The 249,574-nt window shown below is 51.3% G+C and overlaps 1 protein-coding gene and 2 long non-coding RNA genes across 4 annotated transcripts; 2 read left to right on the top strand and 1 right to left on the bottom strand.

Moving 5' to 3' along the window:
- The first annotated feature begins 26,524 nt into the window (after positions 1–26,524).
- Positions 26,525–41,071, top strand: LOC309871628. The gene is made up of 5 exons (XR_014315385.1): positions 26,525–26,686; positions 27,349–27,386; positions 32,679–32,758; positions 32,896–33,006; positions 40,806–41,071. It is a non-coding gene; the product is annotated as an uncharacterized lncRNA (long non-coding RNA).
- Positions 41,072–63,469: 22,398 nt separating this feature from the next.
- On the bottom strand, positions 63,470–70,275 carry LOC309871630. The gene is made up of 3 exons (XR_014315387.1): positions 68,237–70,275; positions 64,990–66,141; positions 63,470–63,681 (listed from the first exon to the last, which is right to left on the bottom strand). It is a non-coding gene; the product is annotated as an uncharacterized lncRNA (long non-coding RNA).
- A 95-nt stretch (positions 70,276–70,370) lies between these two features.
- PREX1 (phosphatidylinositol-3,4,5-trisphosphate dependent Rac exchange factor 1) lies at positions 70,371–247,089 on the top strand. 2 transcript variants are annotated; one of them, XM_082744785.1, is made up of 41 exons: positions 70,400–70,525; positions 70,674–70,766; positions 144,902–144,973; positions 148,714–148,836; positions 155,455–155,559; positions 160,754–160,855; positions 169,744–169,905; positions 176,796–176,929; positions 183,902–184,020; positions 185,895–186,044; positions 188,129–188,276; positions 195,678–195,778; positions 197,121–197,224; positions 197,418–197,467; positions 199,627–199,702; positions 205,928–206,000; positions 210,463–210,605; positions 212,259–212,351; positions 212,705–212,853; positions 214,558–214,643; positions 217,039–217,175; positions 217,885–217,978; positions 221,140–221,327; positions 221,622–221,783; positions 222,260–222,470; positions 222,882–223,158; positions 225,779–225,985; positions 227,079–227,167; positions 228,443–228,525; positions 228,679–228,769; positions 231,219–231,347; positions 233,181–233,222; positions 234,312–234,532; positions 237,198–237,297; positions 239,097–239,240; positions 239,338–239,452; positions 241,349–241,415; positions 242,414–242,586; positions 244,131–244,233; positions 244,491–244,558; positions 245,424–247,089. In XM_082744785.1, exons 6-41 carry the CDS (start codon positions 160,760–160,762, stop codon positions 245,464–245,466), a joined length of 4,428 nt encoding a protein of 1,475 aa, XP_082600911.1. In that variant the 5' UTR covers positions 70,400–70,525; positions 70,674–70,766; positions 144,902–144,973; positions 148,714–148,836; positions 155,455–155,559; positions 160,754–160,759; the 3' UTR covers positions 245,467–247,089. The 2 variants fall into 2 exon arrangements, with proteins under 2 accessions (XP_082600910.1, XP_082600911.1); XM_082744784.1 differs by having other exon boundaries at positions 70,371–70,766.
- Positions 247,090–249,574: the final 2,485 nt, after the last annotated feature.

Raw genomic sequence — 249,574 nt, 5'->3', positions numbered from 1 at the left:
TCCTCGGTGGTGTGCATGGGGCAGGGGTGTTAGGGGCGTCTGACAGGAAGAAACGGGGATCAGCAGTGTCCCACAGTCTTCAAGTGAGTGTAAGGAGACAAAAGTCTGGCCGCAGGGCCCCTTGCCTTCGATCCCACCGCCAGTGATGTCACACCCCCTGCATCCCTCCCAGGGAGCCTTGGTGCTGAGCAGGGTTCCTGCAAGGACAGTGTCTTTCTTGAAAACCCCAGCAACTTCCCAGGCAGTCATGCTCAAATGCTCTGGTCTCAGCTCAAACATCTCAGGAGGCTCTCCCTGACCGCTGGGTGTACAGGAGCCCCCCCCCCCCCTTGAATGTGTTTTTACAACACTTTCTGGACTTATGCACTTACCGACTTACATGTTGTCAGACTAGGGTATAGGCTGCAGAGGGTCAGCATTCTCCCCAGGGCCTGGTCCAGAGCCAGGTAGAATGCTTCATGGCCATAAATTCCATAGGTGTAGTGCAGCTTTGCAGCTCTTCTCATCAGGAAGTGAAGTTTGTTTCTCTACCCCCTTGGAGCAGTTTTGTGGCTTGTCTTGACTAATGGAATGTGGTGAAAGTGAGCCTGGGCAGCAAGAGGCCTCAGATGCTCAGGAACGTACTGAAGAAAGAGCACAGAGAGAGAGAGGTCCTGTCCTTCCAGTCGTCCCAGAGCCCCCAGCCCCACCAACTCACCAGCTGATTGCAGCACCTTGAATAACCCTTGTGAGGCCAGCAGAACTTCACAGCCAAGCCACAGAATAGCAGAAAGCAACACATTTTTGCTAGGCTGACCCACTATATTTGGGGGTTGTTTGTTACACAGCAGTGCATCACTGAGACACCTCTCAATCCATACGTGTCAAATGAATGAGTAAATGAATGGATGTGTGAGACGCTCCAACAAAGCAGTACATGCCACAAACTAATATGTTTTGTGCCATCCCCCACAGTGAGGTCAGGCCATGTCACTTCCTGCTGAAAACCCACAGTTACTCTCAATTGCCCTTGGAATGGACTCTAAGAATCTCACCATGCCTGACTTCTCTGCCCTCATATCTCTTTTCCCTTCTTCCTCCTCAGGACTCTGGCACCGTTCTGGATTCGTTTTTCTTCCTCTTAATGGCTTGGCTTACGTGCCTCCTAGTCCATGCTTCTCAATGAAGCCATTACCAACCCGAGGGACCTTTTGAAATTTTATTTTCATGAGTGGGAAGCAGATTGCTTGACAACATCCTCTAGAGAGCTGGACAATCCTATGTAGTCTCGTGTGGCTTCAATAGATATTCTTGGAGGTGAAAAGCCTATTAATTGTCACCTGAACCTAGAATGTATATCTGCTTGACATATAAACATAAAGCATTTTTCGTAGCCTGAATATATATCGAATTTTCCAGGAATGCGACTATTACTGTAGTTCAAAAGAAAACTGCATTTTGTCTGGAACTTTACCAAATGTTGCTCTCCATTTCAAAACCACATTACTACCATTTGTGCCGGCTCTGGTATTTGAGTTGCCACAACAGCACCTCCGACCACTCTGCAATGGTCATGATCCAGGGAATTCTACTTTTAGGTTCCGGCATCTGACGGCTTTATTTTATCTCTTACTGTAATTGTGCCTTGGCATTTATATACTGGAATGAATTTGCAGATTGTACATCTCTTTCCTTTTGTTTTGTCTTTGTTTCTTGTTACTTCTTTTAAAAAAAAAAAGATTTTATTTATTTATTTGAGAGAGAGAGTGAGCAAGAGAGAGAGAACACAAGCAGAGGAGGGGCAGAGGGAAAGGGAGAAGCAGGCTGCATACTGAGCAGAGAGCCCAACGCAGGGGTCCAATCCCAGGACCCGGGATCAAGACCTGAATCAAAGGCAGATACAACCAACTGAGCCACCCAGGTGTCCCTTTTGTTAACTTTTAAAAATTACATGTGTGGAAAGAATCTGTTATCTACGAATTTTGTTTCAGAATAGTCAACAGAGGGCTTGTGATTATAAAAAAAGGAGTGCAGTGTCTGTTGGGGTTGGAAAGCATATCTGGCTGACATCTTCCCGTCATTCTGTTCCCAGCTCCAGGGTCACCTGGAGGCGTTCACCAACCTCCCGCACCACTGGATTCCATGTCATCTTGATTTATTTTTTTTATCACACGAAACTCAATTTGAAATGGGGGTATTTATTTATTAGTATATTATTTATTGCTGCATCATTACCTGAGCCTGTAAAACTACCTGAACACTTAATGGCTGAAACTCAAACATTTATTGGAGCACCTGGGTGACTCAGTCTGTTGAGTATTGAACTCTTGATTTTGGCTCAGGTCATGATCTCAGGGTCATGAGCTCGAGCCCCACATCAGGCTCTGCGCTCAGTGGGGAGTCTGCTTAAGATTCTTCCTCTCCTGCCCGTCTCCCCCAGCGCATTTGCTCTCGTTCTCTCTCTTAACAACATCAACAAACATTTATTGCCTCATAGTTCTGTGGAGTTTGAGAGCAGCTTGGGTAGTTCTGGCTCAGGAGCTCCCACTAGTGGTAGTCAAGCAGTCAGCTGGGGCTGTGGCCATCTGAAGGCTTGACTGGGGCTGCAGAAGCTGCTTCCAGGGTGGTTACTCACATGGCTATTGGCTGCAGATTTCAGTTAGTTATCTTTGCAAAGAGCTGCTTGAATGTGCTTGTGACATGGCACCTCACTGTCCCCCTGCAAGGGATCCAAGAGGGAAAAAAAAAAAAAAAAGATAGAGAGAGAAGCCCCAGGAAGCTCCAGCAATGGTTCTATGACTAGGTGTCATAGACTAGGTGTCTCTGAGGTGGCTTACCATGCAGACTGGTCAAGGTCTATTGGAGACTGGACTGTGGTTGATGTAAATGTCAGTGGTGCAGTTTTGCGATGGGGAATGACATTTGGCAAAGTTCTAGACAAAATATAGTTTTCCCTTGATTTGCATAGAGTTGCTTTAGAAGTGAGTGACTAAGTCCAGCCCACACTGAAGAGGAGAAAAATTAGGCTTCCCCTTTTAAAAGAAAGGTCTGTTTTCACATGAGTTTGTTTGCTTATTTTCTCCTCTTCCCCAGGTCGAACATACATCCATATAGAGACATTGATTGTCTTGCTCACAGCTCTATGCCACAGCACGTAGGAGGTGCTCAGTAGCTATTTATGGATAAATGGAGGTGGGTGGTTTGGGGTCCACAGGATTTAATAATTTTATTAGCGACTTCTGTTTCTATGGTAGACATAGTAATGGTCCCCAAAGATAGCCACATCTCAATCTCCTGAACTTGTGAAGCTTACAGAGCAAAAGGGACATTTTTCTGTTTTGTTTTTTTAAGATTTTATTAATTTTTTTTTTTTGTGAGAGAGAGAGAGCATGAGCAGGGGGTAGGGGTAGAGAGAGAAGCAGACTCTCTGCTGAGCAAGGAGCCTGACACGGGGCTCAATTCCAGGACCCTGTGATCACAACCTGAGCCAAAGCAGACACCCAATTGACTGAGCCACCCAGGCACCCTGTTTCTGGTTTGTTTTTTTTTTGTTTGTTTGTTTGTTGTTTTTTGTTTTTTTTACTAATCTCTATGCCCAGCATGGGGCTTGAACTCACAACCCTGAGATCAAGAGTCACATGCTCTGCTGACTGAGTCACCGCATGAAGGGAACTTTGAAGGCGTGATTAAGTCAAGGGTTTTGAAATGGGGAAATCATCCTAAATTACCTGGCTGACTTAAAAAATCATAAGAGTCCTTATTAGAGGGACACATGAGGGCCAGTGTCAGAAGAAGCTAAGATGTTGGAAGTGGAGGTGGCAGTGATGTGGGACGACAGGATGACAAGCTGAGGAACACAGGCAGCCTCTAGAAGCTGGAAAAGGTGGAGAAATACGATCTCTCTTGGTGCCCCCAAAAGGAACACCACCCTGCTGGGGTGTCTGGGTGGCTCAGTCAATTAAGTGGTTAAGCACCTGTCTTTAGCTCCTATCATGATCCTGGGGTCCTGGGATGGAGCCCCGCATCAAGCTCCCTGCTCAGTGGGCAGCATTCTTCTCCTGCTCACCCTTCTGTGTGTGCGCTCTCTCTCTCTCTCTCAGTCAAATAAATGAATAAAATCTTAAAAAAAAAAAAAGGAAGACAACCCTGCTGATCCATTGTACACCTCTGGCCTCCCAAACAATGAGAGAATAAATTGGTGTTAAGCCACTAAATTTGTGGTATTTTGTCACAGAAGTTAAATTTGAATTTCAGGTAAACCAGGAATACTTTTTTTGAGTGTTAGTATGTCTCATGCAATAACTGGGACATTGTTATATTTTTTAAAAAATCACCTGAAATTAAAATGCCTGAAATTAAAATATAGTACAATATTTTGTACAATATTACATATTGTTAATATTAACAATATTAAATTATTAATTTTATAATGAAATAAAATTAATAATTATAAAATAATTATAAGAATATAAAAATATAAATAAATAAAAATTATTATTATTAAATCATTAAACAATATTAAAATATTATATATAAATATATGAAATATATAAAAATAAATACATAATATATAAAATATATATAAAATATTAAACTATATTAAAATATTGTTATATTTTTTAAAAATCGCCTGAAAAAAATGCCTGAAATTAAAATATAGCTGGAAAGAATATATACATATATATATATATAAACTAGGGGGGTGCCTGGCTGGATCATTTGGAAGAACACGCAACTCTTGATCTTGCGGTCATGAGTTCAGGCCCTGCGGTGGGTGTAGAGATTACATAAAAAATAAAATAAATCAGGGCATCTGGGGGGCTCAGTAGGTTAAACGTCTGTCTTCGGCTCAGGGCATGATCTCAGGGTCCTGGGATAGAGTCTCACATCAGGCTCCCTGCTCAGCAAGGGAGCCTGCTTCTCCTTCTCTCTCTGTGCTCTCTCTTTCTCTCTCACTCTCTATCTCAAATAAATAAATAAAATCTTAAAAAAAATAAAATAAAATGAAACAATACAATGAAACTGGATATATTGGGTTTTATCTAACAGCCAGAAGCCATATTGGACCCATGAGGCAACGTGAAATAGAAGTTTTCCTCAGCAGAGCAACAAGAGTGAAGGTGCCTGGGTCCCTGACATTCTGGAGAGCTTTGCCGGTTCTGGGGTGCTTACCTATTGGCTTTTACACGAGGTAGACATAAGCACCTTTTAATTTTTAGTTCCCTGTCTCTTGCCTCTGAACGTAGTCCTACCTACTAAAACTGGCAGCCATCAGAGTGTGTTTTGAATCCTGCTTTCCTCTGAGTAATGTCTCAACTTCGTAGCGTGAGCCAGTCACCTGAGGCCCTGGTGGCTGTGCCTCCAGCTGGCCTTTCCAGCTGCTGGTCTAGTTTCTTCCTGGTACACACAGACTCTTTGTACACCTCACTGTCCCAGAGGGCTTGCCCCTGTAGCCCACAGAGCTCTTGTGTGTCTCTGTTCCCTTTGAAACATTTATTTTCCATGTTTGCTTTACGGCAAAACCCAAGTGCAGCCTCCCCTGATTCCTGTCCCAGGGCTGGGGAGGGTGCTTGAGGCAGAAGCCCTTTTGGTGGCAGCCTTCTATTTAGAGGAAGCTTCAGAGGTAGACTTGGAAGACTCTCTCCAAAAGAAGTTATGTATGATGTATGTGGCAATTGTAGTCTGTTTGTGTACCTGTGTCCAGTCGCACTAAATAAATAAATAAATAAATAAAGTCAACTTGTTTGGTGTAAATATTTAAGATGCCACCGTTATGGGGTTTTGCTCTTTGTTTGCCTCTGGATCACAGTTTGGACTCCCTGAGAAGAGGACCCAGAGACAAGGATTTGAGTGTGTTTAGGAGGTGATCCCAGGACACATCCTGGGGGGGGGGGTGCGGAGATGGAGCCAATACAGGTGTGGTATCAAGCCAGTCACCCCCGAGGGTAATCTGGGGTCCTACCCGCCCCTGGAGAACTCCAGGAGCCAGTACAGAGGGACCCAGAGAAGAGATGAGAAAGCCGGGCCACCCATTCCTCTAGTTCCCATCTATTATCACCTAAGGGGTGCTTTGGGGCTTGAATTCTGCACCCCAGACTGACCAAGCCTGCAGCGTCCTCCAGCCAGGAGAGGTGAGTAGCCAGGGCAGATCGCTGGGCCCCCAACACTGCCTGCTATATGCTCTTTGGGTACTTTTTGTTTTTAAATATACCAGACCCTGGCCTGAGTGCTCTCCTGGGGCACGGAGGTGTGCTCAGCCAAGCACAGGGCAGACCGGAAGTGCCAGTGGGTTGATACTCTTGGGAGAGGCACCTAATGATGACCAGTGAGGTCTGAGGTGTGTTCTGCTATTTCCCATAGGTCCTCAGGCTCCCTGGCCAGATTGCGCACCCCATCGAGGCTTCCTTCTCTTCCGTGTCTCACTTCCCCATTCACCTGCTGGTGCCTCCCAAATATAATATGGACACCCCAATCCTTACTTCAGAATGTGCTGGGGAGCCCAACTGTGGTCTACACAATGATAGCTGTCCTAGGACACCCAAGTCCTAATCCCCAGGACCTGTGAAAATGTGACCTAATGGGCAACGGGATGAAATTAAGGATTTTCAGATGGGAAGATTATTCTGGATTATCTACATGGGCTAACTATAAATCACGAGAGTCCTGATAGGGCGTTTGGCTGCCTCAGTTGGTTAAGCAACTGACTCTTGGTCTCGGCTCAGGTCATGATCTTGAGGTCCTGAGTTGGAGACCAGCATCTGGCTCTGGGCTCAGTGGGGAGTCTGCCTGGGATTCTTTCTCTCACTTGCCCTCTGCCCCTCACCCCCTTTCTCTAAAATAAAACAAGACAAAGCTTTAAAATAAAAAAGAGGGCACCTGGGTGGCTCAGCGGGTTAAGCTGCTGCCTTCGGCTCAAGTCATGATCTCAGGGTCCTGGGATCGAGTCCCACATCGGGATCTTTGCTCAGTAGGGAGCCTGCTTCCCCCTCTCTCTCTGCCTGCCTCTCTGCCTGCTTGTGATATCTGTCTGTCAAATAAATAAATAAAATCATAAAAAAATTTAAAAGAGTCCTTATAAGTGAAAGAGGCAGAGGCAGAGAAGGGAGCAGTGATAGAAACAGAAGCCAGAGGGACGCTGTTGCTGGCTTTCTGCGAGCCAAAGGACGAAGGGGCCTCTAGAATTTGGAATAGGCAGGAAAACAGATTCTCCCCTAGAACTTCTAGAAGGGAACACAGCCCTAGCAGCACCTTGAATATGGCCCAGTGAGACCCATTTCAGACTTCTGACTTCTAGAACTGCCAGGTAATAAATTTATAGTATTTTATTTGTTACAATTTACCCCCAAATCTTAGCGGCTTAAGACAACAATTTATTACTTCTCATCATTCTGGGCTTGCCCAGGATCAGCTGGGTGGTTGTTCTGTTGTGGGTGGTGTTGGCTAGATCAGCAGCTGGCAGGGATCACACAGGGCCTGGGATATCCAGAATGGTTTGCTAGCACATCTGGCACCTTGTGGGGGACAGCTGAGGTCCTGGGACAGCTGGGGCCGCTGGCCTCTCTCCCCTAGACTCAGGGTCTGTCCCAGTGTGACCTCACTGTGTGGCCTCCTGGCAGGGTATCCAGCCTTCTCATGCGGAGGCTCAGGGTTCCTCAAAGTGCAAAAAACGAAGCTACTAGGCCTTTCTAAAGCTGAGTCTTCGGAAGGCCCAGCATCCTTTCCGTTGCATCCTATGGGGTAAGTCAAGGCAGGAGATCAGGCCAGAATGGATGTTTGAAGAGCCACGCGGGGCAAATGAATACAAAGACATGGCTGATGACTGTCATTTATAACAACAGCTGCCACACGGCTCTTTCCCAAATACCCGAGTTGTCTCCTGGGACTGAAAACAGTGAAAAAATTCCACCCATTTGGCAAATCCCACCCATCTGATGCACTGGTAAAGAGGGCAGATGCCAGATGCACGTTGTCTGCGTTTGAATCTTGACTTCTACTTGCGGGCTGGGTCACCCCAGGGCCAGTTACTCATACTTTCCTGTCTCGGTTCCCTTATCAATGCCTTCATCGTGCAGTGCCTGGCTTGTGGCGTGTCTTGTGAGAATACAAGTCAATGTGTAGCAAGTCCTTCACACAGCACGTGGCCTGTAGCAGGTAGTCTATGCTGGCCCCGGAGGGCCAGTTTTTACTTTATCTGCAGATACCCGCTGGGCAGAGCCTGGTCTGCAGTTCGAGAGGGGATACAAAGAGGAAAAGGCAGGGTTTCCAGAACTGTATGCTCTATTATTGTTGGGGGGAGCTGCACTTAGAAAATAAGACACAATCAAGGTTGAAATGACACAAGAAATAAAGTATGGCATAGGCAAATCCCTAGATACAGAAAGAGGGTCAGTGGTTTTCAGGCACTAAGGTGGCAGGGGGGCGGGGTGGGAGTGACTGCCCATGGCAGTTTCTTTTGCAGGCAATGAAGATGTTCTAAAATTAGATGGCGGTCATGGTTTCACAACTCGGAGTATACCAGAAAGCCCTGAATTGTACACCTTTAAAGGGATAAGTTGTATGACACATGAATTCAATCTCAACAAAGCTGTTTAAGATCAAGACAACACAGGGGACAAAAAAACTCCACGATGCGGAAATCTGGGAGCTCAGAGAGGCTCGTTTACCCAGTGCTTCCCACTTGCTCAGGACTCTTCTACATGCTTTGCTTCAGTGAACTCATCTAGTCCTCACAACTACCCCAGGAGATGTGTATGAATATCAGCCCCTTTTACAGAAGAGAAAACCGAGGCTGTCTGAGCCCTCTTGTCCAAGGCCACACCATTTAGGGGAGCCACAGGGCAGGAGCAGGATATGGGCGGCGCTTTGGCCTAACTTGGGTGGAGAGGAGAGGGGCAGACCTTTGCTTCTGTTCCAACAGCTTATGGTTCTTGTATTCTGTTCTAGGTCCTGGGGACCCTGCAGGGAGCAAAATGCCCGAGTCCCTACCTTCACTGAACTTAATTTCTACTGTGGAGAAACAGATGATAAACATGTAAACTAATGTGGGGTCTGGTTAAAGCTTTATGGGTGTATTTTGAATTTTTACCGGGAATTAGTTGGGTGGTAGGTTTTTTTTTTTTTCTTGTAAAGATTTTATTTATTTATTTGACATAGAGAGAGACAGCAAGAGAGGAAACACAAGCCAGGGGAGAGGGAGAGAGAGAAGAAGGCTTCCCGCCAATCAGGGAACCCGATATAGGACCTAGGACCCCGAGATCATGACTGGAGCTGAAGGCAGATGCTTAACAACTGAGCCACTCAGGCATCCCTGTGGTGGTAGTTTTAAAGTATGTCCACAACATCCACACTCTGCTTTGAAACTCAGTGGGCTTTTAGGATCCTACCCACTTATAAACTATGGCAGAAGGGGCACTATGTGGTTTCTGCAGCTGGGTCAGAAAAAAGCTATCTAGGGGTGCCTGGAGGGGCTCAGTTGGTTGTGTCTACCTTCAGCTCAGGTCATGATCTCAGGGTCCTGGGACTGAGTCCCATGGCCAGCTCCCTGCTCAGCAGGGAGTCCGCTTGCTCTGCTGCTGCTCCCCCTGCTTGTGCTCTTTTGCTCGTATGTGCACACTTTCTCAAATAAATAAATAAATGAAATATTTTAAAAATATAGAAATAGTTGCTGGAGGGGGTGGGAGGGATGTGGCGTCCGGGGTGATGGGCACTGGGGAGGGTATGTGTTGTGGTAAGCGCTGTGTATTGGGTAAGACTGATGAATCCCACACTTGTACACCTGCAACAAAATACATTATATGTTAATAATAAAAAATAAATTGAAACAAAAAACCCCCAAACACACCCAAAACAACTAACTAACTAACTAACTAAATAAATAAATAAAGTAAATGCCTGAGTAGCTCAGTCAGTGAAGTGTCTGCCTTGGGCTCAGGTCATGATCTCGGGGTCCTGCGTTCAACCCCTGCGTCAGGCTCCCTGCTTAGTGGGAGCCTGCTTCTCCCTCTCCCTCTGCCTCTCCCCCCAGCCTGTGTTCACTCTCTCTCTCAAATAAATGAAGAAAATCTTAAATAAATAAATACACAAACAAACAAATAAAAAGGTGACTTAGTTTCCACCTTGTTCATGGGAACATTCATGCCTGAACCCTGGAGTTGCCCTGTAACCAGGCACACCTTGCTGGGGCCCCACACCATGAGGGAGCCCAGAATAGCCCAGGCAGAGAGCCCCCATGGCGAGAGGGAGGTGCCGGGCCGCCCCCCGCAAAGAAAGAGAAGGATGTTATGAACTCCAGCTCCAAGACTGCGCCTTCCAACCCATACCCCTCACAAGCAAGGTCAGCTTCTCTGAAACCTCCTGGTATATCCACTTGTCTTTCCCCAGAAGGGAAAGGACGACCCTGCACCCCACATCCATCCGCTGCCTCGATGCAATTTGCATCTCGGCCACAAGAGTGCGACAATGTTCAAGAAGTTCAGAGGAACTCACCACGGGGTCCCGTCTACTACTCCGCGAAAAAGAGGTGTGGAGAAGGTTTCGGCCTCATCATTTTGCCTGAGACTCATTCTCATGAGCTGCCTGGCACCAGGAGAAAGTCTGACAGCGATGGTACGGGTTCTGGTTTACGGGAGCCCTCACCACATTTACCATGAGCCCACCTCTCAAAGGACAGGGACTTTCCTGAATGTATTTTCATTGCCAACCTTGGGGAAAATCAGCCCTGTTTGATTCTGATACACCGGTACTTCTGCCCTGTGACCTCCCCATCACATCTATGACCTTCTCTACTGTCCCCTTTCCTCATTTCTGTGCCTTTCTGCAGTGGGAGCTTATGCCTTCCTCTGTGAGAAAATTTCTTAGCTTGAGTTCATCCACAGCCGCCCTTCATATCTCTCTCCCCAAAATTCTCCACAGGGATTTAGGAATTTGCAGGGGGTTGGGGGTCGAGTTCTCAGAGCCTCACAGACCTGCTGCCCCAGGTACATTGTCCTTTCGTTCCTTCATGATGGCGCTCAGACCCCATAAACCTCCTGACCTCCTGAGGGCTGCTCCTTCCTTCCCAAATATGCTTGGGTGACCCGTGCTTATGGGCTAATTTCCAAGCTGGCCTCTGTCAGAGGTGATGGTTCTCAGGGCCTCTGGGCGCAGGAGGAGAGGGGACCCAACCTACCCTCTGTTTTAGTTGATGCCCCAACCTGAAGAGATTTGGCAATAGAACATCTGTTCCTAAAGGTACGGAGACTCTAGGAATTTCAGACTCTCTCTGGTCTGGTAAAAAGGATCTCCCAGGCTTGTGGGCATGTAGAATTCACCTTGGCTTGCTCAGGTCTCTGCCTCCATCTGGTCTTCCCATGGTCAAATTGGTCAAAACCGATTTCTGTCTCTGAGTTCTCTTGTTGTTTGTGGCTCAGTTAAAGCCATTATCTTGCCTCCTTCCGCGAAAAGATTTTATTCATTTATTTGAGAGAAAGAGAGAGAGAGAGAGAAAGAGAACTGAGCAGGAAGGGAGGGGCAGAGGGAGAGGGAGAAGCAGGCTCCCCACCAAGCAGGGAACCCGACATGGGCTCGATCGTAAGACCCCAGGATCATGACCTAAGCCAAAGGCCGATGCTTCACTGACTGAGCCACCCGGGCGCCCCCATTATCCTGGTTTTTGTTCTTCTCAGAGCCTGAAGCTTCTTAGGGTCAGAACCTCTTTTTATACATCTCAGAATTGTCTAGAGTTAGGGTACCAACATCCCCCTACTTCACACACACACACACGCACACATAGCCTCCCTAGATTGTGAGGAGGTGTGTTGTATTATTATCATTTTCTGAACCTGTTCATGGTACTTTGCGGAAAACAACACTGTAGTGAAATCTGTCTAAATTTAAACAACTGCTGTTTATTCTGATATTTTCATCCCTTTCCCTTGTTAGGGGTTGTGATGGTGGTGACAGTTAACATACTCTTTCTCCTTGAAGTAATGATGAAAACATCTCTTTGATCTTAAAGTCTTTCCTTGGTGATACAAAAAGTACATTGTCTTATGTAGGTTGCCCAACCATTTGTTTCATTTTGGGGAATTTTTACTGGCCTTGAGAAGTCCAAAAGGCTGGGAACTACTGTCCGACCACAGCTGGCATAGTCCCCAGAACAGAGAATACCCAGTTGCCAGATGTCACGTCAATGTCACTCTGCAGTGTGTACCCGAGAGGATTGAAAACAAGTCCGCAAGCTCTTGTACAACAGAATGCTCACGGCAGCACTATTCACAACATTCCACCAGTGAAACAACCCAAGTGTCCATCGACTGACGGATGGATAAGAAAGGTGTTGTGCCTCCAGACAATGGAGTATTATTTGGCCATAAAAATCAATGAAGTATTTGTGCGCACTGCCATGGGGATGAGCCCTGAAAATGTCACACTCAGTGAAAGACGCCAGATGTGAAAGGATGGAGGTTGTATGATTCAACTTCTATGGAATGCCTAGAATGCGCAAATTCATAGCAGTGGAGAACAGGTTCGTTTCCCAGGGGTTTGGGAGAGATGGCAACTGGCCGTGATTATTTAATGGGTACAGAGTTTCTTTTTGGAATGATGAAAAATTTGGACATAGTTGTACAACTCTATGAATGTAATTGATGCCACTCAACGTGCACTTAAAAATGACAAATATTAGGGGCACCTGGGTGGCTCAGTCGGTGAAGAGTCTGACTTCAGGTCAGGTCGTGACCTCGGGGTACTGGGATAGAGTCCAGCGTCGGGCTCCTTGCTCAGCGGGGAGTCTGCTTCTCCCTCTCCCTCTGCCCCATCCTCCCCCACTTGTGCTCACTCTTTCTCAAATAAATAAATAAAATATTTTTTAAAAAATGACAAATTTTAGGGACGCCTGGTTAAGTCGTTTAGTTGGTTAAGCCACTGCCTTAGGCTCAGGTCATGATCCCAGAGTCCTGGGATCAAATCCCGCATCAGGCTCCTTGCTCAGCCAGGAGCCTGCTTCTCTCTCTGCCTCTGCCTGCCACTCTGCCTGCATTCGCGCGCGCTCTCTCTCTCTGACAAATAAATAAATAAATAAAATCTTTAAAAAATGACAAATTTTATGTTACACATATTTTACCACAGTTTAAAAAAAAGAAAAAATATGGAAACAATCAAAATATCCACCAGCTAGTGAGAGGTTAAAAAAAAAATGTGCTTTATCCATACACTAGAATGGTATTGGCAGCTAAAAGGAGCAAAATACTTGTCCATTTACAGCTTGAAGCCTACAATTCCATTGATATGAATATCCAGAAAAGGCAGATGTGTAAACAGAGAAAGGAGATTAGTGTCCCTTGGGGCTGGGGTGAGAGGGGTGGGGAGGGACAGCAAATGGGTCTGGGGGCGGGGCGCCTGGGTGGCTCAGTGGGTTAAGCCTCTGCCTTCAGCTCAGGTCATGATCTCAGGGTCCTGGGATCGAGTCCCGCGTCCGGCTCTCTGCTCAGCAGGGAGCCTGCTTCCTCCTCTCTCTCTCTGCCTGCCTCTCTGCCTACTTGTGATCTCTGTCAAATAAATAAATAAAATCTTTTAAAAAAAATGGGTCTGAGGGCTCTTCTCAGGGTGATGGCGATGTTCTACCTCTGTGGTAGCGGCTGCACAACTCTCTCCCTTTCACAAACATCAGTGAATTGTAGAGTTAAAATGAGGCGATTTCATGGTATGGACGCTACATTTCAATAAAGCTGTTTTTAAAAAAAGAAGAAAATGCGAAGTATTGGTGAGGATGTGGAGATATTGGAATCCTCGTGCCTTGCTGGTGGGAATGTAAAACGTGCAGCTGCTAAGAAGACAGCGTGGTGGTTCCTCAAAAAATTTAAACATAAAAACTGCCCGATGACCCAGCAGTTCCACTTCTGGGCATCTGCCCCGAAGAACTGAGAGCAGGGACTTGAACAGACACTTGCACACCCGTGTTCATAGCAACATTATTGTTAATTTTATTTTATTAAAAAAAATTTTTTTTTGTTTACTTGAGAGAGAAAGTGAGAGAGAGCATGAGAGAGGAGAAGGTCAGAGGGAGAAGCCGACTCCCCGTGGAGCTGGGAGCCTGATGGGGGACTTGATTCCAGGATTCCAGGATCATCACCTGAGCTGAAAGCAGTCGCTTCACCAACTGAGCCACCCAGGCGCCCCAATGTTATTATTAATTTTAAGTTATTTATTTATTTGAGAGAGAGTACACAAGTAGGAGGGAGAGGGAAATGCAGACTCCCCCGCTGAGCAGGGAACCCCACGTGGGGCTTGATCTCAGGATCCAGAGATCATGACCCCAGCCAAAGGCAGATGCTTTACTGACTGAGCCACCCAGGCGCCCCCCATAGCAACATTATTCACAGTGGCCCAAAGGTGAAAGCAACCAAGTGTCTAGTAATAGATAAATGCAAAAATAGGAAGTGTGGTAGATACCTACAATAGAATATTACTCAGCCTTAAGAAGGAAGGGAATTCTGACACAGGCTACAACATGGATGAAACTTGAAGACATTCTGTTGAGTGCAACAACTCAGATGAGGGTAAGTACTATATGATTCCACTTCTAGGAGCTCCGTGGGGGTAGTCAGACCCACCGAGAGAAAGTGGATTCCTGGGTGTGAAGGGCTGGGAGGGGGTGAGTGTGTCATGGCGACCGTGTTCAGTCTGCAAAGAGGAAAATGTTCTGCAGCCGGATGGTGGTGATGGGTTTGCAACAGAGCGAATGCACTTAGTGGCCACTGAGCTGTACTCTTAAAAAGGGCTAAAATGGTAAATTTTATGTTCTGTGCATTTTACCACAATTAAAAATAGAAAGGTAGGGAGTAAGCAACTGTGTCACATGCTGCTGAGTGGTCCAAGTTATGGACAAAGACGTCACCAGGATAGGAAACTACAGAGTAATAGCCTTATGAATACAGACGCAAGTATCCTCCACAAAAGACCAGCAAACTGAATCTAGGAACATATGAAAAGGATTACACGCCGGAAATGTACCCTAGGAATGCAAAGTTGACTTAACGTTCAAGAATCAATTAATATAATGAACCATATCAACAGACTAATGGATAAAAACCACGTGATCATCCCATAGGTACAGAAAAAGCATTTGACAGTATCGAACAGCCTTTTATGATAAAACAAACAAACCAACCCAAAACACTAAATGAACTATAAACAGAAGGGACTTCCTCGACCCAATAAAGAACATCTGCAAAAACCCCGCAGCTAACCTCCTCCTCAATGATGAAAGAATGGGCGGTGTCTGGGTGGCTCAGTCGATGAAGCATCTGCCTTCAGTTCAGGACGTGATCCCAGGATCCTGGGATAGATAGACTCCTACATCAGGCTCCCTGCTTGGCAGGGGAGCTTGCTTCTCCTTCTCCCACTCCCTTTCCTTGTGCTCTCTCTCTCTGTCTGTCAAATAAATAATTTTAAAAATGATGAGTGAGCGCTTTCTACCTGAGATCAGGAATAAGACAAGACTATCTGCTCTCACCACACCTAGTAAATACTGTACTGGACATTCTAGCTGGGTCATTCAGTTAAGAAAAAAAAAGGTATCTGGATTAGAAAGCAAGAAGTAAGACCATTCTACCTGCAAATGACATCGTCTTGTATATTATGAATGGTAAGGCATTCATTTAAAAACAGTTAGAACTAATAAAGCAATTCAGCAAGTTTGCAGGATATGACTGATGTAAACATCAATTAAATCTCTATAAAATACCAATAAAAACTTTGCAAATGAAATTAAGTAAAAATTCTACTTACATTAGTATCAAAAAGAATAAAGCATTTAGGAATAAATATATAGAAGAATTACAAAGCTTGTATTTCTTTTTTTTTTTTAGGATTTTATTTATTTATTTGATAGAGATCGCAAGTAGGCATAGAGGCAGGCAGAGAGAGAGAGGGAAGCAGGCTCTCCGCCGAGCAGAGAGCCTGATGTGGGGCTCGATCCCAGAACCCTGGGATCACGACCTGATCTGAAGGCAGAGGCTTTAACCCACTGAGCCACCCAGGCATCCCAAAGCTTGTATTTCTGAAAGCTATAAAACTTTGTTGAAAGAAATCAGGGAACACTTAAGCAAGTGGAAAGACAGGTGGACTGGAAGATTTACCATTGTTATGTGGTCAATGCTCTCTAAATTGATCTACAGATTCAAAGCAATTCCTATAAAAATCCTAGATGGCTGCTTTTCAATTATCCTAAAATTCAGGTGGAAATGCAAGGGATTCATGATAACCAAAACAAACTTGAAAAAGAACAAAGTTAGAAGGCTCACAATTCCTGAGTTCGAAACTTAGTACAAGTCTATGGTAATCAAGGCAGTGTGATATTGGTATGAGGGTAAGCATGCCAATCAATGGAATAGATTGAAAGCGTAGAAATAAATCCTTACATTTATTAGTTAGTTGCTTTTTGACGAGGATGCCGAAACAATTTAGTGGGGAAATACAATTTTTTCTTTTCTTTCTCTCTTTCTTTCTTTTTTTTTTTTTGAATTTTTATTTATGTATTTATCTTAGAGAATACAATCTTTTCAATAAGAGGTATTGGGACCACTGGATATCCTCATGCAAAAGAATGAATTTGGACCACTTCCTCATGCCATATGCAAAGAATAACTCAAAATGGACCAAAAACCCAAAAGTCAGGACTAAAATTATAAAATTCTTAGAAGAAAACATTGAAGAAAATCTTTGTGACCTCAGGTGGTGCAAAGTCTTTATAGTGATGACACCAAGAAAGCACAAATGACTGAAGAAACAAACAGATAAATTGTACTTCATCCAAATTAAAAACTTTTGTGTTTCAGAGAACACCCTCAAGAGAGTGAAAAGACAAGCTGCAGAATGATAGAAAATGTTTGCAAATCAGATAGCAATAAGGGACTTATATCCAGAACGTGTTAAAAACACCTACAATCCGGGGCACCTGGGTGGCTCAGTGGGTTAAAGCCTCTGCCTTCAGCTCAGGTCATGATCTCAGGGTTCTGGGATCGAGCCCCACGTTGGGCTCTCTGCTCAGCAGAGAGCCTTCCTCCTCCTCTCTCTCTCTGCCTACTTGTGATCTCTGTCTGTCAAATAAATAAGTAAATAAAATATTTTTTAAAAAACACAAAAAAAAAACAAACAAAAAACACCTACAATCCAACAATAAAAAGGCAATAAACCAATGGACGAGTAGGCAAAGGATTTGCATAGACATTTCTCCGAAGAAGATTTTCAAACAGCAAGTAAGCATGTTAAAGGATGACCAACATCATTAGCCATCAGGGAAATGCAAATCAAAGGTACAAGGTATTACTTCACATTTGCTCGTATGACTACAATAAAGACAGGGGCACCTGGCTGGCTCAGTTGGAGAGCATGTGACTCTTGATCTCGAGGTTGTAAGTTAGAGCCCCACACTGGGGGTAGAGATTACTTGAAAATAAAATCTTGAAAAAAAGAAAAGAAAAATGGCAGACCGTCCTAAGTTTGGTGAAGCTACTGCGAGGTTGGAACTGTTGTACAATCCTGGTGGGAACATAAAATGGTGCAGCCACTCTGGGAAATGTTCAGCAGTTCCTCAAAATATTAAACATGGGGCGCCTGCGTGCCTCAGGTGGTTAAGCATCTGACTCTTCATGTCAGCTCAGGTCTTGATCTCGGGGTGGTGAGACGGAGCCCCATGTCAGCCTCCACACTCAGCGTGGCGTCTACTTAAGATTCTTTCTCCCTCGCCCTCTGCCCGCGCTCCCTAACTTGTGCTCACTCTCTCTAAAATGAAATAAATAAATCTTAAAAAAAAAAAAAAAAAAAGGTGGGGCACCTAGGTGGCTCAGTCATGAAGTGTCTGCCTTCCGCTGGGGTTATGGTCCCGGGGTCTTGGGATCCAGCCCCATGTCGGGCTCCCTGCTGTCTGGAGGCCTGCTTCTCCCTCTCTCATTCTCCCTGTTTGTATTCCCTTTCTCGCTGTCTCTCTCCCTGTCAAATACATGAAAAAATCTTTAAAAAAATAAAAAGTTTTTTTAAAAAGTAAAAACAAAACAAAACGGAACACGGGGCTAACGTTTAACCCAGCGTTTCCACCTGCAGGTGCATACCCAAGACAAGTAAAAATATGCATCATACAAAAAACTTGTTCATATCAGCCTTATCACAGTAGCCAAAAATTGGAAACAACCAAAATGTCCATCATTTGTTGATTGGAGAAACAAAATGTGGTCTATCCATAAAATGAAGGGTTCTTTGGCTGTAAAAAGATACGTGGTACTGATGTATGCTACAACACAAATGCACCTTAAATGCAGTACGCCAGGCAAAGAAGCTGGTCACACACACAAAACGTACTGTGTGATTCCACTTATGAAATTTACAGAAGGTAAATGCGTAGAATCAGAAAGTAGGTGAGTGGTTGCTTAGGGCTGGGGGTGGGGAAAGGGGAATGAGATGTTACTACTAGTAGGCATGACATTTTTTTTTCTAATTTTAATTATATTCCATTAATTGACATATAGTGCATTATTCGTTTCAAAGGTAGAGTTCAGGGATGCATCAGTTGCATACAATACCCAGTGTTCATTCCATCACGTGCTTCCTTAAGGCCCATCCCCCAGTTACACCCTCCCCTTACCTGCCCCTCCCCCCAGCCACCCCTTACCTGCCCCTCCCCCCAGCCACCCTCAGTTTGTTTCCGATGATTTCTCTTATGGTTTGTCTCCCTCTCTGATTTCAAGATATGACGTTTCTTTTGGGGTGTGATGAAAGAACTCTAAAAAGAAATTGTGGTGATGGTTGCTTAGGGTTGGTTGACTCTGAGAAACCAGTGAATTGTGCACTTTTAAGAGGGTCAGCTTCATGGCGTGTGAATTACCTCTCAGTAGAGCCATTAAAAAATCAGTTAACAAGTATAGAAAGTAGATAAAAAGGCCAAAAACGATGAGGAAGTAGTTGTGATAGAAATTGCCTGTCACTTAAGCTTTAAAGCAAGTTTATTAAAGGAAGATTTTGAAAAGCAATAGTAGGAAAGGATTTATTGCAAAGTTTAAATTTTTTTTTTAGTGTGGAAAAATTTTAAACATACAGAAAAGTAAGGGGAAACATATGAGAACATCCTTGTCTCTATCACCTAGTCCAGCAGTTATCAACTCATGGGCCGTCTGGTTTTAGTACACTCCACCCAACCCCCTTACCCCTAAGTTTTGAAACAAATCCCAGAATCCAATTGTTCCATTAATGCAGGAATATTGTCAAGGATATTGTCCCGGGGCACCTGGGTGGGTTAAAGCCTCTGCCTTTGGCTGAGGTCATGATCTAGGGTTCTGGGATCGAGCCCCACGTCGGGCTCTCTGCTCAGTGGGGAGCCTGCTTCTTCCTCTCTCTCTCTGCCTGCCTCTCTGCCTACTTGTGATTTCTGTCAAGTAAATAAATAAAATCTTAAAAAAAAAAAAAAGATATTGTCTACCACGTCTCTTATCTTCCTCATGAAGACCTGTGGGTAGATTTTCTTTCTTTCTAACCCTTGTACAGGAGAAGATGAGTCATTAGGCGTGGATTCCTTTCTGCTAGTGTCTTTAGGATGCCAGGCCCCTGAAAAGTCTGTGGTAAGCAGTTTTGTGAACCAGATGAACTTCCAGCTTTATTTTCTCACCTGTGGGGATAACTACTAGTGGCCTATTTGTTATCTATTCTCCCTTCTTTCCGACTAGGAAAAATACCCAATTTCATTTGGGGTGACACTGTGCAGAGCCAAAAGACAGCATTTCTTGGTCCCTTGTATAGCTAGGGCTAAATCCTGGCTAATGATTTATAAATAGAAGTTTGGGGCTAGGAGTTCTAAGAGGCTCTTTAAAGAAAACTGGGATTACAGGGTTTTCTCCCTTCCTTCCTCCTGCTACCTGGAATGTGGCTGCAATTGCTGGAGTTCCTGTAGCCATCTTGCACCATGAAGTGGTCTTAAGGGTGGAAGCCACATTCTCAGGGTAATTAAATTAAATGGGATGCTAGAAAAAGCCTCTGTTCTCAATTCTGTGGAGCTGCCACACCAGTTCCAGACTTCCTTCCCCCAGATTTTATTTATGTAAGAAAAAAAGAAACATCTAAGTTGTTGAGGCCACTGTTATTTCTGGTCTCTCTGACCGGGAGCTATGGACGATGCTTTATCAGATAGACTGCTCCTTATTTTTTCTTCTCCCTAACTCCCTCATCTATTGATTTCATCTTGCACGTATTTTTATAAACCCACTTTAAATCCTTTATGGACTTAGGGTCAAAATAAATAATTTATTAAAGGGCAGCATTACACAATCGAGCATATGGATTCTTATTTCAAAGAGCAACAACAAAAACCATTTGCAAACAAAAAGTTAAACTGTGTCGTGTGATTTGCAAAACTGAAGTTTGAATCAGGAAGGAAATCCGTTACTTATTACCACAAAGATGGGCACCACATGGAAAACCAATTTCCAACAGAGAGCGTTTTTAAAATTTGAAAAGCTGAACAAAAACGGACCACATGTCCCACCGTGGAGGAAGGGCTAGGCCATCCGCAGTGTGTTAAGACAAAGGAATATCAGATTGCCACAGAGAATTACAAATATGACCGTGATGTGGAAATGAAGGAAGGTGCTCCACGAGGTAACAGGAAGAGAGAAAGACAGGACCTGGCCCTTGCCCGTGCCTGCTTAGTCATCGCTGTGCAAAATAATGTCTCTGGCTCAGAGGAGGTTACACAGTTAACAATAATCAACAATAATCGGGGATTCACGGAATGGAGGGTGCAGCTCTTATTTTGTGGAGCTGTTGATAATTCAGTGTTACCATTTAGTGCGTGCCTATTGAAGAGTTAATAGACGTACCCAGAGGTGATCTAAAAATTGTGTGGCATGGAGGAAGCCTCAGGCAGAGAAGGTGCAGGACACCCCTGCCAGGCCTGGCAGTCACCCTTTCGGTGCCAGATTGTAGGATGGGCTGGAGGGTCCCAAGAGAGGAGTTGAGTCAATCTTGGAGAGCCACGGAGTACTTGGGAGATGGGGAGCCCATTGGGGTGCCCATTGCAGAAACATTTCGGTATTTTAACAATCTGTGTAGGTGCACTGGTACCAAGTAAGTATCAGCTCCGATTATACAGAAGTTTAAATATTTGTTCCTTAAGTGAAAGTTTTAGAAGATTTAAATATGCATGTAGAAGACAGAATCATATGCTACTAGTAATAATGTCTGCTTTTTGTACTAATCACTTTATAATTTACAATTTCATTTAACCCTTGAAACAGCAGCTCTGACATAGGATCTTTTGGTGACAAGTGACTGAAATCCAATTCCAGCTGGCTTGAGCAAAGAAGGGAAGTTACATACTAAAGTATGTAACTAAAAAGTCTAGTGGAATTCAGGCATGGCTGAATCCAGGGGCTCAAAGATATCACCAGAATTCAGTTTTCCTCTCCCTCCATCACTGCTCTGCTTTTCCTGCTATTTCTCAAGTAGACTCTCTTTCCATGTGGTAGCTCTGGTGGTTCAATGCCTATATTATCCTTCTAACAACATCAGCATAAAGAGAGATTTTTATTTCTAATAATCCTAATGAAAGTTTCAGGATTGAATCTCAATAGATTGACCTGGGTCTCACGCCCATCCCTGAACCAATGACTGTGATTGGTTCTGGAACGCCACTAGAACACTCTGGCCAGTCACAGGCCCATTTCCGGATCTGGGGCATGAAACACATGCAAGTGACCAAGTTGCATGGAAAAGGGGAAAGCTGGCCAGGCACAGTGTCAGATGTCTACTACAAGTGTCCCCATTTTAGTAACAAGGAAACTGAAGCCTGTGTGTGGATCAGAAGGGAGGACAGCTTGGCTAGAACACAGTGAGCGAAGGGAGATCATTGGGGGAGGAGTCAGCAAAGGCAGGGGTCCAGATCATGTAGGGTCTTAAAGCCCATTGGAAGGACTTGGGCTTTTGTTCTGAGGGAGATGGAAGTCTCAGAGCAGAGGTGTGAAGTGATCCCATAGCAGTGTTAGAGAGAATCATTCTAGCTGCTCTGGTATTCAAATGTAAAATACTGTATTACTTTCTCTAGCGTTTCTTGTTTACTCATGTAACAAATGTGAAATGGACATGGGACCAGGCACCGCCAATCAGCACATTCCACTTCCCTGGCTAGTGATTGTGTCCAGGAAGGGCATATGACCCACACCCGTCCAGCAAGATCCAGTCCAGGCACCTTCTGCTCTAACTGTTCAAAACACCCATTGTTGCTGGAGATAGGAGTTTCGCCATTAAGCGCCACCACATAGTAAGATCCCACAGATCCCACCTGAGAAAGAGGTCAACACCAAGGACACAGGATAAGTGATGGGGAGGAAGAAAGTCTAACCTCCATGACATTGGCTGACCCCTAGATCCAGCCCAACCTGACGTCATCCCAGAACTGGATTTCTCAGTTCTGTGAATCAATATATTCTACTTTCACTAAAGCCATCTTTTTTTTTTTTTTAAGATTTTAATTATTTATTTATCTGTCAGAGAGAGAGGGAGAGAAAGGGAGAGCGAGCACAAGCAGGCAGAGAGGCAGGCAGAGGCAGAGAGAGTAGCAGGCTCCCTGCTGATCAAGGAGCCTGATACGGGACTTGATCCCAGGACCCTGAAACCATGACCCAAGCCGAAGGCAGTGGCTTGATCAACTGAGCCACCCAGGTGTCCCATCACTGAAGCCATCTTGAGCTGGGTTTCTAATACTTACAACTGAAAGGATCCCGAGTGAGAGGACGTGTAGACGGATTGGGCCCCACTGTCTGCTTGTTCCAGAGACAACAGTCAGGATGCTTTTGACTAGTGCCTTGCTCCTTAACAAGTTCACAGTTGACCGAAATAGGCTTTACCTGTCTCCGTCTAGATCACAGACTCCTGCGTAAGGACAGTCTTAAACATCACTCCCAGGAGCATTTAGCTCTTTGTAGAGCCTTTGCAGGGCTGCTCCCTAAGTGTGCCCAACAATTTGCTTGAGGATGTGACTCCCAACAATAAAAAATGTCAAAAAGTGAAGGTTGGCTGGGAAATTTGCCTGCCTCCCAGGCTAGATTACCCGTCCCAGAGCCCCCCACAGACCCCTAGGGGCCCAGCACTGAACCAGGACGCAAAACGAGAGTAAATAAGAAAAGCTTTATTCCCTTTCTTTGATTCCAAGGAGTTTACCTGATATGATCAGCACTTGGCCACCTCCTACCATCTTTCATGTCACATCGGGTTTCATTTGTGTCCTCTAAGGGCTGATCCCACAGTCAGAGCTGTCTCCAGAGGACTCTGGTTGGCTCCTATCCCGTCCACCTGAGGCCAGGTGAAGGAGAAAAACAGTTTTCTGTCTTCTGTCTCAGCAGCAGACCAGGGCTGGAGCCCGCTGGGGAAAGCGCTTCTTGACCCAGGGACTGGGGATAGGATTTCAGGATCAGTCTCCCCCATCTGTCACCTTGCCCTCCCCAAAAGGTATGTCTTTGTGTGAGGAAGAGGGGGAAGGGCCCCAAATGCCTTGCTCTAGTCCCCTTGGGGTGAGAGAGCAGGGAGGCGATCCCAGTATATTATTAGGAGACATGTGATCCTGCTGGTCTCCGTGTCTGGGCAGCTCTGTCCAGCTGAGCTGCCCAGCACGGTCTCCTGCCCCTTTCCTCTAGGAACCTAAGCTCGCATCCTTTCCATCCTATTCTTTTTTTTTTTTTTTTAAAGATTTTATTTATTTGAGGGAGAATGAATGAGAGAGAGCATGAGCGAGGAGAAGGTCAGAGGGAGAAGCCAACTCCCCAAGGAGCTGGGAGCCAGATGCGGGACTCGATCCTGGAAGTCCGGGATCATGACCTGAGCCGAAGGCAGTTGCTCAACCAACTGAGCCACCCAGGCACCCCCATCCTGTTCTTGATACCCACTGGGCACTTTGAGAGCACCCTGCCTTCCTTGCCTCTGCTGTGCTCTCCGTCCGTCCTGTCTTCCTTCCCGTCCTGGCTTAGTGAACTCCCATTCATTCCTCAGCACCTAGCTCAGGGGGTACCTGTAATACCTTCCAAATCCTAATCTCTCTTCCACCTCTTGTCTGAGCCCAAACCACAAACACATCAGAATTTGTCTCTTTTGTGAATTGTTTAAACTCCATGGAAAGGGCTTCTCAAGTTTTGCCATCCCAGGTACCCTTTGGAAAACTTGAATTTTTTAGCTACAGACCTGAACGGATTAAATCATATCCAGAGTCATCACACGGTTTACCCAGTAGCTACCCTGGCCCTGTCTTTTTTCTTTAAAGATTTTATTTATTTATTTGACAGACAGAGATCACAAGTAGGCAGAGGGCCAGGCAGAGAGAGAGAGGGGGAAGAAGGCTCCCTGCTGAGCAGAGAGCCCGATGCGGGACTCCATTCCAGGATCCTGGGATCATGACCTGAGCCAAAGGCAGAGGCTTTAACCCACTGAGCCACCCAGGCATCCCCTACCCTGGCCCTGTCTTTGAGCCACTGGCTGCTCAGGAAGCCATTCTTGTGCTCACATAAATGCACAGCTCTCCTTCGGCACCAGTTCGGCACCTGTACCCTGGGGCTAATAATATGGCTCTGTCCTCCTGTCCACCTTCCCGGTGCAGTTCAGCACAAGTCCCTGCGTGCCCCGGCCCCTAGTGGCCACCCAGCCTACCTTCTCCCCTCCCTCACTGCCATAATTGACTCTTTGCCTTACCTCCCAGGAGTCCCTCCTCCTTCTCTGATGCCAAGCCCTCTCCTAAGTGCTTCAATCAAGCCATCTCCTCTGGCTGTTCCCTTAGCCTTTGCCTGATTCCCACTCAGCCTCCAAGTTTCCACTGGAGTGATACCTGCTCAAGAAGCCTTCTCTGGGGAATGCAAGCTGGTACAACCACTCTGGAAAATAGCATGGAGGTTCCTCAAAAAGTTGAAAATAGAGTTACCCTATGACCCAGCAATTGCACTACTGGGTATTTACCCTAAAGATAAAAACATAGTGATCCGAAGGGGCACGTGCACCTGATGTTTATAGCAGCAATGTCCACAATAGCTAAACTATGAAAAGAACCTAGATGTCCATCAACAGATGAATGGATAAAGAAGATGTGGTGTGTGTATATATATATATATATATATATATACACATATATATGTATATATGTATACAGACATATATATGTATGATGTATACAGATGAATGGATAAAGAAGATGTGGTGTATATATACATATACACACACACACACAATGGAATACTATGCAGCCATCAAAAGAAATGAAATCTTGCCATTTGCGACTACGTGGATGGAACTAAAGGGTATTATGCTTCGCGAAATAAGTCAATCAGAGAAAGACAATTATATGATCTCCCTGATATGAGGAAGTTGAGAAGTAACATGGGGGGTTTGGGGGGTAGGAAAAGAATAAATGAAACAAGATGGGATTGGGAGGGAGAAAAATCATAAGAGACTCTTAATCTCAGGAAACAAACAGGGTTGCGGGGGGAGGCGGGTAGGGAAAAGGTGGTTGGGTTATGGACACTGGGGAGGGTATGTGCTATGGTGAGTGCTGTGAAGTGTGTAAACCCGGCCATTCACAGACTTGTACCCCTGGGGCTAATAATACATTATATGTTAATTAAAAAAAAAAAAAGAAATCACCAGAAAAAAAAAGAAGAAGAAGCTTTCTCACCCCCAGTCTTAATTAAGCACCCCTCCCCATGACACATTCAGATAGTACAGGCTCCTGGTCCGCGGGAAGTGGAGCAATATTACCATCTCCAGTTTATACAAGAGTTCTTTCAACTTTCTCTAAATGCTACCCATTTTTGTTTGCGAGGAGAAGGTCAGAGGGAGAAGCCGACTCCCCATGGAGCTGGGAGCCCGATGCGGGACTCGATCCCAGGACTATGGGATCATGACCTGAGCCAAAGGCAGTCGTCCAACCAACTGAACCACCCAGGCGTCCCTCAAACCCCCTTTTAGAGAAACAGGCTTAACTATAATTGGAAGAACTTCTGGAAAGTCCTGGGTTCAAATGTTCATCCACATATTTAAGAGGTGGGTGATGTTGGGTAAGCACCTTAACCTCAGTTTCCTCTTTATAAAATAGAAACCCAAAAATGCCTAATCACAGGGTCCATACAATAGTTAGATGATGAGAGCCGTGTAACTGTCATGTGAAAATACACGTAGTATGATCTCACTGTGTAAAATGAAAACCTTCTGTGTGTGTGTGTGAACACGTGGGAAAGAGTCTGACGGAACTTACCCACACTGATGGAGTGGTCACGTCTGGAGATGGTGGGCTGGAAGGACGGTCAAGTATTTTCCTTCTCTGTCATGGTCTTATACTTTCTTGTTTGAATTTTTCATGAGACCACGTTCACGTGTACTACCGGCTGCTGTAGATTAGGTTACTGTTGGGCAGATATTTACCTTCTCCTCCTCCACTTCCATGGAAGGGATGTACTTCTTGGGATCTCATCTTTGACCTTGGCCATGTGACTGGCTTTGATCAGTGGGACATTAGTGGACAGAATATAAGCCAAGGCTGGACACGCACTGGGAAAATGAGGCTTGTCCCCTGTCTCATGGGTCACCTGCTAGTTCCCCAAAATGAGCAGCTTGTAAATTACCCTGAACCAGCCCCACTGCCTGGAGGTCCAGCAGAGATCAGGAAATTGGTACTGTCTCCCTAGGAAATACACAGAGGCACGAACCATGTGTGAGTATATATTCTGTAGCAAAAACTGCCTGATACACTTGTATTATTTTTACTTTTTATTTATTTTATTTTTAAAAAGATTTTATTTAGGGGCGCTTGGGTGGGCTCAGTGGGTTATGCCTCTGCCTTCGGCTTAGGCTCAGGTCATGATCTCAGGGTCCTGGGATCGAGCCCCACATCCGGCTCTCTGCTCAGCAGGGAGCCTGCTTCCTCCTCTCTCTCTCTGCCTGCCTCTCTGTCTACTTGTGACCTCTGTCTGTCAAATACATAAATACAATTTTTTTTAAAAAAGATTGTATTAAAAAAAAGTTTGTATTTATATATTTGACAGAGAGAAAGAGAGAAAACACAAGCAGGCAGAGCGGCAGGCAGAGGCAGAGGGCGAAGCAGGCTTCCCGCTCAGCCGGGAAGGTCCGCCTTCATCCCCTAAGCCTCGTTCAAGGGCTGCTTCAGAAGACACCAGGAGTCCTTCAAGCCCCTTGTTTGAATGGGTTGCCCTTCTTCATGGTACTTTGCACCCACCACTTCTTCTGTCTTGCAAAATATTGAGTTATTCCCATGCCTATCTTGCCCCCTTGCAGAATGTCTTTGCCTTTAAGGAGCTTACAATCTAGTTGCACGAACATGACATAAATACAAAGGAATCCTCTCTTCTCATTTAGGCCCACTTCCTCTGAGCCTCTCACAGCCGCGTGTTTTGGTAAGTGGGGCCAAAGATTCTAATGTTTAAGGTACTTATTTTGTGTCCACTGTGATTACCAAGTACGATTCAAAGTGGGGTCTATTATTATCCCTGTAGTGTGGTTGAAGAAACAAGAGCTGAAAAGGGACAATGATGCAAAGTCAGAGAGAGCTTGTGAGGGGGATTGGGCCAGCGTTGGGGTTCGGACTGGGGTCTGGATCCAAAGCTTCATCCTGGGTTCTGGTTGCAGACTCCCTTCTGCAATCAGAGACTTCCTCAAGCATTTAGTGAAGGGTTTTAGGTGAAATGAACAGACATAAGAAAGATTTTGTGATTGGTTATTACACATCAAGGGCTGGGTAGTACATCTGAGAGCTGGACACATGCTGGGTTTGAGGGCAGCTCCCTCCACATTCACTGTCTGCATGGAAACAGGACTTTTTCCACTCATGGTGCTGACAAAGGCTCCAGGTGACTCTGCAGGAGCCCTGGTTTGTTGGCTTGTTTTCTTTCTTTCTTTCAAGACTTATTTATTTCAGAGAGAGAGAGAGACAGCAGGGGGAGGAGCAGAGGTAGAGAGAGAATCTCAAGCAGGCTCCGCACTCAGCACAGAGCCTGATGCAGGGGTTGATTTCACGACCCTGAGATCACCACCCAGAAATCCCGGTTTCTTCACCGAAGCTGAGCGCTCCCCCAAGGCTGGTTGTCAGCCAGGAAGTAGGTCAGGGACAGGCTTAGGCATCAGGCAGTTGAGATTTGAGTTCTGACCCTGCTGTTCATTCCCTGTGCACCTTGAGGCAAGGCAATCCACATTTCTGGGCCTTAGACGGTGGGAACTGGTAAAATTGGGGCCAGCGTGGCTCACAGGCACTTTTCTTTGGATGGCACATGGTTTTATTTTGATTCATTTTAGGGTATTTGGCAACATTAAAACAATAATGTGTTTGTGTGGAAAGACATGTAATTGGCCAGACTGGATCTTGGTGCCATGAAGTGGGGACAATTTGGCAAATTTATTGCATATGAAATATGCACACACAGAAATTCTGCTTTTTGGAATTTGGTCCACAGATGCACTTGCACATGCAAAAAATTATATACTTTGGGGTTCACTCAGGTAGCCTTGTTTGTAATGCAACAGTTTTGAGAAACAGCCCAGTGCCTCCCAACAGGGGATGGTTTAGGTCAGATATGGATCATTTACACTGTGGAATATTATGCAGCTGGGAAAAAAGCCAAGGGCACCACCTAAGTACAGATATGGAAAGTTCTCTAGGATATACCGTTAAGTAAAAAAGCCAGGTATAAACCTGTTCTCTTTTGTCTAAGGAAAGAAATACATACGTATATGTTACTGTTTGCTTGTATAATCCTTTTTTAAAGATTCTATTTATTTATTTGAGAGAGAATTAGAGAGAGAGAGAGAGAGCACATGAGAGGGAGGAGGGCCAGAGGGAGAAGCAGACTCCCTGCTGAGGAGGGCACCTGATGTGGGACTCTATCCTGGGACTCCAAGATCATGACCTGAGCTGAAGTTAATCACTTACTACACTGAGCCACCCAGGGACCCCCTGCTTGTATAATTATAAAGAATCCTTAAATATTCAAGAAAAGTTGTTGGCTCAGTCGGCTAAGGGTCTGCCTTCAGGTCATGATCATGGGGATCTGGGATCGAGTATCGTGTCGGGCTCCCTGCTCAGCGGAAAGCCTGCTTCTCCCTTTCCCCACTGCTTTTGGTCTTCCTGCTCTCTCTCTCTCTCTCTCAAATAAATAAAATCTTTTAAAAAATTAAAAAAAAATGTTTTAAAAAGTATACAAGAAAATCAATTAACTGTTACCTTTGGGAGTAGGAGACTGGAGTGGGAGGGAGACTTTTTCTGTTTACCTTTTCAAAATGTTTTGAATTTTGAAAACACACACACACACACTCCACACTTAAAACGTCAGATGTTTTCAGATATAGATGATCCAGTAGCCCTGCCTGCAAGAGCCGGCTTCAAGCTGGGTGGTGAGGAGTTCCCAGATGGGCAGCAAGTTCTCTGGTTTGCCATAGTCCTCACCACTCCTTGCTGTCCTCCTGAACCCAGCCCTGGAGTCTGTTGCCATCTATCTTTTTGCTCGCTGTAGCTTTTCTCAGGCAAGAGCTAAGAAAAAAGGGAAACATTTCTTATACCTGGATCTCCATCTAAGGCGGCAGGCTCATGGCACAACACTGTGAATGTATTAAATCATGACACTACATTTATGCCCAAAAATGGTGAAGATGGTAGGGGCGCCTGGGTAGCTCAGTGGGTTACGTGTCCAGCTCTCGATTTTGGCTCAGGTCATGATCTCGGGGTCCTGTGATCGAGTCCCGTGTTGGTCTCTGTGCTCCACGGGGAGTTTGCTGGAGAGAATCTGTCTTTCTCTCCTTCTGCCCCTCCCCTGAGTACTCATGTGTGCATGTGTGCACACGCTTTCTCTCTTTCAAATAAATAAATAAACCTCTAAAAAAAATGGTTAAGATGTTAAGTTTTATGTTATGTATACCTTACCACAGTTTTGTCTTGTTTTGTTTTTTAAGACTTATTTGACAGAGAGAGAGAGAGAGAGAGATCACAAGTAGGCAGAGAGGCGGGCAGAGAGAGAGGGGGAAGCAGGCTCCCCGCCAAGCAGAGAACCCGACACGGGGCTCGATCCCAGGACCCTGAGACTATGACCTGAGCTGAAAGCAGAGGCCCAACCCACTGAGCCACCCAGGTGCCCCTGTTTTGTTTTTTAAAATGTGGTAGGCTCTGTACCTGCAGATAGAGGCATAGATGGTTCCTAGCGTGAATAGAAGTTCCAGAACCAATTACCATCAATCCCACTTGGCCCATGTGCTGGTTCTGTGGCCTGTGGGATGGAAAGCCCACTCTGCTTCTCTCACAGACCTTGCCTGTGCGGCCCCTCGAGTCTGTAACTCTGGACTAAGTGGTTTCACGTTCTCTCTTGCCTCCATGATTCCTGACATGCTTTGGCCCCTAACTTGCTGTGTGACCTCAGACAAACCACTCCCCCTCTCTGGGCCTCTACTTCTCCAACTGTTAAATGAGAAGCTTGAAGTGGGTTATCTCAGGGGCTCTGCAGCCCTTAGAATCTCCCAGCTGGTTTCTCCTTGAACAATTCTCCTGTCACTGTCTCCAGAGAGATGACGTGGGCTCGGGCAGGGGAGTGGGGAGCAAAGGGCCTTCCTTTCATGTTGGGGATGTGTGGGCTGCAGTGGGAGGTTCTCTTTTCTTGCCTTTTTTTTTTTTTTTTTGCCAGAAAGTTATTTTAAACCGTAAGTGGGGAGCTGCTAAAAGCCACACGCCTCAGATCTCACGTGCTACAACCTGTTCTAAGGGGAGAGAGAGCAAGCAGAATTCTTAATGCTTACTGTTCTCCCCTCCCCCCCCAATCCCAAGGGAGGGGCGACTCCCTCCATTCATCTTTTGCTCTGCTGAGTCACAAAACTGAAAAACACTTGTCTTCTGGCCTTCCACGGAAAACCAGTGCCCCTCACTCTTGCACCTGCCAGGGGCTCCTGCGAACTCTCATTCAAATGCAGATTCTGGTTCCGCAGGTCTGGGGTGGGGCTGAGGGCGATGGTTCTAGCAGTCTCCCCCGGGGTGCCCGTGAGCCAAGAGGTCCTGGAGGACGGTTCCCCGGGCCGCTGTGAGCTCAGAAAAATCCAGCTGGAAAGTCACCTGGAAACCACTCAGCCATTTCTTTCTTCTCCTTTTGAATGTGCCCCGCTCCCTTATTTTAAATAATATTCTTCAAGCCTGTGATACAGGCATAAGGCAAAAAGAAAAAAAAAATAAATAAATCTCATGCTTCAAGAAGACATACACTGAAAAGTTAGTCACCTTCTATCCTGCCCCCCCCCCCACTATTCCAGTTCCCAGAGGCACCCTTGTTGCACGGTGTCATGTATCTACCCTCCTGAGAGATTCTGTGTATCATGATAATTGGTAGCCTAGCTCTTCTTTATTGACCAATGCTCGTGTCCTTGACACTGAGCAGAGCCCCTTCTGGAGATTACCTAATTTAAGATTTCCAAGAAGCCCAGCAATGAGGACCTGATTTTACAGCTGAGTTCCTGGCCCTCTTTCAGGTTTTGATGCCTCTGTAGACCTGCCCCCTACTTTTGTGGCAGTTAAGACACCGTATCATGTTCTGAAACTTGCTTCTTCCCACCCCCTTACCAATTTATCTTGGAGGGAGCTCAATCACAGTCCATGGAGACCTGCCTTTTGACCAACAGCATAGAATTTCTTTGCAAGTATGGACTTTATTCATTGAAACAAAGACCTCTTTGGGGGATGGGAGAAGGATGGGTCCTTCCATTCCTTTCGCTACAAACTGGTGGAACATGTAGGTCTGTACATATATCAGGCCACACATGTATGAGGAGATTTGTAGGATAAACTCCTGGGCCTGGAACGGGCGTGTTAAAGGCCATGTTCCTTTAAATTTGGGTCATAGACGTCAATGTCAGTTGTGTTCGGAAACACCCAGAGCAACTGGCTCTCACGCCAGAGCCACACCTACACCGTTTTATAAGCTTTTGGCTTTTTCTGCTGCTGATTTTGAGCTGACTTACAAGAAACAGAATTGGATGAGGTCGCCCTTCCCTGCCTGCTGGTCAGAATCCCCAGCCGAGGTGTGTGGCTTTGAGATCGTCTTCCATACCCAGTGACCGTGTTCTTGCGGTCAGGTCAACCTGCTCCGCTCTACAGCAGGTTTGTCATCAGGGATTTAGTGACTTAAAAATAAATGGCATTGGGTTGCACCCGGGAGCCCTGGGCAGCCTCAAGCCTCTATAACCTTTTCCCCAACCCCCCGGGGCCCACAGCTAAGAGACTAGGGGAAGCTGCACAGAATAATAAAGTTTGGCTTCTCAGTCCCCCAAAAGGCAGAGGGGCCCTGGCACAAAGGTGAGGTTTAGAAGCTAAAGGTGGGGTTCAGCCCATGCTCTGCCACTGCCCCTCTATCTAGATGACCTCTCCTCACTGTAGAGTGGTGGTAAGCCCCAGACTCAGGTGCCCGGAGACCTGGGTCCACATCCTGCTTCCTCCTCGTCTGCCTTAAGTTCGTGATGTAACCTTCGGTACCCCAGTTTTCCCATCTGAGAAACTGCGATAATGATAGATAGCATGGCTGTGAGAATCAGCCACCTTCATGTACGTCAAGATTTTGGAACAACATCTGGCACAAAGTAAGTACCCAATAAATATCAGCTGTTCTTTCTTTATTCGTATGATTTCTTTACTTATTTGATTTTTTTTTTTTTTTTTTTTTGTCTAGAATGTCAACTCCAGGAGGGCGGAGACCTCAACTCCTTATTCCCGGAGATGTCCCATGTCCCAGCACAGTGCCTGCACGTGGTAGGTCCTCTGTCACAGTCACTGGAGGAATGAGTGAATGGACACTTTACTTCCCCTCCTTGAGCCTCAGTTTCCTTCTTTGCAAATGAGAGATTCTTACTTTGCTCTCTAGGCTCATCTCTGTTTTCCTAATCTAGGACGATCATGTAACATTGCTTTTTGCAATTGGAAGAAAAAGTCATAAAAAATGGATAAGCCCTTATTTGTAACCGCTGAAACTTGGAAGCAACCAACACATCCGTGGGTAGGTGAGTGGATCGACAAAACTGTGGTACATCCAGATAATGGAATATTATTCTGTGCTAAGAAGAAATAAGCGACCAAGCTAGGACAGGACATGGTAGAATCCTTTTTTTTGTTCTAAATTAAAAAAATTTAGAAGATGCATTTGTGAGAGGGTGAGAGAGAGCAGGTGCAAGAGGGGTGTCAGAGGGACAGGGAGAAGCAGACTCCCCATTGAGCACTGTCTGGGACCCTGGGATCATGACCCGAGCTGAAGGTAGACGCTTAACCGACTGAGCCATGCAGGTGTCCCGGGACATGGTAGAATTTTAAATGTCATGCGCCTGGGTGGCTCAGTGGGTTAAGCCTCTGCTTTCGGCTCAGGTCATGATCTCAGGGTCCTGGGATCGAGTCCCACATCGGGCTCTCTGCTCAGCAGGGGCCTGCTTCCCTTCCTCTCTCTCTGCCTGCCTCTCTGCCTACTTGTGATCTCTCTCTGTCAAATAAATAAATAAAATCTTAAAAAAAAAAAAAGAATCTTAAAATGCCTATTACTGAGTGAAACAAGCCAGTCTGAAAAAGCTACATAGGCTATGATCCCAACTATATGACATTCTGGAAAAGACAAAACTATGGTGACCACGAAAAAAGATCAGTGGTTGGGGGCACCTGGGTGGCTCAGTCAGTTAAGCGTCTGCCTTCAGCTCCGGTCATGATCCCGGGGTCCTGGGATGGAGCCCCACATCGGGCTCTCTGCTCAGCAGGGAGCCTGCTTCCTTCCTCTCTGCCTGCCTCTCTGCTACTTGTGCTCTTTCTCTCTGTCAAATAAATAAATAAAATCTTTAAAAAAAAAAAAAAGATCAGTGGTTGCTAAGGGTCTGGGGGAGGGAAGAAGGGATGAATAGGCGGAAAACGGGATTTTTAGGGCAATAAAACTGTTCTGCATGATTCTGCAATGATAAAATATGTGCTATTACACATCTGTCCAAACCCCTAGAATATACAACACAGAATGAACCCTGATGTAAACTATGGGCTTAGTTAATAATGATATAACGATAGGACTCTAATGTTGGCTCTTAGTATGAACAAACAAGCCATGTTAATGCAAGATGTTGGTAATAGGGGGGAAATTGGGGGGCAGTGAGCTGGTATAGGGAAATGCTCTGCACTTTCTCTTGATTTTTCTGGAGCCCTAAATTGGCTTTTTAAAAAGTCTATTAATTTTAAGAAGTATAGGCTCAGTTCGAAAACTTTGATTAATTGGCTTTCCTTTGGTTGTTTTGTTTTGTTTTAAAGATTTTATTTATTTATTTGACAGACAGAGATCACAAGCAGGCAGAGAGGCAGGCAGAGAGAGAGGAAGGGAAGCAGGCTCCCTGCTGAGCAGAAAGCCCGATGTGGGACTCTATCCCAGGACCCTGGGATCATGTCCTGAGCTGAAAGCAGAAGATTTAATCCACTGAGCCACCCAGCCGCCCCGGTTGGTTTGGTTTTATAGCTATTTTACCATCAGAGGTTCTCATCCACACTGGATGAAATTTTTGGACGTGGTGCAGGGACACAGGCAACCAAAGTACTGAGCTCATTTGATGACTCTTCACCGTGTCGTTATATTTTTTGGACAACTGCACATGGATACAGTAGGGGACATTCCTTTTTTCTTTTGGCCTGGGCCAGGGCACACATCTGGAGTTCCCATCTCTTTTACAACAGATTTCTGGAGATCTTTGAGATCGCAAAGAGCATACTTTTTGAAGCCCACTCCTTGGATGTGCTCGTGAGCGCTGATGACATGTTCTCTGGTCATCGTCTCCTCGAGGGTAGAGTGGCCCTCCTGTTCCCATCCTTCTTTGCGGGAGCCTTTCTGCCTGGCCCATATTGGAAAGGAAAAGCACATGGATTGTTGATGAACTGGCTACCAAAATCTACCCAGTTCTGCTCACCCCCAATGTGTAGGCTCTGCCTCCCTTACATCCTCTATAAAATGGGGTTACAGAGCGTCTACCGCCTCCAATTGCTGTGAGCTATAAACGAAATAATATGCAAAGTGCTTAGGAGAAAGTCTGGTACATAGTACATGCTCAATTAAAGTAAGCCATTATTAGTATTCATTTGTAGTAAAGGGAAGGAAGAAGAAGAGGAGAGGAGGAGGAGGAGGATATCAGTTCGTATTCCTCCTGCTTAAATTTATCAGGGCAGAATCAGAAGGCTTTCATAAGGGCATATTTTGTTTTTATTTTTTTACTTTCTATAAGCTTTGAGATGGAGGGTGGGAGGGAGGTTATTGTCTAAAGACCCCTCGAGCAAGACACACAGTCCACCGTAGGCTTTCTTCCTTTTCTGCTGGGAACCCCAGAAAACTGAGGTTTGAAGTCAAGTGGTGAGACAACACTGGGGGTGTTCAGACCTTGTTGTGATGTCCCCCCCCCCCAATTAAGGGAACATGTCTGCAGAATGCTGGGTTTAGGAGCTGAGAAACTGGAGGTCAAAGAGACAGCATGTCCCATGATCAGAAACCCCAGAGCTGTGTTTTCAAGGAAATCTCCCCCCCAGGAAACGCTAGTGAAGCTGTTCTTGAAGTCAGAGGCCCCTTGCCTGTCATCTTGTCCAGGTTTTGCAAAGTCCACCAGCTACAGGGCCCTGGAAGGGAAGGTTCAGGACTGGAGCAAACTGGGGAGCCCTGGCTTCTCCACCACCAGGGGTGGTGCCACCTTCAGATGGCAGTGACCACCAAGGACCAGAGCCCCAGGTGGCTGGACACTCTCGATTTTAAATCTTGTGTGGCACAGACAAGACATGTCCGGGGTCAGATATGGTTCTGGGCACTGCTGAAGTCCAACTCTTCACTGGGAAAGATGGGAAACTGAGGCCCAAGCAGGTAGCGTGAATTGTTCAAGGTCCCCCAAAGCCAGTAATAGAACTCCATTTCTGTCAACCTCCTTTCACTGCTGTGCTGTTCTGGGATCAAAGTGGGGGGTCACTGAGAGTCTGTGATGGCTTCTCTTGGGTCACAGAGGCCTGCCCCAGACCCTTAATGTACAGAGGGGGCTGGATGGGGCTGTTGGGCTGCTGGAGGTGCAGTCAAGCCCCATCCTTCTTGTTGGAAAATGAGACCTCCTCTCTGGGTCCCAGCGAAGGGGCAGAGGCACCTTTATCATTGAAAAAAAATTTTTTTTTAATTGTGGAAAAATACACCTAACCTACAGTTTATCATCATAACCATTTTTAAGCATTCGGTCTAGTGGTGTTAAGTAACTTCACACTGTTGTGCAAACATCCCCACTGCCCATCTCCAGAACTCTTTTCATCTGGCAGGACCGGAACCCGGTCCCCACTAAACAACAACCCCCCAGTGCCCCCTCTGCCCAACTCCTGGTGCCCCCACTCTACTTTTTGTCTTCATGAATTCGACTACTCTAGGGACCTCACAGAAGTGGAGTCATATGATATTTGCCCTCATGTGATAGGTTTGTTCCCCTTGGCACGGAGTCTTCAAGATTCATCCATGTCATAGCCTGGGTCAGAATTCCCTTCCCTTTTAAGGCTGAATAATGTGGGGTTGTATGAATAGACCATATTTTGCTGATTGATTTACCCATTGATGAACACTTGGGTTGCTTCAGCCTTTTGAGTGATGTGAATAATGCTGCTGTAAACATGAGTGTGTAAATATCTGCTTGAGTCCCTGTATTTATTCTTTTATTTTTTTTAATTTTATTTATTAATTTGACAGAGAGAAATTACAAGTAGATGGAGAGGCAGGCAGAGAGAGAGAGAGGGAAGCAGGCTCCCTGCTGAGCAGAGAGCCCGACGTGGGACTCGATCCCAGGACCCTGAGATCATGACCTGAGCCAAAGGCAGAGGCTTAACCCACTGAGCCACCCAGGCGCCCCCTGTATTTATTCTTTTAGTGAATATTTTGTTTACTAATTTGAGAGAGAGAGAGAGAGAGAGAGAGTGTTTGTTCACAGTGAGGGGGAGGGGCAGAGAGCGGGGGAGAAAGAGTTTTAAGCCAACTCCGCACTGAGCCAGGAGCTCCACATGGGGCTCGATCCCAGGACCCTGAGATCATGACCTGACCTGAAACCAAGAGTTGGATGCTTAATCAAACGCACCACCCTAAGTGCCCCTGAGTCTCTGCTTTTAATTCTTTGGGGGTATATACTCAGAAGAGGAACTGCTGGATCATATGGTAATTCTATTTTTAACTTTTTTGAGGAACCACCATACTTTTTTTCAGAGACTGCCTCATTTTGCATTCCACCAGCAAAGCACAAGGGTTCCGATTTCTCCACATCCTCACTGACACTTGCTATATTCTGTTATCTTGATAGTAGTCGTCCTAATGGGTGTTTGGTGAGGAAGGGCATTTCACTTTCTGTCTGGGAGGTCTTCCTGAAGGGCAGTTCCAGAACAATCATGCGGGTCTTCCAGGAGGCATCTCATGGAGTGCCCGGAGGTGGTTCGGTGACCAAATTCGTGCTAAACCAAGGTTGTGCTAAACCAAGGTTGGCAGAACACCCGCGCTGGTTTTATTGTTGTAGTTGTTTTGATTTGGCAGGCCTTTTAAATTTTACAACAATCACCAGCTTTTCTAAGAACCTCTTTATTTCCGTAAAACCTAAGTGCTTTTGTGTGGTAAAACTATAAATAAAATACTTAGTACAGTGCATAGCATACAGTAGGTGCTGGATAAATGCTACCCCGAGGCAGGGGTAGGGGATGAAATGGATGAAGGGGGTCCAAAAGTATAGCATTCCGTAGAGAAAATAAATCCTGGAGATGTGAAGGACAACATGGTCTCTATGGCTGCATATTTGGAAGGCGCTAAGAGAGTAGGTCTTCAAAGTGTCAGGAGAAAAAGATTTGTAGCTATGTGTGGTGATGGATGTTAACTAGGCTTCTGGTGGTGGTCATTTTGCAACATTTACAAATATTGAATCACTATATTGCATGCCAGAAACTAGTATCACGTTAAATGTTAAGTATATCTCAGTTAAAAAAAAAAAAAAGACAAGACTTGGGCTCTCTATAGCAAGAAAGATCACCCCAAGGAGGGGTTTTGGAGGTTTGCTGACAATTTGGTGGGGGAGTTGGGACCTCCCAGGGTGCCCCAGAGGCTGTCCCTGCTGCTTGGCTGGTTTGGGCTGTCCTCATTCTGGACCCTGTCTGTCACCTCCCAGCACCAGGAGTTAGGCAAGGCGAGACAGCTCTGGCTTCTGGGAGCCTGTCCCCCAGGACAGGGCTGATAAGCACCCCACGCCAGATCAGGCCTGTGTTCTCTGCCCTTCTATCTAGTAGGCAGGCAGTTTCACTCCTGGAGGATTACTCTGCTCTGTTTTCTCTCCCCCTCTGTCTCTGTCTCTGTTTCTATCTGTGTTTCTCTTCTCAACCTTAATTCCCACTTCTGTTGCTGGGGGCAGGGGAGATGCAAATTCTACTGCTGCTGGGAGGCTCCCAGAGAGTGTGAACTTGAGAAGAGGAGGTGGCGGTCCGCCCTGTGTGTGAGAAAGACGGTGGGCACTGAATGACTTTGTGGGAAATCAGGGCTGAGGAGGGCAAGCTAGAGGCGCACCCTGGGAGTCCAACCGGGCGCTTCCAGAGTCGGGCTGAGGAGGTAATGGGGTATGAGCAAAGCCGAAAGGGGTCATAGAAGAGGGAGCCTTGGTTCTGAAGGAGACCTGAGTTTTAAGGCCCAGCTCTGCCACCAACCACAGGATTGAATCTGTGTGCCTCAAGGTTGGCCCTCAAGCCTCTCTGATCTCAGAGCTCCCGCCCCTCCCCCTGATCTGCCCACCTTACTGGCCTTTCCTTTCTGTTCTGCCAGCAACAAACTTGTTCCTACCACAGGGCCTTTGCATTTGCCATCCTTTGGTCTGGAACCCTCTTCTGTCTGGCTCTGAACATGGCTGGTTGCACCTCGAGCTACAGGCCCCCTTCTAAGTCACCTCCCTTGGGGCCCTTCTTTGACCACCCTAAATTAGTCTTGCCAGATCCTTTGTTTATTTCATCCATAGCACTTGGTATTCTCTGAAATTATCTTGTTCATGGTATTCTTTTTTTTTTTTTTTTAAGATTTTAAAAAACATTTTAAAAAGGTTTTATTTATTTATTTGACAGACAGAGATCACAAGTGGGAAAAGAGGCAGGCAGAGAGAGGGGGGGAGGCAGGCTCCCTGCCAAGCCAGGAGCACGATGTGGGGTTTGATCCCAGGACCCTAAGATCATGACCTGAGCTGAAGGCACAGGCTTAACCCACTGAGCCAGGCAGATGCCCCTCCTTTTTTTTTTTTTTTTTTTTTTAAGATTTTTAAAAAATTTATTTGAGAGAGAGAGAGAGACCATGAGCGGAGGGAAGGGGAGAAGCAGGCTCTCCACTGAGCAGGTGACCCTTAGACCATGACCTGAGCCGAAGGCAGATGCTTAACCGACTGAGCTCCCCAGGTGCCCCCATGGCATTATTTTCTATGTGGCCTGCTCCCCACCACTTTCCTGGTCCACTATAACATGAATCTGCTGACTGGAGGATAAATCCGCTCGCTAGCCTCTGACGACCTATTTCACTATTCTGGGCTTCGATTTTGAGGAAAAGTAACAAAGAGCCCAGACTTCTCTAACCCTTGCTCAGCACCAGTTGTGAAAACTTAAGAAAATTAGGGGAATGTTTTGAAAAGCACAAACAAGAAGTCACATGTTGAGAGCAGAGAGACCCCTCTGGGGGAGAGCTTGTCGTTTAACACGCTGAATTTGCTTTGCAAAGTGTTACTCCTCACAACCAACCCCCAAGCAGTCTCACCTTCTTCCCCTTGGGGAAGTAACAACTTCTTAAGGAGACAAGAATATTGATTTTATTTACTCTCATCTGCACCTGTGAGTGGGATGTTTCATGATTTGTTGTGCTCTTCAGCCAAGTCTTGAAAACTGGATCTCTAGCAGGAACCTGCTGTGTGACCTTGGGCAGGGCTCCTCCCTTCTCTGGGCCCTACATTTTTTATCCCTTGAATGAGAGAATGGAAATGTTTGAACCTTGGGCTTTCCCAGTGCTGACACTTAGGATAACACAGACTCGCCAGGAGGGAGAAGAGACCGCATTGACCCAAAGTGTCCTTGGCATGGGCCTTGTCCAATGTGTCCATTAGTAAACCTGATTGTCCCTGCTCTCCTCAAAGCACTTTCCCATCCATTAGCTGGGAGGAAGGTGGGGCTGCAGGCTGCTGTCTTTATTCCATTTTGGCAGAGAAAAAAAGGGGGAGAGAAACAAATCCTTGCCTGTCCATCCAAACTCAATTCCTACCATTCTTGGCCCCCAGTTGTGCCCTCAGGGCCTTTGCACAGGCCACTCATCTTCAACCTGGACTATTCTTTCCCCAGCTACCCTCATTTTATTAGTTCTGAGCTCAGCTATCTCCAGGAGGCTTTCTCTGTTCACCTTGTTTAAAATAAGAGCCCTCCGAAAGAATAAATAAAATAGGGCACCTGGGTGGCTCGGTGGGTTAGGTGGCTGCCTTCGGCTCAGGTCATGATCTCGGGGTCCTGGGATTGAGTCCTGCATCGGGCTCTCTGCTCAGCAGGGAGCCTGCTTCCCTCTCTCTCACTCTCTGCCTGCCCCTCTGCCTACTTGTAATCTCTGTCAAATAAATAAATAAATAAAATCTTTAAAAAAAAAAGAATAAATAAAATAAATCAAATAAAATAACATAACAGCCCTCCCACACCTATTACTCTCCATGCCTTTACTCTATTTTATTTTTCTTCATGCTATTTCTCAAGACTTGACTTTAGAAGATGTCTCTGTTTTTTAATTGTCTGTCTCCTCCCCTAGAATGTCAGCTCTGCAAGCTGGGGCTTTCTGTCTGTCTTGTTCGGAGCTGTCTTTCCCTGTCCTCACCGGAACAGTGTGAAAAGGTGGAATTGAATTAATCTGCTGGAGACACAGAAGTGGAAGTGACCTTGAAAGAGAAATTTCATCTGTCCCCCTGCTGCCATGCTGGACTTGGTGGCCTGTGTGGATGTCTATTCCTGGAGAACCTCTCAGCAGAAACCGAGATTCTTTCTGTCTTTAAGAAAATAAAGTGGTTTAAATCATGACCAAGATCTGCATCCTTTCTTTGCTGGGCCCTACCTACCCTGCTTTCTTACAGAGCTACAGAGAAACAGGAAAAAAGACAAGATAATTAGGTTACGTGCTGCTGATGAATGATATGGGCAAACTGTTAAAAAGAGAGATTTGATTCCTTCTTGCATGGGGCTCAGGGTTTCCGTGCTCCTTTCTAGAGTGCTGGGTGACAATAAGCGTGACGATCCTATTCACTTGATGATCTTTACAAAGCTTAGTATTATGTGCAAGGCTTATGTGCAGGCCTTTCAGTCCTTCATCACCAAGCCTCAAAACTGCCCTGAAAGGTGGGGGTTGCTGTGACGATGCTCCTTTTACAGGTGAGGGAAGAGGCACAAAACCAAGGGGCCAGGATGCCCATGTAAGTGACACATGAAACCCCCCCCTTCAAGGGATGAAAGTTTCTGAGCTGGAGTTCTAGAGTCAGACTGCCTGCCTCGGCCAGGGGCTCGAGGATGTGGGGTGAATTAATTAGCTGCCCTGTACCTCAGTCTCCTCGTCTGGAAAATGGGGCTAAGGCTACTGACACTGGGGTCAATAAGGATTCACTGAGTTTAGTCTGTGATGTGCTTAGAATAGAGATGGGCACAAGGTCAGTGCTCGGTGTTTGCTAGTTATTTGTATTGTCATTTCCTTGTGCCCTTTTTTTCTCACAACCAAATACCTGGTGGGCTTCCTGGAGGAGAAGGTCTGCTGGTCAGCCAGGCAAGCAGCTGAGGTCCAAAACCGAGAGTCAGGCTCGGTTCTCCTCTTCTGGCAGGAAACCACCCTCCCCAACCCACCCCCTACCCCTCCTCCCGCAGGGGAGTGATAACCTCCTGCAGCCTTTCCCACCCTCCCCCAACCACCACACTTCTGCCAGCCCCACACACAGGTCATGTGCCTGTCCCTCTGCCCGCGTGTGACTCAGCCTGGCAGCTGGACCAGATGGTGGGAGAGTTGGAGATTAGCACTGCCCGGGGTTGCTCAGAGCAGCTGCCTAACTGCAAAGGTCAAGGTCTTGGGTTTCCCTCTTGCACAGTGCCCTGGGAGGTACAGTCGAGACCCGCAGAGGCCAGGCTGGGGGATGGCTCACCTCTGCTCACTACCAGGCCTCATGTTGTAATTAGTCTTTACACGTGTACACTTGACAGTTTGTGAAGTGTGTCCCCACCATTTGAGTCCCCGCAGCAGCCAGTGTTGTTTTGATCATCCCTATGAAATGGGGCTCATGGAAGCTGAATATCTCACCCTAGGTCCCGGGGCGAGAGAACAGGGATCCGACTGAGGTTTACAGGGTTTCAGCCCAGGGTGCTGGCTGTTGGTGTCCTCAGCACTGTCTGCGAGTGTGTCTGTGTGTGTGTAAGGGCACACGCGTGGGTGCGCACACCTATTCGGTGTGCCGAGAGGGAGTCGCCCCACCCTGGGACGTGCCGCTCAGCTTTTCTGATGGTCTGATCTTGTGTGTGAGCATTCCAAGAATGCGGTAGGTCTCTCTGCTTGTGCATCATTATACTTCGAATTCTAAATTTAATTTTTGGACAGGTATTCTATTCACAGAGTTCAAAATCCATACGCCTACAGTAAGATGTCACCCTTTCTCCCTGGATCCCTCCGCTCCGTCCCCTCTTCGGAGGCAGTCAGTTACCAGTCTCTCCTGCCAGGCTAGTCTGTGCTTCTGCAAGTCCGTATGAATGTTAATACCCACCCCTCCCCCGAGCCCACTCTATACACATGGCTGCACTCTCCACTCACTGTTCCGCTCCTTGCTCTTTTGGGTTTTTCTTTTGTTTGTTTAATAATACGTCCAGGGGATCCTGCCATACCAGCACCTACACAGCTGCTTTGATACTTTTCATGACTGTGTAACGATCCCCAGGAGGGGTATTTCCCGCGGGACAGGCCCCCTACTGATGAGCATTTAGGTGATCCCCAAGGACAGACTATGGTACAAAGCATCATTCTGTATGTGCATCACTGGGTGCGTATAGTGGGGGCAGTGGAGTACCTCGCTACTGAGAATGTTCCAGACTAGCAGCCGGGCATTAAGTGGCAGCCTCGCCAGAGCGGCAATGTCATGTGTCCCACCCAGACTTGCTGGGTCAGGACATGCATTTTAAGAAAGTGCCCGGGGGATTTGTATTTTGCACGTGCTGGTCTGGAAGACAGATTTCCCGAAGTGTAATTGCTGGGTCAAGAGATAGGTACATTAATAATTTTGACAGGTACAACCACATTCACATCTGCAGAGCTTGATTCAATACATATTCTCACCTGTAATGCATAAGCCTTTTTGGTAAAATCTTGAAAAGGAATACCTATCCAGTGCCAAAAACTATGGAGAGTAGGATTCAATGGGACTGGGGTGGGCCTGAATTTGCATTTCATACGCTCCCTGCTTTATTCTGGTTCAATCACTTTTGAGAACAGTTGGTTTAAATACGTTCCTATTTCTGTCTTTTTTTTTTTTTTTAAGATTTTATTTATTTATTTGACAGAGAGAGATCACAAGTAGGCAGAGAGTCAGGCAGAGAGTGGGGCGGGGGAAGCAGGCTCCCCACTGAGCAGAGAGCCCGATGTGGGGCTTGATCCCAGGACCCTGAGATCATAACCTGAGCTGAAGGCAGTGGCTTAATTCACTGAGCCACCCAGGCGCCCCTATTTCTATCGTTTTTTTTAAAGTTTTATTTATTCATTTGAGAGAGAAAGAGAGAGAGTATGTGCACAAGTCGGGGAGAGGCAGAGGGCTAGGGAGTAGCTAACTCCTTACAGATCAGGGAGTTTGATGCGGGGCTCGATCTTGGAACCCTGGGATCATAACCTGAGCTGAAGGCAGTGGCTTAATTCACTGAGCCACCCAGGCGCCCCTATTTCTATCTTTTTTTTTAAAGTTTTATTTATTCATTTGAGAGAGAAAGAGAGAGAGTATGTGCACAAGTCGGGGAGAGGCAGAGGGCTAGGGAGTAGCTAACTCCTTACAGATCAGGGAGTTTGATGCGGGGCTCGATCTTGGAACCCTGGGATCATAACCTGAGCTGAAGGCAGACACTTAACCATCTGAGCCACCCAGGTTCCCCTCCAGCTCACCATGGCTTTATTGATCTTTAAGTCTCCATTGCAGGACAGCAAACTCAGGGGCCCCCAGGAGCCAGATTGTACTTGTGACTACAGTGGCCTGAGTTAGGTTTACATGACATCAAAGTAAAAAGAAAATGAGAAAAAGTGCAAACCAGGCAAAACACATGTGACTTGAAATCAGGTGTCTGGTCCATGAGTCTGTGACCTTGGGTCCCCTCGTGATGATTTTTTTTTTTTTTTAATCTGTTTGGGTTAAATAATTTCATATTGCCTGGTGAGAATTCAAGGACCCCTCCTTCACGCAGTGTTGGGGATGTCAGGGATCATGGCTCCCACTGGGCCCAGGGCATGGAAGGGGTGGTCCAGGTTCCCGAAGAAAAGTTGAATCTGTGTTTAGAGACTGTTGGATGGCGTGCTCACTGTGTGGGGATGGGAGCCTGCACAAGATGACCCAGGTCCTCATGGAGAAGGAGAGGATAGCCCCCTCATCAGCGAGGGGACTGTGAGCGAGCAAAGGAGTCGCTCCTGCTTCCAGCGTGGGTCCCAAAACCAGGGATGGTTTCAGAGAGGAGCTAAGGCTGAGAAAGTCGTTGGTGGTTTCTGGTGTTTGAACCTCTCAAAAAGGCATTCAGACTGGGGTCGGCGAACGTTTCCTGTCAAGGCCAGATAGCAAATATTTCAGACTTTACAGGACTCCCGGCCTCTGTTGCAACCACACTGCTGGGCCGGTCCCATAGCAGCCACGGACAACAGGTCAACCGGTGGGTGTGGCTGTGTGCCAGTACGACCTGACTGATGGACGCTCAAATGGGAATTTTATGGAATTTTCACGTGTCACGAAGTTCTTTCGACTCCCCTGCCACCTCCGCCTCCCCGGCCAGTAAAAATGGAAAAACCATTAGTAGCTATAGCAGGCTATGTGGAAACCAGGTGGTGGGCTGGATCTGGCTGGGGGGATGGGGGGAGTTTGCCGACCCCTGATTTAGAAGATTAGAAGGAGTTTGCCGGGCAGATGGGAGAAGGGCATTCCAGGCACTGAGGGTGGCAGGTGCAGGGACAGGGAGGTGGCAGGGGTGGGGGGGAACGATTTAACAGAGAAATTGTGTGTGTGGGGGGGCGCCTGCAGACTTCGGCTCCGGTCATGATCCTGGAGTCCCGGGATGGAGTCCTGCATCAGACTGCCTGCTCAGCAGGGAGTCTGCTTCTCTCTCTGACCCTCTTTCCTTGCACCCGCTCTCTCTCTCTCTCTCTCTCTCAAACAAATAAATAAATAAATAATCCTTAAGAAACAAAATTGAAACAAAACAAAACAAAAAAAAACCCAGAGAAATTGGGATCAGAATGCCAGGCTCCTGGTTCACAGGTGGTACTGTCACCTGTCCAGCTGGACAACTATGGTCAACAGCACTGGGGTGAGGGTAGGGGTGGCGCCTCCTTTTCTAGCTCCTGCCCAGTGTTGCCATGTTCTTCTGACGGCCCAAGAGAAGCTGGACGCATGCTCATTGCACAAATGCGCTCAGGGGCCCGCTGTGTGCCAGGCCTGTGGCAGGCACTGGAGAGTTTAGGTGGGGGGCCGGTGGTGGTGGGGGTCAAAGCAGCCTAAAGACACTGCTTGAAACGGATGTGGGACAGATGTGAACAAAGCCGATATACATGCAGCATGTGTGGCGGTGATAAAGGCTCTGGGCGAAACGGAAGGCAGGACAGGAGGTAGAAGTGTCAGAAGCTACGCAAACTCTTAGGTTGGGGGGGGTACCGGGGAACCTCAGTGAGATGGAAACATTTGGGTAAAGGTTGGAAAGATTCCCGGGATGAGCTGCGGGGTATACTTTCGCCAGGAGAAGAGCAGTCCAGGCAGAAGGAGAAGCGAGTGCAGGGGTCCTGAAGAATGAGTCAGCCTGGCATGTTCTAGGAACAGCAAGGGGCCTGTGTGGCTCAAGGAGAGGGCATGGGGTGGGGGTTAGAAAAACTGAGGGCAGAGAGATAATGTGGACAGACTGAGTAGGACTTTGTAGACCATTGTGAGGAGTTTTGCTCTGAGTAGGTGGGAGCCATGGAGGGTTCTGAGCAGAGGAGGGAGATAATCTGACTTAGGTCCTCACCAGACTGCTCTGGCTGCATGTGTTGAATGGAAGGTAGGCGAAGGACAGGGGAGGTGGGCTCCCCTGGGACTCTGGATATTTGCATTATGAAGGTGGAGCCACAGAATTTGCTGATGTGTAGGTTGTGGGGTGTGAGAAAGTGAGATCTTACTGTGTGAAAGCTCCCTATATGTCACTGGCGGCAACCAAGTCAAATTTGAAGTCTTCTCCCTGTGGGCCATGAAAACCTTTCGTAGGCTGCCTGTTTGCAGCCTCTCTCGAGCCAGTCCTGCCTCCTGTGTTTTAACTTTTTCGTTATGACTTTATCTTTTTCTTGTTCCTCTGTCCTTTTCCCCAGTAGCCTGGAATCCACCGTGAATGAAGGGCGGGGACTGTGCCTTGCATTTCTTGGTATCTCGTAAAGACATGAGTGAGTGTGGGGTGGGCGGGCGAGGGGCCTTTTCCCTTCCCACGGTTAACCGTTCCGTAGACTTTTGTAAAACATCTAACTGTGGCGAGACCGTTCAGAGAGTCAGGCCCTGCGTATCCCAGCTCTGGCTCCCTTCCTCTCGGACTCTGTGGTTATGGCTCTTGGAAAAAAATTTCTCCCTAAACCTGCTTGGATCTGTGATCCTTAAAAAAAAAGAAAAGAAAAGAACACCCCCCCCACCCCCCCCCACCCCCCACCCCCCGCCAATTTCAGGTCCAGTCCAGTCTGGCCAGATTCTCTAGAGAGCGCTGGCCATCCTGACCAACTCCTCCGCCCCGGGGCTTAGGCCCCGCCCCTGTCCTTCCGCAGCTGGCTTCTGCCTCTACATCCCTCCCAAAGGTTCCCTGCCATAAGTCTCCTCCTAGTCTTCCCTGTCCTCACTTCTGGGGCTCTCCTTCTGCTCAGCGAACGGCTCTTGCTTCTGGAAACTCTGTTCTCCGTTGGTCCTCTGAAGCAGCTCCTTTCTGGGTCTCCTCCCCCTCAGACCTCCTGCTCTTGCCCCATCTCTCCTTTTTCAAAAATACACGCCTTGGGTCAGCTGATGGAAAAGCCAAAGCTTGGGGCCCCGGGAGGTCAAGAAAATGATGGAAGTGAGCTGAGTGTGTTCTTCAGATACAAACACACTTGGGTTGTTAACTAAGAATAGTGGATGATACTAACTAAATATTTAGCAACAGACCATCCCTGCTCTAAACATTTTGCATATGTGTTAATTCTCCTAACAACTGGTTGAGGTGGTTACTATAGTTGTTCCGGCTTTCCAGTTGGGGAAACTGAGGCACAGAGAGGTTGGGTAATTAGCTTGAGGTCATACAGCTTTTCAGTGGCAGAGCCAAAATTTGAACCCAAGTTGTCTGACTCCCCGGTGTCTGGACATAACCACGCTGCTATAACTTTGATGGTACCTTTCCCACCCCCCCCAACCCTCCTTTTGCCAAACCATTGAAATTCTGTCTGTTTACATCAATCCCCCCAACCCCACCCTGTGCCATGTCTCAAGTGGACAATGTATCCATCTCCTTGCTGTATCTGGTGGTAGAAATCCTGTCCCTTTGGCTGATTTTATTAAAATTTACAATGTGCAGACCCTCTGACCAAATCATTCCCTTCTCCTATTGTGGAGAAATACAAGGGGGACAAAGGGGTGTCCAAGGGGGGGCAAGCACAGGATGTTCACGGCAGCCATGCTCCTAATAATAAAAAATCGGAAGGAACCTAACTGTCCATCCGTAGGGGAATGAAAAAGAATTTGTGCATATTCTGTTTACAGAATACTATGCAGCAGGCAAAGAAGGCAGCAGAGCTCTACGTGTTGACATGGAAAGATCTATGACAGGTTTCATAGGGGGAAAAAAACAAGTTGCAGAACAATACAAACACTATTCTTGCATTCCACAGAAATTTATGGACCATTGCTCTATGCCCGACACTGTCCTAGGCATTGGGAATACAGCAGTGAACAAAATACTAGCTAGCTGAGCTAATGTCTTACCTAGGGGGACGGTGAAGGCAGGGAATAAATGCTGCGTTGGGCATAAGTACAATTGAGAAATATATAATGGGGAATGTTTTCCCATTCTTGTAAAAAGCATCACTACAAAATAATACTCTGTGTGTACTATGGGTATATATTTATGTAGATGAAAGCACAGGAAAAGGTCTGTAAGGAAGCACCCTGAGCAGCTGACCATGTTATTTTGGGGTGGGGGGATGGTGGATACAGATGGGGACCCATATGTTACCAGTGTAATGGAAAGTCCCTGATAATAAGCAGGTGGGGTTATAAAATGGTACGACCACCTTGGAAAACTGCTGGCAATTTCCGATCACAGTTAAACATGTGACTTGGTGGGGCGCCTGGGTGGTTTAGACGGTTAAGTGTCTGCCTTCAGCTCAGGTCATGATCTCAGGGTCCTGAGATCGAGCCCCACATTTGTCTATCAGGACCTGCTTCTCCCTTCCCCCTCTACCTGCTGCTCCCCCTACTTGTTCTCTCTCTCTCTGTCTGATAAATAAAATCTTAAAAAAAAAAAAAAATCTTAAACATGTGACTCAGCAATACCCCTTCTAAGGTGTTTGCTGAAGAATAAAGAATGCCTGTGCCCACACACAGATTTGTCTGATGATGTTTATAATGGCTTCATGCATAACAGCCCCAAAGTGGAGTCCCGGGGTGACTGGGTGAAGGCCTATCCTTCCATGCACTAGAGCACTACTCAGAAATGAAAAAGCAAGGAACTACTGGCACAGCACATAGATGACTCGAAAAGCATCTTGCTGAGTGAAAGAGACCAGGCACAAGAGAATACATACCGTCTGATTCCAAGTCTATGACAGGCAAATGAAATCTCTGAATCTCCAGGGCTAGGAACAGAAGGATGATTGCCTGGCGGCAGCGGTTAAGGGGATGTTGTGGGTTGACGGGAAGGCGACCTGAGGGACTTTTGGGGGATGATAGAAAGGTTCCAGAGCTTGATTAGAGGGGTAAACACATGATGTGGGCATTTGTCAAAATTCATTGAGTCATACGTTCCAGATCTGTGCATTTCACTCTACATATTTCCTGCCTTAATAAAATAACCACCAGCGCTTGGGGAGGATGCCTCTGACGTGTTAGGAATGCTTATTTCTAAATGGTAGAAATATAGGTGATTTTCATTTTCTCCTATAAGCTCATCTGGGTTTTTCCAAGGTTTTAGCAACGCATATATTCTTTTAGTGATCAGGAAAAAAAATTTTTTTTTTAAATGACACAGCTTGTGCATTGATTCAGAAAAACAAAAAACAAAAAACAGCAGGGGCGCTTGGATGGCTCAGTAGGTTAAGTGTCTGCCCTCATCTCAGGTCATGATCCCAGGGTCCTGCTCAGCAGGGAGCCTGCTTCTTCCTCTCCCTCCGCCTGCTGCTCCCCGTGCTCCTGCTCTCTCTCTCTCTGTCAAATAAATAATAAATAAAATTAAAAAAAAAAAAAAAAAGAACATAGGCTTCTTTTGAGCAACTTTTGTTTAGTCATTTTGAGGGTTTTTTGTTTATTTTTTTCAGAGAAGGAAAGGAAGAGGGAAGAAGGCGTGGAAAGGAATCCTGTCATTCTGTTTTGTTTTATTTTATTTTACTTTCAACAAATATTAACTGGGAAGCAGCAGTCTTCAGGGTTGAGTCCTATGGAAAATGACAATCATTCCAGGCAACAGAATCTGCAACCAATAAGCCTACGATTGTGCTGAGCTTCTGAGCAATCCTCTCAGCCCTTTCAGAGCGCTAGAAAAAGGCCCCCTCCTTTCTGAAGCCTTCCCGGATTTCTCCCTCAAACTTCGGCCTTGGTATGCGGAACTCCTCTTACCTCCACCCTGCCCCGGAGGACAGGGTGCTTTCCTTTTCACTGAATCCGCAGAGCCTAACACTGTGCTTTTCAGGAGGTGAGTTCTCTGCCCAGGCTCTGGGCACTTAGTTTTTTAAGAAAACCCCCAAGCAGGGGCGTGGGTAGGTCCCTAGTTTTTACACTTTCACCCTACACTGAACACATCCCGGCTAGATGAGGAACCGAGAGGGTGACCTCCCAGCCTCTGGGGGGTGAGAACAGAGACTTAGGGGAGTCCCAGAGGCTTTGTAGAAACTCCTGCCTCCTCTTGAAAGGTCAAGCTGGCCATCTCTGGCCGGACTTCTCCCCTTTTCGGGTTTTCCTGGTCTGGAAAGAGACACGTGCTTTGGTGGGGGCTGTGACCTGCCGCAGGCAGAAATGTCACGCGCACATCTGGCTCTCCTCCGGCCCCTCTGGCGGGCCCGGGAGCTCAGGCGCCCCAGCCTCGGGGCTGGGCGAGAGTGTGTTTGGCGGCGCAAGGGCTGGCCGGGAAGCAACTGGGCCACTCGCATTGTTTTCTGTCTCGGGCAACACAATAGAAGTTTTGCAGAGCCTCAGGGAGCGTCTACAAAGTGCCCTCCTCCAAGAGCGAGGCGCTGGGCCCCGGCGTGTGGGCTTTTGGTCTTTTTGGTTCCAGGCGAAGGTGTGGAGCGGCCGGGCACGAGCAGAGTCAGAGACAGTTGTGACAGGGTCGGGCTTTGCTTTTCACGAGGGGTGGTGGTCGGGCGAGACGCACAAGATGCCAGGCTGCAGGATAAGGGGGCGGGGTGGGGGTGGGGAGCACCTCCATTCATAAAGTGGTTAGGGAGGCCAGGAGGAGCTTCGAACCAGAGCCCGCGTGGAAGTCCCGCGGAAGAAGGGAATCAGACGCCTTAGATGGGATACTGTTCACACCACCAGCAAGACCTTTGTTTTCTATCTGGAAATCGTGTTCCAGATTCAGGCCATTCTCCATCCGCAGCGCCGCCAGTCAGGACCAAGCCAGGCCCCTCCCCCCCACGTTCCCCGCCCCCCTCACTCCTCGCCTCCCCCGCCCCCATAGAGCCTGGCCTCTGTTTCCTAGAATTCTGGCTCTCTTTCACTTGCCCTGTGACCCTGGGCAAGTCAGCTCTGTGCCTCACGTCTATAAAATTGTAATGATTATGGTGGCACCATACTCGTTGTCATTGTTATGAGGATTTAATGAGAAATAGATCCTTGTATTTTTTTAAAGATTATTTTATTCTTATTTGACAGAGAGAGGTCACAAGTAGGCAGAGAGGCAGGCAGAGAGAGAGAGGGAAACAGACTCCCTGCCAAGCAGAGAGCCCCATCAGGGGCTCGATCCCAGAACCCTGAGATCATGACCGGAGTGGAAGGCAGAGACTTAACCCACTGAGCCACCCAGGTGCCCAGATCCTTGTATTTCAAATGAAAATATAGAAAGTATTTTTTTATTTTTAAAGATTTATTCATTTTTAGAGAGGGAGGAGGGGCAGAGCAAAAGGGAGAGAGACCCAAGCAGACTCCCTGCCTAGTGTGAGACCCACGCCTGCCGATCCCACAACCGTGAGATGATGACCTGAGCTGAAACCAAGTGTTGGTCTCTTAACCGACTGAGCCACCCCATGTGCCCCGTTTTATTTATTTTTTTAAAAGTAAGCTCTAAGCTCAATGTAGGGTTTGAACTTACCACCCCCAGATCAAGAGTCATATGCTTGGGGTGCCTGGGTGGCTCCATCATTTAAGTGGCTGTTTTCCGGGCACCTGGGTAGCTCAGTGGGTTAAGCCTCTGTCTTTGGCTCAGGTCATGATCTCAGCGTGCTGGGATTGAGTCCGGAATCCGGCTCTCTGCTAGGTAGGTTCCTCCACTCTTTCTCTGTGCTTTCCTCCCTGCCTACTTTTGATCTCTATCTGTCAAATAAATAAATAAAATCTTAAAAAAAAAAAAAGTGGCTACTTTTGGCTCAGGTCATGATATCAGGATCATTGGGCTCCCTTTTCAGCAGGGAGTCTGGTTCTCTCTCTTCCCCTTCCCCCTCTCCTGCTCTGCCTCCCACTCTCTCAGTCTGATAAATAAATAAAATCTTAAAAAAAAAAAAAAGGTTGCATGCTCTATGTCGGAGCCAGCCAGGTGACCCTAAAAATATAAGTTTTGGAGCGCCTGGGTGGCTCACGCGTTAAATCCTCTGCCTTCAGCTCAGGTCATGGTCCCGGGGTCCTGGGATCAAGCCCCACATTGGGCTTTCTGCTCAGTAGGAAGCCTGCTTCCCTTCTCTCTCTCTCTGCCTGCCTCTCTTCCTAATTGTGATCTCTGTCTGTCAAATAAATAAATAAAATCTTAAAAAAATATATATGTATAGAAAGTTTTTAGAACAGTGTCTGGCAAACAGTATCTATTACAAAAGGGTTAGTTATGATCATTTTTCTTATTGAGGGCTGTTCTCCATGCAACAGGACAATGGTTTAAAAAACAGAATCAGGGGCGCCTGGGTGGCTCAGTGGTTAAGCCGCTGCCTTCGGCTCAGGTCATGATCTCAGGGTCCTGGGATCGAGTCCCGCATCGGGCTCTCTGCTCAGCAGGGAGCCTGCTTCCTCCTCTCTCTCTCTCTCTTCCTGCCTCTCTGCCTACTTGTGATTTCTCTCTGTCAAATAAATAAATAAAATCTTTAAAAAAAATAAAAAAAAATAAAAAACAGAATCAGGTCATACCTTTGTTTTACTACCTCTCCTGGCTGCCCACTGCACTTAGCCTGAAATCCTTGCATTTACCTGTCTGCACATTACCTTTCTGACTTTTTTTTGTTATAGATTTTACTCGTTTATTTGAGAGAGAGAGAGGGAACGAGCAAGGGGAGGGGCAGAGGGAGAAGCAAACTCTCCCCACCCATCAGGGAGACTGACATGGGGCTCGATTCTAGGATCCTGAGAGCATGACACCAGCTGAACCGAAGGCAGATATCTAACCTACTGAGCCACACAGGTGCCCCACATTTCTGACCTCTCTTCTTACTCCTGATTACATTATTCATTTCTCCCACCTCACCATCCTCCTTGCTGCTCCTGGAATGTTCCAAGTTCAGTGTTTGCCTTTTTTTTTTTTTTCTCTTCAGAAAGCTCTTCTCGTGTTTTGTAGCTGATTCTGGCTCAGCCCTGAGATCTTGACTTAATTATTCCCTTCCTAGGAGAGCCATCTTTGATCACCTTATCTAGGGATGTGCCTTCCTGTATTCTCTCTGAAAACACTTTGTATATTTCTTAGCTGTCATGGGCTATGTGTTTATTTGTCTGTTTACTACCTCTCTCCCCTGAAAAGAATATAAGCTTCACAAAAGATGGAACTTTGTCTTATTCACTGTTTTTTCTCTGACATCTAGCATAATGCCTAGTACACCCTAGGTACTCAGTAAATACGAGTTGGTTAAATGAATGAAGGAATGAGAAAATCGCTCCAGGATTATGCATGAAAGAGACCATGGATGGTGATGCCATCCATCTGGTAGAACGGTGGATAAGGTCTTTTGGGGAATGTGGATATAATTGGTTCAAGTGTGGACTTTTTTCTTTCTTTTTTTTCTTTATTGAAGATATACTGTGTTATATTAGTTTCAGGTGTACAATATGATTCAATAATTCTATACATTTCTCAGTGCTCAGCAGGATAAGTGTACTCAATTCCCCTAATCTATTTCAACCATCCCCTGACCCTGGGACATGTTTTTAAGGTGCCTGTGGGACTGCTTGGAAAGCTACCCACTCTGTACCCCACATGGGTCTGAAGTCAACTGAGGAGGGAGGTCATAGCAGCACTGTTTCTGGAAATTTCTTTCTTTCTTTTTTATTTTTTAATTCATTTTTAAAAAAGATTTTATTTATTTATCTGACAGAGAGAGCGAGAGAGCACTAGCAGGGGGGACAATGGGGAGAGAGAGGAAGAAGCAGACTTCCTGCCCGAGCAGGGAGCCCGATGCAGGGCTCGATCCCAGGACCATGGGATCATGACCTGAGCGGAAGGCTGATGCCTAACCTACTGAGCCACCCAGGCACCCCTTTTCTTTCTTTTTAAAAATATTTTATCTATTTGACAGAGAGAGATGGAGCTAGAGAGGTTTCACAAGCAGGGGGAGTGGGAGAGGAAGAAGCAGGCTTCCCACAAAGCTGGGAGCCCAATGTGGGACTTGATCCCAGGACTGTGGGATCATGACCTGAGCTGAAGGCCGGCTGCTTAATGACTGAGCCACCCAAGCACCCAAGCACCCCTGTTTTTGGAAGTTTCACCATTCATGCGATAGATTCATCAGGATAATTATTTCTTTTTCTTTTTTAAAGATTTTATTTATCCATTTGAGAGAGAGAGAGAGAGAGAGAGAGAAAGCATGAAAAGGGAGAAGATCAGAGGGAGAAGCAGACTGCCTGGGGAGCTGGGGGCCCAATGCGGGTCTTGATCCCAGGACCCCGAGATCATGACCTGAGCCAAAGGCAGCTGCTTAGCCAACTGAGCCACCCAGGCACCCAGAATAATATTTTTCTACAGGTAAATCAAGACCTAACTCCGTATGCTTTAAACAATGGCAGTCACAAGCTTGGTTAATTCAGTAACTCAACAGCAGCATCAGAGATCCAGATTCTTTCCATCTTTCTGTCCATCTTGATAGCATGGTCTTTCCTCATGGTTCCTAAATGGCTGCCATGGCTCCAGACATTGAGTCTTCATGACATTCATAGGTCAGAAAAACAAGAGATCACTTTCCTTTCTGGTGTCCTGTTTTAAGAGGGACAAACACTTGAAGCCTCTAGTGGACTTTCATGAATGAAACTTCACATATGGGCCCCTGGGTGGGCCAAGTGGTTGGGCATTTGCCTTTGGCTCAGGTCATGATCTCTGGGTCCTGGGATCAAGCTCCATGTTGGGCTTCTTGCTCAGCAAGGAGTCTGCTTCTCTCTCTCTCTCTCCTCTCTCTGCCCCTCCCTTCTGTTTGTTTTCTCTTTCTCGAATAAGTAAAATCTAAAAGAAAAGAAAAGAAACTTCACATTTATTGGCTAAAAATGTGTCATATGCCTGTCCTCTATGATTGGCTAGGACTCTTTAGGATTTTCCCATTGGGGATAAAAGGGGCTCATTCTTTTGAGATGCATATGGTAGCCAAATTTGGAAGTTTGGATAGAGAGAGGGGAAAATGGTTGTTGAGTTTGTAACCAATGGTATCATCAGTGGGTTTAGAAGACAAAGTCTGAGAAAGCCCCAGGAAGTGGCAGTGGGAGAGAATGAAGAGAATGGCTGGGTGGTGGTGGTGGGGGGGGGGTGGGGAAGTCAGCAGGACACCCCCAGTACTTTCCAGCAAAACAGAAGGAGGGGGAAATTCATTGTGCCGAATTGTGCTACTGAATAACGGAGTAAAATAAGGATGGAGAAATAGCTGTTTCTGTTGGACTTGGAGGTCTGAACTGGTGACCTTGAGGGAGCAGTTTCTGTGACGTGATGGATGTCTCTGGAACCCATGGCTGCAACCTGACTTTTGCTTCCGAGCTCTGTGCCTTTGCTTTCCTGGATTCTTAGAACAGCTTCCTCACTGATCCCTGGGATTGAGGAAGACTGGTGTCATGTTGCAGGAGTCTTTCCATGCCATCAGAGCAAATTATAATTTTATCAGTCAGCAGCGGGGAACACTGGAGGTACTTGACCAAGGGAATAACTTGACCATAGCTGCTGTTTATGGAGGCTAACATGAGAGAGTGGTAAGGCTGGCGGGGAGGCCGGTGAGACTGGCGGCCACAAGAGCCTCCCCCATCCTTTGCTTTTGCTGCCAGCATCTAGCGCTAGAGCATAAGTGACAAAAGCCCCCTCTCCACTTTCAGTCCACAGGGATTGGGAGGAACCCACCTTCCTCTCCTCTCTAGTGGATGACACCTAACCCAGGCCTGCTTGTTCAGAGTCAGTGAATGGACATATGACCCAATCCTGGCTAATCGCACAGCTTTGCAAAAGAGGCTTTTGGGAAAACAAAAGAAAACAAAACACCAAGACAATCTCTTTCTTGGGGTACCTAGTGAACCTAGTGGAGACTGTCACATGAGCCAATACCGTCCCTGGCTCACTTGAACTGGTCTGAGTTGGATTTCTGCCACTTGGATCTTAAGAATCCTTGAATAATAAAGTAACCTAGGGATTTGAGAGATGAGAGTTCTGGATATGCACAAAGGGAGATTCAGGGTTGACTTTGGAGAATGGTGGGGCTTCTTGAGATTGGACAAGTATGAGAAACCATTCATTCATTTATTCAACACTGGGGTTGAGTAACCTACCCAGTGCCAGGCTCTTTACTAGATGGTGGACAATCAGCAATGAGCAAAATCGATAAAAGCCCTTACCTATTTGGGCAGTGGCTCAGGAAACATGAGCTATGTTCATTCTGTTAGTATGATCAGCAGCGGCATCCCCACTTATAGATGCAGAAACTGAGGTCCCAGGAGGTGAACTCACACAGCCAGTGAAGGGCCAAGTGGAGCTGTGACTTCATCTCTTTATAATTTCCAAATGGGCTCCGTACACCCCACTAGGCAGGAGAGAGAGAACACACCCACGTGGAAATGACTTCACGCTCCAGAAAGAATGCCACAAATTGGCTGATGGGAGTAGAATAGGAATTTTCTACAGAGAGGCTGCAGGAATCCACTGCAGGGTAGAAATGTGATCAGAAAAGGGTGAGATTTGATTTGCAAATCATAGTGGTTTTAGAGCTGGAAGATGGTCTCTGAGAACAGATGAATCAAGCAGGCTTTCTGAAAGGAGAGGAGCTTGTGGCAGGGTCTGAAGAGAAAGGTATTGGTAGGAGAATGCGTGCGTGGTCTCTGGTCCCCTAACCACGCCATATGCCACAGCCTCAATTGGATGCTGAATCTATTATTTTTTTCTCTCCTTTTTTTGCTGGAGACTGATGAGACTGGGGAATGGAGTCCTGGTTAGTGACGACAGCTTTTGTTGCCGCTGCTGAAATTATTAGCCCCCTGCCAACAGCACCCAGACCCTGCAGGTCTGCAGGCTGAAGATACACACACAATGATGCATTAAAAAAATTCTCCAACAGGAGCTGTGACTCATACACATTTCTGTTAGAAGAATAAAAATACTAGGAGTGAAAGATAGATTAGTCACTGGAACACAGTTTGCTTTTGAGAACTGAGTCCCCCACAGTTGCCCTGTTCCTCATTAGCTTCTGAAATTTGGAAACCAAACCCGAAACTGATGCCTACCAGGGATGTGGGATGAAGCCTGGTTAGGTGGGTGTGGGCTTGGGAGGCAGAGGGTAGGCTCGATAGAGCTGGTCTGGATTCCCCTGGTATAAGAGTTCAGTTGTACAGGCTGTGCACAGCTGGTTTCTGTTCTGACTGGTCTTTGCCTGAGTTGTTCAGTGGGACCACCTCTAAATTAAAGCCGTATGTTCATTCATTCACCAACTCATTTACTCATTCAGTCAGTCTACTGCAGGCGAGGTAATGTGTGAGGCTCTGTGTGGGACGCCAAAATAGATTGAGAAAAGGAGCTTACCAAAGATCTAACACCAGAAAATGTGGTAACAACATCTACATGGAGATTTAGAGAAAGGAGAGATCTCTTTCTGTCTAGCTCAGAGATGGGCAAACTGTGGCCCTCAGGCTATTTGTTTTTATGAATAAAGTTTTATTGGCAACTGGCCACACCTATTCACTTATTTATCTGTGTCAGGGCTACAAGACTGTATTTGAATAGTTGCAACAGAGACTGTATAAGCCTTAAAGACTGAAATATATACTATCTGGCCATTTACAGAAGTTTGCCGACTCCTGGTCTAGCATAAATCAGGGATTTGCAGTAGTAAACAACAGAACCCCTTTTAGTAATTTTATTACTGCCTATAGAGGGCTCACAGAATCTCAAGGGTGCCCTAGAAGCCAGTCTTAGAGGTCAATTTTTCATGAATAATGCCCAAACCATTCTGTGGGATGTCTTCTGCGATGACTCCACTGAGCACAGACATTCCAACTGCCAATGCCAGCTCTAGGTAGCTGAATACCAAAGCTTCTGCTGTCATCTCCCTCCAAAGCTGGATGCCTCTGCCGTTGCTTCGGTCAGGTAAGCAAAATACATACAAACCCTATAGCCCACCAATTCCGTTTCTGATAGATAACCTAAAAAACCTTGCTCACAGATGCAAATGGAAATATGTATGAGGTTGTACATCGTAGCATTGTTTCATGGAGTTAGGGTAATAGTGCCTAGCACTAGGAAATGGATAAGTAGACTACGGTTTTCTTGGTTAGGGTTAATGTTAGCCATTATAATAAACAGACCCTAAAATATGTAAAGTCTCAGACCCTATAGAAATTTTGTTTTTTGTTCATAGGACAGTCCAAAGTGAACGTTACCGGTCAGGGGTCTGCCTCCCCTCCATGCTGGCACTTAGACCCAGGCTGAGGTTGGCTCTGCCACCTTCAACCCATGGCTTCCAAGGTCACCTTGGAGTTGTCATCCCAATCAGCTTACAAGGGAAATAAACAAGGAGGAGCGGACACAGAGAGATTCGTGGCCAGGATGGGGTAAATGTACACTCACCCGCTGGCATCTATGGCCTGAAGTTCTGCTCTGTGGCTCCTGCAGGGGGCCCTGGGAAATGCAGTCCTTCAGTGTGTCCTGTTAAGAAGAGGAAACTGCGTTTGGGGAACAGCCAAGCAGTCTCTAGCACGGTGGTGCGCACACAGTGGAATACTAAGCAGCAGTGGGAAGTAGTGAGTTACATTTACAAACAGCAATAAGGAGCCACCTCGAAAACACGTGCAGTGAAAAAGGTAAGATAGCATCAGAAGCATAGCTCTATACCATTTATGTAGAAATTTAAAAATAATCATAAATGACACTTTTTCTTGATCTCTTTATATCTTTTTCACTATGTCTATTTAGATACACATATATCCAAACAAACATATGTATGGCAGATGGATAGAAGGAACATACTTCAAATATACCCGAGTGGGTGTCCGTGGGGGAGAGGGAAATAGGAGGTGCCGAGAGGGGTGGTGAAGGAGAAACGAAGGGAAAATAAAACAAAACAGAGGCTGCACTCACACGCTGCTCATGGTGCGCCATGGCCTGAGGACCATGATCAAATAATTTTCGCATCTGAGGTCCAAATGAAAAGAAGAGGTGGAGGGGGGGCGCCTGGGTGGCTCAGTAGGTTAAAGCCTCTGCCTTTGGCTCAGGTCATGATCCCAGGGTCCTGGGATCGAGCCCCACGTCGGGCTCTCTGCTCAGTGGGGAGCCCTGCTTCCTCCTCTCTCTGCCTGCCTCTCTGCCTCCTTATGATTATTGTCTGTCAAATAAAAAAATAAAATCTTAAAAAAAAAAAGAGGTGGGGGAAAGCAATATATTAAATAGAATAAAAGTAGGGACGCCTGGGTGGCTCAGTGGGTTAAAGCCTCTGCCTTCGGCTCAGGTCATGATCTCAGGGTCCTGGGATCGAGCCCCACATCGGGCTCTCTGCTCAGCAGGGAGCCTGCTTCCCCCCTCTCTCTGCCTGCCTCTTTGCCTACTTGTGATCTCTCGCTCTGTCAAATAAATAAATAAAATCTTAAAAAAAAAAAAAAGAGTAAAAGTAGGGATGCCTGGGTGGCTCTGTCATTACGCGTCTGCCTTTGGCTCAGGTCATGATCCTGATCCTGGGGTCCTGGGATCGAGCCCCGCATCAGGATCCCTGCTTAGGTGGGAGCCTGCTTCTCCCTCTCCATCTGCCTCTTCCCAGCTCATGCCGTCTCTCACTCTCTCTCTCTCTCATATCAATCAATCAATCAATCAATCAGTCTTTTAAAAAAAAAAAGAATAAAAGTATATGCAACCACTGTAGAAAATTTGGGAAATATAAGTGTAGAGAAAAAAATACCCACAATCCCACTGCCCTGGTGTATCTACTCTTGTCATTTTATATATTTCCTTCCTGTCTTTTTTGTATGAGTCTGTAATAAACATTGACAATACTGACATCACAGTCTGCATGTAATTTATATTCTGCTTTTTTCCTCCCTGTTTATCCATGTGCAGTGAACATTTTCCAAGTCCATTGAAGATTCTTTGATAGCAGATTTTTTTTTAAGTAGGATCCACACCCAGGTTGAACCTAATAAGGCTCAAATTCATGACCCTGAGATCAAGACCTGAACTGAGATCAAGAGTTGGACGCTCAACTGACTGAGCCGCTGGGCACCTCTGATAGCAGATTTTTAAATAGTTAATTAATTTTTGAATTGCGAAGACATCATAATATCATTAGTGAGAATTTTGGTCCATTCCAATATGGCACTGAGTGTCACGGCAGTGAACATCTCTGTGCAACAGAATTTGTCTGCGTGTGTGATTGTTTCATCCTTTAGATTTTCCTGAAGGAGAATAACTAGGTCAAAGTGTATGGATATAGGTGTGTCTATTTATTTTTAAGGATTTCAATATGTTTTTAAGTTGGGACTTAGAGAAAAAGACATAAGACTTAAATATGAATCAGAATACATTATTGTAAGTGAACCTATTATAAAAATCACCACCAGGGGTGGGAAATCGCATGCTGCCAGCTCCCCGAAGCCCCTGTGGGGCTCATCCAAATCCCAGGACCCCTCCTGCCCAAGAGGAAACCACTGCCCTGACTTGCATGGTCAATGTTGTGCTGTTTTCCTTATAGCTTTCCTATCCAAGTGTGCGCCCCGGAACGCTGGTTTAACGTTGTGTGCTTTGGAGCCCTGTATCAATAGACTCCTACCTCACGTGCTCTTTTCTATTCGGCTTCTTTGGTTCAATGTTATGTTTCAGCAATTCATTCATTTTGCTGCGTGGAGCTATCTGTGGTTCTTTCTCTATTACAACCTCTCTTTTATTTTCTCTGAATTGATGTTTATATATTTTTTCTTTTTCTTTTTTTTTTTTTTTTGCTTCAGTTTCACATTTCTGAGCATCTCGTGTTGGATGGTAGGGGAAGAAATTCCTTTCATTTGTGCAGGACTCTTCATGTTTGCAAGCATCTGGGGTCTGTAGGGTCTCCCTGTGTGCTCGCATTCCCTTGGAGAGCTGGCGGAGGCAGGCTTCTTAGTGTCCCCACTTAACAGATGGGGAAATGGAGGCTGGGGGCCATGAAGGAAATGACTGAACCGAGACTGAGAGCCAGGTCATGGGAGACTCCATCACTGTGTTCAGTCTTCTTAAGGAAGGCAGGGCAACTCTGGAAATTGGAATTGGACTCTCTCCAGTTCTGCTCTGATGTCCACTCAGTGGCTGCCCCAGCTCTGATGTCTCTGTGGCCCGGGTCTTGGTCCTTGTCTCCTCTCCTGCCATGTGCCCTCCTTGGGTGATCTCGCCCAATCTCATGGCTTTAATTATTATTATATCCTGACAATGCCTACATTTTTATCTCCAGGCTGGCGTCCCCCTGGCCCCTGGGCTTCTGAATTTGACTGTCCACTCTACACTTGGCTATTGACTTTGACATCTAACACAGCCAAAGCCAGCTCCTCCACCTTCTCCCCAAAACCTGCCTCTCCCACAGTCTTCCCTATCTTGGTCAATTCCAACCCCATCCAAGGCCCAAAAACCTTGGCATTGTGTTTAACGTTCTCTGTCACCCCTAGCACTTGAACAAATCCTGCAGGCTCTAGCTTTAGGATCTGTCCGGAATAGACCATTTCTCTTCCTCTCACTTGGTATCAGCCTGGGGCAAGCCATCAACACCTCTTGCCTGGACTGCTGCAGTATCCTCTTTACAGGTCTCACTGCTTCTGATCTCACCCCTTGGCCATCTCCTTTCACAGAACAATCAGAGCAGTCCTGTTAGAACCCTTCAGATCCTGTGTCTCCTCTGCTCAGAACCTGCCATGGCTCCCACTCACCCAGAGAAAAAGCCGACATCTGCACCGCTTTACCTACACAGCTCGTCCGATCACTTCCCAGTCCAGCCTCAGCGTGTCTCCTACAGGTAATTCACCTTCCCCCTGCTTTCTCCACTCCTGGCTGTTCTGGTCTTCAAGCCCTGGCACCTGCTGCTTCCTCAGCCTGGAGCACGTGCGGGGACTGCTCCCTCAACCTCCTTCACTCCCTTGCTAAAATGTCACCTCCTTTCTCTCATCCTCTGCAGCTGTGCTGGCCCTGCACTCCCTGCCGTGTCCCCGCTCTGTGTTTACCCTGTAGCCCTTACTGCCCCCCTGGCAGACTTCGCGGTTGACTTCTTGGGGTCCTTATTCCCCACCTCTTCTGCCACTCTCCTGACAGCTCCCAGAGGGCAAGCACCCTGCCTTGCTTGTTTCATTCATGGTTCTTAGTGCCTAGAACAGTGCCAGGAGCCACAGTGAGCGTTCCCTCAATCTGGAGTCCAAAGAGAGTCCTGGAGGCGTTCATTCATGCACTCGGTTCATATCTAGTATCATTCTGTGGTGGCAGAAACGGGATTCTCACTGTCCGCTGGCAACGCCTGAGAAGTGATTTAGCGGGGATGGATTTCAGGTCAGACACGCCTGGGTGACCACACTCTGGTCCATCAGGTGGGAGTGGAAGTGATGGTGAAACTGCCCGTTCAGGGTCTTACAAGGACCAGGCATTCCCTTCACTGTCTCTCTTTCTCCTTCCACTGGTCAGGATGTGGCACCATCTTGGAACCCTCAGTGAACAACACATCAGGGATGGTGCTGCCATGAGTCAGAAAGAGCCTGGGCCCCCACACCATGAGGCCTTCATTCCGGCTTTGGGTTCTTCATGCCTGGACTATCACACGAGAGAGAAATAAGCTCTACTTAGTCAAATGAATTACTGTTAGGGTCTTGTCACAGAGGCTATCTCTATCTGAACTAATATAGTCATCTTGATTGGGTTCCTTACTAAGCCTCGAGTTTCTCATCTGTAAAAAAGGGACGATAATATAATAAAAATTACCGTGAAGGGCAGTTGTGAGAATTTGCTGCCAAACCTTGCCAATGCCTGGTGCGCGGTGAGAAATGATAATGATTTGCATTAGAACGCCCCTCCTTTCAGCAAGGCTCCAGGAATGGAATTTGCCTAGGAAATTTGGAAGGTAGGCTACAGCATAAATGGCACTTGGAGAGGGTGCGGCTGTTTGTGTCTCTGCTGGCTAAAGCGGAAACCGTCAGCTTTCCATAAAAGTTGCCACTGGGATTGCCAGGTGTCTGGATTTGGATGGGGCAGCCCTATTTTTGAGCTTTCAGGCCAGGAAACAAACTGAAAAAGGAAAAAAAAAAAAAAAAAAACCAACCCAGACATATAAATGTGTGTCCAGTATGTCTGTTGAAACCATCTGGCATCCTGGCTGCAGGATTTCAAGATACACCATCCAGGTCAATCTCTGGTCTTGACTAAGTTATAGAATTTACCTTTTAGGCACTGATCTTTTTTTTTTTTTTTAAGATTTTATTTATCCATTTGACAGACAGAGATCACAATAGGCAGAGAGGCAGGTGGAGGGGGAGGTAGAAAAGCAGCCTCCCTGCTGAGCAGAGGGCCCAATGCGGGTCTCGATCCCAAGACCCTGGGATCATGACGAGAGCCGAAGGCAGAGGCTTAACCCACTGAGCCACACAGGCACCCCCACCGATCTTTTTCTGAAAAAAATTCAAAAGATTTTATTATCTATTTTATTATTATTATTATGTTTAAAGATTTTACTTATTTGACAGAGAGAGAGAGATCACAAGCAGGCAGAGAGGCAGGCAGAGAGAGAGGAGGAAGCAGGCTCCCTGCTGAGCAGAGAGCCCAATGCCCAGGACCCTGGGATCATGACCTGAGCCGAAGGCTGAGGCTTTAACCCACTGAGCCACCCAGGCGCCCCTGTTTTATTATTTTTTAAGTAGGCTCCATGCCTAGCAATGTGGATCTTGAACCCATGACCCTGAGATTAAGACCTGAAGTCAAGAGTCAGAAGCTTAATTCACTGAGCCACCCAGGGACCCTAGAGATTTTATTTTTAAGTAATTTCTATCCCCAACGAGGGGCTCGAACTCACAACCCAGAGATCAAGAGTCACATGCTCTGCCGACTGAGCCAGCCAGGCGTCCCCTGAACCTTTTTTCCTTTAACTTTTGCCCCCTTTCCAGCCTGCATGTTACAATCCTTAGGTCTTTGCTTCATTCAGAAAACGAGGTGGTGGAAAGCAGCACTTTGTGGGGGATTCTGCATTTTAAGAGAGAACTGGAAAGAGCACAGCGCTTATTTCAAAGGACAGGGTGATCATAATCATCCAAAACAGGATGTTATTAATAATTATTTTGGGACAACAGGCACAAACTGGGATTGTCCCATGCAAAGAGGGTGTTCAGTCTACCTTCCTTCCTTTCTTTTTATTTATTTATTTTTTAAGATTTATTTATTTTAGGGGCGCCTGGGTGGCTCAGTGGGTTAAGCCGCTGCCTTCGGCTCAGGTCATGATCCCAGGGTCCTGGGATTGAGCCCCGCATCGGACTCTCTGCTCAGCAGGGAGCCTGCTTCCTCCTCTCTCTGCCTGCCTCTCTGCCTGCTTGTGATCTCTCTCTGTCAAATAAATAAATAAAATCTTTAGTATATGTGCTGCCGAAGTGAGCACAATAAATAAAATCTTTTTTAAAAAAAGATTTATTTATTTTAGAGGGAGAGAGCAAGCATGTAGAGGTGGAAGCAGGGGCAGAGGGAGAGAAACCTGAGTAAGAAACCTCTGTGCAGAGCACAGAGCTGGACAGGGGGCTTGATCCCATGATCATGAGATCATGGACCTGAGCTGAAATTAAGAGTCAGACCCTCAACCAGCTGAGCCACCCAGGTGTCCCTGGCCTTCCTTTCAGTAGAGGAATCTGTTCATCTAAGTGGGGAGAAATCTAGGGAAAGGGAGGCATATCAGCTAGGATGCCTTTGGCTGCAAATAAGAAAGCATGACTCACCTGGCTTAAACAATAAGGACATTTTATTGTCTTTTAATACAGGAAGTCCAGAGGCAGAGCAGTTCCATAGTTGGTTAATTCTGGGGCTTGATGACATCAAAGATCAAGATTCTTTACCTCTGTCATTTTGTCATCTTCAGCTGGTTAACGATGACCGTCCTCATGGTATCAAGGTGGCTGCAACACCTCCAAACATCATGGCTTCCCTCAGTTCTAGTAACTAACACCGAATTGAGTGTCAGGCAGCATTCTAAGCACTTTGGATCTATTAAGTATTTTAATCCACACAACTCTGTGAAGTAGGACCTCTTATCGACCCCATTTTACAGATAGACACATCAAAGCCCAGAGAGACAAAATCACTTGCACAAACCCACACAGTTACGAAGCTGATGGGGCTGGGATTTGAACCCAGGCAGCTGGTCCCTAGGGCTACCACTTTCCCGAAGCCTGGGAAAAATGAATGCATGTATATCAGTGGCCGAGCTGGGATTCAGACCAAGGGTCCTAAGCATTTCCTTCTTTGTTTCCTCCAGGCTATGCTTCTAGTGCTTCCTGGAAGGAATCTGATTTGGCAAAGGTCTGGAGCCCTGACTTAATCTGATATCCATTATGTTTGAATCAGATCTTGAGCCAGGATCCTCTGGAGATATCTGCTTCGAACAGCAAAGCTTCCTTCGGGGGAAGTTTTAACTTGGACAGTCAGGGGTGGCTCACATAGGACTATTAGGAAGGGAATATTTTGGTTTGAAGAAATGAATCCTGGCCTGTGTGTCCTACATTGAGTTCAGTTGTCCAGCTCTTCCGGCCAATGCCAAGGGTGGAGATGCCTCTCTTCTTCTCAGAAAGCTGCTCTTGGTGCTCAGAATGAGGAAAAGACTTTCTGGGCAGCTGGCCTGACTTACTGAAAACTCATCTGCATTTGGGAAATGATTGCAATCCTGGGCAGTCCTTAACTCATTTCTCATTGGTTAGTTCAACGTGGGATGAACAAAAACCACCCCTTGTTTCTCTTCGGTTTATCTTCTTTATTTTTTCTTTTGAGCAGAGCTTGGGAAAGCAGCTTCAAATCCTGAGCCTGCAGAATCTGAGAGGCTCGTCAGGGAATAAGGAACTGTCTGATGTTTCCAAACAGCACTAACTTCCCTGCACCTGTGAAATGCACGCAGCTGAAATGAAATGGTATTTCCCACTATTTGCAAAGTACATGGCAATAGAGACTCTATAATTGTCCCTGTAGACGAGAATTTCTCTATCATTGTCATTGCTCCCCCGCTCAACTGAAAGATTTTTTTTTTTCTCTCCTTCTCGCTGTGTTCTTTTGGTGAATGTTTCCCAGCTATAGCCTATTTAAGGCCCTACCCAGGAGACATACTGGTTCTAAGGGCTCCCCACTGGAGATCCTGGAGTGCGTGGGTGGAGGTGATGGGGAAGAAGGTACGAGAGGTCGGGGCCCAAACAGGGCTAGGGAAAGACATCTCCCCCGGGTTGTGGTTGCTTAGTCATGTTTGGTTCAGTGAGTCGCTCTGTGCCAGGATTAGCTGGGAGGCAGCCAGCTCCTGGACCAAGGGAGTCCCCATTGATCACACTAGTGTGGAGCTCCCTAACTGACTCAGAAGACCTGGGGTAAGCAGCGACCAGAGCAGAGGCCCGCGGGTGCCACCAAGCAACTCTGGAGAAGCTGAAAAGATCTCATTAGTTTATTGGTTATTATTATTTTTAAGATTTTATTTATTTATTTGACAGAGAGAGAGAGAAACGGAACACAAGCAGGGAGAATAGCAGGGGGAGAGGGAGACGCAGGCTTCCCGCTGAGCAGGAAGGCCGATGTGGGGTTTGATCCCAGGATCCTGGGACCACGACCTGAGCAGAGGCAGATGCTTAATGCCTGAGTCACCCAGGCGCCCCTATTGATTGATTATTAATTTGATTATTTTCTGTCTCCCCCTGCTCTGCACTGGAAACACCAAGAGGACAGGCACCCTAAATGCTATTACTGCTCCATCCTAGCCTGGGGCATGTAGGCCTTCCACAAATACTTGGTGGATGAATGACAAAACTTGTTGTCTTTCTGTGTTTCGTTTATCACTGTCTGTCCCTCCCTGCTGGAGCGATGCCAACTCTGCCAGGCCTGAAAGTCATCGGTCATGTTCACTTCTTTACTCCTAGCACCTCACTCGAGGCCCAGCACAGGGTAGGTGCTTGTGGCAGACATTTCTTTCTTGACCAAAGAACCCCAAGTTGACCAGGCAGCCGTGTCCCAGGAGATGGAGCAGAGCTACTGTAAATGGACAGTGACAACCCTTCTCTTGGTCAGGGACTAAGTGAGGGTGGTCACATGACCTGTGAAAGGGCAAGAGAAAGCCTGCCTTGGGCTTGGGTTGGCTGGGGATGTTGCCATTGTAATAGCCATCTGGAGACTCTGAGCCCCCAAAGCTGGGGAGGGGAGTCAACATAATGAGAGCAGCAGGGTCGAAGGTCCTGGGTCCTTGATGACTTTGCAAGTCTCTGATCAGCCACATGAACCCATCTCCTCTGGGCCTCTTGTTAAATAAACAAGGTTCTTACATTTGGACCCACCAGTAGCCCATTTTTCTTCTCCTTGTAGCCAAATGCATCTGAATGGACTCAGCAAACAATCCAAATGAAAGCCTTCACTTGCTGAACGCTTACTCTCTGCTCCAAGCCCTTTCCACATCTTACTTAACTCAGGAATCTTTGCGACAATCTTATTATTATTATTTTTAAAGATTTTATTTATTTATGTGACAGAGACACAGCAAGAGAGAAACACAAGCAGGGGGAGTGGGAGAGGGAGAAGCAGGCTTCCTGTAGAGCAGGGAGCCCGATGCTGGGCTTGATCCCAGGACCCCGGGATCATGACCTGAGTGGAAGGCAGATGCTTAACAACTGAGCCACCCAGGTGCCCCACAACAAACTTATGACGTAGGTACAGCTATTGTCCACAGTTCACAGAGGAGGAAAAGGAGGTTCAGAGAGCTTAAGTAATTTATTAAAAGTTGTATTGTCTTTCAGTGGGGTGGAAACATCCCAGAGGAATCGGACATAATGTAGAAGAGATGGAGATGGGCCAGGGGTGGGCTCCATCCACGAGTGAGGAAATATTTGGAATCCTTTTGGCACTGTGGACCGACTCTTGGATGAGGCATGGGATCTGTGTGTGCACGCATGAGATGGATGTCTGAAGCTGACGCTAAGCTTCTGTAGTCACAGCTGGGAAGGGGACTAACATTTGTTGAGCACCTACTATGTGCCAGCTTTCTGTGTCAGCAACTTTCTACCAGTGGTTCTGAACTGGGGGCAGTTCTGTCTCTCAGGGGACATGTGGCACTGTCTGGTGACATTTTTGGTCGTCACAGCTGGAGCGGGGAGAGTGCTGCTGGCATCTGGTGGGTGCAGTTTACCGACGAAATGGCTACCGGGCACAGGATGGCACTCCAGAGTGAAGACTTATGTGGCTCTAAATGTCAGTGGCCCTTAGGTTGAGAGACCCTGCGTTACATACACATTCCTCCCAAGACTCCCATTTTAAAGATTAGGCAACTGAGGTTCAGAAATGTGAAGTGTCTTAGCCAAGGTCACTGAGCCAATTAGAGTTGGAGCTGGGGTGGAAATGCAAACCAGCTTCATTCCATAGTCATCATGTTCCCACTATGTTTTCTCCTTGTGGTAGACAGGATTTATTTAAAGATGAGACATCTGAGGCTCAGAAAGGGCCTGTGACTAGTCTAAAGTTACACAGCAGAGCTACTCAGAGACTGCCACGGCGTTCAGACATAATCAACTGCTTACCCACACCTGGCAGATTCACCTACCTCACACCCTTTACCACCTGCCCAGAAGAACTTCCCTCCCTTGAGGCCCAGATCAAACACCAACTTGTTCATAATCCCAAAGACACATTTCCTAGAGGGCAGAAGCCATCCCACTCTCTCTCAGCATCCTGAGGAACCTGCAGTATACATGCAAGCCAAAAGGAGAACAGTCTTGGGTGTTTGGAACAGAAGATAAATAAGTAGTCATGTTCTTGCCTAAAGGATGATTGCAGTCTACAGGGGGGATATTATATGAATCGTTTAATCCAGTGCAGAGACAGTACCATCCCTGGGAGGTGAACAGGGGAAGATTAAGGATTTTGTGGACAGTTTGGAGAATGGGGCCAGGCCAAGAGGGCATTCACACATGAATAACAATAATAATAAAGGACAAACATAGAGAACTTTCTAGGTACTGGGCACTGTCCTGGGGACTAACACAACCCTGTGGAGGATCCTATGATCTAGGTAGCAATATCATTCCCATTGTACTGTTGAGAACACTAAGGCTCTTGAGGCAAAGGAAACCAGCCCAAGGTCACCCACTAGCACGTGAAGGAGATGGGATTCAAACCTGAGACTCTAGGCCCCAGAGCTCGGTCACCTCTCCCTACCTTCCTGTGAGGCAGGTAAGGACATTTGTCAAGCGGTTCCGCTGATGATCAAGGTCAAGCAGAGCAGCCTGGAGTAGCAGCCGGGTTTCCCAAGGCCTTCTCCCGGGTGGTGGGTGGATGGAGGTGGGGGGAGGCGCGGGCAGAGCAGCTGCTACCTGATTAGTAACTCGAGAGCAGATACTGATTTCTTCTGGGAAAGGTGGAAGGCGCAGGGTCGACTCCTGGGGGCAAGCAAGTTCAGAAAAGAAAGGGACAGAAACGGAAGGAAGGAAAGGGCAAGAGAAAGGGAGGGACAGAGAGAGCCGCGCGTCTTCCTTCTCAAGGTCGTGGCAGCGCCCGAGGGCACCCAAAGGGCTCAGTGTCCCCAGAGGCTGGCTGGCCCGGGGTGGAGCCGCCCCCTTTTCTTCGCGGGCCCGCGGGGCTGCGCGGGCCGGGGCGGGCTGGCTCCCGAGCTGCTCCGCCGCGAGCCTCTCCAGCCCGGTGTTCGCTCGTCCCGAGAAGCGGCCGCGGCGGCCGAACCTGCGTGCGTGTGCCTGCGCGCGGTGGGTGTCGCGTGTGGTGGGTGGGAGTGGCGTAGCCCGCGGCGGGGGAGGGGGCCACGCGTCCGGGCACGGAGTTGGCGCGCGGGCGGCGGCGCGTGCGCCTCCTCGGGGTCCTCTGCCTCCGCCGGCTCCCCTTCTGGAGGGTTCCCGCCCGAGCGCCCCGGGCGCCTCGGCCCTGGCCGCTCAGAGCTTCCGACGTAGCCTCTGAGCTCCGCCGCGCGTCTCCAAGGGGCTCGGTGCGCGCGCGGAGCGCCTCTGCGGCCAGAGAGCGGTGTGGCACTTGGCAGACGCTCCCTTAGCGGCGGGGGCGGCGGCGGCGGCGGAGCCCGCCGTCTGGGAGCCCCGAGGGCCGGCCCCCTCCCGCCCCTGGTCCAGCCTCCGCGCGCTGCCTCCGCCCCCGGCCCGGGCCGCCCGCCCCCAGTCCCGCCCGCCCGCCGCGCCAGGCGCCGGGCCGCCGCTGAGCCCGGCCCGCCGGCGCGCCCCGTCCGGGATGGGGCGCCTGGACGCCTGAGTCGCCGTTCGGCGCGACCTTCGCGCGGGGGAAGCAGCCGGCGCCGCGCGGCCGCGTTAGAATGGAGGGACCCGGCGGTAGCGATCCCAGTGGCGACGGGGCTGGGGACGGTGCCCACCCGGACCCCCGGGTCCCCGGCGCCGCTGCGCCCAGCTCCGGCCCGTGCGCGGCCGCGCGGGAGTCGGAGCGCCAGCTGCGCCTCCGCCTCTGCGTCCTCAACGAGATCTTGGGCACCGAGAGGGACTACGTGGGCACCTTGCGCTTCTTGCAATCGGTGAGTGTCGCCCGGGGCGCGCGGGGACAGCCTCTGCCCCGGCTGCCCGCCCCGCTGTGGAGCGCAGGGGCCTCCAGCGCGGGGCGGTCCCCACAACCTGTGGCCGCGGTCCCTGGAGGGCGCGAGAGTCGCCTCAGGGGCGCCCTGGCGGGCACACAGAGAGATGGGGATATCCGGGCTCCTCCAGAGCTGGCTGTCGCCTCCTTTGCCATCGGTCCAAGCCCGGACTCGGGGTCTCCCATACTCCTGTTTCCACCCTGCACGCTGCCCTTTTGTCTTTTTCTTTTCCCCTCCCGCCTTTCAAATAGTTTTAAAATTAGTTACATCCGCGAGGCAGGGGCTCTGGGACCCAGGCGCCGGGAGCTTTCGCTCCTGTGTTTTTTTCCCCCGGGGGATTTCTTCGCCACCTAGTGCACCACCGACTATTCAACGGGACGGAGCCTAGACATCCTAGAGTCCAGCGCCCCTCAACCCAGAGCCCGGAAGAGGGACGGAGATCCCACAAAACCACAAAGAGTAGGACCCCTTTCTCCAGTGCACACGCTTTTGCTGGAGCTTGGGTACAATGGGTTTCGAACTCACGACTTGCCAGTCCAGGTCCCACCCCCATCTCTGAGTGGCAAAACCACAGCGTCAGACTCTAAAATAACAGTCGAGCGCTTACTATGTGGCAGGCGCTTACATAGGTCATTAGAAGGTTTAGCCTTCCAAGTGGCCTATGAAGTAGGGACGAGTATTGACTCCATTTTTTAGATGGGAAAGTTTAGCACCAGCGGGGTTGAGTAACTTGCCTGGAATCACACAGCTGGTTCATTGGAGGTACCGGGTTTGGACCAGGGCCGTCCCATCCGGTGCTCCAAACTCCAATGCAGAGCTTATTTTTTTCTTTTTCTTTTCCTTTTCTTTCTTTTTTTTTTTTTAAAGTCCCCCTGTGAGAGGGAGGAAGGGGCCACTTCCCTACTCTCCTAGGAAGTGAGAAAAGTGGCCAGGGGGTGGAGGGGGTGGGCCTGGGGCCAAGCCTCGCTGGAAGTTAGGAGACTCTGAGGGCTTTAATCTCCGTGCCTCCTGCTGGGACCTCATTTACTCCCTTCTCGGCTCTAGGAAGTCTTTTAATCCTGGTTCAGGAAGAGCTGGGGGTGGTGGTTGCTCCTTAGAGATCTCAGAGCCAGGCTCTGCAGCTCCCCAGTCTCTGGGGGCACAGAGGGAGCTTCTGGCATCCTCTGGGGTCCCCACTGGCTTGGAGGTCCAGCAGAGGCTGTGTGAGGTCCTAGTTCTAACTCAGGGAGGAGAGAGCCCTTCTCTCTGTGAAAAGAGGTGTGTGTATGTGTGTGGGGGGGCGTTTGGGGGGTTGGGGAGTTGTGTGGTGGCATTGAAAACCATTTGGCTAAAGGACCCTACTAGAAATGCCTGTGAGAATAAGGCAGAGTTGGCATTTCTTTCCCATCTCTCCCTCTCTCATCGTTTAAAAAAAAAAAAAAAAAAGGAATCTGTTCAGTTTGAAGCTGGCAGTTTCTGATATAAAGAGGTAGACAGCTCTGATATCTCTGAGCAATGTCACATTCTCCGGAACTCGTTACTTCTCCTTCTGAGCCACTCCCTGCTCCTCAGTCTAGAAGCGAGAGAGGAAAGACAGACCAATTTTTATATTAATGGGTAAGAAAATATACCTCTTCCTCCCGCGCCCTCGCCTGGATGGTGTGGTACGTTTCAGAACAGATGCAGATGGTGTCGGAGTTAACTGTGGTTTTAGATTGTCCACTTGTAGAGTCTGAGGTTGCTGGAATAATGGAAATTGATTGGAAGCGACCATTCTTACTATTAAAGAAACAGGAAGGGAAAAAAAAAAAGATTTCCGTACTTCCACGTGATTGAGTTCATGTTTTTGTTAGGATTGACCTGTCAGTTCTGAGATGAGCTGGTTCTTGGACCAGTCCTGCTACCTGCCCTGGCCTCAGTTTCCCCACCTGTAAACCCAGGGGAGGAGAATCCAGGCTGCTTTTCTGCCTTGCCCTTTTGGGTGTCCCCAGGCTGGTGCCAGCAACGGACTGATTGTGTAACTTGACCAGCCCATACCTTGTCTGTGAGCCGCAGGCGGCCTTTCTTGTTTTGCTCCATCAGAAATGGCCCCTAAACAACCCAAGACCTTTCAGTTTTGAAAATCCAGGGCTTAGCTTCAGGAACTGCTAATTACCAAGGCTTTCCACACAGCGAGGCTGGCAGCCTGCAGGTTGTTCTCTTCTGTCTTCCCACTCTCTCCTCCGAGCCTTTATACTTACTTAGTAAGGGAAGAAGGCTTGGTAATCCCTCCACGCTTCTAATTCCATGGGGCAGAGGTGGGTCTTGAAGGGCTGCCCTGCTCTTCCTGTGTCCCTAGTTTTAAGGTCCTGGTGTCAGTAGAAATGACCCAGAAATGTGGGAGATGCAGAAAGGCCAGCTCTGGGTTCCTGTCCTCAAGGAGGGGACAGTCTAGTTGGTGGCAAAGTGGGTGTTTATAGAAATTGCACATAAAAGGCTGGGCTCTGGAGCTATACTGCTTGGTTTTGAGTCCTTGGGCTGTATGACCTTAGGCAAGTGGCTTAACCTTTCTCAGCCTCACTTTCATCATCTGTAAAATAGGAGATGATAATAGATATTATCTTACAGGGTTTTTTAAGAGGATAAATCAGTTGTATAAATATATATAAAGCATTTAGAACAGTGTCTGGCTGGTAATATGGTATAAAAATATGAGTTATCATCATTAATTATTCTTTTATATGATGATGAAATAATACCAATCATTAGGGTTATAGGATTCCAGCTTCCAGTGAGCAGGAGTAGTCAGGGAGGGCTGCCTGGAGGAAGTGAGGTGTGAGTCAGCGCTGGAAGGAGGACAGGGACTTTGAGTGGATTTCCTTTTGACTTATCTAAACTCCGGAACCAGTTTTTTTTTTTTTTTTTTTTCCATTTTGTTTTGTTTTGATTTTTTTTTTTTTAATTCCGGTTCTGGGGCTCTGTGGTTCCTCCAGAATCTCCCCATCTTTCCCCACTGCCTTCAGGAACTGTTTTACACCCCTCCCCACCTCCAAGGGGGACTGATGACTTTGGTGCCATGTTTTGTGTATGTTTATGTAAGAGGCATGGAAAGGCAAGGACAGCCCTCTTGTAGAGATGCTAGATCTTTCTTGGGGGATACCACAGAGATTGTGGGAGAAAATGCCCTGGGTTTTGACTCCGAATCTTGGATTTCAACGTTGAGAAGCTCTGGCTTTGTTGGGTGCTCCCTCTGTGTTCTTGGACAGCGTTATCAATGATAATAATGATTATAGACATCACCGTGTAGGAACTGACAGGGACGCATTATTTACGGTTCTGGGCACTTCACACGTATCAATTTATTTGATCTTTCCACTACCCATGTGAAGGGAGTGTTGTCATTACCCCACTGACACATGAGGAAGTTGTGGCTCGATAGTTGAAGTGGGCTGCCCTGGGCCCTGTAGACAGCAGTGGCGGGATCTGGTCACAGCTCATGTCCCTAGCCACCTCACAGACTGTCTCTGGCTTATAAAGATCTTGGCCCATGATTTCTTAAGGTGGCAGAACTGGAATTTGAACTGAAGTCTATGGGACCCTGAGCCTCTGCCTATGCTTCCTGTGGTTATGTTGCCTCTGTGGCTCCTGTTCTGTCTTCAGCAGAATGGATAGAATGCTAGAAGAATGGAAGTGGCAGGCTGCCAGCTTCGTCCTCTGTGCTCAATGTCTATCCATGAGGTGAGGGTTGAGTGTGGGCCTCTGGACCCAGGCTGCTGGTGTTCACATCCTAGCTTTCCCCTACATTGACCACATGTGGCAATGGGCAGGTCACTAGCCTGCTCGATGCCTCAGTTTCCCCATCTGTACAATGGGAACAGTATAGCACCTGTGTCCTAAGGGTGTTTTCAGGCTTGAATGAGCCTGACCTTGAAGCCATTAGTGCTGTGCCGGGCTCATAGTTGGTGCTCAGTATGCTATGGTGTTTTTTTCGGGGATGTAGTACAGTGGGAGTTAGAGGAGGTTGTCTGTTTGGGGTTCACAATCTTCCCCCATCCCCGCACTTAAAGAGGAGGCTATTGAACCTTGGGTCCACTTGTCTTTTGGTTGGATTGATTTGGAGTCCCTTCTTACAAGTGGGGACCTCCTGGGCAGGTGCCGGTGCATCTTATGATGGGTGTGCCAGCCGGGCAGTGGTGGGAAGGCAGGGAACCTGGGTGGATGGTAGAGAAACCCTTGGGTAAGTGTTGGTCAGTAGGCTCCTGAAGGGTCAGTAGACCCCCAGAGGGTAGGCTCGATCAGCTGCACCAGGGTCCCTAAGGATCTGGGGTGTCAGCAGAAAGCTCCCAGAATGCTTTCTGGTTCTGCTTTTTTTGGGGGTTAGGAGACCAGAGCTTCTCTTACTGGAGCTCTGCTTGCCAAAACAAGAAACTGTGGTTTTGTGTTGTCACTGTTCTTTTTTTTTTTTTTTTTTAAGATTTTTTTTTTTTTTGCTCCTAGTCTCACACTAGAGAGAAATGTCAGGAGGTGTGGGGGGGGCACATTTTAAATTCTGTAGTCGCTGAAACAGAGTAACCTACTCAGTGACTTTGGGGATTTTCACGACAGTGTGTTGCAAAAGGTAGGATGCTGAGAAGTGTATATAACACAATTTTGCTTTTGGAAAGTAAATGAGAATCATAACACATCCATGTCGGTCGTATGTATGACATCACAGGAGTTAGGGAAAAGGATACAGGGATGTGTATCTTGGGGAGAAAGGCAAGCAGGAAGATGTTAAGGGGAGAAATCTCATTTGTAGTACTGTTTTCCTATGAAATTAGGTATATGCATGTGAATATATATGTTACAAACCTCTGACAGAAAGAATTGTATTTCAGCATAATTATTAGGGTAATGTAACAGCAACAATAACAATTGGCTGACACTTACGAAGTCCTAAATGTTTGCCAGCCCTGTGTAAAGCATTCTCTGTTATCAGCTCAAAAGTGCTAGGTACTGTGCTTCCCACTTTGCAAATGAGACGAAGGACCAGAGAAGCCAAGTCAGTTCTGCAAGGTCACACAGCCTGATGGAGCTGGGATTCAAACTTAGGGTGTCTGGCTGCATAACCCACACTCTTTACTGCTTTCCTGAACTGCCCAAGGTGATGCTGTGTTCATGACCAAAATTCATAGCCTTTGTGTGACCTCTGGCTGCCCTTGCAGATAAGAATTAAGCCCAAAGGTCCAAATTATTGGAGCTTTAGGATGCCGGAGAGCCGAACAGCATTAGGAAGTCAGGGAAAACCTTTTGATGGGAAGAACCCCAATGTCAGCAGGAGTTCGGGGGGCATCTTGGTGCAGAGCAAACAGAGCCCCCCCCCCCCCCCCCCCCCCGCCAAGGGAAATCCAAGAAGAAATTAGGCTGCTTTTCTCAATGTGCAGGTAGTTTGAGAGCACCTGCTATATAGTCTAGGCAGCGTTCTGGGTTAGGGAAGTGCAGCTGCCTGCAGGGCAAACTCTGCTCTTGTGCTGTGGAGAAGGGTGACCCAACAGAGATGCTCCAGTCTGTGCATTTGAATGAGCGCTTTCTGCAAATAAGCATTCTGGACGCCCGTTCACTATTGGTGGGTCGTTTCCTTCCTAACCATTTATCTGTCACTTAGAGAAGGATGGAGTTGGTGTCCCTGGCTTTTGGAGGCTTCAGGGCACCCCTCTCTTACAGGGTGTCCCCCTTTATCAGGCCACTGAGCAGAAGACCTGTTGAGCTTGGGCCACTCCCTCGGATCGAATCGAGAAACCCACATCCTCTTTGCTCTAAAGTGTGCCCCCCCAACCCCCGCCGACTTCGGAAAGAGGTATCTCTGCAGCGGGTCAGGTCCACTGGCAGCAAAGGTTAACCTCTCAGATTTTTGTGATTTCTCTCCTCTAGCTCTCTGCCTGGAATCCTGGCAGGAGGCGAGTAATCGGCTGGACCTCAAACCAGTGTGCCTTGCTCCCCAGGCACAGGGCATGGCCCCAGCTGGTTCTTGCCCCAAAGTTTAAAAGCCCCTAGAGAGCGAGTGGTGGGGTTGGGTGGGGGGAGGGGAGGAGGGTCTGAAACTCCTTGTTTTGCAGGCGACACCCTAGAGGGACCCCCTGCAGAAGTTGTGGCCCCCAGAGGGGGGTGAGCCGTGGTTGAGGGTGGTGGCCCCTGGGGCTGGTCAGGGTTCCCTCCTGAGAGTTCTGGAAGAAGTTCCCAGGACGTTGTTTTAGCCTGGCCCAAAGGTCCATCTTAAAGAGGTTCCACAGGGGGCATTTCAGCCTTAGCTGCTGGGCTGGGGCTAATCCCTCCATACTTTGACCCTTGGCTCTGCTGAAATATTGGGGCGGGATCACTGTCCGTTGTGGGGAGCTGTCCTGTGCGTTGTAGGCCTGACCTCTACCCGCCAGATGCGTGGAGCGCCCCCCTCCCCCAATTTGGCACAATCAAAAAAGGTCTCCAGATATTGCCACATGTCCCGAATAACCGAATAACCTCTGGCTGTGAACCAGGGGACTACAACCTCCTTTGCCCACCGGCTCTGCTCTCAGACCATTTTAGGGCATTCACACGTGTACACAGGAACATAAGGAATCGCCGTGTCTGAGCGTATATGTGCTTACCTGAGTGGCGTGTTAGGGCTGCTCTTTTCATCCAGCCTTGTGTCTTGGGTTCATGGTTAGGAGCATGGATTCTAGAAGCCAAAGGGCTTGGGTTCGAATCCTGGCTCTGCCCCCGTGTGACCTTGGGCGAGTCCTTTTGCCTGCCTGAGTCCTGGTCTTCCCACCTGCAAATGGAGATGATCGGAGCCCTTAGGGGATTGCAGCAAGGAGCATAGTCATCCATGGGAAGGACCTTCAGGGCCCAGCGCTGAGCCAAGGTCAGGGCTACCCTGGTACCTGCTGCAGGCTCTCCTATTATCTGAGACGAAGCCCCGAGAAGAAGGGAAGTCGTCCAGCCTCCCAGCCCTGTGTCGATTTTTTAGTTTATTTTTATTTTCTCGGCTCCTTGAGGACCAGGAGGGGAATCTGCCTGCTCCTCTTTTGTCCTGTGGTTGGACACTCAATCTGTGTTTACCCGCCTGCTTCCTTCCCCTGGGTGGGACTGACAGACGATCCCTTGTGTCTGGGCCAGGGGAGGCAAGGCTATTTCAGGCTGGTGGGACTAGGGCCACCAAAGTCTGGTGGAAGCAGGTGGCCATGAGCCACCAGAATCTGGGGGCCTGTATCTTCCCCTTCGCAGGGGGGTGGCAGGCGGCTTTTGGAAGGAGCTGTTCCCAGCCACAGCAGCAGCAGCGAGACCAGGGCCAGAGGGGGCTGGGGGCAGTCGGTGCTTTCTTTCACTCATTCACTTCTTCATTCAATACATTGACACTGGGCCGGGGCCCTGGCACATGGCCAGAACAAGATGGATAAGGCCTCTGCCCTGGTGGACTCTTCAGATAATACAAAGAGAGGTCCCTTGAGAAGGTGGTGACAGATGGAATGATAACATTCACTGAGGACCTACTATGTTCTGTCTGGATTATCTTTTTGAGCCCTTGCAACAACTCTTGTGCTATTTTGCTGCTTGGGCAACTAAGACCCAGAGAGACAGAGTAACTTTCTGAAGTCTACTCAGCTTGGGGGTGGATGCACCGAGAAGGAAATAAAATGAGGATATGTTTGTAATGGGGATGGTGGCATCTACTTGAGATGGGGTGGTCGAGGAAGGCCTCTCTGAAGAGGTGGCATATGAGCTAAGTCCTGGAGTTGAGAAGGAGCCAGATGTAGAGAGACAGTCGAGAAATGTGTGTTCTAGGTAGAGCGGGCAGCATGTGCAAAGGCCCTGAGGCAGGATCAGGCTTGGCTTCTTTGAGGAACAGCAGGAGGTCAGGATGGTGGTGTTGGGGAGATACATTGGTATGGTATGGGACTCTTGCACCGTGAGCACTTTGGGTTTTATTCTTAGTGGGGGCAAGGAGCCCCTGGAGGGTTTTTAGCAGGGGTGTGGCATGGTCTAATTGATGACCTGAAAATCATACTGCACGGGGGTCTTCCCAAGATCTCAGCAGCTGCCTCCTGCCACTGGCCTTGACACTTGTCCAGGGAGGAGAACCATACCTTCCCCTTGCCAGGCAGATCCCCAGACCCTGTGGGAAGGCGGCTTTGTGACCCAGGTCTATTTCCACCCTGTCTGGGTCTCAGCCTCCCTGTGAGTACTATGTCGGAGCTGACCACACCCGATGAAGACTTTGGGTTCCTGTCGATGGCCAGGGTGCTGCTGATGAGAGGGCTGTTTATTTATGATGGGTCTCTGCTTCCTGTGATAGAGGAAGGCACCCCCGGTTTCTGTTCAGGAAACTAATTTGCATGATTAAAAGCTGTTTGGCAGCACCTTTGCCTCCACTGGACTCAGAGGCTCCTTAACAACACCTCCCCGAGTGGTGTCAGCTCTCACCTCTGCCCGATGGTGGCGGGGAACGTATTTTTCAAACCCACTTCACAGGTGAGGAAGACTGAGGCACAGAAGGAAAAGCGACTTGCCCAAGGACTCACGGTCGAGAAACATCCCGGACTGTTTAGAGTTGTCTGCTCTGCTCTCCCCTGGGCCTGCTCCAGTCTGTCCTCCACACATAGCCAGAGGGGTCCAGTCTGAGCTTGAGTCCGTCCATGCCGCAGCCTTGCTCAGAGCCCTCCTGTGGCTCCCGCCTCCCTCAGAGTAGAAGCGAAGTCCTTGGGATGGCCTGGAGGGTCCTGTCTCCTCTCCTGTTAGTCTCTCTCTTTCTTTCTCATATAGTTTTTTTTTTTAATCGAGATATGATTCACCCGTCATAAACCTCACCCTTTCAAAGCGAGTGATTACTGAGTTTTGAGTATTTTTGCAAAGTTGTGCAATTTTCACCACTACCTAATTCCAGAATCTCCTTTCGCTCCTACTCCCCCCCGCCCCAAAGCCACACGCGCCTTTTCTTCTGCTTCATGGTCTTCTCACTGGTTCTGCTGGGATGCTCCCCCCCCCCCCGCCCCCCGTCCCTGTGGCTCACTCCGGCCTGTTCCCGGGGAGGTCTTTCGCTGACCACCTGCTTTTCAGAATTAAACTCCAGCCCCATCTCGCCACTTCCTGTCTCCTTCCCCTTCCCCGCGGGGTTGTTCTCCACCCCCTGACACACTGGATGACTTACCAACCTCGTGTGGATTGTTAAGTTTCAATTCTGGGACGACAGGGCATTTCTGTCTGTTCCCCTCATGTCAGGCACCAAGAACAGTGCCTGGCACATAGTAGGTGCTCATTAAATATTCGTCGATGGAAAACATTTGCTTTTCCTCTGAATACATGTGTATGTTTTCTTATATAAAAGGATGTAATTGTCTTGATTGCTATAACAGCTAAATACTTTTGTGCAGACTTTTGGGGACCTGGGACTAAGACAGTCTCATGCTCTCAAACATGAGCAAAGGTGGGGTGTGGGCTGAGGGTCCCGGTCTGCTGTGTTTGCTCATCAGTCCCTACCACCCAGCCCTTGTCAGCTTTGGCCAACGGAGTGGATGAGTGAAAAGGAGCTGAATGAGGCACAGTCTGGTTCCTGCTACTTTCTTAATGAGTGGCCTTGACTTTGGGGAGCGTAGAGCCCAGTGTGGGGAGTGGCTACAGACTGTCCAGGTGTCCTTGGCCTCCTGCCTTTACCACACTGGGAGGGCAGAGGGAGCTCTGTGTGGTCTCTGCCGCCAGCCCATGGCTGGCCAGACTTGCTGGGTGGTTTTGAAGGTTGATTTCCCCTTGGTCACAAATATAATAAATAAAGTGGCGGGGTAAGTGTCAAAAGCACATTCCCTTCTGTCCATTCAGCCATCATGGAGCCAAGGATGGTAAAATGTTTTACGTATATACCTGGCTATAGGTATTATATATTTCTGCATGGGTGCAGAGGTCTAGACACAGAACCCTTGTATGCCGTGTTTATGGGCAACATCATACATTTTTTTTAAAGTTAATTTTTTGGTAACTTTTTATTTTGACGTGTCCAATCCAGAGCCCCCCGTCTTCCCTTCACCCAGACTCACCAATCCTTAGCTGTTGGCTACATTTGTTTTTAATCCTCCCCTTCTCTTTCCCCCTCCCACCTGCCTGCCTCCCTCTACCCCATTTGGTGCATACGCATGGCGCATGGCGTGTGCACACACGTACATTGTTACATTTATTATGATTTTTTTAAAAAAGATTTATTTATTTATAAGAAAGAGAGAGAGAGAACATAAGCAGGGGGAGTGACAGGCAGAAGAGGAGGGAGAGGCAGGCTTCCTGCCAAGCGGGGAGTGTGACATGGGGCTCGATCCCAGGACCCTGACATGATGACCGGAGCTGAAGGCGGATGCTTAACTGACTGAGCCACCCAGGCACCCCTACAATTATTATGACTTTGATCCATTTGGGAATATTGCAGATGTGATGCCCCTAAGTCATTCTGCGTGTTACCGCTTAAGAACAAAGACGTTCTCTATGTTCTCATAGCACACTGAGCAAAATCAGGAAATTTAACATCGAGAATAACTTACACAGTCTATGATCTATATTCAGAGGTTTTCCCAGCAGTGTCCTTTGTATCCAGCTCCCCTCCGCTGCCGTCCCCATCCCAGGGTCCAGTCCTACCAAGGTCTTGTCCCTTTGGTGATTTTGTGTGTGCTTTTGACCCCTTGTGTGGGCAGCAGAAACTCTTTGCTAAGATGTGAGTCTGTCAGTGCTTGTCTTCGGCCACCACTTTCCAACTCTGGGAGCTGGGGCAGGAACTCTTGGGCCTCAGTTTACTTAGCTGTCAAATGGGGAAGTTGCTTGTTGCATCTTCACACACATTTTACCAGGCGTTTGTTGCGTGCCTGGGCCAGCGGTAGATGCTGGGGTACTGCTGTCCAGTGCAGACAAGCATGCGGACCCTTGGGGGGGCTCCCAGCCCTGTAGTCCGTGAGGAGAAAGGCTTCGCTGGCCATGGTGCTGGCTGCGCTGGCTGGGGGGAGGGGGGCGCCTGCCCCGCGTTGGCCATCTTTGCCCTCATCACACTCACTGTAGAACTGTGGGCAACGAGGGCTCTTCCAAACAAGCAGTGTCACCTTTTGTTACATTTTGTCCTTGTTCGTTGCATTTGTTTTGGTCTAGGGCAAGCCCACGGCCCACATGCAAAGCTTTCTTCTCTGGCCTCTTCTGGGGGGTTTCTCCCAGGCTTGCCCCAAGCCTTCTTCGTCACGAGGCCCCTGATGGCTTCGTAACGATATGTGGGGGCTTCGTAATGAAACGCGGGCTCCCCACTGCCCAGGTCGGATCCTGGCTCCTTAGTGGCTGTGTCATCGAGGGCCATTTGCTTCACCTGTGTGTGCCTCCGTGTCCTCTCTCCTGAAATAGTGCTGCCTTCTCCATCAGCGGAGGAGTGAGCAGAGGTAAGATCTGTAAAACTCACGCAACTGCCTGCACGGGGTAGGTGTTTCACGTATTAGCTAGAATTCCACTCATTCTGCTGATACAGTGTGAAATATTATGTGAATACAATTATTATTATTCACACATTCTTCCTCTTCTTCACACATTGTTATTCAAATACTATTATTATCATTATTATTAAATTATAATTTAATGAAAATAACAATATTTTATTTATTTGAGCGGGGGCAGACTCCCCGCTGAGCAGGGAACCTGACGCGGGACTTGATCTCATGACCTGGGATCACAGCCAAGAGTCGGAGGCTCAACTGCCTGAACCTCCCAGGCACCCTTGTTGTTATTATTACTTAAACATTCCTCTTAGATTGAGCGCCTACACGGTTTCCAGTTTTCCAAAGTGGTAGACCACGTGCATCATCTTTGTTCAAGCTGCTAGTTTCCCATCCAGTAACTGAGGGCTGAACAAGCCTTGGCTCAAACCTTTTGGTTTTTACTAACCCAGAGAAGTCACTGGCAGCTAGTGAAGTCCTAGAATCAGGTTGTAAGAGCTGGAAGAGACCAGACATCATTTCATGCATTCATCTCATTTTTCCAGAAGGGGAAACTGAGTCTTAGAGCTGTTCTTTGCCTGACTTGGCTCAGGCTCACCAAGTGAGCTCGTGACTGAGACAGGATTTGAACGCAGGTTTCCTGGCTCCTGTCCCATGATTGTTCTGCTTTTGTCCAACAGCTAAGACACCATGGAGGGCAGAAGGAGGCTTCAGAGGGAGGCTTAAGTCGTGTCCAGATGAGTCAGAGGGCCCCCGTGTGCCCTGGGAAACATCACTCTCAGATGCTTTGACATGAGGATCCCTAAGTGTGAGGTGTATGTGTTGGGGTGGGGGGGGGCCCACGTTCTGTCCCAGGTCCTGTGCTCGCTGCTGAGGACATAGATGTGATAAAAACAGAGCTGCTTACTCTCATTCAATGTCCATGGGGCCATAAAACCTTGGGTTTCCAGCTGAAGGTCCTCTTGCCACATCAGGCCAATAAATAGATTTTGTTAGGCCTGTACAGTGTTTGAAAAATTTTTATTAGTTGCCAACATTGAAAAATCAAGACATTTCATACAAAATCTTACTTCTGGCTTTTAAAAAAATTTTTTTTTTTTTTTTAATAAGCATATATTTTTATCCCCAGGGGTACAGGTCTGTGAATCACCAGGTTTACACACTTCACAGCACTCACCAAAGCACATACCCTCCTCAATGTCCATAACCCCAACCCCCTTCTCCCAATCCCCCCTCCCCCCAGCAACCCTCAGTTTGTTTTGTGAGATTAAGAGTCACTTATGGTTTGTCTCCCTCCCAATCCCATCTTGTTTCATTTATTCTTCTCCTACCCACTTACTTCTGGCTTTTTAATCAGAAAATCTATCCACACCAAGTTCACATTCCTACAGGCAGGGCTTGGCTGGAGCTGAATGGCAGCAGTTTTCTTCACTTTGCCACACTCCCCATTCTTCCCTAATGTCCCTGAAATTGAAACCAGGTGGTAGTTGCCATTTATCATTATGCTTGCACTGCTGGTTTTTTTTTTTTTTTAATATATGTAGAGTTCAGAGGACAATGAAATATTTTTTCTAAACTTTGTATCAGGTGGAAAATCAAAAGCCAAAGAAGGTCATGTGTTTAAAGAAAAGTAGGATGTGGCTGATTTCTCTTTGGAAGAAAGATGTGTTTAATAAGTAAAAATGTGTCTGACAAGCAGAAATGTGCTCTTCTGTGAGGAGGCTGCTCCCATCCAGACCCAGTGCTGTACCTGCCGGCTGGCCATACGCAGTTGAGTTTGACACGTGTGTTCCGGTTTGGGGGGGGTGGTCCCTCGGGCTCGGCTCCATGAGCAGACATGGAGAAGGGGGGGCGCCCTAAGGGTGATTCCATTACCCCAGCTCCCACCTCCGGGGGCCTGCGGGCAAGTCTCTCTTCTCTTTTGCAACCTCAGCTGTTCAACTGGAGATTCCCACATTTGTCTGTCCTACTTCCCGAATCTTGTTCTCAACTTAGACGTCGTTGGGAGGCCCTGGGGTGCAGACCCCAGAGAGGAAGCAGTGGGTTCCGGGAGGGATGTGAGAGGGCCTCCTCTTGGACCGGAGGGCCCTGATGGCACCCCCGGAAGGCTCCCCGTCCTCCTGGGCTGTGCAGCGCAGCAGTGCCCCCTCCCCAGCCCCCGTTCTCCCACATCTCTGTTTTGAGAGAAGAACCGCAAGAACGCAGACAAGAACGGTGACAGGACGGCTGTTGCCGACACGGGAGCAGCACATGCTGGTGGTCAGCGGTCCTTGGCTGCAGGTGACCGGAGGCCCCACTCAACTGCCTCAGTGCCGGTGGGAATGGCTTGGCTGGTGTCAGGGAAGGGTCTGGCCTTTGTCCTGGAGTGGACTCGGATTCGCTGCCTTGGGTCATGCGGCCGTCCTTGACCGAGTCAGGGAGACTCAAGAGTGGCCAAGTCTGGGTGAGGGGGTGCCCCTGTTCCCCATGGCAGTGAGGGAGCATTAACTTGGTGAAGGAAGACCCCAGGCGCTGGGACCGGAAGAAGGGAGGGGGCCTGCGTGCCAGGTGGGAGCATCTCTCCTCGTCTCTACTGGTGCCTCTGTCCCAGTTTGGAAGCCAGACTGGAAGCTGTTGCCTTCTCCTGAGTCGTCGGTTCCCGGTGAAACCTGTTGTCACTTGGCCTGCCTGTAGCGTCTCCCACGGCTTTTCCAGTTCCTGCCTTTAAAACCTGGTTCATACTCTGCTTCCTTAAGAGGTCTTCCTTCTCTGTCCTGGCTCTTTCCATGGATCTAATAATAGTACCAGTGTCCATAGGTATGGGGTGGCTGTGCTCAGTGGACGTGTCTCAAGCAGTGTGGCTTCCCGGAACCTGGTAGGGAAGGCTGCCTATGTTGCCTAGGTTACCTATTTCATACACGAGGAAACAGAGGTTGAGAAGGTTCAGCAACCTGCCCAGAGTTACACACATCCTTTTCTCTTCTGGCAGACCCTGCTGGGTACATTTTGTCTTCTCTGAGGCCACACAGCCTGGGTTTGAATCCAGCCTCTGCCCCTTCTAGGTATTGTCACCTGCGGAAAGTGACTAAACCTCTGTCTCTGGGAAAAGAACATTCCAGGCACAGGAAACAGGAAGTGCAAAGGCCCTGAGGCAGGAACATGTTTCAGGAAGGAGGTCAGCATGGCCCCAGCAGAGTGAGCCAGGTGGAGAGTGAATTGGAGGTGAAGTCAAGGAGGTAGCAGTGGGAGTAGGGAGGCTGGTGGCCAGATCAGGCAGGGCCTTGTGGGTCACTGTAAGGATTTTGCATTTCACTTTGAGTGAGGTGGGGGTCTTTGGGACTTTTGAATTGTGGAGGGACAGAATCTGACTTGGTTTTCCCAGGGCTCCTTTGGCTGCCAGCAGAGAATGGACTGTAGAGGGGCAGGGTGGAGGCAGAGGGAGGAGACTGCTGTGGTCGCCAGGGAGAACAACATGGCAGCTGAAGCCTGGGGTGTTCTGTGGGTGGTTAGAAGTTACTTAATTGCCTCTTCTTTGTGCCCCTGTGTTATTTAGAAATTGTGTGACATTGGGTCCTGGCTTTATCTGATTGAGTCTCAGTTTTCTCATCTATAAAATGGGGTTAATGATGTGACCTCTCTTATCAGGCTGTGGGGATCAATTATATGAGGTGATGAATGCACAGTGCTTCCCGGCGTGCCTGGCACGTCATACAGCTCAGCAGATATTCATGGAATGAGCCAGTGAGTGAAGGATGGGGAGTTTGGGGCCGCTCCAGCTCTGCCCAAAGCATCTACCCCTAAGGTCAGCCCCAGAATGGGAAGCATCCCCCGATTCCACTCTCCTCCTCCCCACACACGGGGATTTGAATGAACAGAACCCAGAATGTTCTGGCAATAGTCACTCCCTCTTTCCTAGTGACAAAGGCATCTTTGTTATGTCTGGGTGTGAAATCCATTTCAGACGTGAGGATAGTGCGGGCTCAGGAGTCAGCTTGTGAGGATGGGAAGGGGCTTGGGAGGAAGGCATCTCGGGGCCCAGTAGATGGATCATCCTCTGTCCTTGTTTGGGTCCAGAATGCTCTTGAATTGGTATTTTGTGGAGTGAGAGCTTTGTGGACGTTTCTGCTGACTAACCCGGCAACATTACCTTTGGTAGCGTTACCACTGGCTGTCTTTGACACACACAAAGTGATAAAACCCAGTGCTGGTATGGCTGCTGGGACAAAGGCATTTCCATATGATGCTGGTGGGAGTGTTGACGACTGGTATCTCTTGGGACAAATAGTCTGGCAGTGTCTTTAGAAATAAAAATACCCCCCCCCCTATAATATCCTTTAATTCAGTTCCTTTGGGAATCTCCCCTATGGAACCAAGAAACAAAGCATGTAGAAGCGTAAGTTACAAAGATATTTATTTCAGTTTTGTTTATAAATGGCCAGAGAAAAGGGGGGCAGGGAAGCCACATTAACAGAGAAAATTCTGACTAAGATTGTTGTTTATTCATGTGTTGGGATATCAGGCAGCTGTTGAGAAGAATGGGCTTGATCTCCTCTTGACAGGAAGGGCTGTACGTGCTGTACTGTTCAGCACGAAAGGGTAAGTTGTGAGTCACATGTAGAGTGTGATCCCAATTTTGTAGAAAAGATACGTACAATAACACTAGGGCACACACCAGAAAATTAACATTGGGGGTCTTGGGCTGATAATGAAGAGGGGTGCAGAGAAGGTATTTTATTTATCTTTGTATTTTTTTTTTCATTGCTTAACCGGTTATAATTAACACATTATTTCTCAAATTTCTCAAATTAAGATAAACTAATTATAATAAAAAAAATAAAGATGATTCCTGACTTCTCACCCACTGTGAGACCTGTGTATCTGTAATATTGGGTCAAAGACAGACTGCTGTGGGGCTTTGGGAATCAGGATAGTGGGGTGGTTGGGGCCCCTTAGGTTATACCTGGGTCCCGGATTTGAAAGATGGACACAGATCTTTTCCTTTATGGAGCTGACGTGCTGGTCGGCCTCGAAACTGTACCTGGGACAGCAGTTTGCAGAGAAAGGCTGTTTTTGCCCCCTGCCTCCGTGGCAGATGTTTGTCAATGTCTGCAGACATTCTTGGCTGTCACAGCTGGGAAGGCAGGGTGCTGCCGGCATCTCATGGGTGGAAGCCGGGGTTGTCGCTGAATGTCCTGCAGGGCCTGGGACAGCCCCCACAACAGTGACTTGGCCTGAAACATCAGAGGTGCCACGGTTGAGAGTCTGGGGTCGATTTGTTGTCTGGCCCAGGGGGTTTTAGCCAGTCTGCCGCACTGATGACATTGGTGTCTCCGTATCGGACACGCAACTGATGGGCAGGGTGGTCAGAGTCCAGAGAGGGACCCCCGCTGAGGTAGAAGCAGGAGGCCCCGTCCCTGGGCTTGGGGCTGATCTGCATGTCCAGGAAGAGGGAAGACCTGACCCTGGGGACACTCTGGGGACCCCGTCCCGAGTGTGGTTTTGGCTGCCTTTCTTGCCTTTCAGTTCAGCGCCTGCACTGTCCCAGCTGCTTTCACTGTGGCACCGTGGGCCAAGACGTGTCCTCCGCCCCTTCCCCACATGTCGAGCCTTTGTCACACCTTCCATGCTGGCAGCTGTGGAAGACGGGGTAGTGGTGGTTGGGGGGGTGCTTTTTTTTATTTCTGCTCATAAAAAGCCATGTTTCACAGCAGCGTGTCGTGTCTGCAGCCTGGGACCTGTGTCAGGCGGCTCTGCCAGCTGAGGTGGCCCTCAGAGCCCCTTGCATCAGCTTCGTCCCTCTCTGACCCTCAGTTTCTCAGCGGAGTAGTGGAGCGGGGTGGGGAGCGAATACCTACCCTGCTGACCTCTCTTAGGAGCAGGGGGCTGTTGCATGTGGAACTGCCTTGTCCCCAGCAATTAATTTCAGAAGGAGATGATGTCATCAGGCCTCTCTGTCACTCTCTTTCAGGGAGGTGGCGGGCGCTGGAGCCCAGTGGCAAGGAGATGGAGATGATTCGTTCCCTCTCTCCCTTCGTCTTTCGTCTTTTCTCATTCTTCTGTGGTTGAGGTCCTCTTGTTCACTCGTGATAAATGTCATCCCTTTGTCGATGTTTCCCAAAAGTCTATTTCCCGTGCTGACCTCTGCCCTGACCTCCGGGTATATACAACTCCCCAGAATCCGGCCACTCCTCATACCTCCACAGCAGCCGCCCTGGTCTCTGCCACCATTGTCTCCTGCTGGGACTGGTTCAGTCACCTCCTCCCTGGTCCCCTCTATCATTGCCCCCTGAGAGGTGGTTCTCCACAGGCATCTTATGTAAAGTCACATCACATTCCTCTGCTCATATTTCCCCATGTTTATCTCTCTGACCTTATCTCCAAATATACCTAAGATAGTCCAGCCCCAGGGCCTTTGCACTTGCTGACTGCGTGGTCCAGAGCATTCCTCAGGTATCCATGTGGTTTGTTACCTCTTTAGGTCTCTGCTCAGATATCTCACTTTCTCATTGCAGCCTTCCCTGACCTCCCCATCTAAAAGTTGGACCTCCTCCCCGTGCTCCCTCTCCTTTCTCCGTTGCATTTCTATTTTGCTTACTTGTTTGATTATTGTCTACTCACTCACTCGAATTTGAATTCCTGGAGGGCAGGGATTTTTATCTCTCCTGATCCCTGTTGTTCCCAGACCTAAAATGGTACCTGACACCTAATGGGAACTCAGTAAATATTTGTAAAGGAAGGAAGACCATTCATTTGCTGTCCCTTATATCCTGAGATTATGTTATATACACGGGCTTCTGACATAGAATATATGGACACCAGGGACAGAGCTAAATCGATCAATGGTGTGTGTCCTCAAGGAGTTCCAGTCCAGGGAAGAGAATGGACACAAAAGTAATGACAGTTCCTGGTGGTAAGTGCTTTAACAGATACATCAAGATATATCAGGACTCTTTAGATTGTAAATGACAGAAACACCAAAGGGTCCCAAGTTTTAAAAAAAAAAAGAAGACTTATGGGTTCACTTAGGAGTAATGGCTTCAGGTGTAGTTGGATCCAGGTGCTCTCTGGCTTCACTCTTAGGTCATATACCCATCCCTGAACCAAGGGTTGCCCATCTAGGAGCCCAGAGCTCTGACTGGTCAGGCCTGGGGTCGTATGTTTGTCACTGTAGATGGAGGTGAGGCTCAGCTCCTCCATAACCAAGACAGGGACTCAGGATGGCTTTCAGGAGGTCACATTTCTGGGAGCTGCCGAAAAGGTGGATTTCCCATATATTCTCAATGATTTTGGGGATATGTGGCCCTGTGTATTGCAGGTGGCTGGGAGCAGAGCGGGAGTGCTGCAGGTTTCCTTGTGACAGGTGGCCCCCTGCCTCTCCCCTCACACCCCTCCTTTGCCCCCTCGCCCTGCACTTTATAAATGCTCCTGGCTCTCCGCCTCTCCACCATCCTCCCTTGCCTGTATCACAAAGGGGCTCCAGATGGTGCGGCTCTCGGGGAGTCTGCCATGCAAATCTGTGAGGTTCCTACCCCCCTTCTCCCTCCTCTCCTGCATATGCTGACTGTGGGCTTCTCCGATCCTATTTTGGGCCCGAGGGAGGAAAGATGCTCGGGGTCCCTGGTTGGGCCTGGGACTCTTTCTAGCCCATGGTGCTGTGAAGCCATTACTTACCTACTTTGGCCTTTTGGTTCCCAGGGATGTCCTGAACCAGACTGGCCTGCTATTACTCACCCATCCTGGGTCTAAAGCAGGATATCTCAAATTTTACTGTATATTCAAACCACCTGGACACCTAATTAAAGTACAGCTTCTGGGTCAGCAAGTCTGGGGGGAGGGGGTCGAGAAGCCGCATTTCAGATGGGCTCCTGGGAGGTGGGAGGCATGTACTGCCGGTCTGGGGGCGTCTATAGTACGTTCTGAGGAAAGCGGCTCGCCCCCTCCCTGTGCCTGGCTCAGATCCCCCTTTGCTAGCTGTCAGGCCTGCCTGTCTTGAGCCCTTGCCACAGAGGGAATGGATGATTCACACACCATGTTGGACCTACTTTAAGCTCTAGGAATCTTGTTTTCTGCTGTCTTTGTACTGTCAGCAACTATCATTTAAGGTCTTACTGTTACTCCAGCCAGGTACTGGGGAAGCAGCCATGAACAAAACAGAAAATCCCCGCTCCCCTAGAGCTTACGTTTAAGTGGGGAGAGATGGACAATAAATAAGGAAAACCCTGCAAGTGACAAGCCCTATGAAAATGGCCGCACAGGGATATGAATTAGAGTGTTGGGGGCTGTTTTTGGATTTGACGATCAGGATGCAGGCCCATCTGATGTGGTAGGTGACTTGAAATGGGAACCTGAATGCTGAGAAGCCAGGCATGGGAAGAAAGGCAGGAGGCACTCTGTTCCAGGCAGAGGGAACCCCCGTGCAAAGGCCCTGAGGCAGGGATGAGTTTAGTGAGTTTCAGGACAAGGCAGGGGCCAGTATGACTGGGATAGAGTGAGTGAGGGAGAGTGGGTGGGAGAGGAGATCTGAGCAGCATAGTGGGAACTGCATCCCATAGGGCCAAGGTGAGGGGCTGGCGTTCTGATGTAAGAACAGTGGAGGGTTTCAGGCCAGGGAGTCCCATGAGTGGCTTTTCTCTGAGAAGAAAACCCCTGACTGCTGTGAGGAAAGTAGTCTGGAGTGGTGAGACGGAGAGGAGTGGCAGGTTCAGGATAGGAGTAAAAAGCCAGTTTCCATGGAGCTGAAACTGTGGCCTTGGCTCTCACCTACTCAAGGGTCACACTCCATTGGGTTCCACTAAAGGACGGTTTAAGGACCCTGCTGGGAGCTGCCTCGTGGCTGGTCTGGGCTTGCTTCTGAGGAAATGGCTGATGTTGGGGGTCCAGGGGGTCCCCTTCTCAGAGCTTGTCTGCCAGTGGGAGAGCCCGGCTGGCTGGGCTTCTCAGAATGAGGTCTTTGACGTCACTGACCATACAGAGTTGCTGAAAGAGGGGGCGTGCCTTGCCCCGCTTCCAGAGTTTCTACAGAAGACTGCACTGCTCATGATACTAGTAAGTTCTCCACGCTGCTGCTCAGCGAGTCCTTCCAGCGGACCAGCTCGCCTATGTTCCGAGCCCTGCTCTGGGGGGGGACCTCATGGGATGACCTATAGCTATAATCCCTCCAGGGAGTCCTCATTTTCCCCTTTGTACAGTCGAGAGACCCGAGGCTCAGAGGGGTGCAGGGACGTTCCCCGAGACCTATCAGTAAGTGGCCATCTTTTAGAAATCCCGGAGCCAGAGGCAGCCACAGCAGTCCCCTTGCACGTTGGGCGCACCATGGGCGTGAGGTTCCTATAGGTGGGTGTTTCAAAGGCACAGTGGCTCTTGGGGCCTGGTTTGGGCGCTGAGAGCCCTAGGTTGCAGAGAGCCGGGCTACTTCTGCCATCTGAGCACCTGGGCTCCCTCTGCCGGGTGCTAGCTGTGGGCAGTGGTGACGGCCTCCACGGTGGTGACAGTCTCCGTGGTGTCCTTGTCTGTGAAGCAGGGGAGGGGAGGAGGAGAGCAAAAGCCCTACTGTGTTCCGTGGCTGTGGGGCAGGCGGTGGGGTTTGCACTGAGCCTGGCTCACCGAATGCCCCGTGATCGTGGTCATCGGTGGCTGTCCCTGCTCCTCTTGTCCTCGTTATTCTTACTGCCAGGCAGAGGGCTCCGCACAGCCACCAGCTGCCCTGCTTTCTATCAGGACAGTCCTGGTTTCAAAGCAAGAAGTCCCACGTCCCAGGAAATCCCTTGTCCTGGGTAGGCTGGGAGGGACGCTGGGCCCTCTGATCACGTGCTTTGAAGTCAGCATAGGTCATGGTGACAGCTACACTCGACTGGAATTCTGCTCCGCTCCCTGCCACCGCGTGACCCCAAGCAGGTTACTTCCCCTCTCGGTACCTCAGTTTCCCTCTCTGCTCCTTGGGGCGTGATTGTAGTACCTGCCACGGGGGTTTTGGGAAGCTGAATTGAGATGAGTATAAAGCCTGTGCGGCTCAGTGGTTGTATTTAAGTTGTCTGGGGGTGGGGGCCCAAGTGGACTCTGGGGAGAAGCTGACATAGGTTCTGAAGGCTGGGCCTGGGGCCTTGTAGGTCCTTCCCTCCCCCACAGCAGGCTTCAGAGTCTGGCTGGCTCCCTCCTCCACCACATCAAAGCTCCCCACCAGCCGCCTTTACAGCGGGGTCTGCCAGGCCCCTGGTGCAGAGGCAGAGGCAGATCATAGAAGATCCTGTCTGGATGCCGGGAGGCTGTGGCAGGGGACCCTTCTGCAGCAGCTCCTGTGCCTCCCACACAGCTCGGAGGATGGCTGATGGCCTCTTGGGTTTCCACCTAGCCGGCCCCTCGCTGGTCCTCTTGAGGGTGGATAGAAACCTACACGGCAGTGGGACCCTGAGAGGCTGGCCAGCTTCTCTAAACGGGGCTGCCAGAGCCTCCCCGTGGGGTACATGGGAGAGCCCCCCAGCTTGGACTGTATGTATGCACAAAATTCACGTAGGACAAAACCAGATCCCTGGATGATGGTGTTTGAAATCTTTTACTTGGACCCAGCCAGTGCTTTGAACACACACGGGGTGTGTGGAGCTTGCTCTCTTACCTTAGGATGCTGCAGACAGGGTCCCCAGGTGGACACAGCTTCAGAAGGGGATTTCCAGCTCTTTCCTCTCTCCATCCCACCTTGCTGTCCTCGTCGGGGGAGGGGCAGCTCTTTGGGCAGTGAACCCCGACTACCCCCAGCTCAGCGTGCAGGGTTGTCTTCGGAGAATTAAGTGGGAGAAAATACGTGGGCTCTCCAGAAGTGAGTTGTTTTTTTCACATTGAAATTAAAATTTTATTTGGTTCTGTCTCCAGACTTAAGTCAGGGTCTTGCACAGATCTGAAAAGATTTCAACTTGCTCCCAGAAGGAGGACCAGATACCTCACTCCCCACAACCTAATTTAGTTGGTTGAGAGTAACTGTAATAGATACATTTTAGTGAGCACATGCTATGTGCCAGAACCCCGCAGGTCCTTGTTGTCTGGCAGGTGTGCTCCAGGGGCCAGCAGCCTTGACGTGGGCTCTTGGGCCTTCCCCAGATCGGCTGTATCAGAATCTGGTTTTCCGAGCAGTGTGTGCGGGTCAGTCACAAGCACGCTGCAGTCTGAGAGATGTCAGTGTAGGTGTTACTCACTCCTTCAGTCCCTACAACCACCCCATGAGGTAGGGCTCCTTCTTACCAAAGAGGACACTGAGACACGGAGAGGCTCCCATGGTTAATGGAGTCTGTAGAGAGGCGCCTGGCCCCAGAGCCCTGTTCTTGAGCACGTGCTATGACTGTGCAGGGCTGCGCCAGCTGAGAACATGGAAAGGGAGTGGGTGATTCTTTTTTTTTTTTTTTTTTTAAATTTTATTTATCACAGAGAGAGAGGGCAGAGGAAGAGGGAGAAGCAGGCTCCCTGCTGAGCAAGGAGCCCGATGTGGGACCCGATCCCAGGACACTGGGATCATGACCTGAGCCAAAGGCAGCTGCTTAACCAACTGAGCCACCCAGGCGTCCCGGGAGTGGGTGATTCTGATTGCGGTAGGGTCAGGCCCTATGGCAGCCTGATTTGAGTTGGACCCTTGGAGAAGAGGAAGCTCTTGCCAGCAGAGGAGTGGGCCTGCTCTATCCCTGGAGTGCTGCTCCGTTTGGCCCACACCTCGGGGGGGGGGCCCTTACTTTCTGCTGCGGCTTCAGGAGCTGAGTGAGATTCACCCTCCTCGTCCTACTGGGGAGCCCAGGGGAAGCAGGGAGGGCTTGGCCGGTAGCCCAAGAGCTGTTCAGTAGCACCTGCTTACTGTAATATAGGATGGGCCAGCGCTGGAATTAGATATAATTCAAGACGAATAGGAATAATTTTTCATGAATGAATCAAGCCCTTAATCTTTATTGAGGAGGGGAGGAAGTTCTGTCTTTGACGGGGGAGCTCAGGAAAGGCCCGATCCAGGAGCAAAGCCATGGATAATGAGCAGGAGCTAGTGTGCGACGGTTTGGGGTAAGGGCTCCGGGGAGGAGAGTGTGCGCAAAGCCTGGGAGGTGGGCGAGAACTTGGTGAGTGTGAAGGGCAGTAGGTGCTGGAGTGGAAAGAGGGAAGGCCTGGAGGCGAGGAGGTGGCAACGTGCAGGGTCTGGCAGGTAAAGGTGAGGGGCTGGGACTTCCTCCGAGTTCTTCGGGCGGCCATGAGGGGCCCTAAGCAGGGCAGAAGTGGGGTCTGATTTATGTTTATGTTTTAAGAGGGGCTGCTTAGGTCGGAGTGTGGATGCTGGGCTCTAGGAGCATCAGGGCTGGTTGGGTGGCAGTGGGTGGGAAAGGATGGTGGTAGCCTGGGCCAGGAGGCAGCACAGAGAGAAGATGACAGATTTAGGATGGTGATGGAGCTGGCTCAGACTTGAATTGGTGGAGGAATGTGGGTGGTGCAGCTTTTCAGTGGAGAGGAAAGTCCACTTTGACTGGTGTAACCTGGAAGGCTTCCTGGAAGAGGTGGAGACTCTCAAGAGTAGGAGGGACAGGCTTGGGGACATTCTGGAGGTAGGGATATCATGAATGAGGGCAAAAGTGAGTTCATGTGAAGGGCAGGAGATCAGCTTATGTAACCTTTTTCCAGCCCTTGAAGGTCACGGAATGAGCTCAGTTTTCCCTGGGGTTTTGAAACTAGAGAAAAGGTTGAGGGTCAAAGGTTTGGGTCATCCCCTTGAGTGGTGGGGGGTGGTGGAAGAAGGGAAAGTCTGGATATCCAGGCAGAGGAGAACTTTTAGGCTCTTAGCGCTGGCCCTGGCTGGACCGAGGCCCTGACTGTCCTTGGGCCTCAGTTTCCTGAGGCATCAAGTGGGGTCACAGTGAGGTACAGAGTGAGCGTGCCAGCGGCCTGGCACGCTGGAACAGGATGCCATTCCAGGGCCTGATGCCTCTGTGCCACAGCCAAGAGCAGCTTGGTTTGCAAAGCAGCGCTTTCTGGGTGAGAACAGAGCTGTTTGAGGAAGGCGACAAGGAGGGGTGCGGGGGGCTCTTTCTCTTTTCTCTCTGGGGAGATCATTGAGGAGGAGCGGGCACACAGAGGGGCAGTGAACAGAGACAGCGCTGTGGGCCTCTTTTTTGGGGGGTGGGATGGGGAGCGGGAGCTAGGTCAGCTGTATGGGCCACTTAATACCCATGAACTTGCAATTAAATGCGGAAGTGGGAGACAAGGGGGTGGTAAAAGGGGATATTGTTCCCAGCTCCGGCTGGAGCCCTGGGGAAATGGCCAGCCTCCAACATGAATGGGCTTCAGTGTCCTGGGGGGGCTGGGGGGGCAGGGGGCTGTCATTTGGCCCTTTGTCCTGCTCTGCTGGACCCAGCCACAAAGGGCAGCTTGATTCCCATTTGGCTTCTTTTGGGGGGGGCGGGGAAGGGGGGGGCTCTACCACAGCTTGGCCCCCTCCCAGGACTCAAGCAAAGAGTTCCCTCTGGGAATGGGGGGGAATGATAGAATTTGGGGGCTCTCTAGAAATCCCCCTCTTACCATGATTGAACCTTTTTTCTTCCATAAAAAATGTTTAATTAAAAATTATAAGGTGTATTTTGCATGCGAAATATACAATATTAGATGCACGACTTGATAAAAAAATAAATTTTAACGTGTGATTTGTCCGTGTAACCAGTACCCACATTGGGTAGCAAATATTGCCAGCACCCCAGGGAGGGTTCGACTCCGTCTAGATCCCCTAAATTATCCACTGTTCTGATTTCTATTATCAAGATTTTGCTTGTTTTTGAACTTAGTGTGAAACGGAGTGATACAGTATATGCTTTTTTTGTATCTTTCAATTAAAAATATGATAACTACACCTGTATAACCGAGTGTATGTGTGCACAGAAAAGCTGTATATGCTGCTTGAATATATATATATATATATATATATATATATATATATTTTGGATGTGTGTAGTATATGCAATCGTCCCCATGGTCCAAATTAAGAAGGCATAAGTAATGCAGAGTGAAAAGTCCCCAAACTATGGAGACAGTCAAAAGATCAGCGGTTGCCAGGTTCTGGGGGCTGGGATGGGGAGGAGAAGCAGAGGAGGATTTTTAGGGCAGTGACAGGACTCCGTGCGATAGTATAATGACGCATGCGTGTCATTCTGTGTCTGTCCAAACCCATGCACTGCCACTGCCACCAGGGAGCCCGGTGTAAACTGTGGGTGATGGAGAAGGGTCAGCACGGGTTCAAATGTAACAAATGGACCGCTCTGGTTGGGGACGCTGGTAATGGGGGAGACCGCTGGTAATGGGGGAGACGCTGGTAATGGGGGCAGAGTGTCGAGGGAAAACTTCTGTACCTTCTGCTGTGTTTTGCTGTGAGCCTACAACTGCTCTTAAATAGAAAAATAGTCTTAGAAAAAAAAAAAAAAAGTCAAAGCCACCGCGGGCCCCGGTTTCACATAGGACCTTCTGGTGGTCTAGACTTGGCCCTTTTGTTCCCCAAGTGGTGACTGATTGTACTTACATTTCTGCACTTGGCTTTGGCCCCTTTTCATTGTGTGTCATGGAGGTTGTTCCATAAGAGTACGGAGAAATTCCACTGGATGGTTTGGTTGTGCGGTTTTTTTTCTTTTCTTTCTTAATTTTTTTTTTTTTTTTTAAAGCTGGTCCCCTTTTGCTGGACAGAGGTTGCACTCATCTTTTGCCTTTACAAATGACGTATGGCAGACACAGGCCATTTCATACCTGTAGGTTTATACATTGTTTTTGGAATGAAATTTTTGGGTTAAAGGGTATATGCACTTCCAATTTTTTTTAAAGATTTATTTATATATGGGAGGTGGGGGGAGGGGCAGAGGGAGAGAATCTACAGGCAGACTCTTCGCTGACCATGGAGCTGGCCGAGGGGCTCGATCTCACAACCCTGAGATCATGACCTGAGCTGAAACCAAGAGTCAACACTTAACCGCCTGAGCCACCCAGGCAACCCTGCACTTAGACTTCTTCATTCATCTTAAATTACGTGACCGTTATGAGTGCGGTCTCTTGGTAGGGAATTAAGCCATTACGGAGGAGGTGACCCTCCCCTTCCTGTTCCTGGTTGCTGCCACCTCCAGTTTCTCTGGTGACTAGTCTCCTGGGTCACCTTCCAGGTCTTTCCCTGTGCTCCTGTCATTGACATACGTGAACACAGAATGTGGGAACAGCAGGGCGTGATTTTACGTGTGTGCGTTTGTTTGGGGAACAGGCCGCAGACCAAGGTGGGCTCTGGAGCCAGGCTCTGGGGTCTGACTTCTGGCTCCAGCCTTCATCTGCTGTCCGCGGGGGTCCCTGAACATCCTGCGGCTGGCTTTGTTCCCCAAATGTGTAGGTCCGGGGTACCTTTTTGTGTTGTCTTGCATGGTGCTGGCTCCTTCCTTCTAACTTCTGCCTACTGTTTTGTAGGGCACGTATGCTGGAGTTTGTGTCTGTTCCCCTCTTGATGGGGATCTGGGTGGTTCTTGTTCTTCTGTAGCGGGAGTTCTCAGCGCCAGCTCTAATGACCGTTTGGGCTGTGTCGTCTCTGGGGGGCCATCCTGGGCAGTATAGGGGGCCTGGCAGCATCGCTGGCCTCTTCTCCTTCCACGCCTGTCGCAGTTGTGACAAGCAAACCTGTCTCCACATGCTGCCAGATGTGGCGCTGAGAAGGGCTACGGGGAGTGTTCTTGTCCAAGCCTCTCGGTGCTCCTGGGGGCAGGGTCCTCCTTGTTGTATTCCCCTCCCACAGGTAAGGAAATAGAGGCCCAGAGAGGTCCAGTCACTTGCTTGAGCTCACACAGCACATGTGTGGCAGAGCCAAGGTTAGAACTCACGCTTCCTCCCATTTGGGGGGCACCCTCCGAGTGCCGGCCACAGTGCTGGGCTGAGCCGGCTGCTTAGCGGGTGATGGAGCAGACCCCGGCTCTCATCCATGTAGCGTTTTCGTGGGAGGGACAGACAGACAGCATGCCAGTCATCTAACGGGTACTTGGCATGTCAGGTGGTGGTGAGGGGAAGGAGGAAAGGAATGATCCCAGCAATGCCAGCTGACATTTGATTTGATATTTTACAGTCAGGGTTTCAGGACGTCAGTTACAGAAACTGAAGAGTTTCACATGATTAACTCACTGAGGCCTCCCCTCCTCTCAACTCCCTTTGAGACACCATTCGTGTTTTTTGATATAGCAGGTGGGGAAACCAAGGCACAGAGGGATGAGGTCCTTTGCTAGGAAGTGGCAGAGCTGGTTCTAGAAGCTGGGCTGTTGGAACCCAGAGCTCCTCTGCAGCCCCAGCCTCAGGCCCATGCTAACACCTACTTCCTGGGGGGTCGTGGGGGTCACCGGACCGACAGCACAACTCAAGAGTGTGGTTTGTGTGCAGGTAGGTAGAGATGGAAACTGTGAGTGAGCATTTAAACTTTCCTAGCAATTGGGCAGAGTACTTTTATGCTACTTTAGGCTGATACTAAAATATTTAGGTTTGTAGTTTCTTTTTGTTTTTCAAAGAATTCATTCTTGTTGCATTTTACAAAAGCCCAAGTCCCAAAGGGATTGGAAATTAAAGGGGAAAAAGAGCTCTTCCCAACACAGGTGGAGGCAGACTGTGGGAGAACGGGGCCAGGGCTGAAAACACACCCTGGCTCATAGTAGAAGTCCTTAGTAAGGAGGAACTTTATTGTTCATCTGTTACTCTCACATTTGGTTCTCTCCATCCGAGCTCCTTGCCCCTGAGAGCTCTAGATCAAGCTGAGGCATCTTCTCCCCCATTTGATAGATGAAGAAATCAAGGCCCAGGCCTTGGCCCTAAAAGAGTACTTAGGATGCTCTGGCGGGGTCTGGATGCTGGGGACCCTCTCTCTACTGACTGCTCCTCTCCAGCTCAGGCAGCTGGATAAGCCCTGACCTGCAGGCCACCCCTGGAGGGATGGTTGGTCCCCTGGCTAAGCAAGTCCTAGAGACAGGCTGATCTTCTCTGGGGCTGTAGGTGGCTGGTGCCCCTCTTAGGGAACCATCCCTGGCACCTCATCAGCTCCCCTCTTTGTCTCTGTGGCCATGGTAACTTGGCTGGATGCTAGGAACTCCCAGGCCCAGCCCCCAGCCTGACCGGCCCGCTTCCTCTGCTGAGGCTTCCCTGGCAGCTCCTGCCTGGCCGGGGAAGCCGCCCCCACCTCCCCCCTGATGAAGGACCCCCAGATGAAGGCCCCTGCTGGGTCTCCTCTCTTTCTCTTTACCTCTCTGCTTCTGGTTTGAGGCGCTCTTGTTCTCAGTCATCTTTCATTCTTCCTTTCTTTCCCAGCTCTGCCTCCAGCCTCCTTCTGGGGCTCTTTGTCAACTTGAGTCTGCTCCTGCCCTTCCCTTCTCTCTGTTTTTCTGCCTGTCTTATTCTTTGTGCCTCTGTCTCTCCTATTCTGTGTCTGATCTCTAATGCATCATTTGCAGCTTGGTCCTGCTTCAAGAATGGGGCTGGTGCAGAGGCCCCTGCTGCAGGACCCTCTTGAGGACCTTTCTGTGCTCAGAAAAAGGGCCATGCTTTATAGGGGTTCATTTGCAGATAAGCTGCAACCCTGGTCCCAGCCCCCAGCAACCCAGTGAGATCCTGCTGCTCTGGGGTAGGGGGAGAGGGGCCCACGGAGGGATCTACCCATGAGGGTTGGGGTCCTGTTGTCCCGTAGGGGCTCCTCCTGGTGAGAGAGGGATTTCTCTAGCCTGGTGAGGTCATCTTCCCATCTGGTCAATAAGAGATCCTCCCGCTGAATGCGATGGTGTCCTGGTCAGACCCTCTTAGGAGGAGGTGGGCTGCTGAGCCCCCTGGCTCTGACATCCGAGCCGATCGTGTGAAGGGCTTGGGCATGGAAAACCCAGAATGTTTTCTTCCCATGCACCTGGGAGAGGGCCGATTCCCACTGGGGGTCGTTAAAGTCATCACTTATTAATGGTCACAGCTGTCCTCATAGATATGAATAAATAATGCTTCACTACAGGCCCTAGACTTGTAGGATCCTTGAGGACCTTGGAAGGATTTAGAGTAAGAGTCATCCCAGCCTGGCCTTTCACTGGAGCTCAGAGAGAGGAAGTGATTAGCCTGGGTGAGGTTGGAAAACCCGGATGCCCACGGCACTGCAGAGGAAAGCATTCAGGTGTGAGAACGCACATCACCCTCCCTGCCCATGTCTTCTTTTCCCACTTTCAGCATCAGCGTGGGTATAGAGAAATATTTGTCTTCAATCTCACTAGGCCTTGGTTTCTTCATCTATAAAATGGGGTTGATAACGTTTATCCCATGGATGTTTCTTTTTTAATCATTTTTAAAATTTTTATTTATTTATTTAAAAAAGATTTTATTTACTTATTTGACAGAGAGATCACAAGTAGGCAGAGAGAGAGGGGGGAAGCAGGCTCCCCGCTGAGCAGAGAGCCCGACACAGGGCTCGATCCCAGGACCCCGAGATCACACCTGAGCCAAAGGCAGAGGCCTCAACCCACTGAGCCAACCCAGGCGCCCCTATAGATGTTTCTTTTTTTAAAAACATGTAAGAATTGAGATAGAATTCACCCACCATAAAATCCACCCTGTTAAAGTGTCCATGCCCGTGGCTTTTAGTGTATTTGCAAGGTGGTGCGCCATTCCTGTGTTCTCCTTCCAGAACACTGTCATCACCCAGAAAGAAACGCTGAACCCATTAGCACTCATGCCCCTTCCTCCCCTCCCTGACCCCCAGCAGCTGCCACTAATCTGCTTTCTGCATCTGTGGGTCTGGACATTTTGTATAAACGGAATCCTACAGTATGTGGCCTTTCGTGTCTGCCTTCTTTCCCTTCGCATCATGTTTTTAAGGTTTATCTCTGTTGTAGTGTCTGTCCGTCCTTCATTCCTTTTTTTTTTTTTTTTAAAGATTTTATTTATTTATTTGACAGACAGAGATCACAAGTAGGCAGAGAGGCAGGCACAGAGAGAGAGAGAGAAAGAGGGAAGCAGGCTTCCTGCGGAGCAGAGAGCCCGATGCGGGGCTCAATCCCAGGACCCTGAGATCATGACCCGAGCCGAAGACAGCAGCCCAAACCACTGAGCCACCCAGGCGCCCCCGTCCTTCATTCCTTTTTATGGCTGAGTAATATTCTGTATCACATCTGCTTTATCCATCTGTCCAGTGACAGACGTTGGCTTGTTTCCCACTGTTTGGCTCTTATGAATAGTGCTGCCAAAAACATTCACGTACAAGTTTTTAGGTGGACATAGGTTTTCATTTCTCTTGAGTCTATACCTAGGAGTGGTCTTATGGGCTTTTTGGGAAGATCAGTTAAATCCATAAAAGTACAGCGCTTAGGACGGGGCTGGGCTACAGCAGGTACTAGCTCTTACTGTTACCAAACAGTGCCTCGAGTCCTTGGCCGTGGTGTTGGGGGTACTGAGTGCTTCCTGGGTCCCAGGCCCTAGTCCCGTGGAGTGGCTCCTCTTTTGCAGATGAGGAAATTGAGGCACAGGAATATTAATTTGTCCAAGATCGCATACAGAGGAGATGGCAGAGTCCAGATGCTAGCAAGCCCCGGTGGTCTGGCTCCAGAGCCCATGCCCCTGACCCTGGGCTTCTGGAGAATGGGAGAGCACATGTCCTTGCCCTGAGTCCCGAGTCCTGTGTAAAGGGGTGGCTGCTTCTCAGCCCAGAGCAGTGGTTTCCATCTGAGAACACGAGCCCCGTATGGCCAGATCTCCTGACTTTTTAAGGATGTTTCCCAACAGCCGGAAATGTAGAGTTTTTGGTATGAAATCATTGGATTTTTAAAAGTTGGCAACTCAATCACATTTTTAACAAACACTGCGTTGGCCAAACAAAACACGTCTGTGGGCCAAACCTGTGGGTTGCCAGTTTGTACACTCTGCCCCGAGGGCAATGTCACTGGGGGCAGGGGGCATATCTGGGCATTGACCGTAATACCCTGGACCCCTGGACCTCTGGACCTCGGGCACCTGCCTTCCTTGGGGGTTTCTGTTTCTCATCTGGGCCAGTCCTGTTGAAATCTGGTCCCTCACTGGCACGGCAAGTTTGTCGAGGGCCCCAGTGGTGTCTGGTTGTTTTTGGGATCCCGCCCTTTCATCCCCAGGGTCATAAAACCCTGATGTGCTCATATTGGATGCTGGATGTGTAGATAGCCCTTGCCTCTGACTTTAGGGGTTCACTGTCTTCCTTCAGCTGGAACCCACCTGGTCCCACAGGGCTTGGGATCCTGTTTCCATCCCTTGTTCAGACTTAGCCCTGCCACCGCTCAGCTGTTACTCTCTTCAGGCCTCAGTTTTCTCATCTGTACGCCTGCACAATGGCACCAATATGTTATTTCAAGGATTTAGATGTAAACTGTGACGAGGGGCACATGGAGCCTGGCATCCCGGTCAGCCAGCTGTGCTGTTGCGCTGGTATACAGCGGTGCTCATAGGCTGCAGGCCTGGGAACCCGGCTGCCTGGGTTGGAGTCCCAGCTCTGCCACTCTGTGGCAGTGTGACCTTGGGGCAAGTGACTTGACCTCTGGGTCTCAGTTTCCTCATCTGTCGAACAGAGGTCTCGGTGACTTCTTGGTCATGGGGCTGACGTAGCACGTAGGATGGTAGGACAGCGTCTGGCAGCGGGTAGGGACTCAGTAACGTCAGCTGCCACTATTCTTACATACAAACAAATGCACAGACGCACAGACACGTGGTAACCGCCAAGGCTGTGCCATCTGGCAGGAACCGCGCGAAGGTGACTATTTCTGTGTGCGCTTCTGCATGTTTACTGCGGGGCGCAATGTTACTGTGTGTGCCTGCACGAATCAGCAGGGTCCTGAGCCAGCTCGCTGGGGTGCTATTTTCTGCATACACAGCGCCCTGCATTAATGCAGTGTACACATTACGTGTGCATGCGTTCTCTCTCTCTCTCTGTCTCTCTGGCGCACATCCCCAGAAATAAAAACCCGTTGGTTTCTCCGGCCGTGAACCCACTCCCTGGAGCATCCAGTAATGCTCCAGCTGACTTGGGTGAGGGGCTGGTGGGAGCTGGTGGGGGCCGGTGCGTGCAGGTGACAGGTGCATCGAGGAACCGTGAGGGCCGCTTGGGAGGTCGGAACGTGGCAGGGAGAATGTTGGGGACATAGAAGGCCGGGCTGGGGCCTTGGGCATGACCCACGACTGCTGGCCACGCTGTGGCGAGAGGCTCGGGGATCCCATGTTCCCCCTTCTTTTGTTCAGCACTGGTCTGGGCTCGGCGCCCAGGGGCCCAAGCTTTTCTCCACTTGTCTTCACCTTCCCTTTCTCTTTGTGGGATGCTGGAGGCACTAATTTAGGCAGACGCTCCTTGGAGGCTGAGAAAAGCTGAGGCGCGCAGAAGTCGCACAACAGAATTTTAGCTGTGTGCAGAGGCAGCCGGGGCCACTGAATTTACCTTTTTTTGCTCCTGCCTCATGTTCCTTTCTCCTCCCCGTTCAGCTTCCGCGACAGTGCTACAGCCCACTGGCCTCCTTTCTCCTTTGAGCCTGTGGGGAGCAGAGCCTTCTCTCCTCTTCCCTCTTGCGTTCCCGGGAAATCTTCTGGGGAGGCCAGTGGGGCTTCGGGGCTGGCTGCTCGCGAAGGAGGGGGGTGGATCAATCTTGGGTCCTTTTCCTGTCCTGGCCCCAGGATGGATTCGCGAAATGGTTTTTCACACTGTCGCCGCCGTGGGTCAAGCCCTTAGGATTCATCAGACTGTGTCCCGAGCTTTCTGCAGTCACGGACTCCTGCGTTTTCCTGACGACCTCAATGGAGGGATTCTTATTGTCTGGTTTTATGGGGAAACTGAGGCACGGGGAGGTTCCGTCACGTGCCCCAGGTCCCCTAGGGAGGAAAAGCTGAAGCAGAATAGGAACCAGCAGTGTGGCTCGGGGTGCTGGCTGCTCACGATGGCCTGTGCTGCTTCTCTTGAGGATGGCTTTAAGGCAGTGCGTTTCCTGAGCACCTACTAAGTGCCAGACTCATTTAATCCCCTTCCTTCTTCTCCTCCACTTCAGTTCTTTTCTCCTGCTTCTCTCTGCCCATCTGTCCATCCATCCTTCTAGCCAGTTAGTGTTTCCTAAGATCCACGCATCCCAATTGGTCTCCTAATTTCTTCTTGTTCTTCTACCAGCAGCAACATTATTTCTGTAATTTTTTAAAAAAGATTTTATTTATTTATTTGACAGACAGAGATCACAAGTAGGCAGAGAGGGAGGCAGAGAGAGAGGAAGCAGACTCCTCGCTGAGCAGAGAGCCTGTTGCAGGGCTTGATCCCAAAACTCCGAGATCATGACCTGAAACAAAGGCAGAGGCTTTACTGAGCCACCCAGGTGCCCCTATTTCTGTAGTTTTTAAACTTAATCTAATCCTCCTCCCTTTTTAATTTTTATTTTTTTTAGATTATTTATTTATTTATTTTTTGGACAGACAGAGATCACAAGTAGGCAGAGAGGCAGGCAGAGAGAGAGGGGGAAGCAGACTCCCTGCCGGGCTGAGAGCCCGATAAGAGGCTCGATCCTAGGACCCTGAAATCATGACCTGAGCTGAAGGCAGAGGCTTTAACCCACCGAGGCCGTCTTTTTTTTTTTTTTTTTTTAAGTTTTTTAAAAATTTATTTGAGAGAGAGACAGTGAGAGAGAAGAGGGTCAGAGGGAGACGCAGACTCCCCGTGGAGCTGGGAGCCCGATGCGGGACTTGATCCCGGGACTCCGGGATCATGACCTGAGCCGAAGGCAGATGCTTAACCAACTGAGCCTCCCAGGCACCCCTTAAAAACTTTAGTTTTAAGCAATAGTGTTCAGGAGTCATGAATGTGATAGGATAGCTATATATAGGTATTAATATCCAAGTGAGAGATATTCGTGCGAGCTGCCCCCAGGTTACCTCTGCCCAGCACCGCGGGGAAGACCTGGGGAAACCCATCGTGAAGCAAGCACAGAGGTCACATCTGCACGCCAGGCCCAGGCTGGCTGCGGCATCTCAGAGCTGGGTTTTCCACCAGTAGCTTTGACTGTAATGGGGAAGGTCAGATAAAAACCTCCCGATGGGTGTGCGGCGGGGAGAGCGCCCAAGCTGTATGAGGAGCCCTGTGTGTGCTGACTCTGCGAGGGTGCCGGAGGGTCAGGGAGGGGTGACATTTGAACAAGAACCCAACATCAGATTTTTTCAAGATTTTATTTGTCAGAGAGAGAGCGAGCACAAGCAGGGGGAGCGGCAGGCAGAGGGAGAAGCAGGCTCCCCGCGGAGCAGGGAGCCCAATGTGGGACTCGATCCTAGGACCCTGTATCATGACCCAAATTGAAGGCAGATGCTTAACCAACTGAGCCACCCAGGTGTACCCCTGCATCAGATTTTGGTTTTTGATTTGTCAAATATATATTTTAAATATTTATTTATTTGAGTAATCTCTACACCCAGCATGGGGCTTGAACTCACTACTCTGGACTTCAAGAGTTGGGTGCTCTGATGACTGAGCCAGCCAGGTGTGCACCTACCTGCCCCCACCCTCCCGGCCTTTTTTTAACATTAAAGAAAGAAATTTGTTTTATTTATTTGAGAGAGTGCATGTGTGCATGAGCAGGGGGAGGGCTAGAAGCAGAGGGAGAAGCAGACTCCCCACTGAACAAGGAGCCTGATGCAGGGCTCCTATTCCAGGATCCTGGGATGGGATCATGACCTGAGCCAAAGGCAGTCGGTTAGACTGAGACACCCAGGTGCCCCTAGCCAGGTGTCCCTCGATTTGTCAAATGTGTTTTGAGACCCCGGTCCGGGTGAGTGCTGGCCATACAGGCTAAATGGGAGAGTTGTTCCTGACCTTGTCGGGCTCACATTTAGAGGTGCTTAGGGTAGCAGACAGACAAACCTGGAGCATGAAGCACGGATCACTCCGACAGTGGGCAGGGCAGGGCAGTGGAGACTGGGAAGGAGGGGTAAGGTCAGAAGCCTGGTAAGGAGGTGATGTTGTCACCGGGTGATGGGAAGGAGCAGCATTTAGAGTTCTTGGAGAGAGTTGTTTGGGCAAAAGAAATGGCATATGCAAAGATCCTGTGGTGCCAGATGAGTATAAGGAGCAGTGAGCAAGTGAGGACGCAGCCAGAGCCAGATCTTCCCTGGTGAGGTGTGGAGCTGGGATTTTTTTCTAGGTACGTGGGAAGCTGGCCCCTGGAAGGTTGGGGGACAGGGGAGGAGTACGAGTGGGTTTTATTTTGAAAAGTTTCCTCTGTTGCTGCATGGACTGGGGTAGGAGGGGCAGGAGGTAGACCAGGGAGGACACACTGGTCTAGTCCAGGTGGAGGTGATGCTAGCCCTCACCAGGGAGATGGCAGAGAAGAGAGGTATTTAGAAGGTGGGGCCGATAGGATTTGCTGATGGTTGGCTCTGGGGGGAGAGAGGGGAGTCGAGAGGACCCGGGGTGAGGCACAGGAGGTTCTCCTGTCAGGGTTCGACCCCATTCTTGCAGGACCCCGAGGGAGAGCCCTCCTCCCCTGCAGCTGCCCTGACTCCAGGGTTTTAGGCCTGAGCACCTGAGGAGGAGGCTTGGAGAAGGGGAGGAGCTTCTGCGGCGGGAGCTCAGTGAGGGAGGACCCACAGAGCCCTGGCGGTCCTCATGGTGGCCGTGCTCAAGTGTGTCTTTGTCAGGGGCCTCACTCCTCTTGTGGGCTAACGTCGTAGCTCGTTTTCTCTCCTGGACAAGAGTTTTCTTACTCTGACTGATCCCCTTGGGAAGGAGGCTGAGGGGGACAGACAGTGAACAAACAAGTAAATCCACAGAGTACCTGTTGGTGACAGACGTCAGAAAGAGAACTAAAGCAGGGGTGGGGATGAGGAGTGCAGGGGTGGGGATGAGGAGCGCAACGGTGGGAATGAGTCACTCTTCTCAGGCTGAGCAAGGTTGGCTTCCCAAGGACAGTGATGTTTGAACAGAATCTGTCGGGAGGGCCAGGGCCTGGGCTTAAGGCTCAGCAGGTTGTCCTGGCAACAAAAGGGCGTGGAGAATTGAGGAAGCACTGTGAGATTGGGTGAAGCTGGATGCCTGTAATTTGCTCTCATCTGTGACACCTGAAGGACTTGTTCCATTCTCAACTGGTAGTTATTTGGAAGGGATGGGCATAGCTGGACTTCTAAGCTCCTAGCTAAAGTCAGAGCTTTGTTTACTCCTTGGTTGGGGGACGAAACTGACTTAAACAAGAGAGGACATGTAACTCATGAAGCTAAGAGGTTAGCTTCAGGTACTGTTTGATCTAGGGGCTCTACGTTCATCTCTCAGTCAACCTTTCCATAGGCTTCATTCTTGTGCCTTGTGTGGCTCGGGTAGAGGATCAGTCACATCCCTCCAGCTGTACTGGGGTGCTTTACTACAAAAGGGGGAAATAGAAGCTGGTGGCAGAGGACACAATGTCTGCCATTGCAGCCCAGGCCTGATCTTATGTCACAGAGGAGAGATTCTTCTTTGAGCGGGGGTCTCAGTCCTGGGTTTTGCAGTGGAGATTTCTGAAGGACGTTTGAGGGCTGCTTCCATGACTCATTCTTGGATGAATTCACTTCACCCAGGTTACATCATATCCCCAGACATCTGCCCTCCATCCTGCGTTCTAGGACACTGCCTGCCTGTTTCTTGGGGGGTAGAGAATGGGATTCCATGACCATCTCAACAGGAAAACGTCCGAGGCTCACAGAGCTCTTCCCATGGGCTTTTCAAACACACCCAGAGAATTACAAGTTCCTTTTGGGTTTGCGCACACGCTCTTGTGGTCCTTCCTGACGAGATGTCCGGTTTTTGGGTGCGTTCATCGCGAAGCTTCTTGTAGTCCGCACGTGAAGTGACCACGTGGGCAGTGTTCCTAGCATTTCTTCCCTGGGTACTTGTGACTTCCTTAATTTTTAGGTTTCTTAAAAACAAAGAAAATAAAACAAACCACAGTCATACTTCCAGACCCCAGCATCTGGCGGCCACTTGTAATTTGGGATGTTTGAGAAAAAAAAAGTGTTTTGATCATTTTTCAAAATTAGACTTTAAAAATGTATGGTTGGGTGTTTTCTATGTTAAAAGGCTTTTTTTCTTTTCTTTTTTTTTTTTTTTAAACATTTCACAACCTGTCTAATTCAGGGGTTGCCTTCATGCTTCCTCCGCCCTCCAGATTGGCTTATAAAATTCCTTGTAAAAAAGGGCTTTTCTTTTTTTGGCAAGAATTGTTTTTGTTTTTGTTTTTGTTTTGTTTTGTTTGTTCTTTGTTGTTTTGTTCTTAATGTAAATCTACAATGTCATGAACAGCAAAAGAGGAAATGAGCTAGAAAACTGGCTCAGGCTTTTGAAACATTCTCTCATGGACCCTGGTTGGCCAGGAGCTGTTGCTTCTTTGAACACTTGTTATATGTGATGTTTGGGAATCAGACTGCTTTTTTTTTTTATATATAATACATAAAGGATCTCTACGGGGCCTTTTAATGGAACTCACTGGACAGTCAGGACCAACTTTTACCTGATTATAAGATCAGTATATTTGGAGGTGTTGTGTGGTCCTGTGTCTGGGGTCGTTATTACCAGGTTAATTACCAGGTGTTGTTATTACCAGGTTAATGTCCTTCCTCGGAGAGGGCCCAGGGCCAAGGGGATGGTGTGCAGCCGTGACCCACCAGCCTGGTGGGGGAGGAGGGCATCCCACAGGGCCTGCTGCCCAGCTTTGCCGGACCTGCTGAGGCCCAGGGAGTGAGTCCCCAGAGGGTCGTCAACATGTGGTGCCCAGTGGGGCTTCTGAGAGGTTCTCAGAGTGTAGGGTGGGGATCGGGGACTGGGAGGGTCGTAGGTCATTGCAGAGATGCTCTGACCCTTTCCAGTGACCTCTTGCCCTTCAGAACCTTTCAGAAGTCCCATTGGGCACCACACGTTGACGACCCGTGGCCCTTAGTGTCCTATGCTTTTCTTATGGGTGTGCCTTGATGGTGGGGGGCTGGGCTGCCTGCCGCTGGTTGTCCCCCCAGTTGGCCTGTTAGAGGGGTGGCAGGCATGATAGAGGCATTTCAATACTTACAAATATAAGCCTTCCTGTGGTATACATCACATAAAATAAAATGTGCCCATTTCAAGCCAACGCCTTCCCGAGATTTCACAAGGGTGGGTCCCCTGAGTGCAGGCAGGGCTGCTGATGACTGCCTGGCCTGTGAGGCCGCTGTGGGGTCAGTGGGTTCCGGGGAGGCACTGGGCACTCCCCACTGAAGGTGCCACGCCCAGCAGTCCCCTTGGCTTTCTCTTCTGGTGGGTTTCAGCTTTTTGTCCCCCTTCCCCCACCCCCTGAAGAGGTTTCCCTGGGGAAGGCAGGGATGCCTTTACAGAAGGAGGGTCCAGCGCCCTGCAGATCTGGGACAACCTCGCTGTCACAAAACGACTGGAACCAAAGGTGTGCGGCTGAGACCATCAGAAATGGGTCCTAACATAACAGTATATTGGGGGTGTTGGTTAGATGAGGACTTCACCTTGGAAAAGAGAATCAGGATCGGGGCGACTGGGTGGCTCAGTCATTAAGCGCCTGCCTTCGGCTCAGGTCATGATCCCAGGGTCCTGGGATCGAGCCCCGCATTGGGCTTCCTGCTCTGCAGGAAGCCTGCTTCTCCCTCTCCCGCTCCCCCTGCTTGTGTTTCCACTCTCGCTGTGTCAAATAAATAAATAAAATCTTAAAAAAAAAATCAGGATCTAAAAAGAAGTTGGATTTCCTCCTTTCATGAATTAGGATATAGTATTCAGGACACAGGAGCAACGCAGCACGGATTCTTCAAATTGACAAAGAAGGAATCAGTAGTTGATTTTTTTTTTCCATTGGGGAATGCATAATTTTTTTTATAAAAAGAGATGATTACATGATATGATGTCATTTGTATAAGGTTGCCCTTTGCAGGGTGATGAGAACGAGTTTGAGGAATAGAGCCATTTTGCAAAGACACAGGAGCCCGTTGTCAGCTCTCCCGCATGTAAGTGAGTTCTTATGTATAAAACGCATAGCCTCTGGTCTACCTGTAATTCTGCCACCTGCTGGCTCTGCAACCTTACATAAATTACGTGACTTCTCTGGGCCTCAGTTTCCTAATCTGTAAAAAGGGGCCAATTACAGGGTTGTGGCAAGGATTACAGGCAGGAATTTCTGTAAAGCACATAACTATAAAGAGTCCGGTATATAATAACTCCTCGATAAATGTTGGGTTGTTATTACCATCATCATTTTTTTTTTTAAAGACTTTATTTATTGACAGACAGAGTTCACAAGTAGGCAGAGAGGCAGGCAGAGAGAGAGAGCAAGGGAAACAGGCTCCCTGCTGAGCAGAGAGCCTGATGCGGGCCTTGATCCCAGGACCCTGGGATCTTGACTGGAGCCGAAAGCAGAGGCTTTAACCTACTGAGCCACCCAGGTGCCCTACCATCATCATTTTTATTTCTAGACTACCTTTATATGTGTGTCTTGAACTTTTTGGGGGCACATTATAATCTTCAGGATTTCCCTTTGCGAAGTCTAGTGCAGATGTGGCCATTCCCATTTTTTAGATGGGGAAACTGAGTCCCTTTGAAGTTCACTGACTTCTTGCAGTTGCAGGGTTCTGTAGCAGAGCAGGGAGTGGAGGGGAGCCCCACCCTGGGCAGGCAGACCACCCATAGGCCGCTCAGTCTTCCATGGGAGGCTAAGCGGGCCGGGCCTTTCCCTTTTGAAGCTAACCTCAAATTAGAAGGGGCCTGGGAGCTGGGGCTTCCTGGTGAGTGGTAGGGTTTCTGGTATCAGGAGTGTGGGAAGTTGAGGAGAGAGTTCACAGATGTGTGGCTGGGGTACGTGGGTGGGCATGGCCCTGGCAAAGGATGCAGGGTCATTCCAAAAGACCTGCCTGGGGGACAGAAGGGGGGGTGGGGGTCCTGTCCTTATAGACAATGGGTTCCCAAGCCCTGTGTTCCTCTGGTACCCTTGGAAGCCTTAGGACCAGGTTTTTTTTGCCTTTGAAGGTTTCCTAGGGTCCAGGGTTTGGGAGGTTTCTCCAGGATTGACTCCGAACCTCTCTGCCTTTTATTCCCTGAAGCCAGGCCTCTTAACTCCTCATGTCATTTAGGAAATTAAACTCCTCCATGTAGGCTGTGTGTCCACTGCCTACCTTTCTCAGCACTGCTGCTTCCTCACTCCTTCCCAGCCTGTGGGCCTTCTTTAGCCCACCCACAAACACTACTCACTCCCGCCTCAGGGCCTTTGCACCTGATGTTCCCTCTGCTGGAATGTTCTTCCATAGATTGTCCCTTGTCTGTTTGCTTCTCATCCTTAAGGTTGGAGCCCAAGCGGCATCTCCACAGGAAGGTCTAAGAGAATGGCCTTGGCTCACCTCTGGATCTTCGCTTCCCCTAAGGGCTAGGACCCAGTTGAAGTTACAGAGCAAGTGTGGAAGAAGGGGTGGAATCTGGGAGCAGTAGTTGTACCAGGGTTGTTGTGGTGATTAAATGGACCCTCAAACATAGTTAGCATCCAGTAAGTGTTGGCTATTATTTTGTTGTTCCGTTGTTGTAAAAAACTCATTATCCTTTGGGGATTTGGTCTGTGTGATGAGCAGCCTCCAAGGTGGCCCCCAAACCCCATCTCCTATTATTCATACCCTGTATCTTTCTCTTTACTTGGCTGTGGGCTGGACTTAATGACTCACTTCTGATGAATGGAATAAGGAGTAGGAGAAAGTGGCCCAGACTCTCAGTCATAAAAGGATTGTGGTGGGTGCTCTCTTTCTCAGGGATCGCTTGCTGTAGGGAAGTCAGCTGCCATGTTGTGAGGCAGCTGTGTGGAGAGGCCCGTGTGGTAAGAAGGTAGCCGAGGTCTTCAGTCCAGAACCGTGCCAGTGGATCCTCTGGCACATTCATTTGCAACCTCGTGAGAGACAAGGAGTCAAATTAGCCATATTTGTTACTGTAAAAGTTAATGGCTTAAAATACTAAATGTTCTTGTCTCACAGTTTCCGTGGGTCAGAAGTTTGGGAGCAGCTTAGCTAGGTAATTCTTCGGCTCTGGGTCTCTTCTGAGGTCGCCAGGAAACTGCTAGCCGGGTCTGCAGGCTCATCCGAAGGTTTGACGGGGGCAGAGTCTCTGCTTCCAGATGGTGCCTGCACATGGCTGTTGTCTGGAGGCCTCCTTTCCCTCACCATGGCGGCTTCTCTGTAGGTGGACATGGTAGGTGGCTTCCCTCGAGTGCGTGCTCCTGAGAGCCATAGGTAAAAGCCACGAAGCTTTTATGACCTTGTCTTGAAGGTGCCAGGCCATCTCTTTTGCTGTCCTGTATGTAGGCTCTGGGTCACAACCCTGATGGAGGGTGGGGGGGCACTGTCCGTGGACCAGGTGTTGTGAGTACCAGGAGGCGGGGTTCACTGGGGCTCCTCTCAGAGGCTGCTGGTCACACAGCTCTCCCGAGCGATGTTGCTGGGAACCTTACCGCGCAGTCTCCTGGTACAGACGTGCTGGAGGAGTGGAGGCGCTAGGTCGGGAGGTCCCCTCTCTCATTTTCCTCTGAGTCATGGATTTTTTTTTTTTTTTAAAGATTTTATGTATTTATTTGAGAGAGAGGGAGAGTATACATGCGTGAGCATGAGCAGGGGGAGGGACACAGGGAGAAGCAGACTCCCCAGTCAGCGGGGAGCCTGATGGAGTAGGCCGATCCCAGGACCCTTGGGATCATGACCTGAGCCAAAGACAGATCCTTTTTTTTTTTTTTTTTAAAAAAGATTATTTATTTATTTATTTAGCAGACAGAGATCACAAGTAGGCAGAGAGGCAGGCAGAGAGAGAGGAAGGGAAGCAGGCTCCCTGCTGAGCAGAGAGCCCGATGCGGGGCTCGATCCCAGGATTCTGGGATCATGACCGGAGCCAAAAGCAGAGGCTTTAACCCACTGAGCGACCCAGGCGCCCCCAAAGACGGATCCTTAACTGACTGAGCCACCCAGGCGTCCCTCTTATTCATATATCTGATTCTCTACAGTACCCGCGGGCTTCCTCGTTCTTTTTTCCCAGCTGCATCGTTTTTCATTCCTTGAATGGACCCTAATTTGTTTAGAATTGTTTAAACAGTCCTGCGGTTACTATTCTTATAGCAATGTTTCTGTGCCTGTGTCTGAGGACGTTCTGTGAATTAGGATGTCCTGTGTGTGAGGGTGTAGTATGTCTGAGGACGTCCCTCGCAGGGGAGCCTTTCCCCATGTGCAAAAGATCATTTTCCTGCCCTGCCTCCCTGCCTCGCAGAGTTCTGGGGCCTTGTATAAAGTGGTGTAGACAGAGTGAGGTACGGCTGTGTTCAACTTGAATTTCCTTCCCCACTCATAAATTGTCTCTGTCCTTCAGCCTCTGTGTGTTGCTGTAATGAAAAAATAACACCTAACATGAGCTCATTGCTGCTTTCCTAGTCACTTCATAGCAAGGCACGCTCATCTGAGCTTTATGATGACCCCTAAAGGTTGATCCCTGCCCAGTTTTTAGAAGAGGGGGAGTCCCTCATCCAGGCTCCCACAGTGGATTTTGTAGCAGGGCCTGGGTTCGAACCAAGCTCTCCATGTCCTTTTTAAAATTTTATTATTTATTTATTTTTTCCCTTAAAGATTTTTAAAAATTTATTTGACAGGCAGAGATCACAAGTAGGCAGAGAGGCAGGCAGAGAGAGAGGGGGGGAAGCAGGCGCCCTGCCGAGCAGAGAGCCTGATGCAGGGCTCTATCCCAGGACCCTGGGATCATGACCCAAGTGGAAGGCAGAGGCTTTAACCCACTGAGCCACCCAGGCACCTCCTCTGTGTCCTTTTTACTGCAGACATGAGGTGTGGCCATGAAAGCTGATCAGGAGGGTGGCCCTGGGGGCATCTGACTTTGGGAGGAGTCTTTTATGTACAAGTTCAGAGAGTTTTTTCCCCCTTGGGCCTCCCTGGAGGGAAGGGGGGGGGGTTGCTGGCTGGGGAGCTGCGTATTAGCCTGCTCAGGCCGCTAAAACAAAACATCACAGCCAGAGGAGCTCAACTGAGACTTTGTTTGCTCACAATCTGAAGTCTGGGAAATCCAAGATCAAGGTGTGGGCAGATTCAGTTCTTGACGAGGACTTCCTTCTTGGTGTGCAGACAGCCGCTCGAAGTGGTGTCCTCACAGGGCAGAGAGAGCCTTCTCTGCTGTCCGTTCCTTTTTTTATAAGGGCACTAATCCTCTGCTGGGGACCCCACCCACTTGATCTCATGGAAACCTAATTACCTCCCAAATGCCCACCTCTAGATACCATCATGCTGGGGGCCAGGGCTGGAGCTTAGGAATTTGGGGGAGGGCCACACATTAAGTCTGTAACCACCAGGAGTGCGACCCTTTGGCCCACAGGCCGAGCTTGTTGTGTAGACATGTGTTGTTAGAGTTAGTAGCTGAGTTAGCTTGGCCAGCATAAGATTTCTGATTTTGAGATAATTTTGGGCTTAACGGAAAGTTGCAGCTACAGCACGGAGTTCCTGGCCCTCCTTCATCTGACGTCCCCTCCAGTTAACATTTTGTAGAAACCGTGGTACGAGGACCACAGCGAAGGGATTAGTCTGGAGCTAGTGCCATTAACTAAATGCAGAATTTACTTGGATTTCACCGATTGTGCCACTCTCACCTTCTTTCTTCCCAAGATCCCATCCAGCAGACCACGTTGCCTTTGGGTATCACAGCTTCTCAGTCTGTTCGAGTCTTAGTCTTCCCTTGTCTCTGATGACCTTGACACAGGTGAAGAGTACTGATCAAGTATTTTCTAGGTTGCCCCTCTTTGGGTTGGAGGTTCTGCATTGTAGGGAGGGATATAGGTCAGAGATGGCGTGTCTTTCTCTGCACCTCGTATCAGGGAGCCATGGCGTCAGTATTTACTGTGGAGGATGTTAACCATGATCACTGGGCTAAGATGGCAAAAGCCAGAATTCCCTATGGTAAAGTAACAATTTTTCTCCCTTTATAATTACTAGATTTTGGCCAGGGGGGTGGGGGAGAATCTTTGAGACTGTAAAAATATCTTGCTTTTGCTTCCATTTTCTCCCACTAATTTTAGCATCCATGGGTGTATCTTGCCCGTGGCAATTCGTCCTGTGATGTTCTAATGGTGAATTTCTATTTTCTTCATTCCTTCTATTTTTATTAATTGGAACTTTTCTGCTTATTTATTCGTTCAGTTATTTATATCAGGATGGACTCATAAATCAGTGTTACCATTATTTATTTTCGTCCAAGTGGTTCCAGCTTTGGCCGTTAGGAGCTCTTTCCAGTTGGCCCCTGTGCCCTTTTGATAATGCCTCCATGCTTCTTTTTAAAACGAATTTTTTTAAAATTAAAAAAAAAATTTTTAAATATTATTTTATTTTTATTTTTTTGCTAGACACACACACACACAGCAAGAGAGGGAATATAAGTAGGGGGAGTGGAAGAGGGAGAGGGAGAAGTAGGCTCTTTGCTGAGTAGGGAGTCGAGGCTAGGTGGGACTCGATCCCAGGATGCTGGGATCATGTACTGAGCCAAAGGCAGACACTTAACGATTGAGCCACCCAGGTATCCCAAGATTTTTTTTTTTTTAAGATTTATTTATTTGAGAGAGAGAGAGAGAGAGAGCGCCTGCGCGCACGAGCAGGGGGAGTGGCAGAGGGAGAGAGAGAATCTCAAACAGATTCCCGTCACTGAGCGGGGAGTCCTATGTGGGGCTCAATCCCGTGACCCTGAGAGCATGACCTGAGCTGAAACCAAGAGTCAGACACTCAGCTGAGCCACGTAGGCATCCCTGCCTCCATCTGTTTAAAAAAAAATTTTTCTCTTGCTTTTTTGCACCATAGCAAAATTGTCCAGCCCCGGGATCAGTTAGTTTTCCAAGGAGCTCTAGTTAGTTTTCCATGGAGCTTTTTTTTTTTTTTTTTCCTTTTTGGAGGATGATGTTTAGAAACCTCGATCTCTGTGCTATTGCATGTAAGTGTTTTTGGGTTCAGAGGGAGAGAGTGAGGGAACATACATATACCTATTAATTCGTGTACACACACACACCGTAAGTCTGTAGCATTCTCTCTCAATACATCTTTTTTTTTTTTTTTTTTTAAGATTTTATTTATTTATTTGACAGAGAGAGACACAGTGAGAGAGGGAACACAAGCCGGGCAATTGTGTTCCCCACCGGGGGAGTGGGAGCAGGAGAAGCTCCCCTGCTCACTGAGCAGGGAGCCCGATGTGAGGCTTGATCCTAGGACCCCGGAATCACAACCTGAACCAAAGGCAGATGCCCAACCAACTGAGCCACCCAGTTGCCCCTCTCAAGTTCGTACTGGTACCCAGTGCGAGATTTTTAAGGATTTAATTTAAAAAACTCATGTACAGGGCATCTGGGTGGCTCAGTAGGTTAAGTGTCTGCCTTTGGCTCAGGTCATGGTCCCATGGTCCTGGGATCGAGTCCTGCATCTAGCTCCCTGCTCAGCGGGAAGCCTGCTTCTCCCTTTTCCTCTGCCTGCCCCTTCTCCCTGCTTGTGGTCTCTGTGTCTCTGTCAAATAAATACATAAAATCTTAAAAAAAAAAGTTCATGTACAATAAAAATGACTTTTTGAGGTGCAGAGTTCTATGAGTTTCAGCACACCTATGGAGTCGCATTCCTGCTCTGCAGCCTGGATATATGTCACCAGAAAGCTCCTTAGTGTGGCCACCGAGAGATTCCACCACGGGTGCAACCCTTGCCAACCACTCATCGGGCTTCTGTCCCCGTAGTGTTGCCTTTTCCAGAACATGTATAAGCCACATGAGTGGGATGACAGCGTGTAGCCTTTGAGACGGCCTCCCTTCATTCAGCATGAAGCCTCTGAACACCTGTGTTGTTGTGTGTATCTAGAAGGTTCCTTTATACTGAGGAGCCGTGTGCCCTTGTTTGCATCGTCCAGTTGTACCATCGTTGGCCTGTTGAAGGACATTCTGATTGTTTCCACTCTTTGGCAGTGATAAATGGAATGGCTGTAAGCAGCTGTGTACAGGATTTTGTGTGAACGTTAAGTGTTGATTTCTCTAGAGTAAGTGCACACTCGTGGGTGTTCAACTTCATGAGAGGCTGCCAAACTGTTTCCCAAAGTTGCCGGTCCATGTCACATCCCCGCCGGCAACATCCGAGACCCTGAGGTTGTCCATCCTTGTCGACACTTGCTATTATCAGGTTTTTTTTTTTAGTCATTTTTATAGTCGTATACTGTGGTTTTATTTCATTTCATGTATATTCCTGAATGTCTGATGATGTTGAATATCTGTTCACGTGCTTATTTTCCATCCATATATCCTCTTGGGTGAAGCTGATATTCGGGTCTTATATCTGTCTTTTTTTTTAATTGTTTTATTTTCTTCCTGTGGAATTTAGAGCTATACTCTGCAGGCAGATCTTCCCTCAGCTATGTCTTTTGCAAATATTTCTCCCAATCTGTAGCTCCTCTTTTCATTTTCTAACAGTGTCTTCTGCAGAGCAACTGTTTAAAATTTTAATTTATTGCTTATTTCCTCTCCCCAAGCTTGCTTTTAATACACTGAGAACTTTTTGCTTAAGCTCAGGTCACAAAGAGTTTTCTCCTAAGTTTTCTTCTAAGAGTTTTATAGTTTTTACATTGAGATCTGTGATCTGGGATCCGTCTTGAGCTAACTTTTTGATAAAGTGTATAGTTCAGGTTAAGGGTCATTAATTTGTGTATGACGTCAATGGTTCGGTATCACCCTTTGAGAAGACGGTCTTTTCTCCAGTGAAGGATCTTTGCGTCTTTGTCAGAAGTCAGATGGCCGTATTTGAATGAGTCTGCTTCTGGACTCTTCGTTCCTTTGATCTGGTGTTTGACCTTTGGCTGGTACCATACCATCTTGATTACTATAACTTTGGAGTAATTCTCAGAATTAGTAGTGTGACTCCTCCAACATCGTCCTTTTAATATTGTATTGGCTCTTGTAGTTTCTTTGGCTTTCCATGTACATTTTTAAGAATGAGCTAGCACAGGGTTTTAAAAATGGGAAAAATCATGACAAAAATCTAGTTCCCCAATTTCTTTTTTTTTTTCTTTTAAAGATTTTATTTATTTATTTGACAGAGAGGGATTACAAGTAGGCAGAGAGAGAGAGGAGGAAGCAGGCTCCTTGCTGAGCAGAGACCCCGATGCGGGACTCTATCCCAGGACCCTGAGATCATGACCTGAGCCGAAGGCAGCGGCCTAACCCACTGAGCCACCCAGGCGCCCTCTTTTTCTTTTTTTAAAAAAATATTTTATTCATTTATTTGACAGAGAGGGAGAGAGACACAGTGAGAGAGGGAACAGAAGCAGGGGAAGTGGGAGAGGGAGAAGTAGGCTCCCCATTGAGCAGAGAGCCCGATGCGGGGCTCGATCCCAGGACCCTGGGATCATGATCTGAGCCAAAGGCAGACGCTTAACAACTGAGCTACCCAGGTGCCCCTAGATACCCAATTTCTCTTCGACCACAGAGACCTCTGGCTGCATTTCTGCCTGCTGACCAGTGATGGGAGCAGTGACGGCCAGCGCTTTTAGATGAGCGTCTGTGCGCCTGTGCGCCGCAGTCTCCCGGTCTCCCTTTTTGCCACCTGCTCAGTTTCTCTCATTCACCCGACCTGTCTGACTCCTGTGGGCCCTGCTCTGGGATGGGTAGTCCCCGGGGCAGGCTCCTGCGGCGTGTCTCCGGCTGTGGGATCTGAAATACTGATGATCCCGATGATGGTAATGTACATGGGGCGGCAGTCCCAGTCAGAGCTGTGTTGTTGGTGCTATTCTGGGCCTTGCTTCTTCTTCTTCTGCTGCTGTTGCTTCTTCTTCTTCTTCTTTTTTCTGTTGGGCGTTGATTCTCATCCGCAGCCTTCCTTCAGAGCTTTGCTGCTACAGGGCACTACTTCATTACGTGCCCATTTTCCAGATGCGGAAGCCGAGTCTGGGAGAAGTGAAACTGCAGGCCTTCTAGCAGAGTCCACTGGATGTGGTCCTTGCTGCCTGGAGACTCTGGGCGGAGAGCCTGCCAGCATCCAGGTTCTCCCCCACCCCACCCGGCTCCGTGATGTCAAGGTTTGTTCTCAGATGTCTGTGATGTGGCGTTCAGGAGGCGTTTATTTCCGAATGGGCTGTCTCTTCAGATGACTCCGGGTGGTGGGGGTGGGGTGAACGTCCAGCCCAGTGGCCAACCTGGAGGAAGACAGGTTAACAGCTCTCTGTGTGGCTGCTTGGGTGGGGGACGGATTCCAGTGACAGCCGGCACACCCTCAGGGGAATGATGGGGTGTGGCTGGCGGGGGGTGTCCCTGGGCCACAGCTTGGGGCTGGAGAGTTGAACTGGGGACTCTGTGGCTTTTCCAAAGGCAGCTCCGATTGTGATGATCAGACACTTACTGTGGGCTCCGTGTGGGGTGATGGGTTTTGGTGTGAGCTTTGGTGGTGCAGTTTCAGGACTGGCTTGAGTCCCTTCCAGGCAAGTTGCTCCACCTCCCTTTGCCTTGGTGGCTCCTCTGGAACAAGGGCTGTTGGTAGTGGCCATCTCACAAGGTCGTGAGGACGAGGGGAGCCCATGCTGCACACTCAGGGACCTTGGCAGCTCTTGTTACCTCTCTTATTAGTACCGTAGGAAGATTTGCTGACTGGACCAAACCCAGGCTCTTTGCACACCAGGGACAGGGTGATGGCCTGGTTAAGAGGCCTGGCATGGCGGTCAGCTTCCCTGACTGCCCCTTGCTACGTGCGATGCTTTACTTCCTAGTGCCTCTGCTTTCTCATCTGTGAAATGGGGTTAGTACCTAATAGCATCCACCTCGGGAGAAGTAAATCAGATCATGGCACAGAATATAATGTTCTCTGTAAATGCTCGCTGCTCTTATTTTTGTGTGTTAGTGCTGACCTCTCACGTGCCCCTCTATGGTGGGCACAGCCTCCCTTCCAGAGAGGACCTGGAAGGCCCAGAGAAGCCAAGCGAACTCAGGGACCCAGCGCAGGGCAGGGAGGCCTGGTCCTCCAGTCCTGCAAGCAGGGAGGCCTGGTCCTCCAGTCCTGCAAGCAGTGCCTGCTGGCCTTGCTGAGGGGCCATGAGTCACGCTGCTTTAGAGAGGAGTCTGGGAGCCCCCTGCCTTGACTCCCCCTCTGGAGCAGTGCCTGGCCTCCAGGGCCCCAGCTGCTGGTTGCCATGGAGCCCGGCTGCCATCCCACCCCACCGTTGCTAGGCAGGCGTCTGGTTGCCAGGCGCCGCCTCCTCAGACACCTTAGCTTTCAGAGAGCCTGTTTCAGGCTGTCTGAAGGGGGCCGGGTCCTTGGGGGCCCAGCTGACGCTGGAACCTGGGGGTTTCAGAGCAGCCTCTCGTTTCAGTGTCTCAGCATGTTCCTCACTGAACCCCCATGGGAGGCTGGGTAGGGCTTGAGTCTCTATTTTATAGATGGGGACAGATGAGCCCCAGGAAGCTGATGGTCAGGTCCAGTGAGAGGGTGTGGGGGTTCTTGTCAGGGCTGGGAGCCCTTTGCTCTGCCCTGGGGGAAATGGGACTGCACTCACCTGAGTCCTACCCTGAGGACTCGGATTTTTCCCTGGCTTGTCAGAGCTGCTAAGTGACCTGCCGTGCTTAGATCAGAGTCCCATCTCCCTAGCCTGTATGGTTGGGGTCCCTAGTGCCTTTCGGCCCAGAGTCTGTGAAGCCCGCCTCAGGGGTTACCTTGCTGGGTCCTGCCACTCACCTTTTCCTCTGCTTCAGCCACCTCCAGCAGGCCCCTGCCTCAGGGCCTTTGTACTTGCTTGGGGCTGTGTTCCTCCCTGGTATCCCATGACTCATTTCTTCCTTTCTTCTGGGTCTCAACTGTTTGTTCCCTTGGAGAGGCCTTCCCCTGCAGACCTCCCTTACCCACTTGAGTTTCTTCATAATGCTGTGTCCAGTGCATCCCCAGGGCCTAGAACAGTGCCTGGCCCTTTGCAAGTGCTAAATCTGTACTTTGTTGAGGGAGTGAATGAACACATTCATAGTTACCGAGGACGCAGAAGCAGTGTGTCCTGAGAGGTGTGAACAAGAAATGGCGTGAGCAAAAGTGTGGTGACTGGCCTGTAGGAACACGGGCCGGCAGTCGCCCTTTCTCCCCAAAGTTGAGGAGAAACTGCCTTCTAGTTCCCTGCCAGCCAGACCCCTCTCCTCTTTCCCAAAGCCCCTGCCACCCCGTGCTGCTGGTGCGGACGAAATTCGGCCTCACTGTGGAAAAACACTCTGGCCCCGCGGCAGACTGGGAGGCTGTGCGTTTTCCTAGTTCCCGATTTGAACGGATGGAAAATCCCAGCAGGGACGGCCAGGGCGACTGGGGGCAGGAGGCTTGCCCAGAGCGGGCGCTCCAGGCCTGTGGTTTTAGCCCTGCGGGGCCCAGCCGCTCCCAGCCTGGCTTGTTCCAGCCTCTCAGACAAAGCAGCTTTCACTGGGGCTCAGGGGAGGCACGCTGAGTTGGGGGATGGAGGGGGCAGTACCCTCTGGGTTTCCAGAGCAGCACCCCGGAAAGTTGGCACCCTCACACCCTTCTATAGATGAGGAGACTGAGGCATAGAAGGGTGAAGTCACCGGCTGAAGGCCACACAACAAGAAAGAGGTGGTTCTGGGACGTCAGCCTCACTCTGACCCCACGGTTCTGCCACAGAAGCCACCCGGCCTTCATTCCTGGGCTCTGTCCCTCCAGCTGCGGAGGGCGAGGGGAGAGCTACTGAGGAATGTGGGGAATGCATAGTGATACCAGCTTTCCTCACCTCCCTCGCTCTTCTCAAGCTCCTCGGCCTCTTGGCCTCAGCTCTGATGTGCCTCCTCCAGGCAGCCTTCCCTGAACGCCGTTGCCCGGGTCCCCTTGCCCAGTCCTGCTTCTCAGTGCTCACCACGATTGCACTTGAATCCACATTGCGCAATGATTTGCTGACAGTCTCTTCCTTGCCAGACGGGCTTGCATGAAGGCAGAGACTTCAAATGTCCCAAACTGAACTCTCGCTCTATCCCCAACCCCTAAACCACAGTCTTTCCTGTCTCAGGAAAAGTGACCTCTTTCCTGCCAGTGTCTCAGGCCAGATACCGGGGAGTGAGCCTCCACTCCTCTCTCTCACCCCCCATATCCCGTCCATCAGCAAAGTCCAAGGGCTCTGCCTTCAGAATGCATCTAGGATCTGACCTAGATGTGTGAGTCCACCGCCATCTCCCACACGGGCTGTGGCCGGAGCCTCCCCGCGGGGCTCCCAGTGTCCATACTCCACACGCAGCCAGATGGGCCTTGTGGCCACTCCCCAACTAAATGTAGGTGTCAGCCTGTATGCCACCTCCTCGGTAAACACTTGCTGAATGAATGCACAGAAATTCTGTCCCAGGAAAGTTACTTCACCTCATGCGGCTAGTGCCTTGTATGGTTAGTGGCGATCAGGACCGGGGTTAGCGCGGGGCACGTGGAGGCCAGGGGCAGGGCCACAGCTCCGCCAGAGGAGGCTTTGGCAGGATGTGGGGGCCAGATGCCAGGGTGAAAAGCCGGAACTTAATAATCTGTACGGACATTTAAGGAGTACACACTCTGTGCTGGGCCCTGTAATAATCTGTACGGACATTAAGGAGTGCACTCTCTGTGCTGGGCCCTGTCCCTGGAGGCCCTCTGTAGATCTTCCCTTATTTAAATCATCAAAGCAGCCCTTGTGGTAGATACTGTTTTGCCCATTTTCCAGATGCGTAAAACGGAGACCTGTGACATTAGTGGCTTGCCCATGGATGCGCTGTTGCTGAGTTGACTTGTTTGATTTCTCCAGACAGCTTCTCCCTTGGCCTTGGGGTGCTGCCACGCGGCCATCCCTTGCTGCACGGCAGTGGGCAGAGGAGTCCTAGCCTGGCCCGAGCTGCCACTTCCTCTACTTCCTCTTTCCTCAGCAGACATGAAATGATTTGTGTCACTGTCACCATTCCTCTTGCCGGATTCTTGACTTCCTTTTCGGCTTCATGTGGTGGGAAGTTCTGCAAAGACAAAAAGGGAACTGGGGCTTCTGTTTGGAGCTGAATAGAGGATTCTGGGTTCGTGTTTTGTGGCTGGTGGCCAGGGGCAAGATTTAGGGCATTGGGATGCTGTCCTCCAATGGCACATCTCACCCACTGTGTGGCGATGTATCTGTGGACTCACGAGTTCCTTCAGGCATGAGTCCCCTGCCATATTCCCAGGGGTTCAGCTCCAGCGCTGGGCCGTGGGTGAGGGCATCTCTCCAGCAGGCAAAGTTCAGTGGTGACATTGGGCTATGTATCACTCAGGGTCCCAGGGACAGGGCTGGCCTGATTGCCAGGAATGGCTCTGCCTCAGGGTGTAGACTTATGACCCCTCTTGTCCCATCTTGGGGGTGTGGGGACTCTGCTAGGCCATTCCTGTGCCTTCTGAGAAACTTGGCCCAGCTTTCTGGAACCCTGATTTTGTGCAGGGATGTGGTTGGACACATCTGTAGAAAAATCAGACACAGGTAGGAGTCGTCATGAAACATGCTTAGCCGCCCCAGCACCCGGGGTCCTGCTGAGGATCACAATGGTTCATTTTTGTAGAGCACTCAGGACTGTGTCCAGGGTGAAGTCAATTCTCAAAGAGCATCAGCCTTGAATATTTCATCGTCTGGGCCTCAGTTCCTCTGTGTGCTGCTGGGGCCGCACCTCCATAAGGCTCGACCTCGATGCCTTTTGTGTCACGTGGCGGCAGTGGCCTCATGTAAACCTTGTGGTAGATCATTTAGCAGACTTCTTAGCGGGAGCCTCCCAAACACGATGCCTCCTTTGAGCAGCCCTCCGTGACCACCTGCCCTGTACCTCAGTTCCGTAGGCCCTCCAGCCCTTCGAGGTTCTCTGGGAGCTTGTACAAAGGCACAGGTTCCCTGGCTTTCCCCAGACTTCTGGAGCCAGACTAGCACTTCTCAGTGCACCTCCAGGGCAAATGCACTTTTTGAAAAGCTTCTCTGGTAGTTTTTATGCCCAGCCTTTGGACCTCAGACCCAGTGACCTAGGGGTGGTTCCCACCTGGCTTTTAAAACCAGATTTCTGATTGTGCCTTTTCAATTGTGAAAGTTAACATATACTCGTAAGAGAATTGAAACAATTCCCAAAGTACTAGAGTGACTCCTATGATGAGCCTCTGGTTTTCTTGGAGCCACAAGTAATTTTATTGAGCATCTGCTATGTGCCAGGTGCCTGGGGATGCAGTAAGTGCACAAGACAGAAAAAGTCCCTTGTGCCTGTTGACTTTATAAAAGAGAGACAGTGGAGAAATAAGAAAAGTTTATAGTGTTAGTGGATGCCAAGTGCTGTGGGAAAAAGAAGCAAGGCAAGGTGTCTTGGGAAAGGTGTGGCAGTCTTAAGTAGGGTGGTCAGGGTGGGCTTCCCTGAGGAGGTGATGTTCGAGTTAGGACCTGAAGGTGCGGGGAGGAAATCAGTTGGGTGGATACCAGAGGACAGATGCAAAACCCCTGTGGCAGGAGCCTTCTAGGGGTGTCCCTGGAAGGTCAAAGGGGCTAGTGTGGCAGCAGAAAAGAGGGAGAGGAGCCAGAGGGGATGATGTCAGGCCTTGAAAGCTGCAGGAAGGAGCGTGGTTTTGTTCCGGGAGTGGTAGCTGCTCTCAGAGTGTTTAAAGCAGGGCAGCGATGGTGGGGTGGCTTGTGATGTACAGGGCACGCCCAGTCCACTCCTGGAGAGACCTCATCCGCTGTAGAGAGGGTGTTTGTGGATGTCCTTGTGCCTGTCTGTGGTGGGTGGGGGACACCCATGGAAGACCCAGATAGGATCTCCTACAGCATTCAAGGTGACATCTCATTCAGGGCCCCTGCGGTGCCACCCTCTGTCTCTTTGCTTCACAGCCTCAGAGCACACTTCCTGTTCTGGCATCTTCTCGGAAGCTGGGCCGGGGGGCAGTGGTGGAGGGGTGTGTGCGGAGGGCGGGCCCCACAGAAGCCAGGGCCGCGTGGGTGGTGTGGGGGCCCACGTCTGCCCGAAGCCAGAGCAGTGTGCTTGCTGTTAGGGCCCGCGAGACCCATGTGTAGGCAACGGGATAAAACCCTTCCCATCATTTCCTTGAAAATGATTTTTGGAATAATTTTTATCATGGTGTTATTACATGCAGTAAGGTGTGTGTGAGTCTTAAGCAGGTGTTGCCGTGAGCCTGCCTGTGCGTCATCGCCAGGCGAAGACCTAGAATGTTGACCCCAGGGGTTCCCTCGGGCACCTTGCCCGTCAGTACCTGGCAAGAAAAAGTAGCGATTTTTGGTTGTGGGGGTTAGAAAAGGAACGACTTTGTAACCTCTTTATCAAAGATGCATATTGTTCGTTTCTGGATTCTGTGGAGGGGACCCTGCAGGGTGTACCGCATCGTGTCTGGCTGTCTTGGCTCAGGCGGTGTGTTCGGACTCCTCCCCGTCGTCACGTGTGTCAGCCACTTTTCTTCTGATGGCTGAGTTGTATCACGTCGTGTTTGTTCAGCCATACTCCTGTGGGTGGGCATTTCATTGTGTTCCTTCCCCGTGCTCAGCACTTTACGGTGCACGTAATGTTTTCTTTAACCCTCAAAAGACCCCTCTGAGACAGTCTCTTATTTATCCTGTGTTATAGATGTAGAAGCGGGCTGCTCGGTGGCTTATGTAACATCCCTCCTGTCTTCTCTCAACAAGTCATTTCTGAGCATCTTATGTGTGCTTCATCCCGTTCTAAGGGCGGTGGATGCAGCAGTGAGCCAGACCCACAGAAATCCCTGTCCTCAGAGAACTGTCCCTCCATGGAGCGAAGGACAGCTAGTCAGTGCCCAAAATAACGTATCTGTGGATGTCCTTGTGATGACAGCCGGGTTGTTGCGCTAGCCAATGACTGGGTTGGCGTTGAGGGAGGCTGCTGCAGCCACGGTGGTCAGGGATAGGCTCTCAGAGGAGGCAACATTTTACCTGTCCTGTGCTGTAAAGAGCTGGAGGAAATGTCTTCCAGGTTGAGGGAGCATCACGTGCAAAGGCCCTGCGGTGGGAACAAGCCTGGCGTGTGTGAGGGGAGGGCCAACTAGCCCATATGACTGGAGTGGAGGGAGACACTCGGTTTCGGGGAAATGTCAGGAACATACAGTGCGGTCTGTATGTTGGGGGTGAGGTTTTCCTTTATCAGGAGGTGCTGATAGATAAAAATAATATCAGTGATGGTAACAGTAAATGCTGACCTCTCATAAGGCCTTATTCGGGTGTGACGCCGAAGTTGAGGTTCATTATCTGTTTGATCTTCTGAGGTAGGTGTTTGAATCTCCGTTTACTGAAGAGGAAACTGAGGTTTACACTCTGGGGCCTTCCCCAGCGGGCAGGTGGGGACTGGGGCCAGGGCCTCCCCCGCCCTCCTGTTTCAGCCCTCCTTGGGGTCCCAGGGCCTTGGTGGAGTCCCCCAGGGAAGGAGCTGTGGAAAGACTCTTTTTAAAGTCTCTGGTGGCCTGCCAGTCTATCCTGGGGCTGGTGGCTACTGGTTTGGCTGGAAGTTGGTGGGGGCTGGGAGTGGTTAGAATAGGTGGGCCTGACCCCGTGAATCCAGGGCTGGGAGCCCTTGGGGGTTCTCTTGTCTGACCCCTGCTACCCTTATTTCATAGAGGGGAATAGAGAATGGAGCACGGGCGTGGCTTCCCCAGGGCGCACAGTGAGTCAGTGGTAAGGCTGCGTTTGGAACCAAGCCAGCAGGTCTTGAGCAGTAGGCGTTGTGTTGTACCCATTGTGCAGAGGGGAAAACTGAGGCCTAGAGAGGAGTCAGTCTCCCCAGTTGCCTAGCTAGTGTGCATCATTTCTTGTAATGCTCATGCTTATCCTTGAAGTCGGCACTACCATTACTACTATTTTACAGATGAGGAAGCCGAGCTGCAGGGAAAGGGACATTTCATTCATTCATTCACGTATTCATTCATTCATTCATCAGAAGTGTACTGAATGCCAGGCACTGTGGTGCTAAGGGCTGGGCCTGAAACTATGGCTAAAACAGAGTGAATGAAACAGGAATAAAACTGAATAAGCAAGACCTCTGGGAGCTCTCCCGTTTGGTGAGGAAGACTGTCATTAATTGAATCATCTCAAAATCCAAGTTCACATACAGCTCTGGTGGTGCTAAGAAGGTCGTATGGAGCGGCAGCTGGGTGGCTCAGTTGGTTAAGCATCTTTCTCTTTGGTTTTGGCTCAGATCACAATCTCAGGTCTGTGAGGTGGAGCCTCATGTTGGGCCATACACTCAGTGGGGAGCCTTCTTCTCTCTCTCTCCCTCTTGCCAACCCCTCCACCCCCAATGCTCGCTTGCTTTCTCTCTTCCTCTCCAAAAAAAAAAAAAATATATCTCTCTCTCTCTCTCTCTCTCTCTCTCTCTATATATATATATATATATATATATATATGGAGCTACTGGAGACTGTGTGTGCTGTGATTTCATTGGCGGAGGGGGGAAGTGAATGGTTGTTAACTAGGTGAAGGCGGGAAATGAGTGCTGGAGGTAGAGGGAACAGTATGTGCAAAGGCCTGGGGCAGGAGCAAACTTGGTGTGTTTTCAGAAGAGCCTAAAAGCGGGGCTGGCTGCAGCATCCTTTACTGGTAGCAGTGAGGCTGGGTCCTGGCTGTTGTTTTCAGAGCAAGGGGGAGCCAGTGATGGCCATGGTGGCGTGGATGGAGGGAACTACATGTGCATTCTGCAAAGATCCCCTCTTGACTTGCCTGTTGTCACTCCAGCAGGGATTGTAAATGACCTAGGTCTCCCAACTCTTGATCATCCCACCAGGCCACCCTGTTCTCCTACAAGTAACTTCACCCAACTTCTGAACTTAAAGAGGCAAAATAACCCCATGGAAACACTTGATTCTGGAGCCCCATGGCCTGGGCTCAGTCATGGCTCCAGTCTTTCCTCCCTACGTGACCTTGAGGAAATGACTCTACTCCTTGATTATGTTTCCTTGTCTGTAAAACAGGGACAGAGCAGTTACCTCCTCCCTGACCCTTGGTGTTGATATACAGTAAGTACTTAATACATGTGGCCACATGCATCAGAAGCATCGTTATCGTTCAGATAACTTGGTATCCTGAGGCCTCCCTTCATCTGATCCTACCAAATGGCTCCTTGCTTTTAAACTCAGGAACTGAGTATAATTGGATAGTTCAGGATAGTTTATATTATTGTAATTATTGTCATAATCATCATTATTGGCCCATCTGTCCTTATCGAATGCTTGCTAACAGAGACTGTGAGTGGTGGAGAAAGAAGTCATTTCACAACTTCCTAATTATAAGACTAATACATAATGTAATGAATTAGGTAGCTATGTCATATGATAATATCTATTACATATTTGTAAGAGTTAATAATGAGGTGTTAGGACCATGTCAGCTCTCACTGTAGATGCACAGAGCTTTTGTTTTCTTTCTAGCAGGATGGTTATATTAGTTTCCTTTTGCTGCTGGCACAAACTGCCACAAAATGGCATGGATTTATTATCCTAGACTTCTGGAGGTTGGAATTGGCCTCACAGGGGCCATATCAAGCTGTTCGCAGGGCTGTGCTCCCCACAGAGGCTCTTGGGAAGAATTTACTTCCTTGCATTTCCGATTTTGAGAGCTGGCCTGTGTTCCTTAGCTCCTGGCCCCTTCCATCCTCACGGTCAGCAGTAAACCAGGGGAGTCTTTTTTCTTTTCTTTTCTTTTTTTTTTTTTTTTTTAAAGATTTTATTTATTTGACAGAGATCACAAGTAGGCAGAGAGGCAGGCAGAGAGAGAGAGAGAGAGGGAAGCAGCTCCCTGCTGAGCAGAGAGCCTGATGCGGGGCTCGATCCCAGGACCCTGAGATCATGCCCTGAGCCGAAGGTAGAGGCCTTAACCCACTGAGGCGCCTCCAGGGGAGTCTTTCTCCTGCCGCGCCACCCTGGTGCTGTTCTCCTGCCCCCCTCGTTCACTTCCCAGGCCCTCGTGATTCTGTTGGGCCTATCTGGATCTTCCCGGATAACCTTCCCATCTCAGGTTCATTAGCTTAATCATCTCTTCAAGGTCCCTTTTACCGCGCGAGGCCACATATTTATAGGTTCGGGAAGTAGGACGCTCCTAACACAGGGGTCCTGTTAGGTCGACCACTGGGGTCAAGGGCAAGTGGGGCCTCTCTGTTCTGTGGCAGCTGCAAGCTCCCTCTGCAAGGTCTCCCCCACCTTTCCCTTCTGGGTCTGGAGGGCCAGAGACCGTGCTGGACCATGTGGACAAAGGTGCCTGCCCTCGGGGAGCAGGGTGGGGACACAGACAGCTTCAGTGAAGTGGCCCCATCATGAGTGGGATGTGGGTGAGTAGCCCCGGAAGCCGAGAGCACAAGCATAGGTCAGAGTGGATGCGGCAGGCCAGTGCTGGACACTGATGGGCCAGAGTTCGGATCCCAGCTCTCTCCACCTGGCTGTACGTGGTGGGGCTGGCACTTTCTCCACTGGGAACTTTGGTCTCCTTTTCTGTAAACCGGGGTGAGATGGTCCGGGATGAGGTGATGTGCGAGAAGCAGTGGGAACGTAGCCGACACACCCTAAATGTAACGCCTCTCAGATGCAGTGGGGACACTGCATCTGAGTTGCAAAACGTCTGTGCCCTCCAGGCGGGCACTCTTCCCTTGCCCGAATGCCTTCCCTGAGGTCTGAGCAGGGGGTGGGAAAAAACCAAGCAGAGGAAACCTCCATGCAGAGTCCCCGTCCCCTGGCCATGCCCTGAGTACCGCTATTTTTACATTCTCTCACTTTTGTGCATTGTTTCCTGACTCTGCAAACACAATCCTTCACAAGCGGGGGTGGGGGGTGTGGGGCGGGGGAGTGGTGGGGGCGGGGGATGGTGGGGGGCTCCCTCACCAGCCCCAGGAACAATTGTTTGGGGAGAAGGAAAAAAAAAAGTCTGCTCTGAGGGAAAAAACAAAACCTCTTGAAAGTCATTGTCTTCAGATGTCAAGTGTCAGCCCCTTGGAGAGGAGACCACATTCCACCCATTGTCCTGCCACAGACGGGCACAGGGACCCCAGGACGTCCCGCCGCCCCGCCCTGCATCCTGGGGCCCCTGAGTGACTCGGTTTGCTTTGTCTGGGACATTCCGGCGGGAAATACCACCCAAAGCGGAGCCTGTTCCCAGCCGCCACCATCCTGGTCACTTGAGTCTTTTCCTCGCAGCCCGTACCTCCCCACCCGCCCCGCCTTTACAGGCCCCCTGATCGGCATGGGCTGCTACTGACGATAAGGGCTGACGCTCCTTTCTGTGTTTTCTAGCACACTTCATCTTAGCTTATCAAGGTGGGCGCTGTGTGTGTGTGTGTAACAGCTTAGTGGGGTATAATTCACATCCCATATGACTCCCGCATCTGAAGTGTGCAGTACAGTGGTTTTTAGTATATTCACACACGTGTGCAGCCGCCACCACCATCTAATTTAAGGACATTTTCAACACCCCCCAAAAAGAAACTCCACACCCGTCAGCGGTCACTTACTGTGCTTGTATCCCCATTCGGTGGGGAGAGAAACTAACACAACAGAGAGGCTGCCCAGGCTCACGTGGCCAGTAAATGACCAAGCCCAGATCGCACCCACATCCTGGCTCTAGAGATGTTTTCTTCACTCTGATGTAACGCAGTGGTTCTTGGCTGGGAGACATTTTGTTCCCCAGGGGAAATTGGGCAATGTTTGGTGGCATTTCTTGTCGTCACAGCTGAGGGCTGCTTTTGTCATGCTGTATAGCGGGCAGAGGCCCTGGATGCTGCTGCCCTACACAGGACGCCCCCACGACAATGAATTACCTGTTCAAATAGCAGCAGTGCTAAGCTTGAGAAGCCCTGCCATAATCCCACTCTGATGAGCCCATTCTAAAGGAAAAAACACTGAGGGGCGCAAAGGAGGGGGAGAAGTTGGGCTTAGGAAAGGAAGGATCTTAGACCATGTTATAGGTCTAGGGAACAAGAACGACGGGAGAGAAATTCCTACTAGTATAGAAAAGACTAGGCAGGAACAAGATCTGTGTTCCATTAGTGATGTCTGCCCTGGGCGAGGGTGTGGGGACAGTGGGCTCTCCATTGCCAGACTGCATCTAGGACTGGGCTCTCGCATGCAGATGTTCCTAGGGCCGAGTAGGAAGATGAGTGTAAGCAGCAGGTTGGGTGGTGGAAAATAGCAACGACGGCCCTGGGTAAAGGTGGGAGCCTTCATGCTCCTGAAGCCAGCTGGGGCCCAGTGGGCTTTTGACGCCTATGGTTGGCTTTTCCAGAAGAAGGGAGGGACTGGAATTTTAATGGGAAGTCTGGTATTCAGACCCACGGCTGAATTATCTCAAAGCCCGCTGCTGGTCAGACGAAGCACGCCTGTGGGTCACCAGTTTGAGAGTGAGTTTTAGCTTGCTAGCAGGCAGGAGGCTCTGCCTGAGTCATTGTTGAAAGCATGGCAGGTTGTCCGGCCCCAGCCCCCGGGGAGGCGGCGCGGGGTGGGGGCGGGGGTCTGTGTGGGGGAAAAGTGCTGGCTTCCCCTCTGTGGCCCCCATCCCCCTATTATTGCATCAGTCTGTGCACAGCAGGTTGTAGCAACTTGGTTTTTGCTTCAACTTCAACTTCCTCCATGGTCAGGGATGGAGTGGAGCTGCGTGAGAACTGGACACCTTTTCTCAGGTCCTAGAAACTTTAGGTTGGGGGGGGTGAATCTTTTCTAGTTTCATCAACTAAACATGTATGACCTACCCCCTGGTGGGCCCAGTCCTGGGTTCTGGGGATATAGTGGGATACAGTGGGGTACCCAGCCACACAAACATCACTGCCTTCCTGGAACTGACAGTCTGATGCACTAGACGAACAACAGGCTGATAAATGCACATGCATAATATCCACAGTGACAGGTGCTGTGGAGAGTACAGGACAGGAGTAGGGACAGGTATTTTAGTTAGGATGGTCTGAAAGGATTGAATGTGCCTCAGGACCTTTGCACCAACAGTTCCCTTCATCTCAAATGTCTTTCCTTCAGATATCTGTAAAGTTGCTACCTCACCTCAGTCCCTGAGTGTTTGTCTCTTCAAATGCTATCTCATCAGAGAGGCTCCTCGACCCCATCCCTCTGTGTCCTGATCCGGGTTTATTTTGACTCCTAGCTCTCCTCCCTTAGTGCCATTGCGTTTTAAAATCTGTACGTAATTGGTCTTGCGGCTGCTGTACGAGGGCAGAGATTGGGTGGATTTACTCAGTCACCGATCTGTCTTTGGCTCCTAGCACAGGGCCTGCCCGGTATACAGTAGGTGAGTAGTAAGTGTTGAGTGAATGGGTGGCCACAGGAAGGAGCAAACACGCCTGTGTCAGGGTCATGTCGTGTGTGTCTCCAGGGCCCACTTCTGTGCCTGGTGCACACAGGCCCTGGGTAGCACCGGTTGGCCCGGAGAAGGGTTGGTGGTGGCTTTCTCCCCTGAGAATAGAATCATTCCCAGGGTCCTGCTTCCTTTGTGGCCCAGCCCTGCTCCCCTGGCTCAGCCCCCCGGCCACATCTTCCAGCTTCTTCCAGGAATTCTTCGTAGTTGACAGAAATTTTACCTGCATCATCTTGTTTAAACCTCAGCTGCCTCTTTTCTCAGACAAGGAGGTAGAGTCAGAGAAGTAAGGTGTGACTCAGGAGGCCATGTGGTTGGCTGTCAACCGGGGAGGACAGCAAGGCGTGCACCTAGTGCTGAGGCTGTGACGGCACACTTCAGTTTCTAAAGCTTTCCCTCTTTCTCACTCCAGGAGACCTGGAAGCAGGCAGGCAGTCACTGAACTGTTTTTATGGAAAAAGCAACGATCCTAAGTGAAAATAATGCAGGATAAGTGTGAATGTCCCTGGTAGATCATAGGAGCTCTAGAAATGGGGTTGACGCAATTCCAGAAGTTTCCTTAGGAAACACAGTGGCTTCATATCTGTCGATGCCAGGGCTTGGGTTCCCAGAAGATACCCTGTAAACTCAATGTGGGGCTGTGGAGAATATTTTAGCTGATGCTTTACTGAGCCCTTACTGGGTCCCAGGCCCCAAAGTGCTTGTTATACTTGTTTGCTTCTATAATCCTTACTGTAACCCTCTGGACTCGTTTTATCCCCATTTCATAGAGGAGGAAACTGAGGCAGAGAGATGGTAAGTAATGTGCTCAAGACTGCACAGCCAGAAAGTGGCAGAGCTGAGATTTGAACCAACTGACCTAAGCACGTCGTGTGTGCTTAGACGGTATTTCATTTTAGGCTCGTGGGAGCCTATGACGTCAGCGGTTTTATTATTCCCATTCGTGGCACAGGTGAGGCACAGAGAGGTGGAGTCCCAGGTGTGGGTCACACAGCAGTAGGTGGCAAAGGCAGGATCTGAATCAGGCGGTTCTAGCCTCTGGGCCTCAGCCCCTTTCACCGACCATTGCCCCATGCGACGCAGGGCCCTTTCCTCACCAGGAAGGGAGAGTTCCAGAGAGCAGAGAGGGCTTTCAGAAGAGGTGGGGGGTGGAGGGGCTGAGGAGCCTTCGGGATGCTGCCCTGTCTCATGGGGGACTGCCTGTCGGTGCCCTGCCGCGGGGCAGCTCCAGTAGCAAACCGCTTCTAGGTCCGACGGGGGCCTGTCCGCGTTCCTCAGTTACCTGCTCAGACTTCAGCCCGCGACCCCCTTCAAGGTATTGCCAATCACCGAAGTAGTTCAGTGTTTCAGCAACTGGGGAGGTGGTCCTGGTGAGGACCCAGGAAGGTTAGTCTGGCCTGGAGGGGCATCCGTTAACCAGCCAGGGTGCCTTCCTCCTACCCCCAGCAAGGCCCTCTACCCTCTTTCTTGGGAGGCTCCAAGGTGGCCCCCCAGCCAGACTCGCCACGCAGAGCTGCAGGGCCCACCAGAAGTGCCAGGGAATGAACTCCCCCTCCCTGCCGTCCTCCAGGCACAGGCAGGCCCGGTGTATAAATGCCCCGGCTCCCTTGCAGCCTCCCTGCCCCAGGTCACTCACTAGCTCTCAGGGGGCCACAGAGGGCTGGCAGCCCTGTCGCCTACCACGGCCCCATGCTTGCTCTCATGCCCTGTACTGGCTGCCTTCCCTTTCCCAGGCCCACTCACTTCTCTCCCCTGCCTGTGTTTGCTGGAGCACCTCCCAGACGGACTACTTGCCCTCAAATCCTTGTCCCGGCCGGGATCTGCTTCCTGGGGCCCAGCCTCATAAGACTTGCAGTGCGGGCAACCGGCTCAACTGTGCCGCAGGCCGTGGTCCCCATGCTGTCCACATGCATGTCTCCGAGCAGAGCAGCTCAGTGCTTGCCGTGAGGATGTAGGCTCTAGGCTTTGTAGACGTTTAAATCGACATTTATTCATTTGACGACACAGTTTTCTTTTTGTATGTGGAACCAATACTTGGATTTTTTAAGATCTCCAGTGTTTTGGTTTTTTAAAGATTTTATTTATTTGCTTGAGAGAGGGAGACAGCACGAGAGAGAGGGAGAGAGAGAGAGAGTATGAAAGTGAGGGGGGATGGGGGAAGGGCAGAGGGAGAGGGAGCCCGACGTGGGGCTCGATCCCAGATCCCTAAGATCATGACCCGAGCTGAAAGCAGACGCTTAACCCACGGAGCCACGCGGTCATCCCAGGTTCTCCAGTGTTTCTGATAGTCCGAGAATCAGTGCCTAGAGGCCAGGGGGAAGGGGCCTATTCTTGTTGAATATGGAATTCTAAGTGCCTGCCTCTGCCACGGTCATTTATTGGGCACCTTCTGTGAGCTTGGTGCCGAGCTGGATCCTGGGGACTCTCAGCATGGGGGGTGGAGGGAGACCTAGAGGCTGACACTTGGTGTTGCATTTAAGCCTTATGTGGGTACCTTGCAAGGTGAGGTCCGGTTACCCAAGCACGGAGCCTGGGCTAGCTGACTCTAGAGCCCCCTTGTGCTCATTTATGCCCCTAAAGTGGGGATGCTCACAGCATACCTCGTAGGATTAGTCTCAAGGACAAACAAGCTGGTCATTGGTACCCGCGAACCCACTTTGACTCCTCTACGCCAGAATGATCTAGGCTTAGGGGTGGATGTGGTGTGAACAAGCCATTTCTTTCCTGGTGTAGACATGGCAGGCAGTAAAGGAGTGACAAGCAAGGAAGTAGATATGGGTAGGTGAAGGTGAGTGCTGTAGGGCAGAAAAAGATGGATAAGATACAGTGAATGGAGGGGAAGGATGGGCTTCTGCTGAAAGTGGGGTGGTGAGAGAAGGCCTCTCAGAAGTGACATTTGGTTCTAGATGGACATTTGAGTGAGGAAGGGGCCCTGAAGGTATCTGGAGACAATCTTTCAGACTAAAGGAACAGCGAGTGCAAAGGCCCTGAGGTAGGATGGCACTTGGTATGTTCATGGAACAGTATAGAGGCCTCAACTGTAGCTTACAAGAAGATAATTGTCTGCTGAAGGTATAGTACCATGTAACATCACTTGTGCTGTTTTATATAATGAGCTGAATTTTATATACATATGCAGAATTCATAATGAGCTATATGAGATGTGACATAAAGGAATGAGTGTGAAGTTGCAAAAGGAATAGTATTTTCTCTCAGTTCAGTTTCTCCGTGATGGAATATGTAACCTTTCCTGACTGTGACGTCTCAAATCTGAAATTTGGGTATTTTGGGAGAGTTGTTCTGGCCAGTGGCTTTCTGCTGCTGGCACGGGTTCCACAAAAAGGGGTGAGAATGCAGAGCAGGGGGTTTTACTCTCCACTGGGTGGTGGCGGGGGCTGTGGATGGGGAAGCTCTCTCTCTTCCTGGGCTGTGGAAGTGCCAGACCAACTGGCTGGGGGCTGGCCGAGAGAGGCACCTTCCTTGGGGGGACCTTGTGGTTTCTAGAGTCAGCACAGAAAAGGAAGCGTGGACAGCTCAGAGGCTCATGGCAGAAGGAAAACCTTTTCATGTCATATTTGCCTGATTCCTGCTCTCTGCCGGCGCGGGTGCTGCCCTGTCTGCATGGGGACACACGCCCTTCAGGAGGAGAAGGCAGACTAGCGGCCTTGATGCTGAAGAAGTGATGATCTGGGTGGGTGGGAGGGTCTGGTATTTTTTAGCAACATCTCCTGTCCAAAATAAAAGTAAGAAAGAAAAAGAAAGAAAGAAAGAAAGGAAAGAAAAGAAAAAAAGAAAGAAAGAAAGAAAGAAAGAAAGAAAGAAAGAAAGAAAGAAAGAAAAAGACTACATTTATGTTAGAGAATGATTTGTGATTTGAAAGTGACATGCTCATTTTGGAAGTCTGGACTAAAACAGAAATGAAGAAAGGAAAAGTTAAAATCACTTGTAATTCCACTCTCAGAATTAGGTTTCGTGGTTAGGGATAAAACCCTTCAATGATGGAAGTTTTTTTTCTTACTGAATTATAGGCAGCCCTGGGGCAGATGCACCTGCTCCTCTGTCCTTAGGGACATAAGCTTCTCCGTTGCTGCTACATCTTCTTTAGTATGGTTTCCACTTCATGGTACAATGTGGCTGCTTGACCTCCAGGCATTGCATCAGTTATCCAATCAGTAGGAAGGAGGAATAGCTGAGAAGAATCCCTGCCTGTTCTTCCCATCCCCAGGGACACCTCCAAAATGTTGTACTGGTACAACATACCAGATGTGCACTGGTAGTCCCCAGCCCAAATTTAGTCACATGACCATAGCTAGCTGTAAGGGAAGCTGGGAAATAGTCTTTATTCTAAAATCTTGGATTCTATTTCTAAAGGAAAAGGTGAGACCAGATATCAGGGGACAGCTAGTAATCTTGGCTGTAGTCTCACAAAGTTTAGATTCTTTCCTTCCACAGTTCTTTTTTCTGTTTATGTAGAGGTGATTTATTTAACCAAAATGAGATTATATTCTATGTATTCTGTAACTTGTTTTTTTCTTCCCCACCGTTAGGGATCTATCAATATTCTTTGTCCATCCCTTTAATTGGACTTCTGAAAAACCATTTCTAGCATGATCATCCTTTGTGGAGATGGACAGTTTAACGAAACCCCAAGTGATAGAATCAGAAATCAGATTCTGAAATTAAATCTCGATTTCATGTGTGAGATTTATTTTTCGCCGTGGTATAAATCACCAGCGGTTGAACGAGTAGAGCTTAGGATTTGGGCATTGGAAGGAGTCAGTGGGCCTTTGAGGGGTCCCCCCCACCCCAAACTCTGGCCTCTGTGGGGCTGCTGGGAGCAGGCCATGCAACCCCCACTCTGCTGCTGTTATTCCCATCTTACTGTTACTGCTTGGACTCGAGGGCCCTGCTGATCTGTGACACGCTGCTTCCCTGGACCCCCGGCCACCCAGACCCTGCTGTAGTCCAGCGCTGCCCTGGCCCCCACCTCCCTTCACTTCTGCCCGGTCCCCTGGTGCTCTCCGGTTTCACCATATGTCTGGTGAGGTCAACCTGGCCACGGCAGGGGTGTCCTTGGGGGCAGCTGAGCCCCTCCCCCAACCCCCCATCAGGGATCACGTTGCTGGCGTCAGTCTCAGAGAGCGACTTGGAGGCCTCTTTCTATTCCTTTTTATCTCCAGGGAGAGATTTATCCTCCCTGGGCTGTGGCTGCAGGTCCCAGACAGATGGCAGCTCCCCAGAGGCACCCCGAAGGGCAGCTGCTACCTGTTTTCTGTCCATGTGGTTTGTTGTCTATAGTTACTCACTGAGGATGTGTGTGTGGGGTCGGGGGCGGGTAGCCTGGGGACTCATCACCAGAACAAACTGCCTGGGTTCTAAGTCCAGCTCTGCTACTCACTAGCTGGGTGGCTTTGGGTAAGCTTTTTACTGTGCCAGACCTCAGTTCCCTCCTCTGTAAAATGGGCACAGCAGTAATAGTACCTACCTGCTACAGTTACCTGAGGATTAAAACACTTGGCACAGCACCTGGCACAGAGTAGGGCCCCACGATGTAAGGGATCGTGATAGTAAACAATAGTAAGTGTTTTATTATTACTTTTATTATTGTTACTGTTACTATTCTAGTATTCCTAATTCTGTAGTGCTACTTCTGGGCCCCCCTGCCTCAGTTTCCCCCTCCCACTGTTCCTCCTCACTTTTGTTGAGCACCTGCTGTGGGCTGAGGATAGGGCAGTGAATGAAACCACCTTGGACCCTGAGACGGCTCCTGCTCTGCGGGGGAGATGCTCCCAGTCAGTGAGGTCCACACGTCACTCTGTCCGTGAGGCCACTGCCGACAGTGACCAGTCAACTCTGGGAAGGGGGACAGGGTTCAAATGGCTGTGGGGAATGTGGCAAGTCTCGCCTTTTTCTGGGTCTGAGAGGAGACCTCTGTGAGCTGGGGAGGGGGGAGTCTCCCCTGCTAGTTGAACGTCTGCGAAGAAAGCTCCCTTGGGGCCAGAGAGGCCACCACAGAGGTCTGGGTGGGGGCAAAAGGAGTGTACAGCTCCTGTGGCTGAGTGAGGGGTGGGAGGAGCCCTCATCTTGCAGTGTCTTGTCTTTCTGGGTTTTAGAAAAGCCTCTTCTAAGGCAGGGTTACTCTCCCTTGGAGCTACTGACTTTGGGGCCAGATTCTTCTCTGTGGGACCCGTCCTGGGCAGTGGAGGATGGTTAGCAGCATCAGTGGTCTCTACCCAGTAGTGCTCACATCCCTAGTCTTGACAACCCCAGGAACCACAGGCATTGTCTTCTCTTCCAGAGGGCACGGTCACCTCCAAGTAGGGAGTCATTGCTCCGAGGCAAGGTGTGGCAGGTTGGAGCCTGCCAGCAGGAGACCTGGTCTGATCTGTGTTTTTCTCATTAATCTTTTGCTTGACCTCAGGTGAGTGCCTCTCATGCTCCCTGCCTTCCTCCATGCGGCAGGAGCTCTCTGGAGATGGCAAACACACAGCCCTACTCGCCCTGCCACTGCCATAGCTGTGGCAGACATCACTAATTGATCATGTTGTGTCTGGGAGCCCTGGAGACACGTGGGCCCAATAAGCAGCCTCTCTGGTCCCCTCCGAGCAGCAAGCAGGAGTTAGACATTCCTGGGCTGGGGTTGGGCTCTGTTGACTTCTGGCTCGATGCCTTTTGTTAGGCTTCTCATCCTCGGGGCCTCAGTTTTTTTCACCTGTAGAATGGGACCAAACTAGCTACCCAGAAAGCTGGTTGTGGGGTTCGAAATGAGCTAATGAGGATACCGTGGGAGTCTCAGCACGTGTTTATTACATGAAAGAACGAGAGCACATGGATTTGTCCTAGGTGTGGAGTCATGGGGACTGTCATCTCCCGCCGGTGGAGTGTATGTGGTACGATCATGGCAGAGAGCCGTTTGGCATTAACTAATTAAGTTGAACTTATCTCTAACCCCTGGCCAACCGTCCCACACCTGGGTACACATCTGGGGGGATTTGCACACTTGAACCTCAGGGGCTCTCAGTGTACGTTTGGAGGATCTGGAGTGCCTGAGCCCCAAGGACATACTACCCATCGTAGTGCTGTTTGTTGGAAGGACATTTGGAACCACCTAAACTTCTGCCTCGTGATACTTCTAAGTACTCAGCAATGAAACAAACAACCAGAGGCCTCAGCCTGGGTGGGCTGCCCAGAAGCAGATCCAGAGACTGATTCAAGGGGCACTAGTATGTTTGGGAGGAAGCAGCCAGGAACCATCCACAGCCAAGCGAGGGATTGAAGTGGGGGACGGAAGGTGGCCATGCAAGGTGCGTCGTCTAGCAGGTCACCACTGTGGGCCTCCAGGGAAGCACACCTCAGGCTTCTCCCCTGTCTGTCTGGTCTGCCCTGCACGGGGGTGAGGGCCCTCAGGCTCCGAGATGGGGGGGCTGGCCGCTGGAGGGGTGATGGCGTGCACCCTGGGGGTAAGGACCAAGGGATGTGGGTGGGGTCTGGAGAGCAGGTGCTGCCCGGTACGCATGACAACGTGGGTGAATGTGGAAAATGTGATGTCGAGTGAGCAAAGCAAGTTGCTGAAAGTGTGTCACAGAAACGTCATAAACCCGCAGAACAGTGTTCTTTATCGCTTGTCCATTCACATAAGTGCATTAAATGGGCAAAGGGCATGCATGGGAATGAGGAGTCCCATATCCAGGATGTGGGTGGAGGGGAGGGTGGCTTGCAGGAGGGCAGGTGCACAAGTGCCTCCCCTCTTTCTGCCAGGATTCGTTCCTTCCTGATCTGCACTGAGGTTGATACTCACACGGTATGTGTATGAAGTATATACGGGCGAGGCTTTGGATATGCATTGGCTTGCGGAACCGCCGCTCAGATCAAGCACCTCATTTCCAGCACCTCCCAGGGCTTCCTCTGCCCCTTCCCGGTCTGCATCTCCCCCAGATTTGATGAATTTCTTTCAGAAAATGGTGTAAAGCAAATTTGGGACAATGTTAAGGTTTGCCAAAGTGGAGTTTGTGGCTGTTGGGTGGATTTTTCTCTGTGCCTTTCTAAATCCTTCACCCGTTCCATCATCATCGTCAACAAAAGTAGAGGCGGGCTTGGGCAGGTGTGGGGACAGGCAGCACGACGGCGTGGACACTGCCTGGACAGAGATGGCGGGGCCAGAGCAGAGTCTCAGGCAGCCCTGGGAATCCTGAGAATGGCCTCGTCTCTAAGGGAGGTCCCAAGACAGAGCGGCTTCTGGCCGAGTGTTCCAGAGCTGTCAAGGCTTGGACCTGGAGTCGCCCCCAAGACTCCCTCTAACCACCCCGCCTACACGGAGGGCATTGGCAGCGCCTGGAAAAGCCGATCGTGCCTTGGGCAGCGCAAGGGCTGGGCCCAGAGCCCCTGCCTACCCATTCTTTCCGGGTCACGAGCTGCCCATTGTGCCCATCACGCAGGCCTGTTTGCGGCTCCTCTGTGGGTGGCCCGAGCCTCTCATTGTCCCAGCACAATAGCGGTAGCTTTGCTTGCTCTAAGAAACCAGGACAGGAAGCCCCGATCTAGGCCAGCACTCCCAGCTTCCTCCTGTCCCCAGCGGGGCTGGGCCAGCGCGGCTTTGTCTCCCTCCAGTCCCAGGAGGCTAGAGGCTGGCCTTCCCGGCAGCACTGCCCCTGCTGAAGCATCCTTTAGGAGCGCTGTCCCCGGCCCCTGTGACCCTTTAAAAGAAAAAGGTTAGCAGGCTTTCAGCAGGCTCCTGCTGTGTGTCGGGCACATCCCACCCCTTCCTTTCATTGTTCAGTGCTTTCTGTATGCCGGGCATACGAGGGTGCCTGGGGATGCAGCTGGGAACAAGAGAGGCAAGCCCCCTACCCTCATGGAGCTTCCATTCCCTTTATCCTGTTGTGTTCTGAAAGGTAGGGAGGTCTTGCTGTGATCCCCCTATTTGGGAATTACTAAACTGAGACTCAGAGAGGCTAATGCATTTTCCTGAGGTTACACAGCAGGAAAGAGGAGGATCTCTGCTTAAACACAAACTGTCAGTTTCCAAACCTGGTCTTTATTGTTGGATTGGGGTAAAGGTTTCATTCCAGCCGTGTTCCCTTCTTATCTTGGCCTTTCCCAGAGGAACAGATGTAGATTGCCTGACCTCACTCTTTAATAGACCTTTTTTTTTTTTAAGATTTTATTTATTTATTTGACAGAGATCACAAGTAGACAGAGAGGCAGGCAGAGAGAGAGGAAGGGAAGCGGACTCCCTGCTGAGCAGAGAGCCTGATGCAGGGCTCCATCCCAGGACCCTGGGGTCATGACCTGAGTCGAAGACAGAGGCTTTAACCCACTGAGCCACCAAGGCGCCCCCTTTAATAGACTTTTAATGCAAGATGGGAAGGTGGGGAGTGTATGAAGAGAAGGAGGGCTTCCTGGTGGAGGTGCCACTTGAGCTAAGTCCTGATGGATAAGAAGGAGCTGACCCATGTAGACCTGGGGAAGAATATCCTGCCGGTAAGAGCGGCTCATGCAGAGGTCCTGAGGCAGGAGTGTCTCCTGGCAGGTGGAAGGAATGGAATGATGGTGGGACTGAAGAGCGTTGAGGTGTGGAGTGAAAAAGTGCTGGAAGGTGTGGAGAGAGATTAACTAGGACAAGGTCAGGGGGTCCTCATGGGCTGAGGGAGGATTTGTTTTTTTTTTTTTTTTTTTTTTAAGCACAGTAGGAAGCCATCCAGGATTTTAAGCTGTGGATTGACAGGCTTTGATTTACATATTTAATAGGATTCCTCTAGTTGTCTGTGGAGAAAGGACTTTGGGGGCAATGAGGGGGAACAGGGAGGAGGTGATTGCGTTGGTCTAGGCAGGACAAGTTGGTGCCTTGGGCTGAGGCAGGGGTGGCTATGGAGGTGGAGAGAAGAGGTTGGATTTTTTTTTTTTTTTAAGAAATATTTATTTAGGGGCACCTGGGTGGCTCGGTGGGTTAAAGCCTCTGCCTTCGGCTCAGGTCATGATCCCAGGATCCTGGGATCGAGCCCCGCATCGGGCTCTCTGCTCAGCGGGGAGCCTGCTTCCTCCTCTCTGTCTGCCTGCCTCTCTGCCTACTTGTGATCTCCATCTGTCAAATAAATAAATAAAATCTTTAAGAAAAAAAAAAGAAATATTTATTTATTTGAGAGAGCTAGAGAAGGTGCACGCACACGCAGGGGGAAGGGCAGAGGGAGAGGGAGACTCTTCAGGCAGATTCCTCACCAGCATGGAGCCTGATGTGGGGCTCGAACCCACGACCCATGAGATCATGACCTGAGCGGAAACCAGCAGTTGGATGTCCAACCCACTGAGCCACTCAGGCGCCCCCAAGGTTGGATTTTTAATAGCTGTTGAAGGCGAAGCTGGTAGAATTTGCTGATGGATAGAAGTGGGGTGCCAGAGAAAGAGAGGCGTGGAGGGTGACTGGGACAGCGGGGGATTTTTGGCTGGAGCCCCCCGGCAGGCGGCAGCGGTGTCAGTCCGGCTGGGAAGAGCTTGGGTGGTTTGGGTTGGGAGGGACGATCAGGAACTAGGATTTGGATGCCCTCGGCGTCTGGGTGGGATGTGTGGAATCTTCAGGGGAGAAGTCCAGGCTGGGGACTTAACTGTGGGCCCAGGCGACTGGCGGAGACTGCCCTGCGCAGCTCTGTGTCGTCGGCTTTCCTCCCCATGACCCACTACGTGAGGCTGCAGTGCACCACCCCCAAGAGACCCGAGTCCTTGGCTGGCCGGCACCCAGTGACAGACACCGACATCCTTGGCTGATGGAAAGGATCTGACAGCCGTCTGTGGATGGTCAGCCTCCTCTTGGCCTGCCTGCCCCTGCTTTTCTCCGTCCGGGCTGTTCCCTCCATCTCCCCGCCACTAGGAGATGTCCCCAGACAAGCATGGGCACAGAGACACACTTAATTAACCTGCATCTGGGCTCTGCAGCGGGGACCCCGTGCAGATCCGCATTGCTATAATCAGCTGTGGCAGGGAGGGCACCCGGCCGGGCCACCGCAGCTCCTCATGGCCCTGTGGTTGTGACAGGACTGTGATGTCATTTTCACAGGGATGGCCTATAGCTGATACCAGGTCAGCCTGGGTCCAAGTCCTCGAGTGCGGACAGGCCAGGCAGAGTTTGCTGTGTGGGCCTCGGTCTCCCTCGGGTGCATCTCCCACCCTCCCTCCCCCAGCCCCCGCGTTCTTATCAGTAGTTTTTCCATCAACAGCTCCATCCCTCCCCCACAAGGGCCAGGCCACCGTCATCTGTCATTTCTCATCAGCACGGCTGCATCCCTCCATTCTGGTGCCCCCCCATCCTGCTCGACCCCTAAAATCCGGTTCCTCACAAAAACCACCAATATTCTGCTGATATTTAAAAACTGGGAGACTTTGTGCAAAGGAAAAAAAAAAAATCTTAATTTCTGGCTTCTGTTGAGAAAAATACCAGAACACCTGGTGGCCCTGGGCCCGCCGCCTTCCCACCTGACCACACTTGGAAGGGAGAAGCGGCCATCCCCCTTCGATGGCACGTGCTTGCCAGCTCTCCGCGGTCCCCAACACTCCTTTCTCCTCTTTGTTGTCTGCCACATCACAGAGGACAGAGATGACCTCTCTTCTGAGCCCCTGAAAAAAACGTGGCACAACAGCTGGGGTCCGTCCATACAGCCGGATCCCGGGCACCTGGAACAGAGAATGGGGGTGCTCCCTAGGAAGGATGGGGAGGATCTCTAAGCAGGATTAAGTGGGAAAAGCAGGTGCCGCGTGGCCTGGGTATGCTGCTGTGTTTTTGGTGTGTAAGAAAGGGGAAAAATAAGAACACGGGTGTGTATGTGTGTATAAGTATGTATTTTCCCGTTTGTTATTTTTCGCATGAAGATTCTCTGGAAGGGGACCTGGGACACGAGCAGCTGTGGTTCCCCTGGGGGGGACTAGATGCCCTGGGGCCCGGGGTGCAGGAGAGAGGCTCTTTGTATTTTTGACTCTTTATGTTTTTGACTTTGGAAGGATGTGAGTATGTTATTATTTGGAAGTTACATTTTTGAAAAAGGAATTTAAAAAAAGAAGGGAAGTGAATTTTAACCTGAGAGAGTAAGGAGCACAGGGAGTGCATCTCCCTGAGGGCCGGGCGTTGCTGTGTTCCCCCGAACAGGGCCTGAGGTCACAGGGCCTGAGGTCGGAGATGCTCAGTCAACATCTGTTGACTGAATGGGGTGGGGGATACTCCAGTGTGTTTAATGCAGAAGCTAGGTAGGTTTTTTCTTACTCCCTGCCCACGTCCCGTGTCCCTTCTCGGGGGCACTGGAACTGTGGCCCTCCTGTCAGGCCATCGCCGGGAGATCAGAGGCCTGGATGCTCACCTCTCCTTGCTTCTCTTCCTCTAGGCCTTTCTGCATCGCATCCGACAGAACGTGGCCGACTCCGTGGAGAAGGGCCTCACCGAAGAGAATGTCAAGGTGTGTACTGCTGGGCCAGCCCCTTGCAGACGGTCCTGCCGCGGTGTGCCTTGCTCCTCTAGGGGCGAAGCTCAGGGGGGCAGAGTGGGAGGACCACCCCCCTGCTGGCAGCTGGCTTTGCCCTCCCACAGCCTGTGCTCCCTGCGGCCCCTGGGGGCTCTGCGCTTGGTGGGCATCAGGAGGACTCAGCCAACTTGAGACTTCATCTCCTTGCTCGTCATGGCCATCCTGTCTCCCAGCCTACTCTGTGCCAAGCCCCCTGGCGTGGAGCCAGTGGAAAATCCCTTCCCAAGTGCCCCTGGGAGCGTTGGCACCTCCAGCCGCCCTCTTGGCAGCCCTGGCCTGTGCCCCTGCACTGGGCATTGAGTGGCGAGGCAGAGCGGTTGAGTAATTGGGTCCGGCCTTCGTCTTGGCTGCGGCTCTGGGGAGTTTCGGGAGGACATCAATAGGCCCTCTGTGTGCACGGCAGAGGCCCCTGCCCTGCCCGGGCCTGGCTTTCCAGCCTGATCTCACTCTCTGGGAAGCTGCCTTTAGTTCTTGGGGCTCCGGGGTCCCTGGTCCAGGGGGCGAGCGGGGGCAGCGTGGGGAGGGTGTCAGAGGTCCCTGACTTGCATTGCACACAAAGGGCTTGATCCAGCAGGACATTCCCCCCACATGTCTCGGTTAGTCTGGACAGGAACCTTATGGAGTGTAGTGCTGAGTCCAGCGTCTTGGGTAAGAAAGCTAAGACTTAGATGTAAAGAGAGCCGCTCAGGTCTTGCTGCCCGGATGGTCTCTGACAGCGCTGGCATTTAAGTCTTTTACGCACACACACATTCTTCGTTCAGCAAATATTTACCGGGGACCCGCTGTTTATGATGTGTATTTCTTACAATTGATTTCTTAATTGCAATGTAAAGATTACTAGAATTTTTGAATTTTAACTTATGACAGTTTTTTAAAAATTACTTTTTTTTTTTTTTCAATGAGCTAAGACTCACATACAGGAAAGGGTGCATTGTGAATGTCAGACGTGATGCAGTGTCACATACGGACATGCCTGTGGACACGACCGCAGTGAGGACGGAGCATTTCCTGCCCCCGTGGGCTGCTCTGTGTCCCCCATCCCCCACCCCATAAATGCCCACTCCTCAAAGCCGAGCCACTGATGAGTTTTGCCTGTTCACGAACTTTATTTAAAAGTGAGCTCTTTGACATCTAGTGCCTTTTGCTCACTGGTGTGTGTTTGTGACATTTGCCCGTGTTGTCATGTGTGGCTGTGACTTGGTCACTTTAATTGCTGGGTCGTAATCCATAGTACGAACGTCCCGTGATTTATGGTCCATTCTCCTGTTGATGGGTGTTTGGGTTACTTATTCTGGGCTTTTATGGCCATTCTTATGTATGCCTTTTGGAGGATACATGCTCTCGTTTCTTTTGGGAGACAAATATTTATTCTGAAATTTTGCCGCTGTTCTTTGAAGGACGTCTGGCAGTAGGATCTATGCTGTCTGTCTCTAACAGAAGCCAATTTAACCATGTGAACCGGAAAGGGTGAGAGAGAGCAACAGAACCAGACAGGGCAGGTGACTCCCCCCACCCCCCACCTCCATGATGAGTGTCCCCCAGGGCGAGGCAGAGGAGGAAGACACCCGCTGGCCCCCTCACAGTGCCCCCTTTGAGGAATGGTCTCACCTCTCTGCCTTCCCTGCCCACCCACGGGCCAGCTCCCTCTGCTGACTTTCTGGTGCATTCTGAAGGTTGGTGGGGTTAGCCTTCATTCCTTGAGCTCTTGACTCAGGTGTTACCTTCTCAGAGGGACTGTCCCTGGCCCTCCACTCCTCCCTGGGACTCCCTTCCTGTTTCACTTTGGTCTTTACTGCTTCTGACTTCCCAGAACATTCTATTTTAACTTTTTGTTTCTTGTCCGTCCCCTTCCATTAGAATGTCACCTCCGTGGAGGCATGTGCTTGTCTGTTCCCTGCTGGATCCCCCAGGGCCCCTAACAGTGCCTGGCACACAGCAGGTGCTCGGTCTGTATTTGCTGAACAAATGAGGAAGGAACCCTAGAGGGAACCAGGAACCAGTAGTAACACCGGTTACCCCTGCTGTGAGCCCCAGTGGGATGGCTGGGTTGGGGGGCGGATCTCCTTACTGGATTCGCTGTACTGTGTTTTAGTTTTTAAACCACGTGGGTACCTTCTTCAAAATTAAATAAAAAAAAAAATGCACCTCATTTTTAAGAAAAGAGGGGAAAAAAGAATCTATGCAGTGAAAAGGACCTTAAGTGAATAACCGAAGGTCTTCCTAGTTCTCTTTCCCAGCTGTCCCTGCAGGTACCAGCTTGACTCTTCATTCAGACAGTCTGCTTTCGCCAGCCTAGGGAGAGGAATGGCCTTTAAAAAAATTTTTTTTTAATTTAAATGTATTTTTTTAAGAGATTTTATTTATTTGAGGTGGGGGGAGAGCAGGAGCTGAGGTGGGGCAGAGGGAGAGGGAGAAGCAAGCTCCCCACTGAGCAGGGAGCCCAATGTGGGGCTCAGTCCCAGGACGCCGAGATCATGACCTGAGCCAAAGGCAGATCCTTAACTGACTGAGCCACCCAGGCGCCCCTGTCTTTTTTTTTTTTTTCCCCTAAAGGAACACAAATGGGTCCATGCTGGAATCTTGCTTGGCACCATGATCCGCACCCCCACACTTAATAATGTATATTGAAGACCATTCCAGGATTCCATATCTCTATCCACAGAGCTGCAGATTCTTTTTATAGGCTGCATAGCATCTCAGCATATAGAATTTATTTGATTATAACCTGTCCAGTTTATTTAACTATTTTATTTGATGAGTAGGAGTCCCCCTTTGGACATTTGCCTTTTCCCCAGTTTTTTGCTTTTGCAAATAGGGCTGGAATATGTCCTTGTCTGTCCACCAGGCTCTTCACTTGGCATTATTAACACATTGGTCTGGAGAATTCTCTGCTCTGGGGGCTGCCTGTGTGTTGTAGGGTATTTAATAGCATCCCCAGCCTCTACCTAGGAAATCTGTGATTGTGGGGTACACAATTGTCCCTGCTCGGAGACTACTGACTGACAGGCTGAATTCTACAATGTAGAATTGCTGGGTCAGATGGTACATGCATTTCAAACTTTGTAGATTCCTAGGGGGGAAAAGGCACTCCCGTATTGTGTGTGCACGTGTACACAGCATATTTCGGACATCCTTCCCCATCCTGTTTTCTTCGGCCACATCATTTTAATAGGTGCATGGACGTACCCTCATTGTTTTAAAAAATCAGCCTTTTGATTGGACGTGCTGGTGGTCTGGCCACGATGAAAACTGTTAAATGTCTTCATATAAAATTCACTGCATGCTGAGTGTGCACCTCGGTTCCGCTGCTTACTGGACTGTGCGACCTTGAGAATGTTAATTTACTCTGGGTCCCTACTCTTCATCTGTAAATGAGGAGTGACAGTCGTCCCTACATTGTGGGCCTGCAGCGAGCCCTGGGTGCCATCAATGCCTGTGAAGTTCTTAGCTCAGGATTAGGCATGAATCCTGCAGAATAAACGTTGACCATATTTTGGTTTAGCATTATTTTTATTAGTGGTTAACTGGCTCCAGCCTATCGGAGTGCCTGTTGCATCGTTATATCCTCGCCTACACTCAGGGTTATGGTTTTTTTTTTTCCTGGTTTTGCTTGATTTTGCCCTCCCTCTATGCCTTGGTTAACACGGTCCTTGGGCCTCCCTCTTCCCTCACAGGTCCTGTTCTCAAACATCGAAGACATCTTGGAAGTTCATAAGGATTTCTTGGCTGCCTTGGAGTACTGTTTACATCCCGAGCCTCAGTCTCAGCATGAACTTGGGAACGTTTTCTTAAAATTCGTGAGTTCAGTGGCCCAGCCCACCCCTGTCATAGGCTGCAGCTTTGGGGAAGTGGGCTTCGTCCCCAGCTTCCTTGGCAGGCCTGTCTGGGAGGTGGGGCAGCGGGTGGCAGGCAGGCCCAGCCTCTGCCCCCCTGGGAGCAATGGGAAGCAGTTAAGGCCCAGCAGACTGGGTCTGTTCTTACTGGGCTCTCCCTCCCCTCAGTGGCACGTAGTGTGTGGCTCCCATTTCCTCAGGGCTCCCTGCTGAATGCCTGTGTCCTGGGGTTCCCCTGACCTCCTGGTCTGGCAGGGCCCTTCTGCTGCAGAGTGACCAACAGGGGTAGCCGGGGCCAAGAGGGTGGCCTTGGCTCACACAGACCTGAGTGTGAGTCCCAGCCTGGCCAGCCCATGACCCACGAGGGTGTCTTAGGGTCCCACTTCAGCTGCCAGTCAGAGAGGCCAAGGCTTTTCATAGGAGCCTCTGTCTTCCTGCGATTGCCAAGTTGCTTGGAATGGTGAGGGGATGGTTGGAGGAAGGGGGCCGTGGGCACCCTAAAACCCAACCACTAACTACCGAATTGATTACACACTGACACAGACATTCTCATTGCGCTGGGTGCTGTTCCCATTGTGCTGGGTGAAGCTCATTCAGGCTTCACAACAGCCTTCAACAGTGTGTACTATTATTGTTCTCACTTTGGACACGGGGGGACCGAGGCCCAGAGAGGGTGAGTCCTAGTGTGACTTACATAGCTCGTGAGAGCTAGAGCCCGGATTTGGAGCCATCGTAATCTGGCCTCAGGCTCATGTTGTCACCATCTTACATGAGAAGTGTCCTGAAATACATATGAAACACTTGCTGTGTCCCCGGCACTGTACTTGGGCCCGAGGTTGCTGCCCTTTATGAGATGAGCTTGTGTTTGCTGCCCTGAGGCTCGTGGGCTGGGGACCCAGGCTGTGAAGAATATAAAATATGGAGGTGACAAGGGCTGACTCTGCTCGAGATTGTTTGAGATTGGGAAGTCAGGAACAGGGTTGCTAGACTGAGCCAACAAGAACACTCAGGACATCTAGTACATTTGGTAAATGACAGATAATTTTTTAGCATACGCATGTCTCATGCACTATTTGAGATATACTAAGAAATGATTTGTTTGTTCATCTGAAATTTTGAATTCAGCTCGGTGTCTTGTGTTTTGTCTGGCAACCCTGGGCAGGGCAGGCCTCTGAAAGGCAGTGAAATGGGAAGATCTTGGGGAGGGACATTCCAGAGGCTGAGACTAGCAAGGGCAGAGGCCCCAGACTGGGAGCAGGCACGTACGTGGGAGGAAGGCAGGCAGCCTGTTGTGGCCGGAGCAGAGTGAGTGATGGACGGAGGGCAGGGGTGCCACGGGGCGGAGGCCAGAGGGATCTTATTCTAAGAGGTGTAGGTTTTTAGCAGGGAGGTCACGTGGTCTACACATCCTGAGCTGTGTGGATAGGCAGACGAGAAGCTGGGGAAACCCTTGTGAAAGTGAGACCTGGAGCTCAGGCTCCCCTCCGCACCGGAGCAGATGTCTACACGGCCAGCTCCTTCCCTTCTCTGAGTCTCAGGCCTTTTGGGTGTGAAGTGAGTGGTTTGGAGCACATGGCCTCCGTGGAGTATGTGTCACTCTGTGGGTGACTGTGGACAGCAGCCATCACCTCTGACAATCCTTGAGCCCTCCCCTGGGGCTCACCCCTCTTCCCCAGATGCCCCATCTGGCACCTGTCCACGTCTTCTCCTTCACAGCCCAAACCCACAGCCACCCGTTCCCCACCCGCCACATCTGTGTGTGCATAACTGCTTGTCCGTTTCTTCTTGGCACGACAATCAAAACCCCATGTGGGGCCTCTAGGGGGAAATTGAACGCTTGAGCTCTTAGCTGTGAAAAGCCGCGTTTCCGTATCTGCAGGGTCTCAGGCCTGAGACGCAGCTGGGATGGGGCTCCGTGAAAGGACCGGGGGGGAGTGGGGCTGGGCATGGTTTGAGGAAGGGGTGTTGCCCATTTGCTAAATTTAACCGCTCCAAGCCTCGAGCCTTTGGTCCCCTGCCCTTTTTTCAAGCTGAAGGAGAGGAGGACGCTGCAGAGCACGTCAGAGAAGGGGCTCGTCAGAGAGGGGCTCTGTGGATGAGGAATGACAAACCTGCAGTGACCTTATCACTCCCTCACTCTCCTCTCCTGCAGCCATGGCAGACATTACTAATCAATCACAGCATTCTGCCTCCGGGCTCCCCAGGGCAGCTCCAGAATCCTTCTCACCAGTGTTCCAGCCAGTGCTGTTCATCGATTGGGGTTGGCATGTGAAAACAGACAGATTTGCTTCTGCTTTCTGGCTCAAACTTTTCATCGTACAGATGGAGATGGACAGGGAGACCCTGTCACTTTGCCAGACTTGGGTCCAGTTTTTCATTTTCCTCCCCCTTTCAGAGTGTGCATTTATGAGGACTGTCTTCATTGGAAGTGACAAAACTACCAATTCAAATAGGTTTAAACAAACGAAAAAGACTTTATAGTGCATACGGCACATACAAATGAAATACTCCAGTGAGTGGGCTTTAGGCATAGCTGGATCCAGGGCCCCATATGGTGTTTTCAGGACTTGGTCTGTATCTTTGGGCCCTAATTTCCTCTGTGTTGGCTTCATTCTTTGAGGGCTGTGTTCGGGGGGTTACTTTATGCCCCATAGGGTGGGAGGGGTGACCCTTGGCAGTTTCAGGCTGACACTCTGCCTGCTACAGCAGGGACAGATCAAAGAGAGCTTCTCTTCACGGTAATTCCGACATGAGTCTTTGAGGGCTGTCCTTGCCCAGCTTGGGTCACGTGGCCATGGCTGCCAGGACAGGGAGCTCTCTGGTTGGTTTGACTTGGGTCATATGCTCACTTGTGGTGCCTGGGAGTGGAGTGGGGTCTGTGGGCTCCCAAGTGGAGGAGGTGGATCCCAGGGGAGAAATTGGGGGCCATGACTGGAACAGCGGGGAGTGGCTGCTTGGGTAAAAGACAAGACATGGTCCCGCAAAGAGCCCGGGACAGAGTCGCTATAGAGCAGGGTCATCTGGAAGAAGCGTGGGGCTGGCTGGAGGCCTGTTGGGCTCCTCTCAGTTCCTCTTCATGCTTTCTTGCTTTCATTCAGGGTGCCTGCTGTCCCCACTAGGGCTCCAGCAGAGACCCAGCAGATGCAAAGCCTGCCCCCGTGGAGCTCGCAGTGGCCCAGGGCAGGGGTGGGGGGCAGGGTGGAGGGGTGGGAGATGGACAGTACGCAGCTGAGGAGTAGCATGTCCTCGGGGTCTGGGCCTTCTGCATTCCCTGGATTCGGCCCGGTCCTTTCCCTGGTGGCCTGTTCTCCACCTGTGAGCCCACTCGGCTCCCTTCCTCCCCACTCTGCCCGCCCCTTCTTCCGCCATCAGAACCGACCCGCTCCCTGTTCCACCCTGTCATAGACCTGTTCACTGTGGGATAATGAACTTGCCGACGTCCTAATAGTGGTAGTAACAGCAGCCCCAATAAGAACAGCTAATATTTAGTGAGCCCTCGCTGTGGGCCATTTTCGGCCTTTACGGTGTATTCACCCAGTAACCCTCACCACCACCTTATGGTGGAGACGCTATTGTTGTCTGTACCTTCTGGACAAGAATGCAGGGGCTCCGAAATGTGACAGACACAGAGCCGGCAGCCTGGGGAGCTGGACTCTGAATGTGGCTGGAGAACTTGCACTTGAGCTTACAGGTTGATGCTGATAGAGCCCCGGAGGCTCCGGTGGCTTATCTATAAATAGGACTGATAGTAGGGGTCTGTGGCCCCAGGAAAGGTTAAGGTCTTCTGGCTGCGGAGCAGTTTTTTTCTAGAGCTGGTTACATACTGTTGGGACCTCCTGCTGTCATCCCTGTGCCTGCATTCAGAGCCCAGCCCCCGCTGTAGAGTCCTGCAGACCTTCTCTGCAGGAACAGGCTCCAGACAGGCCCCTTTCCCCCTTCTCCACAGCCCACCTCACCGTGGTCTGCCCCCAGAGGCCTGGCTCCCCGTGTTTCTGGCAGACCCCTGTCCACATCTTTTTCCTTGCTTGGGTGAACCCCTGCAGTCCAGACTTGTACTGACCAGTCTCCACTGGCCTCAGGGGTCCCCTAGGCTCACTGGAGACAGTGGAAATGGAAAGAGGTCTGCTTGGGCAGTGTGGGGGATACTGGGGTCCCCTCTTCTCCTTCCCTGTCCTCATGGATCTGCGGCACCGGCCGAGGGAGGAGGTCGTCGGGGATGCGGCGCGTGTTCCTGTGTGTGCGCCAATGCGGGCCGTGGTGTCTGGAGATGTTGCTTGTGGTCTTATGATATTATAGAGTGTTTAGCTGCTCTTCGGAGTGTGTGTCAGGACGGCTTGTCCTGGATAGTTGTGACATTGTTTGTTTCGGTATTTTTCTCTGTTGATTCATGTTTATTGGTTGTGTTGTGTAGCCTAGACTTCTAAGGATTTTGAGATGTCTTATAGAGTCCACGTGTCCCTGGCACTGACCTCCTCATTCTCCGTGGATCATTTACCTCACCAGCCGCTCCAGTAAGCGGGGGGCTGTCATGGTGTGTGTTGTGGATGAGGGAACCGAGGCAGACAGAGGTGAAGCAGCTTGCCCAGGGCTCTCCACTACTCAGGGAGCACGGGGCTGGGCTTCTGACCCAGGGGGTGTAGTTCTAGAGTCACTCTAAGCTTGTCCCCATTATCTCTAGCCCCCGCTCTGAGCTTAGTTTGTGGATCTGTGGCTCGAGATTTGTCCGCTTTGGTCTTTTCCTCCCGTCCCCATCTTTGGCCGTGACCTGGAGCTGCACATCAGCAAGGGGGCTCCAAGGGGTCAAGCCCTGGCGCTCCCGCTTCACCAGGCATGAGCCCTTGGGCCTGTGACTTGGCCTCCGTTTTCCCCTATGACAGTGGGGAGATAGTCATTACCTGTCAGGTCGTGGTGAGGAACGCCTGAGTGTCCCTGCATTCCAGGAGGGCAGAGTGTGGCAGGGACCAAGGGGTTAGCACACACTCTGCCGTGTTGGCCTTTAAGCTGTGGCTGTGGGCCCTTCGCTGCAGAGCACATCTGCTCAGGTTGTGCACTCACTGCCCCAAGAGCTGGGTTGGGGCGGGCTGGAGCAGCTTACTGATTCTGAAACCCATCCTCCCTCCTCTTTGGTTTGCTCTTTCCTGCAGCTACTCCATCGGCAGGGCGACAGTAGCTTTGTTTAGAAGCAACATGACTGGCTGGCTTTGCTAGGCCACCTCTTCCTTCCTTAGCTTCTTGGGGTCTCCTGCCCAACCCTCAGCCCGAGGTGGAAGCCCTTCAGCCCTTCCTGTCCCGTGGCCTTACCCAGGACATCCTTATTTAAGGTTTGGCAGGCTGGGAGGTGGTGTTCTGTGAGCCTTTTGGAGCTGAGGATGCTCACTGCAGAGCTTCCTGTGAGTGCCGGAAGCCCTGACTGATAGTTAGAGACCTGGTGACCCACAGGTGACCTCTAGATTGGATGGAGTCCAGCTTCGGGCTTAGGGGCATTTGGAGGTCAACAGAGCTATCCCCTTGCCTCAAGAGTGCCACTGCTGTGTAGCAGCGACCAGGGCTCTATTCCCCCCCGCCCAGCCCCCCAAATTCCTGAGCCTTCTTTAGATTTTTCAGGTTCATATATACAAGGCATTGTACATGGTAGGTGTTTAAAGTCCAGCTGGTTAGTACATGTTCACTGAGGCCCTACTGTGTGCCAGCCACTGTGCCAAAATCGGAGGCTACCTCAGTGAACAAGATAGCTGTGGTCACTGCCTTCAGGGAGCTGACTGCTGTGTGGGAATAGACAGATAAACAAATAATCTGAATCATTCCAGATTACACCTGTCTGGCTGCTTTAGCTAGGGTCGCCCAGGTGTTGTTTGAGGAGGTGGAATCTGAGTTGGGGAGTAGCCAGGCTTGCGGGGAAAAATGTTCTGGGTTGAGGGTATGGCAAGTGCAAAGGCCCTGAGGTAGGAATAGGCTGGCAAATACGAGGAGTAGCTGGAAGCCCAGTGAGATGAGGTCAGAGAAAGACAGGGTCACATTATCTGGCCCTTGAAATTTATAATCAAGTGTTGGGTTTCTTTTGTAGTGCAGTGGAATACCACTGGGGGGTTTTCAGCAGGGGTATGACACAGCCTGACTTGCAATTTAATGCAAAGGATGGACATTTATGGAGCACTTAGCATATGCCAAAGCCTTACGTTTAACTCATTTAATCCCTCTAACAACCCCATGAATTAACTGGATAACTCCACCTTCCTGATGAGGAGGTGGAGGCACAGAAAGGCCAGGGAACTTGTCCGAGTTCATACTTAAATGCAGAGCCAGGATTGCAAGTCCAGGCCTCTGGCTCTGAGTTTGTGCACTTGACCCTGGGCCGTGCTGCTTCCTGAAAGGTTACTCAGGCTGCTGGGCGCAGACTCAGGGCAGGAGTGGAGGCTGCGAGGCCCACAGTGAGTGGACGGCACCCTATCTGAGGTCCCTCCTGCTCCGTGGTCGCCCAGGATCTGGGGCTCCTCCCAGGCTGGCCCAGCCATGGACGCCTATCAGTGCATCTCCTTTCTCGCCATGGGCTCTCTCCCACAAGACTCTGTCCTTGTCTTGCAGAAGGACAAGTTCTGCGTGTATGAGGAGTACTGCAGCAACCATGAGAAGGCCCTGCGGTTGCTTGTGGAGCTGAACAAGATCCCCACTGTGCGCGCCTTCCTTTTGGTAAGTGTGCTTTTCACCTTCCCTTCCACTCAGCCCAGGCTTGTGAATCTCTGGGTACAAGAGAGCTTCCCGCTGACCCGTGTTGTGTTGCCTGGGTTAGCTGCTCATAACAGCTGGGGTAACTCTGGGATCACCAAATGTTTTCTATACAGGGCCAGATTTTTGCCTTTTTGAATCACGCACTCTCTGTCACAGAGACTCTGTTTTGCCCCTAGATCATATGCAAAGGAGTGAGCATGGCTGTGTTCCAGTAAAACCTTATTTACAAAACAGGCAGCGGGCTGGATCCAGCCCTAGGGCCACGTTTGCCAACTCCTGATCTAAAGTAACGATCCTAGTAAGAGTGGCAGCAAATGGTAGTAATGATTGTATGCTTAGGATTATTTAATTATAAGCAAATGAAAACCCAGTTAAAATTGGCTTATGCCCCCAATTTGTTTTTAAAGATTTTATTTATTTATTTGACAGACAGAGATCACAAGTAGGTAGAAAGGCAGGCAGAGAGAGAGGAGGAAGCAGGCTCTCCGCTGAGTGAGAGCCCAAGGTGGGGCTCAATCCCAGGACCCCGAGATCATGACCTGAGCCGAAGGCAGAGGCTTAACCCACTGAGCCACCCAGACACCCCCCAAAATTTTTTTTATGGGTTCCCTTTTCTGGGAAGTTTAAGACCCAAGAGGGTTTCAGGCACAGCAGAATCTAGGTGTTCAAATATGTCATCAGGGATGTGTTTCTTGGTTCTGCTTTTCTCTGCCTTGGCTCCATTTCCAGGGAGGCTTCCCCACGTGGTGCCAGTGAGGCTTCTAGCAGCTCTACTCTTACACCTCAGAGCGGAGCAACTTTGAGATAAGAAAGTTCCTTTCTCTGTAGATAACAGCAGAAATCCTGGATCTGAATCTCATTGGTTCAGCTTGGCTCAAGACCTTATCCCTGAACCAATTGCTGTAGGTGGAGGGTTTGGTTGTTGCTCTGATTGGCCACTGCTGGAGCTGGGGGGTGGAGTCAACTCCACCCATACCACAGGCCCTAAGGGTGTGGAGCCCTAAAGGACAGTGGGTTTGCACTTGTGTGTGTAAGTTGGGTAGAGACGTTGGTCAGGCCAGACGGCAGACATCCTTGACGGGCTTCTCTACAATTGCAGAGAGCTTCGCTTGTGTAGAAGGGTTCTCATCTGTGATTTCCTTGAAGTTTTACCAGCCACTGTATATTGTGTGTGAGTTAAGATACACATTTGTCTGCTCTGCTGACATCCCAAATAAAAGTGGTTTAAAGAAGGTACACGTTTATTTCTCTGTTGTGGTAACAGCGCGGATGTAGACAGCCTGAGGCCGGGGTGGGAGCCCTAGTGTCTGGAGCCCATGGCTTGGGCTGGGCACTCACCTCTGTGGTCTAAGTTGACCTCTCACAACTTCCACATTTGGGTAGTGGCGTGCAGGAAGGGGGTAGAAGTAGGGCCTGCCCTTCTCCTTTCAAGGGCACACAGGAAGCTGCCCATATCTCTTCTACTCATGTCCAGGACCTCGCCACAGAGCTACACCCGGTTGCAGGGGAGGCTGGGGCATGCATCTGGGTGCCCAGATGAAAATTCTCTTGCCGTGGAAGAATATAGTAGGGGACATCGCGTGGCCCTTGCCAGCAGGTGATTTTGATTTTGCGTCCTCACCGTTTCAGTTTTGTACTTACATTCGTCAAAGAGTCGGGGCCAAAAGCAAGGATAACGTCCTGTAATACGGGGCCACGCACGGCCATGCTTCTGTGATTGACCTGCTGATTCGAGTCCGGGAGTCCCTGCTGCCCAGGCTCTAGGCTCCTGGCTCAGGGCCCCTCTTCCTGGGGGTGTCCCCTGGGGCTCCTCTGGGTCTTGAGAAGCAGGAAATGCCGGGATGGTGTGAGCAGGGGTGTGGGAAGGGAAGGGCCCCACTTCCTCTTTCCTTCCTTCTTCTCTCTCCTGCGGTCCTCCGGGTGGGCCCAGCTGCCGTCTTCTAGCAGCAGCTCCACGGGGCTGGATCAGGCAGGGGGAGGACACGGGCGGTGCCAGCCCATGCATCATCTTCCTCCCTCCTTGCTGGTGTCTCCGGCTTTTGGCTGCTGACAGAAGAGCTGTCTCAACCATGGGCTGTTAAGATGTTGGGAACAGACGGGATCTGGCTTTCCAGTCAGGATATGTTGTGTGCTCGCTGAGAGATAGGATGGGGACTTCCTCATTCTGTGACTTAGTTTTCTTATCTGTAAAATGGGGTAATTTATTCATTTATTCATTCATTCATTCATGCTAAGTCTTAGGGTACAACAGTGACCGAGGCAAGGAAAGGCCTTGCTCTCATGGAGCAGCCATTTTAGTGGGAGAAACTTACCTGCCGTGTCTTGGGGTGTTACATCCTTTCAAGGAAATACAGTAAGTTAAGGATGGCAGGATGTTTGGAGGGAATTAGGGTGGTGGCTGCTATTTTAGATTGGTTGGTGGGAAAACCGTGTCTTACGTGATATTTAAGCAGAAACTTTGGTAAAGTAAGAGAGAGAGGCGAGGAGTATTGGGAGGAAATCATTCCAGGGAGAGGAATCGTACATCCCAAGGCCCTGAGGTAGGAGAGTGTTTGATGAATAGCAAGAAAGCCAGGGTAGTTGGATTGGAGAGTCCGAGAGGAAAGTGGGAGGAAGTGAGATCAGAAGAGAGAAGCCAGATAATGGAAGGAACCTTTAGGCAGTGGAAGGGATCTGAGATTCTCAAAAGGCTTTTCTTACAGCGGGATGTAGCGACAGGCACTAAATGCACTCATCGTGTGACCACTCCCGTGATCAATCCTATGAAGGAGCAGCATTGAAAGAGAGAATTTCCAAAAGTTCTTCCCATCGTACCGGAGCGTCATCTTGCTAGAACAGTGAATGGCAGCTCTGTGTGTGTTTGCGTTTTGCCCCCCCCCCCCCCCCCGGCCCAATGAAAACAAAGTAAAACAAGAATTTGGAGTGTCTGGGGAGAAGTGTGGTTGGCATCTTTGACACTTATGTGAAAACCCCTTGATCCTGGACAAAGAGCCAGACCCTTCCCCTGCCGGGTCCTCGGGGCTTTTGGAAAGTGCCCCCCTACCCCCAGGCTCCCCTCTCTCTGCCCGGAGCTGACATCACCAGGACAGCTTGTGGCGAGCCCTGGCTCGGAGGACAAAGGCCTGAGTGTGAGCGGTGTGGGGCCTGGCATCTCCCAGCTGCTGCTGCTCGGATACCTCCTCTGTGCCCGGGGCTCGGGGGTCGTGCAGCTCCTGCCAGAGCAGGGACCTGGGCTCCCCGGGGTTCTGCTTCTCCAAGGAGAGGGCCCACCAAGCTCCCTGCAAGACAGTAGCTCTGGGTCTCGGACCCATCCTTTTGCTTCTGTGTGCCACTTTCCCGTCTGGAAGAGGGAGATAATGTCCCCGCGTATCCTGGGGCCGTGAAGATGAACTTTACATGGTGGAGCACAAGGTACAGGGCCTGGCACGTGGTGGTCACAGGGCATATGTTCCCTGGGCTTGCTTTCACTTGAACATAAGGATTGTGTCTGCCTTGTTGGGCAGGTGCCCCAGCGCTTGGAACCGTGCCTAGCCCATAGTCCGCACACAGTATATATTCACAGAACGAATGAATGAGGGAATGAACAAGTGATGGGATGAGAATTCTTTGCTGTGGGAGCTTCTGTGTCATTAGCAGTCTGCCCGCGCGGTGTCGAGGTGGAAGACGAGGACTGTGGGGTGGGCTGGCAGGTTGCTCTTTCCTTGGTGCGTCCTTCTTCCTTCCTGTGTGCATGTGAGCACGCACGTGTGTCGCGGGCACATAGTAAGCCTGGGACAGGATGGCAAGGAGGTCACAGGACGGGGGGCGGTGAGGACTCAGTTCACTTTCCAAATCCTGTTACCCTCTCTCTACAGAGGTAACCAGCCCCTGTTAGAATTTGGTTTATTTTTCCTCCATCCGTGTCTTTGTATTTGACGACAGATGTGTTCCCCACAAACAATGCCTAGTTTGGTTGTGTGTGTTTTTAAAAGCTTTGTATGAATGGGTTCGTAGCAGCCACATCCTTTAGTCTGTGTTGCTCCATGTGGTGCCCGACCCCCCGTTTCCCACACCATGGACTGTGGCACTGTCTCGCCTAACAGGCATGTTTTTCCATCCTTCATTTGGTGGCTGTTTAGGTTGCTTTCCATTTTGTGCTGTCCCACATGAGGCAGGTCTGAATGTCCCTGTTCCTGTCCCCTGGTGTGTGTCTCTGGAAGTTCCTGTAGTTCCTACAGACCAGGACTTAGCACACTATTTTTTTTTTTAAATTTTTAATTTTTTATAAACATATAATATATTTTTATCCCCAGGGGTACAGGTCTGTGAATCGCCAGATTTACACACTTCACAGTACTCACCATAGCACATACCCTCCCCAATGTCCATAACCTCACCCCCTTCCTTCTCCCAACCCTCCCTCCCCCCAGCAACCCTCAGTTTGTTTTGTGAGATTAAGAGTCACTTATGGTTTGTCTCCCTCCCAATCCCATCTTGTTTCATTTATTCTTCTTCTACCCCCTTAACCCCCCATGTTGCATCTCCACTTCCCCATATCAGGGAGATCATATGACAGTTGTCTTTCTCCGCTTGACTTATTTCGCTAAGCATGATACCCTCTAATTCCATCCATGTCGTCGCAAATGGCAAGATTTCATTTCTTTTGATGGCTGCATAGTATTCCATTGTGTATATATACCACATCTTCGTTATCCATTCATCTGTTGATGGACATCTAGGTTCTTTCCATAGTTTGGCTATTGTAGACATTGCTTAGCACACTTTTTTGTAAAAAGCCAGATAGTGGTAGACAGTTCAGGTGTTGGCTGTCTGTTAAACCGCTCATCTGTGCCACACTTGCTCGGAAGCAAGCACGTGCAGGTACGTAAATGAAGGATGTGGCCGTGTTCTAGTGAGACCCTGCTTGCTGCAACAGAGAGCTGTGGGATTTGGCCCAGGAGGGGGGGTGGGGTGGGCGGGACAGGTTGCTAGGCCCTGATCTAGGCTTTGTGTTGGGTGACAGATGATGCATATTTCCATCTTCTCTCGGTGTTGCTAAACTGCCTTTAAGGTCTGCAGTTGTGTTTTGAGAGTGCTTCCCCTGCTTATTTGAAGGTGGCCAAATGCCTCTGCCATCCCTGGTGGGTTGTAATGAAGGTCCTCTGTCCCTTTGCAGAGCTGCATGCTCCTGGGAGGCCGGAAGACCACAGACATCCCTCTGGAGGGCTACCTGCTGTCTCCGATTCAGAGGATCTGCAAATACCCGCTCCTTCTTAAGGTGAGACAGTCACCCGACTCCTTTCCCTGGATTTGAGGAACTGAAAGCCCAGCTCTGACTGGCTTACGCACAAAGCAAAACTTGGTAGTTAAGCGGCTGAGACGTGCAGGGACCGTGCTTGCTTTGGGCCAGGCTGGAGCCTACCAGGACCCTGCCTCTTTGGGTTCAGTTCTGCTTTATATTCGTATATGATAGCAGATGGCTGTGGTCCTCTGGCCGCACACCTCGTCAGGTTCAAGGGCAGCGGGAAAGCCTTGAACCTCTCTTCTAGTAGCTCTGACTCAAGGCCCGAGAGTCACTCAGGCTTCCGCTGTCTGTGGCCAGAAGAATGTGATGTTCTGAATAGTTTGGGCCCGAGTCACATGGTTTAATTTGGACCAATTACATGAAGCCTTTGCTTGTGCCATTCACTCATCTCCCACGTGCTTAGACTCACACTTAACCCCGGAGGCGAGGCACTGGGCAGTGCGGGGCTCTGATCGGTTGAGACCTAGTCTAGGGCAGTGCACTGAGTATGTTATGTTCTAATGGGCTGATACCAGGATCAAGTGCTCCCTGCGTGACCCAATCACACTGAGCAGATGAGCTCTAAACGGTGCTGACTTACGGCATGAGCTCCGACCTCCAAGCCTCACATGATCCTGTCGGCCCCAGGCCCATGGGTGGGGCATGCAGGACCTCCCCATCACAGCCCCTGCTGTTTGTGGAAGAGGCTGGGGGCTGCTGACTGGGCCCAGTGCAAATAACCAGGCACCTGCCATCTTTATCTTTGATTTGGTCTCGGTGGGACCGACTGGGGGAAGGTTTGCTGCTCGTGTGGCAGCCCAAGAAGTCATAGTTCTCAGCTTCGGAGTCGGTGCCTGGGCAGATAGATCTTCTGCTGGGGGGATGGCTCTGCCACCGCCGCTGCTCTCTGCCCAGGGTTTTCAGTGCTTAGAAATGGCGGCTTATTGGCCCAAGCATCCCCTGGCTCCATCCCGAAGGCCTTGCATCTGACAGCTGTTCCTTAGGGTCCCCGCTGGGGGATTAATGTGGCTGGTGGCGCCTCATTCCTGCACCTGTCTCTCATGCATGGGGCCACATGCATCCGCTCCATGAACTGGAAGGTGGGGGGTGGGGTGGGGAGGATTACTAGGGCACTCTTGTACTTGACTTTCTGCTGGACAGGGTGGGTGACCCTTGAGTCTGTGAGCTGGACCAGACCCTCTCTGGGGCCATCAGCCCTGTCCATGACCACAGGTCTGTAATGTGTGCAGCCACGGTTGGTGGGACGAAGTTCTCTCTGGCCCTCCTCTAGCTTGCTGCTGTTTGTTTGTCCCCGGGATCTCAAGAGGACCGTCTGTGGTGGTTCTCGTAGTTGCTTTGACCCTCAAATGTTTGAAATGCTGCGTGTAGCTGGCTCTTCTCTTTGGTACAGGAAAAGCTCCTAGAACTTGCAAGTTGCTAGCCTGTGAATTGAATTGGACCTATAGATCTGCTTTGTTTGATCCATTCAGCTTGTTCTCCAAACTCAAGTCGGTTGCCAGCCTTTAAGAGGTAGTACTCTGTGGTGGTTTAGGGCGGGGGTTGGCAAAGTGGTGGCCCGTGAGCCAGATCTAGCCCGTGGCCTGTTTTTGTACAACACATGAGCTGAGAATGATGGTTACATTTTTTAAAGCCTTGTTTAAAAAGAAAAGAAAACCCAAAAAACAAAGAAGAATATGTGACAGAGACCGGATGTAGCCAACAAAGCCTAAAATATTTACTATTTGGCCGTTTACAGAAAAAGTCTGTTGACCCCTGGATTAGTGCCAGGCTTTATAGCCAGCGGCAGCTTGAGTTTGAACTCTAGCTCCGCCATTTACTGGCCGCCTGACCTTGGGCGAGTTACCTTCCCCGGCCTCAGTTACTCAGCTGTGGTACAGGGTTTGTGTTGGTACAGACAGGGCTGTTAGGACGGTTGAGCCTTTCCCCCTTAATTCTGAGAACGACGTGATGAGGGAGGCTCTGTGATTAGCCCCACTGGAGAGACTGAGGCACAGAAGAAGGGGCCTCTTCACCGTGAAGTAGTGGGAGCCGTGATTTGAGCCCATTCTAGAGGCCCGCCCTCTGACCACGAGGCCGTGCTGCCAGTTGAGCACTTTGAGGACTCAGGCTGCCAAAGTCCTTGGGTTTTGGGAATGCTGACCCTCTCCATTCTCTAGGTGGGGGTCTGGGACGGTCGGTGGCCTTGTGTTTTGTGGCTTAGTGGCTGCTCCGTTCCTTTCTTCCTGGGGTTTCAAACCTGGAGCATCTGACCCATTAGAAGAAATGCCAGCTCCAGCCCCAGCGCCCAGCCAAGGCCCCCTAGGTGTTAACCCTTTGGTTTCTGGATCTCAGAAAAGTCCAGGGTCTCAACAGGTGCTTGGAGTGGTAGTTTCCATGACGTATTTTAACAACCAGCAGAGTCGGACCTGTGTGTGTGTGTGTGTGTGTGTGTGTGTGTGTGTGTAGACTCAAAGCTCACAATGGCAGGCTCAGGCATTTCTGAGGCCCGCTTAGGCCCAGGGGCTTCCGTTTGGCCTGGTGGGACTCTCTCGGGCTCTGGATTCCCGGGAGAGCAGACAGGGAGGAATGGCACCGGCTGGCAACCCGACGGGGAGTGACTGCCCACAGGAAACGATGATGAAGCCAGGCTGTGGCCTTGCTCTCCTGACCAAATGGCTGTTTACTCGCTCTGTTTCCTCAGTCTCCAGCTGTGTTTATCTGAAGCTTCGATAGCACCGGGGGGACCCGCCAGCAGGGCCCTTGAGTCCTCTGGGGACGTGCCATGCTCCCCGCCTGATGGGCTCGCTCAGTGTCCTGGCCTTTGGCACCCACAGCTGGAACATTTGCATCAGAGCACAGCTGGGACTGAGGGCAGTTCTTTATGCGCCTCCTGAGTTCCTCCTTCCTGTCACGTTTTCCAGAGGATTCTAAAAGACAATACCATGTGCCCAGTCCCTCGAGTGTCTCCACCTCTGGCCTCTGCATCTCTGACGCCCTTGCAGATGTTCCCGTGGCCCTCTGAGCCCCCTTGTTTGAGCTGAACTCCAAATCCAGCAGGCGATCGGGATCAGGGAGCCCGGGTGGGCAGAGAGCCGAGGCTGGAATGAAAGCCTCATTGGGAACGGCCCCAAAAAGCTGAACTTGAACATTGCCTAAGAATAGCCAGAACATTCTATCTCAGCCTCCGGCCCAGGCTCAGGATAGACAGTCGGCATTTTTAGGCTTTGTTGAGTTTTCCATCGACGTTTCCAGGGAAATGATTCAGGCTTGAGGTCATGCCCCTGGTGCTGCTCAAATGACAGGTGCCTGAAGGGAGGCCGACTGTCACTGTCCCTTTGGGTTGTTTCCTGGTGATGCACAGATCTCATCGGGCCACTCACTGTGCCCCAGCTCATGGTGTGGCTCAGGAACCACAGTGGCGCCGGGGATAGCCTCTGCCCTTCAAGCTCCAGGTAGAGGGGGCCCCACGAGGGCCTGGTACCTAATGGAAGCCCGTTGAGGCAGGTGGAGGCAAACTGGATGGGCACATCTGTCCAGAGGGGGCAGCTGCCACCCCAGCCCCTCTGTTCTCCTTTGTTTCCTGCCCCTGTGGCCACTTCCCTGCTGTCTCCTTTGCTGGCTCCACACCTTCTGGGCCTCTAAGCACAGGTGGACCCAGGGCTTAGTTCTGGGGCCTTTTGTCTCTAGACTTGCTCCCAGAGTGGACTCAGCTGCCTTGTGGCCTTTAAAAAAATATGTGTGTGCGTGTGTGTGTGTATTCAGAAGTTGTGCAACCCTCATCATAATAATTTTAGAATATCTTCATCACCATCAAGAGAAAGTCCAGACCCATCAGGAGTCCCTGGGCTTTTCCCTCCTGCCCTAGCCCCTGGTAGTTACTCATCCACTTCCTGTCCCTGGGGCTCAGGACCTTCTACACAGACGGGATCATCTAAGATGTAACCTTCAATGTCTGGTTTCTTTTGTTTAGCGCAGAGTTTTCCAGGCTCACCCACATGGTGGCCCAGATCAGAGCTTCATTCCTTTTTATGGCTGCATAATATTCCATTGTATGGAGTCACATTTTGTTTATACGTTCATTCCTTGACGAATGTTTGGATTCTTTCCATTTTCCGGCTATTAGGAATAATGCTGCTATGAACAGCCATGTGCCAGCTTCTTGGGGACACTCCTGTGACTTTAAGCCGTGTCTTTGTGTCCGACCTGCAGCCTGGACCTGTCTCCTAAGCTCCAGGCTTGTTCTCCTGCCCACTCAGCTTCCCCACTTGGATGTCAGACAGGCATCTCCTGCCTAACACGTCCAAAACCGAATGCTTGGCTCTCCTCTTTCCCCAGACCGGGCTCCCCTCCCTGTCACCCCCTTGTCCCCATTTCCGTACATGGCCTTTCCTTTCTGATGGCTCAGGCCAAACCCGAGCTGTCTTTGGCTCAGCCTACATCTAGTCTCTTAGGAGGTCCCGTTGGCTCTGGCTTCGGTTCTATCTTGAGTCTAGACTTTCTAGCTCCTTCTCTCCATCTTGCTGCCAGGCCCTTGCTACAGCCCCCGCTGGGTCTTCCTGCCTCTGCCCTTGTCCTCCACGGTCTCTTCTCAACCCAGCAGCTAAGCCCAAGCCAGTTCACACCACTTCCTCACTCAAGACTGTCCAGCGGCTCCCTGTCACTCAGATTGAAATCCAGATTCCCCATCATTGTCACCTGTAAGGTGCTGCACAGTGAAGTTATGTTTTATTTCCTGCCCTCCCCTGCTTCTTCGCCCACGCCCCTGGCTTTCTTCCAGCTACATTTGTCCCCTTGCCATTCTCTGAACACAACAAACATGTCCCTGTGTAGGGCCTTTGCACTTGCTTCTTCTTCTGGGACATCATTACGGTAGATACCCCGAGGCTCACTCTCTAATATTGTCAGGCCTCTGTTGCTCAGTTGTCCCCTCCTCAGAGAGGCCTTGCCTGACCACCCAGCTAGCACAAGTGCCTCTGTCATTCTTTGTCCCCAACCCTGTTTTTATTTTTCCTTCACTGTCACATTCTGTTTTCTAACTCATGGTGCACAGATTGATTTTCTGAATCCTCATTAGGCTGTCAGCTCAGCCAGGGCCAAGGTCTGGGCCTGTTTCTGCTTGTTGCTATTCACCTAGAATGAGCCTGGCACATAGTAGGTGCCCCCCCCCATTGACTCACTGAATGACTATGGAAAATGCCACCCTAGTGTGACCCACCATTCCTAAATCCAGAAATTGGGACTTTCAGGTCACCGATAGTACCTGATTTCCAAATGTCAGCTTGGTTCAAAACTTGTCAAGCGTTGCTGGGGCAAAACAGGGCATGTCCTGGAAGCCGTCTCCTGGGGACAGCTGCTTGAGTGGGCTTGTGGCAGGGGCGCTGTCTGCAGAGTGGCTGCTCAGGGTATAGCCTTGGGGCCCCGCAGGGACTCCTATGTGTCTTGCACTTCTCACATCTGTCTGTGGGTGATAGAGCTGTCACCCTCGCTCAGTATGGACACCTTGCCAATCAGTTGTTCCCTCTGTCTCCCTGGCCACTGGGCCACCCCAGGGGATGGACAATGGTCCATCACCGGGGAGGTGTTGGCATCAAGTCTTGGTGGAAGGGGATGGCTGGGGAGTGGCATGTTCCCCGGAGTGGGGACATGGACCACTTGGAGCTCTCCAGAGGGTGTTAGGTGGCCCATGAAAGCCTTTCTGTGTGGTGAGTGGTGGGGGAGGGAGCCCCGGAAAGCAGTGCATCCCCGTAGTGAGATGTTCTTTTCTTAGCAAGTCCTCGTGTGTCTTCCTGAGTCCCTCCAGCAGAGTTATGGTCGGTGCCACAGGGTCAAGCGTTTGGGAGGCCGTTTTATTTACTCATCAAGGATTGTCGAGTAACTGTTATGTGTAAGGCATGGTCCCAGGTGCTGGAGATAAAAAGTGAACAAAATGGCCCAGAGCCCTGCCTCTGTGGGACTGGCATTCTGCTGGGGGAAACAGCAGAGGGATGGATAGGAAATGAATATACTTGCAGAGCTAGCAAGGGTTCTGTGGGGAAAATATCTCAGACCAAGAGGGTTGATAAGGGCCAGAATGAGGGACTAAGAGGGTGACATTTGAGCAAACACCTGGAGGAGGTGAGGAAGGGGGCCTACGAATACCTGGGGGAAGAGTCTGCCAGCTAGAGGGAAGGGCCAGTGCAAAGGCCCTGTGGCAGGAGTGTATCTGAGGAACAGTGAGGTGGCCAGAGGACGATCTGAGGGAGTGGGGGAGTGAGGCCAGAGAGGTGGTGAGGCCACATTAGGCAGGTCCTTGTGGGCCACTGTGGGCTGTTTGTCTTCTCTGAGTGTTGTAAATGCCTCAGGAGCGTTCTAAGCAGGGGAGGGACAGGGTCTCACCTCATTCTGACAGGATCCCTCTGGCTGTGTGTGGAGAATGGACTAGGAGTGGGGAGTAGGGGTGGGGTCCAGGGAGTTGACTTCAGGGGTCCCAGTGGCAGCTGGCTGGACCAGGGGAGCGGGGGTGGGTTCGTGTTGAGATTTGTCCCTTCACATGGTTTGCCATTTCCACTGAATACTTTGGGTCATGCCTCTGGAGTTCTTCTCTGACTCTGCTGTTATGAAATGAGCTCCTTATCTGCCAGGGATCTGGCATTGATTGTCACCAGCTTGCTGTGAAGGCACAGGAAGTCAGCGTTCTCACTGTGGCCTGGCCGCAGTGCCCACCCTCCCTCCTGCCTCTCGGGCTGAGCGCTGACACCTTGCCCACAGCTGCTCTGACACCCAGTGCCAGCTCAGGCTCTTTCCTGTGTGGAGAGCAGCGGTGGCCTCGGACGCTCCTGCAGGATGGGGCACCTGCTCTCACCTCTGGTTTTGTTTCAACTCTTCAGGTCACACTCTCCTTCCCCTTCTCTGTGGGAATGCCTCCTTTGTTGGAGAGAGGGCTCTGTCTCCCCCTTCCTTGCTTCCCCTTTGCTGTGTCCCCAGAACATAGCAGGTGCTCAGTGAACCCTCAGGGGCCTGACATCGCAGAACGTCTGGTCTGTGGGACCGTTAGGACGTGTCCTCCAGAAAAGAGGCTGTTGGTTTTCAGGCGGGGACAGAAATGACGTGAATGGAGAGGGGACGTGCTAGAGTTGGTTTTCTGCTCCGAGTGCTCTGAACAACGCGCTGGCAGGTGGCCCGGCGGCTGTCCCAGCCAGCACGTGTTGTCAGACGACAGACTGAGGATGGCTGGCGTAGACCGGGTGCTTACCAGGTCTGTAGTTGACCGCAGAGGCCCTTTTCCTGGAGGATTGGATTCACCGTGCCCGTGAACAGAACCAGACGGTCAGGCTCACATCCAGCCGTGCCTCCATTTACTTTCTGGGGGCCTTGGGCTCTTCTGCCTTAATCTCCGTCACTGTTAAAGTGGATGATAACGGACCCTACCTCGTCAGCACAGAGTAAAGGCCGAGTGGGCTGTAACTGCTACCGCCCCTCCTCCTCCTCCCTGCAGCCCTCCTCCTCCCTGTGGCCCTACTCCTCCTCACAGTGGCCCTCCTTGTCAGTGCTTTTCAGCATGGAGGGCGACTGGCCCAAGGTCACTCGTCTACAGAGGGGCAGAGCCAGCCCTGGCACCCAGGTGTGACCCATCAGAGCGCCATGCCTGTGATTTTCAAGGGAGCAGAGAGGTGGGGAAGATACTGGAACCGTCGGGCACGTCTAGGTCAGATGGTTAAGGAGGCCTGTCTCTGCCGGCACGGCGCTGTCCGTTGAGTGATTCGGCTAGAAAATCTTCCCTGCATCTGGAGGTCCTGCCAGCGTCTCCCTCTTCTCTCTTTCTCTCTCTCTCTCATGTAGCGTGTGGCTGATGGCCTTTGATGACGAACCTGGCCTTCAGCACGGTTCAGGCCTGCCCTTGTGGCGGGGGTGGGAGGTGGCAGGGGGGTGGAGGGCCATGGAATAGGGCCCACCGGGAATGGCCAGGTAACAGGGTCTGTCCTGGTCCCTGTGAGCTGGGTGTTTTTACACCTGCTCTCCCAATGAAAAGACTGCACTTGGTTGGGCTCTGTATCTGTGACCTCCTCTCTGACCTCCTGATGTCTGTCCTGTCTCTGTCTTCCTTTTCGTCTGTCTCCATTTACTCCCCTCCAGTCGCACTGTCCCCTTGCTGTTCCTCCTTCTAGCCCATCAGCGCTTCCACATCAGGTCCTTTGCCTGGCACAGTCTTCCCCAACATTTTTGCAGAACTCCCTCCCCTGCTTTACCCAGAGTCTCTGTTTAAATGTCACCTCCTCCAAGAGGCCTCCCTTGACCTCCCCATTTGAAAGAGCCCCTCCCGGGGCCCCTGGGCGGCTCAGGGTGAAGCGTCTGCCTTCAGCTTAGGTCATGATCTTGGGGTCCTGGGATCGAGCACCACGTTGGACTTCCTCCTCAGTGGGGAGGCTGCTTCTCCCTTTGCCCATCCTCTGGCTTGTGCTCGCTCTTTTAAATAAAATAAAATAAAATAAAATAAAGAACAGCTCCCTTCCCCAAACCTTCTAGTCTGTCACTCTGATTTGTTTTCATAGTATTTATCACTGTCTGACATTGTACTGTGCACCTGATTTTTATTTTGGCCCATCTCCTTTACAAGAGTGTAATATCCACCAGGTGAGGAATTTTTCTCTGTTTCATATACAGATTTGTCTCCAGGCCCTAGAATACTGCTCCACCATGAAGAAGGTGCTTAGGGACATTTACTGAATGAATGAGTGAGCGAATGAGTGACTGTGTCCGTGACGCTCCCCCCCGCCCCCACCTGCCAGAACACCCTGTCTATACAGAGCAGAGCTGAGGTCTGGTGTGGGGCCAGGTGACCTGGATGCCATGTCTGGGGCCCTCGGAGTGGACGTCTCTCATTCCTGTCCTCCCCGGTCCCCTAGGAGCTGGCCAAGAGGACCCCTGGCAAACACCCGGACCACCCTGCGGTCCAGAGCGCCCTGCAGGCCATGAAGACCGTGTGCTCCAACATCAACGAGACCAAGCGGCAGATGGAGAAGCTGGAGGCACTGGAGCAGCTGCAGTCTCACATCGAGGGCTGGGAGGTGCGGCGGGGCGGGAGGAGCGGGGTCCCGGGCGTGCGCGACTGCAGCTCTGCGCTGCGGTCTGGGTCCCAGGCTTCAGCCTGCATGGTGCGTTTGGTTCAGCCTCCAGGGCATTTGCAAAAAAAAAAAAAAAAAAAAATTTAGTTATTTTGCAGTGGAATCCACATGAAAGTCTAGAGTTCCAAGTTTCTTTAGAAAAATCAGTAGCTCTGGGCCCTTACTTTCCATGACCACAGCCACGAGAGCTTCCGGTGTTCCTCAGTCCCCGGCACCTCCCGTTCCTTCTGTCTCTCTCTTTCACGTGTTGCCTCACCTGCCTGGTGTCCATAGGCCCCAGTGCTTTTGGCGCCGAGGTCCACCATAGTGCTTATGGGTCTGGGCCAGGACAGAATTCTGGCTCTGATGCTCCCTTGCTGGGTGATTCGAGGCAGATGTCTTAACTTCTCTGAACCTCCTGTTTCCTCTCTTCCTGGCACATAGTAGGTACTCAATAAATGCTAGGGGTTGATATTACATTACTATCATCATGCTTACGGGGCTCTGGGATTCTTGAAATCTTCTCATGGTGCCTGCGTTTAAACCTCCTTTCTTAGATTATCAGAGATTTCCTACAAATCTGTGGAAGGAAATGGGGAAATCTGAATAAATAAAAAAAAATCAATATCAGAGTCAGTGCAGCTGGAACGGGAGATCAAAAGCAAAGATGAAAGACTCCTAGATTACTCTCTGAATCATCTGCCTTTGGGTTTTCTGGCGCTTGCTACTTTTGGGATTTCCACTTTTCTTCCCGGTGTTCCGGAATCCTGAACGTGACTCCGTCTCACTGCAGAGATTGAGAGTCTGGCTGTTGCCGGGGCGGGGGGAGCTGCTTGCAGCGGGGAGGCGGGTAGTGTGGGTTAGCGCTGGCCACATACCCATCCTCTTCCCGCGGGGCCTTCCCGTCCTGCCGAAGCTGGGGAATGGAGAGCCGCATTTCTCGGTCCCCCCAGTAGTTCAGGTTTGGGATGTGATTGACCAAAATCAGATCCAGCTGCTGGGGATTTGGCCGATGGAGTGGATATAGAGCATAGCATGGTCGTGTTTGGCTCTCTGCGGTAGCATCAGCAGAGGGGCCGGGCTCCAGCTTCCTGGGTGTTCAGGGACACGGGACATTTGCTTGTTGTTGATGGCATGGGTCGTGCAGGCAGGGGATGGCTCTGCGGCTGACCTGCAGATGACCTGCAGCGGCTGCCTCGGGCCTGGATGTGGCCTGGGTCGTGTTTTCCTGGCGTATCCACTCGGGCCCGTGTGTGTGACTCTTTCTTTTCCCAGATGGGGCCGAGGCAGTGGCTGTGTGGGGGGGTGGGCCAGGTAGACAATGTTGGTGGTTTTCTGGGAGCCCTGGTTTGGATTTCGGGCTCTTCTAGACCATCTGATAATTAAGTAAACCCCTTGTTTCTTTCTACTTAAAATACATGTAGCTTGGTTTCTGTTTCCTGTGACTGCAAATTGCTGAATGTCAGGTGTGTTGGTTAGGGTGTGTTGTCTCAGGACTCATGTCAGCCCTAGGATGTCAGAGCTTCCCCTTTGTCTCTTGAGGACCTCTTGGCCTCCCCCGCCTGGTCCCATGAGAGCAGGAGCTCCAGGCATCACTTTGTGTTCCAGAATAGCGGGAGACAGAGGCGTGGCCAGGGCATGCGAGGGAGCTCTTCTCCTCAGTAGAGGAAAACCTTACCCAGAAACCCTGAAGACTTCCCCTTTCATCTCACTGACCAGTGGGTCGCATGGCCACTTTCAGCCATGCTTACCTAAAGAGCAAACAGAATGAAGGATGTGTTTAAGCCTGTTTGGGCTTTGAGCTTCCTGGCAGCCAAAGTGAGGAGAGCAGGAGACATAAGTTACTCAATATTTATTTTCAAAAAAGGAAGACAGAGCAGTTCTTCTGGGAGACACAGAGTTTCCTGGAAACCAGCTGAGAAAGAAATCTCTCCCATGGGCCCCTGTGGAGAAGAGGATTGAGCAAGCCCTTTGGCAGCTGAAGCAGAAGTGTTTTCTAGATGCTTACTTCTGGGAAGAGCCTCGGGAAATAAGAACTAAGGATTTTTGGGGGGCCCTTTTAGACCCTGAAAAACCTACAGTTGGAGAGTGACCCTGATTTCGGTCACTGTACTGGGTGCTGTAGGAGGTACACTGTGCCAGAATAAGAATTGCTGGCAGTGATTGAGCCCCTGTTACATGTCTCCAGGACAAAGGGACGGGTGCTCTTATGATCCCCATTGGACAGCTGAGGAAACTGAGGCACAGTGACTTGGTCTGGAGGTCCAGCCCTGTAACTGACAGTCGGCCCTGCCTCAGGCAAGTTTGTTCCGCTCTCTTGGCCTCCATTTGCCTTGGTTGTTTAATCTGAGTAATAATATCTCTTGAAGGTATCTCCTATTCTTTTTTTTTTTTTTAAGATTTTATTTTATTTATTTGTCAGAGAGAGAAAGAATGCACAAGCAGGGGGAGCGGCAGAGGGAGAAGTAGGCTCTCTGCTGAGCAAGGAGCCCCATGTGGGACTCTATCCCAGGATCCTGAGATCATGACGTGAGCCGAAAGCAGACGCTTCACCGACGGAGCCACCCAGGTGCCCCTGTCCTGGTGTCATTCTGAGGATAAAGTGAAAACTGGAGTATGAATGCTTGTTGGAAAAAGTAAAATGGTTTTCTCTGCAGTAGAAAGTTTTCTTCTGAAAGTGTATTTATTGAAGTCATCTCTACTCCCCGTGTGGAGCTTGAACTCACAGCCCCGAGATCAAGAGTCACACACTCCTCTGAGCCAGCCAGGTGCCCCTGGAGAAAGGTTTTTAAATGCAGTTTGATCCTTAAGGCGAGTTGTAAAAATAATGTGTCATAGCTGGAAACAATCCTGGGTGACAGTGAAGCTACTTGTAGTGTCTCCTGTTCTGTAGTTACAACCTTGGGGGACAGTGTGAGTTGCATGTAGTTTGTGGTGAATGGCGGTGGTTACAGATCCTTGCTTCTGATAATCTTCCTGGTAATTACTGATCTTGCCATCTGACCTCTCGCCGGTCTGTTTAGATGGTGCCATCTCTAGCTCTTGGAATATGGCTGGCAAGGGACTCATTGTGGGAGGAGGGAGGGTCTCTTCCTTGGCTGCTTAGTGCCTGTGGGCTTGGGCTTGCATCAGGAGTCTGATCTCTGATTGCTGCCTCCTCCCCCGCCCCCATCCTTCCTAAGCCGCTTGCTTGTTCTTTTTAGTTGGGAGACTGGTTTACTTAAAACCAGATAAGTGGGGCCATAAATCCACTTTATCGAGGGGGAGGAAATAGCAGGATGTCGCAATACCTCAATACCTCGGAAGTGAGTGAACGAGCCAGCTCCCTTTGCGGGGAGGGGTTCTTCATCCTCAGTTTCCCCATCTGAAAAGTCTGGGGAAGTCAGCCCTCCTTCTTGGGTCCCTTGAGGATTCGGGAGGGAACGCATACTCAGCGCTCGGAAACAGGCTGCCTCCCTGGCTTGGAGTAAATGCTCTATAAACTCCGAGAGGAGCTGTGGCCGCAGAGCAGGGTTTCACTCTTACTTTTTTTTTTTAAGATGAAAAAGCATCATGCAGCTTTAGCTACAGCTCATGCCCAGTGTGGGCTGACCCTCCTGCAGAGGGACACTCAGGAAGCAAGCTCCACAGACTTCTGTGTGAAACTCACAGTAATAAAAAAAAAAAAACATGTTCTTAATAAGAACGAAATGGGACATACTCGTCTCACTGGCTCTGGAAATGCTGGTTTGAGAGATCGTCAGTTGCCCACACCCACGAGGGGACAGAAGGAAACAGGAGCGAGGAAGCATAAAATTGTTATTAAAAAAAGAGAGAGAGAGAGAGAGAGAGAGAGAGAGAGAAGTTGTCATAGGCCCTTCCACCCTTCCTGGGATGCCTTGTGCTCCAGGGGGCTGTGGTCTCTCCCTTTTGGAGACCCCTGCTCTAGACCAGTCGTCTCATTAAAAAGCCCTTCAGGTTGTCAGGTTACCTTCTTCTTTTATTTTTTTTTTTAATATATATTTTTTAAAGATTTTACTTATTTATCAGAGAGAGAGAGAGAGAGAGAGCACAGGCAGACAGAATGGCAGGCAGAGGCAGAGGGAGAAGCAGGCTCCCTGCCGAGCAAGGAGCCCGATGTGGGACTTGATCCCAGGACGCTGGGATCATGACCTGAGCTGAAGGCAGCAGCTTAACCGAGTCACCCAGGCGTCCCTGTCAGGTTACTTTCTAAGGGGCAGCCATCTCTTCCCTGCCCCCCGGGTGGGAGAGGGACGCCATCCTGTCTGGGTTCACATCCCAGCTCGCTCACTGACCAGCTGTGTGACCTTGAACAAGTCACTTCTCTGCTCTGTGCTTCAGTTTCTTTGTCTGTAAAATGAGAGCCGTTGTAAGGATGAACTGGATTGGTGTAAAATACTTAGAACCATGGGGGCATGTGGTGAGCTTTTCCTGTCCCCTCTCCATGTTAATGCTCCAGTTCGAGGGAGTCTGCGCTGTCCGCAAGTCTCTAGCCCTGGCTGGCGGACACCGTGGTGCTCAGCCTCTTCCCTGTGTGTCTGATCCTAGATTACCCCGGACCCAGGTTCAAGGATTCTAGGGAGACCGAGCCAGCCGGGCTTCTCAGCAGGGCTGGGGCGGACGGGACATCCCCATGCCATGTCCTTGGCAGTTCACGTGTATTTGCTCGGTGGTCTTTGGCTAAGGCTGGAGGGGCAGCTTCCCAGGCTGGGTTCGCTGATCTCTGTGGTCCCTGGACATTGACAGGTCAGGTGTAGTCCAACGTGACGTCAGGGTTTGGGGCCCTGCAGCCAGGCCAGGTGCCAGATCCACGTATAAGTGGCTAAAGTTCCCCTTTGGAGGCTAGCAGACTGGAGCGGTAGGCATGAGTGAGGTGAGGGAACCAGGTGGGGAAGCAGGCGGCCTCTAGGCGCTGCTGAATGGCTTCTGCCCCGAGCCGGGCCCATGGGCCATGGTTAGAGCCTCATCACCCCAAGAGTCACGCTCACCCTGCTGGCGAAGATACTGGGGGTCCATGGGGCTCCTTGTCACAAGAGCCCTGAGCCCTGGTGCAGCGGGCTCACTCCCTGGCTGGTGGCTGTGTGTGGAGTCTGGTCCCTAGCCGCAGCATATGGGCATCTATGCTGTGATTTCTGTTAACGGACGCACGCTCCTGCCCGAGGCTGCTAGCCCTTGACCACAAAGAGCGGGTTTCCCAGGACCCCAGCTGGGCCCCAGAGGCATCTCTGGCATTTTTGGGTAATGAGTTTGCTGTATTCAGGGGACACAGCCTGAAACAGGGGAGACTGCAGTGGGCAGTTAGCAGAAAGCCCGATTTCTGCATTTCTAGAACCAGTTCCCCTTCCTGGGTCTCAGAAATAACTGAGTCAGCATCCGTCATTGGGGTATGAACTCCTCTTTGGTTCTGGGTGTCTCATGTTTGGGGAAGGAGACTTTGTGCACACTTCTCCCTCCCTCTCTCAAGTTCATTTCACGTGTCATTCTTCCTCCTCTGTCATCTGCAGGTCAAACGAGCTTCCCTGAACCCCTCTTTTGTGTAGTGTCCCTGGGACCTAAGTGTCAGAGGTACTCCATTGTCCGCCTGTTGCTGGGCTCGGTGCTAATCCTGATGTGTGGCTTCGATTACATCGTTGGCTGCTAAAAAGAGAGAGGATGGCATAAATGAGGGAGAAGTTGATTTCTCAGTAGCAGAACAGGCTGGCGGGGAGGGCGTGACGGCTCCCTCCAGCCCCAGGTTCCTTCCAGCTTCTTGCTCCACTGTCTGCTACAATGTATGCCACCACTCCAGCTGGCGTCCAGCCTGTGACAAGAGGGAAGGGAGAGAGAGGAGAGGAAACTGTTTTCTTTCAAGGAAATAAAGTGTAGAAATGGGGCGCATGGGCCATGTGTCAATCACGTGACCACACGGGCACAAGGGATGCTGGGAAATGGAGTCTCTGGTTGGACGGCTGAGAGCCAGCCGAACTCTGCTCCCGCCACAGGGGAGGAGCCTGCCCTGCTGGCATCCAGGGCCCTCCTCGGTGTGTTTCCAGCCTCCTCTCCTGTAGCACTTGGAGAGCTCTGCGCCCCACCTTGGTCCTCCTTGAGCTCCAGACAGACCTGTACGGTCGGGTCCCCCTGGAGCCTTTCCTGACCCCCTCAGTGGGAACATCACCGAGGTTCAGATAACTCCACGGCTGGCAAGCATCCTGGCCACCCCCGTCACTTAGCACGGATGGCCCCCTGGAGTTTGAGAACTGTTTCCATCTGTGTTCATGGCTGTAGCTAGAGGAGCTGCTCCAAGAATCCTGCCCTGATGGTGTGCACACTGTGTTTATCTCCTGCTCTACAGGCATTTACCGAGCACCTGCTGTGTGCCCCTAGAGGGTGACAGGGGCTGGGGAGACCGTGGCAAATGCTTGATCATGCTCCATAACGCTTCCTGTGCTTATGGAAATGGCATTCTAGTAGTGGTGATACCTTCACAAGTCAAGACATAAATGAGGAAGGGTAGGCAAAAACAAAACAAACATGAAAAACCCTAAATCCCAAGCAAGAACCGAACCAAAATAAAACCGGATGCCAGCTTGGGCTGGGTGGGTCATTTCCCCTCCCCGAGCCCAGCTTTCTCTTCTATGACATGGGCTTCCTCTTGTGCTCCTCCCGGCATGGTTCCGGCGTGCTCCGTGGGCAGAAGCCACTGATGAGATTGTTGGGATTTTTCTGTCTGCTGACAGATTTCCTGCAGTGGCGCGTTTAGGTTTTGGGGAGCAAGTGAGGCAGTGGTAGGTTCTGTGTCTGGGAAGGAAGGGAATATCTCCGAGTGCTCTCCTGGATTTGCCAACTCATTCCCTCTCCCCTTGTCACTCTCCCAGGGCTCCAACCTCACAGACATCTGCACCCAGCTCCTCCTGCAAGGGACTTTGTTAAAAATCTCCGCGGGCAACATCCAGGAGAGGGCCTTCTTCCTCTTTGACAACCTCCTTGTCTACTGCAAGCGGAAATCCAGGTGAGTTGCTGGGGCTGGGGCTGCCCAGGTGGGCCTGGAGGCAGGGATTCCGCAGGACCTTGACTGTCTCTTACAGTGACACCTTAGGCTTGTCACTTCCCTCTCTTGGCCTCCCTTTTCTCGTCTGAGTTGAGGGGTTCAGGGGATCAGCACTGCCTAATAGAAATATAATGCGAGCCTCACGTGTTATTTAACATTTTCTAGCAGCCACATTAAAAAAAATCAAAAAGAAACAGTCAACATTAATTTCAATAATGTATTTTATTTTTTCCAGTGTATCTGTAAATGTTATTTAATGTCAACAACCAATGTACAGTCGATTTTTGAAAATCATTAGGAAGGTATTTTGCATTTTCTTTGTACGCGAAGTTTTCAAAATCTGGTGCCTATCTTACACTTTCAGCACATCTCACGTCATCCTAGCCCCGTCTTAAGTTCTCAGCAGCCACAGCGGCTGTATTGGACAGTGTGGATCTAGATAGTCATAGAATTTGGGGATTCTTTGTGACACTAACATCCTCTGATTCTGGGATCCAAAGGTGGGGGACTGAAGGGCACAGGGCTCTCTCATGTTAAGCTTTTTGGGGGAAAGGATAGTATCTTTGTCACCTTTGTATTTTTCCCTGGAACTTCCTAGTTTGTAGAGTCAAGGAAGTGGATGGATAGGTGGGCGGGTGGTAGACACGTACAGACACGTGCCTGACTGTGAGTGTGTATGTTGGGATGTGTGGGCAGATGGGAGGAGGCATGGGTGCATCGGCAGGGCTCGGAGGGTGAGTGGATGGTGGATGGAAAGGGGCGGGGACGATTATGGATGGATATGTGAACCGATTTGCAGAAGGACGAGTGAGTAGATGAAGGAGCAAGTGGGTGGGTGGTTGGGGGTGTAGGAGACGGCTGGTTGGAGGCATGGACAGAAAATTGGGTGAATGTCTGAGTGTTTGGTAGTTGGAGAAGTAGATGAAGATGCGATGAGCTGGCAGAGGTGTGTTCAGATGTAATGGTGAGTTGGGGCCTTCATGTATGATATTTAAATGAATGGGTTGGGGGAGGGATGGTCGTAAAATGGTCATAAAATAGTAGATAGAAGATCAGTTGGGTGGATGGATGGATAGATGGTTGGTTGATTGGTGGTTGTTGGGGTGATTGGATTCTGGGATGGAGGGTTGGGTATTGAATGACCACGTGGGTGGATTGGTGGGGGGATGGTTGGAGAGAGGGAGACTTGGGAGACAGAGGCGTAGGGGAACGGAACGAGTGGCTGGCTGGGTGGCTGGCTGGATGGCTCACTGGCTGGTGTGGCTGGGTGGGTAGTGGACTGAGAGATCCCTGTCTTTTCAGTTTTCTGAAGAAGCCCTTTTGAATCTTCTTTCCTGTTACTTTATTTTAGGGCTGAAACAGTGACTTTCCAGAGACATCTTTACTCCTTTATCTAGGAAAAGCTAAGGCTGAGGGGAGGTCCAGACCCTGGAGCCTACTGTCAGCATTGCCTCCACCTTCCTCTGGGCTCCTGGCACGTCACGTACTGTCCCTGAGCCTCCTTTTCCTTATCTGTTTCTGCTAGCCTCTTCAGGTTGTCGTGAGGAACCTTTTCACGGGATGAATGATGGCGTTCCTTGCGTGTCTGGGGGGAGCTTTTCTTTCTCTTCCAGCCTGACCTCTCTGAGCCTCAGTTTTCTCTTCTGTAGAAGAGGGATGATAAACCCCTTCTGACTGTAGAGTTTGATGAATAGCCAAGCTCCTTACAGTTCAATCCCTGGTCGCACTTCTCTAGCGCTGACTTTGCCTTGCTTTCCTCCGTTCCCTTCTGTGCAGAATCAGGTGATCACATGCCTCTCAGAGCGACTGTGGGGAGCAGAGGTGTTAGGCGTGGCCGGTACGTAGTTAAAGCTCACAAAGTCAGGGTTAGCTGCTATCCCCTTGCTGCTAACCTGCCTCCATCCGTGTTGGGTTCCTGTTCACGCACTGGTGCAGTCCCAGGCACGCAGTAGGCGCTTCAGCCACGGGCCCCTTCCCGCCTCTGCCCTTCTTCCCTGTTCTGGGTTTGGTCCTTCTGGTTGAAGGCCTTGGCCTCCTTCTTCTCCCGTCTTCCTTATTTGATGCTTTATTCCTGCCCATTCTGTTAGGTCTCTCTGCGTCTGTCCCGTGTCCCCTCTAGCCGCCCCCCTTCCCACGAACATCCCATTTTTCCTTCCTCCTTGCTCCCTGCCTGTTCTCGCTGGGCACATCCTGGGAGTCCTCTGCCCCCCACTGCCAGCCGCCCGGAGCTGTCTGAAGCAGGCACTTTTCTCAGAACACCAGGGGCTGTAGAAAACAGAATGTCCCTTCAGGCATGTGTGAGCGGCTCCAGCTCCGGCTGGCTTTGCTCATCTGTCGGCCGCTGGCCCTTCCTCCGTCAGTCTGGTCGCACCTGTTGGAGCAGTAGCGGCGGGGGATGCTGCCGCTGCGGGATTCCATGTGGGCCTTCTGGGGCTGGCCCTGGGGCTGCCGTGAGCTCTTTGAAGGCCGTTCTCCACGCCAGTTCTGTGCGTGAGCCAGGCCAGCTGGAGGGAAAGGGCACATCTGTCTCCTGAGGGAACGTGGCTGGTGGCCAGTGTTCTCGTCTCGGGATGGGGAGCCAGGGGGCCGGGTTCCAAGACGGGACATCCCAGAGGGATTGGGCAAGGGTGGATGGGGCTGCTGGCCTGACTGATGTGGTCACAGGAAATGCCTATCACTGCTAGGTGTCTGCCGACTGGTTTGTCTTTGCCTGGGTCACGCGGGGCACCACCCATCCGGCACACGGGTCAGGGAAGGTCTCTGACTCAGAGTGTTTCTGGCCCAATTTGAAAGTAGAGGCTCCTTGGATATCAGAAGCGGAAGGAGTGTTCTAGTAGCCCACCTCCCCACTCTTTGGAATGGGAAACCGAGGCCCCCCAAGAAAAGAACCCACGACAAGCTCTGTCTCTAATACCTCGAGTGCTTGTTTGTGTCTTAGAGGTCACAGTACTTAGGGACACTGAGACCCTGCCACTCACTGGCCAAGCGGCCTTGGGCAAGTTCTATCAGCTTTTTGTGTCTTTGTTTTCCTGTCTGTTCAATGGGGATAAAAGTAGTCCCTATCCAAAAGGATAGTTCTTATAGATGAAGTATGATACAACATGGAAATTGGTTAGAATAAGGCCTGGCACATGTGTGGAAAGGAGAAGAATTGCCCCTCTCTGTCTTCCTCTGGGGGCTCTCGCACCCCACTCAAACTTCAGTCGGGCCTCAAGCTAGACTCCTCATTTTCCTCACAGCTCCTGTCCCAGACATTCTCCTCTGAGTCTTCCTCATTCGGAGTAAAGGGCACTTTGGTTGACCTTGATGCTGACCTGCCTCACCCCACACCCACTTCTTCAGCAAGTCCTTTCCATTCTGTCCCCAAACTTTGGCCAGAACTTCAGTGTCATTCCAATAAGAACTCCAGGAGGGAGTTTTCGTGTATGTATGTGTCAGTGGTTGTAAAATTTACCTGGAAACATGAACATGGCCTCCACCGTTTTGAAAAAGGGCAAAGCTGGGGACCTCGTGCTTCTGGAAGCCCGGCTTACTCGCAGCCGAAGTGATTAAGACAACGTCATATTGGTGCCAAACCAGAGAGTTTAGTGGACTAGAAGAACTAGTTCAGCAGTAGACCCCCATGAAAGTGATCATTTGAATTTCAACAGAGGTGCCAATGCAGTTCAATAAATGATGCTTGGTTCATTTGGTATCCCATGGGGGAAAATGAGTCTTGACTATCAGTTCATACAATGCATAAAAAGCCAACTTCAGATGGATCATAGATTTAAATGTGTGGGGTAAAGCCATCAGGTTTCTAGGAGAAGGCATAGGAGACTATCTTCACAATCTGGCGGTAAGCAAAGATTTCTTAAGTAGGACAAAAAGTGCCATTCTAAAGGAAAAATGGATTCATCAGATTATGTTAAAATTGAGAATTGCTCATCAAAAGATACTGTGACAAGAGTAAAAAGTCAGCTAAGGATTAGGGATCTTTGCGATCCATATAACTGACAGGGGATTCACATCCAGAATGGATCAAGAAGTTCTAGAAGCCAAATTTGGCACTCTGTCCCTTTTTATAAATAAAGATTTATTGGTACACGGCATGCCCATTTGTTTTGGTGTTGTCCGTGGATGCTTTCCTGCATTAAGGGCAGAGTAGAGTAGTTGACACAGAGACACGGAGCCCCCCAAACTGAAAATGTTTACTCTCTATGTGGCCCTCTTCAGAAAACATTTGCTAACTCTTGCTAGAAAACATTAAGAAAAAGATAACCCAACAGAAAAATGCTCTAGGGGCAGTCCTTTCACAAAAGCCCATGGCCCACAGGACTAAATGGCCAGTAAACATGAAAAGGTGCTCAGCCTCATTACTCATCAGGGACATGCAAATGGAATGTTTAATGAGCCACTACTCTGTGCCCACCTGAATGGCCAACACGGAAATTAGCTACAGAGGATGGGGAGCCACTGGAACGTTGCTACTCTACCAGGGACAGGGAGAAATGGTGCAACTCCTTTGGGAAACATCTTGGCATTCTCCGGGAAAGGCAATCACGTGCATCCCTTGTAACTCAGCAGTTCAGCCCCTAGGTCGATCCCCTGTAGAGATGTGCACATGTGTTCTTCATAAGACACACGCAAAGACAGTCACGGCCGTGCCAAACAGGAAGCAACCGACATACCCGTCACCATCACCCGTGGTCATTCCATGTATGTGAAGTTACAAAACAGGCAGAGCGAAGCTGTGGGGTCATAGGTCAGGAGAGCTGTGACTGTTGAGGGGGGGATGGGGAGGGACAGGGCAAGGGGTTAGTGACTGGGAAGGGGACACAGTGGGGGGCTTTCGGGGTGTTTATAGTGATAGTAGAGGTGTGCTCACTCTATGAAAGTTAAATGAGCCACATCTTTCTTTGGGTATTTTTTTTTCCTGTGTGGATTTTATACTTTCATGAAAAGTTCAGAGAAGCTTGTATACACATGTACCCGAGTAGGTAGGTCTGGGCAGGCAGGTGCAAACCATTGCTCTGCTCAGTGGCTTCTAGTTCCCCCTACTTTCTGCTGGCTCTGCCTGCAGTCCCTTCTCCGCCACAGGGAGTCCTTTATAACCTAGATCAGATCGTGTTCTTGCGCTGCTCAGACTCTCTGCGGCCCCCACCTCACACGGGCAGGAGGAGTCCATCTTTACCACGGTGCACAGGATCCCGTAGGATCTGGCCCGGGTGGCCTCTCTGACCCCTTGCCCACACTCGCCCTCGCCCACTCACCTTCAGCCGCAGCCAGCTCGTGGCTCCTTGCAGCATGGCATGGGGCTCGTGTCCTCTGCCTGGAATGTTCCTCCTCAGAAACCCTCCTAGGTTCCTCCCTCACCTTTCCAGGGTCTTTGCTCCAAAGCCACCTCTTCAGGGAGGCCTCCCTTGACCAACTCTCCCAGTTAAAATCATGTCCCCACCCCCCCAACCATCGTCTTGCTTTATTACAGTTGTTTTTACAAACTTTCAATATTTTAATTAAAAGCATATATATTGCATTTTTACAACATTCTTTTTTTTTTTTTTAAAAGATTTTATTTATTTATTTGTCAGAGAGAGAGAATGAGAGTGAGCACAGGCAGACAGAGTGGAAGGCAGAGTCAGAGGGAGAAGCAGGCTCCCCGCAGAGCAAGGAGCCCGATGTGGGGCTCCATCCCAGGACGCCGGGATCATGACCCGAGCCGAAGGCAGCTGCTTAACCAACTGAGCCACCCAGGCGTCCCTTTTTACAACATTCTTTTCATCAAGAGCTTGAGGTATCTTCTTTGAGGATAAGTTCACCCTTTTTTTAAAATCTTTTTTAAAAAAAAGATTCTATTTATTTATTCATGAGAGGCAGAGAGAGAGAGAGAGAGAGGCAGAGGCAGAGGGAGAAGCGGACCTTGGGGCCCCATGTGGAACTTGATCCCAGGAACCTGAGCAGAAGGCAGACGCTTAACCGACTGAGCCACCCAGGCACCCAAGAATAAATTCACTCTGAACACAAAAGCAACTTACCTTTATCAGGTCTTTCCAGAATAGTCACTTAATTTTCAGAGACAGCTCTCTTTCCAACATTCGTATGTCCTCACATACAATACACAGTTTGCCCAATTTCAGTGACAGGTGCACGTCAGGCAAACAGATCTGAGAACATGACCCACTTGGAGGAGCAGAGGGGCCTGCACCTACCCCAGAGTGGCCTTCAAGCCCTCAGACTTCATTCTTTGCTTTATTTTAACCACACATTTAGCAATCCTGACGTAACTTGGCTTTGACTTCTCTGCGTAGCATCTGTCTCTGTGCTGCCTCCCCCCTCGTATTGGACAATGAGTTCTCAGAGACTGGTTTTGTTCACCGTTGCAGACCCAGCACCTAGCACAGTGCCTGGCACTCAGTGGGTGTTCTTGGAAGTACTTGTTGAATGCGTGGTTGCGTGACTCCTCTTGGCCCCAACTTGGCATCCTCTCCATAGGAAGGACTGGTCAGATGTTTGTTGAGTGACTGAGCGAGTGGCTGATTGACCTGGGTGAGGGCATGAGTGGTGGGCAGGGGGATGTGGATGGTTGCGTGGACTGCCTACTTCGGGCACGCTTCTTCTCTGGTCTGATTTGAGTCGGTACCCTCTGTTAGACACTCTGAGAGCCCCTACCGACCTTATCGCCAAGAGGAATGAACTTCTGCTGCTTCTGGTTAGTTTCTCATCAAAGTTAACTGTTAGCTGTGGCTCTGTGAGGTCAGCAAGGCCTATTTTCCAAATGGAGGAACTGTACCTTGGAATGGGGAAGAGACTTGTTGAAGTCACCCAGCCACCAGCAGAAAACCCACGCTCCTGCCATCTCCGGGCGCCCTTCCAGATTACTGCTCTGCTTGCCTTTGCTCTTCCGAGCCCTGTTAGGTGAGACATAGGGGTTGTTGATGCGCCCCTGTCTTTCAGGGTCACCGGGAGCAAGAAATCCACCAAGAGGACCAAGTCCATCAATGGCTCCCTCTACATCTTCAGGGGTCGAATCAACACTGAGGTCATGGAGGTGGAGAATGTGGAAGACGGGACAGGTAGGCCCTTGCCCCAAGGCCCACCTGACCCCCGCCCCACCTGCTCCGTGGCACAGTCTCTGTTTCAGTTTTTTCTTTTCTCTTCTTTTCTTTTTTAGCGGTTGGGAGGGGCACAGGGAGAGAGACAATCGTAACAGGCTTACGTGCTGGGCTTGGAGCCCCTTGTGGGGCTTGATCTCATGACCCTGAAATCATAACCTGAGCGGAAATCTAGAGTCTGGTGTTTAACTGACTGAGCCATCCAGATGCCTCTTGGTTTTTTCTTTTATTTGAAATGTAACCTCCCTAAGAGAAGTATCTAAAACATATGCACATCGAGTGAACACCTTGGTTGTCATCATTCAATTAAGTCAGTAAGTAGAACGCTGCGTGCACCCCGAGAGCTCCTCATAGACCCCTCTTTGGCCACAGCACCTCTTGCCCCCCAAAGTAACTGTCCAAATTGTATGATGACCATTTTCTTGCCTTTTTTTAAAAAACATTTTTCTCCGGCGCCTGGGTGGCTCAGTGGGTTAAGCCGCTGCCTTCTGCTCAGGTCATGATCTCAGAGTCCTGGGATCGAGTCCCGCATCGGGCTCTCTGCTCAGCGGAGAGCCTGCTTCCCTTTCTCTCTCTCTGCCTGCCTCTCCATCTACTTGTGATTTCTCTCTGTCAAATAAATAAATAAATAAAATCTTTAAAAAAACAACAACAAACAAACAAAAAAACCCACTGATTTAAAAAACATTTTTCTCTCCCAAGTATGCATTAGTAAACATCTTTTTTTTTTTTTTTAAGATTTATTTATTTATTTGACAGAGAGATCACAAGTAGGCAGAGAGGCAGGCAGAGAAGGGGAAGCAAGCTCCTACCAAGCAGAGAGCCAGATGTGGGGCTCGATTCCAGGACCCCGAGATCACGACCTGAGCTGAAGGCAGAGGCCTAACCCACTGAGCCACCCAAGTGCCCCTGCATTAGTAAACATTCTAATGAAAATTTGTTTCAAAACTTTCTTTAAATAGGTATATCATTATATGCATACTAAGTGGGTCTAAATATATACATGTAGTTACATAGATATTGTTTTATGAATCTATTTAAAGGGTTGTAAGATACTGTGTGTTCTTTTGCATCTGGCTTTATGCTTCTGCCTGGAGGGGTCTGCAGGGTATTGGTCCCCTCTGCTGTGTAATGCTCTTATTCTACCGTTGGTGATAGACATTTGGGTCATTTCTGCTGTTGGCTATTATGAACGGTGAGGCAGTGAGCAGTCTTGTGTGAACCTCTTTGTGTATGTGCCCTTGAGCTTGGCGAGGGCAGAAGTTCCTAACTGGTTTTGAGACACAGACTTCTTCGGCAGTGTCACAAAACCTATGGACCCCTCCTTGGATTTAGGGTATGGACAGCTTCCACTTTCCTGGAAAACGACAGCCCGTTTTCAAAGAGGTTGGCCAGTCCCCATCCCAGCCAGTGGTGTGTAAGGGCCCTGAACTTGGCATTGTTGGCCTTGCACTAGGTTTTAAGTAGCCCCAATGTCCGGATGAGATGGGCAGGGAGGCTGGGATGTATTCCCAGGCTCCAGGACTCCTGCATTTGTACCCAGACTGTGGGGTCCTGAAGCCCCTGTAATTGGTGGGTATGTGTGTGGCGGGGCGGGGGGTGTCTTTGTTTGCAGATCTTCTGTTCTTCACAGAGAATAGAGAGGAGAGGGAGTGAGTGTTTGAAGAGTTGCGAGTTCAGCTCTCAGACCCTGATCCTGCTGATGGCCCTGCCCCCTGTTTTTCTGGAGTGAGATGTGCTGATCCCATGACCTTACTTTCAAGCGAGTAGTGGGGAATGTTCAGAGTTGTAGGCTGAGTCTGGGCTGACCCACCTTTGCCTTCTGCCCCTGCCAGCGGATTACCACAGCAATGGCTACACTGTCACCAACGGCTGGAAGATACACAACACGGCCAAAAACAAGTGGTTCGTCTGCATGGCCAAGACCGCGGAGGAGAAGCAGAAGTGGCTGGACGCCATCATCCGTGAGCGGGAGCAGCGCGAGAGTGAGTACGCCCTCTCCTGGGCCTCCAGCTCTGGGGGGCTGTCCTGGGATCCTGGGGTGTGTATGGCTTCCGCTAGGCTGGTCACTTCTGCCGAGGGAGGACTGTGTCCAGGGAAGGGGCCTAGGCTACAGGACGCGGGTCACTGAAGGGGCAGAGAGCTTTGGGACTTAGAACTTGGTGGTATCTTGGGTCACCTGAGGGCATCTGGTAGTGCCCATTTAATAGATGGGGTGACTGAGACCCAGTGGAAGGGACTTGCCCAAGGGTCAGGGGTCATATGGTTGGTCACCTTGGTTCTTGGTACCCTTCACCCTTGTGGGCTGGTAGCTGAGACATTCCCTCCCTGCCTCTCTCTCCCCCACCGGTCTGTTACCTTCAGCTGGGCTTCTTTGTGCTTAAGGCTCGGAGTCTGCCTCTGGGAGGAGGCTCCTTGGGGGTTGCTTACTAACTGTGGTCCCAGATCTCTCTGGGCCCAGGCTCCCCGGAGGCCCTTGCGTAAGTCGTGCGGGGCTGGGTATGGTAGGGACCTGGGTTGTTGTGCAGAGGTCTGGGAAAAGGGATATGTGCTATGTCTGGGGGTAAATTACTTCAGTTTCCCAGATCTCAGTGATGCCATCTGATAAATGGGGATAAAAGTTCCTACTGCACAGTGTTGTAATGGTGCTAAATGCAGTTTGGATTTGACCGTGCTTGGTAAATTTGACATGTGATCCTAAAAACCCTGCCTACCCCACCCCCACCTTTGCAAAGGAGGAAACAGAGGCACAGTTATTTCTGTATCTGCAGCCTTCTACTTGGGTGTGTCATAGGACCCTCACACTTTCCCTGTCTAACCAGAACTCTTAATTTCCACCATCTCCCCACCCCAAAGCTGGAGGTTCCCCATCTTAGTACCTTGTTCCTCCCTTTGCCTGATGCCTCAGTTTGCGACTCTTGGTCCCATCCCTGATTTCTGCCCACTCCCCAGACCCAGTATATGGAGTCCCTTGACTTCCGCCAAATCTGCCCACTTCCCTTTCCCCGCCACGTCCATCCGTGAGCAAGTCACCGCCATCTCTCAGGACTATGGGCTCCCCAGGGCTGGATCCCTTGTTTTTCCTTTTCCCTAGAGAAGCTAGATTTTAAGTTTTCAGGTGATATTTCTTGATTTTAAATTTTGTATGAAAAATGATGCAGGTGGCTTTAAGCCAAGCTACTGAAACTGGCCCCTGGTCGGCAAGCTTGTGAGCTCTGAAACTGGTCGGGGCTGGGTGTGTGCCCAGGATGGGGGGTGGGGTTCAGGGGTGTGGACTGGCCTGGGTGTGGCTGATCCGTGTCTCTGTGGTTAGAATGGGGGCCTGTGGTCCACGTGGGGTATATGTGGTCACAAGGAAGGTGTGGCCTCAGTGGGCCTCCGTCCTTAGAATCGGGTGTTGTCCAAACTGTGACCTCAGGGCTGGGTTTCCAGGGGGTGGTGCGTGGATCATGAGCACAGATGTGGAGCCAAACTTTCTGGGTTGAAATCCTGGTTCTGCCACTTCTAGTTGGGTGAACTTAGAGAGCTTCATTCCTCTGGGCCTCCATTTCTTTATTTGTGAAGGGGGTTCCACAGGTTTCTTGAGGATTAAGGGGCACATAGTAGGTGCTTCCAGCATTTTCTCTTGTTATTTGTCATTGCTGTTGTCAGGAGCGGACAGGGTCCAAGCAGAAAACGTAGCCAGGAATCGAGTCAGGGTTCTCTGTATGTTGTCTAAAGAAATGGGCAAATTTTTATCCCTGGTTGGAAGGAAGAACTCAGTAGGCTCTCTTGATAACCTCTGAATTTGGAAACCCACGCTCACGTTGAAGGGTTGAATGAGCTTGACTACCTGTTACCCTGGAACTTAACCTCTCTGGGCCTCGGCTTTGCCATCTGTGAAATGGGGGAACCAGCCGCTCCTACAAGGTTGTGCAGGGAGTCACTGGCAGGTGCCTGGAGCAGGCGCTGGCACTCTATGAGGGCTCTGTACGTGACCCCGGTGGGGGCTTCCAGGAACTGCGGGCCTGCCCCCCTCTGCTCCCCAGGGCTGATGCTTGCCTGGGTGCTGACTGTGCTCCCTCCGTAGGCCTGAAGCTGGGCATGGAGCGGGACGCCTACGTCATGATTGCGGAGAAGGGAGAGAAGCTTTACCACATGATGATGAACAAGAAGGTGAACTTGATCAAGGACCGTCGGAGAAAACTGAGCACCGTCCCCAAGTGCTTCCTCGGCAAGTGAGTGGTCCCAGCTGGGCCTCCGTGGGGCTCTCGCGTTGGTCCCAGGCAGCCGGTGCGCCAGAGTGTGCCTGCCTGGCTCTTCCCCAGGAGCCCTGGGGGGCAGAGCCACTAAAGCACCCCGAGTCCTCATTTAACAGACCTCAGGAGCCAAGAAGGATTAGTGGAGGCCCCATATCGGGTCTTTCAAATGTTTCCTTCCAAATTCGCCGCAGAATGTACATTTTATGCTGTCACCGGTGCACACATCCTGTAGCATATGACTGAAGCCAGTTTCACAGAACTTACCATGCTGGGCATGCTCTGAAAGTATTTGTGTCTTTTCTGTTCTGTTTTCTATTCTGTCTTGTCCTTTGCGTGTTATTCGTTTCTTCTAAGAAATGATGTGAAGCCAGATGGTGGCATTGATTTCACACAGTCCTGATGGGTGGCCTGCCATGGATTGGGACGCTGCCCCCACACTCACAACAGGACCCCCTATAGACAGCATAAGCAAAGAGGTTCTGAACACAGGGAGGGCACGTGGGAGTTGCCGGAAGCGCCGCAGAGCAGACGTGGGTCTTGGCATCAGTCCGCGCGGGCTGCTGTCACCACGCATCGCACACTGAGCAGCCCAACAGAAACTAACTGCCTCGCAGGCCTGGAGACTGGAGGTCTGAGACCAGGGCGTGAGCAGGGCTGGTGTCCCGTGAGACCGTCCTGCCTGGGTGTGAGGGCAACGGGGGGAGGCTCCCGGAAGCTTTCAGGATTTGAGGGCCTCCGACGTCTCTGGGACATACATTCCTTCCCAATAATAAAACATTTCTTCCCTTGCCCCCATTTTATAACCAAGGATCAAAGGGGTCAGAGCACTGGTGTATCTTAAACCCAGAGACAGATTCACAGTCTCACCAAAATTGCCAGGCTTTGGGCCGCCCTGCCTTGAGCTCAACGCGGTGGTGGACGCAGAGGGTGCCAACCTCACAGAGCCTGTGGTTCTGCCGGGGAGAGGGAAGTTGGCCTGGGAGGCAGCGACTTTATTTGGAACGTATTGACTAATAACCCATCCACTTCCCAAAAGCTTTGAAAAGCCCTCGGATATAAGCGTCTGTGTTCTGATCTTGCCTCAGACCAGGGGAGAGGGGATTTGGACAAAGGCAGCCCCCATGGTAAAGGTGGGGGAAGTGGTTGCGTTGTGGATCATTTTGAAAGTGACCACATTTGCTGGTTGGGTGAGAAAACAGTTGAGGATTGTGAGCCCTTGGAAGGCTGGAGTTGCCACTGCTGTGAAGGGGAAGGAGACGGATGGAGGAGCAGGTTTTGGGGGGTGGCTCCTCTAGGATGGGTGCCCTTGGGACTCTTAGACACCTGGATGGAGAGGTTGACTTGTTAGCTGGTTATAGATCTTGACTTGGGGAGAGAAGACTGGGTTAGAGAAGTAATTGCGGGGCATATGGACATTTTAATTTTTTTTTTTTTAAGATTTTATTTGACAGAGAGAGAGAGAGAGATCACAAGTAGGCACAGAGGTATGCAGAGAGAGGGGGGAAGCAGGCTTCCTGCTGAGCAGAGAGCCCGATGTGGGGCTTGATCCCAGGACCCTGAGATCATGATCTGAGCTGAAGGCAGAGGCTTAACTCACTAAGCTACCCAGGCATCCCTAATTTTTTTTTTTAAGGCTTTATTCATTTATTTGAGAGACAGCACAAGCTGAGGGGAAAGGCAGAGGGAGAGGGAGAAGCAGACTCCCTGCTGAATAGGGAGCCTGATGTGGGACTCGATCCCAGGACCCCAAGATCATCATGACCTGAGCTGAAGGCAGATGCTTCACTGACTGAACCACCCAGGTGCCATCAGAACATTTTGATGGTTTTTAAAGCCATAAGACTGAAATCTGCAAGGGGACATGTGGGGAGAGCTGAGGCAGGTACTGGACCTTGGGGCTGGCGTCGGGAGGAAGGAGCCCAAGAGGGAGCAAGCAAAGAGGCAGGAGGCACCCGGGGCGAGTGTGGCGTCCTGGAAGCTAGGCAAAGATGCAGACACAGGGCTCAGCGGCAGCCAGGTTTGGACAGCAAAGCTGGAAATGCCCAGAGGACGTTCAAGGGCCAGTGTTGACCTGCCTCTTCGGAGACCAGGTGTGGAGCTGGGGCTGAGCTCCTTGGTCACAGCTCGAGTCTTATGGTGGAAGGGGCAGCAGGCAGGAGATTTGGGGGGTGGCTGGGCTCCTAAGCAGTGGCTGGGGGCTGCCTTGGGTCAGGGGTGCCCTGTTGCCACCCCAGCTGTGAGCTCCGGGAGGGTGTATGGAGAGAAGTCTGGGCCCCAGACTTGCGGGAAGCGAGGCAGGGGCGGCTTGGCTCGTCTCCATCAGCTGGTCTTTAATCCCTGGGCAGAAAGGAGGTTTTTCTCTCTGAAGGGGTCTTACTTCTACCCTCGGTCAGACGACCTCTCCGCCTCCTGCCAAGCCCCTTGGGGAGCTCAGTGCAGCCGGATGGGATAACCTGCCCATGATTAGAGTCTCAGCAGAGTGTTCTGTCTCTTCAGGAAGGATTAGGGAGATTTCTTTTACCGCCTCTTTGAAACAGGGCCAGGATTGAAGCTTGTTTTATAATCATCGGGGCCCTAAGGACCAGAATTCCTACAAAAGATTGTTCTAATAAAGCTCTTCTCTCTGCATAGCTCTTTGCCCAGCCCTAGGGCCCGTGACCTTCCTCCTTCCCCGCCAGGGCTCAGCTCCCAAGTCTCCTGCAGGAGCATCCCTGGTCCCTTCAGGTGGAAGAGACCTGTGGCCACCAAGACGTTAATTATCCCCCTTTCTCCACTCCAGACACTGGCAGGCGGCTCTGCCTCTTAACCCACATACAACGGTGTGGGGAAGGTCACTGCCATCATCCCCGTTGTAAGGGTAAGAGAATTGAGGCACAGAGAGGGAAGAGGTCCTGTACAAGGTCACCCAGCCACAAGTGGGGGATCGGGATTTGAATCCAGGACTCTCTCCCACCACACTCTGCTGCATGTATCCATTTATATTTCTGTTCGGCACATTTTGTTTTTCCTTGGTAGTTCCTTTCTCCATATCCATCTGCACTACGAGAAGGGGAATCCATGAATACAAAACATGTCTGATTTATCTTTATAACTTCCGAGGGTTGGGCTTTGAGTCAGCCTTGGACACAAGCCCTGGTTCCCCCACCTTTAAGCTCTGTGACTGTGGGCAAGTTTCTTAACCTCTCTGAGCTTCAGTAAAGGACCAGTTAATGGGAAATAGTCAAATATGCCTCACAGGATTATCAGAGGCTTCAGTGAGAAAAATGCTTGTGACATGCTGGGCACAGTGCTGGCCAGAGTGATGGGAATGTGTGTCGGGGTGGCCTGTTTCTGCCTTGCTCAGAGACAGAGCTCACGAAGAAGATCAAGGAATAAAATCTGGGTGTTTGTGTGGAGGCATCATGGGAGGGACAAGGCGTTGGGCAGACAGAATCGATTCATTCCTGCATCCATGTGTTTCATTCAGTGTTTCTTGAGCCCTTATGGTGTGCCAGCAGGAACAGGACAGACAAGCCCTTCCTCGTGGAGATGACTGTCCGTGCGGGGAGCCAGAAAACACACAAGGAGACAAACAACAGCGCAGAGGGGATTTTCGCCAGCCGGCGGATGTTGTAAGAAGTGAGTTAGGTTGATGTTAAGGAGGTGAGGAAACGGGGTGCTGTTTCAGCCAGGATGGTCAGGGAGAGCTTTGCAGGAGAGGTGACGTTTTAACCAAGCTCTAGATGATAAGCAGGAGCTGATCATGAGAAGATCTGGGGGAACAGCATTCCTGGAAGAGGGAACAGCAGGTGCAAGAGCCCCACAGCTGGAACGAGCTTTGAGTAATTAAGGAACAGCCAGGCCAGTGTGGCTAGAGTGAGGGCGTGGCCAAGGGGCTCTATCAGGCAGGTAAGGGAGGTGGGGGGCTTGGGTTTTATTCTGCGTGCTCTGGGAAGCTGTTCAGAGTCTAAGCAGAAGGGTGGGAGGAGGATGGGCTCATCACATCGGCTCTTGGTGGAGGAACTGGCAGAGGTATGAGAACTCAGGGGTTAAATGTAGTGGTGTGACTGGCAGGGGCAGTCAGGGAAGGCTTCCCAGAAGAAGAATGCCTTTGGCTTCCACCTTGTCTGAGGTTAGATATCATTCATTGATTGGTGTCTGCTGTTACAGACGCTCTGAGGTGGGAGGGGCCTCACTGTCTCACCCACCTGCGTGCTCAGGTGCAGGATGTCCGAGGGTAAGAGCTGGTCAGTCGTGATTTGTCAGACATGGCTTCAGGAAGCTTCTACAGGAGTTCTTCAGGAAGCAACTTTAGGCAGTGGAGTTACAGGGACAGGCAGAAAACCTCCAGTCCTGCCCTCGTGGAGGAGACAGAACAAGGGAACTGCCGGTGGTCAGTGGCACATTGGGCCTCAGCTCCGGGGACTGTCGTGGGGCGACAGCAAAGACACCTGTGTATCCCCTGTGCCTAGCGTTGGGCTTGGCCTGTGGTAGTGATTCTGGGGGTCAGGAAGGAAGGAGGGCTGAAGCTGGGCACATGCAAACTCAGCCAGTGCCCCCTTGCCTGAGTCCCAGACTCCCCACCAGCCTCGGCTGACCATCTCTCTCTCTCTCTGTGTCTCCAGCTCAGTGCTCCGAGTTACATCTCTGAAAGGCTGGCTCTTGCCACTCATTGTACCCTATGTCCTGGTTGGGTAGATTGCAGATTGCTGGTTTCCTAACCTTTTTTCTCACTCAGGGCCTTTGTATGTGCTGAGCCCCCTGCCTGGAATACCCTTCTTTGTGCCTTGGCAGAGGCAGACGGTGCCCCACTGACCTCGTGCAGTTCATGCATGTGTTTTATGGGGGCTCCACGGGGCTTTCAGGGAAGTTTGGACGATATGCCAACATTGAGCAATTAGGAGATTTCCCAGGAAGTGCTGAATTTCCAGCTTCTCTTGGAAAGTAGTATGCTTTAGTCTTCCCAGCTGTATGGTGGGGTGGCTGGCATCTTCAGGAGTGCCCCTGGCTAGTGCCACCGAGCCTTAACCTGGCCCCGCCTCCTCCCTTTTTTTTTGGAAAGAAAGAGAGTGAGAGGGGGAAGGGAGGGGTAAAGGGAGAGGGAGAATCTCAAGCAGGTCCATGCCCCGCGCAGATCCCTTCACGGGGCTCAATCTCACAGCCCTGTGATCATGACCAGAGGCGAAATCAAGAGTTGGACGCTTCACCAACTGAGCCACTCAGGTGCCTCCAGCCTGACCCTTCTGTTCCTTTACAAGAGCTCGAGGGCCCTGCGTTACAGACGAGTTTTATCTGGTTTTGCACACTGGATCCCTCCTTGAGATTTCATACGATCTGAAGGTTCACCTGCGGAATCCAGAAGGCCCCTGAGTGAACCACTTGTCAGAACGGCCATACTGAGACCCAGAGAGGAACAGGGTCTTGCCCAAATTTGCCCAGCAAGCTGCGAACCTTCCTTGTTGCTCTAAAAGGGGTTAAGACTCAGCTTGGGGCCGAAACTTGGGGTCACAGTTGCTCTTCTTTGGGGCTGCCTTCCTCCGCCCCTAGCAGAAGACACCGGGACACTGCCGGCCCCCCATCTGGCCACAGGGCTGCCGGTCGGTGCCAGAGGCGGCCCCCGATGGGACAGCTGGTGGGCAGCCAGAGGCCCAGTGTCCAGCTTCCGAGAGTGGGCGCTCAACATCTGTTTGCCGCCCTCCGCGGCTGGCAGCTTTCCCCTGTCTCTGAATTTGGGGACTTTGAGAATGAAATTGGGGGGGGAGTGGAGGACCTAGAACAATCTCTTCCCCACCTGGGGCTCCCTCGCCCCTCTTTCCCTCCTCCTGCTTGGGCTGCACCCGGGGCTCTCTGAATGCCTCAGCTCACCCACTACCTCCACACGGGCAGGCTTTGCTCCGCCAAACACCGGGAAGCTAAAAATAGTCTTGCCCCCTCTGGCCATGTAATTGGAGGCGGGACAGCTGGTTTCGATAAGCAGGAGAGCTCTGTGCTCTGGCCAGCTGCCACCTGCTTTCATTGAACACAGATTGCCTCCGTGGAAACAGCCCGGTTGCCGGCTCTCCCTTTTCCTGCTGACTTTGAGTGGGCTGAGCTCTGCACTGAGACCGAGTGCGCCTCCAGGAGCAGGGCGGCGGGGTCTGGCTGAGCCTCTACCCCACTGGGTAGTCACGTTGGATCTGCCTGATTTCATCGGGCTCGTGAGCCTTTCTTTCTCCCAGAGACCTTCCTGCCAACCCTAGAACATTCCTTCTTGTTTGATGGTTTATTCTTTCATGTGTTCAAGAAGTAATTATTGAGGTCTACTGTGCTTTAGGCCCTCCTCTAGGTCTGGGGATAGGGCTGTGAATCAGACCAACAAAAGTCCGTGTCAGCGTGGAGGTTACTTTCTGGTGGGGCAGACGGCTGATAAACACATACAGAAATCTGTAACAGTACAGTTTCAGACAAGGATAAGTGCTCAAAAGAAAGCAAAACTAAGATGTAAGGATTGTGTGGAGTGCTTGGTGAGAAGGAAGAACTTAACATGAAGGGCTGGGGGAGAGGGTTTCCAGGCAGAGGGAACAGCAAGTGCAAAGGCCCCGAGGTAGGTAGGAGTCTGATCTTTTTGAAGAAGCAGAAGATGGTGGGTATGGCTAAAACATAAGTAAAAGGTAGAGGAGATGAGATTGGTAAGGATGGCGGTTCACGTGGGGCATTGCCATTGTGAAAGCAGAGTTTGGGTCTTTTTCTGAGAGTAAGGGGAAAGCCCCACTGGAGAGTTTGACGAGGAGAATGACATGATCTGATCACCATGAGCTCTCTTGACTCTCCACAGTCGTCTTTTTTGGCTCTTATTTCTTCCTGCCTGTCTATTTCTTCTTTCCTTCTGCTCATCCGTTCATGTTGCCATCCATCATCTGTCCCCCAACCCATCTGCCCGGGTCTCTCTCCATTTAGTGTCTTCCTATCCCCCCTATTCTCCCCTCCACCCACCTGCCCACTGGTCTTTCCAACTACCTACCCATTTGTCTATCAGGTCATCCATTCATCTACCTTCCCGTTCACTTACCTCCCCACCCAGGTGTGCATCCGCCCATCCTCCCTTACTTGCTTCCCCCACCCCCATCCACCCATCGACCCTTCTTCCTTCCCTCTTATCCATCCGTCCATCCATGCACCCATCCAGGGCACGAGTCAGGGCTGGGGGTCTGGTCACACCCACCCCTCTGCCACTGGTCCTAGGGAAAAGCACAGCGTCTCAGCACAACCCCCAGAGCTGTGGGCTCCCAAGCCTTGCTTTCCTGTGGGACGTTCTAGTGCTCCCTCGCAGGAGTGGGTAGGGCCAAGCTGGTCCCATGCTGGTCTCTGTGTTCCCAAACCTGGCGAGTTTCTCTCAACTGTGTCTCGTGTTCCTGGCAGTGAGTTTGTTACCTGGCTCCTGGAAATTGGTGAAATCAGCAAGACGGAAGAAGGCGTGAACTTGGGCCAGGCCTTGTTGGAGAATGGTATAATCCACCATGGTGAGTGGGGGCTGGGCCTGGGTGGGCCGGGGAAGGGTGTACGGTTAGGGGGTTGGAGGGAGGCACAGGTCAGACCCCAGCAGTGCTGCGCTACCCCTAACGCAGGGGCTGTCGCTACCCGTCTCTGTAGCTGCCCCATTGTCCCGGGCACAGCGTAGTCTTGGGCCGCAGATGCCCTTCTACATCTGTTCACGGGGCTGGAGAGCCCTATACTCACCTGGGACACCAGCAAAGCAGGGACACCACAAGAAGTTCCTTCAAAAAAGAGCAAGAGCCATTTATGTTTTTGTCATTCAGTCAGTATTGACTGAGTGCATCCTACAAGCCAGGCACTGTGCACACAGCAGAGAACAGGCCAGAAGAAAATGTCTTTGTGGGGCCGATGTTCTAGTCAGAGGGGGTAGGTGGTAAAGAAAAGAAGTAAAACCTGTGTATGCAGATGGCGCTCAGTGCTGTACAAGGGGGCGTGGGGAGAGAAAGCAAGGGGGTGGTTGGACGGCCTCTCTGAGAAGGTGCCCGAGAGGTCGAGGAGCCGAGAGCACTGGGGCTCTAGGCCGAGGGTCCAGCAGGTGCAGAGCACCCTCCGCCCCAGGAGCGGAAGCCATGTGTCCTGGGACCTGCCAGGTGGCCGGTGCTGCCATGGGAGGCGGTGTGGGTGCTGCTAGGAGATGTGGGTGGGTACGGGGCTGAGCATTGTGTGGAAGGGGTGAGGTTCAGGACTGCCCGAGGGACGGTGGGGTCTTTGGCTTTTGCTTGGAGCACAGTCAGAAGCTGCTGCCGAGTGCTGAGGTGAGGGGAGCCATGCTGAGGCTCAGACCTGTGCGGGGTCCCTCTGGCCGCCACGTCCGCAGTGGCCTCTTGTGCCAGGGACAGCAGTGGGGGGCCTGGCAGGGGGCCGTGATGTTCCAGATGGGAGATGACCCGATGGCTTGGAGCAGGGTGGGACGCAGAGTCAGACTGTTAATGTTCTGAAGGCAGAGCCTCCAGGATCTGCTAATGGATCCACAGTGGGGAGGGCTGGAAAGAAGCACCAAGGGCTCCCAAGGCCATCGTATAGAGAGGGTACCATAAATCCCCACTGTGTGGTCTCACACCCCAGCACCCACGGTCCCAACACATGCTTTGGCGACCAGGTACCAAGGAGGTGCTGGGCCAGGTGGGTCCCAACGCAGGCTGGGTCAGGGCATTTCTGGGCCTCTCGGGAGACCTGGTTTCCGCAGAGGAGTGAAGGTGGAGGGGTTCAGCGAAATCGCGTGTGGCACAGAGCCTGGCCGAGTGCAGGGCGATGAAGGGTGGGCGCGGGCGGTGGGCCCGTCCTCACTGGACCCCTGGGTCTCTCCAGTGTCTGACAAGCACCAGTTTAAGAACGAGCAGGTGATGTACCGCTTCCGTTATGACGATGGCACCTACAAGGCCCGGAGTGAGCTGGAGGACATCATGTCCAAGGTAGGGATGCCGCCCGACCCCACAGCCCTGACCCCACGATCACTGCAGAGCAGGCCTGCACCCCAGTGGCCTGTGCTCTTCCTCCTCCCCCACCCGCCTGCTCTGTGCGGGGAGCCATGTCTCCCAGCAGCCCAGACTTGGAGGCTCCTGAAGGATGTGGCCTGATCCCAGACCCTGCCTTTTTCTCTTTCAGGGCGTGAGGCTTTACTGCCGCCTTCACAGCCTCTACACCCCCGTAATCAAGTAAGTTACTCTCCCGGCTCTAGTTTCACCTCTGCTTCTTCTCAGCTGTGTGGCCTTGGGCTAGTCACTGAACCTCTCTGAGCCTGTCTCCTTCTCCATCAAATGGGCTAATCGTCCCATCTACCCTTCATGTTTGTCCTTAGGGCTGAGTGAGTCACTCTGTGGGAGACACTGCAGTGTGGTGGTGAAGGGTGTCCGTTCTGAGGCCAGTTTGGGTCTCAGCTGCTGGTGACCAGCTGTGTGACTTTGGGCAGAGTTATTAAGCCTCCTGGTGCCTCAACATTTTGCTCTGTGGAATGGGGATGATAACAAGATCCACTTCAGGGCCTTTGCACTTGCTGTTCCCTCTGCCTAGAATGCTTTTCCATTATCAATCAGCATATTTATAACCTCACTTCCTTCAAATGTCTCCAAATCTAAGGGGCCTCCCCTTCTCACTTCTCAAAGGCTCCGTGTCTGGTGTGCACTGTTCTCCTTACTTCACTTTGGCCTTTCTTCTTGAAACTTGGTAGTGGTTGACGTGTTATGTATTTATTCCTTATTGATTTGCTGACTTTCTTCCCCACTGGACTGTACACTCACCAAGGGCAGGGAGTCTGCTCACTGCTGTGTCCCCAGACCCTTGGCCAGCCCCCAGAGCGCTGCTGTCCTAGAGCCCTTTCCATACTGGTAGCCAGGCCCCGTGTCTGTGGGGTCCAATACAGTAGCTGTGAGTCATGTGTGGCTTTCAAACCCTTGAGATGGAGGAATGTGATTTTAGGTCTGCTTTAATATTCACGGATGGATAAATGGGTACGTATTGGAGAGTGCAGAGTAGCCCCCCGTGCATGTTTGTTGCGTGGATGTTGGAAGGTAATTAACCTCTTTGGCCTCTGATTCTACCTCTGTGAAATGGGCGTAAGAATAGTTCACGCCTGGGCACCTGGGGGGCTCAGTCAGTTGAGCCTCTGCCTTCAGCTCAGGTCGTGATCCCGGGGTCCTGGGATGGAGCCCCACGTCGGGCTCCCTGCTCAGCGGGGAGCCGGCTTCTCCTTTTCCCTCTGCCTGGGTCTTTATGTACTTGGGCTCTCTTTCTCTGTCAAATAAATAAATAAAATCTTAAAAAAAAAAAAAAGAAAAAAAAAAAAGAATAGCGCACACCTCTTGGGTTGCTATGAGGATTAAATTTGAGCGATGCCTGGCACATTGTGCGGGCTGTATAAATGCCAGCCATTGGTTCTTTTCTTTATTATGAAGCTTATGGTTGTGGATGAAGAGATGGAGAGTGTGACCTCATTCTTTTTGTTTTTTTTTTTAAGATTTTATTTATTTATTTGACAGAGATCACAAGTAGGCAGAGAGGCAGGCAGAGAGAGAAGGGGAAGCAGGTTCCCCGCTGAGCAGAGAGCCCCATGCAGGGCTCAATCCCAGGACTCTGAGACCATGACCTGAGCTGAAGGCACAGGCTTAACCCACTGAGCCGCCCAGGCGCCCTACAACCTCATTTTTACCAGCTGCAGTTTACTCCCCCTGAGTCTTGACGGCTCTTGTCCACTCTTAGAGGAACGGAGGGGATTCCAGCATTTGCTAGCCTTGTCGGGGGTCAGGCCCTGGGAGCCCCTCACATCTAGAGACCAGCCCTTGCCTTCTCTGTGCCCTTGCGAGAAGGGCCTCCTGATCAGCCCCTAGAGAAGGAAGTGGCAGGGCCAGCACTTACTGGCACTCAGCCTGCCCAGCTCCCCAGTTCCTAAAGTCTAGAGAAACTCCCCAGCCAGACTTGGTCAGCGGACATAGACTCCTGTTTGCCAGCCTCGAGCCCCAGAAACAGTCGACTCACTGCAAGGTTAGCACGACCCTTCGTTCCAGAACTGGGGAGGAAGTTTTTTTTTTTTTTTTTTAAGATTTTATTTATTCATTTGACAGAGATCACAAGTAGGCAGAGAGGCAGGCAGAGAGATAAAGGAGGAAGCAGGCTCCCCACTAAGCAGAGAGCCTGACGCAGGGCTCAATCCCAGGACCCTGGGACCATGACCTGAGCCGAAGGCAGAGGCTTTAACCCACTGAGCCACCCAGGCACCCCGGGGGGAAATTTAGATGCCACACATCAGAGCATGTGCCTGGGGAGAGCCCCAGGGATCCGTGCTCCCCGATGTGCTCACATGTGCTCCCTCCTCCCACAGAGACCGTGATTACCACCTGAAGACATACAAGTCCGTGCTGCCTGGGAGCAAGCTCGTGGACTGGCTGCTGGCTCAGGTGAGCTGTCCCCCAGCCCATGGGAGCTGTACCCCAACCTGTGGGATCTGTCCCCCCTGGACCTGCGGGAGCAGCCTCCTCACTCTGCCCAGCACCAAGGAGCTGACTGGGCTGCTGGCCTTGAAGTTGCTTTAAACAGTTTTTTCTCTAGTTTTCACTCATGTAAAATACACATCACACTTAACTGTCATAACCGTGGTTCAGTGTGCTGTTTGTGACATGACGTCTGACGTCCCCTCACGTCGCTGGGAGCCGTTGCCACCCTCCCTCTCTAGAGCTCTTTCATCTTGCAGAACTAAAACCCTGTCCCCGGGCAACACCAGCTCCCCTCTTGCCCCTCCCCGCGGCCCCTGGCAACCTCGCTTCTGCTTTCTGTCTCCAGGTGCTTGGCCACACTGTACCCCCATGAGCAGAGTCATGCAGCCTTTGTCCTTATGGTCACGGTACCCCCGTGAGCAGGGTCACGCAGCCTTTGTCCTTCTGTGGCTGGCAGACGGCGCTCAGTGTCATGATCTCAGGGCCATCCACATGGTGGCCTGGGTCAGAATTACCTTCCTTTGCGAGGCTGAATAATATTCCATCGCACAGATCGCCCACAGTTGATTTATCTGTCATTTATTATTATCTGTCTATTAGTATCTGCTTAATGGGCGTCTGGTTGCTGCCACTGGAGGCTTCCAGTTAAAACTGGGACAGTCCCGGCTGAGCCGGGACAAGTCGGTCTCCTGCTGAGGCACCAGACCGGAGCCTCCATGGGGAGCTTGCCAAGTTACTCCTTTTGCGGAAGTTGCCCAGGGGGCAAGGGCTGGGCAGCAGCTTGGTTTTGCTGCAACTTCCTGAAGGCTTTTGCTCCCCTGAGATGCTGCAGACACTTCTGTCTGCCGGCCCATGGCCCCTGCTCCCGGGGTGCTTCCTCTGGCTGGGTTTTGTGCATTACCTCGTGGAGTCCTCCAGCCCGTTTATAGACAGGGGCACTGGGGCCCAGAGAGGCTGAGCACTTGGTTCAAGGGTACACAGCCCCGTACTGGCAGAGCTGGGATTGGGAGGGCCTGCCTCACTCTGCTTGTACCTCGGTTCTTCGAACTTTTCAGGGAGCTTGCGAGAGTGTTCATTTGTAAATCTGTAAAGAGAGCGTATTGGCTCCGAAGACGAGGAGACAACTGTGAAATCAAAACGGATAAGTGTTTAAACGTTTACAGAATGCAGCTTTATGTCAGCCTCCTTAATTGTTAAATTTAGCATTCATAAAAACCTCATTCCATTTGAAAACAATTTGCTGGTGGGATTTTCTCATGTCACACAATTCCTGATGATTGCCTAGAAATCGTAGCCAATCTGTAAAGTAAATGTTTCTTGGTGCCAAATGACTTCAAAAGCAGGTTTAGAAAAATCCTTGAAAAATTATTTTCAGGCCCAAACAGCATATTTAATGTAGGATGTGGGTGTATTTTAATATGTTTGCTGTGGTGTGGGATGCTAGGACCCGGGAGGTCTTAAAACAGCCCTGGAATTGGAATTCAGTTTTGCACATCTGGCGGGCGCAGAGCACTAACCACTGTACGGTACTGCCCTCCCCTTCCGGCTCCCGAAACCAGCTCCCAGCATGTGCCTGATTTCTAGTAGCCAGGCGGGCCTGGGTCAGATGCCAGCTCTGCGTCTTCCTAGCGGAGTGCTCTTGGACAAGCCTCTTAGCCTCTCTGTGCCTCACTTTCCACACCTGCAAAATAAAGCTAAAAACAATACCTTCCCTGTAAGATTATTTTGAGGATTCAATGAGTTAATCACATAAAGTGCTTAGACTAGCACCTGGCACAGAGGAATTGCTCAGTAAAGGCGACGTTGTTGTAATTCCTTATCTCCCGCACGAGGGATTCAAGGCGGCTTCAGATTACATGCGGTACAGAAGGCTGGAGAATATGGAAGGCTGGAGAACCTGCAGGGGCTTTGGGGGTGCAGGAACAGTGAGATCAGGAAACAACCAGCAGGGGGTGGGGTGTAGGGTAGGGGGCAGGGTGGGGGGGCTGCAAATCCATGGAGTCCCGCCCCCGGAGTGTTCTGCCCCAGGTGAGGGTGACACAGGGTGATTTCCTTTGTGGTTTAGGTTCTTTGCTTGGAGCCTAGACCTGCCTGGGTCCGGGCTCTCGGAAACGGCTGCTTCTCCCCAGCTCAGCCCTTTCTGTGGCCTCATGTTTCCCAAGCTCCACTGGTGCTCACGGCTGTGTGTGGGTTCCGAAGCGTGATGTGGGCTCTGCCCTAAGTGGTGAGTCCCTGGCCTGAGTTGGGAGTGAGATATGGGTCCCCGAGATGCTGAGATGTCAGTGGGTCTGAGAAATGCCTGGAGATGGGGTGCACAGGGTGCTCTGCTATGGGGCAGGATGCGTCCTGGGGCTTTGGTGCACTGGGAGGCGGGAGGTACCCTTTACGGGGATGGGGAGACTGGGGGAGGAGTCCCCAGTTGCCTGGGAAGATCGAGAGTTCTCCTCTGATGCGGGAAGGCACTGTCTTTGGGGTGCCCACTGGACTCCCCCATGGGGGGGTGGAGGGCGGGGCACGATTGGCATGCCAGACCTCCGTTCCTGGTCAGCTTTGGCAGTATTTAAAATGAGCAGTCGGGGGAGGGTGTGGAGCAAGTCAACAAGAGGGCTAATTAGCTTCTCCCTTTCTTTGAGCACCTGCTGTGTACTGGGCACCGACCGGTTCAGGTTCTGGGGACCCAGCGGGCTGGTGGCTTGAGGCACCGGCAGAGGAAAGAAAGCATCCATGGGCACTTGTCAGGAGCCCTGGCCCCAGCGATGGGCGACTAACTTGTCCTCTTGGAGCCTCCATTTCTATAACATGGTGGTGGGGGGAAGGGTCTGGCCCCCAGGTGAGTGTAACCTCACGGTGTAACCTAAGGCAAGTGCAAGCCCGTCTGTCCCCCAGGCTCTTCATCTGTTAAATGGGATAAGGGGAGCGACCGCCTCTGGGTTGACCCTTGAGGGTCAACCTCAATAATAAGAGGCATCTGTGGACATTGTCCTGGCGTTTCCCGTTTCCCGAGTCATGGGCAGGGAGCCTCCCGCAGCCCTGGATCCATTACCCCCCCCCCCCCCCCCAGTGTTCTGTCACCCGGCCCAGCTCTGCCTTTGCCTCTGGCATCCCAGGTGGTTCTGGGTAGAGATGTTTTGTGGCTCCCTGAGTGCTGGGTGCCACTGGGGCGGTGGGTCACCTTGACGGGCATCGCTGCCGCCCACTGATGTTCTAGTGAGGGACAGACCTTAAACCACACCCACTTATCAGGACGGACCCCAAGGACCAGGAATCCTTGGTGCTGATTCTCCTGAGAGCGGTGGCGGGAAGAGAGGAGTTTGTTTCAGGCTGTGGCAAGTGCAGCACTGGTATCCCGCAAGGTCGTGGGAGTGTAAATGGACGAACATTGGTTGAGAGGATGCGTGGGGGTGGGGAGTGGGGGCTGGGGGGCTACTTTAGGTTGCCCTCTGAGGAGCTGACTCGGGCACTGAGACTTAAAAAAGCCAGGACAGGGCCTTCCAGGGGGAGGAAGGAGTAAGTGCAAAGGCCCTGAGGCGAGGGCACGTAGTTTGTGAAAGGACTAGCAAGGAGGCCAGCGGGGCTGGAGCACCAGCACGGCGGCTAGTGGGTGGGTGGAGGAGGTGAGGGGAGCGTGGCGGTGCAGCGGGACAGGGCTGTGTGTGTCTGTGCCTTCCTGGTGATTTGAGGTTTTCCCACAACTTGGTGGGATGTGGGGTAGGGGACTTACTTTTCAGGTGTCCAGGGTCAGCGTATTCCATGGTTAACTTGAGAATCCTCTTCTTGTTCTAACTTTAGGAGCCTCCCTGTGGGTCCTCCCTGTGGGAAGGGGGACAGGGATGGGCTGGCAGCCCAGACTGTGAGTGCTTCAGAAAGCCAGGTGGGCTCCAGACGCCTGCCGGGGGCCTCCCACGCTGCGGAGCGGGCGCCTGCTCGCCACCTGGGCCCCGGCTGTGCCTCCCCTGCTGGCCCCGTGCAGCTGGGGGCGGCCGCTCCGGATGCCGCCTCTCGCATGGACGGCCGCCTACCCTGGCTGGGCTCTGTGCACACAGCCTTCCGGCTGCTGGCCTGGGGTCCCACGGGAGAGATTTTTCTTCCTCAAGTCGGCCAAGGCGTGACATCCGGAGGCCAGTGGCTCCCTCAGGCCCCGTGCTCTGAGTCCTGCAGCCCCTGGCATTTGTTTCTCCTTTAGCTGGGCACGTCTCTCCCTGGCCCCTCGGTGGCTGGCAGAGTAGGTGGGGGACAGTCGAGGCGACAGCCTTTTGAAACCTCTTCTCGCATCAGGAGTCCGTTGCATGAGCGGTTGTCGGGCCCCGCGGCCATCTGAATGTATCTGAAGCTCACTGACTGTGGCCATAAGCTCCTACATGATGTGGCCCCGCTGACAGCAACTTTATTGAATCGCCAGATATTTATTGAGCACCTCCTGTATGTCAGGCCTGAGTTCTAAGCCATTGGGGTTCCGCAGGGAACACAGCAGATCAAACACCTGTCCTAATGGAGCGCACTCACCCCCTCCCGGGTAGCGAGGCTGCCTTTTGTGACGCAGGCTTTGTCCCACCCCTGGACCTTTGTCCATGCTGTTTTCTCTGTCTGCGACCCAGCTGTTCGCCCATCCCCCGCATCCCCAACCACACAACTCACATGGTTTCCCTGATGAACTGAGATTGTGGGGTTTGTCTGGACCAGAAACAGATTCTGGCTAGCTAAAGGAACGGGGGAAGTAAAGAGAAGATGGGAAAGGGTAAGGAGCGCCCACAGAGTTAGGGGAGACCCAGGACCCAGCCTCAGAAAGCACTGGCACCAAGAAGTGCCCAGCATCTTGGGAGCAGGTACCAAGGGCCCCTTCTTTGGGGCACTGTGGGGAGAACCACACCAGTTGTTCCCTGTCCTTGGGTTCCTCCTCCGGTCACGTTCCTGGGGCAGATGGCATCACTGTAGCTCTGCATGGACCGTGTGTCCTCAACCCTGGCCTGGGTTGTTGGTGGTGGGGCAGTTGTGTGAGAAAAACTGAGGAGCTCTCCCACCAAGATGACATTCCACGTGGGAGAGTCGGCCCCAAAGATGGGCCCTGTGGGCCATGACCATTCATGACTTCAGTTTTGGGTTGGATGTCACTTCTTTGGAAAAGCCCTGAGAGGTGAAGCGGACTTCAGCTGTACCGGTTAGGAGTGTGTTCCTTTGCAACAACAGAAAACCCAACTAAACAGTGGTCTGAGCAGATAATTGTGCCCCATACCAGTCATGCCACATGTCAAGAACCTTCTGTCCTTCACTCTGCTGTCCTCAGCATCGTCTGCCACCTTGGTCACTGGATAGCCCCTTAGACCTAAATATATCAGTCACTTCCTCATGCGACTTTGTCCCCAGTAGGGGATGTGGTACTGCTTTCCTCTTTTTTCAGGGAAGAAGGTATTTTCCAGAATTCCCTGGTAGCCTTCCCCAGGTATCTCGCTGGCTATAGCTAGGTCAGTTAGGACTTGGGCTTCATTGTTAGTATCAAAGATCCTAGCTACAGAGGCTGATATAAATTAGGAGTTGATTTTCCTTTGCTGTGAGAGAAGCCTGGAGGTTGGTGGGCTAGAGCTGCTAGGGCAGCCTCAGGAGACCTTTGGGTCTGTCTCTCTTCCTGCTCTGCCATCCTTAGCATGTTTTGGTCCTTGGTATTGTGGTCTAGGATGACTGCAGGAGCTCCAGCCATCACATCTTTGTTCCAAGGAGGAGGAGGAAGGAAAAAGAAGGACCAGGGACAACAGGTTTTTCCAGAGCTCCCTACCAGTGATTTCTGCTTATATCTCATTGGCCACATCTCACTGCAAGGGAGCCGGGTTTTGTGAACCCCTAGATGGACATGTTGCTGGCTTCAACAGCGACAGCTTCATTGCTAGCATGGTACTGGTGAAAGGGTTATTCCTAGGCAGCCAACAATATCTGCCACATCAGATCTCCATTTCTCCTTTGTGGTATTTATAGCATGATACACAGTGGCTTTATCTCAGCTACTATTGATTTTCTTGTGTGGGGTTTATTCCTAATAGTCATAGACGTGTTTGGTCAGTACCGCAGTATGTAAAACAGACACAGATCTTTGCCCCCGTGGAGCCTCCATTCTCAGGGTGATGGTGGCCTTTTCGCAGCCTCGCTCAGCCCCTCCAGTGTCGGTGCGCCTAACACCCTCCCCTTCTTGTTCCGTTCCAGGGTGACTGCCAGACGCGGGAGGAGGCGGTGGCGCTTGGCGTGGGCCTGTGTAACAATGGCTTCATGCACCACGGTAATCTGCCCCTTCCCTTCACCCAGCCTCCTGGGGGGTGGGGGACGGTTTGCCCTGGAACAGAAAAGCTACTAGGGACCCTGGTCCCTGGGGCATTTCATGAGGTAGAGGAGGGAGCTGAGGCCCAGAGAGAGCAAGTGGTGGGCTGAAGGCTGCTCAGCCTGCCCACGGAGGAGCCCAGGCTAGATGCCCGCTCTGTGGGCCTGTAGACCGAGGGGGCTTGGGGTGGCTCAGGAAGCCCACCCCACGCCCCTCCCTCTTCTGCCCTGATGGCGACATCACCTCAGGGTTTCAGTAGGGACCAAGGTGGCTGGTAACGGTTGGCTGGGAAAATGGACTGGCTTTGAGGTCTAATCTGTGGGCTTCCTGGGCCCTTCTCCTGGGTGGGACATGACCTCTGGGTGGGCGGCGAGGTCGGGTCATGCGGGGCTGGTCCACGGGCTTCCACATGGAGGAGAAGAGAGGGGTCTGGGGGGACGGAGCGCAGGCAGGTTGTACGTGAGAGAGGAAGGGAGCCGGGCAGGGACGTTCACACCGCTTCTCCGGGCCTGACCCCTTGGATGGGTCGCTCTCCTTCCCACCAGAGAAGCACGGAAGAGGGCTAGAGAGGTGGGCAGTCCCGAGATGGTCCTGAGGTGGGACGGTGGCCAGGAGGGAGGAACGGGTTCCAGGGTCACCATTTCAAATTAACATAGAAGTTAACACGCCGCGTGTCTGGCCTCCTCCTGAGCACTCCCCATGGATTCGTTAGTTCAATCCTGAATTGAGCCTTTGATGTTGGTATTAATATCATCCTTATTTATAATTGAGGAAATGGAAGCTCCGATAGTTAAGATAGCAGCTCAAGGTCACACAGCAAGTAGGAGCTGGGATTCGAACCCAAGCTGGCGGGCTTCACCAGCCGCGCACTTCTGTGACCTTCCCACTTGCTGACCCTGAGGGAGCCCTGAGGCTCCTACCCTTTCAGCAGGGTGGGTCGACTTAACTCCCAGCAACCAGCGTTTCTTCTCCTTCTAGAACACTCCCCAGGGCTTTGGCTCTTGCAGTTTCCTTGGCCTGGGGTGCCCTACCTGCTTCACGCCCCCGACTTACTCGGTGTTTCTGTTTGGTCCGCGCCTCCCGAGGCCTCCCCCAGCACCCGGGCCGCACGGCTCCTCTCCGTCCCCTCTCTGCACTTGGCCCAGATTCAGGCTTCTCCACGGTGCTGTTCTCTCCCTGTCAGAATAATTACGTGCTTCCCTCGTGTTGCCATTCCTGATGCTCGCCTCCAGCCCTTGCCTTCTCAGGGCGGGCACCGTGCTAGGCTCCAGGACAGAGCGGTGAGCAGGGCAGAGCGGAGTCCCGTCCTCGGGAGCTCACAGCCTCATGTGCATGCACGAAGCACTGAAATCAGTCCATGTTCTGGAGCAGTGCAGGTGCGTGAGGAGGACTTCGGCTTTCACTCCAGGGCGTTGGGAGTCCCGGTAGGGTTCGGAGCAGAGGACGGCCATGGAGCATGTCTGCGGGGCTGAGGGTGGAAGTTGAGAGGCCAGTGCAGAAGCGACTCTGACCCCAGGGCAGGGTTGCCGTGGCTTGGGCCCTGGTGGTGGCAACAGAGGGGTGAGATTCTAGAAGGTCTCTTGGTCATTCCTTTTCCCAGCTTCTGCTCTGTGCTCCAGCTCAGAGGTTAGCAAACCCTCCCTGCGAGGGGCCAGATACTAAATATTTCAGGCTTTGTAGGCCACGGGATCTATCACAACTCAACTCTGCCATCACAGCATTGAAGCTGCTACAGGCGGTACTTCAATTAAGCGGGCGTGGCTGTGTGCCAATAAAACTTTATTTAGAAACACAGGCAGTGGGCCATAGTTTTCCACCCCTAGTCTCACTGCTGGGTTTGCTGTCCCTTCAACAGGATGAGAGGTGTGCCAGCGTATCCCCTGCCTAGTAGCCGGCAGGCCTTGTTCCAGCCCTGACTCGGCTGACTCCCAGTAAACCTCTGTGTCTCTCTGGGCCTCCGTTTCCTCATCTTGCCACTGGGTCCCCTCCTCCTCTGAGCTCAGCGGGCCCGTGCCTCTGTGGGGTTAGGCATTAGGACGCACTGCCAGCTGCCCGTTTCGCTGGTGAAGATGGGCAGGTCAGGCCCAACCAGAGTCATTCCCGTCCATCAGCTCCTGTCATCAAAGTCCCTCATTCCCAGAAGCCGCTCTTTTCCCCGCGGGGCCCTCTGACAGCTCCATCCTTCCCGCCGATCAGCTGGGCACAACCTCTCATTTGTGGGTGAAAGTAATTAGGGGTCCACCCCTGCTGCTATTCTGGGAAGGCTGCTGGCTGAGGACATTCTGCGGGTGGGGGTGTGGGGGAGGGTGACTCCCAGGCAGTGCCAACACCCTCGGGGCCCCTCAGGGACAGAAACTGCAGGGCGTAGCCCCTGCTCCCCCGTTCCCTGCCACGAACTCAGAAATAAGCTAAAATAGGAAAGGGCCAAATCCCAGGGTTGTGGCTGCTGCAAAATGCAGGTTAGGGGACAGAGCAGAGGGCGGCGGTGGGGCCCGAGTGGGGCCTCCTGCGGCGTCTGACCTGAGCTCCCGGCCCTGAAGTGTCTTTAAGCACACATGGGGAAGCTGAAGCTACCGTCTCACCCCCATCCCTCTGGAAGTTGGTGCTGTCGGGGTCCTCCCCAGCTGAGCACGTGGAGGCTCAGAGAGGCCCAGAGGATGTGAGATCGGGCAGGGGCTGGCAGGGGTCTGAGCCCGGCCGGTGGCCTTGAGGGAAACCTACGTCAGTGGGTGGTGGGACCTCACCTGGCTGTGGTCCTGGACTTGGGGATTCCAGCTCTTTCCCCAGACATTTCAGCCAAGACGCAACATGGTGCTTCCTCCTCCCACTCTCAGAGTCTGTCCGCCTTGTGTTTATAGTGGATGTGAAGCCAGCCGGCCCCTGGGGCCTGGCTCCCCTGTTCTGGGCAAAAAACAGCAATTTGCGTGTCTGTTTTCTCCAAAGAGGTAGTGGGGGCGATGGGGGGAAGACACAAACAGCTCGAGGTCCTAGGAAGGAAGGAGAGAGAAAGGATCGCCTCCTGCTTTTCAGGTGGTCACCAAATCTGTAGACAGCCTCCGTCTTCAGGGATGGTGGGAGCATCCCGAACCTTAGGCAGCTGGTTTTCCTTTCATGACTCCAAACACTGCTTTTCTTCCACCGAGCCTGGATTTCCCCGTTGCCCAATTCTCCCCTGTCCCCCTCCTGCCCGCTCTGTGACCGTGCACAGTTCTTTTAGCTTCTCTGGGCCTTAGTCTCCCTACCTGTAAAAGGGGTATAGCCAGTCCATCCTCGCCTGAGGAGTAACCGAACCTAAGCCTGCATCCCCGCCGTACCCAGCACTGAAAGAGACTTAGTTAAATTCTAACCCACAGGGCCCAGACCACATGCTGGTTGTGACAGGTTATTTGCAATCATTTTCCCGCCTTCTAGAACAGAGATCAGAAAACTTCTGTTTTCTCCTACTGGGGGCCTGTCAAGGCCTAAATAGTAAATATTGTAGGCTTTGTGGGCCATACAGCCTTTCACAATCACCTCTGTCGGTCACTGTGGAATGGAAGCAGCCCCAGACAGTAAGTAAATAAATAGATGTGGTTGTGTTTTAATAAAACTTTATTTATAAAAAGAGGCAGTGGGCGGGCTCTGGCTTATAGGGCGTGACTTTGCTAATCCTCCTTCTGAAGTGTCTCATTGTAGTTTCCCTGCTGCCTCTGGCGGATTTGTTGGTATTTGTTTTATGTTTTAGATATTTATTCCTTGTTGGCTTTAGACATTATAGTTTTTTTTTTTTTTTTTTTTTTTGAATCTGCCATTTGCCTATGGTCTTGTTATTGAACTGAAGCCCTTAATTTCATGATCCTGCTTTTTGGGGGCGGGGTTCATGTATGAAATCTTTTTCTGCCCTAGGACAAAGATATTTTGCATTTTTTTGGTGAGCATTAGTTTCCCTGTTCATATTTAGGTCTTTAATCCATCAGGAATTTATTGTGATACATGGTTTGAGGTAGGGATCCAATTTTATTTTTCTCCCCTGAGTGAGTCAGTTTTTCCCGACATGCTCTGCAGTCCTCCCCGTGATCATCGTCATCATAGGCTAAGTTCCCATAAACACACGGTCCTCTTCTGTGATTTCCGTTTTCTTCCCCTGGCTCTTTATCTCTTTCTGCCGTAATTCCACACTGCTTCTGTTCCTGCGGCTTCGTAATATGTGTTTTATAGCAGGTGGGGCAAGTTCAGACTTTTTCAAGAGAAGTCAGAAAGCCAGACATCTGTGCGAAGTATCCTCACCAGTTAGGGTTGGCACATGATTCGCTTTAATAAAACACCATGCTTGCCAAAGCAAACTTGTCTCGGGGTTGGCTCTGGCCTGTGGTTGCCAGTTGGCAAATACTGCTGAGCCTTCCCTTCGAGCCTGACCATGTGCTGTGCGTCTGTGGGTTTGCAGTGCTGGAGAAGAGTGAGTTCAAGGATGAGTCCCAGTACTTCCGCTTCCACGCAGACGAGGAGATGGAGGGAACCAGCAGCAAGAACAAACAGCTTCGCAACGACTTCAAGCTGGTGGAGAACATCCTGGCCAAGCGCCTGCTGGTAGGAGCAGAGGGCAAGGGCTACCTCTGCCTCCCTGGGCCTGGCTGCGGCCCAGGAGCAGGGCGACCTGCCGATTATGGCAAGAGAAGTTGGGCTCAACTTGTAGCACCCGAGGATGGGGCTTCTACACTTCATGGGCCAAGACTACCTTCTTTCTGGAGAGATCAGGCTTGCTGGCTTCCTTTCTTTCCCTTTCCTTCTTCCCCATCTGCCCCACCCCCATCTACCCCACGTCCCAGCTTAGCATCGTGCAGAGAGGTTGGCCCCTGAAATGACTCATCCCAGATCCTTTGCAAAGCCTTAGGTCTGCCGGCGGTGCCCTGTCCATGTGCAATTGCTGTAAATACCCTTACAGCTGAGGGGAACGTTTACCAGCCCGCCCAGCTATCTGCCCAGTCTAGCCCTCCAAGTCTTGTTTCTCTGTATTCTGGTGACCAGCAGCTTCTGCCTTCATGCCTGGTCCACAGGAGGTGGCGAAAGGAAGGCTCAGCAGCTTAGATCTCCTGCTACAGCCGGAGTTGGGGCTGATGTCCGACTCATGGGAAGACGGCACCATTAACTTCTCTCATGTGATGCTTACAGGGGTCCCGTAAATATGGGGATTCCCATTTCTCCCACTATAAAGCCCACCCGTGCTCCCTTCACACTTGGGATGAAATCCAGTCTCTCATCATGGTCTATAAGACTGTCCCTATCTCTCCAGCTTCATCTCCTGGGTTCTCCCCTCCTTCACCCGACCCCAGCCACTCTAATCTCTGTCTTCTCCTATCCTATCATCTCTGTCTCTAATCTGTCTTATTCTCGAGTACTATGGGCCTGACTCAGGGCCTTTGCACGTGCTGTGCCCTCTGCCCAGAACACTTTTTCCAGTTTCATAAAGTTCTGTTCCTCATTTCATTCAGGTCTCAGCTCAGGTAACTCCTCCTCTGGGACCCCTGCCACACCCGTCTGTCCCATTAAGAGCTTTATTTGAACTCAGACTGTGTACATTGCCTGCATCACGTTCTGTCTTTCCTCGCTCATTTGTCTGTAGTCTGTCTTCCCCACTAGATGGTCGGCCGCAGCAGAGCACTTATCCAGCACTGTTTCCGGTGTTGCATAAAGCACCTGGCTTGTATCACAGGCAGCAGCTCAGCAAAATTTGTTGAACAAATAAATGCATGTCCCTGGCATCCCTCCTGCCCACAGAAGCCCCAAACTTCCCAACTTGCCTGCCACGCGGCAGCGGGCAGGACTGTTCCTCCCTAAACTCCTTTCATGTCCCCAAGTTCTTGGTGGCTGGACATTGTTGGATCTGTTTTATTCATAAAGCCAGCGGATTGTTACTGAGCCCGTACAGTTTGCCTGCTGATGGGGGGGACAGTGGTGGTATAGTGGAGCAGACTTGGTGCTCGTATTGGGAGGAGAAAGGGGAGACAGAAGTGAAAAGTAAAAAAGACATGATTAGCACCAGGCTGAGGCATGAGCTAGGTGGTGTGTCCTCCCTGGTATGTACTGAGCACCTACTGTGTACTGGGTGCTCTTTGTATTTAGTTTTTAATGCTGTCATGCACCCCTAGTCCCTGGAGGACTGGGGCACGCGGAGCTGGTAGCATCGTGGTCTTGTGGGGACCCTCAGCGTTTCACCGGGTCTCTCCTGCTTTGGGCCCTCAGATCCTGCCCCAGGAGGAGGACTATGGCTTTGACATCGAGGAGAAGAACAAAGCCGTGGTGGTGAAGTCAGTCCAGCGGGGCTCGCTGGCTGAGGTGAGGCCTCCCAGGGGGGCCACCCACAGTGTCCATGGTTCCTCCCTGCTGGTGGTCCTGTGGGCACACTCAGGCCAGGGCGGGCTCCCCTGCGCGCTCTAGGGAGAGCCGCAAGTGAGCCCCCTGCTTGGGCTGGTCTCCCAGCCTGTACTCCACTGGCTCCCCCTGTTGCCCTGTGGGGAGGCGCAGGATGAAAGCTGGTTTCTTAACTGCTCACCACAGCGGGGAGCGGGGTTGCCCTGGGGGTCTCACTCGGGGCGTGCTTGGTCCCTGGGCTGGCTGTGTGCACCGAGGTGAGGAGGAAGGGAGGCTAGTGACCTCGTCTGCGTGTCTCCTCCATCTCCTCCGCCAAGATGGCCGGCCTGCAGGTAGGGAGGAAGATCTACTCCATCAACGAGGATCTGGTGTTCCTGAGGCCCTTTGCAGAGGTGGAGTCCATCCTCAACCAGTCTTTCTGCTCCCGCCGCCCACTGCGCCTCCTGGTAGCCACCAAGGCCAAAGAGTGAGTGTCTCCATGATGGGGTGTCCGGCCCGTCTTCCTTTTGGCCTAAGGAGTTGCCTCAGTGCCAGGAGTGGTGGTGGGGGCTCGAGCTGTCCTGGTTCCCTGTGGATGGGGCCCATTCTAGGGCACGTGACATGAGGCTGCTACTTTCATTCATTCAGGAGATGTTTACCGAACACCTACTATGTGCTGAGTGGCGTTCCAGGCCCTAGGGATGCAGGCATGTCTGGATGCCCTCCTACCATTCATACCTCTCAGTCTAGGTGGAGGGTCGGGCAGGAGACACACAAAAAAGCAAGACAGAGAACTGAGAGACGTAGTGAACCAGGTCGTAGTAAGCCTCGGCCAGTCTCTCCAGCTGGGAAAGAAGAGAGCCTGTGTGGAGGGATGGCAGCCAGGGAGATGCTGTGGTGAACTGAGGTGAAAACCGAGAAGGGATGGGAGGGAGTCAAGGGGAGGAAGAGTGTTTGGGGCAGAGGAGACAGCCAGTGCAAAGGTCCTGGGGTGGAACTGTGGCTTGTATCTTTGAGGAACAGTGAAGAGGCTGATGGGGTGGAGCAGAGTGAGGGGGAGGGAAGGGTAGGTGATGAGGTCGACCAGACAAGGGAGGCCAGGCCTTTTAGGACTTTGTGCCTACGTTAAGGACCATGGAGCCGCCGGACGGTTCTGAGCAGAGGCAAGGCATGATGTGACACAGCTTCTGGGAGGAGTCCCCCGGCCACAGGTGGAGACTAGTTTGTCAGGGGCAAAGGTGGAAGTAGGGGGTTGGCGAGGAGGCTGTGTGGCGGCCGTGGAGGTGGTGAGAAGCGGTCGATGCCAGATATAGGTGCAGGGAGAAGCATTTTCTATTTTAGAAATTGTGCATTTGGGTTTTATTTCTCTCTTCTATTTAAGGCAAAGGCTCCCGGTTTCCTATTGAGGGGAGTGATGGAAAGTTTTAACTGTGATTCTTTCAGTGGGAAAGGCAAGCCAATTTAGGGAAGATGATTGATAGTTTGGTATGTGGAAGTGGCAGAAATCACCCGGGGGAGTGTGCCTGCGTCAAGTTCTGGAAGTGCCGCAAGTTCGAGAACAGGCTCCCGAGATGGTTTTACCTGGCAGGTGGGGATGGGAGGATGATCCTGAGCCCCACCGTGGGGCATACGCTCTTGACGGGGAAGCACGCAGCTGCATCGAAGCCACTGGGACAGTGTCACCCACCGCACGGCCTCGGGCGGGTGCGGCTCACTCTGCTCTGGCCTCCCACTTGCGGAATGGCCCAGACCTGGCCTTTTGAACTGTGTTCTCTAGGGGACACTTGGCATTTTTCTAGAGTCAACACCAAGATGTTCTGGGTCACTTCTCACTCTCGCCATCTGTGATTGTTGAACAAAATACTTGCTGCCCGAGGGGCTGGTTTGAACACCCGGGGGCCTCCTCTCACTGAGAGGGTGACAGAGAAGGCATCAGGAGGGTGACCTGGGATTTCTGTGTGTGGATTCAGTCTCCAAGGGCAGGACGGGTGGTTCTGAGTCATTAAAGATGCCAGAGGTATGGGCTCCGGTTAAGTGAGGTTTGTCTGTCTTTTTGGGTGCCCAGAGACTGGCATTGCTACTCCTTTGGGCTGGTTTCCCCAAAGTCTGGGAGGCAAGGGCTCCCCAGGTGGTCCCCTGGGCTCCTAGGCGAAATGCTGCTTTCTCTTACTGCTGCTTCTACCCGGCGCAGGATCATCAAAGTTCCCGACCATCCAGAGGCTCTGTGCTTCCAGATCCGCGGAGCTGCCCCGCCGTGCGTCTACGCCGTGGGCAGAGGTGAGCCCAGCAGACTGAGAGGGGCTCAGACAGCTGAGGGGAACGCATAGGGAACGGTGGGGACTACGGCAAGGTGAGAAAAGATGTGCTCACTTTCAAAGGGGCTCGTTTTCCCTCAGCTCAAGCTCATTATGACCAGGTAGGAATGAGTTTTTAAAGGAAGGCAGAAGTGGGAATTTTGGCCACACTTCTGGGGTCTGATCCAGCCCAAGGGCCAAGAGTCAGCCTGCTCTCGTGCTGCCTCCCCCATGCATGATGCTTAGAGGGTCACTCCCTCCGGGAGACAAGACCACATAGGTCTGAAGTTCTGGGCTCTGAACCCTCTTCGTATCTGAGGGCTGCATTTTTATTTTATTTTATTTTTTTAGATTTTATTTATTTGACAGAGAGACAGATCGCAAGTAGGCAGAGAGGCAGGCAGAGAGAGAGGGTGAAGCAGGCTCCCTGCTGAGCAGAGAGCCCGATATGGGGCTCCATCCCAGGACCCGAGCCGAAGGCAGAGGCTTAACCTACTGAGCCACCCAGGTGCCCCTGAGGGCCACACTTTTTAAGTTGAAACATGAACTGTCCACTTTCATGGTCATAGTTGTAACATGAGTTGATGAAAGAAAATGCGTATCATGGCAGAAAGCTACCAAGAGTCTGTTAACTATTTTATATTTTAAAAGATTTTATTTATTTATTTGACAGAAAGAGACTTACCGAGAGAGGGAACAAGCAGGGGGAGCTGCAGAGGGAGAGGGAGAAGCAGGTTTCCCGCTGAGTAGGGAGCCCGATGCGGGGCTCGATGCCAGGCAAACGCTTAATGACTGAACCACCCAGGTGCCCCTCTGTTAACTATTTTATTTTATTATTATTATTTTTTAAAGATTATTTATTTATTTATTTGACAGAGAGAGAGAGAGAGAGATTACAAGTAGGCAGGCAGAGAGAGAGGGGGAAGCAGGCTCTTTGCTGAGCAGAGCCCGATGCGGGGCTTGATTCTAGGACCCTGGGATCAGGACCTGAGCTGAAGGCAGAGGATTAACCCACTGAACCACTCAGGTGCCCCTATTTTATTTTATTTTTTAAAGATTTTATTTATTTATTTGACAGACAGAGATCACAAATAGAGAGGCAGGCAGAGAGAGGGGGAAGCAGGCTCCCCACTGAGCAGAGAGCCCGATGTGGGACTTGATCCCAGGACCCTGGAATCATGACCTGAGCTGAAGACAGGGCTCTAACCCACTGAGCCACCCAGGCGCCCCTCTGTTAAGTATTTTAAAGTGGGTTTTTATTTTTTCTTTAAAGCAACAGTTCTTGATCGCAGGGCACTTTCACCCTACAGGGGGCATCTGGCGCTCTCTGATGACTCTTTGGTTTTCAGAACAAAGGGTTGGGGTCCTGCTGGGCTCTTACCGGTAGAGACCAGGGAGGCTGGCGTCTGGAGCCTGCGTGGATGGGGGCATAGAAGAGACTCACTTGACCCCAAACGTTGGCCTTTAGCAGCTGCAAGAGAAGAACAGGGGTTTGTGGGTGAACCAGGCTAAAATAGTAAAACAACTGATATTTCTTGAGCACTTACTAAGAACAGGGCCTGGAGCTAAATGCTTTACACTTTTAACTCCCTGAATCTCTCGAGAACCCGATGAGTACATATTATTAGTGTCCTTCTTTGACAGATGAGGAGATCAAGGCATAGAGAGGTTGGGGAGTGTGCCAGAGGTCACACAGGTGGTCAGTGGCAGAGCCAGGTTTTGAATGCCAGCTCCTGGGTCCAGGCCGGTACTTGTCACCATCACAGCAAATAGGCCCGATCTTCTCCCAGGCATGGATGGGGCTTGGCAATCATTTATATTTCCAGACTCTTCATATTAGCCACATAAAGCCCCGGGGGGCCAAGACCTGTAGTTTGGGAGTCGTGGTATGGTTGGAAAAGCATGCACTTGAAGTCTGGTAGACCTGGGTTTGGATCCTGGCTTCTCTTCATCAAGTGACCTTGAGAGAATCACTTTTCCTCTCTACCCCTTTGTTTCCCTGTCTACAAAATGGGGCTGATCCTGTCACGGTATCTCAGGTTGGCGAGGGATTTTAAAGGCGATGAACCTTGAGAGTGGAGTGTACCAGGTTCACATCCAGCTTTCCTTGCTATGTTGACCTTGGCCTCGCTGCTACTTCTCTGAGGCTCAGTTTCCTCTTCTGCAAAATGGGAATGCTAGTCTCTGTCCTGCCTCTTGGAGTGGGTTGGAGAGTGGCTTGAGGGCAGGAGGGATGGGGTGGAGTGTCGGGGGTGTGTTTGAGGTGTTGGGGCGGTGCGCGGGGTGGGGGACAGCGTTCATCTGGTTACTTGCCCTTGCCTGCCGCTGCCCCACGCTCTCTGCCTTGTATCCACCCTCACACACTCCTGTCTCCTTAGGCTCCGAGGCTGCGGCTGCAGGGCTCTGTGCTGGCCAGTGCATCCTCAAGGTCAATGGCAACAACGTGGTGAACGATGGTGCACAGGAGGTCCTAGAGCACTTCCAGGCATTCCGGAACCACCAAGAAGAGGCCCTGGTGAGCCAGCCAGCAGCCGAGGGGATCGGGGGAGCCCTGCTCTGTGGCACAGGGGGCTGAGGGCCGCCTCCTTTCTTGCGGAGAAGCCTGAAGGCAGCACAGCTTTTGGGGTGGGGCGGGTGGGGCTGCCTACCATGCAGGGCTGAGCTGGGCTCAGGGTCTTGTTCACTCTGTCTCCCTGAGCTAGAGGAACTGGGCCGTGATACCTCACGGTCTCGATGGTCACAGTTGTGACATGGGTGTGATAAGACCCTCCTCTCTTACTGCATAGGCACATTCGGCAGAGTTGATGGTAAAAGTTGATGTTCTAGTTGGGGTGAGGGCCGGGGTCCTGGGGAGGGGCAGGCCTTCACTGTTTCATCTAGTAAGCGTTATTTGAATGACTGCTATGTGCCTGGCGTGTCTGTGGGCCTTGGGGCTATGGGAGAGACCAGGGGGTGGGTTCTGCTACCATGGGTCTGACCTCTGTTTTTTCAGAGGCTCCCCCTGCCCTGGCTTCTCTGAGGAGCATAGACTCTAAAGGGTGAGGGCTGAGCATGACTGGAGGTCCCTCAGGAAGGTTCTAGAGTGAAATCTTGGAGACTCTCAAAGGTGGTCTGCAGGCTAGAAGCCTGGGCTGTGGAGTCAGGGAACGGCTTGCCCCGCAGCCCTATCCGTTCCTCCCGGGGCTCCTGGGGACGCAGCGCCCTCTTACTCTGCCCTCTGGTAGGGTCTGTACCAGTGGGTCTACCACACCCATGAGGATGCCCAGGAGGCCCGAGCCAGCCAGGAGGCCCCCGGCGAGGACCCGCAGTCTGACTCAGGTAAAGGGACAGGTGGGCCATGTGGCCAAGAGTGGCCAGACAGTCCAGCGGGGACTGTCCTCTTCTGTGTCCATGCTTCCCCCTGCTCCTGGCCAGGCTGTGGTGGTGCTGTCAGCTCTGTCTTCCTGTCTGCTCGCCGCTGTAACACGGAGCCACACACACACCCTCAAAACCCCACAGCACTGGAGGCCAGACGTCGACACTGAGTCCTGCTGGGCCATCCGCCAGGTCTCCACGGAGCTCTGTTCCTTTCTGGGGCTTGAGGGGAGACTCCGTGTACTTGCCTGTTACAGCTTCTAGAAGCTGCCTGCATTCCTGGGCACATAGTCCCTTCCTCCATCTTCAGAGCTAGCGGCGTTGGCCTGAGTCCCCCTCACACTGCTCTCTCTCTAATTCCCACTCTCCTGGCTCCATCTTCCCCATGGAAGGACCATATGGTCACGTTGGGGGCTCATCTGGGTAACCCAGGGTAATCTCTTTAGTATAAAACCCATCATTTAATAAACTTAGTTCCATCTGCAACTGTAATCTGCTCCTCCGCCGCCATGGAACAGCGTACTTACAGGGTCCAGGGCTTGGGGCACAGGCGTCTGTCAGGAGCCAGTGTTCTGTCCACTACGAGCTCCCATCTTTATCCCTAGCCCAGCCTCAGCCCTGGGCTCCAGACCGTCTTTCTACCTGCCAGCCCTGGGATGTCCGTTGGGCACGGCACACTTAGCAGGGCCCAAACCGAAATCCCAGCCTCCCCCTGAAGCCCCGTCCTCCTCTAAGTGTCCCTGCTCCATCCTTCCCAGATTCTCAGGCTGCAAACCTCGGAGTGTGTCTTGTCTGTTCTCTCTCTCCTCTCGCCCTCCACCTTGATCCCAGCAGCGCACCTGTTGCCCTACCTTCCTTCTGCATTCAGAATCTGACCACTTCCCACCCCCTCCATCACTGCCTGGCCTAAGCTACCATCATTTCTTTTCTTTTCTTTTTTTTTTAAGATTTTATTTATTTATTTGACAGATCACAAGCAGGCAGAGAGGCAGGCAGAGAGCGGGGGGGAAGCAGGCTCCCCGCTGAGCAGAGAGCCCAACGCAGGACTCGATCCCAGGATCCTGAGATCATGACCCGTGCCGAAGGCAGAGGCTTTAACCCACTGAGCCACCCAGGCACCCCGTCACCATCATTTCTTACCCGGACCCCTGCACTAGCCTACTCACTGTTCTCCCTGTCCTGCCTTATTTCTTCTTCCTATAGGCTTTTCTCAAAAAACAGAACAGAATCTTCCAGTGGCTCCCACCCTACTCCAGGCAAAGACCCAGTCCTCCTCTTCATGGTCTTCCGGCCACACCTCCCAACACTTTTCATCTTGTGCTCTCTGCTCTATGCCCTCCAGTCTCTTGCTCTCAAATACTAAGTGTATTCTTGCCCCAGGGCCTTTGCACTTGCAGTCTTGCCTGCCTCAAATGCTCTCCCCCAGAGTACTTCTTACCTCATGCTCTTTATCTCACTCAGCTCTCTGCTCATAGGTCACCTCGTCAGGGAGGCCCCCTGAGCACCTTGGTTAAGCCCTTTCTTTTCCTCAGTGTCTCCTCATCCTATTTTATTTTCCTCATTGCAAGTATTGTTAACATATCATACAGCTGTTTGTCTTTTGTTTTCCCCACTAGTGCATAAAACCCACAAGGGCAGGGTTTTGTTTGCTTTCTTCCTTGCTGGAACCTCGGAGCCCGGAACTGTGCCTGGCACGTAGTAGGCACTCAGTGATTGTGTCTTTTGAACAGTAGCCTGTTTTTGCCGATTGCTTCTCTGGATTCTGCCCTGTATTTCCACTGGGCTGGAGGTGGAGGCAGAGGCTGTGGGAAGAGTAGGGGCTCTGGTTGCCTCTGCATCTGACATCTGTGGGCTCCTTGCTGGTATACTCAGGGTCAGTGAAGAATGGGGTTTAGGGGGTTGTTCGGAGAGCCATCCCCTTCCTGCTGAAGCACACAGCCTGGCAGAGGAGTCCTGAAAGGGACAGGCTGATGGGGGGAGGAGAGGCTGAGCCTGCTTTATGCCCTCTGAGAGGCAAGGGCTGTGGGGCTTCTTCCCCAGCACATGGGGGACCCCGATAATGATGGTCAAGTATGCTGAGAGGAGCTGGCTATTTCTAGTCTCTGTTCAGCAAGGAGAAGCACCTGCTGTATGCCAGGCCCTGTTCTAGGAGCTGGGGGTCCATAAAAATATTGGTTTCTCTTTCACGTGCTCTGTTCTGCCGGTGGGTCTAGCGACTTGGAATCTGCAGTTGAAAAAGAGTCTGTCTCCTCGTAGATCCAATGGAAGTCCCAGACTTGACTCTCATTGGCCTGGCTTGGGTCACATGCTTGTTCCTTCAGTCTGGCTCCAAGATGGATAGGGTTTCTGTTCTCATGGTGCTGACACAAGGGGGAACAGACTGGGAGCAGAAAAGCTGGCAGGCAGCAACACAGTATGGATGTGAGGGGGGATGGCCATCCTGGTGGGTGTGTTGAGAGGTGCTCTTTGGAACAGGTATAAGGGAAAGCAGTTCAGTCCAGTAAAGTGTCCGCTTCATTTTCTAGCTATGTCACTACCTAGCGGTGTGGCCTCTGAGGAATCACTTAGACTCTGTGGGCCCACGTTAATCAGGACTGAAACTGGGCTACATAAGAATAGTGGCTCAGCCAACTAAACATTGAGTAGGGTCAAGCCAGCTTCAGGTCTGGCTCCATCCAGTTTTACCTATAGTCTCGGGAAAAGTCCCTCTTTTGGTCCAGTTCTTGCCTGTGCTCCTACTGTGTGTTCTGCATGCAGTGGTTCCAGTGGTTTGGAGTCCCACTGAAAAAGGGAATGTCCAGTTCTCTTTGTAGATCCAATGGAAGTCCCAGACTTGACTCTCATTGGCCTGGATTGGGTCACATGCTTGTTCCTGAACCAGTCGCCATGGTTAGGGCTTCCTTCTTGTGAGCCACAGAGACTGGGAATGGGGCACAAAGGTGGATTCCTAGAAGGAAAATCGAGGACAAGGGGTGAGCAAGAGTGGGCTGGCCAGAATGGGCAGAGCTGTAGCACAGGCTTCTCCCCACGTGTCCCACGTGAGCCACTGTGGTGCTGGGTTGGGGGGTGGACTGGCTGGGAGGTGGTGCCCCCTCCTCAGGGCTGCCTGTCCCTTTGGCTTCCAGCCTTTCCCCTGATGTCCCTGGGGCCCCAGCTGAGCCTGCATGAAGACAGCCCTGTGGTCACCTTGACCGTGGACAACGTACACTTGGAGCATGGCGTGGTGTATGAGTATGTGAGCACCGCAGGCGTCAAATGCCACGTGCTGGAGAAGATCGTGGAGCCCCGTGGCTGCTTCGGCCTCGCTGCCAAGGTCTTACTGGGCGCTGCCCTGCCCTGTGGGGTGGGGCACCTCATTCTCATTTCCTACAACTTAGCCTGGAGCCCTGAAGTCTGGTTGCTGCCCCACCACTTGGCAGTTTTGGGATTTAGGAGAGTCGCTTTTCCCCCCTTTCTTCTTTTCTCTTTAGCCTCAGTTTATTTATCTGCCGGTAGCGGACCCCATCTCACGGGGCTATTACAAGCCTACAGGGATCACCATAGAGAAACTGCTTAAGACCCTCGTTGGTGCATAGTGTGTGCTCAGTGGTGGTTCGTATTTCTGCAGATCCTCAAGGCCTTTGCTGCCGATGACAGTGTCTTTGTGCAGAACTGTGGGCGGCTCATGGCCCTGAACAACAACATCAAGACCATGTCCCACTACGAGTTCCGCAACATCTGTGACACCAAGCTGGAGAGCATCGGCCAGAGGATTGCCTGCTACCAGGAGGTACTTGCACCCCAAAGGGTCTCAGCCTGGGCTGTTTTGGTTGTAAATGTTAAAATTCAACCCAACATACATTAAACAAACAGGAGTATTTATTGGTTTATGTTACTTAAAAGTCCATAGGTGAACTTCAGGCATGGTTGTATCCAGGTGCTCAGCTATCACACCATCACAAGAAGGTGGCCCCTCTCCTTCTCATGCTTTTGGGGAGAGATGGTTCCTCACGGATAGGTCAGAGCAGCTGAGGTGAAGAAATGAATGTGGGTGGGTAGTTGGAGGCTTCAGATCTCCCCATACCGTCCTTGAAATCTGGATGCAGTGAAAGGCAAGTGTAGGGGAATTCACTTTTCCCTTTGAAGCTGTTGGCATTTTATCTAGTTTTGGAATGTCTGGCCTAGACTAGGGTGAAGTGGGTGCTAGAGGTGGGCCGGAATTCCCAGACCCCTGAATCATGACCCCATATCCCCCACCTTTCTCAGTTTGCAGCCCAGTTGAAGAGCAGGGTCAGCCCACCCTTCAAACAAGCATCCCCGGAACCCCATCCGCTGTGTGGCCTGGACTTCTGCCCCACCAATTGCCACGTCAACCTCATGGAAGTGTCCTACCCCAAGACCACTCCCTCAGTTGGCAGGTCCTTCAGTATCCGTTTCGGTCGTAAACCCTCCCTCATCGGCCTTGACCCCGAGCAAGGTAACTGCGTGTGTCTGTTAGATGTTGTGTTCAGGTCTGTGGAAACATGTCCAGAGAACAGTAGTCCAGGACTAGAGTGGTGGCTCCCCAGTTAGCCATCAGGGATCCAGGTTCCTTCTAGCTCACCATCTCTAGAGGTGGCTTCCTTCCTGAAGGATGCCTTATGATGTAAAATGGCTGCTGTAGTACCAGCCATCATGTCTGTGTTCCAGTCAGGAAAAGTTTCATGGTGGTTAAAAGCATCTCAAACGGAAACTTTCCTCTCCAAGTTATCTAGTCAATTAAACGAATATTTAATAGAAAGTTTTTCTCACTCATTGGGATCCATGGAATAGGTTTGTATATTTCTAAGGGGTTTATGGGTGTCTGGAGGCTGTTTCCAAACGAGCGCCCCCTCTCCTCCTGCTGTAGGCCACCTGAACCCCATGTCCTACACCCAGCACTGTATCACCACCATGGCTGCCCCATCCTGGAAGTGCCTGCCTGCTGCTGACGGGGACCTCCAACAGCAGGGCCTCAACGACAGTGGCTTTGGGTCTGCCAGTGAAACTGCTAGCCAGGAGGACCGGGGCCTGAGCTTCCTACTCAAACAGGAGGACCGTGAGATCCAGGGAGCCTACCGGCAGCTCTTCACCAAACTGGACGTGGCCTTGAAGGAGATGAAGCAGTATGTCACCCAGATTAACAGGTGCGTCCGGCCCCAGAGGGAACAGGGGAGGGAGTGGGAGTGTCAGCATTTGCTAGCCTCAGCAATGCCAACGTTTTGGGTAGAATAACCCTTTGTATTGGGGGGGGCACTGTGGGGTTACCTCATAGGTGACTTAGTGACGCCCCTGGTCTGTATCCTCGAGATACTATGGCTCCCCTGGTCCAAGATTGTGACAGCCAGAAATGTCCTCAGACATTGCCAAATGCTCCCTGCGGGGGGTGGTGGGGGGTGGGTAGAGCTCCCCCCTCCGATGGAGAACCACTGCTCTAATGAAATAATGGATGTGGGCAGCAGTCACTAGGAAATGCTGATGCTATTTGGAGAAAGGTTTGGAGGGAACTTTCTTTGCAGAAGGAGAGACCGCTGGACGTGTCCTTCTCGGTGTCATGCCACAGGACACACAGTGGAAATGTCCGTCCTCCAGCCAGAGTCTGGGTCTAACTACTCAGCGACGGGATGTGGGGGATAGAGGGTGCTGAAGTGGCACTCTGGGAAGGCAGGTGGCCAAATCTATAGCGTGGGTGATTCTAGAAGACAAGTGACCCAGTCTCTTTAACACACAGGTGGGGGTGGGGGTGGGGCAGCAGGTACAGGGAGGAAGAAGAGACTTGAGACACACATCAGCCATGTACAACATCTGGACCTGGTCAAGAATCTGTTTTCAGGGGCGCCTGGGTGGCTCAGTGGGTTAAGCCGCTGCCTTCGGCTCAGGTCATGATCTCAGGGTCCTGGGATCGAGTCCCGCATCGGGCTCTCTGCTCAAGGGGAGCCTGCTTCCCTTCCTCTCTCTCTGCCTGCCTCTCGGCCTACTTGTGATCTCTCTCTCTCTCTCTATCAAATAAATAAATAAATAAATCTTTTAAAAAAAAATCTGTTTTCAACACATCATCTGTGAAAAGACACCTTTAAGACTGTTAGGGACATTTGAATATGGGTGGGCATACGAGATGGTATTGGGGAATTACTGATTTTGTTAGATGTGGTGATAGCAGACTGGTTATGTTTGCAAGACGGTTTCTCGGCCTTGACACTACTGGCATTTCGGGCTTGGGTCGTTCTCTGCTGTGGGGCCGTCCCGTGTGCTGTGAGACATTTAGTGACTCTGTGGGCTTCTACTCACCAGAGCCCAGAAGTGCCCCCCTCCTCCCCCACATCAGTTGTGACAAATAGAAATGTTTCTGGGCATTGCTAAATGTTTGCCTCACAGGAAATGTGCTAAATTGCTAAACGTTTCTGGGGAGTGGGGGTGGGGTGACAGTGAAGAACGTTGCTTTAAAAGAAAGTGCTTATGTGCTAGAGATGCACGTAAAAGTCATTATGGGGGAAATTCATGATATCTTAGAATCATCTTAAATACTCAAGCGGAGGTAAAAGCAGTGGGAACAAGTAAGGAGACAGAGGTGGGCCCTGAGTTGCCAGGGCTGCAGTGGCCTGCGGGGTCCCTGGGGTGTTTCATGCTGTTCCTTCTGCTTTTGTGGGAGTTGGAAATTGTCCTCTATAAAGGAAAAATAATGTAGGTTCTGGAGGCGAGAGCCGTGCGACTGAGGCGCTTGGCCTGTCTGAGCCTCACCTGCAGGGTGGGGCAAATGCTAACGCGGAGCCCACTGAGGGGAAGTGGGGTAGGTCGGGGGGTCCAGTGGTCACCTGCAAGGCACCAGACGCTTTTCTGAACTTTGTACGTTTTAAGTCCCTTAATCTTTTTTTTTTTTTTTTAAAGATTTTATTTATTTGACAGATCACAAGTAGGCAGAGAGGCAGGCAGTGAGGGTGGGTGGGGGGATGCAGGCTCCCTGCTGAGCAGAGAGCCTGATGCAGGGCTCGATGTGGGGCTCGATCCCAGGACCCCGGGACCATGATCTGAGCCGAAGGCAGAGGCTTAACCCACTGAGCCACCCAGGCGCCCCTTAGTCCCTTAATCTTGACAGCTACCTAGGACACAGTTACTGGTATGACTCCATTTTGCAGCTGAAGAAACTGAGCCTCAGAGAGGTTAAGTAGTTGCTTTAGGTCTCTAAGCTAGGAAATGGTAGCATTGTGATTTGAATCTGGGGCCTGTCTTAAAACCCTATGCGCTTAACCGTTATATTCTGGGCCTGGAACTGATGAATTATGACCTGTAGGCCAAATCCAGCTCAGCCCACTGCTTGGTTTTTTTTTTTTTTTCTTTTTAATAAAGTTTTATTGGAACATAGCCATGCCCATTTGTTTATATCTTGTCTGTGATGCTTTCCCACCACAGCAGCAGCGTGGAGGGGTTGAGTAGTAGCAGACTGTGAGGGCCTGCAAAGCTGAAGAGATTTGCTCTCTGGGCCTTTTATGCGGAGTTTCCTAGTTGTGTTCGGTGCTTTTTGAGCCTCCTGTGGCTTCGCTTGAAGTAAACCTCCTGCCCCCAACGTCATGCCCCCTACAGGAGGGACGGTGTATGTGTATCTGTAGAGTTGCTGGCTGGATTTTCAGGGAAGGGATAGGAAGCATTTGATGGCTCCCTGTGTTTTGAGTCAGAGGCCAGGCCCGAGGTCAGGGCCTTATCTGAGACCTTCCTGGAGGAGAATGAAGCTGGGGCCCTATGCCTTTAAGCTGACACCCTTTGGTCCCACAGGTTGCTGTCCACCATCACGGAGCCCACCTCCGGTGTGTCCTGTGATCCCCCCTTGGCCGAGGAGGCCTCATCCCCCCCGCTGGTCAGTGACGAGAGCGAGATGGACAGGGCCGACCACGGGGGCATCAAGAAGGTGTGTTTCAAGGTGTCTGAGGAGGAACAGGAGGACTCGGGCCATGATACCATGAGCTACCGTGACTCCTACAGGTGAGGTCATCACGTGCGGATCCTGTGGGGTTGGATGTGGATGGCCGGGGGAGAGTTGAGGACACTGGTATCTTAGAATCCCCGCACCAGGATTGGAAGTCAGAATCAGTGGGACATTTCCTAGAAAACAGTGGGATGGAGCAGTGTTCTAAACCAGTTGGTTCTGGGAGATTCTCTGAGACCCCCAGAGCACATCCCAGACTCCCCCTTTGGCTCTCCTGCCCTGAGGCCAGAGTTGCAGGGCCTGGTCCCCCGTGGCCCCCATCCGTCTGTTTGGCCGCAGTTCCGCTCTGCACTTGTTCATGGAATGTGGACGAAGAAAAGGTCAAGGTCTGTGCTGTGTTTTAGACAGACGGTGTTTTAAAACTCAACATAAGACAGACGGTTCCTACAACGAACACCATATATTTTTACTTGATGCAGGGAGGAAAAGAGTGTTTTCCCCCCTTTCTAACTCTGAGAGATTCTGAATTGTTTTCTTGCTGGTTAGGTTAATTATAACCAGATCAGCAAAGTCCTAATTAGTGGGTTAAATAACACTAAAAACTCAGTTTCCCATCGTCAACTATATAGCGGGTAAATCGAATTTCTTGCCTCGAGTAAACAAGCCTTGTGGTCTCCAGCGAAAGGTTATGTAACGCTCGACCATCGTGAATAAAATAGAATCTTACGGGGTGCGTCAGAAAACAGAACTGGCCACATGGGACGAGAAAACCCTTCGCCCCAGTCCAGCCTTTTCATTTTCTTTCTGTCTTCACCGGAGCCGCTGGTCAGTGTTTCTGGCTTGGTGTTAACACATTGGGATGCTCGGGCTAACTGGGTGCTCGGTGTCCTTGGGGCCTCCTGTCCCTAGTCCGAGAGTTCCATTCTTACATTTTGGGGTCCTGCGATTTTTTTCCCTTAATTGTCAAAAAGGTGAAGGGAAGAACTGTGAGATTTGATCCCCTGTCCTTTCTGAGCTTACCCACCCGGACAGCCCTCCCTGTCTCTGGCACTGGGGGTCAGGGGCCCAGGAGAATGTGGGATCTGGGAGCTGGGACCTGAAGGTGTGCCCCGGAGGGTGACACATCCCTTCCTCTCTGCCCCTTTGCAGCGAGTGTAACAGTAACCGGGACTCGGTCCTGTCGTACACCAGCGTGAGAAGTAACAGCTCCTACCTGGGCAGTGACGAGATGGGGTCTGGTGAGTGCAGCGGCTCGTGCTCCCGGAGAGCCGCCTCCCCGCACCGGGATTCTGTTTTGCTTATTTCGCTTTTATTCTATTACTTCGCGTAGAGTGGTGGCATATTCCCTTTCAATCACGTAGTCAACAGCTGTTTTTGGAGCACCCACTGTGTGCTAGGACCTCAGCCGTGAAGGGAGAGACGAAGGTCCTGGTGCTTGTGGAGCCCATGTTCTCCATGAATGTCCCAGACCCGGAACAGTAGGGACAGATGCGCTGACAGACGGGGGTGTCGGACAGTGATGTCACTCGAGTAGGGTGACCTGACGCTCTCTGTAAAAATGACGCATGCTCAAACCAACGTTTCTGATGACCCAGAAAAGAGCAGAAGAAGTCAGAAGAAGAAGTCAGAGTGTCACCCCGTCCCCCAGAAGTGACCGCGGGGGTGGTATTTGGAGATGACTGGTGAGCGCGTATTTCTGCACAGATGGACGTGTGGGTGGATGGCCCGCTGGACACACAGACAGAAACAATCGCTTATAAATGAGACTAGACTGCACTTGCAGCTTTCCCTGAAGGGCTGAAATTTGTTTTTATTTTAGTTTCATTGATTACAGCCTTTAAAAAAATTTATTTTGTGCTTAGGTCATACATCCACACGGTTCCCATTTCAGAAGGCATGAGAGGGCGGGCGATGACAAGCCTCTCTCCCGCCCTGGTCACCCGGCCGTGGGTTCCCCAGCTCCCACTGTCCCTGCTGCCTTCTGGCCTCTTCCCGAGCTAGTCTGTGCCTACAGATTTAATTGTAATTATACTTCAGTTTGACAGAAGAAAAAGAAGCTGGAGTATAATTGACGATATTGCTAAACTTCAGATAAATGTTTCATCACGTAAGATGTTTAGCCACATAAAGTGTCCCTGGGGAGGTTTTAGGCAGGAGCTTATGTGTGGGAGGTGATTTAACTCAAACAGCTGGGAGATGAATCTGCAGACTTGACATCCAGCTTCTTTTTCTCTGGCCGTCTGGCTCCTCATTTGCAGAATGGAATAATGACAATGACTTGACATTGTGTAATGCTCTAGTTCCTGGTGTCTGTTTTGCAGATGAAGAAACTGAGGCTCAGTTTGGGCAGGTGATCTGCCCAGTGTCACACAGCCAGGATCTGAGTCTTCTGACTCCAGATATGCCTGGGGTTTTGGAACTCTGTTCCTATACCGCCTTCTTGGCCGAGGTCGGGAAGATGTGGATGAATGGGGCAGGGATAGTTGGTGGCCATGGCTTCTTCCTTTTTCCAGGGGATGAGCTGCCCTGTGACATGCGGATCCCGTCAGACAAGCAGGATAAGCTTCACGGTTGCCTGGAGCATCTCTTTAACCAGGTAGGACCTTTGTCCCCACCCCCAGCCTGACCTCAGGGTCCTCCCATCACCCCTGGTGAGAACAGAAGAGCCAGGAGCTGGGGTAGGGGCTGTGGGTTGCGTCCCCTGGAGGGCTGAAGGGGCCAGACTAACTTGGAGCTTCCTGCTGCCCAGGTGGACTCCATCCACGCACTCCTCAAGGGGCCAGTCATGAGCAGGGCTTTTGAAGAGACCAAGCATTTCCCCATGGACCACAGCCTACAAGGTGAGCGGACAGGAGTCCCGAGGCTGGGAATGGCGTCTCGCCCCCAGCAGGGAGACAGCCTGCCGTGGGGAATGCGTGCCGGATGGGGCAGGACACCTGGGTCATAATCCCAGCTTTGTCCCTCTCCTGCCCCCTGGCTGTGGGCTAGTCCTGGGGTCAGCAAGCTCAAGTTCAGCTCGTGGGTGATATCCACCCGTAGCTTGTTTTATTCTCAGGAGCTGAGAGTGATTTTTTTTTTTTTTTTTTTTTTTTATGAAGAGTTGTAAAAATAAAGACAGAAACTATTTGTAACAGACCACATGCCTGCAGAGCCTAAATCAGCTCCTCTGAGGCTCTTTCCAAAACAGTTTGCAGACCCCTGGACTGGTCCTGAGCCTTTCTGGGGCCTTTGTCTGTGTGTTTGTAACATGAGGGAAGGACCAGAGCAGCTTGCTAAATTCCCACTTTCCCTCCTTTGTCATCTTAGCTGCTCTCACAGATCCTGCCTCCATCTTCATGTTTTTTTAAAACCAAATTCATTTGCTGTCTTTGTTAGCATTGACATAACTTTTCGTGAGAATATTTCCCTTTTAAAAATTTAATCTTGAAAAGAGCTTCTTTAACTTCCCCGTGTATGAGGAAAACCAGCATCACCTCCTAGGAAGTCATGATTACCACGATGCTAAATCCACTGGAAGCATCCACAAAAAAAGGTCATTACACTGTCATTAGGTATGCTGTGGGCCTGCCCAGAGCTCTTCGTGCTTTCCTGAGAGGGATCAGTGAGTTAATGAAGCCTTACGGATTTACCGGCACCAGATCGAGCCTTGATTCTTGAAACGACGGAGAGAAAGAGAATGACATTTGTGTCTTCTCACCAGCCTTTTCTCCCATTTGCCCAACCACCTGTTGTCGGTGTACTCGCCCACCCACTCGTCCACATACCATACATCAGCCACCCATCCACTGTCCATCCATCCACTGCCTCATCCACATGCCCCCATCGACCCACGCACCCACCCACCATCCATCCACCTGCCCACCATCCACCCACTAGTACTTACTTATCCACATACTAACCCACCCACTTACCACCTATCCCCTGTCCCTTCATTCATCCGTCCATCCACTGACTTATCTGCACGCCCACCCAACCACCCACGCACCCACCCACCCACCATCCATCTACCAACTCATCTGTGTGCCTGTCCGTCCACTCACGCGCCATGCGTCCATCCGTCCACCTACCTGTATACGCACCCACTCACCCACCACTCATCCACACGCCTACCCATCACCCACCACCCCTCCACTGTCCATCCATTCATCTGTCCATCCACCCACTCATTCACATGCCCACCTGCCTACCATCTACCCATCCATCTGTCCACCATCTTGTCTACATGCCCACCCACCCCCACCCATCCACTGTCCATCCATCCATCCATCCATCCATCATCCATGCATCTATCCATCCAGTAATTCCCAGGAACCAGCTCATGTCAGGCCTTGTGCTGGGTGCTTGGGACCCCAAGATGGATGTGATACTGCCCCGACCTCAAGGAGCTCTTGGTTGAGTGCAAGAGTTGCTCCGTAAATAAGGGTGGGAAGTGGTGAGGCGTGGGAGTGTCGTAGGTCCTCTGTCCCTCCTGTTGTCTCATGGTCATCTCTCCCAGGGATGGGCCTCAACAAGCAGAAAGGTCAAACTCAGAAAAACCACAGATATCTCAGAAACCTGAGACCTCATAGGAAGAAAGAGGAAAAGGACAGGGGCCTGGCCTTTGAATGGTCCTGCTGGGGCCAGGTTCAAATCCCGTCTCTGTCATTACCCAGCTGTGTGACTTTAGGCAAGGTTCTGTGCCAAGACTTCCCTCTCTATATAGGGAAAATGTATGCGCTAGCTTGATTGTGGCGGTGAGGAGGTAGTACCTGAGAATTTTTCCATGACCACATCCAGGCTTGGGAGAAAAGGATGCGGTGATTGATTTGTGATGTCTGCATTGGGTTGGTTATAACTGAGAAGCTGCAGGCTCAGACTAGAGGGAAGGAATGTGGAGATTTTTTAGTGATGTCTGCCACGAGTGCGGTACTGTGAATCAGTAGCATACTTCCCATGGGTTTGCCTTCCATGGACCAGTTAATTCTAAAGAGTCCTGCTAGCATCCTTTTTTTTTTTTTCTCTTAAAGATATTCATTTATTTGACAGAGAGATCACAAGTAGGCAGAGAGGCAGGCAGAGAGAGAGGAGGAAGCAGGCTCCCTGCTGAGCAGAGAGCCCGATGCGGGGCTTGATCCCAGGACCTTGCGATCATGACCTAAGCCAAAGGCAGAGGCTTTAACCCACTGAGCCACCCAGACACCCCCTGCCAGCATTCTTGATCTAGGATCCTGAGCTTTGGAATCTGGTGATGGGCTAGAGGCATTTGTACCATCATTCTTCAAAGCTACCTCTCTCACTTTCCTGCCCCAGAGTTCAAACAGAAAGAAGAGTGTACAATCCGTGGCCGGAGCTTGATCCAGATCAGCATCCAGGAGGACCCTTGGAACCTTCCCAACTCCATCAAGACCCTGGTGGACAACATTCAGAGATACGTGGAAGGTGAGTTGGTCAGGGAAGGATGTTCTGTAGCCTTCGGTTCTTGACGTGGGATGTAGAAAGATCAGGAATGGGTCTGTCTCATGTCCCATGTCGGTCCATGCCCAGGAGAACAAGGAGAGCGGGTGCCCCTTTCTCAGCTGAGCATCTTGCCCTGGGCATGGCCCTGGGCCTTGATTGACCTGGGAGCTGCCGATCCTGGGTGCCTGGGGCTTCCTTGCAGGCAGGAGGCTGAGAAGGCTGAACTGGTTTTTCCTTCTCTGGCTCCGAAATGATGGATTTAATTCAATTCCTTTTATTTGTTATAATACCTGTGGGCTGGGGGCCCACAGGTAGGTTTGGATACTGTAGCATTAAATGTGAATCCACTGCCAGTATTTATAATCCAAGAAGTCATATAAAAATCTAGATTTCTAGGGGTGACTTAGTCAGTTAAGCATCTGGCTCTTGGCTTCGGCTTAGGTCGTGATCTCAGGGTCATGAGATTGAGTCCTGCATAGGGCTCCCTGCTGAGCATGGAGCCTGCTTGGGATTCTCTCTCTCCCTGCCCCCAACCACTCACATGCTTTCTCTTTCTCAAAAAAAAAAGTAGCTTTCCGACTGCTCTCGAACAGTCAGAAGATCTGGCAGGTAATAGGCCTGCAGTCCCACATTCACATCCAGCTAGAGAGGGGGGCCGAGGGTGCTGTCCGGATACCCCCACTCCCCAGGCCTCCCTGCCGCCTGCTGTGTGCCTCAGACTTCTGATGTGACCTCTTGGGTCCTTGGCGGTGTTTGAGCCTGGGCCTCCTGGGTTGGAGCAGAAGCCCCAGGCCAGCAGGTCATGTGCTAGGCCTCATGGCCGCCCGCCCTGGGAAGAGCAGCCTCTGATTTGGAAGTCTGTGTTGGCCCCGAGCCATCCCGTTTTCCAAACTACAGTCAGTTAAGAGCACGGATTCTGCAGCCGGATCACGGAGTCTCAGCTCTCCCATGCCGGGCTGCTTGGTTTCGGCAGGTTCTTTGATCTCTCTCTGCCTCCACACCTTCACATGTAAAATGGGTTCATCGGGCCGCCTCAGTCCCATGTGCCACGATGGTGTGGCACACGGGAAGCCGTCAGGAAGTGGGTGCCCCGCGGTAGTAACAGTGGCTGTTACTCTCCAGGACAGCAAGGCTCCAAGAGGCTGACTCTGAAGGCCTGTCTGAGTTTCCTCGTGAGCCCCTTCTGGGCCCAAGAGCCTCTTTCTGCAGGAAAGAGAGGATGTGAGGCCTGTCTCTGGAAGGTCTGGGCTTTGTCCACGGGTGTGCCAGGCCGTGGCTATGTGGGATGTGTACAAGGACCCGAGGACATGCCTGTGCATATGTCCACGTGTGAGTGTGCGCCCACGCCTGGGCTCTGGCCCACAAGTCGGAGGGGCCGGCTTCAGTCTCTTTGGTGGGCACATGGAAACACTTGGGGTTCCGTTGCCTGGATGTCTGGGGTTCCTAGAATTCATCCGGTATTCAACGGAAGCTTCCTTAGCACAGCAGGTGTGTGCTGGGGGAAGGGGGCACTTTGCTGTGGGGGGTTCTGAGCGCCTGAGCCATGGGGAGTGCCCAGCTACATGGTACCCCCACTTTTTTTTTTTTTAAAGATTCTATTTATTTATTAGAGACAGAGACAGATCACAGCTGGGGAGGAGGGGCAGAGAGAGAAGCAGACTCTCCACTGAGCAGGGAGCTTGACGTGGGGCTGGATCCCAGGACCCCAAGATCATGACCTGAGCCGAAGGCTGACACTCAGCCGACTGAGGAGCTCCCGCACCGCCCCTTCTGCAGACTCCTCTCACCTGTCTTTTCTCTGCCTTCTCCTTCCAGATGGGAAGAACCAGCTGCTCCTGGCCTTGCTGAAATGCACAGGTGAGGCCTTTGATGGGCAGTGTCTGTGATTGGCACATACCAGTGTGTCCAGGAGAGGCTGTCCTGGCTGGGGCTTTCTTGATTGCAGTCCAGGGAGACCTCTTCTGCCAGCCAAGGTCAACTTTCCCATGGTCATTGGGGCCCGCATGGGGAAGGTAACATCACGGCCTCTGGCCATCTAAGAACCGTTTAGATCTCATTTCTTCCTCTTGTCTCCAGGGAACAAGTCTTAGGACCCTGGGGCCAAGAGCCCTGGCTCTTGCCATCTCCTGGGCCTGGATGGATCTTGATGGAGGCACAGGATAGAGGGTGATGAGGAGGGAGGCTCCTTGCCTGTGGTGTCCTCAGCTCCAGCCTGGGACTCCCTGCCCAGCAGACAGGGGAAGAAGAAAGGGCCAATGGTGGGCTGGAGGCGGGGGCGGGGGTTGGAGGTGTTCTCTGTCCCTCCCTTCTGAGGAGGGCAGCTAAAATAGGATCTAGTTCAACATCAGACACTGAAAACCAGTTGGCAGAAGCCAGTATCAAAAGTAATCTTTCCCAGAAGATTGGGATCGTGTACAATGGATTGATTGAAATCAGCCAGTTCTGCAAATCACGTCTAGAGCAGGGCCAGGGAAATTGGCGGGGCATGGGCGGTGGCAGGGGGCAGGAAGGACGAAGGTGGACTTCTCAGAAACAGAGAAAATGGTAGCGTGCACGGAGCTTGGCAGACATGCTTGGTGTCCTTGTCATCCCCCGTCAAGGCCAAGAAATCCCGTAACACATGGAGGAACAGCTGAGGGGAAGGGTTTTGGGAAAGCCTTAGGAGAATGAAAAAGTTTTTGTTGTTGTTTTTTGAATAGGCAGATGGATCATTGAGAGAATTAAGTCTGTTGGCAAATTGGCTTGTTTTCAGAGAATTGGATTTTGTGAACTTGGCTTTGGTTGGCTGGGCTTAATTAACTTCTGGCCAGCCGGCCTCCGAGGGTCTGGTGGGAGGTTGGTTTCGGGGGCCCCGGGCTTTGGGGGCTCCGGGCTTTGGGGCGGGGGAGCCCGCGGCTGGCACCAGAGCGCCCAGCCCAGCAGGGCCTGTCCCCGGCCTCCCTCCAGACACCGAGCTGCAGCTGCGGCGGGACGCCGTCTTCTGCCAGGCCCTGGTGGCCGCCGTGTGCACCTTCTCCGAGCAGCTGCTGGCGGCCCTCAGCTTCCGCTACAACAACAACGGCGAGTACGAGGACAGCAGCCGCGACGCCAGCCGCAAGTGGCTGGAGCAGGTGGCGGCCACCGGCGTCCTTCTGCACTGCCAGTCCCTGCTGTCGCCAGCTGCCGTGGTGAGTGAGGGGGCCAGGAGGCGCCTCCCCGGGACAGGGTACGGGACAGCCCGTGGTTGCTCACTCAGGCTCACACACACCTTGTCATTCAGTCAGCATTTATTGAGCACTGACTGTATGCCATCATTATAGGCACGGGGATCCCATGGTGAACAGAACAGTGTCCTTGTAGTCAGGAATCTTCTATCCGTGTGTGTGTGTGTGTGTGTGTGTGTGTGTGTGTGTGTGTAGGGGGAGGGACAGGTGTAAATAAGGAAAATCGATGGTATAGACCAGTGGTTCTCTGCCAGGGCAGTTTTATCTGTGAGGAGACACGTCATGATGTCTGGATATATTTGAGATGGTCACAGCTGAGGGCAGAGGTGGATGCTGCTGGTGGTTGGTGAATGAGGTTGAGGTTGCTGCTAACATTCTACAGGGTCCAGGGTGCCCTTCCCCAACAGATTGTTTTCTGGCCCCAAATGTCAACAGGGCCCCTTTTGAGGAACCCTCATATATAGCGAGGAAGGCTAAGGAGAGAAAGGCTAAGGAGGGAAGCAGGTGAGAGTGTCTGAGGTGGCAGCCACTGAAAGTTTTGATAAGGTGGCCAACGAAGCCCTCACTGAGAGGTTGGCATCTGACTGAAGAACTGAAGGAAGGGAGGGAGGGAGCCATGAGGATATTGGGGAGGAACTTTCCAGGCAGACAGCACAGCAGGTGCAAAGGCCCTGAGGCAGGAGCCTGCATGTCTGAGAAACAAGGTACCCCATGTGGCTGGAGCAGAGTGAACCAGGGGAGGGTTCACATTGTGCAGGGTCTTGCAGGCTTGGTAGGGGCGTTGGCTGTTACTCTGTGTGGTGGTAAGCCCTGGGAAGGTTTTGAGTAGAGGAGGGAACAGGGTCTGACTTCTCCACTGAACCAGTTACCCGTGTTCCTGGTTGGGGTTGAGACTACTGAAGAGCAAGGGGGCGCTGGGAGGTTGGAGAGCAGACTTCGGCAGTAATCAGGCAAATAGCATCTCATTTAATCCTCTCCGTAGCCCCGAGATGGGTCCTTTTCCAGCCCACATTTTAAGGATGAGAACCCTGAGGCCCAGGGACTCAGGTTGGAACCCTGGGAGTCTGACTCTCCCTGGGTAACCCCTGGGTGCCCTGCTTTCTCTGCATCTCCTCTTTTATCTCTGACTGCCCTGTCCATCTACTCTCAGGGCTCAGAATCGGGTGGGTTTCTTTGTCAGCCCTAGGGAGGCAGAGCCAAGGCCTCAGCCACTGGGGGCACTGGTGCCCAGAGCTGACGTCCCCCAGAAGTGCAGAATACAGTGGACCTTGCTCTATGCTCTTTGCTCATCCATATCCACCCCGTGTGCCAGTTGCTGGAGCTCCCCCCACCTCTGCAGCTCTGAGCCTCCTAGACATTGTCCCAGGCCAAGCTGGAAGCCCCAGGCTGCTGGCCAGATGGGCAAGTGTGGCCGTGGCGCGCCCTCTGCTGGCCAGTGTTGACTGTGGCTGTCTGCCAGGCGGGAGATCTGGGCTTCATTTGGTTTCTGGGAAAGGCCGCTGGAACACTCAGCTCTCACTGTGTTCTTCCCAGATGAGGACGTGGGACCTGCTGCATCATTTCATCAGCCGCCACGGTGTGCCAGGCTTTGAGCTGGGAGTTATGGGTCTGAAGCTCACTTTCTAGCAGGGGTTGGGAGTGGGGAGAAGAAGCGGCCTGAGCAGAGGAGATAGTTGGAAGCAGTGGGGATGGAAAGAAGGGGAGTTCTGCAGAAGATGGAATGGGGCTGAGTATCTTCGGGCTCAGTGGTCAGAGCCCGCTTCTCTGAGGAGGGGACATTTGAACTAAAACCTGGGTAGCACACAGCTGGTGTGGTGAATGGTCTGAGGAAGATTGTGTGCTGGGCAAAGGGAACAGCATGTGCGAAGGCTCTGAGCAGAGGCCAGTGTGGCCAGAGACTAGCAGGCTGGGGGGATTTGGGGATCAGGTTAGCCACGTCTGTAGGGCTTGGGACTGTTCTAGAAACAGAGGGAGGACTCAGAGGCTTTGAGGCAGGTGGGAGATAGAGTTCAAATTAAGTTTTCGGAAGATAACTCGTAGTCACAGGGGAACCTAGGCCTGGTAAACCCTCAGCTTCCCTGCTCTCCCTGCGTCTCCAGGGTTGTCCCTGTCTGCCCTTTGCTCAGGGCAAGGGTCGCAGAAGGAGACCTACAGAGAGGCAGGTGTGGTCCTTGTAGTTGGGGAGCTGAGGAGGGTGGGGGAAGTGGGTGGGTCAGGGGAAGGTTTTGGTGGCGGGGCCGGCAGGACCTGGGGACAGAGGTAGGGGACGGAGATGATGAGGAGTCCTTAAAGGGTTAGGTCTTGGGCACCTGGGCCAGTGCTGGTGCGCTTTGCTGCTGGAGGTGCGTGAGAGGGGAAATGGGGACTTTTGTTGGGTGTGTTGGGTTTGAAATGGCTAAGAAGGGTCAGTGCACATTGGAACAGAGATGGGTTCTGACCTTGGGAGGCACAACATGATCCAGGAGCAAATGTGATTTCATATCCAGCCCTGGGCATCCCAGCACAGGACCTTGTGTCTGGTAGGCCCACAGCCTGGTGTGTTACCTGGGGTCGAATCACAGCATCTTTAAGTGAAATCCCTGGGTAGGGACGGCATCTGAAGCTCTTCCACCCTGTCTCCCTCCTGCAGAAGGAGGAACGGACCATGCTGGAGGACATCTGGGTGACCCTGTCAGAGCTGGACAATGTCACCTTTTCCTTTAAGCAGCTGGATGAGAACTACGTGGCCAGTGAGTGATTCTTACCACCCCAACCATGAGAGGTGGTGTTCTCGGATGGAGGGGACTTGCTTTGGGGCCACCCTGCCACCAGGGTGTCCAAGGTTAAATTGGGATCTAGTACTTTCAGACCTCTTGCTCCCAACATGAGTCTCAAGGCTGAACCTTGGAGCAAGTAGGGAAAAGAGAGATTCTTTTTGTATAAACACAGCCATCTCCAACAACGCTTAGAAGGCAATAAGAGCCAATACCCAGTTCTTATTAAAATTCTACGAGAAGCCTTTCTTTGGAGTGAAGACTTGTGAAGACTTCCTAAGGGTTTATACCATAATTTTCTTCCTCTCCTCCTCCCTCCCCCCCACCTACTCTTTCACCTGTCCAACCCCCATCCATCCATTCCTCCATCCGTCCATCCGTCCATTCATCCTGTCTACTTACCTATTCATCCATCCATCCACCTGTCCATCTCATCTCTTTCTCCATCTATCCATCCGTCTATCCACCCATCCACCCATCCACCCACCTGTCCACCCATCCACCAGTCCGTCCATTCCGCCCGTCCATCCGTCCGTCCATCCATCCATCCATCCATCCCATCCACCTGTCCATCTGTCTGTCCGTCCATGCATCCATCCATCCCATCTACCTATCCATCCACCCACCTGTCCACCAGTATGTCTGTCCGTCCATCCATCCATCCATCCATCTGTCCATCCATCCTATCCACCTGTCCGTCCATCCGTCCATCTGTCCATGCATCCATCCATCCCATCTACCTATCCATTCACCCACCTGTCCACCAGCCGTCTATCCATCCGTCCATCCATCCATCCATCCATCCCATCCACCTGTCCGTCCATCTGTCCATGCATCCATCCATCCCATCTACCTATCCATCCACCCACCTGTCCACCAGTCCGTCTGTCCATCCGTCCATCCATCCATCCCATCCACCTGTCCATCCATCCGTCCGTCCATCCATCCATCCATCCGTCCATCCATCCCATCCACCTGTCTGTCCATCTGTCCATCTGTCCATGCATCCATCCATCCCATCTACTTATCCATGCATCCATCCGTCCATCCATGAACCAACGTCCACCTCCTTGGGGGTAACACCATCTGTTCAGAATGCACTGACTAGAGTCTAGAGGGACAATAGGTGTCTTCTCGGGTACCAGCTGGAACCGGCTGCCTGGCTGTAGACAGATGTGGGCTCAGGGGCAGCTATTGACTGGTTAGTGGTTTTTGCTGTGGGTGCAGGATGGGGTGCGCGTGCCGTAGTTTCGCCACCCCTGCCGCAGGCTCTCCTGTACGGGTATAAATAAGCTGCGGGTCCTATTCGAGGACAGATTTTGCCAGGTCGAGGCCCTCGGCTACCAGGTGAGGGGTACAAGGAACATGGTGATGCCCTGAAGGCATGATGCCCGGTGGGGCAGAATTGGCGCCGGGTCCAAGAATGAAGTGGTGGAAACTAGGACCTACGGAAGGAGGTGAAAAGTCAGAGGCTGCTCTCCTGAGTGCGGGAGGCCGGGGCTGTCCGAGGCTGGCTGTCCGAGGCTAGCCCTGGCGGGTGGGAAGACGGGGAAGGCTGACCAGTGCTCTGGGGTGGGCAGACGGGGAAGTCCTGGGATGCCTCTCTGAAGGCAGGGGGGATTCTGAGGCTGCTCCTTTGAGGGGGTGAGAACAGGGAGGCCCCGGAACGCCATCTGGGGGTCTGAAGGCAGGGGTGAAGCTGCCCTGGTGACGGGGGGCAGGGCTCCCTTCTGGCCTAGGTGGTGAGCCCCCCGCCCTGCCGTGTCCTCCCACAGACACCAGCGTCTTCTACCACATTGAGGGCAGTCGGCAGGCGCTGAGGGTCGTCTTCTACCTCGACAGCTACCACTTCTCCAAGCTGCCCTCCCGCCTGGAGGGCGGAGCCAGCCTGAGGCTGCACACTGTGCTCTTCACCAGAGGTGAGCTGGGGGGCGCCCAGTGGGGCCCACTGGCATGGCCAATGCCTCTGAGCACACTGGGACCCAAACACCTGCCCTCCCCCGTCTTCCCTCACAGCGCTGGAGAATGTGGAGGGCCCGCCTCCTCCAGGCAGTCAGGCTGCGGAAGATTTGCAGCAGGAGATCAATGCCCAGTCCCTGGAGAAGGTTCAGCAGTATTACCGCAAACTCAGGTAGCTGCCCAGGCTATGTGTTGGGGACGGGAGTGTGGACACGGCCATGGCAGGGCGGACGTTAGCATGTGTGGGAGTGGCCTTTCCTTAAGCACCTGCTCTGTGCCAGCCTCTCTGTGTACACAGCCTCTTCACATCCTTCCAGTGGTCGTAGGAGGCCGTTCTGACCCACTTTGCAGATGAGAAAACTGAGGCCCCGAGGGCATACCGAGCTGGCCCAGGGTCCCACAGGGAGTTGGTGGCTGAGCTGAGCTTTGAACTGGCTCTGTTTGGCTCCAAAGCAGATTTTTCTAATTGAGAGGAGCTGCCTGTTTGGTTCAGTGTGGGGGAGGGACCTGGGCCAGGGGCTCTGGGATTTTTGATCCTGGGGGGTTAGGGAGGAACGGAGGGTGGTCCCCAGGGCCTTGGCCCTGCTCAGAAGAGGATCTCCAGAGAGAAGTGGGGAGCAGGGACCACCTCTGCCAGAAGGAAGCCTCAGGCCCAGGAAGGCAGCTCCCACTCCCCGCCCTCAGCCCAGCCCCTTCCTACCCCTGCCCCGCCTTCTTACCCCGTGGAGAAGGGAGGCTGCAACTCAGATCAGGGTTTTGGGGTGTGTAAGGGCTTTACTGTTTTGGGGTCTGGCTTTACCATTTGGAAATGGGAGAATGGTGCCTTCATTAGTTTGGAAAATAGTCATTATCTGGAAAATATCCAAATATTTTGGATATTTTGGAAAATATCCAGCTGTATTTTTAAAACTGGTGTCTCCCTGAATTGATCAATGCCATCAATCCGTCCTGTGCCCTTTGTGGAATGTTTTAATTTTTTTTTAAAGATTTTATTTATTTATGGCAGAGAGATCGTGAAAGAGGGAACACAAGCAGGGGAAAGCAGCAGGCAGAGGGAGAAGCAGATTTCCCGCTGAGCAAGGAGCCCGATATGGAGCTCGATCCCAGGATGCTGGGATCATGACCTGAGCTGAAGGCAGATGCCTAACGACTGAGCCACCCAGGCGCCCCAATTGTGGCACATTTTAAATGTTGCCTCCGAGAGCGTTCCCTCATCCATCCTTCCTTTATTCAGCACACGCTAAATGAGAGCTTTTGTGGGCCAGGCTCTGTTCTGGGTGCTTGCCCCAGAGTCAGCAGTGGTCAAGCAGAGCCTCTCCTTCGTGGGATGCAGATCCAGAGTGGCAGTTGCCCTGCTTTGTCAATAAAGCTTTATTAGCACCGAGCCGTGTTTGCTTGCACAGGTACCGATAGCAGCCACTGAGAGCATCTTGATAGAGACTGTCTGGTCCATTAAATATTTACTGTTCTACCCTTTACAGAAAAAATTGAGCTGAGCCCTATTTTCAGAGGAGGAGGAATGAGCAATAAGCCGATAGACAAAGAGCACTGTAACGTGTCCAGTGGTGACAAGTGCTGCTCAGAGGAAAGGTCCACTAGGACAAGGGGACAGATAGTGGGGAGGTTCGGTGCTGATTCAGATGACAGGCAGAGAGAGGTGGCATTTGAGGAGTACCTTGGGTAACCCAGGAGTCCCCTTGTCATCCCCCTCCCCTCTCCCACTGTTGGAGGACTAGGGGACCCCCTCTGCCTCCCGCTGTTGGAGGACGAGGGACCCCCTCCTGTTGGAGGCCTAGAGGACACCTCCCCTCTTCCACTGTTGGAGGACTAAGGTACCCCCTCACCCCTCCTGCTGTTGGAGGACTAGGGGACCCCTCCCCACTGTTGGAGGACTAGGGGACCCCCTGCCCCCCCACTATTTGAGGACTAGGGGACTCCCTTCCTCCTCCCACTGTTGGGGGACTCGGGGCTGTGGACAGGGAGAGCAGTGCTAGGCTCCCTCAGAGAGAATCGCTGGAGGAGCAGAGGGCAGCAGCCACCACACCCTCACCCCGTCTTTCTCTTCCAGGGCATTTTACCTGGAACGGTCCAACCTGCCCACGGACGCCAGCACCACGGCGGTGAAGATAGACCAGGTGTGCCCCACTTTCCCTCACCACTCCCGCCGCAGAGCTGGGACGGAGCTGGGGGCTGTTGGGGTCCAGATGCAGCCAAGGGAGCCCGGGGTCCCCCCCAGCCGGAATCCTGGCAGATAATCCCCTGAGGCCTGTGGAGTCCCTCCTCCAGGAATATCCCTCCTGGGAGAACCCCTTCTCCGTCAGGAATTCCAGCTTCTTCCCCACCGGCTTTGGAATTCCTGCCATGGTTTCCCCCCAGCCGGGGCCCACGCACCTGAGCCTTCCCGCTCCCCCCCATTCACCCAAGCCTACCTCCGAAGCAGCAGTCTACGCCAGATGTGGCCGCGCGGTGTTCTTTTCGTTTGATCGGGATTTGTTGCCAACACTTGAAAATCACAAGGTTTCCAATGAAATGGGGGCTTCTCGCTTTTCTGGAGGAGCATGTGGCACAGGTGGCTTTCCAGGCGCGCGTGCTCCAGGCCCTCCACCCTTTCCCAGGCTCAGGCAGGTCTTGAATTTGACAGTGCTCTGGGGGTACCGGCCTCGGGACTAGAGGCTGGGGCTCCCAGAGAAGCGGTGGGCACAGCCTCAGAAAGTCTGTAGTCTGCTTGGCAGAATCATCAGATGACAGAGAATTGGCCGACCACCATGTAATGCCCGCACGGGGATGGAGGAAAGCTGAAGGCCCGGTTGGGGGTGGGTACAGGGCGGGTGGTTCTTCCCGGGAAGGTCCTGTTTGGAGAGGACAGGAGGGGTCACCTCTCTCAGGCTTCGCTGGGTGCACTCCGGGCAGGTGGAAGGTTAGGTCTGAAATGCGGCGTAAACACTGGATACCAGCTTGCGGGCCAGTGGGAGCTACAGATGGTCCTTGGGCGTGGGTTATGGAAGGTTGACTGGGCTGTAGCCCCGGGAGAGGTGAGCCAGGAGCACAGCTGCAACAACACGGCTGGACGGGGGAGGAAGGCCGGGGGGGGGGCTCCGCCGAACGTCCGGTGTGTGCGCGCCCCCCCTTGCAGCTGATACGCCCCATCAACGCCCTGGATGAGCTCTGCCGCCTCATGAAGTCCTTCGTCCACCCCAAGCCTGGTGCCAGCGGGAGCTTGGGCGCCGGCCTCATCCCCATCTCCTCTGAGCTCTGCTACCGCCTGGGTGCTTGCCAGATCGCCATGTGTGGCACGGGCATGCAGAGGTGAGCTGCTGTGATGTCGGGCCAGGACTGGGCTGGACGGGCTCCTGGGAGCTTTGGGGCCCAGGACCGGGAGGCAGGAGTCTGGGTTTGAATCCTAGTTCTGGCACTGCTGGTTGAGCCCAGTCGCGGCCTGGGCCCTCCCTCGGCCTCCATTTGGGGAAGTGGGACTGTGGGAGTAGGAGGTCCCAGGAGGCCTGTGGAACTGCCTGGCTTCCTGACTCTGGGGTTGGTGTCAGTGAGAGTGTGTGCGGTGTGGTTCTGCTTGACTCTCCGGTCAGCATGAGCTCACTCCTCTCCACTGGGGCAGGACTTCACTGGGGCAGGACTCCACTGGGGCCTCTGTGTCCCACTGGACACCCTCCCACTCTCTGCCCTTTGTCCCCGCTGCTGATCCCCTGGTGGAGGGTCAGCCTTCTCTGATTGGCCTTCCCGACTTCCTGATTCAGCACCACACCCTCTCCGCACCCCACCGGGCTGCCCTACTCGGTTCCTCTGCAGCCGCCCTGCCACCCCACCTATGAAGCGCTTGGCTCGTGGGTTCATTTATTCCCAGTCACCTCCCAGTGTCAGCCAGCTCTGTGAGCCTAGGGACTCGCTCTCTTTCTCTGTCTGCCCTACCCTGGCACTGAACAGCACTTGGCACACAGCAGGTGCTCAATAAATGCTTGTTGAGAATGCTTACTGTGCATGAGGCACCATTGTTTAGGGATTGACTCATCTCTTCATAGCAAGCCAGTCAGTGTGTGTGGGCATTTCCAGGCGCTTCTGTGCAGGGCCATTTTGGCCCCCCAGGGGACCCTGGGCAATGTCTGGAGGTATTTCTGATGGTCGCAATGAAGAGAAGAGGGTCCTGTTGGCATCTAGTGGTCAGAGGCCAGAGATGCTGCTAGAACATCCTACCAAACACAGGACAGGCCCCTACCCTCCCCCCGCCCCCGTCAGTAGTGCCCTAGGAACGGTCTACCCTTGTCTCAAGGTCAAGGAGACCAAGGCTGCTGACGTCCCAAGGGTCACAGAGTCATTCTGTGGCTGAGACTTGAAACCATGAGGTCTGGCTGCAGAGCCCATGTTCTAGAGTTGTTAGAACAGATGGGAGGGTTGATTACATGGGTCCGTGTCCAGCCTTGCTAGCAAGCTGGCAGGCATTAGGGCGGTCACTTCATTTATTCCTTCAACAAAAATACTTACCCAGCACCTCTCCCGAGCTGTCCCACTGGGAATATCAGAACAAAACAGGCTAAGGAAAGCTCCCGCCGTGTGGTGCCCAGACGTATCAGGGGGTGCCCAGAGTAAAGCAGTAAAATGCCTACTGTGTGCAGGGTGCCGGCTGCTGGGAGGAAGGAGGGGCAGGTGTGGGGTGTAGACAAGAGGGAAAGGGGTGGTGCGGGGTGCTCTCAGGGAGAAGACGCTGGGGAGGGGGCGGCGCATCCAGCAGTTACCTAGGGGCAGGAGGGGCTGTTCTTGGGGCCTGGGGCGGGGGAGAGGGCAGGGCACGGCATGAGGCCCGCCCAGCAGTGATGGTCCCTCCCGCCCCCCCCCTGCAGGAGCACCTTGAGTGTCTCCCTGGAGCAGGCGGCCATCTTGGCTCGGAGCCACGGGTTGCTGCCCAAGTGCATCATGCAGGCCACGGACATCATGCGGAAGCAGGTGAGGCGGCCCCCCCTGCCGGGGACTCTCCGGGGCCTCGTGGGCTGGGGACACAGGGGGTTCTGAGCGCCACGTGGGTGGTCTGGGTGGTCACCAGGCCCAGGCTTGGACCTTCTCCTGATCTGCTGGGGTCCCGGGTTTCAGCTTCTGGGGCCTCCGGTTACTCCTCACACTCCACCCGCCCACCCGCACCCACATGCTTGCCCCCGAACTCGGTGTAGGAGCAGGTTCTGGGTCTCATGGTCCTTTCTCCCCAGGGCCCCAGGGTGGAGATTCTGGCCAAAAACCTCCGAGTCAAGGATCAGATGCCCCAGGGTGCACCGCGGTGAGTGGCTGCTGCCCCCTCCAGCCCCCCAAAAGGCCAGGGCCTGGGCTTGGTATGAAAGTTCCGGCCTCACACCAGGCAGCCCCTGTGGTGTTCCTGTGGGGCTTCACCTCTCATTTATGGGGCCCACTGTGGGGAGTGACGAGGACCACTCCAGGCACCGTTCTTCCTTCTTTACCAAACAACCCTGTGAGCCTTCTCTCCAGGTGACTGGTGGGGACACTGAGGCACAGAGACGTTAAGTGTCTTGTCCTAGGTCGTACAACTAGTAGATGGCAGAGCTGGGATCCTGGCAGACTGTGGAGCCCAGGGGCTGAGCTCCCTACCACTGGGCTGCCTTGCTCCTCTGTCCTGCCCCTGTCCCCACAGCAGCCTCCTTAGCTGGTCCCCGTGCCATCCTTTTCCTGACAGCAGAGCTGCCAAGTCTCTCCTGAGAACCATGAGTGGCTCCGTCTTCCTTGCAGATGAAGCTCAGAACCTTGCCACTGTAGACGTTAGGGAAACCGGGGCTGTCCTTGGGGTGCTGGAGAGGTGTCCAAGGTCTGTTAAATGAAAAAAACTCCAGGGGCTGAGCGCTGGGTCTGGTCTGCCATTAAGTGTGGAAGACTGCAGTCCCCTGTCGTGTACCCATACCCCCTCCCCCATGTATCTGAAGGCCCAAACACCCTCGTGCAGGTGTGTCTGTGTTTGCAAACCCAGCGCCAGGCCGGAGCGGGCCAGACCGCCAGGGAAGGCGTGCGCAGCCTGGATGCATTTCACATCGATCTTCTTATACTTTTCGGGTTTTGTTTTCTGCGTGGGGATTATGTGTTCAAAACAATGGCCTGCCCGGCTGTGCCTCATCCTCTCTCCCTCTTTCCGCCAGGCTCTACCGCCTCTGCCAGCCACCGGTGGACGGAGACCTCTGAATGGGCTGATACAGCTGCCTGGTGCTCGGCTGTGCCCTCTGGAGCCGGGGCTTCGGAAGGCCCAGGGGGCCGCGCTGCCCTCCAGAGCTGGCCGAGGCCTCTTCCTGCTCTGGGACCCGCCAGCCTTCTCCGTCCCCTCCTGTGAGGACAAGCGGTGCCCCCACTCTTGGAGGAGGCGGTCGACTGGCTCTGGGCCGGCCCATTCCCCACGCTTCTGCCAGAAGCCCGAGGGGTGCTGGGGACCCACAGAGCTAGCTGATGGGTGCGGCCAGGACCTGGGCTCCTACCCACAAGTCCCCGAGACACAGGGGAGAAGTCACGGGCGCTGGAGCTGGAGGCCTGCGGACCCAGCTGCCTCAGGATGGCTCAACCTGCACTTTTGAAACCCCTGGTTTCCTTCTAAGTCCACATTCCAGGCGACACACATGTCTCCTCTCACCTTAGCTTCCCATTCACCCCTCACCCTGTACTAACCCGCTTGGTGGACTCGGGAAAGCCGGGCCTCTGCCGGGAAAGACCGAGGGACAGGGCACAGCCCCTGGCACCAAGAGGAAACTCAAAAGCCACACCAGCTTCCCACATGACCGCCATCGAACTCAAGCCATCAGCCCTGGGCGCAAGATTTGCTCCGACTTTATTTATATGGCGTGAAATCTCTATGGTTTATTTTGGGGTTTTTATGTTGTTGGTGTTGTCGAGATCCCTCCCCCCCAACTCCGGGTTGTGTGATTATATATTTGACATTTTAAATTTCAGAGAAAGGTATATTGTCTAACAGGGGACCAACATAAGGTAGTGTTGACGACTTCCCACTTCTACTAAAAAAGAGAGAAAAACTAAATTATTGAAAATACAAAAAATGTATTTCATCTTTTTTTTAATATTAGGGTCTTACAGTATCACTTATAGGTATTGACTACGATTCCTTTTCCCACCCACCTCCATTCCCCAGCAGCTGGTCAGTGTCCGCATGAATGACTTTGTTCTATTTGGACCTCGGGCTGCAAGGGTTGGAGCCTGGAGGGGGTTGAACCGCCCACCTGAGACGCTGTCCCGCACAGGTGTCTATCCTGCAAGGAGGAGGACCCCTGGGAAACACGGGGTGGTGGCTTCTGTAACTTATTGTTTTGATGTTAGCCCAGTGCAGGCATTTGGGACTTCTCAGCCGGCCAGAGAGACAGGAAGCCAGCCTGGTCACCACCTGGGCACGGGGACCCACACTGGGATCTCCTTAGCAGTTTGCCCCCTCTAGCTTCTGTGTGTCAGCAGGGAAGCATCCTAGCTGAGGTAGCGGGGGGGAGGGGGAGGGTTTCTACACTTGTCTGGTGGCTGAGGTCGGGAATGGATTCCCCACTGCTCCGGAGGCTTGAAGCCCCACCAGCATCTTGGCCCCCTGGGCCTCCCTCTCTTGCCACTGTGGCCTAGGTTGCAAGAGATGGGCTTGTTGCTGGACACAGGTGACACAGATACAAACGAAGTCTTGCTTTGGCCTACTGGTGGGAGATGGAGAGGAGCCCCCAAGAACAAGGACCTTGTGCACTGGTTTACTTTAAAATGTACAGATCTCATTAAATTCATGATAGATTTTTTTTATTATTATTAAAAGTCAGTTTATAATACAAAGATCCTGATCTGTGGAGGGTTCCTTTGGGGGCTGCCTCCGGTGGGCCGGGGCGGCCAGCGACACGGGTGCAGTGAGCTCCTGCTCTGAAGGCCGCAGTGGGACAGGGACGGTTCCCATCGATACTGTCCTAGTCCCTGAGCCAGCGACGCCTGCAGTGACGTCACCACTCGGAACCTGCTTCTTCCTCCAAAATGGGGGCAGTAGATGAGTCCTCCTGCAGGGGAAGATGGGTGAGGACTCCCTGAGGTCGCACCGTGGGCTCGTGGCTCTCGCGTGCAGGCAAAGAATGGTCTTTCTATTGCGTTCTCCTTTCTGAGCTTCCCTTTCACTGCAATGGTGGAACATGGGACTATTTTCCCAGGCATTCCTGGGCTCCTCCTGGGTGTCATGCCAGGGGTCCCAGTCATACTTGTACCCAGGGGCCAGGGTAGGTCAGAGCGATGCCACCGAACTACCCTCCGCTCCAGCCTGCAAGGACCCACCGGGGTCTGGGATGGGGTCGGAGAGCAGTTCTGCTCAGCACGTGGGCTGGTTCCAGGCCAATCAGAATGCAGGCGGCTTGCTGCAAGTGGGCCAATCAGAATAGACGCGAGCGCAGACTCTGCGCATGCGCACCTAGATCTGTCACGTGTCTGGGCCGGGACCGCCTACCCAGCCAGAGAAATCTCATTCCCGGGACCGGTTTGGAGCTGCAGCCCAGTCTTGCTGGGCTTGTTCTAGTCCTGCCTCTCTGCCTCCTTCCCACCTCCCCCCAACTCCCTTTCCTCTTCCCTCCTTCCTGTCTTTCCTTCTTCCCACGCTCTGGAAGAGGCTGACAGGGATGAAACCCCCCTGGGGGTGCCCTCCTACCGAAGCCTGCCATCCCTGGGAACGCCCTGAGCCGTGAGGTCTCCACCCAGTCCTGCTTTCAGACCAGCGCTCCTTCTTTTAGTCCCTTCTCCCTCCAAGCTAACCCGCCCCAGAGCACATTCTCTCAAGGGCTGGATTGGGTCCTTCCCGGAGAGATGCCCTCGTGCCTTTCAGCGACAGGTTTCAAAGCCTCCATCCTGTAGCAGTTGGGAATGGGTCCTGGTGGGATCTGAGGCGCAGTGACGGGCTGATTGTTCGGAATTATCTGCGGCCCGTGTTTGGATCCAGGGAATGACCCTCTGAGGGGAGGGCTGGGACCTCAGTCTCTATTTGGGGTCAACACGGGCGATTTGATGCCTTCTTCAGGCAGGCGCTTGTATTCTGCCTGTTCGTTGCCTGGGGACCAGAACCCAGAGGAATGAAATCTCAGGCAGTGATAGAGACAGCTTTGGTTTGGAACGGGGAGGTAGGGTCTCTGTGGCCTTGAGCAAGTCACATACAGAGTTTTGTCTGCAAACTGTGTGTGTGTGTGGGGGGGGGGGGTGGTGTGTGCGGTGGGGTACAGGTCCTGGTTTTGTCTCAGGAAGGCCTTTTTCTTTTCTTTCTTTTTTAAAAAAAGATTTTATTTATTTATTTCACAGAGAGAGAGATCACAAGTAGGCAGAGAGGCAGGCAGAGAAGAGGAAGCAGGCTCCCTGCCAAGCAGAGAGCCCGATGCGGGGCTCTATCCCAGAACCCCAGTATCGTGACCTGAGCCGATGGTAGAGGCTTTAACCCACTGAGCCACCCAGGCACCCCAGGAAGCCCTTTTTTACTGTACAAAATGGAGCACCATGCACTGCCCAGAGCAAGGGGGCATTTTATGGGAGATCTCCAGCTGGTGGCCCGCAGGTTGAAACTTGGTAATAGATGTGGGTTTTGTTTTTGGGTTTTCATAATTTTGAATTAGACCCTTGAGAATCAGCAGATTTCACTTCCAAATTCTGATGTATTGTTTCTTGTGAAAATTCAGAAGTTCTAGTCCCACTGGCCCACATCTCTGCCCGGCCATGTGTGGCGGTGGCTGAGGAGGGCCGCTAACTTTGGGCAAGGTGCCAGCTCTCCCGTCCCCCGCAGCCCCATCTGGCCCAGCACATTCCTTTACCTGAACTTCTCAGCTCTGGGCTGGCCTTGCTCAGGCAAGCCTGGCCAGTGTCTGCCTCATAACTGTCCAGTTCCTCAGCTCTGGAGTCACCATGGTGATGGGGGCTGAGGAAGGGCCAGGTGACTGGGGTGGGTGGGCCAGTCAATGATCATCAAGGGGAGGACAAAACCCTGTAGCTGATGAGTCTCTTGAACCTTCCAGCTGGGCTTCCAGAATCCCTGTGAGCCTTGGTTTCTTCCAACTGTCAAATGAATGGACTCTGAAATGGCCCCTTGGTGTGGATGGTGTCAGGGGCCACTCAGGGAGCCAAAGGTGGGATGAGCTGTGCTGGCCACTTTATGATTTTGTCCAAATTTAAATGTCTGCATATTTTCCACGTTCCTTTCCCACCTTTCCTTTCTCAAGAACAGGAGCCATATCCCTCCTGCTCGCTGTGTCCCCAGTGTCCAGCCCAGTGCTGGGCATCAGTGAGCCACGGCTAAATAAGAGAA

The sequence above is a fragment of the Mustela nivalis genome (assembly GCF_964662115.1).
Source record: "Mustela nivalis genome assembly, chromosome: 8".
NCBI lineage: Eukaryota > Metazoa > Chordata > Mammalia > Carnivora > Mustelidae > Mustela > Mustela nivalis.
Note: the sequence above shows the minus strand (reverse complement) of the source record. Positions and strands in the feature narration are given on the sequence as shown.

Coding starts and splice junctions, on each gene's coding strand:
- PREX1 (XM_082744784.1), top strand. CDS start 70,554: ATGGAGGGACCCGGCGGTAGCGATCCCAGTGGCGACGGGGCTGGGGAC. Junction 197,225..197,417: donor TGGAGGACATCATGTCCAAG/GTAGGGATGCCG, acceptor TTTCTCTTTCAG/GGCGTGAGGCTTTACTGCCG. Junction 227,168..228,442: donor CAGTGACGAGATGGGGTCTG/GTGAGTGCAGCG, acceptor TCCTTTTTCCAG/GGGATGAGCTGCCCTGTGAC.